Source organism: Ictalurus punctatus, chromosome 11, assembly GCF_001660625.3.
Source record: "Ictalurus punctatus breed USDA103 chromosome 11, Coco_2.0, whole genome shotgun sequence".
Classification (NCBI taxonomy): domain Eukaryota; kingdom Metazoa; phylum Chordata; class Actinopteri; order Siluriformes; family Ictaluridae; genus Ictalurus; species Ictalurus punctatus.
In genome coordinates, this window is record NC_030426.2 from 10,082,333 (window position 1) to 10,343,228 (window position 260,896).

The window sequence follows — 260,896 nt, forward strand, 5'->3', positions numbered from 1 at the left end:
CGCAGCTCTTATTGACAAGCAGGGTATACTACCAGTCTCACCAGAACCTGTCCACTGATGAAAGAATGGTAGCCACAAGGTCTGGAATTGTGGATTTTGGGAGTGATGAAGCCATAAGTTCCACGTGTCTGAGCCAGTAGTGGTTGCAGCTGTCAGTGACGTGTCACAGGTGGCAGAGAAGAGGTCATGCTATCCAGTGACAATTGTAAACACCTCGACCTCTGCCAAGAGAGACAAAGCCTCAGCTGGGAGAAAACACCGTCACTGCCTTCAAAGGAAGAAGTACAGCAAGATTATTTACAAATGCACGTCTTGTGATTCTGTGTACTATAGTGGACCATCTTTGTTTCACTGAGTGGGAATGATGTTAAGAACAGCCAAGCTCAATGATGCCCACTAGATTCTGACTCTTAATTTTTTGTTTATTCAGGTTCCTTTGCACTTCTGTTCATGTTTCGTATATACTAGTTTATATTTTGCACTTTCATATTTGTTGTAAATAGTTATTTTTGCCATATAAAATCCAATCCCACCTCCATGTCATAGGAGGTGGAAACAGCACCTTCTGCATGCCTATATTACATATGTGACAGTTCTAACTGGGCTCTGGTGCTGATATCAGTAAAGGCTATATGAGATGAGTGAGTTTCAAACTTTTTATTTGTGACATTGCACATTTTTTAGGTAAGAGTTTTCTGCTATTCCCATTTGTTATTTTATTTTGTGCCATTTGGATATATTAGTGGTTTGTGCCATCTGGACATGTTCTATTTGTGTAATAAACACATCTTCATAATTTCTTAACATTTGCATTATGGAAACTGCATCCTATACTTTCACTTTACTTAAAGCAATCAATGATGCATTTATAAAGGTTAGTAATTGTATTATAACTCACAAAAGTATTTATAAGCCAGCACAACACAAGTATCAACAACATAAAAAAAAAAAAAAAAAAACTTATTGGACCTAGAAATAAATCTGCATTACTAATAAGTCATAATAACTATAATATAATACCGTTATAAAAATGCTGGCTGTATTTTTATGAACATTAATGGAACCATAACACTGACTAATTAAGGCATTTATAATGCATAATAAGCACATATTCGTGATTTCATAACATTTGCATATACACATAATTTGTATATACAAATGTATGCACATATAATGTGTATTCACATTATACAGTGTGGGAAATAGGTATTGGACACGTCAACATTTTTTTCAGTAAATATATTTCCAACGAGACTATTCACATGAAATTTTCATCAGACATCAGTATTAACTCAAGAAATCTGGAAATATAAAGAATTCACAACATTTAAGTCCATAAATAAAGTTATCTGTAATAACGTGTAATGACATAGGAAAAAAGTATTGAACACGCTAAATGAAATTTATTTAATACTTAGTGCTGAAATATTCTTGGGTTTGTGTGCTGCAACCACATTCTTCAAATCTAACCAGATATTTTCTATGGGGTTCAAGTCAGGTGACTGTGATGGCCCTGTAGAATCTTCCAGGACTTCTTCTGAAACCAAATCTTGGTGGAATTTGAGGTATGCTTGGGATCATTGTCCTGTTGGAAGGTGCAATGTCACCCAAGCTTCAGGCCAGTGTTGAGATATAATCTCTCCACCTAGTCCTGGGTCTTCCCGGAGGTCTCCTCCCAGCTGGATGTGCCTGGAACACCTCCCTAGGGAGGCGCACAGGGGGCATCCTTACCAGATGCCCGAACCACCTCAACTGGCTCCTTTCAACGCAAAGGAGCAGCGGTTCTACTCTGAGTTCCTCTCGGATAGCCGAGCTTCTCAACCTATCTATAAGGGAGAAGCCAGCCACCCTCTTGAGAAAACCCATTTCGGCTGCTTGTTCCCGCGATCTAGTTCCTTCGGTCACTACCCAGCCTTCATGACCATAGGTGAGGGTAGGAACGAAAATTAGCCGGTAGTTCCAGAGCTTTGCCTTCCGGCTCAGCTCTCTTTTCATCACAACGGTGCGGTAAAGCGATTGCAATACCGCTCCCGCTGCTCCGATTCTCCAGCCAATCTCCCGCTCCAATGTCCTCTCACTCGTGAACAAGACCCCGAGGTAATTGAACTCCTTCACTTGGGTTAAGTACTCATTCCCTACCCGGAGTAGGCACTCCATCGGTTTCCTGCTGAGAACCATGGCCTCAGATTTAGAGGTGCTAATCCTCATCCCAGCCGCTTCACACTCAGCTGCGAACCGATCCAGTGAGTGCTAAAGGTCACAGACTGATGATGCCATCATCTTTATCCTGCAGTGCAAATTACTAATGATATTTGGTCTAGCAAACAGAAACAATACCTGAAGACAATAACTTTCAACTGTGGCAGGATGTGCTGTTGCAGGAGGGTCCATTAAAACAATGTGTCCATCAGCAACAGTAAGAAAATGAAATCATGTACTTTCTCAAACAAATTCCAACAATATGCAAATACATAAAGAACATCTAGTAGGGGCACTACAATTAAGATTAAAGTACACACCATATGCAGTAAAATAAATTAAACATGCATAATACACAAGTGAAACATTGCCAGTAAAGTTATTTTTAAATTCCTTTTTTAGACCCTGGCAGTGCTTATTGTGATCTTGATTTTTTAAGGCTAAATAACTTAAAGCACTGGAAACTAAAAAAACAAAACAAAAAACAAACAAACAAACAAACAAACAAACAAGTCCTAAGTACTAATATGTGACACATACATTTCATCAAGCCACTTATATCGTGGAAGGTAGCTGATGAACTGCCCCCTGGAACTGCCCCCTTGATTAAGGGACAGTGCCAGCTCCTCAGCCAGAGTAAGTGAAGCTGCTGGTGGTCCCCACCCAATTTACGGGCCTCTGCCTTCTTCCTGTGGCTACATAGAGCCTAGAGAAAAGTTATTATAGAAGGTTGGGCCAATTGGTTCAGTGGTTTTCAAAGTGGGGGCTGCCAGGGGGCACCCGGGGGGCCTCAACAATTCGGTGTGAAAAATAAATAAATACATGATTATATATATATATATATATATATATATATATATATATATATATATATATATATATATATATATATATATATATATATATATGTAATTCCTAATGTAATGTAATGTAAAGATGTAAGCTCTAATTATTAATTTTAAAAAAAGGGGGATATATTCAGAAGTCTGTATTTTTAATGTGTTTTAAAGGTATCTTGCAAAAGGGGGGCCTCAGTCAAATGTTAATGCCATTTGGGGGGCCTTGCCCTGAAAAATTTTGGGAAGCCCTGAATTAGTTAGTTTACAATTTAGGAAGTTTATGAAATATTATCTTTTTTGTGTTTCATTTTGACTTGGCTCCAAATTCTTCCGGGTCCTGAAGGATTACACCTGATAAAATATAAATCCTATTATATTATTAGAACTATGTACAATGTTAAGAAATTGATGGAGAGCTAAAAGTAAAGGCATATCATATCTATTAAATGTTACAGCACACGTCTAATAGAATCAATGTTTAATTTATCATCATAATGAAAGGAAACTTTTCAGATATTTTTGAACATATAAATTCACGCATTTACTCGAACCATTACTTTTTTCCATTTCCATTTTCCCTATCCGAAGCAGCAGTTACTCTTTTTTTGTATAAATGGCTTATAAGCATGCATTAAAACCTCTAACTCTGCTTCGCTGAAGTATGCAGCTCGCTTTTTTTTTGCTCTCGGTTTCCATGGTGACTCCTGAAATCAGTGATCCATTGATAATGTCTTTATGTACTCGACGTGCACATGCATTAACTCTGAGTTACCAATTGGAGGTTGATTGAACTAACTCCTAACCAGTGTTCTGAAACCAACATACTCAGAATAAGCAAGGTTTGGGTTAATCAACCGAGAGTTCAGGTTTTCAAATCAGCCCTACTTTCTGGAATACTCCCCAGGATGAACTAGGTTATACACAAATCAATAAACATGAGAACTAAACCATGAATTAGTGAACAGGCTTGGTAAGGTTCTAGCAGCTAAACACAGAGACCCAATACTTGCATCAAACAAAGATAGACAAGGGATATAAATACTAAATGAAATCAAAGTGGGAAACAAGAACAGCTGAGACATTTAGGAAATAACCAATAACACAACAGGGGCAGAGACAGGACAGAAACCAAAACAAAACAAAACACACGTGGCAAAAGTAAACTAAATCACTGACAACCCAGAAGCACGCTGTCCTTCTACGGGCTGTTGAGCATGCTGCTCGCTCTGGCACTCAGCTCAAGAGGAAATCCGTGACATTTTCCTGCAAGAAAATACTATAAAGAGCAGTAAACAGTAATAATGACACAAAGTCAATATTTGGTGTGACAAAGCTTTTTCTTAAAAAAAATAGTAGTCACAGGTACAATTTGTGCAGTTTTATAAATAAATTATCTGGTAAGTTTTACTGAGCATCTTGCAGAACCAGCCACAGTTCCTCAGGAGACTTATGTAACATGCTGCTTTCTTTACTGACGTACAAACATTTTTCTGTAACATTTAATTTTAGGTTGGAAATGTTTGAAAATCTAAAATGTTGTTTGTACTGACTTGATAATGTAGAAGTCTTAAAATAAGTGCCATAGCTAATCACATGCCGATATTCAGTATATGAAATTGTATGATTGTGAGTGTGATATTGCTTTTATACAACAGTTCTATAAACAAGAAATTAATATTGAGTAACTGACATTTGACACAATATGGCCAAACGTTCTGTATATTTTTGCTCTGAGCTAGATCCCGAAGAAGCTACATTCACTCTATAGCTTATTGGCTTACTGGCTCACATTGATTTGTACTGTCACAATTCCAGGGAGTCAGATGGAAGTGCAGAGTGCCCTTAGTGGTTAAACAACTAATAAACAAAAAAGCCCCCCCCCCCCAAAAAAAAAAAAAACAAACAAAAAAAACAACAACAACAAACAAACTTGAAAAACTAAAACAAAGGACTAGACTAAGGCAAGGAAAGCTCAAAATGAACACAAATGATATTCATAATGCAAATGCAACACAACAGTAGCCATACTTGGCAACTAAGAAAGAAAATCGCATAACATGGGGGGTTGGCATAATTGTCCATGGTGAACATGGACCATTACATTACATTACAGCACATTGCCATTAAAGTCGATTCCAGTTTAATTGACATCCTTTCTTCCTTTTCCTCTGACGAGGTTTTATATTTTAACTCAAAAGTTAGATTCCTAAAAATATCATTTGCCATGTCAGTTGATGAATGTATAGTAGTAACCGTTTTGAACTAGCAAGTGAAATTTTATGTGGGGACCACACATAAGTGGAGTGATACACACAGTGAAATGTCCCAGTGTGGTTATACTAAATATAAGCACTCTTGGAATGGCACTCAACCAATCAAATTACTGGACAACTAACTATTACAAAAATCTACACTCACTGAGAATTTTATTGAGAACATTATACTTAGACTGGGTAGGGCCCCCCTTTAGTCCCAAAACAGTCTCAATTCTTAGTGTCATGGATTGAACAATATATTGGAAACATTCCTTTGAGTTTCTGGTCTATGTAGACATAATTGCATGATGCAATTTCTACAGATTTTCCAGGAGTACAGTCACATGTCCCATTTAAAAAGATGCGTAGTGTGCACACTTACAGTATTAAGTTTGCCCCCCTCAACTTTGATCATATCAAAATTGAGAAAAGATTTGATATTATTTATCTTTGCTTCATTTTTTACATCACAAAAACCTGCTATTTAACAGGGGTGTGTAGACATTTTATATCCACTCAATATGGAGTGCTTAGTTCAATACAAAGTCTAATACATGTCCTGTCAGAAACATTTAAGAGGATATTCACAAAAACAAGCAAACAAACATCTTATAATTGTATTTATAGATTCGAAGGATCATGCACTAAACCCAGATAAGATGATTTTACTTAAAAATTTGAGGAAAGTGGTTGCCTTCAAAAAATTAAGTAATGTTTACTCGATAACTTAAGTGAACTTAACTTAAACATTCCAGCCCTTCCAACAATTATTTTAAGTTTAATACAATAAATGCTAAGTTAATCTAACTTAAAATCTTTTGTACTATCAATTACTTTGCAGTTATTACACTTAGAATATTGAAGTTCAATGTACTAAATTCCAAGTTGATTAAACTCAAAATGATATTTAATTGCAATATCAATTGCTCTGTCCAATTACTCAACTTAGTTTCTTAAATTAAATTAAGTAAATTTAAATTCATTAAATTATATAAAAAAGCAAGCAAATACCAAAAGTAAAAAAAAACATTTTTTATTAAAATTATTTACCAAATTTTACTTCCTAAAGATGTGGTCTTTCTGAAGTACCAGCGTGAGGAAACGTGTCCGTAAACATGTCATTCCAAAAGTACAACGTTACAAAGTTTGTATCTTTGGCATTATAGCTGATATATATATATATATATATATATATATATATATATATATATATATATATATATATATATATATATATATATATATATATATATGCTGAATAAAGTGGAAACTGTTTTTCATACACTTAGGACAGCTCAAGTACAGGGCATAAATCTGTCCGAAAAGAACACAGAAGGCCTGAGGCAGGTCGGCCAGTTCATCCATCACCAAACTCCCTTCCAAGACAGTGCTCACTTTGAAGGGGTTTAGCTGAGGACTTTCTGATTCGAAGCAGAGGAACCCCACTGGAGTTTGACTGTATGAGTCCTTGTCAGTTACATCCTAACAGAGAAAGATACAGATTGACGAAAAAATGTCCGCTGAACTCGCCGGGTAGGGGTTTCAAGCGGGGGAAAACGTCCAAAATTGTTTAAAACAATGTTTTTAATTGTTAAAAATGAACAGACGAAAAAATGTTGACGGGTAGGAGTTCAAGCGGGATCGTGTCCACTGCACGCGAGTGAAAACTAGCTAGTTAAAAGTTGAAAACATTTTTTTTTTTTTTTTACTACTCACAAACAGCACTTCAAAGGTGGAAAAAAACAATAAAAATTCACAGATGAAAAAATGTCTGCCGAACTCATCTGGCAGGGGTTCAAGTGGGAGAAAACATCCGAAATGGTTTCAAACAATATTTTTCACAGTTAAAATGAACAGACAGAAAAATGTCCCCTGAACTCGCCTGATTCAAGTTCAAGGGGGAGAAAACGTCCAAAATTGTTTCAAATTATATTTTTTATTACACACAAACAGCCTCTCTATGGAAAATAGAAACAATAAAAACTGGCTAAAACATACTTTCTAACCACTCATCAACGGCTCCTCGAATTCACTTGCAACCACAAGAAAATGGCATCCCCTGACTCTGCAATAGCTAACCAGTGGGGAGGCGTTGTCAGGACAAAAACGTAATAATTTTAATCCATTTAACTTAAAATCATTCACACACAGAAATATGTTTACAAATTAGTAGAATCTACTTAAGTTTTTATAGTATTACACTGAAACTTAAATAATTTAAGTGGGTTGTAATTAAATTGTTAAGTAGATATTAAATCTGGGCTAACAGTGTGGGTTCAATTGGAGCCCTATTAGTTCAGCCAATCAGATGAGAGTTTCACCTGTAAATCATCATTATGAAATCCATGCAACTAGCACAGAAATATTCACCAGCAGTGACCAGAGAAATCATACCATCTGAAAGATTTTGAAAAGTTTCGCATTAGATGATTTGGCTCAATTTAAACCAAGTAATTGCAAAATAAAGGAGATGAGACAGATTTGTTATCTTTCATGCTTGGAAAAAGAGATTACAAAATTAAGCAATTTCACTGAGTTACAAAAATAGTGGCAGTTTACGGGCAAAGAATGTACCATGGGGACTAAATTTGCTTCCAACCTTTTCCATCTTTCCAAGATTAACACTGCATCATTACATAGTCATGGACCTTTGTCACATTACTTCCATATTTATATGATTTTGTCCTCATCCTATATTTCCATTTAATTTTCTATAGTGTGCTTATATGAAATATAGGCACCATTAAGTGAAAGTGGCACACTTTGAAATCTTAGTTCATAGAGTCCTTTCACAATGCCATGAATTCCACTGGGTGAAAATAGATGAATGACCTACTACATTTAAAGTGAAAATACTATCTTTACCTATGAACACTGATAATTCATTTGACTTGTAAAGGTAATCAAGAATTCATAAACTAATTTAAGTTTCTATTATGCTATATATCTGTTCTATATAGTAACAGATGAGATATTCAGATCTTAAATACCTGTCTCCACTGCCCCAAGTCTTTCTTCTGTCCTTACAAAGTGCACCATTTCTACTTTTTTCCCTGTCCAGGTCCACCTTGCCTCTGCTGAGAAACAACACTCCTGCTAATGAAGTTCTAATACTCAACATCTACCGGCTCCAATAAATCATCACAAAACTGCATCTCAGGACTGTCATTTCCCAAAGTGTTGCAGAGACTTGTGTGAAGTCTCTGCAAGAGAAGAGTGTGAAGGGACCTCTGCCATCACATGACTCATTGGAGCAGAGCCGTCAGAGAGAAGCATGAGGGGAGTCTGCTGGGCCTAGGGGAGAGCTGCAACTAACATTTCAAAATGGATTCATATCCGGCTCTGCTGCAAAAGAGCTTTCATTCAGCCAAATGCCCATGACAGTGACACAAATGTTGTGAATGAGCAGTAGATGCTGTTTGTTATGCAGAAGATTTTCATTACCCTTTTCCTTGAAGAGAATACACCTGAGTGTCAAGATCATAGGAATTTGAGTTTCTGAATGTGTAACGGAGTTAAGTAGCTCAGTGAGAGGACTGGATTCTCATCCCCTTGAGAATTAATGCAGCCAGATTTTCTGTTTCTGCATAATTCGAAGGTAAATCTGCAAGTCATCAGAAACACTGAGCATAAACATAAGCTGCATTTGGCCATCTTGATGCAGCTTGGAAGCTATTGATCTTTAGCTCATTGAAATATTCATATCCCCTGCAAAGCTCTGAGCTATTATTACAGTTTGGAGCGAGAATGAGAGGCTTTTGCAATTCTTTTCACACTTTTGACATTCCTCTCTCCAGCTGAGACAGAGCCACAAATATTTCATAGCCTTGACACCATTTTCATGTTATTGATTTTCCTATGCAGCATCAATTATTCACATTGATGACACAAGGTGAAATAAATAGTGGCCTCTTGGATTCAAAGTATTAGCAAGTCTTTCTTTTCACAAAATAATACATAATACAGCCCTTCTCCTGCAATTCCATTGACCTAGGAGATGACTGTTTCAGTAAAAAAGCCTTAATTGGCCCCAATAAAGCTGAGGGCAATAGATTTTTATTTAAATACTTTGTTTGATCTTTCAAAGGCAGCTATCCAAAGATTATTACAGAGTGTTATTGGCTACAGTGATGTAATCAGATTCATCTGAAGATTCTTTCTTTCTTTCTTTCTTTCTTTCTTTCTTTCTTTCTTTCTTCTCTCTCTCTCTCTCTCTCTCTCTCTCTCTCTCTCTCTCTCTCTCTCTCTCTCTCTCTCTCTCTCTCTCTCTCTCCCCCCCTCTCTTTGAGAAAAACAATAACACTGTTTTGTTTGAACAGTGGAGTGAAATATGGAATGAAAATGTCTTATTTATCAAATGTGGTAAAACAGTGCTACATTCAGTTAATCTTCATTGTTTCAACTCTTGGTGCAGGATGTGGCTTGTCTCTCTGGTACTATAAAATTTGCTGCAAAAATATGGGCAATTTTATACAGTACAATAGTGTTATATCAATAAACAGTTTAATTCTGTAAATTTACAGCTAATGATCAATAAATTAAACACGTACAGTAAATTTACAGCATTTAACAATAAACCTCTTGAAAATATGGTCTGCTGGTTTAAAAAGAAGCACAGAGGGGAGGGACAGTCTCTACAGAAATGGTGAAGGAAATTTGTTCATTTCAACTCTCCTTTTATGGGCTGTGTGTACTTTGAGTGTTAAAGAAGGACAATGTCCAAGGTAAGATTATTTCTTTGTTATTGTTTTATTATGTTTCACTCAACTTGTAAAATCTCTTTACTCATCAAGCAGGCCTATGTACAGCTGCAGCCCGGAGAACTCCAAGTGGGAGGTACTTACCTCCAAGTGGGAGGTATGTACCACCAAGTGGGAGGTACTTATACCACTAGTAGGTGGGGTTTTCATAAATGGGTGGAATTTGGACGAAAATCCAGAAGTGATGGCAAGTATGCGAAAATCCTCAATTGCGCAGAGTGCAAAGGTGTGTGGTGATAAATGATGACAAAAACACCTATTTAAAACTGAATATCAACACTTATTCTTGTAGTTTTAATTTAATTTCTTACAGCTTTGTCATTATTGTATGCATGTCCAATGCCATTCTGTTTGAAGATTGAAGTTTATATAATACTTGTTTAATCCATCCACCCATCCAGCTTCTATACTACGTCCTGCAGTACAATACTGTCTGAATAATGTTTAAGGGGTGGAGTAACGCAGTCTGTTCCAACACTGCTTTTATACAGACAGACAGTTTGTAAGTAATCACAAAAGTTGGAACACCTGTAGGAATTGTTAGCAAGTTTCAAGGCTTCATTTATTTCCATTGCTGCAGAAGAGCTGTAAGTTGTTAACCCATTACTTGCTCCCTGAAAAAGTATTTTTGTATAAATCTCAAATGTACATTTTTTTCAGTTTTTGGTAACGTAAACTTTTTTTTTTTTAAACCTCTGGCAGTTTGCTGCTTACCTTTGTACCATTTCAGGTTATTCACTGGACTTGAACTGCTTAAATGTCAATAAAAACTGGAAAAATTGAGGTGTTCTAAAACTTTTGACTGGTAGTATATGTAAGAAACAAATCAATAAGTAAAATGTTTCACTTGCATGGTGTGCATCTACAGATCTTAGATATCTTTCTAAAAAAATCTTTGTTTGTGTTCTGTTAAAGAAAGATTGGGGTAAGTATATACAGGTAATGAGATAATTTTCATTTTTCAACCAATCCTTTTTTGTTGGCTAAAGCAAGCAAAATTTTGCTTTTTTTCTTACTGTTTGTATTTATGCTGAGATTCAGTTTGAGTCAGCTTCAGCCAGTTTGACAATGCCTAATGTTTTTGCCTGTGTTTTAATAAATGGCAAATGATGTACCATAATCTAGTGAAAACTCTGTTTGATATGTTTGTATTCAATATATACTACATATATTAGAGATGTAAATAGACATCAGACAATAGAGTAAATAAAATAATATTTGTATTGTAACAGTTTTTCTATTGTAGAATTATAGCTGGAACCACTGTTGCATGTACTTTACTGTGAAATTACGGAACCAATGATGCCAGTATTTCACTGTAAATTTAGGGTTAATATTTTTTTTACAGTGTACACTAAAAAATGCTTCATCTTCTTATTTATTATTATCTTATTTAATATCTTCTTATGTATTATTTGTTATTTCTTCAAGGAAAGCATGTCTTGTGGCACATACTTCCCATTTTCACCGTCTGAGCAGAGTAAACTGAGCATTGACCAATAAACTACTGAAATGGATAACTTTACCAGTGACTAAAGTTTAGCACCAATGATGGTCATACAAGCATGGACTCCTAGCTTTTGATAAAGCGGAGACATAGAAGGAAAGACAGAATGGAGAAGAAGGAGCGAATGAAGCTTTTCCCAGGCTGATCAAGCAGTTGAGCCTCTCAGCTCTGGGAGCACTTTGATATGTGAGCTGGTTAGTCCCAGCTGCTCCTCGGGACGTCATGTCTTCATCCTCCCATTCAGGTGCCCTTTTATTAACCTTTGACTCTCTGCAGCTCTCTGTTTGAAGAAGCTGGCATTATACCAGCTTATCGGCCTGCCTACAGAAGAGCCTGTGTTGCTTTTTCTCAGCCATCTCTCGAAAGGACGTGCTTTGAGTGTTAGGAGAATCTGTGATTTGAATCACTGCAAGATCATAAATTTTGTGATAAGATGCTGCATAATATGAGCTGCATAAATGAAGTGTCAGTCATTTGCATCACTTGCTTTTTTACTTTTTAAAACTGGGAAGTATCTGCATATTTCAGCTTAGTAATTAAGAAGCTGCTTTTTTGTCTTTCAATTGAATTTAATTCAGTTTTATTTAGAGATGCACCGATGTATCAGCCAATAATCAGTATTGGCGGATAAAGGCTATTTTTCCCAATATCGGTTATCGGCCGATAGTTTTAAAACATCCGATGATCAGAGCCGATTGTATCCTGTCACTCAAAAGAGGGCAGGAAAACACATCGATTTTCTGCTGTGTGTGAAGAAGATGTCTCTTGTGTGGAATGATGATAAAACTGCAGTTTGTAATCTCTGTAATCTCTGCACCGCTAAAACTTTACACCTGACGCCGTAGCAGTGAAGCAGCGTCAAGTCTAATCACCACCAATAAGTTAAGAAATCTCCAGATTTTAGTTAATGTGTTAATGTTAATTTGAGTAATGTGTTTTCTGTTTATGAGACCAGTTACTTGTGAAATGGAGAGACTTGTTGAAATGGTGAGAATAAAGTTTTTATTTACATTTGTAACAGAATTGTGGAATTAATTATTAATTTAAAAGAAGGTATAAAAGGCAGAACTATCGGTATCGGTTATCGATATAGGCCAAATTTTTTCCCTGTTCTCCTGAATTAGCTAAGGTCAATTCAATATGTAAATTTGTTTGCTTAAGGGGCTTTGAAACTACTAGTACAAGTAGTCATGGCATGACATTTATAAACATCTGTAGTAACACTATAAATTAGTAACAGTAAACACTATGTTAAAGGAGTCATATCATGATTTTTTTTTTTTTAGCATTTTTAAACATTAATTATTTTGTTTATTGAGTGTAATAGATAGGTTAACATGCTTTAATATTCAAAAATGTCACATGCATTACATACACATACATACACTATTGCAGTACTTCTATTCCCAGGCTGCCTAAAACACTCCGATTTCTCCAAAGCCACTCCTTCCGAAAAGCCCAGAGTGCTCTGATTGTCCAGCTGACCCGTTGCATTGTGATTGGCCAAAAACCTCAAGCATGTGTCGGAAATGTAACACCCCTTGGGTTAGCTCCAGTCTCCAAAGCTTCTAAAGCAATTCTAAGCTCCTAAGCAACATGTTGGTTTTATCATATCAGTTTGAGCCCGAGTCCGATTCAGAAAATGTGGGTGATCACGCGGAACCAACTTTGCAAACATGACTTGTGCAGAGCATTTCAGTGGTAAGTTTATATTTTATAACTCTCTTACATTTCAGATACGATGTAAATTCTATGCTATGTACAAAGCTTCTGTGTGTACATGGGTACTCATGCAAAATACCTTTGGAAAACTAAGATTCTCGTGATTCGATTTATATAAACCGTTTCAATATACAATCACAACAGAAGCTACAATCAACGTCTCTGTCAGACCACCAGCATACAAACAAACACAAACAAACACTAAAATTTTAGCTAGTATGTGAGCAGAGTTCCACAACTGAGCCACAGCACAAAACTCAGCATTTGAACAGTCAATAACAGATACTTCATAAAATAATCAAACACATGTACAGGTTCTGATTCAGGAGCACAAGGAATCGCCCCACTTTTCACGAGTAGCGTTTGTGTGTAGCCTTCCTTGTACTCGCCCAGGTTCAGGAAGCTGTCCTCCATAAAATGCGCTGTGCACAAGTAAATGTTTGGGTTGTACTGCTCAGGAAGTTTATAAATAAACAGTAACCACTGATTACTAATTTTGTCTCCTTTCGGAAGGCTAAACAAAGGGGTTTTGCTTTTGCACCGAAACACACAGCGTCTCCATGACATGGCGCATGAATTCTCTGAAGCCTTGGCTTCTTTTTTTGTGCCTACCTTTGGGCAGGATTATGCTGATAGCGCACGCTGTGATGTAGACTTGTTATGGAAGTAAGTCTGGACTTTGGACGACACATTTTGGGCAGGTCTGAAGCAGTGTTCTCTGTTAGGTAAAATAAATCTTTTGGGGGAGACTATGAGCTTTATGACTGTGCGGAGCTTATACGTACACAAACAGATATTTTACACACCCAAACAAACATTATCTGGACACACTAAGGAGGCTACAATTCTAATCTTTGCAATTCTTTCAACATTGCTACTGTGACCTCCAGAATTATTGGCACCATTCATGAAAAAAGAGAAAAAATTTATAAATAAGAATAACACATGCAATGATGCAATCATGGGTGAAACACTGAGCTAAAAAATACATGGACAATGTGTAGTTTTATTTAAACAGATTTTTTCAGGCACTAAAAGTTGTGTAATTTTTATTTAATATGCATTTCATATTTTGATACACCAACCCAACGTTAGCCTCACTGAGAGGAACTCACTTGCTGGGACAAAATAATAGTTCAGAAGATGTACTGCAAAGAAGGTGCATGTGCTCAGGAGAATGCCGTATTCAACTAGAAGCAGTGTCCCAGATTTAGGAAAGGTTTGGTAGAACACAGCTGGACCTCTTTGCCAATGCCAAATTGACTGACTGATCGAGATTCTCCCTTGCAGAGCTGAACAGTACACTAAGCCAGGTTACACTGGCACATGATTGGTCATATAGCTTATTGTACAGGTTTCCATCTCTTCTGCTAATTCTGCCCACATTGCACAAGATTCATTAATCCAACTACAGAGTCCTACTTGAGGCCTCAAAGATTTCCACTGGTTGGCTTCCACTGTTGCTCTCACTGGGTGAAAGAATGTGCCTTGGCAGTTTCCTTCATTCAGAGATCTGTTGTTCCAAATGGGCAGAATAATTTGACACCCTGGGCCAGGTTACCTGTGTGGGACTGTAAACACTTGTGAACTTCTGGACAGCAGAAAGACAGCATCATCTTAGCCTACAGGCAGGCCGAACTCCCTTACTCACCCATGAAATGCAACCTTGCAGCTAATATGGCACAGAACTATGACACTGCACACGCATGATCACGGCACACATGTCAGATGAATGTATGCACCTGATTCACGTTTATGATTAATGAGCACTAGTATTTAATTCATGTTGTGCACAGCACTTTGTGTTTATCTCTTATCTTTTATTGTCATTGTCTATTATTGTTGTAGCCTAATTCATGTCATGTCCATGTTATGTCAACCTTGCTTTGCTACTCCACTTTTTGTTTCATAGTCTTTATGTGTTTTCACTTGTAATCAAATAAATCTGCACTTGTATCCATCTCCTCTACCTTTCTGGGACAGCATATAACAAGAATCTGAGCTATCATGGGCACAGACTCACTGAAACTGGACAGTTGAAGATTGGAAAAAGACCATGTGATTTTTTTTAAATCTTCAATTGTTCAGTTTGGCTGAACCTCAGATTCCGCTTGTGGCTGACAAGTGTGGAACAATGTGGTCTCTTGCTGTTCTTACCCATCCACATCAAGTTTCGATGTTTTGTGCAGGCTGAGTTGCTTTTCTGTTCACCACGGTTGTAAAGAGTGATTATTTGAGCAACTGCATCCTTTCTGACGGCTTAAACCAATCTGGCAATTTTCCTCTGACCTCTCTAATCAACAAGGCATTTAAACACACAGAGAACTGTTGCTCACTCAGTGCTTTTTATTTTTTGCACCATTCTAAGTAAACTCTAGAGAAATACTCAAACCAGCCCATCTGGTACCAACAACCATCTCACCATCAAAATCACAGAGATCACACTTTTCTTTATTCTGATGTTTGAGGTGAACATTAACTGAAGCTCTTGACATTTTTCTGCATATTTTTTATGCATTGGGTTGCTGCCACTGTGGCTGATTAGATAACTGCATGAATGTGCAGCTGTTTTCCTAATAAATTGAGCAGAAATGATAGATGCAAATTTGATCATAAAGATGCAATGAAATTGATGAATAAGGAACCTTTTATTGGTGTACAATTAGATTTTATGATTAGATTTAACTGCAATTTTGATAAATAAGAACCACTGTGTTTTTTCAAGGGCAGGAACAATACAAATTCAATATTACTTTTTGTCAATCTGCCCCTCCCTTCTCCCCTGACCTCTGTAGACTCACACACAAAGGGCGTTACATTACTTTCACTCACTGTGCACATGTTCATAAATCAAATCCAGCCTTGTAAGTGGTGCTCTCTGACTCACTTTCAAAATCTGTGCTTATTTCATAACAGCAAAGTTAATCAACAAGCTTATTAGGGCTCTCACTAGATAGGTAGCACTGCAGATTATAAAGTGCTGGGGATTTCACACAAGTTCCCTCTCTGGCCTGTCCTCTATCTTTCTTCTTTCTTGCTCACCATTGTTCCAATTTCTTTCTCACTGGTAATCTCACTGGTAACTCCTACACCATTACTCTTAACAACACCGCTATTTTTTCCAAATGGGTCACCTCAGTATTTACTTTGTTCCACCAATGTGAATGACTGATTCCTTTCAAATAGACAACAAGCATCAGTATGAGAAAATACTGTGGCTGATGAATCATTACAATATCATACCCTATAGACAAAAAAAGGTACCTTTGATTATTACCAAATATTGTTCATTCAGTTTTTTCCTCCATTTGGTTCCTCCTTCACAGTATCATGAATGCAGCTGTTCGTAGTTCATTATCATGCAAATTAGTGGATCAAGATAGTCTACATATTTCTCAGTAACAAGTTACACTGTCTTTCATATCATGTTAAATTTAATTATGCACTGTAAAATAATTTTTAAAAGATCATTTCTCTTCATTAGATAGTACAGAATCAAATACACAGACACAAATGCTGTTTAGTTTCATTTCCTTTAATAAAAAAAATCAATTAAAATGTATACATATAGGCTTTATACATACTGACTCAAGAAGTAATGCTTTCATAAGCAGCAACAAGGGGTCTCCATGTCTGCGCTATCTGGTCTAGCAGCTATATCTGGTCTCCCTTTTTCTTTCACCTACCTTCTGTCAAATTCACACATTCTCTCTCACAGAAATCCATAACTGCAATATTATTCTAATCGTGTTCAGTGCAGGAGTTCAAAGAGGGTTGTCAATGCATTTGTAATGAGTGCTCTTGCTAATCACATCATTATGTAGCATGCTTCAGAAAAGCCACTGGAGAAAATTCTGCTCAGTTCTTCAAAGCTGGGTGCTTAAGCATCCCACAATCCTCCTTGGGCAAACTGTTTTTTGGTCTGTTAATGCCGAATGCTTTCCAAAGACTTTTGTTTACCATACAACAAATCATTTCAAGAGTTTAGAGAATACTCTGTTTTTGTGTGAGAACGAATGATGGTTGTTTTCCTTTCTTGATGATGATGACTAGATAAGAATAAATAAATAAAAAAACAATAACAACTGCACTCATAACAATTCACATGAAAACAATCTGTATGAAAATATTATGAAGATTAAGGTTTGCATGTACAATCTACAAACTACAATCATGATATTTTGTCATATGCCCATATCAAGGGTAACTTTAGAATACTGATCCATCATTAATGAATAATGACACAGGAAGAAATTAATAATGCAATATTAGCATTCTAATAGCTACTATTAACTGACTAGAACCTCTGATTAATGAATTAGTAAGTAATAGCACATAGATGAATGCTGTAGTTCACTATTAGTTAATCAGTTACTACAATTTCTTTCATTCCTCCCTGAAAACTGCTAAGAAACTATTAATAACTACTATTTCTTTCATGCCTCCTGGAGAACTTCAGTTACTGCACGCAACCTTGGCGTAACCATGGACAATCAACGTCCTTTTCCTCTCACCTTGCTAATTGTACATGCTCATGTCAATTTCTCCTTTACAACATAAGAAGGATTCGTCCATTTCTATCCACACAGGCCGCTCAGGTGCTGGTTCAGTCTCTTGTCATTTCGAGACTGGACTACTGCAATTCACTCATGGCAGGTCTTCCTCTGAGCTCCATTCGACCTCTGCAACTGATCCAGAATGCAGCAGCTTGACTTATTTTCAAACTTTCTAAGTTCTTCCACAACAGCCCATTGCTACGCTCCCTCCACTGGTTTCCTGTAGATGCCCGCATCAGATTTAAAACTCTGATACTTGCCTACAAAGGCAAAAATGGACCAGCACCCCAAATCACTTATCACACCCCGCACTGCACCACACTCTCTCCGAACCTCTAGCACTGCTCAACAGGTGACACCAATTCTAAAGATCTACCTCTTCCTAAAATACTTAAATTAGCACTTTTCATTTAACACATTGTCTGTGTGTTTTCTTACTATACTACCTCCCAACAGAGTTTTAAGACTGATGGTCTTCTTAGTCCGTGATCTAGTGAACCAGTATTGGGATGGATTATTGATAGAGACTTCAAAGCACTTCTGTAAGTCGCTCTGGATAAGGGCATCTGCCAAATGCCATAAATGTAAATGTACTTAGAATCTATATTAATAACTACTCTTTCTTTCATGCCTCCCGTAGAACTACTTAGAAACTATATACAGTTTCATAATTAATGAAAAAACTAATGTTAACAAATAGAGAAGATTGTTTACATAATCAATAGGTAATAGCAGACTTATGATTTGGGGAAGCTGTTAATAATTAGTACATTTTATCATTCATCCTAGAGAACTAGAATTGGGATTAATATTTTCAATATCTGTATACCGTGTTGATATTTCTGTAAAGCTGCTTTGAGACAATGTCTATTGTAAAAAATGCTATACAAATAAAATTGAATTGAATTGAATTGAATAGAACTGTTTACTAACTTTGGATCTTAGTAAAGAAATGGCTTTTTCATTACGTGTCCGTACTCCTGTGGCCGATTTTCCATCATCCCTTTGAACTTCACCCTTATTTGTAATCATTTTTTTCCACATTATTATTAATACTTATATCAAGAGAAGACAGCTTAGGTCCACAATTCTCATTGAATCACAAGAGAGACATGGAGACTACTGGAACATTTCAAGTCAACAGCCATACCTCAAATGCCAGACAAATTGAAACCTATACAATGATTTATTTTTTTAACACAACTCACAGAAATATATGGTTCTGTGTAAGTCTTCTACCTCATGGTTAGAAGATTCTATACTTTAGGATTAGGTTTTCATTAATAACTATTGTAAGAACCATGGTAGCCTACTAGTAATGACTCAAGTGTTACTAAATCATTCAAAAGGACTTCCTAGCCATTTGGAACAGTATTCTAAAGTAAAAAGCATAACGCCCTAGTAATGACTCAAGTGTTACAAAATCCTTCAGAAGGAATTACTAACCAAAACCTTACAAAAACCTCAGTTTACAATAACTTCAGTGTTTGGTTGCGCGTATTATTTATTCATTATAACTGGGGAATGTTTTTTGTTTGTTTGTTTGTTTGTTTGTTTCCGTTGGTTTACAATGGTTTACATATTTGCATATTGGTAATCACTACATAGCTATTAAGACTCAGACTCAGTTTATGTTTCATTCAAATACTTTATTAATTCCTGTGCATCATTTAACTAGTTGGCATGCACACATTCCAGTTTATGTTGTACTGTAGACATTTTTGTTAATACTGTTTTCTTTGACTTAAGTTACCATTGTGTGGGATGAGCTGAGGAGTGGATGGCTGGTATATGGTGATTGCCTTGCGGAATCTCCGATGGGGGTCCGTGCGCATAAAGGAAGCAAGAGGCAGACTGACTGTGGGGAGAGTGGGATGTTTTGTGTTCATTTTCTTTACTTTCTTATTCATAATTGTGTATTTCTTTCTTTATTTTTCTTGATTTATTTGTTTCTATCTTTATTTCAATTATTCAGCTGGCCTTGTCTTTAATGTTGTATTTTGAGGTTTGTAGTGTTTTGTTTTCATATGCGTGTCTAAAGTGGACTAGTCCGTCTGTATAAATGTGCCTCTGTTGATTTATTTAAGTCAGTTTGGTTTATCTGTGTGCTATGACTTACTAATTCATTAATCAGAGTTTCTAGTTAGTTAACAGTAGTTGCTAGAATGTTAATATTGCGTTATTCATTTCTTCCTGTGTAGTTAATCATTAATGACGGATCAGTATTCTAAAGTGTTACCACATCAAGATTAAGGATTTCCAGTTGTAGGATCACTTTCCCTTTTCTTCTCATGGCTATACAGTAAAGACACAATGTAGGTGATATAAATTTGATTTTGAAGCATTCTAAAGCATTCATCATTCACTAACACTAGTTAAATTGAAGTGCTTCAATAGAATAACCATGCCACTGACACTGACAAGCTTTTCCTGCAAATTGATCACACAAGGTTTTTTCTTTCTTGTCCCCAGAAAAGTTATGCCTCTTTTTTATTCCCATTGTGAAGCAGGAACTATTTTTTCACTTTCTGTTTACTGAATATTGTGGATCGTTTATTGGCACACTGCCCCCTAGTGCAGACTCTCACTTCTACGAGCAGGTATGACAGGCAGACACACCATGATGCCCTGGCGTGATTGGAGATTCACAGCCCCAGACATATACACATGCAAACAAATAGGCATGCATGTATCATGACAAAACACAGTTAACTCTATCCCTGAAGTCAGTTATGCAGTAAAATATATTGGAATGTGTCTATCAGATAGGACGAAGTGCTCCCGGTACGCCTGTCTTACAGACTAGATGCTACAACACTATTACCTCCATACATCATGTGAAATTAGCAGCAGGGGCCGCCGTCAGCCCAGACATTGGCACTTAATCTTGACTTTTTGGCAGACTGTTGCCATAACGGGTCAAATGACAGCCATTAATCAAATGTCCCTGGAGCCAAGGGAGGGAGCATGAGTGGAAAGTTGGGGGGGTGCATGGCATTGCCGCTATGTAGAAAGCATGAGCGCTGGTGGGATTTGGAGGCATGAAAACAAAATGAAAGCTTCTCCTAGAAATAAGCCTACTCATAAACCCTAACCCAAGGAAATAATCCAGTCTATTTCACAAAAGATTAAGCCTCTTAAATAAAATGCATTGCCTCATTTTCTTTATTTAGCAGGCTTAATACTAGATTATGGAGAGATGACTTGAAGTTGGGAATTTGCAGGAAATTTGCAGGGTCTGGATAGCAGTTCATGTTGATAGAGTTTGTCTTTACACAGGTCGGCACAAGAGCTTTACTTTATCCACAGGCCACACATATACTTGTGATTGTAATGTTACACCGAGCAATTAATGTGAGTCATCCTTCTTTTAATTTGCATAACTGGAAAGAGGATATTCAGTATTTAGGGAAAGAACAAAACAACATAAAGCATCTTAGTAAGTTATTCGGGGACCACCACAAGCCACCAGAAGACTCTCAATGCACCTTGGCATTGATAATACCAGTCTCTGGAGCAGTACTAGAGGGACGGAAACAATTCTTCCAACAGATATTTGCTGTTTTGATTTGTTTTGATGGCAGTGGAGAGCGAATACAGAATACCTTTGTATTGATTTGCAGTGACTCTTCTCTCTAAAGGAGACAAGTGGACCTAAACCATGCCAGAAAATTCCTCCCACAGCATAATATACCATGTTTTTTTTTCCTTTAATTTGTCAACCATCTGTATATGCAGGATGTCTCAGAATACCAAAAAGTCTTTTTGGTCCATAATCTATAGTATACTATGTATATTCCTGATCAGCCAGGCAAATACACACCAAAAATCTCACTCTCATACCCAAAGTGACACACACTGATCTCTGTGGTTAGCCGTCCTGGTGGCTGTCAGGCTGTTGACAGACAATTGCTGTCCCCTGAGTGATTAAAGCATGGAGCCAAGTGAACTGTGGTCTAGTGAACTTTATTTCTAGTGGCAACCCAGACGTGCCTTGAATGCCTGTTGCAGTGGCATTCTTGAATCATGAGTCTGCATAGCACATCAGCTGTCACTCCTACCTCAGTGTTAATGTGTTAAGGATTCTACCAAGCAGCAGTGTTACTTCAGAATTCTTTTATGACTGTTTGGTAAAGTCTCTTTCCAATATGTGCAATTTGACTTCTGTAACTGTAACATTAGCACAAAATTCTATTAGGGTAACCTCTCAGCCTTCTTCCCACTGGCATTTGAAAAGAGCCATCAATACAGAGGAATCCACAGTGCATTTGTATCCTGATAAAGAAGATGTCAATTGTGAGGCTCCACCCTGTCTGTGAATAAATCCCTCCAGTCTGCTGGATTTTACTCCTAACTCCCTCAAAATCCTGCCCTGTGCAACATCACAAGAGAAACCATGCTGAGATATTACATCGTTCATTAGAGCCATGCAGCACTGCACTATTCTCTCTCTCTCTCTCTCTCTCTCTCTCTCTCTCTCTCTCTCTCTCTCTCTCTCTCTCTCTCTCTCTCTCTCTTTTCTCCACTTTCCACATTTGAAATCCTAAGTGCAGTATATTTAATCAGTCCCAAGGGAAGTAAAAGTACTTCCAAACTTAAAGGTAAAGTTTTATATATTGATCAAACGAGGGTAAACCATTATCTAAAGTTTTAATGTATCATTTTTCATTCCACATATGCTCATTGTGAAGTTAATAAAACAGAAAGTTTTTTTTTTTTTTTTTTTTTTTTTTTTTATCTCCCCATGGTTTAACTATTTTGACCTTAATAATGTTCATAATTCATAATTCATAACTCTGCTACTACCTTAATATTTTACTGAAAGCATAAGGGTATAATCACCAATGTTTTGTTCCAATTTGGTGTTGCTCATGATTGATCTAATTTATTAGTTTTTTATTAGCATTGTAAATGCATTGTAAAAACAGAATTACCAATTTATCACACACGCATTTCTCCCAGAATGTACATATGTGGATTGATTGAGCATACATTACAGTTATACTTTATAATATTAACAGTAGAAGGAGTATTCCTTTTTAAATATACCAGAAAAAATCAGGAAAACATAAGGTACAAGACATGGCAAAGTTTTTGTAATTACAGATGAGCACCAGCGATCTAACGGCGAATTAATGTTGTAATTGTGAGGACAATCATTTCTCAATTTTGTAACAAAAGACCAAGCACATATAATTTCTGTAAATAATTACACATATTATTGTCATAGCCAATTAATGCAGAGCACAGTTAGAAGAGAAAAAGAGGAAAAGCACAATAAACCTGACTGTATAAGCGAATGGCAAGCTGTAAGTGTATGTGTGTGTTGTTGTGTGTGAGACATTATGTGTATGTGAGAGAGACTGAAAGCAAAACACTAATTTGGAGGCCTTCAGCATTTGCTCACACATTCCCACCTCTCGGGGTTGGAAGCATAGCATCTAAAAATTCATCGCTGGAGGAGAGACGAGGGAGCTTTTGATTTCTCCTCAGACCTACGGCGGATAGCAGGCTTTGGCGGGAGGAGGGCATATAGTTTTTCCAAGCTCTCGCGAGAAATGTTTTGTAGACGTAAAAACACAAAAAGTTAAATGGGAGAAAAAAAAAATCCTTACCATGACGTAATGTTGTAATTTCTGAATGAATGTGTGTGGCGTAGACCACCCCTCCACAGCACACACATCCTGTAAGGGTAGCCCTTTGGATAAAGCCTTTGAGGAGGTGACTGCCCTAGTGGAATGAGCCTTATGCACAGAGGCACAGCGAGACCACGTGCCTCATGAGTGATAGAGATTGCTTCCACTATCCAGCTGGAGATGCATTGCTTCAACAGCATCACCTCTACACTACAACTCTAACCTGCAACATTACTGGCTGGGCAGCAGACGTAGGCACTTTAGGAATATAATCCGGCCTAGGATATAGGAAGACTTTGGCTAATCGCGGGGCAAAGTCAAGGCGGGAAGGGGTAACAGAGAGAACTTGTAGATCTCGTACTCACTTGAGAGATGTCAGGGCCAGCAGAAGTGCTACCTTTTGACTCAGAAGCTTCTCTGAGACTGATTCAAAGGGCTCAAATGGGGCACCTGACAGACCTTCCAGGACCACAGACAGGTCCCAGGAAGGTATGCATTGTCTGCAGATGTGCCTCAGCCATCAAACACAATGCATAAACCTCAATGTTAGAGGATGTTGCCCCACAGAGGCTCCATCAATAGGGGTGTGGCTGGCTGAAATGGTGGCCATGTAGACCCTAGTTGTAGATAGTGGGATTTTGATTATTACAGTAGACCATCCTAGCGGGAAAACGAAAATATTATTATGTGTGGTGAAAGGATATGGAATGTTTGGTGTGATCATATTAAGAATAGGAATACTAGGATAAGCATTGGACAGTTTCTGTGAATACAGCATGAGTTTCCTAGGAAGTGTAAGACTACGATTTACAGGTTTGATTATCCACAGCAACAGGAGGTTCCTGATATGATCGCTCAGAGTCAGAGAAGCAGGTGGAGCACAGCAGAAGTAGAGCATCAGCATGACTCAGGCAGGTCTAGAGGTTGAGGAGAGCCATGGCAGGAGAAAAGTACACAGGTCAGGCACCGGCATCACATGTGCAGCTCTACAGACAGAGAGAACAGATTATTAGGCATAAGTACACCATGGTTTAAAATGGGTGTACATTGTGATCAGAGTATATGCAAGGACTTGAGCCAGAAGGTAACACAGGATATCAGTGTCCTGCCACTCCACTGTTTACAAAGGGTGAGTGGGGTGTGAGTGATTTCAGCCTAGCTGTAAGGATATACAGACACTATTCCATAGGTGATATGATTTTGTGATTTTAGTTCAGTTACAGTTAGGTGATGCTTCCTGTGTCTACTGTATCTACCTGTCAGATCCAGGAGCTGCTGTGATGTTGCATGTCTCTCAACCTACCAGTTCTCTGCAGAGGTTGGGTTTCATGTCATCCAACTGAAAGCACTAGTCGGAAGAGAAACTAAGATCCAGCCTGAGCCAGATATCAGCTGAATGAGGAAGAACACAGCAATCTAAATTAGATATGAATGTCGTGATAAAGCACAGAATGCTTTGGTTTCAATTGTTTCTTTTCTTTAGCACTGCCCAACTTCATGTTCCATATTGTGTAGCTTGTAAATATTGAAAACTGTTTAAAATATTTTAAGTGTTGCAAAAGATAACTCCCGATTCCCGCCTCACCTCTTTGTGTGTGTGGAGTTTGCATGTTCTACCCGTGTTTCGGGGGTACTCCGATTTCCTCCCCCAGTCCAAAGACATGTTCTGCAGGCTGATTTGCATTTCCAAATTGTCCATAGAGTATGAATGGGTGTGTGATTGTTTGTGTGACCTGTCCAGGGTGTCCCCAGAGTGTTCCATAAGATAAGCTCCAGGTTCCCCTATAAACCTGTGTAGGATTAGCAGTACACAAAATGGATGGATGGATGATAAATCCATCCATTAAAGATATATATTCAATCCTGCTGTGAACATTTTTAGTCATATTAACATTTTGTCATGTTTTAGTAGTAAGTCTGAAAAACGTGATGATTAAGGGGTCAACAATTACTACAGTAGGAATGAATGAGCCATTAAACTTTAAAGGGCATTCATGTATATAGACAGCCACACTTACTAGAAAATCAGGTCCTTCTCCCCTTTTCTGAACACCAATACTACTCTAAGAGGGTCTTCTGAATTATCAAAATTAAATTTAATGTGTCAGATGATTATAGCTCTTTTATTCTACTGAAATAACTAGATTTTTGAGGAAATCCACTATATGGCCCTGGTGGCCTGTGAATACTAATTAGTGAAAATGAGGAAGCATGGTTAGCCCTTAGCCAGGACTGAGGTCTTAGGAAAGGACTTGTTGCCAGTCATGGCATCCTCATATCTAACCTTGCCTCTGGTAAGAGTGGCACAGGGGACATCAGTAGTTACAGAAAGTCTCCATCTTCATTATTAGATAAAACAAGAAAGGGCAAGGGGGAAAAAGCACCCAGTGCCAAGACAACTGAGCACGGGGTCCCAGGCCGAGTAAGTGTAATGAAGCCTGTCACTCATAGCAACTGTTTGCACAGGAAAGGAAATAAGCAAGAGAAAAGCCCATCTGCTGATACTGAAATATTTCATATGTCCTGTCACTGCGAAATCTTGAAACCTTGTAGTAATAAATAGATTAAAAATGAGCCTCTTTCCCCTCCTTAAAATGGTGTACATGATAAAAGAGTAGCTTGAATAGCAATGCAAAATTCAGATATAAATGGCATGGTTAAAGATCCATAAGTCTGTTTATAAACAGAGTAAACATATCATTTTAGCAACTTCTTGCACTGCTCCACCAAATCTGCTAGCAATGCCTCTCTGCAATACTGAGATGAAATAAAGTATAACACAGTGCACAGGCCTTTCTGTCTCATATCATTTCCCCAGTTACTCAACAAACAGTGGCATCACACTATACAAAGTCAGGTCTGAGAAGAGGTGTCCTTCTGTTTGAGAATTAAGTTTAAGTTATTAAGTAATTAAGTTATATCAGTTCATGCTATTCTCATAGCCAAATTAGTTTTAATTTCAATGCCGAATTAGTTTTAATTTAGAGTCAGTGGATTTTTTTTTAAAGGAAACTGTCTCCCTTTCTTCCCCCTCACATTCAATTAGAGTGATTGTGATAGATTTGCCTGCCAGCATGACTTCAAACAATTTCTCTTAAACTTAAAGGGATTTTTATAGACTAAGCTGAGACATACCTAGTGTATATCTAGTGAAGGACTGTTTTCAGAACTAGACTCTACTGGATCAGTGGAACCCCAAGTGAGCTGATCAACTAGCAAAAATTGGTTATGTGCCATTACTACACAAGAACCATACTGGATTTTTGGTAATTTGCTGTGGATTATGGTCACAATTATTTTAATTGTGTGTTATTATGTCACTACAGATTCTATGGCAGTAATAACAAATAAAGTCAGTAATAGTTGATTAGGTAAATATTTTTGGAACAATGGATGGAAGTGGTAAGCTAGTGGTAAGTAGTTCCCAGAAAGATAAAAGCTAAATCTATTTTCCCTCTCACTGTCTTTATATACCATGAGTATTCCATCCTTTTCTGAGAAAAAGAGCTTTTCTTTCTTTTTTTTTGTGGTTGTAGCAGTTTGCTCTAGCTGACTTCATTTATTTAGCCGTGCCCTTTTTAGAGATAATATAACAAATAGCTGGAGATAAATTATATTTGACAGTTTTGTTTTCAAGTGTAAGTATCAATTTCCTACAGAGGCTGAGATATCAGGGGGTGCAAACCAGCTGCAGTCACTTGGTATTCTAGAATGTGATTACAAGCTCTTCCTCTGATAAAGCACTATATGCTTCTCCCTTGCTTTGCTTTACTTTAGAGAATTATTTGCCAGTGATTTGTCATGTTGAGGGTAAATTACTACATACAATTACAATATATAAACTACTGTGTCTTAACAACTCTTTTTATTGCCTAGCTTTACTGTGAGTAAACAAACAGCATTATAACAGCTGAGACTAGGTATTTAGTCCAATCCTGTGTAGGAGAATACCATTAGAGGAGTCAGATTGTTATCCCAAAGGTATCTCTTCTGTTTGAGTCCCAAATAATTTTCTACTCAATGCTGAATTCAAGAACTGGATATGGCCAGAGAATTACCCATCCATTATTTATTATGATAAACGACAAAGTGCTAGCATCAATAAGAGACAGTGGTGAAACAATCTAATCAAGGTCTAAAACCATGAGCCTCATTAGTGTAGCGATTCATGACCACACTAATGAGTTGCAGGTGAGAACAAGCCATGAATATCAATTAATGGTTTGTGTCGCATTGTACAGGTAAGTCTTTCAGAAGGAACATGTTTAGCATAAAATTTACTACAGGTAGCTTAGACTGAGTGAATACCAAGATGAAGAATACCAAACATACATGTAGAAAATGTGCAATCATTTTTTATTTTTTTTAATATGTATGACATAAAACAATGGGGCTTTTTATACACCCATTAAGTCATTTATCTTCAGTCACTGCTTTACTGTGGCAGTGTATCTGGCACCTAACCAGGGAATGCTGGGTGTAAAGTGAATGAATTCACCCCAGATGGGATGGTAGTGACGTGCACACAAACACACACACACACACACACACACACACACACACACACACACACACACACGCGGACACACACACGCGCACACACACACGCGCACACACACACACACACACACACACACACACACACACACACACACACACACACAAACACAAAAACACACTCATTCACACCAACAAGCAATTTATCATAGTCAATCCACCTACATGCATGTTTTTGGGAGGTGGGAGGAAAACCCAGAAGAAACCAAAGAAACACTTGGAATAAATGCAAAGGTTCATGGTCCGAGCTTCTAAGCTCAATGTAACCCAAGCTCAGGACAGAACCAGGAATCTGGAGCACAGAACATGAGACATCTGAATCATATGTGTGTGTTGAATCACATGTGTGTGCACAATGTCCCATCCAAGGTGCATTCCCACCTCATATCCAGCGACCATGGATAAAGCGCTTACTAAAGTGAGTGAATGAGAAACTGTATAATTACAGTATAGTAAACATTATGCTTGTGTGGCATTCATTTTTCCTTGATTGCGAGTTTCCATTTAAAAATATCGCAATAAACGATTTAATCACCCAGAACAAGAAAAGATCATTTCCACCATTTCCGATTCAAGGAGAGTAGGGGAGTGCATAATAATATTAGCAGCAGGATGGTGGGTATTATAAAGTGATTTTGCAGTAATGTGCAGTAAACAGTTAAAACATTCCCACTTTGATATAATCTTTTAGAAATTTCTAATATTCTTTTTTAGAAATTGGTTGTCTAATATTCACATGGCCGATACTTTCTGTCATGGCCCCCCAAGGGTAGTTCCATTATGGACCACTAGATGGCACCCTTGTTCCCAATGTTGAACTTCTTCTTCTGTTGTCTCCCCTATTTCCTGTTGCAACAATGCTCACCTGTTTATTTTCTGTTAGCTAAGTCAAACATACACTGATAGATGTTTATTTCACATTAATGAACTTAAAACATTCGCCATTATCTGAGACAGAAAGTGGGTGTTTTTGCTATGTTTTTGTGGCACTCCTGTACAAAATGTTTAATGGTTGGCAGGTCTGGTAATAAAATATAATTGGTGATAAATGTCAATGGACACCGTGGCAATGTAACATTGTGTAGGCATGATATTAGTGTTATATCACACAACCCTAGTACACATAGTCATTAAATTATCATAGCAATAAATGTTAAATCCCAGAAATGCTCAAAAATCAGTTTGATTTATTATAATTCTCCTAGAAAGCCAGCCACTCCCTTCAGCTCCTTGTCCTCCATCTCACCACTCTGTCCAGACATGCACGTACAACATTAATTAATTTTTATTTATTACTTAAAAGACTAAATTCCTTTTACATATTAGAGTTAAATATTTATTGTTTAACCTTTTGAACCTTTGTTTAAAAAAATTCACAAAAATAGTCTGCTCTCATGGATATCAAACAATTGCAAACACAGGTTTATATATATATATATATATATATATATATATATATCTTTGTTAAATATAGGTGTGCAAATTATTGGCACCCCTATAAATTTATATGAGAAAAATATATTTTAAGTATATTCCCATTTATATTTTACTTTTTTTTTTTTTTTTTAAGTACACCTGGGTGACTAGTAACAGAAAATTGTTCAGTCATGACTTCCTGTTTACAGGGGTATAAATATAAGGTAACACATAGGCCAAATTCCCTTAATCATTCATAACAATGAGTAAGACCAAGGAATATAGCTGTGATGTGCAGCAAAAGGTTCTTGAGCTTCACAAAATGGGAAGTGGCTATAAGAAAATACCATCAGGGCAATAATTAAGAAGTTCCAGTCAACTGGAAATGTTATGAATCAACCTTCAATTGGATGTGTGCCTATATTGTCTCAACGCACTGTGAAGAGGATGGTTTGAGTGGCCAAAAAATCTCCAAGGATCACAACTGGCGAATTGCAGACATCTTGTGGTCAGAAAGTCTCTAAAACTATAATCTGAAGTCAACTACATCACCACAAGTTGTTTGGAAGAGAAAAAAACAACAACCTCTACTCTCATCCAAAAACAAACTCAATAGTCTTCAGTTTACCAGACACTACTGGAAATTCAAATGGGATTGGGTTCTATAATCAAACTGAAATAATCAATAATCAAAATTGAAACCAAAATAGAGCTTTTTGGCAATAAACACCAGAGGTGGTTTTGGTGCACACAGAGAGGTAGCCATATGGAAAAGTACTTCATTTAATTGCCCACAATTAAATATGGTGGTGGCTCTTTAATGTAAATGGCTGTTTTTCTACCAGAGGACCTGGACATTTTGTTAGGATACATGTCATCATGGACTCCTGCCATGGCCTCCCAGTCCCCTGACTTAAAACCCATAGAAAACCTGTGGAAGAAATACATCATCTGGAAAGATGAGATCACCAGCGTGGGCCTCAAAATTTGAAGGCTCTGGAGAGATTCTGTATGAAGGAATGGTCTCAGATCCCTTGTTATTCTCCAGTCTCATCAGGCATTATAGGAGAAGACTCAGAACTGTTATCTTGACAATAGTATTGACTAAAAGTGTGCCAATAATTGATGCACATTCGTATTTAACAAAGATTTTTTTTTTTATAAACCTGTGTTTTGTTTGCAAAAACGAGATGAAAAAATGAGAGCAGAGTATTTGTGTGGTTTTTTTTTTAAACAAAAGATCAAAAGGTTAAACAATGAAGACAGTTTTTCACAGCCTTTTTTGCTCATATTTACCACGGGGGGCAATATTAGTGGAGGTCACAATTACAGCATTGCATTAATTTTGTTTTTCAGTCCTAAAACTTCAGGGAAGAACCCTTGCAAATTCATCTGCTTAAGGACTCTTAAGCACTACTATTTGCACTACTTAAGCTATACTAACTGTCCATTGTTAAAAGCGCACATGTATGTATATATATATATATATATATATATATATATATATATATATATATATATATATATATATAATTTATGTATGTATGTGTGTGTGTGTGTGTGTGTGTGTGTGTGTACAGCCACAGTTTGCACTGCAGTTTTGTTTTGCTTTAATTGTTTCACCATGCTGTTGTTTCTGTTCTGGTCTTTCTTATGTTTTTTCTCTGCCCAAGTGCTTAGCCACATGCTCATAGCTTCTTTTGTGTAGGTTTTGGTTATTATTAAAAACTTTATCTGCACTTGCATCCATCTCTGCCCCTGAACCGTGACACTCAGTAGCATCTGAAAACAAGTTTGGATAGGCCCCTTTGGGTTGTCATGTGCCACTGATCTGACTCTAAACTAAGTGAACAGGATTGGATAGTGATGTGCAACATATGAAAGCTCTGTTTCACACTGCGCTGTTTTCAGTGGAATTCAATATGCCACAGTGCAATGATTTTATTAAAATTTTATTTCTTTAAAGGACAATAATTGTAGGACAAATTCCTTCAAGAGCAGGCAGTGAAAAGTGATAAAGTATTGTTAAAGAAAAGAAAATAAGAAAAGACTTTTCCCAGCATAGTCTTGTCCAATTGACTGTAGAAGTGGCTTAATCTAGTCTGTACATTTAGTCTGCGTTTCTTTCCATCTGCCTGAATCTCCTGCCTTACTGTTTTTCCCCACCACCATGATTAGTCAAAGGCTCCACTAGTGAATGTATTAATCAACTAGTTGGCTACATCACAAAAAAATTGCTCACTGTGGAGAGAGAGAGAGAGAGAGAGAGAGAAAGAGACTGGGGGTGGGAAGCAGTCCCTCCAGGACTTTGCGATCGCAGAAATTATTGCAAAAACAAGCAACCACCACAATATATAGAGAAGCTTGCAATTTTTCGAAATTACTGCAGATTGGGTCAAGATGCATCATCAAAGCACATTCCACGAAAAGGTTTCATTTACCAACTGTTAAAACACAGACTTGAACAGGATGCAAGTGCAGGTAAGTGTGAAGTTTATTAAGAAGGCAGACAAATCCAAACATAAGGCAAAATCAGCATGAATAACAGTCCAAGGTCGAGCGATCAGCAAACAGGGTATCAGAGGCAAAACAGTAATCCACAACATGAGCAAAGGCAAAGATCAAAACCAGAGAACAAAGATTAATATAAACGGCTTGGTAATAACAGAACACAAAAGGAACTGAGCTATTACTTGGTGGTGAGGCTGAAACAAAAGGAGGCTTATAAAGGTGCACAGTGATGAGTGTGTCATTGAAAACAGATGTGTCATTAAAAGACCGACGACTGAGCATGGTTTAACCTAACAGAGCCCACGTCTCGGCCTCCAACTGAAACATGGCTTGGGAGGCCGTCTCGTCAGCCGCCGGCTGGAGCTTAGCAGGGGAGACTGCCTCCTGGGTCTCAAGCTGGAGCTCTGGAGATGAGACTGCCACATCGACCTCTGGCTGGAGCCTTGGAGATGAGACCGCCACGTCGACCTCTGGCTGGAGCTCTGGAGATGAGACCGCCATGTCGACCTCTGGCTAGAACTGGGCAGGGGAGACCACCACGTCGACCTCTGGCTGGAGCTGGGCAGGGAAGACCACCACGTCGACCTCCAGCTGGTGCTCTGGAGAGGAGACCACCACGTCAACCTCCAGCTGGAGCTCTGGAGATGAGACCGCCATGTTGACCTCCAGCTGGAGCTGTGCAGGGGAGGCCGCCACGTCGACCTCCAGCTGGAGCTGGGCAAGGGAGGCTGCCATGTTGACCTTCGGCTGGAGCTGGGCAGAGGCTGAGCAGGGAAGACCACCACGTCAACCTCTGGCTGGAGTTCCGGAGATCAGATCGCCATGTCGACCACTGGCTGGAGCTGGGCAGGGGAGACCACCACATTGACCACTGGCTGGAGCTCTGGAGAGGAGACCACCACGTCAACCTTTGGTTGGAGCTCTGTAGATGAGACCGCCACGTTGACCTCCGGCTGGAGATGGGCAGAGGAGGCCACCATGTTGACCTTCGGCTGGAGCTCGGCAGAGGCTGGGCAGAGCTGGGCAGGGGAGACCACCACGTCGACCTCCGGCTGGAGCTGGGCAGGGGAGACCACCACGTCAACCTCCGACTGGAGCTCTGGAGAGGAGACCACCACGTCAACCTCCGGCTGGAGCTCTGGAGATGAGACCACCACGTCAACCTCTGGCTGCAGCTCTGGAGATGAGACTGCCACGTTATCCTCCGGCTGGAGCTGGGCAGGGGAGATCACCACGTCGACCTCCGGATGGAGCTCTAGAGAGGAGACCACCACGTCGACCTCTGGCTGGAACTGGACAGGGGAGACCACCATGTTGACCTTTGTCTGGAGCTCTGGAGAGGAAACCACAACGTCGACCTCTGGCTGGAGCTCTGGAGATGAGTCTGCCATGTCAACCTCTGGCTGGAGCTGAGCAGGGAAGACCACCCCATCGACCTCCAGCTGGAGCTCTGGAGAGGAGACCGCCATGTCAAACTCCGGCTGGAGCTGGACAGGGGAGACCACCACGTCGACCTCCTGCTGGAGGTGGGCAGGGGAAACCACCACGTCGACCTCCGGCTGGAGCTCTGGAGAGGAGACCACAACGTTGGACTCCGGCTGGAGTTCCGGAGCTCAGACCACCATGTCGACCTCCGGCTGGAGCTCTGGAGAGGAGACCACCACGTTGACCTCTGGCTGGAGCTGGGCAGGGGAGGCCGCCACGTCGACCTCCGGCTGGGGCTGGGCAGGAGAGACCACCACGTCGACCTCCGGCTGAAGCTCTGGAGAGGAGACCACCACGTCAACCTCCAACTGGAGCTGTGCAGGGCTTACACTTATTAATAGTCCAACAAACTGGGTTACACTGCTAAGGCTGCTGGCCCTCGTGGTAATCAGGAGCTCCACCCACCAGCAGGTTGGGCCTGAGAGCCAGGATCACTCTGCTTCTGTTCAGGCTTGGGATCCACCAAGCTTGCAAAACAGAATTGGCACAGTAGGAGATAACTCTCCAGGTGAACAGAAAATCCATCATATGGTTTAGAGGGAATCAGGAAAGTCCACTGAGAAAAAAGGATGAAGTTAAGTGCCGGCATGCTTATCTTGGCATGACGTTCCCTTTGCATTCCTGCTGCATCCGTGGTGTAGCCGAAGTAATCTGTTAGAACACAGACTTGAAGCACTATGCAAGTTCAGGTGAGTCTGAAGTATATTAAGAAGGTAAACAAATTCAAACATAAGACAAAATCAGCATGAATAACAGTTCAAGGTCGAGCGATCAGCAACAGGGTAGCAAAACAGTAATCCACAACGTGAGCAAAGGCAATTATCAAAATCAGAGTGCACCGCGCAATATAAACAGATTGATAATGCCAGAACACAAAGGAAACTGAGCTATTACTTCACGGTGAGGCTAAACCAAAAGGAGGCTTATAAAGGTGCACAGTGATGAGTGTGTCATTAAAAGTCCTGTGACTATGAGCGTGGAAGTGTAGGTGTGTGTGGGAAGTGGAGTCTGGAGCGGCTAAGTTTGTAGGCCGCTGTGTATGCTGGGAAATGGAATCCGTGTTGCAGTTTAACTTAACACTGACAAACATCACTGTGAAAAACTGTGCGAAACAATTTTGTGCGATTGCAATTTCACCCAAACAAGTTTTGAAAAATGAGCAGCAAAATCAAGCATTTTTGACCGCAACAATAACAAATAAAAATCCTGTATGGACTGAATAAGGTACAGATGTGCCACATTAGCCATCATCATTTCACTAATACACTAGTATGCAATTTGGAACAATACACATAGGTCTCTAGTTAGCACTAACTCAAAATTATGATATAAAAAAGCATAGACAAATGTACCATTCCTGTTGCCAAGTGGCAACAATGTAGATTCTTCCATTAGTTCTCTAAATGCAAAACTCGTTTATCAATGTATTTCTATCAGTGTATTTCTACAGACTTCAACAAAGATATCTGGTTGTTTTGGCATGCTTCTCCCTTCATTTAGTAAGTCTATTAACAAGCTAATGAATAGTAATGAACATTAGGGTTCTGTTGTATTAATATTAATGATGTCAGTGAAAACTGGCTTTGAGTTGGAGAACAAAAGGTACTCTATTTAACAATTTATTTGGAAAAAAAATAATGCAGGCATGACTTTTAGGGTAAAAATAACTTGAGATGTGTTTCAAGGACACTCAGGAATACTACAAAAATGTTTAAAGGACCTTTAGATAGAAAACTGTCAGTTACATGTAAAGCTTTAAAGACTTACTGAATTCATATTATAGAATACATTCTATAATACTATTACAGGCATATCTATTCCTAATTCTCTCTACTACTTTATAAATGATTAAGTTTCCCACAGGAAGGACTAAAGGGTTTCCATGGTAACCAGGATGACATAATGATTGCTTTGATTTGTACCAACATGAATGGTTGCAAAGATGCAAAAAAGGATGCATTTAAGTATATGTATTTATATACAGTACACTATACAGTGTGTATACAATACTTAATTAGCCCAATTCCTTTGACATAGTATCAGACATTAGTTGAGATAGATAGACATGTAGACGTGATAAATAAATGTGATTTGGTCTGGCCGTTTTGGCTGCATGCTCCATTTGCCCTTTGTGACAGAGTAGGGGAGCAACAAGCTTCAAGGATGAACTGATGAAAAAAAAAAGATAAAAATGTGACAGAGTACCTTCTGTGGCATGTGTCACTGCTTCTCTGCCCCAGCCTTAACACACAGCTGTTGTGGTACCTGTCTTGTTGATGCAAGATGAACACCAGACAAACTTCTTTCACACATAAGTTATTGCACTGCAAGTCCCCTTACACAGTTGAAACTCAGCACTCCAATGTTTATGAACCTGACACGCTATATCAGCTAGAGACCATTCGCCACCCTTAACATTCCTCTAAATATGTATATATATATATATATATATATATATATATATATATATATATATATATTTTTTTTTTTTTTTAACAAAAAAGCTTTTACTTCCATTTACAACATTCCAAGCTGCTCTGTCTCTGTCATTGGAAACTATCAATGGAATGTCTGATGCAATATTATATATTGTTTTCATTAGTTTTCTTCTGCTTATTATTATTCTTCCACCATGGAAGTCTATGGCAGCCCATAGAACTGTATGCTAAAAAGTTGTGAAATTTTACAAACTGATAGAAGATACTCTGAATCATTATCACAGACAGTTTGATGTCTCTATCTCAAAAGCTCTAGTGCCAACAACAGGTCAAAATTTTACTCAAGTTTATGCTAATAACGTTTGAACCGTAAGGACTAGAAACACTGCCCCCTACTGGTCAAAACTGCATTTTTGGCTAAAAAGTCTTGAACACTTTCTTGCATAATAACAATCATGGCCAGATGCTACCTGAGAAGTTTCAGAACAGCACCACATACATGACAACATTTCTAAAAAGTAGCTATTTTTAAAATAAATGTTTGGTTTTTTTGTATGATTGAAAGTTTAATTTTTCTAACTCATCATACTCTGTTCGTCTAACTCTAACAAAAGACATGTCACAAAGCTTTTTTGCTGCTCATGGTGCCGATGACTGGCTTGACCCTAGTATTGCTGCTTGCAGCTATATTTGTATACTACATTTGTTCCAATTTGTCAGATGAAATTCTTCAGTAATAATACTTTAATGAATGCACCTTATTGTATTGTTAGTGATGCAGCTTGTGCACTGTATACTTGATTTGAGAGATATGAGTCGGACTAAGAAACTTGCTGATTGTCAATAAAGCAGGATTGTGCTGAGCTAAAAGAAAAACCTTCAGCCAGTGTTATTATTGCCCATACACAATCAGTAATTTCACTGAATAATGAGTCTATGTCAAGTTCATTTAAAGCATTTTGAAGTTGGTTTAAATTCAGTAAAATGAAAGCACAGCAGTCCCTGGATTCCAACCCAAGGCTCTTAGCTTAGCTTGTTTTCAGGAAAGAAAGCAATGGCTTACAGGATTCTTGGAAGCTGTACTCTGGGATGAAAACCTTGCTAACCTTGCTTTGGGTCTCTTGAACCTTTAACCTAGTCTAAGCAAGAAATACGGAATGCTAATCTGAAGCATATAGTAGTGTTTGCCTGTCAAATAAAATAAATGCTCTAGATTTCTTAGAAATTAAAGGTTACATCTAAAATAAACAAATAATAGTAAGAAGAACATATGAATATGTCTTCTACTCCATCACCATAAAGAAAACTTTATACAAACAGTCACCTTGAATATGATCATTCTGCTCGCCAGGTGCTAATGCTGAGAAATTTCTAATTTCACGGTAAGTAAAATAGTTGAAATGTTCATCATTATATTATTTGTAAAACTCATTCTGTTATAGCACCTACAGTATGATCATACTGTACATAGAATGGAAGTTACCTAAAAACATTAAACAGTCACATGTTAATTTTTCTGGTGGAAATAGAGCAGAAATATTCCATGCTGCCATGTGGTTGGCTTTGCCACAGGCAAGCCCAGCCCTCTAGGTATTCTAAACAGATGTGCAATACCTACGTACTGTGCCAGCGATTATGAGGTACAATCCTACAGTGAAAAACATCACATTTACTCCACTCTGGAGGCTGTTACTCCACTGGTGAGGTCAGTAGATTAAATGGAATCTCACAGGTTGGGGTATGTTTAAGTGTGAGAGTTAAAAAGATTAGCTAATGAATCTTATTCTTAACATTAAAATTTAGAAATAGCTTTGTAATAGTACATCTGGTTTAACCATGCAATGTTGTGTTCTTTTTATAAAATAAAAGTCCTTCAGATACTTCAGTGTCCTTCAGACACATATAGGTATCACTTGAGGTTGCTTTAACTATTGCTCTCAACAGCAGTTTGGAAAGTACATGTAGTGATTTTAAAGATGAAAATTCAAGAACATGTGGTCCATTTCAGCAGAGAAGTAATTTCGATCCATTATAACATAAAGGGCATTTGAGACCCACAAAATTATGATGAAGCATTATTAATAGGAAACTTTGAATGTAGAGCAAAGTCGATTTCCCTTCTCCCTATTTTCTGAGCATCATTTAGATTATTCATTAGAATTCTACAACATGACCTGCCTCATAGTTAACATGTCTCCAAGGTTAACATTTTTAATTCAAGACTGAGGGGTTTGGGAGAGATGTTCCTTTGAAGTTTCTTGTATGAGTCAGAAGGGAGGCTGCAAGGCCACTGAAAGACCGTCTACAATATTGACATTAAAACTCAACACACAGAATGGTGCCGATTGAAATTTTATATGCCTCCCTTAGGGCAAAGAACAGAGCTGGCAAGCAAGTGTGAGATGAATAATGAAACTCTATCTATCTATCTATCTATCTATCTATCTATCTATCTATCTATCTATCTATCTATCTATCTAGTGATATATTTATGTAAATATCTATCTATATGTCCTCCATTCTGTCTGTCTTTCTATATTCTCATTCTTTATTTAATATGGAACTCTCTTTTCTTTCCCTGGTGTTCCTCTAAGTGAAACACTGGTGTGGAGGCAATGGAACACCAAGAGATCTGTGTGAGGTGAGAGGATATTGTATCTTCATAGATGTTTGGATGACCCCCAAATTACTATGCAAGTCTAAAATGGTTCTACTATTTAGAAGATATTTAAAAATAAAATGAAATTATGATTATGAATGTAATGTGTTTATGGTACTTTTAAATTGTTCAGTAGTAAGGCTATTTAAGGATGCTCACAACTCATATGCCTGCATTTCTGCACCTCTTCTTGCCAGTCACACTCTATATAAAGAATCCATGTGGGCAATGTTCACAGCTTGTTGTAACCAGCTACTGCACCCCATACTGTTCTGCTTCAGTAATTCAAATTTACCTGCTGGTCCAAGACAATTTAATAACACAACATGTATCTGAGAAATTTCACTTTGTATGATTGTGTCCAAATGTGACAACATCTCTTGTCTTTTTAATGGCTGCTTTACTCTTTTTAGATTTCTGTTTATGTATGCAATTCAGTTACTTTGCACTTAATCTATGAAATATCAAATCTGCTGAACAATGAACAAATTTTGTGCCATTAAGACAAACCACATCATTGTTATTCTCTACACTTGAGGCATTTTTGAATGTGGAAACTGTCCTATATCACCTATATCATTTCATTTTCCCTAACCTCCTCACCCTTTAGCCTCTGACCCACTCTTTCCCTCCCATTACTAGCACCTGTATGGAGCCCTTCTGAATCATTGGTCAGCTCAGTCGCATCTCCCTCATCCTTCCTTTTTTGCATCGGCCTCTCACACTCCCATCTTGAAAGGTTAATAACTTGCTGAAATGGCAAGGGCACATCCAATATACCAGAACCACTGCATACTGGTGAAGACAATACAAAAGACACATGGTAATCAACAAACTTAAACAGAATTAAGCTTTGATTTAAGAAATAGTAGATAGACATGTTGAAATACTTGCTGACAGGAGCTTAGCCAATATTATTATAAAGGAAAAAAAAACAAGGGTAAAAGAGTCTAGGTTTGCCCCTTATTTTGACCTTGTATGGAATGTCTGTTGTTTTTACACCAGGTGTGTTTGAAAATCTTCATCAGCTTTTTGCTGGGAAAGAGGTCCACTCAGTTTGTAACCAGCTGTTAGACTGTGACAGACTTGGAAGAGCAATGAGAATAATAGAATGAGGGAAGTATATACAGACAGTGATTATAGAGAGTGTGTGTGTCATTATAATGTGAGAAAGCTTGAGCAAGGATGGCTGGTGGGACCTGAGGAAGTGGGGATTCTTAGAAATTGAGCCACTGTTGAAGATTCAGAAAAACCTGACATGTCTAACTGTGAGCATGAAATTAGGGATGGGGAACAGCTTTATTAGGGCTGTGTGATGGAAATCCAGTATGAGTCCCAGGTTTAGGATTTCTTTAGCTGAAACCCAGATTCTTTCCAATTAAGCTCCCCATCTTCTTTGAGGCAAATAGCTTGAAGAGTGAGTAGGCCAGAGTTCCCTCCATATCCAACAAAGGAGGTGGTGCCTCACCAGACCTGCTGGGTTACAATAAAGAGACATTAAAAGAGGCTTAACAAGGTCAAACAAGGTCTCCTGACTGGTAGTTGTGGGTTTCTTTCTGATGTCAATCTGCCTGTTTCTTCTGTTGGCAAACAATATTTTAAAGTTGCTGGTGTGTGTGTGTGTGTGTGTGTGTGTGTGTGTGTGTGTGTGTGTGTGTGTGTGTGTGTGTGTGTGTGTGTGTTTTTTCCAGTTTGTTTGGGTTTTTTTTTTTTTTTGCTTTGCTTTATCCAGTCATCCACTGCGGACCACATCCGCAGATGAATGCATTATTACATTTGTGCAATTTCAGCCCAGGGAAGAAAACAAGATCACTCATCTTGCTGATTTGGACAGATATGTACACATTTTCCAGGGTGCTGTTTAACTATCTTGCACTGGCAATTTGTGGATGATATCCTGAGGTTAGACTGACATTTCATGGAGCTTCTCAGTGAATGATCTCCTTACAAGGGAATTAAATTGGGGATCTCAGCCAGAAATGATTTAATTAATTCTGAAAGATGTTTTCTGTGGTTTCTAATGTAGAGGGTGGAAAGAATAATGAAACAGAGAATCAGTTGACTATGGTGAACACTGGAGCTTGCCTGAAGTTCTTGAGGTCTTGGATTTGGTACAATGGGCCCTATTCAGAGAAGACTTACACCTGTGTAGTGAGGTTTGTGCACATCTGTACTCAGAGTTAATTGACAGTATCCTTTAAAGTCCACAAAAAGATCTTTTCCCCTAGAGGACATCAAAAAAAGACAGCATCTTAATTGGGGCCACTGTGTGTATCAAAAAAAAACATTTAAGGATAAAATTATGAACAACACTTTCTTAACGTGACTGTAAGCATTGTAGGTGAATGCTTTATCAGCTTATCCTTTAAACCATGGACACATTTTCTTTATAGGAGAGTGCATCAAGTTAACTCAAACATTGACATTATTTTATTCATTTAACTCAAAATAATGAATAAAAAGCCAGCACACACATTTTCACAACCTCAGTTTAGTATCTCGTGGTTTATGTTGTGTGCATACAATATTCCCTCTTTGGGCTGCTCCCATTTGGGGGTCACCACAGCAGATCACCTGCATATTTAGATTCTGGCATAAGTTGTAAACCAGATGCCCTTCCTGACACAACCTTTCCCTATTTTCCAGGCTTGGGCTCAGCACTGAGAGTGCATTGGCTCATGCAACCCTCCAGTGGCTGACCGGAAATTAAACCTGGGCCAGCCACTAGTCTACCAGGGAACCTGTGCACATACAATTTAAAAGAATAAAAGGTAAATATAACAGGATGTGCTGGGTCAGGTGCTATTTTTGATAGTGCCAAATAGTTAAATAGTTAAATGAAACCCAATGTTTAATGCAAAAATTCCTACTAAGATTATTCATGCAGCAATTTATTGACCGTATAATAGACACCTATAAAATAAGATTTTTTATTTGAATGCGTGTCATCTTCTCATTCATACTGTATATCAACATATTAGTGGAGGGGTTTTTTTCTCCCAGTTTTAAATTGTCTCTTCTATTTATATTAATTCATATTGCATTTGACAGCAAAGATCTGCTTCTTTAGTGTACATTTTAAGCCAGGCAGAAAAATCTGACAACTTCAGAGGTGGGAACTACACGCAAGTCATTTTAATATTCTGAATGAGTTAAAATAAAATACTCTAAATAGTAAATGGTCTGCACTTATATAATGCTTTTTTAACCTTAGTGGTTCTACAAAGCTCTTTACACTGTTTCTCATTCACCCATTCACACACATCAATGGTAGCAGAGCTGACATGCAGGAGCAACTTGGGGTTCAGTGTCTTGCCCAAGGAATTGAAGCGCCAACCCTACGATTAGCGAACAACCTACTCTACCACCTGAGCTACAGCCACCCTGTAGATATTGATGTATTTGAACTTACATCACCAACTTAAGTCACCAACTCTGAACACAGGCCACTGACAACAGGAACAAAGGGGTGGTTGTCACTGGTCATACTCTCCCACCAATATTAATTGGCCAAGAGCATTCAAGAAAGGTAAAAAGGGACACAAATGGCACCTGTTATATCTTCTGGACAATCTATGGAAATGGGAATGTTAATGGTTGAGATAATATGGCATTACGTCCAAAATCAGAATCATGCATTTCAACTGTAACAAGTAGGAAAGGCTCAGGAAACTTGAGGAATGGAGCGTTGGTGAAGTCTTTTTTAAATTCTCAGCCTTGCCATTCCATTGTAGATGATGGGGCTTTCTCTTGATGTCAGTTTGAGTGCTGTTGGTTGATAAAATCATTAAAAGTTACTAACCCTAGAAAGTGATGTTGATATTACTGGAGTTAGGCCAGTTTAAGACTGCCTCCACCTTACTGTCTGATGACTGGACTGATGATGTTGCCAAGGAAAGTAATCAAAGGAAAGATACTGAGGTTCAGGAGTCTCTAGAGCAGGGTCCTCAATCTTCTCCCAAAAGGGTCAGTGTGGCTGCAGGCTTTCATTCCTACCAAGCAGTAGCCACATCTGATTTCACTTGTTTAATCAGTTTATCTTAGTCAGCAATCAACTATCAAGTGTGCCTTCAATATGGCTGTAACGAATGCCTGCAGCCACAGTGTGACTACAATTGAAAATGTACATTTTCTTATACCATTACAGGACCCTTCCCCCCACCCCCGAAACCCTACAACCCCCCCACCAGTGCCCCCCCCCCCCCCCCCCCCCCGCTCTCTCTCTCTCTTTCTCTCTCTCAAACTACACATGTACTCCAGAGTTACCAGTGATCCTGACTCCTGCTGCTCTCAGGACCTTCCTGATCCATCCTGGTGCACGACTTCTGTTTTTTTTTTCTACCTAAAAATCACTCAATTTATGCTAAGGATGGTCCCACATGGACAAGATCACCGTGAGATTACTGTGGATGTTACCACATAGAACCCATAAAAATGCCTGTAGATGTTCTTTGTTGGACAGCCTATGGACTGCAATTGCTAAGAACAGTTACCATAGCGATATTAGGACATACATACAGTATGTACTTCATTTCCAGCCAGCTACTGGCAGGTTAAGCTTAGGAAACATTATTCTATATTGTTTATGTACAAAATTATAAATCTCAGACTTCTGTATTGGAAGACTTCCTGATGAGATGTTAGGGGCTAGAGGTCTTGCTCCAGAGTATGTGTGCATTTGAGACATTTTGAGTGAGGCTGAAAAGGCCAGACTTTAGCTTAGCCCATCAGCTTCTGGGCTGTCAGGGGCAGCTGAGGCAGAGAGACTCAGCTTTACTGGCTGAGTTAATGATGTCATTCATCTTGTTCAGGGTGGCTCTGTCTGTGCAGGTGCATCTTAGCATGAATTTTGGCTCCAGGCTGGTTCACTAAAGATTTTCATGAGGCAGATTAAAATTCTGCTGGGTAAAGGTTGTACAAATGTATATCAAATACTGAGGTTGGGAATTAGAAGTGCATGGTATGGAATTAAAAAATAATAATCAATTTTATTACAGTAGGAGGCTATATAAATAAATTCAATGTGTTAAGGAGAGACCCTGTGACTTAAACACAGAAAGCATATTACGGTTTTGTAATTCTATTTTCTGTTCATTTCCATGTAGACATACAAGTATGCAATATTTATATCTTTCTTTTTAATAAAATTTCCTACAGTCACACCATATACTGACCATTAACTATCCAAAAGCAAAAGCCTCAGAAATATGGCACATGGGTCTCACATACAAATGAGTAAAATGTGTTCCAGTGACAATTCTTAATTACAGAGAGCAATTATTTATTTATTATTATTTATTATTATTATTTATTATTATTAATTATTTATTTAAATATATTTTACTGTTAGTGAATGGCACTTAATTCATCACCATGCAATAGTGAAATCCACTATCAAGAGATTTGTTGATTAGTTAACCAACCTTTTCCATTTACTATGAGGAAAAATCCTAAAATAAGAAGAAAGGCATCCATATACACATTGCATCAGACTGCAATGTGTTTAAGAATCCCAGCTTAGAACTCAGCATGCCAACACTTTTTTCATGTTAATGAGGAGTTACATGTCCCTTGAGATAATTTATGTGTTATAATATGTAATTGTAATATAATGTTTTGTGAATGACTGCAAGCAAATATAAACATTTTGCCATGGGAGAAAAACTCTATGGCCAACACATTCTTTCAAACTATAGTGTAGGAATTTGAATTCCTTATTGAATATTACATGACTAACTGAATGCATTATTATCTCACCAGTTTCTTAAACTACACGATACACCCACCTCATAGCAAAATGTGAAAATGAAAATACATGTACTAAGTGAAAGGACACTGAATACTGTTAGGCTTATAGGATTGCTCTCAGGATAGGCAACCATCAGATAATTTAAAAAAATAAATAAATTTTGATTAATGTGAACGTACTGTATGTGACCAGATATTCATCAAGAAGCTGATACAAATTGGCCACCTAATCCATCACCAATAAATCACATTAATGTTGGGGTATTTAACTATAAATTAATTATATTGGTTTCCTATAACTGTGGTAAATCAATAACAAAGGCACAGCATCAGAATACATAAGGACTAATGCACAATAAATCTGAGCCTTAACATAATCATACACACCAACTTGTACACCTGCTCACTTGACCTTTTCTTTCTTTCTTTCTTTCTTTCTTTCTTTCTTTTTTGCTCACTTCATTTCTGTCCATGTACTGCCTTTCACTGATTGACACCAAAAGTAATAGGCCATTTTATGACTTCAGCCAGTTGTTTATAAAGATGCCCCATTGAGCTTGTGCTGAACTTATGCTGAATCATGGGATTGCTTTCAGCATGCCTTGGACTGCCACTCAAGAATCATTTCCAGCCAAGAAGTCTCCTTTTATTGCATGGGCCACCCCATATAACCAGATCAATATCCAATTCAGCTCACATCATCTCATCTTGATAAGCATCAACCACACATACATACACAGCCAACACTCCTGCTGAATTCAGTCATACCCCAATTTCTTTCATTGTGGGAGATTCTTGTTAGTAAGCAGTTCTCCCTTAGATTGCTGGTCTCAAGTGACATATGCTCAGGAGTAAGATATACTGAATGCTGTGAAGGTGCCTGTTGTTATTTTACCAAATTACTGCATAGCGCAGATAAAGTCTGCATGATAAATGGACATTTGTATCTAATAGCCTGGGTAAACACATTTAAAGTTGTTTGTGAATTTATTATATGCAGTGAACATGCTATGAGCAAATCTAATTTCCCTCCCCATCCTTTCCACCTTTTACTCACCTTGCTTCTGTGTTCATCATTCTAGTCTCTCATATTGGTTCAGTTAATTATTTCTTACGCAGACAAGTCAACATTCCATAAATCATGAGGTGTGGTTAACTGATTACTGCACTGTGTTTAATATGCTTTCAGAGTTTTAATAATTGATGCATAATTAGTTGTGAGTTATTGTCATATACTGTGGGACTAACAGACTTTCTGTAATTATGCCCAGATGGAGCTTGTTGAGCAGTGGATGCTCATGGAGGGAAAGTCGCAACAGAGGATTCAAGGGGGGGAGAAAAATCTTTTGCAGTAATCAGTAATGAAATACATATCTTTCCACACTACCTCCAGCGTTGTCTGGAAACCTAAGAAGTTTACATTCATATGCAGAGCAGAAACTATTGGCTGTGCAAATAACAGTAAACAGGCATTGTCCCTGTGTGTGACAGTTGTGTGTGTATGTGTGTATTGCTATCACTACAAATAATTTGAATTTAATATTCTATATTATCAATGCTTATTTATATGCAGTTATTCATGACAAGCATTCATTTGATTCAGTGTCAACATACTGTTCAAGCTTTGTAGTCTGAAGTTGACAGGCATATGAATTACGATAGCCTTTTGGCAGTGTGTACTTCTGTCTGTTGTCTACCTTTCATTGGATCACTAAACCTTCAATTTCTTGCCAAAATTGCCCTTAGCTCCACACAACTATAATTTCTTTGACTCGGAGATGAGGAACTGCTGCAATGCTAAAGCTATTAATCAATACTCAGAGAAACTACAGCTTGATTTTTACCTTTTTTTTGCTCGCTGTTTCTCTCTGTCTGCCTCGTGTATTCTGTTGTCTGTAAACCACAATGATTTTTCTTCCTCCCACTATTTATGTTGTGCGCAAATTAAAAGCTCCATTGTACTGAAATTAATTTAGATACAAAGGCACTCCACTGCAGCAAGATTGTTTAGCGATGACATGAGAGTACACAGCCCCCCATGGATTACTGTATCTTAATGGATTTGATTTACAAGTTCACATTAAGCACATTATATCCACTGTTAATTTGAAAGCATTATTTCTTTGTTATTTGGACTGTCAAAATGCTCTTGAGATGTTTTGCTGTGTATGTTGGTGTGTCTGTTATAATATGAATAAATTGTGTATAAGTCTAAAGGTGCCCTGTCAAAGATTATTAATATATTATTTCATACATGTTTTGATGTCTTATAAGTAAATAAATTAAACTTAAGGAAATATTGCATACTTGTGAAAAAAGCTTGTGATTCTTTTAGGATTATCACTCAAATTGTCATATCACCGCAAACCAGTGACTACATTTCCCATCCTGCACAGCGGCCTACAAACATGGCCGCCATGGACCACAATTCCCAGAACACTCACCTTCATTCTAATCACGCACACCTGCATCCAATTCACAGCACAATCACAACCACAGTTTAAAAGGACTTTCAATGCATTCACTCTTTGCAAAGTATTACGTGAGTTTTCCATAGGCTATAGCAAGCGTTTTTTCTTGGTTCATGTGTTATAGTTTTGATCTTGTTCTCGCCCTCGTTCTCGATTCCTGTTTTGCCTTGTTTATGCCTGTTTGCCCAGAGCCTGACCTATTGCCTGATCCTTGACCATGCTATTGTCTCATGTTTTGGATTTGCTTACCTGCCTCTCTTTAATAAAACTCTTATCTGCATTTGCATCTGTCCTAACCTCCATTACGTTCAGTAATGTAACACAAATAGATTGATTCCAAATTTTGAACAGTTCTTTATCATAACGGTTCACACGTTTTCCAACAATTTATGATTGTTAATTCAATATTCAATACAAACATTGAATGTTGTGTGTGTTGTTTGTTAAATACGTTGGTAACACTTGAATTTAAGGTTTGGTAATAACCAATGTGTAAGCAATAAATCCATATCTCACTCATTTAAGATTGCTAATTAATTGATTATTAATTTTCATTATGTATAGTTTAAATTACATGAACTGTTTTGGTATTGGTTTCTATATTTTATGGAATCATTTAATAACATTTCAGTATCAAGTTAAGGTCTGCTAAACAATCATTATGCTGAACTATATAATATATAATCTATTATTATATAACTATTTATACATTATTATTTGACAGGTTAAATATACAACTTTGTTGAATAAACAATTTTGTCATTTAATGGCAATTGCAGTTTAATTTATTATTATTATAATTATTATTACTACTCTCAATTGCAGGTGATATTTATAAAACACAGACAGACAATCCAAAACATGATGCAAAGTCGAGATCAGAAACAGAGCAGAGATTCAGGTGAACAGCAAACCACGTACAACAGGCAAAATCCAGAAATTGTGGAAGATATACAACAAAAGCTTGGTAAGTCAGGCAAGAATACATTGTATGTATACATTGTATGTATATTTTCTGTGTGTGTGTGTGTTTGCGTGTGTATGTGCATGCGTGCGTGTGTGTATACAGTATCCAGTTTTGGTGGTGATTTGGTCCAGGTGTGTGTAATCTGTTGACTGTAAACATGATCATAGTCCATGATGGCCATGTTTGTACCCCACAAGGCATTCTGGGAACTGGATTTCAGGGCAGAATCTGGTGTTGGCATAACAAAAATAGACCTCAACTACAATCCCAGGAACACACTTGCCTTTCATTGATACTGTTTCAAGAATCAACACCATTGATATTGAGCTGAGCCCTCCATTACATCAGTCAGCCCCAAAACTTGCAACTGTAATTCTGTATACTATACTCTCTAATCCAGAAGTTAAACACAGTATTTTATGCATGTCACCATAGCATTAATTTCCTACAAGTAAAATTGCACACATGGTAAACAGTGTACAAATGTACAGTGTATTATCACAAACCCAATTCTGAAAAAGTTGGGACAGTATGAAATATGCTAATAAAAACAAAGAGGAGTAATTTGTAAATGTACTTTGACTTGTATTTAAACAAAAAAAGACAAGTTATTTGATGTTTTACCTAATTAATTGCATAGTTTTTTTTTTAAGATAAATGTTTATTTTGAAACTGATGCATGCAACACGTTTCAAAAAAGGTGGGGCAGGGGCAATTTAGGACTAATAGTGATGCGACAAGTTGAAATAAGAAGGGGATGTGAAACAGATGAGGCAATCATCTAATCATAGAATATAAGGAGCCTCCTAAAAAGGCCTAGTCCTTCAAGAGCAAGGATGGGTCGAGACTCGCCAATCTGCCAACAGATGCGTCAGAGAACAATCCAACATTTTTAGAACAACATTTCCCAAAGACAAATCAGTAGGATTGTGAGCATTTCACCTTCTACAAAGCTAAATGTAATTAAAAGATTCAATGAATCCAGTCAAATCTCTGTGCATAAGGGCATGGCCGAAAACCACTTCTGAATGCGCATGATACACATTTTGAAGCAACATATGCTGCCATCCAGAGCAGGACAATGCCAAACCACATTTTGTCCAGATTACAAGTGCATGGTTGCATAAGCAGAGAGTGCGGGTTGCTAGCATGGGCTGCCTGCAGTTCTGAACTGTCTCTGATTGAGAATGTGTGATGCATTATGAAGCACAAAATAAGGCAACGTAGGACCTGTATAGTTGCGCAGCTGAGGAAATGCATAATGGATGACTGGGGGAAAATTCTGATTGCTAAACCAGCTGGTGTCTTCAGTACCCAAACACTTAAGTGTTATTAAAAGAAAAGGTGATGTTACACAGTGGTAGACAGTTGACTGTCCCAACTTTTTTGGAGTGTGTTGCAGTTATCAGATTTGAAATGAGTGTATTTTTTTTTTTTAATATTAAATTAAAAAAGTAAAACATCAAATTGTCACGTATCGTGACATAACGGAGATAAGGTAGGATGCAATCGCATTATGAACAGTTTTATTTAAGAGAGAGACAGGCAGACAAATCCAAAACGTGATCCACAAACGTAATCCAGTAACATGCAAGGTTCAGGCGATTGGCAAACAGGCATAAAGGGGTGAGGCAGGAATCAACGTTGCGGTCACGGAAATGCAGGGTCGAGAAACAAAACAAGAAACATGAACTATAGTGCGGGACTGGTAGCGGACCAGCATGAACTTAACAAACGAACCCAAACATGAAACATGACATGGACTATGACTATGATTCTAAACATGAAACATGAAACATGACTATGATTATGATTATGATTATGATTATGATTATCTATCGTAAGGACACTAAACTAAGCTACTATAATATTCCGTGTTGTGGTGCGCCATATATAAGCGGACATGATCAGTGTCGTAAATGCTCATAGCTGAGGGCGTTTCAGACACACGAAAATCCCAGCCAATGACAGAACAGGGAGGAGACATGACAGAAACATAAACAAACACACGTGTCCAAATGTCACTACTGTCAACAACGGAAAAGCAGGAGCACGCTGCTTCAAGGGGAAATCGTGACACAAATAATGTGTTAATAATGTATTTTCAATATAGTACAGGGTTGAACTGAATTTTCAAATGACTCTTTTTGTTTGTTTTTTTGCATTTTCCATATTGTTCCAACTTTTTCGGAATTGGGGTTGTACTCAAAAAAATATATTAATGAAAACTCACAAACATGATATAATTAAACTGAAATTAAAAAAAAAAAAATCAAGGTTGCATTTAACTACCTTTGGCAAGTTTTATAAAGTATTAATACTTTGCAGTAACCAAATTAAAGTGGATACAAATTACTACATATGAACTTTTACAAGCAATTATACTATAACACTGGGGTGGACAATCATTCATTAGCTAGCAGAGTAATTTAACTTAAAATATGCCAAGCAAATTATAGGAATTAATACACCTATTGAAAGTAGGCAACTTCATGTAGCCATAGTGTTTATCTTCTCCTGATAATGTCTCTTCTTCTGGTGATAAAGCATTGTGAAACACATGTTCGTGCCCTTGATGTAAAAAAAAATGTCAGGAAGTGTTTTGGCTAACATTTCAGCTATGAGCTGTGGTGTTTTCTTGTCATATATAAAGACACTGTTTAAATCTGACTAGCATCATTTTTACTCTGTGAAGTGTTCAAATAAAAAATGTGTTGTGCTAGCATTAAAGTTATAGTTTTTTGTTCTGCACTGTATTGTATTTTGCACAGTTTGGTCACTATTACCACATCCCTTCATATTCCTGATTCTGGAAAGATTGTCCATTGTAATTAATATGCCTAATAAAAGTAGTTCCTACCAATAGCCAGACTATGTGCTCAGAGTGTTTGCGTAGTGCTGTAGATGATGGGATTCCGAAAAGAGTAGCTCATGCTTCAGCATTGATAAATTACCAAAGTGATATATTATCCAATTGGAACATCTTTTGTTTTAACAAACATATCACAGGAAACGTTTTCTTATGCAAAGTCAACAGGAAGTACAGTTTTTGATTTCTCTGTTTGTTGGACAAGTGAAGGGAAAAATGCCTTTAAATCATGCATCATGATAACTGTTTTATCAACAGCCTCCTAATTATGAACATGAGTTGACAGGGACTACGTGTGGCCTATACAATAATGTAATACAATGAGAACAGAGAGAGTGAAACAAAGAAGAATTAATAAAACAGAAGAACAGGTTATCTGTAAACTGATTTTAAAAAATTCAAAAACCTCTCCTGAGTTCAAATGTGATTGCATTTATACAGCCTATAAAAAGCAAGTCAAGCACTTCAAATAAAAACCAAGTAAAGCACTTCAAATAACGTAAAATGAAATTGCATACTTTATGTTGCTTCACCAGCCAAATGAACACGTGTCAGCCATGAAGTCCTTTGGTTGGCTACTATTGACATTAGAGAAAAAAATGGTTGCTGGCAGTTGATCAATATTAAATGCCTATGCACTGCTTGCATATGAATAGTTTATTACCAAATCTCACATTAACGTTTTACCAGTAATTTATTGTTATAATAGTTTAGCTGAGGATGAGATCAGATTATCAGTATATGTCTATTCATCTAGATAATTACAAGGTTCATCAAAATACAAGAATTTGTTCTATTCAGTAGGAATAGCCTTAGGGTTTTGTTGATGCCAAAGGTAATGCTCCCAACCCCATTCTTCATTACAACTCCTGTCAAACACTTTCCACTTAATCGTCTTGACTGGACAAATCAGTAGTGGTGTGATTAATGTAATTAGGCTTTAATCAAAGCCCCAAATTATACTGAAGAACAAATTGCTGCATCGCTAAATGTTCCTCTTATAATAGAGGCTTAACGCATGATTGTGGTGTGTTCCAATGATGCATGTTCCCCACCTGTGTAAAACCTTATTAGGCTGAAATTAGGCTGCTGAGTCTAGGACCAACTGTAAAATCAGTTTCAAAACCAAAACTAGCCTAAAACAAACCAGAGCACTGATCTTAAGTGATTAAGGAGTTTCCACCATCTTGGGTAGCCAGAGAGATTTCACAGAGCTGAGATGCACGTTAGTGTCAGGGTTTAAATAAGACTTCTGCCACACTGCAAAGAGTTCTGTGCTATGTCCTTCCTGTTTCAGTAACAAAGCAATTAGGAAAGCCCAAGAGGGAGAGGAGAGGAAATCATCTCTCTGCTGTCTTGTACCTGTAATTAAGTCTCTCTCTCTCTCTCTCTCTCTCTCTCTCTCTCTCTCTCTCTCTCTCTCTCTCTCTCTCTCTCTCTGGTAATGTAAAACAGTTAAGGGTGAAAAGTCAGCTCTCTTCATTAGTACAGCAAGAAAATGTTGCTGTAGCTCGATCGTCCTACAGGAAGCTTCAGTCATGCCTCACCTCTCTCCATTTCGAGGGGTTCTGCACTGTTGCTATCCTCTGTGGCTTAACTCCATTGCTTGGCAATGGAGTTCTTGGAGTTCTTGCTAATTGAGAGCAAATAAAACTCGTAGCGTTTTCACACAAAATGATTTATACTGTTAATAATTTAGGCAAGGCTAGTCATAGTATGTCAAATCCATCGGCTTTCTGACTGTTTATACACAGGTACCCTCACTTCCACAATAACCGAATATGGAGAAAACAGTTGATGTGAAAGAATGTGTGCTGGATTCTCTTGCTACATATTTACATATTTGGGCTACAAGCAGTCATTCAGAATGCCAGGTTTTCATTCAGGACTAAAAGAAAAGCTGAGTGGAAGATGATGAGAATAACCTGTTGCATACACATCCCTTATGGTTTGACTGTTGTGGTTAAAATTATTAAAATGTGATAAATGCATAAAGCCAGCCCTATTAAATGATCTAAATTGTCAACACCCACTAAAATGTGGATCCTATTGAAAGGAGATCTCTTTTAATATCTCTTTTAAGATGTTTTCATTTTGTTTAGTAATATATTCCCTGTGATACACATTATATTGATGTGGTTGCATTTGACCAGACAGGACAGAATACCGGTAGCAGCTGTTGATAGGTTAAGACTATATTTTCTAATCTCACCTCTGCCCCTCTCATCCTCTCTCATTTTTTCTCTCTATTTTCATGCTCAGGTGTTAATTGGCCATGGTGCATGACAGTGATAGATTTTTGCAAGTGCAATTACTCAGACAAATTGCCCTTTAGACATGTAGATTGCCTAGCATTCCTGTGTCCTCTTAGATTTCAATCCCCAGCACTCTGATCAGAGAGACAATTTCACATGCCATTTAAGAACAGAATGCTTTCATTATACGTGAAATTTACTGAGGCAAGATTGTCCTCAAGTGCTGATCTAGAAGAGCCTCCAGTTGTGACTTTAAACATGACCAAAGAAATTAATAACCTGTTTAAGATGTACCAACATGTTGTATGTGACAAGCACAAACAGTGCAGATCTACACACTTCCATAAAATTATAGATCATGTGATCTATTGTGATGCAGTGATTTTACAATGGGACGGTATGGTGGTGCAGAGGGTAGAGCTACCATCCCACAGCTCCAGGATTATTGTCTGTGTGGAGCCATGTTCTCCCGAAGTCCACATGTGTTTCTTCCCACCACCACCTCCTAAAGACATGCTGGTAGGTGGATTGGTGACTCTAAATTGTCTCTATGTGTGAATGTGTGTGGTGTACTGGTATTCCATCCAGAGTGTATACTTACGTTACACCCAGTGTTTCCAGGATAGGCTCTGGCTCTACCATGACTCTGATAAAGTGCTTACTGAAGATAAACAAAAAATTATGACTTTACAATAATTTAGCAAGAATAGCTGTAAATTTTAACTACAAAGATGTTGAACAGATATAATCTATTTGGGGACTTAAGCAACAATTTACTGTATCATAAAGTTACTGTATTGTAAAATCATTCTCAACAGCCTGTAAGGCCCGCCTTCTTTCAGTCTCCCAGGTTTACAATAGCCATACAGTGCTTATTCGAATGATAGAGGCAATATGTGGACAGGATTGTTTGTCTTTGACATTGCATAGACTGGGCTGTGGATGATTCTAGGAGATTTGTGATGCATCAAAGGACCAAAGATTTCCTTGAATATTTCCCTGTGTAAAACAAAATAAAACTAAATGGGTGGCATGGAGGCTGGCGGGGGGGGGGGGGGGGGTATTTTTGTGCCTGTTAATCCTCTCTCCTAAATGTATTATCTGTGGGACTTAATGCGCTGATGACTTATTGACTCTTTTGGTATTACAAAAGCATTGAGTTTCATCTGGCAAGAGGTGTTTGCCATTGAATCAGCTTTAATCCCCTTTGCTTGCACATATCTTGAAAGCTCTCTCATCGCTCTCTACCATTCATTTCCCCTGTTCCCTCTCTGCCTCATTCCTTCTTTTTATTTGATCCTTTCTGCATATTGTTGATGAGCTCTAAAGCACAGACAGACTTTTGATATTCTTGTATTTTACAAATAGGTTTATAGAAAAGATGAAACGCATACATTTTTTATACTGCATGCAAAGAGGCTAGGTCTATTTTTCATAACAATCAACCAGTATAAACCATTTACTCGGTCATTTCTCTGTGTCTGCCTGTCTATGATTAGTGCAGGGCGCACTGTCTCTGCCTCTTTCTTCTACAAAATTCTGTGGCAGTGGTAAATCACCTGTGTGTGCCATCACGTCTGCACATTAGTCATTAAATGGCAAGCAGTCAGTCCTACATTATTTTCCCTCAGATTAATGCAGACACACACCAAAGCACCATCATTACAGCTGTTATTACGGCAGAGCCATGTAACCGAACTTGTAGGTGTGAATGTGGAATGGAGTGATAATGCCCAATACAGGATGCAGGGCATACTTAGTGCAGCTTTTGATACCATTGACCATACTATTCTCCTTGGTACTATTCTATTCTCCAATGGTAGACTAGAAAATGTTGGCAATAAGGGAATGGCCCTCTCCTAGCTCAGCTCTTTTTTGACTGATCGTTATCAGTTCGTAGATGTAAATGGAGACTTCTCTGTCCATACTGAGGTAAAGTTTGGTGTTTCACAAGGTTCTGTTTTAGGCCCATTGCTTTTTACTTTACATATGCTACCTCTGGGTCAAATTATTCATAAACATGGAATTAGCTTCCACTGTTATGCTGATGACGCACAGTTGTATGTTTCAGCAAAGCCAGATTACAGACACCATCTTAATAAACTTGAGGAATACTCAAAGGACATAGACACTGGATGCTTATTAATTTCCTTTTACTTAGATCTGACAAGACATAAGTACTTCTACTAGGACCACTCGCAGATAGAAAAAACTTTCTGGTTACATAGTAACTCTGGATGGTCTTTCTGTTACATCATGTGCAACAGTAAAGTACCTTGGTGCGATTATTTACCCATCTTTCATTTGATGCTCATATAGATAATATTACCAGGATAGCCTTTTTTCATCTCAGAAATATTGCCAAGATAAGAAATATAATGTCACTATACGATGCAGAAAAATGTGTTCATGCTTTTGTCACCTCTAGGTTGGATTATTGTAATGCCTTACTCTCTGGATGTTCTAATAGGTGCATAAACAAACTTCAGTTAGTCCAGAATGCAGCTGCAAGAGTCCTTACTAGAACCAGAAGATATGACCACATCACCCCTATCTTATCCACACTGCATTGGCTCCCAGTAAAATTTCATATCGATTATAAAAACTACTATAAAATTTTATTAATTGTTGGTACCTCAAATAGTGAAGGCTACAACAAGTGAAAGAGCTTTCACTTACAAAGCCCCACATTTTTGGAACAGCCTTCCAATTAATGTTTGAAACTCAGACACAGTCTCAGTGTTTAAGTCCAGGCTGAAAACATATTTGTTTAGTCAAGCTTTTTGTAAATATTTTTTTCTTAGGTAGATGATTCAGAGTGATCACAGGCATAGAGTGTTGTGCTGAACTGGGATGTTTGGATGTTGTGCCCCCCCCACACACACACACACTTTCACCCAGGTTTGTGGATGGTTGAGTGGCTAGCTGCTTATGTCACAGGGAACCCTCATATCTGTGCTACCTTCTGGCTCTCCCTTTTAGTTATGCTGTCATAGCTAGTCTTGTTAAAGTCCCTGCTTGCACGCACTCAAAGTACACTGTCCTGAACCATTATGGGACAATAAGCATACCTAATAATCTCTCCTTCTGTTTCCCTCTGTCTCTCTCTCTCTTTCTGTCAAACTACACATGATGCGCCTGAGATACCAGTAATCCTGACCCCTTCTACTCTCTGGACCTCCCTGATCCTTCCTGATGTCATATTTCTGGTTGAAGTTCTCATCAATTGGAACTTACATGCTGCTGCTGAGGATGGCCTCACATGGTGCAGCCTAAAGATCTTTGAGATTCCTGAGGATGGCATCACATAAAAACCATAAAGATGGCTTTGGACCTCAGTCCATATGAACAGTTATGCTATGATGGCGAGGACTACAATTGCTATTATAGCCTTAGCACTGCAATTACCTCAAACAGTTTTGCACTCAAGTCTCCATCAGTGAACAGTGGATAAGTTCAACAAAACAGACTTCATGTAAAAAATTAATGAATTTTCCAGGTTACACAACTGCACTATTTGAGCATGTAGTATTAGCACATTTATAGAAGGGATTTATTTATAATTGTACTGTCCGTTGTCACCTAGATGAGGATGGGTTCCCTTTTGAGTCTGGTTCCTCTCAAGGTTTCTTCCTCATACTGTCCCATGGAGTTTTTCATTGCCACCGTCGCCTCTGGCTTGCTCATTAGGGACAAATTCCTACATTTAAAATCTACACCCTGAATTTATATATTTCTGTAAAGCTGCTTTGAGACAATGACCATTGTTAAAAGCGCTAAACAAATAAAACTGAATTGAATTGAATACCCTCCACAAACATTCAAAATAATTTGCTTATAGAAATAATAATCAGACAACACGATCAAACCATATTCTAACATTATTATTGTTATTACTACATGTAATTCATTTGTTCATATTTAGACCATGTGTGACAATCAAATATGGCAAAGGTATGGTTATTGGGGCAAAATAACTGACTTCTGGCTATTTTTGAGAGTAACCTATGTACAAAGTGCCTTGTGATAGTTTGTGATAGTGGTTATGTGAATGCTTCCTGATGCCTTCCTAGTCTGTACTCCTGTATGAGGTCATTTTATTTGTTTATAATCTTAAATGGACAGCAAAATCAAATTATCAGTGACTATTTACCCCAAGACTTTATATGACATTATATGATTCATTGGTAGCTACTGCACACAGAAAATCAAGGCGTTATTCTGTATCTGAAAAGTTTGCTGTCCCATTTTTCTCAGCTTTGCACTTTTTTAGTCATAAGGCTATTGTCCCACAATCCATCTCCATAGGATTAGACCTAGAATACACTTTATCTGCATTATGGTCCTGGCAGACACTGTCAATCTAAAGGTGCCATAAGTGCAATCTCCTCCACAGTAAAACTCTGTTTCTCAACCTTTCTCCTCAAATGCAAAGAAATGAGTTACCTTGGGCCTGAGGGCACTCTGAAACACTCTGATTGGTATCTAATGAAGCCATCAATTAGTTTGACAAAATTTCTGGACATCTCTTACCCAAAGGGTAGAGCTGGCTTGTGCTTTATTCCAGCTTTGCATGAATCACCACCTTAAATCAGAGAAAGGATTTATTGCAGAGGCAATAAAAGTACACAGAGTCAGACCACTGATTCAGATTTTGTGGTTATTGCCAGGACCTGTGGTATGAGGATTTGTCTCCTACTACTACTACTACTACTACTTCTACTACTATTACTATTACTAAAAATTATTATTATTATTATTATTATTATTATTATTATTATTATTATTATTATTATTATTATGACCCTCCCCAATCAGTGTGCTAAATTTCAGTACTTGGTCCCCTAATAATAATAATAATAATAATAATTACATGCTGTTCATAATGCAGGCAGACATTTAATTCATGTTTGTGCTCTGTTGGCAATACGGTAACAAGGAAAATTATTCAATTAAGGTAGTGTTACTGGTAAAGGCTCTGGTCAGTGTTCATGGGATAGGCTCTGGATATACCAAAACCCTGACCAAAGTAAAGTGGCTACTGAAGATAAATTAATGGATGAATGAATAGAATATGATCTTATGGCCTTATTATATGGAAAGGCAGACAGTATTGATCTAAATTTCACATAACATAAAGGTAACTTTGGGACATATATAATTTTTGCTCACATCATTGTACCTACTCTCTGTTTAATATGAGAACTTGTGTCTCCAATGTTTCCTGGCTTCATTTCTTACAATGACCTTTCCCGCTGCCAGCTCAGATGTAGATCCTGTCCCTTGTCTCTAAACCTACCCAACACTCTGACATCCGGACCACTTTGAATGTCTTCAACATCTGAGTCTCTGCTAGACAGCCCCAGTGGACCATGACATTTAAATAAAAGCTGGCATAATCCAGAGAAAATGCTCGGCTGTGCACAAACAGTCAAAATCAGATGGTATATGATAGGTAATACAGGAAATTAACTTCCACCATTAACTTCTAACCTCAATTTTAATCCCACAAATAGCAAGTGGCCTCTGACTTTAAGCAAAGAAAAAATGTTAATTTTTTCACTTAAATCTGCACATTGTTTACCTTTTTTGTGTGTTTATTTTCATGGCCGCTGAATGTGTATGTTCATTTCTTTGCATGGTACTCACAAGCTCTTCCCTCAATCTAATTGTGTGGCTTTTTTTTTCTTGGAAATCCTGTCACTGTACCAGTGGAAGACTGCACAGAACAAGCAGAAATTATGTCAGATAAAGCTCCCTTCTGGCTTGTGGCACCTCTGTCAGTTTGAAATGGAGACTGTTGTCATGTCTGCTCATTGGTAGAAAGTATTTTATGAATATTTCATTCCTATGCCTATTCCTGCCTCCCTTGCCATCCATTGCATACAGATTTATACTCTGTGAGGGAGAATGAGCCATATATCAGTACTGCAGACTACATGGACCCCCTCCAAATTGCATGTGGTTGCACATATAACATTAATGCATTTGTCTGTCCAATATACTGGTTTCCAGCAACAGAATGTAGATAAAACATCAAAGCTCATAGATTATATATTTCTTTAATTATGCATTGAAAATCTGTTCATCAGAAATTGCTGCCTTTATGTAAGCATGAATAAGGGAAAGATGTAAAGAAGTTACTGTCAGATAAATAAATGTCACACTGCAACCAACTCCATTGATTAGGTTTGGCACAGAGAGAAAGTAAACACAAACTATTACAGTGTTAATAACAATTCCAGCATCACACTGGTGTGTCAGAATTTGTTATTGACATGCCCTCTCTACCTCTCTCTCTGAAGTACCTGCACATCCCCATATTGTGCAGAAGACCGCTGTTTGCCTTTCTAGATCTGTCCCTCCATGTGTGTTTCTGGCCAGGTAACTAAACAAATAAAGAATGCACATGGCTCAGGAAAAGCCCCAGGACAACTTCTGTGTTCATGTGACCTGGCAGACCTACATGCCACATTCCCAAAGGCTTTCAGCCCCATACACACCATTTACTTTGGAACTTCCTACCTCCTGTTCCTCTTTATTGTGTTATTTATGTGTTAGTCATGTAGGGTACTGGAGAAACAGATGTTACAATGAGTTTGAATTGTACAATTGTAATAATTATCACTATAATGTGAATAATATAATGCATGGTGGTGGCATGGTGGATTCTGAATTATACCAGCAAATTCTAAAGGAAAATGTCAGGACAACTGTCTGTGAACTGAATCTAAAAAAAAGTGGGTCATGCAACAAGTCAACAACCCTAAGTACACAAGTCGTTCTACCAAAGAATGGTTAAAGAAGAATAGAGTTGATGTTTTGGAAAGGCCAAGTCAAAGTCCTGATCTCAATCCAATAGAAATGTTGTGGAAGGACCTGAAACAAGTTCATGTGAGGAAACTCACCAACACCCCAGAGTTGGAGATGTTCTGTACTGAGGAATGCACTAAAATTCCTCCAAGCCGATGTGCAGGACTGATCAACCCTTACCGGAAATGTTTAGTTGCAGTTATTGCTGCACAGGAGGGTCACACCAGATACTGAAAGCAAAGGTTCACATACTTTTGCCACTCACAGATATGTAATACTGGATCATTTTCCAATATAAGTAAATGACCAAGTATAATATTTTTGTCTCATTTGTTTAATTGGGTTCTCTTTGTCTACTTTTAGGACAATCGGATGATGTTTTAGGTCATATTTATGCTAATACTGTATATAGAAAATTCTAAAGGGTTCACAAACTTTCAGGCACCACTGTATACATAAGATGTATTCTTTATAGACAATTAATTTCTCATAACTTATATTGCTCCAGAGACTGGTTCTGGAGCTGGAGAACATACTATAGCAGGGGCAGCATGTGAGTAAGACAGTAGAGTCTGAGTCAGCTGAGGTGGCTGGGGGCAAGCCTCTGTAGTTACAAAACGAAGACCTGCAAAACACACATTCCACATGAGTAGAATTCATAATAAGAGGTTTAGTCAATTTCAAGATCTGCATATGTTGTCTTCTCTACATGGAGGTTCACATGCTCTCCCTATTTCTGCATGTACATCATATGAATAAAAAGGTACACCCCATGGAAATTGTTGGCTTTTATGACATGTTTGGACAAGCAAACATTTGATCTTCCTTGAAACAGTGCCTATAAATAAATAATAAAATTTTCACAATCTAAATGAACAAAAAACAGATCAGTCACATGGAAAAACTAAGTAAAGCCCTACATTTATCACACCGTAACATCCATAAACTTAGACTCAGGTCTTCAAGGTGCCAGTAATTAGAACCTGCTTAGACCAGGTCTGGTGTTCCCTTTCAAAGGGAACTCCACGTTGTGTTAGCTGAACGCTGTGAGAAGCGCCCTCGTGCGTGACCAGTATCTGAAGCTTGTGTAACATCATACCTATTTATAGGCCTGCCATGATCAGGCGACATGGCAATTAAGCGCATCGCGCAATATATAAACGACACCTGTGAACCGCGCCATCAGCCTTATTATCTTCAGCAAGACTGCATGTCGATCATTTGTGTAATGTTCACAAAAAGATGCTTCATTTCATCTCTATCTTTTCCACACAAAAAAATATTTTCTTTTCTGTCCCTTTAAAAAAAAAGGAGAAAGGTATGAATGAGAGAATTCAGGATTTGTGTTACGCCTTGCTCTCATTTCATCACGGGGAAGATGGACACACTTTCTGTGTGAAGTGTCTATGGAGATGAGCCCAGTTTGTGGCTGGTAGATGGACGCCTTCAGGTATTTTACCTACAACAGCCGACACAGATCAGACATTAGTTTTGACACAAAAGACCTACCTTGGTCTGTCAGTATGTCCTTCGGGATCCCCACATGGCTGAACAGGAGCACCAGTTCTTTGGCAATGTTGCGGGAGGTGGCTTTACATAGTGGCACTGCCTCGGGGTACCTTGTGGTGTAGTCCATGATGACCAGTATGTATTCATGACCCCGGGTGGATTTTGGGAGCAGCCATATGAGATCCATGCCGATCATCTCGAAGGGGATGCCTATGATGGGAATATGAAGGGATAAGGGGCGCTGGTGGGGCCTTCCTCAGGGTGGTGGTACTGGGGGCACTGTTGGCAGAAGCCCTGGACCTCTGTGTCCATCCCTGGCCAGACAAAGTGGTCCTTGAGTTTTTCCAGGGTGTTTCGTGCCCCCAGGCAGCCCCTGAGTGGATGGGCATGGACCAGGTGCACCAGTGTTTGGGTTCTAGTTTTGGGGACTAGACTAGAGGTCCATGATTTCCCCTCTGCAGCTGGTGATAAAGCAGGCGTCTTCTGACTAGAAAGTAGGTGGAGGGGAGCCTCTGGTTCGGACTCTGGTAGACCCCTTTGATCTGACGCACCTGGGCCCAGCAATGCTTCAGGCAGTCATCCTCTTTCTGCTCTCGCCTGAAGTTCCCCTGCCGGTTCACCTGTTGGAACACAGATGATATTGGGTTAGTATATATGTGCGGCCCACCTTCTGCTGTGGCATCCCCCTCGTATTGAGCCATGTAGGCCTGCCAAACTCGTGCCTCCTTTACTCGCTGGGGTGCCCTCCTGGCCTTCGGAGCTGGGCTGGCCGGGAACCCTGGCCAGTCTCTTCCCAGGAGCATCAATACTGGGAGGTCAGGGATGACGCCCATTAGGAGTGGACAGGTGCCTTCTCTACCTTGTATTTGGACCTCAGCGGCGGGAACTTCCCGTGTGCAGGTCACCATGATGGTTCCATTCCTGCTGACCTTTTTTGGCAGGATTGTCGGTCGGGCCAGGGTCACCATGCTCCCTTATTCCAACAATGGGGTGACTGGGCTTCTCTCTACCCACATGGTCAGAGTGGGCACTTGTGGTGTCAGCAGGAATGGAACCATCATGGTGACCTGCACACGAGAAGTTCCCGCCGCCGAGGGCAAATACAAGGTCCAAATACAAGGTCCAGCATTTGGAGGGCACACCCTGCCAGCCAGGGTTTCTGGGCCTTCTTCGGCTTCCAACTGGGTCCGGCTCTGTTGGCATGGGCTCATCCCTGGGTGTCCTGTAGGTGTGGTGACTTCAGTTTCTCTTTCCCTCTGCGGCGTAGTGCTGGCATTCGGGCCAGTGTGGTGGGAACCTTCTAGTGGGCTAAGGGTTCGCTGCCTTCCAGGGTGGCCAAGGCATGTTCCTTGATGGTTATTAGTTCCTTGGGCATTCCGGGAACCTGCATCCCTATGGCCTGGCATTCTGTGAGCGGCAGAGTTCTCAGGAACCGATCCATGGCCACCTTCTCTGCAACCTCGGTGGCGGTGTATTGGTCTGGTTGGAGCCACCTCTTGGTGATGAGCAGGATGGCATCCATCTGTTGGCATGGCTTGGCTCCAGGCCTGTAGCTCCATCAATGGAACTCCACTGCTGCCTGGTGGGGCTTTGCCAACACCATGCTAGGATCTCCCTCTTTACTTCCCCATAGTTCGCTGCTTCCTCCAGAGAGAGGGCGTAGTATGGCGTGCACGCTTCTCCGGAGAGCAGCAGGCCGAGGATGCATGGCCACTCTTTGATACCCATGCAAAGGCCCCTAAGTAGGCCTCGATGTCGTCCTCCGGGGTCAGGTGGGGAAGAAGGCGCCGGGCTTCTCGGCCGGGGTCAGGGAGAGGAGTGGCGACCGCAGGGGTGTTGTTTTCTGGGCCAGAAGCTCCCTGGTTGCGACCTGCAGGCTCTGGCCTGCGTAATGGCCTGCTGCTGGAGATTGGTCACCATCAGGTGCTGCAGCATGGGATCCATTATTTTTATTATTTTTTAAATTTTAAGTGGGTGGGTCTGTGCTTATGCCCGTATCCTCCACCAGTGTAGCGAACCTAGACAGTGGTAGGCTGAGCACAGACACACAAAAGGCCGTTTATGGGGCAAACATGGAGAGTTTATTTAAATAAACCGTGAGAGTGTGGGTACAAAGGAGGTGCAGTGGGGTGAAGTGCTCAGGTGTCACTGTCATCCGAGGGGATGCTGGGGCCATGCTGGGGGTTTCCCGAGCAGCTGAGATCCCTTTCTGCAGTCAGGCAACGCCGTGGATGCAGCCATGGGGTGGAATCCTTCGTCGCGTCTGAATCCTCTGCAAGAAACAAAAAACAAATTATTAGGCATGCCTCGGGAGCCCTCTCTCCCTTTACTAGAGGAGGATGGCCCTTTTATACTCTCCCGTCAACTGCTAGATGGTGGAGAGCAGCCGCGCTGATCATTAGCCACCAGTCGTGTGTGTGTCGGCATCCCCGCCTCGCAGCCATGCACTCTCCGGCTGTACAAAACATAGATGGTGCTGAAGCGAAGCTGTCTCTTCAGCACCACAGCGGAAGTCGTGGGAGGAGCACTCTTTCCCTTTTGTTCACCAGTCACCAGCCTGTCATCACACAGCATATAAAGAGCTGCTTGAAGTGATTACTAAGGCTGGATGAGCTTTTTTCTCCCCGGTGAAAATAAATCCCTCACAGTGTAGAAAAGTCCCCTTTTTTCCAGAAGTGCATGACAAAATATCACGCTTCTGAGGGAAAACCATGCATAAGCCGTATTTATAACCCCACGATGTTGGATTATTCGGCCATCGTGGGGAAAGAACGGCATGGCTATTGCTATGGCTATGCTGAAGGTGGAGGAGGCGCTTACGAGCTACCTCTCTCCATCGACGGCAGGTAATTTAGGGGGGCTGGCTTTGCTATCCAAGCCATGAAAGGCAACTGTGGCGTTGGTGAGCAGGGCCTATGCAGTAGTGGATCTTGCTTGTGGGTCACTACAGACAATGGCAGTTTTGCAGGCCTACTAAGAAGACCTGCTGATTGAGCTCGACATATGGCAGCATTCAGCCAGTTCCTTTCCTGTTGTGTCTAGTTCATCCAGGCATCCACTAGTGGAGCCCGGGCCAGCACTAATGCGAGGGAGGCACAGAAGCCGAGTACGGCAGCCCGCCTCCCCTTCACAGACAGCCAGGAGAACCGGGAGGCCACAGTTGTGCCCTGCTACTAGGCCTGATCTGAGAATGGTCATAAATGGTCATTGTATACAGAAAGCAGTTGGAGGAACTAATTGTAAAACTTGAGGAGCAACATCAAGAGAATGAGAATATTCAGGAACTGTTAAAGGAATCTGTAAGTTATACTGAATTTTTCCATACAGGTATCAAAGTGCAGGTTTCAAAGTATGCTATAAGCAGCAAAAATAATTTAGGTCAAAATCATAGGGATATCTGTTTTGCCTGACTGCATTCATATGGAATAGAATTTACTTGAGTATGAGGAATGTTTAGTCATGCTATATACATTTAACAAATTAACAAACCTTTCTCTAAATTTCTCCAGAATAATACCTCACAGAATAGGCTAATGAAGAAGGAAAGGCAAGTCAAAGCACTGGAACTAAAGATGAAATTACCAGATATTTCTAGCAAATTGTATTTGTGGCAAATTCTGGCAAGAACTGTTTTAATGATGCATTCTTTAAATGCCATAAAATGGATAATTTAAAAACACTTCTCCTAGTCCTGTTCAAATATTGATTTTACCCTATTGGTGATTGACCAATCTTAATTAACTGTTAAAGTTATTGGATGTCAGATTTTGATATTTAACCCTCTGTAGTAGATAAATATGTTTACAAGTATTTAAACAACAATATGAACAAGTATTTGTAGTAGTTAAGTGTAACAATTTACCAAGAAAATGTCTGGGTTACGCATGTAACCCTGTTCCCTAAGAAGGGAACGAGATGTTGTGTAGCTTTGTCATACTGGGGCATGCCTATGAATTGCATCTTCGCTTCAGATAATAGAGGCTGATGGTTCACAGTTGTTGTTTATATATCATGCGACACGCTTAATTGCCACATCACCTGATCATGGCAGGCCTATAAATAGGCATGATGTTAAACAAGCTTTGGATAATGGTCACACGCAAGGACGCTTCCCCCAGCGTTCAGCTGACGCAAAGTCTCGTTCCCTTCTCAGGGAACAGGGTTACCCAGATGTTCCCTTTGCTATTGAGGTGTCTGGTGTCATCATGCCAAGATTTAAATGGTTCTTTAAGGCCTTCAGTAAAAAGGTTGTGGATGCCTATGAGCCTGGCAAGGGATTTACAAAGATCTCCAATGTTATTTCAAATACATCTTCCACTGTAAGGAACATAATCCACAAATGGTGCAGATTTCAAATGACTGCCAATTTGTCAAGGACTGGCAGTCCCAGCAAATTCAGCCCAAGAGCAGACTGTCTGATGCAAAAATAAATCTCCAAGAACTCCAAAATTTCATCACAGGATCTGCTAGTAAGTATTGCAACATGTGTGAAACTACTTCACTCTGTTGGCATTAAACAGTCCAGTTACTCACACTAATGGGCATAATAGAGATGGAGTTGATCAGCATTCTGTCCTGTTGTCCACCTTTTGTCAACTTGAACCCTAACCCATCCTTTTCTTAGTGGAATTAATGAAGATAAGTCTCCTCTATTGGTATTTGACAACATTAGAGAAAAGCCTGTCTGAGATCCGGAGACTTATGCTTTGCAAGTGGGAACAATTTGTTGTTTCTCTTTTTGCTATTGTTTTTTCCTCCAGTATCAATGCCCAAATAACCCAAATATCTTGCACAATGAATTTTACATGGGCTTCGGTTTGACTTGTCAGCTAGTTCTCTTGCCTAATACAATCATCACGAGGGTGTGAGTAGAACACTGGTCAGAAAAAAAAAATCACAAATTAATAATGCAGCAGGAGTTTCCATAGCAAGGACTACATAATATGGGCTGTAAAAACAAAGCTTAAATTAACATTTCAAGACAGGGCTCCAGGAAGCAAAATAACAAATCTTGGGTTTCTGTCACTGAAACAAATATTGGGAATGGAGAAAGAGTTGTTTTTTTTTTAGCTTTGTTATTGTGAGGCATAATCCCCCGTCCTCAGTGCATGATAGCTAATTCCATTATGAAAAGCAACCCTGACCAGAATAAGGAGACAGGTGAGGGCTGAGTGAAGAAAAGGTTATATGACCACAGTCCTGTAAATGTCATAAAAATAACAAAGAATTGTCATGCCAAACAGCAGTGTCAGGTCTTTCATTCATGTTTACAGCATTTGGCAGATGCTCTAATGACTTAAAGAAGTGTTTCTATTCCATCAAGAAGACATTGTCATTGTTACGCCATGTCGAACTCCCGGCTGCAGTTCCCAGCGTGTAGTGCCGTCCATGGACATGGCGGACGAGGACTACACTTCCCAACCATGCCTGCGCTCGAGTTCACCGGAGTTCTGATTACGAACACCTGTGCTACATCAGAAGTTATAAAAGGGCCTCGTTAATGTTAGCTTCTTGCAAAGTAAACGCTCAGCAGCCTCGTCTCTGTTCATGCACCAACCCTTAGTTTCATATCCGTTTACCTGGTTTCGATATTCGCTTGTCTTTTGACTATGTTTCTGCCCAATTATCTACCTTGATTTCGTTCCGTGCGCCGTTTGTCATCTGCCCCACGTACTTCAGTTTGCCAGTCCGCATTTGTCTCTGCCAAGGAATCGTGACAGATTACTTCACCGCGCAATGGAGGCAGCGGACACCACGGAGTGGCAACGCTACATCCTGGACTAGAACCGCACTCTAGCAGTGTATCGGGACGAGATATCCACATTATGCGTGGAGGTCTCATGTTTGAGCACTTCTGCATCTCCGACCGCAACGCCCTCGGCTCTCAGGATGCATCTACCACCGTCTGCCTCAGCGTATGTTCAGCCAAAGCTGGCTGCACACATTCCGACCACGCCGGCTGCGCACATTCCGACGCTGGCTGCGCACATTCCCGCCACACCAGCTGCGCACAATCCACCTCTGCCTACACCAGAAAGATATGCTGGGGAGCTGGAATAATGCAAGGGCTTCCTGCTACGATGCGCGCTATTTTTTGAAAGCCACCCAGACATGCCGGAGGTCCGCAAGTTGACCCACTTTATGGAGTTACTCTCCAGAACAGCCCTGGCATGGGCTACGGCGGAGTGGGAGCGAGGAGGCGGTGTCAGACCCTCGCTAGTAGACTTCCTCGCCTGTTTCCAGCGCACTTCCAGCGCACCTTCGACCATTCTTCCAATGGCTGGGAGAATGGCGATGAACTCATGCATATTAGACAAGACTCACGTACCGCGAGGGAATACGCACTCAAATTCCGCACCATCGCTGCCCGGAGCGGATAGAATGAGCCAGCCCTTAAGACCGCGTTCCATCGGGGCCTAGATTCCCGGTGCTTTTACTGTGGCGAGGGCACCCATGTCATCCATCGGTGCCCCCACAGGAGACCTCGAGCGACCGGGAGGAGCGCGGACAACCCACCTCGTTGCGTCCAGGTGAGTCATAACCAGTCACACACTTCTCATATATTTGTGTTACCTATCGTGATAGAGCATTCAGGTCGGTCTTTTGTTCTTTCAGCGCTCGTCGACTCTGGAGTGGCTGAGAATTTAGATGAGAAGATGGCACAGAAGCTCGGCCTCCCTATACGTCCCCTTCTCTGACCTCGTGAACTTCAGTCCATAGACGGGTCCCCCATTGGTGGAGGAGTAATATCCCACAGCACGCTACCAGTCAACATTCAAGTTAGCCACGAGGTGTTCAGCAAGGAGAGGGCAAGTAGTCTACCACCTCACAGATCCTATGACTGTGCCATCTATCTCCTACCCAGGGCCAGCCCACCTTGGGGCCGTGTGTACCCGCTCTCCCAAGCTGAGCAGCAGGCCATGGAAGAATACATCCAGGAAGCTCTCCAGCAGGGGTACATTCGACCCTCCACGTCCCCTGCGTCTGCCAGATTCTTCTTTGTAGAGAAGAAAGGAGGGGGCCTCCGGCCATGCATTGATTATCGGGGCCTCAACCAAGTGACCGTAAAATACCGGTATCCCCTGCCTCTCGTTCCCTCAGCCCTGGAACAACTGTGGTCCACAACCATCTTTACGAAGCTGGACCTACGCAGCACATATAACCTGATCCACAATAGGGAGGGGGATGAGTGGAAAACGGCCTTCAGCACCACTTCCGGACACTATGAGTACTGGTCATGCCCTATGGGCTTGCTAACACCCCCTCAGTGTTCCAGAACTTAATCAATGACGCCCTGAGGGACATGCTGGGGAGGTACGTCGTCACCTACATCGACGATATTTTGGTATATTCAACATCCCTAGAGGGGCACGCCAAGCATGTCTGGCAAGTATTGCGTCGCCTGTTGCAATACCAGCTTTACTTAAAGGCCAAGAAATGTGAGTTCCACCAACACACGATCTCATTCCTAGGGTATGTCATTAGCCCAAGGGGAGTCGCCATGGACCAGTGCAAGATTCAAGCCGTCATGAAATGGCCCACTCCTTGAACCATCAGGGAGTTGCAGCGTTTCCTTGGCTTTGCCAACTTCTATCGGCGATTCATTCGAGACTTTAGTAAGATGGCACAACCCCTGACATACCTCCTGAAGGGTCAACCCTGGCAACACCTTTGGACCCCTATCGCCCAGGAGGCTCTTGAGAAGCTTAAACAGGCCTTTACCACAGCCACAGCAGTCCCTATTCTTTTCAAGATTCCAATTCACCCTGTCCTATAGGTCTGGATCAAAGAACACAAAAGCCGATGCTCTGTCTCGAATCCACTCCCCTGAGGGTCGGGCGGACCAGGAAAGTTATATCGTGCCTCCCTCCTGCATAGTGGGTGCCTTGGAGTGGACCCTAGAGCAAACCTTAGCCCGTATTCCCAGGTCACGTATCCCGACAGCCTGTCCTCCCGGTAAACAGTTCGTACCGAAACAGTATCATCTAGAACTCATCACCTGGGCCCACGCGACATTGGCGACGGGTCACCCGGGGGCCCGCAGCATGTACCAACCGCTGGCCGAAAAGTACTGGTGGCCCAACATGCCTAGTGAGGTCCAGCGCATTGTATCCTCATGTTCCACTTGCACTCAGTCCAAGGGACTACGTGCTCTACCTGCCGGGAGGTTGGTGTCTCTACCCATACCTGAATGCCTGTCATCCCACCTGGCCCTAGATTTCATAAAGGACTTGCCGTATTCGCAGGGAAATACCGTGATATTGGTGGTCGTCGATCGGTTTTCGAAATCCTCGCACCTAATTCCTCTACCGGCCATTCCATCCGCCTTTACCACGGCGAAACTCCTTTTTCAACATGTGTTTCGGTACTTCGGCATCCCTGAGGAGATTGTGACTGACAGGGGTCCACAGTTCACATCTCGCGTTTGGGCCAGCTTCATGGAGAAAATGAGGGTCATCGTTAACCTCACTTCCGGGTACCACCCCCAGGCCAACGGACAGGCAGAACGGGCCAACCAAGAGGTCATACAGTTCCTTTGGAAGCTTCTGTCCCACCAACCCAGGGGACTGGAGCCACTACCTACCGTGGGTGGAATACGCTCAGAACTCGCTACGGCATTCCGCCACCCAGCTCACCCCATTTTAGTGTGTCTTGGGTTACCAGCCACCATTGTTCCCCTGGAATGCCTCCCACACGGACTCACCAGCAGTAGATGAGTGGTTCCGCCGGAGCGAACAGGTCTGGGAACGCGCCCACCAACAGGTGGTACAGGTGTCCCACACCGCCAAACGAAAGGCTGACCAGCGTCAGAGGGATCACCCCAATTATCGACCCGGGGGCAGGGTGTGGCTCTCCACAAGAGATTTAAGGTCACCCCTCCCGGGCAAGAAGCTTCAACGTAAATATATCGGGCCATTCCGAGTCCTGAAACAGATTAATGAGGTCACGTACCGCCTGGACCTACCAAAACACAGTGGCATTGCCCCGTCTTTCCATATATCGCTCCTCAAACCTGTGATACCGTGCCCCTTGGCCACAGCGGTGCCGGAAAACTCCCCACCGGAACCACTGGAGATTGAAGGCCGCCCAGCCTACCGCGTCCGTGACATTCTGGACTCCAGACGTAGGAGAGGAAGACTTGAGTATCTGGTAGACTGGGAGGGGTATGGACCAGAGGAGCAGTGCTGGGTCCCATCCCAAGACATTCTGGACACAAATCTGCGTAGAGGCTTCCATGCGGCTCATCCAGATAAACCTGGTCCCCGGAGGAGAGGGAGGCCTTGGAGGGATTCGGCTCCCGAAGTGAGTTCTTTGGGTGGGCTCTGTTACGCCACGGTGAACTCATGGCTGCAGTTCCCAGCGTGTAGTGCCGTCCATGGACATGGCGGGTGAGGACTACACTTCCCAGCCATGCCCGCGCTCGAGTTCACCGGAGATCTGATTACAAACACCTGTGCTACATCAGAAGTTATAAAAGGGCCTCATTAACATTGGCTTCTTGTGAAGTAAACGCTCAGCAGTCTTGTCTCTGTTCGTGCACCAAGCCTTAGTTTCATATCCATTTATCTGGTTTCGATATTTGCTTGTCTTTTGACTACGTTTCTGCCTAAGCCCCGTATAACTTGTTTGCTCAATTACCTACCTTGATTTCGTTCCGTGGTCCATCTGTCGTCTGCCCCACATACTCCAGTTTGCCAGTCCGCATTTGTCTCCACCAAGGAATCGTAACAGTCATGGTAGTATGAATATACAAATTACGTAGATCAGTCGCCAGGAATAGTATCAAGCTAAAGACATGTAAGAAAGGAATTCATGCAATACAACAAAGGAAATAGTACCAGTTCTTTTTATTTTAAGAGCTTGGTGAATAGGTAATTGTTTCAAGACAGCCAGTAACTCAGTTGTTTGGAGTTGTTTGGGGGAGTTCCTTCCACCACTTGCATTCCACACCTTCAATTACAGCAAACAAAACATTGTTAGTTAACATTGTTAGTTGTTCATGTATAGTTTGTTTTTTTGTTTTTTTTTGCAATATACAGTAAGTGAATAAAACATTCAGTAGATAAAGATTTGACCACAGAGTTTTGACCCATAGAGAATATAATATTTGTGAAGTTCGTAGCTTCTTGTTCTCCATACAATGCTGCAAGACATTTCTGACACTAAAATTAAAAACATCAGCTTTTAATACACCGGAGAAACCAAGCACATAGAAACACATAGAAAAACCTACTGCATGCTCTTCTTCCCCAATGTGTATGGTTAGAATTAGTGATTTTGTGTGTGTGTGTGTGTGTGTGTGTGTGTGTGTGTGTGTGTGTGTGTGTGTGTGTGTGTGTGTGTGTGTGTGTGTCTAAGTGAACTTCATTTGCATGAGATGTCTCTCGACTTGTGTTGACAAGTGGAGCAGTGATGGCTCCTACACCTGCATCTCACTTTAGTGATCCCTGTTCATGTAAAAAAGCAAAGCTACTTTGTATGGAGGTATAACTGAACCAATTATGTAAGGCCCTCCATGCAGAAAATAAAGAAGGTGTAGATTAGAGACACATTCACATACCAAACTGTGTGCTCCATATACTTTATGATAATGTGTGCTACCATGAAAGCAATATGTTGCTGTGGCATTCGCAAAAAGTTCAATCACCTTGCCATTCAGACAGTAGGAGTGAACGTGCAGTATTTCTGATACTTATATCCGAAATACATATTTAAGAGCATGCAAAATATTTTGCAGTACTTTGCATTTAATGATCATGTAAATTACTCTTGCATTCTGTACTTTTTTTTTATTTCTTTTTTTAAAGCACCAAAATACTTTGTGTGGTGCACATCATGTAATCTGATGATCAAGTGATTTTTATATATTTTAAAGCAGACATTTCTCACTCATTTACCTCCCACTGTGGTGATTGAATAATTCATAGTGGTTTATGAATAATGTGATTTAAGGTGAATCACTGAATAATAAACTGGAATTTCAGAGGTTAATATTCTGTTAATTGAATAAATTGTGAAGTTATTGGGTACACCACACTGGCAGACTTCATATAATTGAAGGAACAATGAATGGAGCCCTTTACTGGAAGATTCTTGAGAAGAATCTGATGCCATCCACCAGGATGATGAAGATGAGATGTGGATGGACCTTCCAGCAGATCAACGATCCAAAGCATACAGCAAAGGAAACTCTCAATTGGTTTCAGAGAGAAAAAAAAAAAGGTGTTAGAATGGCCCAGTCAATCACCTGACCTGAACCCAACTGAACAAGATTTCAAGACAATATGTTTAGAAGAATGGGCCAAAATCACACCTAAATATTGCAACCGATTAATTTCTTCATACAGGAAGCGTCTTGAAGCTGTCATTACAAACAAAGGCTTCTCCACTAAGTATTAAATAAATTTCAGTTAGCGTGTTCATTACTTTTTTCCTGTGTCATTCCTCTTTATAACACATAACTTCATTTATGGACTTTAATGTTTGGATTTCTTTATATTTGTGGATTTCTTGAGTTAATACCAAAGTCTGGTGAAAATTTCAATGAATAGCTGCACTGGAAATATATTTACTGAAAAAAATGTTAGTGTGTTCAATACTTATTTCCTCCACTGTATCACCATTCTTATATCTTGGTAACAACCATCACTATTAGCACAGCAGTTCTGTATTAATGTGAGGCTGTGCACTGCTGTGTTTAAACTTAATGTTTCAAATCCCAGGCTGTGTGTAAATGCCAACCACGCATAAATTTCCTTTGTGAATTAGATTTTTAGCACGACTCTGACCAGAAAAAAGCAGTTACTGTCGATGAATGAATTTGAATTTTTCAATATGTAGGAGGTTATCAGGGTTTCTGGCTGATGTTAGACTATCATACAGAGTCCAAAGGACAGCGGCAATACAGTGCTTAAATGAGTTCCCCAGGGTTTTGATAAATACCCTTACCCCTGGGTGAACACTTGTGCCTGTAACAGGGGAAAAATTTTATGCTAGTATTGGGGAGTGGAGGCAGAACCAGGCTGGTAATTGCTGTGCTAATGCAGGGGTATATTAGAATACTTAGAATAAGTGAATAACTAGATTACATTTACTGGGGAAATAGTTCATGGATTAATGGATAAATGCTGACCACAGAATTGTAAACATGCTCACCAGTTTCACCAGTTATTTTAAATAACCAGTTTCAGTTATTTTAAACTTTTGCTATTTATGTGCAAGATTGACATTTTTGGTTTCTTACAAGTGTTTTTAAAAGAATTAGCTGCCTTATTAAATATTTGTGATGTTTATGAGTCGCTATTCTCTGGACACACTTCACAATCTTTCATTTAGCATAATGAAAGTTTTATTTTTACTAGCAATTTTGGTTAGACTGGAATATAATATTACGTGCAAATATGTTTAATTAAAAAATAGTTAACATTTTAATTACTTTGTACAAATTATTCAGGGTGTCTGCATTGTCCAGTAGGGGGCAGTCATCTCATGCCAGAAAGATCACAATTCCTTCCCATGTTCAGCATGTTAAGGTGCTGATTATCCAATATCTTGCACAAATTATTTTTCTCCCTGATCCAACATACCTGATAAATGAGTGAACCACTAATAGAATGCTACTTGTGGATGAATTTCTATTAGAAAATCTAATTGTTGAAGTTAGTGAAGAAGGGTTGGTGAAGAATTGAAATGGGCTTTATGGGCTTTATGATTGGTTTATCCTTCACTATCTGGAACAACTACAAATAACATTCACATACCACAGTAATGCCACAATATCCCTATATTATTTTAATTAGCTGTGGAATTTTCCATGTCTTTTTTCATCCAAGGTCATTTAACAAATACTGCAAATTAAATTTTCTCAGTACTATTACCATACATGTAAACAGTGCCAATGAGGGCACAATATGGACATTTCTAAGTAAATGAGTATGTGTTCTTAACTGGTACGAGCAGGCCACATGACTATGCAGTGATTAGCATTGTGAGAGATTAGAGAAGACTTGTACTTCACCAAAAAGCCAGGAGTTTTGCTTTTTCAAAACATAGGGCATTAACCTGTACTATAAAGTGGTCCAAATGCATGGGGAGAAAATTTCTGAAAGGGAAGAGAAAGAAAATTGAACATAAAGGTATGTCTAAATATTATAGTATATTTTTTTGTAATTGTCAAGTCAATATATTAAAATGCAAACGCTATGCATTGAGTTTCACGTAGTATGTGAAAACCCTTACAGTTTAGAATAACTGGTGTATGGGAAACTTTGGTTACTTACTGTAGCATCTTGTATTTAATTAAAACAAGATTAAATGCAGCGTTTAATATTACAGTAACTTAAATGGCATAGTTTATTATATTTTAATATATTTCTTTTTTAATATTCTTTGTAAACATATTTTATAATACAGTTTAGGTATGTTTTGGGAATTATTTGTCAGTTTGCACAGTTTGCAAAAAAAAAATCTTAACAAAAGTCAAAAGTATTGAGTTGATAGAGCAAAAAGGTTGATCAATAAGAAATTTTAAGCTTCTTGAACTTACAGTATTTAAAGATTTCTATCTTAAAGCAAAGAATATACATATTTAATGAGTTTATGTAAAATATGTCTGCAACTTGTCATTCTGAGTAATATTTGATTAGATAGATTAAATGTATATTTTAGAACACAATGCATTAATTCATTTGTTAACTTGTTCATTAATAATAATCCATCCGTCCGTCCATCCATTTTCTATACTGCTTATCCTTCTTTGTTGCGAGGAAACTAGAGCATATCCCAGAAGGCATGGGGCACAAGGCGGGGTACAGCCCAGACAGGGTGCCAATCCATCGCAGGGCACAATCACATACACATTCACTTGCCCATTCATACTCTATGGCCAATTTGGACATGCATGTCTTTGGACTGGGGGAGGAAACCCCCGCAGCACGGGGAGAACACACAGGGAGAACTCCGTACACACAGGGCAGTGGCGGGAATCAAACCCCCAACCCTGGTTTGAGGTGTGAGGCAAACATGCTAACCACTAAGCAACCGTGCGCCCTCATTAATAATAATAATAATAATAATAATAATAATAATAATAATAATAATAATAACAACAACAATAATAATAATAATTATTATTATTATTGTTATTATTATTATTGTTGTTGTTGTTGTTGTTGTTGTTATTATTATTATTATTATTATTATTATTATTATTATCATCAGTAGTAGTAGTACTAGTACTAGTAGTAGTAGAAGTATTAGCAGCAGCAGCAATAGTAGTAGTAGAAGTAGAAGCAGCAACAGTAGTAGTAGAAGTAGCAGCAGAAGTAGTATCAGCAGCAGCAGCAGAAATTTTAGTAGTAGTAGTAGTAGTAGTAGTAGTAGAATTAGAAGTAGCAGCAGAAGTAGTATAAGCAGCAGCAGCAGCAGCAGTAGCCTAGTTGTAGTAGTAGCATTAGTAGTAGCAGTAGCAGCAGTAGTAGCAGTAGCAGTACACATAGTAGGAGCAGCAGCAATAGCAGCAGTAGTATTGATGTCCTACTTCTGGTTGGAGTTCTCATTAATAGGAAGTTACTTGCTGCTGCTGAGGATGGCCCCACATGGTGCAGCCTAAAGATCATTGAGATTACTGAGGACTACTTAAAAACCATAAAATGGCTTTGGGCCTCAATTCATATGAATAGTTATGCTATGATGGCTAGGACTACAATTGCCAGAAACAGTTTTGCACTTACTTCTCCATCACTGAACAGTGGAGAAGTTCAACGAAACAGACTTCATGTAAAAACTGTAATGAATTTTCCTGGTTACACTATTGCACTATTTGACCATGAAGTATTAGCACATTTACAGAAATGATTTACTTGTTTACAATCGCACTATCTGGTGTCACCCAGATAAGGATGGATTCCCTTTTGAGTCTGGTTCCTCTCAAGGTTTCTTCCTCATATTGTCTCAGGGAGTTTTTCCTTGCCACAGTCGCTTATAGCTTGCTCATTAGGGATAAATTCATACATTTAAAATCTATATCCTAAATTTATAATTTCTGTAAAGCTGCTTTGGGACAATGTCCATTGTTAAAAGTGCTAAACAAATAAAACTGAATTTAACTGAATAGTAGTAGTGGACGTAGTAGGAGCAGAAGCAGCAGCAGCAGCCGCAGTAGTAGTAGTAATAGTAGTAGTAGTGAAAGTAATAGGAGCTGCATAAGTAGTAGTAGTAGTAGTTGTAGTAGAAATACCAATCGTAGTAGTAGTAGTAGTAGTAGTAGTGGAAGTAGTAGGAGCAGCAGCAGCAGCAGCAGTAGTAGTAGTAGTAGTAGTAGAAGCAGTAGTAGTAGCAGCAGTAGTAGTGTAAGATGTAGGAGCAGCGGCAGCAGCAGCAGTAGTATTAGTAGTAGTAGTAGTAGTAGTAGTAGTAGTCGTGAAAGTAATAGGAGCAGCAGAAGTAGTAGTAGTAGGAGGAGGAGGAGGAGGAGGAGGAGGAGGAGGAGGAGGAGGAGCAGCTGCAATGGTAGTAGTAGTAGTAGTAGTAGTAGTAGTAGTGGAAGTAGTAGAAGAAGCAGTAGTACTAGTAGCAGTAGTAGTGTAAGATGTAGGAGCAGCAGCAGCAGCAGCAGCAGCAGTAGTAGTAGTAGAAGAAGAAGTAGTAGGAGCAGCAGCAGCAATAGTGGTAGTAGTAGAAGTAGGAGGAGCAGCAGCAGCATTAGTAGTACTAGTAGTAGGAGGAGTAGCAGCAGCAGTAGTAGTAGTAGTAGTAGTAATAGTAGTAGTAGTAGTGTTGTGTAGTTGCAGTTACATTAAGCTGTATTATAAAGTAGTCCAAATAATGCACTTTAGTTTAAAAATGAGATTAAATCTCCCCAATCTTATTTCCCACCTGTGTTAGAAATCCCTTAATTCATACAGGCTCTGATTATTGGACCCATTAAAATCTGCCCAGCAACCAAAATATATTGTGTATAAGTAATATACAAAACAATGTACATTCTTACACAATGTCACAGTGAACTGAGGTCAAATCAACAACAGATAACAGTTTTTAGGATCTCATTCCCACACCTTAATTATCATGAACAGGCATTATTTAAGTAGGCATGTCACCAGTGGGGCTTTATAAGTGCATGAACACAGTACATCCATGTAATCTGCCATACCTTTTTTTATTTGCTTTTTATTTTAAGTTCTTCTAATATTTTAAGGATTTTATCATTTTTCTGTTGGTTTGCCTTTACTTTTTAATTTTTGTGTATTTTCTACTTTTAGGTCTCTGTTGGAATAACCATTGCTGGTGCACTAGGTAATAGGAAGGGTATTATATTTAACTATAATAACTTTAATAACCTAATAATGTAGCACAAAATCCAGATACATTATGGGTATTTCTCCAAACCACAGTCAAAGAAACTGTTTTTGCTTAGGCCTGTCCTGCCTCTTTAAATATGCACTATATTTTTTGGTGATGACTGATGAATGATGCATGATGACTGAGCCCCAGGAATCCTCACCCAACATCAGTGCTTGACCTCACTAATGTTCTTGGCTGAATAGGCAATTCCCCACAGCCATGCTCCAAAATCTAGTGGAAAGCCTTCCCAAAAGAGTGAAGATTATTATAACAGCAAAGGGGGACTAAATCTGGAGTGGGATTTTCAAGACGCACTTATGTGTGTGATGGTCAGTTGTCCACAACAATTTGGTCTTATAGTGTTGTGTGGGTCTATGGTGGCTTAGAAGTTAGCATGTTCGCCTCACACCACCAGGGTTGGGGGTTTGATTTCCATTGCTGCCCTGTGTGTGCAGAGTTTGCATGTTCTCCATGTGCTGTAGAGGTTTCCTCTGGGTACTCCAGTTTCCTTCCCCAGTCCAAAGACATGCATGGTAGGCTGATTGGCATGTCCAGTGTGTCCGTAGTTTATGAACGGGTGTGTGAATGTGGATGTGTATGTGTATGTGACTGTCCAGGGTGTACCCCACCTTGTGCCTGATGCTCCCTGGTATAGGCTCCAGGTTCCCTGCAACCCTGAAGAATAAGAAGTATAGAAAATGGATGGCTGGATAGTGTATGTTATGCATTAGTCCAAACAGCATCTGGAGAAGGAATGTGATGGGAGTGATAAATAAGGAATGAGGTGGGAGTACAAGTAAATGTATAGCAACCTAACAAGGGGACCCAAGTCAAGCCAGTAGTCACATAGTCACATAGTTTTGAATGGACTCTAAAAAGTATGAAATACACTCCTATCAGCCATTAAGAGATGAGAGGAGATGATAGGAGTCTACTACCAGTTTTCGAGGACATGCTACCTGTAGCTCAGAGTACAAAAACAAATGTTACACAGATCCAAGTTTCCATGAGTTTGATGATTATGAGGTAAGAAGAATAAAGGGGGTAAAGGACATCTGTATTTATATTAAACACTACGACACTTTGTTACACTGTGGAAGGTCTTGGCATACTTGCAGACAGGCACAGGTAGGTGATATTCATTGCCTCTAGTGGTTAGGAAGTTTGAAATACAACTTTGTGGTATTGATCTCTTAATTAAGGAAATATTTGTTAATTAAATATTTTCATTTCTCTCTCAAAACAGAAAACCGGTTGTTCCTCTGTATGGTGTGGATCCACTGAAGAGCCAAAGCCAATGTCAGGTCCTATTGGTTACACTCCTCCAGAGGGGGGCTGGGGTTGGGCAGTGGTGGCCGGTGCCTTCATCTCTGTTGGTTTCTCCTTCGCGTTCCCAAAATGTATCACTGTGTTCTTCAGAGATATCGAAGTGATCTTCAATGCCAGCACAAGTCAAGTTTCATGGATCTCATCTATCAATGCATCCTTCATATATGCAGGAGGTGAAACATGAATTCTATTTCAGTTTCTGATGTTGCTTAAAGCACTTCTCCAATAAACAACATGGGTTACCATTGTCCAGCAACAAAACTAGGGCTATTCGTATTATTGTTATGTGTATGCATTTCCCATTACATAACTTTATCAGTGAAAGTAGAAGGAGTTGCTGTGGAGGTTACTGGATTGTGACTGGATAGGTCTGAGTAATAAAATGCCACTCAAAATGTAAAACATAAATAAATAAATACACTAAAAAACACTGGGATAAAAACAACCCAAATTTGGTTATCTTTAGCCCAAAGGCTGGATAAATATAGGAAAGAACACATTTTTGACTAAACTAACCAATCAAATTATGTTGTTAAGTTTAACCCAGCAAATGGGTTGTTTTTCAACCCAAAGGATAGTTTCATTTTTACAAAAATGCTGGGTAAATTTAATTTCATAAATGGGTTAATATTTTCAGTTTTCTTTTCACCGATTGAAAATGTCAAATATACCATATTATAAAAAAAATTTCAGCATGGTATCTCCTTTATTTGTACACAAGAAGGTGTTTAGAACTGTATTTCTAGAGCTGCTAAAGTGGTGTTTATATATAGACTTTGAAGTAAATAACTCAAATAAGGCATATATTTAAGACAAAAATTCAATTCAATTCAATTCAATTTTATTTGTATAGCGCTTTTTACAATAGACATTGTCTCAAAAAATGTCAGATTTTGATCAAAGGAGACATTTGAAACATCCAAAAAAACTGATTAACCAACTTAAAATACAGTGGGCATTACAAACAAGTAAGCTAAAGCTAATGAAGATAGCAGTGCATTTAGTGGCATGTAAACTGAACTGTTATTGCACATTTTTGCTTTTTCTAGTGTATAGTAATGGTTTTATGGATAAATATATTGATATGACCCTAGTATCTCCAAATAAATCTAACAGTCTGTCCGTGTGAAAATAATACCTCTACCTGAGGCAAATTCAGATAATCCCAAGCAGCTGGGCTGATGCATCGGGGTGGGGAAGGGGTGCATTTATTCAACTATCAGTGTAAATGACCCATCCACTAACCCAGTCTTTGAGTTACACAAAACTACCCCAAAACTACCAAAAACTGAAAAAATAATCCAATTAAATGACCAAAAAGTCTCAACTTAGCACTTGGGTAGAAAAAATAACTAAAATAAAATAAAAGATCTGCAGCAGTTTTAGCTCACTTGTATATCCTGGCTTGGGCCATGTGGAAGAAGGGTAACCATATTCGCCATGGGATATTTGTAATACAAATATCCCATGTGTTATCTCTTGTTAATCCAGTTTGCGAAAGATGCATCGCCTCTAGCGACCTCACACAGTTACTTTTATTTGCTCTATTTTCAATGTATCTATGTATTAAATACAGAAAAGAACAATAAATAGCTTATCTGTTCAAAAATGAAAGATCATATGATACACATAAAGAGATACACTTTAAGTTGAAACATGAACTAAACACAACCTGGATTTTAATCATTGTTCTGTCTATAAATGCTTCAATGGCTTGGAACTGCAACGCCATATGCAGTTTGTGTCCAAACTACCAATCAATTAAATAATCAAAGATGGATATATTGTCCAGTTCTCTGTCTAATTTTTGTCTACTGTGACAAAAAATTTTAGGATTTATATCAGCCTGCTCAGAAGTTCACGTTTTTTATTAAGTGTTCAAAGCAAGTGACAAAATGCCCTCCTCTTGAAGGCTTAATGGGCCAACTGCCATCTTCCTATTGGGTTAACGGACCAAAACGGTGGTCTTGAAGTCAGGTTCCTCCCCAGCTTAAGTTCAATTTAATTCAATTTTATTTTTTATCATGCTTTCAGCAATAGACATTATCACAAAGCAGTTTTACAGACATCTAGAAATAGCTCTAAATCCTCAATGAGCAAGCCAGAGGCAACATTGTAAAAAAAAAAAAATTAAAAAAAAAATTCCAAAAACTCTGAGTTGTTGCATGGAAGAAACTTTGCCTTTCCTTATCTTGTTGTGTACATATTCAATTGTTTAACCACTACACTTCCCTAACTTATTATCCACAGGTCCAATTAGCAGTATTCTGGTGAATAAATATGGCAGTCGTCCTATAATGATACTAGGGGGTTGCCTCTCGGGAACTGGACTGATTGCTGCATCATTCTGCAACACAGTGGAGGCTTTATATCTTTTTGTAGGTGTGATAACAGGTGAGTTAAATAAAACATGTTTTACCCAATGGAGCAATAAATCTCAACTGAAACTGTATGTGAGTGTCTCTCATATTATAAAGGGGGCAACATTTTCATCTTGTTTGGTTATGATGTCTTAACAGGTCTTGGACTGGCGTTCAATCTCAACCCAGCCCTCATAATGATCAGCAAATATTTTTACAAAAGAAGGCCATTTGCTAATGGAATTGCCATGACTGGTACCCCAGTAATTATGTCAACTTTAGCTCCTCTGAGCAGTTGGTTTTATAACCAGTTTGGTTGGAGGGGTAGCTTCCTAATCCTGGGTGGGATTTTGCTCAACTGTTGTGTAGCTGGATCTCTCATGAGGCCTATTGGGCCAAAACCCAAAGCTGCTGTGGAGGCAGTTAGTGATGATGGAGAGAAGAAAACAGTGATGGAGATTATCAACAGTGTAATTGATCTGTCTCTCTTCAAACACCGTGGATTCCTCCTGTACCTCATAGGCAATATTGTGCTGTTCTGTGGTATTTTCACTCCCCTGGTGTTCCTCAGTAATTACGCGAAGACTAAGAACATTTCAAATGAGAAGGCTGCATCATTGCTTTCAGTGCTGGCCTTTGTGGACATGGTGGTGCGGCCATCCATGGGAACAGTGGCCAATACCAAATGGGTGCGACCCAGGATACAGTATTTCTTTGCAGCTTCAATTCTGTTTAATGGTGTGTGTCACTTGCTTGCCACCCTTGCACAGGATTATGTAGGTTTTGTGATCTATTCAGCTTTCTTTGGGTTTGGTTTTGGGTGGCTGAGTTCTGTCCTGTTTGAAACCCTAATGGATCTAGTGGGAGTCCAGCGCTTCTCCAGTGCTCTGGGCCTGGTCACCATCTTGGAGAGTGTGCCAGTGATGCTTGCCCCACCCTTGTTAGGTAGGTCTGAAATTCAGATTTGCTTTATGCTACTTATGCAACAGTGGAAATGTAAATATCACTAGATTTTTTCATTATTAATGTAAGATGTTTTACACTTACATTAAAAAATGTAACTTTTTTAATGATATCATTATACTGAATAATGTGAAAGCAGAGTAATACATATATAAAATATATTTGCATTGACAGGAAAATTTAATGACATCTACCATGACTACAAATATACTTACATATGCTGTGGAATACTCCTGTTGGTCGCAAGCGTATTCCTCTTCATTGGCATGGGAATTAACTACAGGCTGCTGGATAAGGAAGCAAAGGAGGGAGCTAGAAAATCTCAGCCAAAAGTGAAAGAGGAAGAATCCACCATAGACATTGCAAACAAGCCTACTAGCAATGAGACAGCTGTAGCACTGTGAGTGCTGAACACTACTAAAACTGCAGGAGATTCTGTATGCAAAAAGTAAGTGATCTAGTCCATTAATGACTAGCATGGCAAACTGAATTCAAATTAATTCACTGAAAGAAAAATATTTTAATCGATGCAGTTTTGCTGCTTATATAACCAGGTTAGATTTTAAAGAAGTGTATTAATCAAGTTCATTCTCACAAAATTGAATTTTACACTCCTGGGGGAAAAGGGGGGCCAAAATTTGCCTAAAATGGCGAAATATATAGTTTTTTATGGCCTTAACAAAAAATCATTGGTCAGGAAATTAGCAAGAATTAAACAAATAGATAAAGTAACTTGGTATTGGATAGTTTTTCCCTTTGATTTCTTTAAACGTTTAAGATTTGTGGGTAAACTTCTGGACAGCTTTTTATTGTTGTTTTATTTTTATTATTAAATTTTATTTATTTCATTTTATTTTATTTTTTAATTTATTTTTATTTTATACACCCAGACATGTGTTAGCTTGAATTTTACATCAAACATTTTAATCATGATTTTACTTTTGCGTACAAGAAGACTAAGTGAATTTCCCTGTTTCTAGCTTTTCCCCCAAACAGTTCACTGCAGCAAAAGTAAATGAGCAATTGGTAGCACAGGAAGTCTCAGGAGTACATTTGTTTAATTCTCATTTTCTGACCATTGATTTGTTGTTAAGACCATTAAAAGCTTAAGGGACAAAACCAAAAATTTCCCTTAAACATATAGTCATGTGAAAAAATAAGTACACCTCATAGAAATTGTTGGCTTTTTGACATATTTAGATAAGCAAACATTTGATAATTTTGAAAGAGTGCCTGTTAGTAAAGTTGATGTACTTGAACAAAACCCCAAGGAAAATGAGCTTTTTCAATCATTTAAGCAACAGAAATATCAATAGATGTGATATTCTTCTGTGGCTAAAGTAAGTACAGCCTTGGCCTCAGAAGCTAGTATTGCCCCCTTTTGCAGAAATAACCTCTTGTAGGTGTATTGCATAATTGTCCACCAGGCTTGCTCGAATTTTTGACCACTCTCCCATGCAATGTTCTTTCAGTTACAATCCCCCCAACATTTCAGTGGGATTCAAATCCAGGCTTAGACTAGGCCGTTCCATAACCTACATTTCTTCTTTTTTGAGCCATTCCTTGGTGGATTTGCTAGTGTGCTTATGATAATTATCCTCTTGAAAGGTCCACTTTTGGTTCAACTTCAATTTTCGGACAGATGGCCTCACATTATCTTCAAGCACTCTTTGATATGATGCAGAATTCATATTCAAATCAATGAATGCAAGCTGTCCAGTCCCTGAGGCAGCAAAGCAACCCTAAACCATAACATTTCCACCACCGTGCTTCTCCAGAAAAGTTATCTTTGGGCTGTGCCAAACATATCTGTTACTGTGGCCAAAGAACTCTATCTTTGATTCATCTGTCCAGAGCAGATTATTCCAACAGGCCTGGTCTTTGCCTATATGCTCATTGACAAATTGTAGTCTTGCAAAGGCTTTTTCCTGGAATGCGCTTTGACCCCAACAGTTGTAAGACTTACTAGCAGATCCTTTGATGAAATTTTGGGGTTCTTGGAGACTTCTTTTTGCATCAGACAGTCTGCTCCTGGGCTGAATTTGCTGGGACTGCCAGTTCTGGACAAATTGGCAGTTATTTGAAATCTGTGCCATTTGTAGATTGTTTTCCTTACAGTGAAATGATGCATTTCAAATAATTTGGAGATCTTTTTAAATCCCTAGCCAGTCTCATAGGCATCCACAAAACACAAGAACAAGGCCTTATAGAACTCTTTAGATCTTGGCATGATGACACCACACACATCAATAGCAAAGGGAACACCAGACACTAGATATGAGAGGGGTATAAATAAGACAGGATCCACATAAGCAGGTTCTGGCACCCAAGCGTGAACACCTACTTCTAATTTTATGGATTTGAAGGTGTGATAAATGTAGGGGTGTACTTATTATTTCCACTGTTTTTTCCACTGTTTTTTTGTTCTTTTAAATTGTGATAATTATTACAAAATGTAATTTTACATTTTATGTGTCAACTTTATTAATAGGCACTGTTTCAAAGAGGATGTTTGCTTGTCCAAATATGTCAACAACAGAAAAAACAATTTCCATCAGGTGTAATTATTTTTTTCACATGACTGTACATATAGATTTTCAAAAGAAATAATCGAATTAATTCTCAATTCTAAACAAAAATTCTAGATGATAACAAAAATATGAAAATGTAAATATTGTGAGTATTTAAGTCATTATAAATGATGTAACATATTTGCAAAAACAATAAAATATTCTATAACTATGAAAAAAAGAGCAGCATTCTTGTGCTTTTTTAAAGTAAAAAAACAACAACAACAAAAGCCCACCATACTCTGACACTTAAGTCAATCGTGCACAGACACACACTCTCTTGCTCACTCACACTCCACTCAGTCACAACCTTTTTCTATTTTGCCAAACTAATTGAAAAGTAACTAAATATAAATTGGCACTTGTACTCAAAATCTATTACTAAATGTAATAAACTTTCTTTTGAAAATTTCCTACATTCTTTGTTTGTTTCTGCATTCTTTGCTTATGTCTTACAGTAATTATATAATGTATGTAAAATGATTGTGACAACCAACCCCATAAGTCTGCCTTATAGACCAAGAGCTGATTCTCCCACCTGTTTTTGATCTGAGAAGCTCAGGGAAACTTTTTCTTTACCCACAGCTGAGAGACATTTCTAGTCTGACATTGAACTGATAGCAGACTCTAAACATGCTGTGACAGCCACCCTTAAAATGACCCAAGCAAGATTTGAATTTAGGCCCATTTCACCAAAATTACAATTTTTGCCCTTCTTCACGTGAGGCTGAGATAGTGGCAGAATAAGCAACTGCATTTGTCTGTGGCATCTTTACAGGATGAATAAAATTAATATAGTATTAAATTATCTTTTTAGGAACTTGATTAATGGAAAGTACCATAACTTTCACATCAGAACATTTTCACATTTTTCACTACACATAAATCCCACCTGTAGATCAAATGTGTATACTAAATTAATTTGGAATGTTTTGGAGTTATACTGTACAATGATACTGATTAAACAACACATATGCTTGCATTTCAGTGAAAACTGTTGTATCCTTCCTGGTCTCTGGGTGGAAAAAAAGGGGAATGTATCTATATTTTACATTTTCTATAAAAAAAATAATAGAATTCCAAAAAATTCAAATGAGACATGGTATCCTGCAATAAGCAACAATCCAAGGTATCATCGATATACTGTAAATATAGTTTTAAAAGCTTTTCTTACTTCATCTGTCCTATAGGGTATACAAGCATTTAAACCTGTCTACTGTATATGAGCTACTCAACTCAGCAACATATTCAGCAGCAGTACCACTTACCGGTGCACTTTATGCCTTGCATGAGAGGACAAAATATTTTCTCAAACAAGGCATATCTACAAACAATCAGATTAAACACCATAAAATGAAACTCAAACATCAGCACAAAGCCCAGCACAAGGAATTTATTGATAGCAACACACAATAGCAACCAAAGACTAGCTGGATATGAACAAATGCATACAGACAAACTTACATCACTGAAAATAATAGCTTATTTCTATTATATTATTTTTAATGATCAGCCACTTTCTGTCATTGAGAATAAGGGATATTCATTAAGAAACATCCTCTCACATTCAACTGCTTTTATTTACAGCAAATTAACGTGTCAATATTTGTATTAACATAAAAAGATTCAACAACCGAGACATAAAATGAACAAGTTTCACTGACATTTGACAAACAAAAATAGAATAATGAGTCCCTGAACAAAGTGGGGGTCAATATCAAAAGTAACAGTCAGTAACTGGCATTGTCACCAGCTGCTTTAAGCTTCTTTTTTTGTTGAGTATGTGTCTGTGTGTGTGTATGTGTGTGTGTGTGTGTGTGTATATATATATATATATATATATATATATATATATATATATATATATATATATATATATATATATATATATATATATACACACAAACTGAAAACAGGTGAGACTAATGAGGAAACATGAGGGAGACAACCATTGACAGGATTGGGTGGAGACAAGACATGAATAAAAACAAAACACACGTGCCAATGTACAACCCCAATTCCAAAAATGTTGGGACGCTGTGTAAAATGTAAATAAATGTAAATAAAACCAGAATTCAATGATTTGTGAATCTCATATACCCATATTATTCACAACAAAACATGTACACATATCAAATGTTTAAACTGGGGAAATGTACCATTTTAAGGAAAAAATAAGGTAATTTTGAATTTGGTGGCCGCAACACGTCAAAAAAGTTGGAACAGGGCAACAAAGGCTGGGAAAGTAAGTATTACTAAAAATAAACAGCTTGATGAACATTTTGCAACTAATTAGGTTACTTGGCAAGGGGTCAGTAACATGATTGGGTATAAAAAGAGTATCTTGGAGAGGCAGAGTCTCTCAGAATTAAACATGGGATGGAATCTGGATGGAAGCAAAAGTTGCTCTAAAATCTGTATATACCTTTCACCATTAATGAATGTGCAAGCTGACCATTTCTTAGGCACTAATGCACCCCCATACCATCAGAAATAAAGGCTTTTGAACTGAGCACTGATAAAAAGCTGGTTGGTGCCTCTCTTCTTTAGTCCTCTTTAGTTTAGAGAACACGACGTCCATGGTTTCTATAAAAAATAAATTCAAATTTCGATTAATCTGACCACAGAACACTTTTCCACTTTTCCTCATCCCATTTTAAATGAGCTTTGGCCCAGAGAAGACAGCGGTGTTTCTGGATCATGGTCACATATGGCTTCTTCTTTGCATGACAGAGCTTTATCCAAGATTTGTGGATGGCATGGCAAACTGTGTTCACAGACAGAGTTCTGGAGGTTTTTCTGAGCCCATGCAGTGATTTCCATTACAGAATCATGCCTGTTTTTAATGTAGTGCAGTAGATAGATTTAGCTAGCTACTGATAGTAAGTTAATTCATGTCTGTTGGACTGTGATATTGCAGCAGAGCATCTCTATATAATGTGGTACTCAGTAACTGTATCACAAGAGTACCATCAAAATGCAAACATTTTTATTCTGATAATGCTCCTGTAAAACTGAAGAAACTGCATGGCTAGACTTGACACTCACGACCATGAGATTAATCTATGTGGTAAGGAATGACACAGCCCAATCCACATTAATAAATGTTCTTCAACAAGCAGCTTGCAGTAGAATTTTTGTACCCAAATCTTACATTCAGCAACTTTGTTAAGTTATATTAAGCTGTGTTAAGCATATTACCTGTAGCTGTATGCACTAATGTATTGCATTAAAGAAACGTTAATATGAGAATGCTAGGTTCAAAACTTTTTTTGCTTTTTACACAGCCTTCAACTTCTCAGTGGCTGGTCATCTGGACTTGTCTCTAATGAGTAGAAATGCAAACCAGACATTGTCATATAGCTGCAGATAAAAACCTGTACAACCACAACAGACTGTTTTGAGCACTAATATACTCAGTCAGACGTGAAGAACATTTTGTTTCTCTCTCTCTTTCTCTCTCTCTCTCTCTCTCTCTGTCTCTAGTTCACTATCTCTCTTCTCTTGTTGTTCATCTCTTCTCCACTCAACAGTGAAAGAAGATCCAGCAATTATTTATTTATCTATTTATTTTTACATTTTATTTTATCCCATTTTCTCCCAATCTGGACTTTAGCCAATTCCCTCCCACTACCCAGCTCTCCATCATCATACCACAACTGGGGAGAAAGAAGGCACACGCAGAGCAGCTGAACACACTTGGAGGAAATCATTAACTGCCCACCATTGGCTAGTGTTTATTTGATTGACGGGGAGAGAGTAATACTATTTCTTGCACACAGAGAGCAGGCTCAGTTTTGCTCTCTTGGTGTCCCGAGCATAGATGACTTCGATTCAATATCCTAACAGTAGGCTATCTTTAAAATTTGGTAATCAAAGGCTTAAAGGCTTAAAATTCAGCAAGATTAAAACATTTGGAATTACACAACAGTAAACTATACACTGTAATAACTGTGCAACTGTATCACTTCTCTGAGATTGCATGTAAGTTCTACTGAAACACCTCAAATTAAATTTGCCTCATATATGACTGGAATTGCAGCAGACTAATGTTAGTTGTGTACCATGTTAGTTGTGTATCAAGGCCTCTCATCCATGTCCCTTTTGCTGAAATTGACCTACACTGAATAAGATAAATCCAAACTGGCAATTTGCTATTTTGCTAATTCTTGCCCGGATAAGCAAAATGTTTTTGCTCAGCATCTTTGTCCTTCAGTGGATTCACTCCTCTGCTCACAAGGTGAGCCCTCTTCTTGGGCTAGAGAAACTGAATGAGCTTACCATTGTTATCCTGGTTATGTGTCCAGCTAAGCACACTAATGAACATGGAAATGAGCTTGTACACATGCACACATACACACACACACACACACACACACACACACACACACACACTCTTTCCATTCTCTCCAGGCAGAACACATAACTTCCAAGTTTATTGAGAGGTTATCACTTGAATACATACAGTGTATTGGGTTACTAGTGACAAGTGACCATATTTCTTCTACATCATTCTTTTTTATTTATGCCCTCACCTCCCTAGTATTGCTTTCATTTTTTCATTCAAACAATTATCTAATAATACAGTTTTAAAGCTGCAAATACTGCAGAAAGTATTACAAAAGTGATTGACCAAATAACAAATAGTTATACTGTCAAACAAAATATCCTGTATTATTTTGTTATCATCAAGAAAATGTTTTGAAACTTTCATGCTATCATGGCAGTTTGTATATCATGTGTTAGATATTATTGCTGGAATGACCCAAGGATGTACATATTAGTAACAAAATGTTCCTTCATTTAAAGGTTGAGGGAAACAATAAAAAGCACAGTAGAGACGTGCTGAATGCCACAGACACAGGAACAGGAGCACATCATAAACAGTGAGCTTTAAAGTTTAAAAGATCCCAGCAAGACAAGTGCTGTACTTCCTGTCACTTTAAAGCTTTATGTTGTTAACAATGAAATGCTAAATGAGGAATCCTAGATTCATCTGATACAGAAGTAAGTGTTTATTTTTCCAGGTGCTTTACACAGACATATGTTAGATCTCTTGGCATGGGGCTGCCTCTACAATGAGGAGGCTAAACAAACTAAGCGACTAATGGAAATGTGTCACCTCCTCTCTCAGTCTGCATGGATCACCCAGCTTCCTTAGATGAAGGAAAAGAGGGACTGGTTAGGTGTGGTTCATACAGTGAAATACTACATTAATCAGTGAAAAGTAAACATGTTTAGTTTATTTCTAGGCCTAGAACACAATGAAATCAAAGAAGCACTCCTGCTTTGAAAGGCATGAGAGAATGTGAGGAAAGTTGTGTTTTCCATAAGAACACAATTGTGTTCTGAAAATATGGGTTATTTGTCTTTAATAAACTGTTACTTAAAGAAGAGTGTTGTATGCCAGATTGCCTGAAAGCATACAGTGCATTTGGTTAGTAACGCAATTCAATCTCTAGAAAATATACAAGTAAAAAATCAGCATCTTTTTTCTTCTGTGTGCCTCACCCTGCCTTCAGCATTCTGTCTTTCTTGATATTCTTCACACATGGGTGGCACACAGCAGGAGTGTGTTGTCTCTGCCTCATAACATTTCCAGATCATGTTTGTTTTGTCTAGGCTGACCCGGATAAGCAAAATGTTTTTGCTCAGCATCTTTGTCCTTCAGTGGATCCATCAGAAAGGCAAAAGATGAATGTTGTACTTCTTTATTGGACAGGGACTGTCAGTACATTCACTATGTAGGTTATTTGCCACTAGAGATGTTATTTTATTAGTGATGCCAGAGAATACTTGTCTCTGTTAGGTGTAGCTTCCTTTGCTCACATTTGTGCTGTGAAATTTCATTTAAATTAGAAATTGATGGATGTATTGCGTAAAATCAGTTAATTAATAAAAAATAATAAAATTTCAGTTATGACTTTTGACACCAGATGCTGTCTTCTGTTTTGAATCCTTTAGCATCTGGCTTTCAATTACATCTGAGAAAACACTATATGGGCAAAGGTTTGTAGACACCTGACCATCACACCCTTATGTGGGCCTTCCCCAAAATATTGCCACAAAGTTGGAAGCACAGCATTTCTGTGCTTCCAATGCTGTTAAACGCTTAGTTCACTGGAACTAAATGGCCCAAAACTGATTAAGAATGAAGATTCCTCTCTGCACAAAGCAAGGTCCATGGGGACATGGTTTGCCAAGGTTGATGTGGAAGAACTGGACTGGCCTGTACAGAGCCCTGACCTCAATCCCAATGAATACCTTTGAGATTAACTGGAATGACAGTTCAGCAAATTTGGGAATAAATCTGCAATGGGATGTTCAAAAAGAACATATTGGTGTGATGGTCAGGTGTCCATAAGCAAATTTTTTGAGACGCACCTGTAGTATATAGCTATCCAATTACAGTCCCCTCTGAAACTATTGGAAATTTGTTTGTGCTAGACCCCGAAGATATTTGGGTTTGAGATTAAAAAATGGATATGGGTCAAGAGTTTAGCATTTCAGCTTTTATTTCCAGGTAAATCTAGACCAAATTGTTGGTTTCTTCTTTTGTGATATTTTTCCAGGCTTTTACTGCAGCCTCTTTCAAATGTTTGTTTCGGGGGTTTTCTCCCTTCAGGAGGTGAAACGCTGTGCAGTTGGGTTGAGGTCTGGTGATTGACTTGGCCACTATAAAACCTTTCACCTTTTCCTCCTGCTGCAGTCCTTTGTTGAGTTGGCAGTTTGTTTTTGGATCATTATCTTGCAGCATGATAAAGTTCCTCATGATTAATTTGGATGTATATCTCTGTAAATGGGCAGCAATGCCAAGCCATGACATTGCTCCACCATGTTTCACAGATGAGCTTGTATGTTTTGGATCATATGCAGATCCTTACTTTCTCCACACTTTGGCTTTTCTACACTTTGGTAGAGGTTAATCATGGTTCCAGAACCTTTGTGGATCATCTCTATATTTCTTTGCAAATTCCATTCTGGCTTTCTGATTCTTACTGCTGATAAGTGGTGTGCATTTTTTGATATGGCCTCTATATTTCTGTCTTCATAGTCTTCTTTGGACAGTGGATTGTGATACCTTCACCTCTGTCCTGTGGATGTTGTTGGTGATAACATTGACTGTTATCTTTGGGTTTTTCTTCACAGCTTTCACAATGTTTCTGTCATCAGCTGTCATCAAATTATTAACATGTACAGTATCTCACAAAAGTGAGTAACACCCCTTACATTTTTGTAAATATTTGATTATATCTTTTCATGTGTCAACACTGAAGAAATGACACTTTGCTACAATCTGTTATTTTGAGGGGACAGCAAATTTACACTGTTACACAAGCTGTACACTCACTACTTTACATTGTAGCAAAGTCTCATTTCTTCAGTGTTGTCACATGAAAAGATATAATCAAATATTTACAAAAATGTGAGTGGTGTACTCACTTTTGTGAGATACTGTATAATCTTTATGGAAAAATTCACATAATCAAATAACTTGCATATTAACTTTCACACATGGGTGGCACCCATTACTTTAGCATGTGATCTTCAACCGCATCCAAGATTTATTTTAGAATAAAATTTTAGTCTTTTTGTTTAAACCTCTTTCATGTTGGTCTATATTCACTTTGGTTAACACTTTCCTATATTACCTATAATGCCATATGACTACCTGCTGATAGTAGTATTAGTGAAGGGGTCGAGAAACTATGGCTCCCGAGCCATATATGAGTCTTTCACTGATTGCCAATGCCTTGACGATGGGATTAAATAAATAAAAGCTATTACGAATCACGAAAGCTAGGGTGTCGGTTCAATTAAAGCTTTACATATTTTAAAATATTACATCATTCATAATCAATGCCTATTTGTCATGTAGACACCAACCAATTGTGATGTGGCACAACAAGCTCAAATTTCATTGGACAATGTGGAGCAGAGTGGTAATTTCCCGTTCTAATTCATAAATCAGTAGAAAACTATATAGCCAGTCTGTTTTCTGTTTTTAACAAAGGTGAAATGGCTAAAAGAAAAAAGAAACGCTTTTCCAGTCAGAACGGACAGACACATTTACATTTATGGAAGTCGCATTAATGGTAGGTGGTGTTCAATTTACTCTTACTGACATACTGTAACCTGTATTGGTTTACCATTTGATGAAACTATCATTGTTAGTTAAATGAAGTCCAACTGCCACCTACAGGCCTATTAGGTGAAGTGTAGGCTGTTAGGTCAAGAACACACAAAATGTGAAATGCCCTTTATAATATTACCACTTTATATATATATAGATATAAAATTATGCAATAATAATAAAAATAATAACTGTAATAATAAGAAGCAGCATATATAAACTTTAAAATATATAAACTTTTTTCTGGCTCTTTAAAGAAAAAAATCATAAAACTTTTTTTGTTTGCCCTTCATGGCTCTGCGAGCTGAAAAGGTTCCCGACCTCTGTGTTAGTGGGATTTACATCCATTTCTAAAAAGACATAGAGAACATCTGCATCATATACAGTAGCTGCATTGCAGTCTGGAACTTTGAGACCTGTGATATCAGCATGGTACACAGCAGCATCACCGGAATACAAATGTTCAGCATCAACTAAGAGCACCAGAATTACTAAACATGTCACAAATATTTCAATATAAACATATTTAAAGCGTTTAAGGGTGGACTTTTCCTTTACATCAACCTCCATCCTACCCAGGTAACTTTTTGTCCTTGCTTTATTTGGGAGAACTTAGTCTTTAACGGGGGTATTGATATTACCCACCTGTGTGGTAATGAGAATACATCTCAGCACATCATAATAATCCTTTAAGGCCTAATATTTTTATATACTTAAACATTCATTTCAGGAAGTGAATGTTAGAACTTGGGTCCTATTAAAACAGAACTGAGGGATAAGAATTTGGAGCAAAGGACAAGAAGGTGGAGAGAGGAGACACAAGTGGGCAGTCCTAGTACACTCTGTGCAGCCAATAGGACTATGTTTTGACCTCTATTTTGATCTCAAGAGCCAATAAGAGCAGCACTGATCTCAGTATAGCAGTGGAAATTGAATCTGGGATTGGCCTGCTATATCATTAAGACCTGTGGTGCGTGTGATATCCCTAAATTCAGTTGTGTGTCAGTGCCTTGAGTGTACCGATTACCATTAAATACTAAAGCATTCCTGTCTTGTATTGTGGAGAACTAGTGTGTTTTGGAGTTTGTTTTTTGTCTTCTGAGAACGTGCTGAGTGGTTTTCAAAAGGTAAGAGCTTTGCTTGATAAATATGTGACCTGTGAGAGTGAATGATCTTACTAATCCAGTGTGCCTGTGTGGTCTTAAAACATTTGATCTGTAAATCCATTCTGTCCTGCCTTATAAATTGTGCAGGTCTTGCTTTCAGCTTCGCTAATTTGCTAATAAACATTATATTTAGTACATATTACCTACAGTGCCCTCCACTAATATTGGCACCCTTGGTAGAAACTCTTTACAAACAATCCATGGGCTCTCATAACTCTGCATTCATTAATCCATGCTCATTACAAAGCCTTTCAATAATCATAATTATAATAGTTTTTAAATTAGTTTTTAAACTCTTTAATATTATTTCATTATACAATATATGTCATATACTGTGCCCTCCACTAATATTGGCACCCTTGGTAAATAGGAGCAAAGAAGGCTGTGAAAATTGTTTTTATTGTTTTACCTTTTGATCTCTTGTTAAAAAAAAATTCCACAAAAATACTCTCATGGATATCAATCAATTGCAAGCTCAGCACAGGTTTATCAAAAAATATATTTATATTTTTTGTTATATATAGGTGTGGAACAATTATTGGCACCCCTATGAATTCATATGAGAAAAATATATATTTTTTAGTACACCTGGGTGACTAGGAACAGGATATTGTTCAACCATGACTTCCTGTTTCCCAGGGGTATAAATACGATGTAACACATAGGCCAAATTCCCTTAGTCATTCATAACAATGGATAAGACCAAGGAATATAGCTGTGATGTGCGGTAAAAGGTTGTTGAGCTTCACAAAATGGGAAGTGGCTATAAGAAAATAAAAAATAGCCCATGTCCACCATCAGGGCAATAATTAAGAAGTTCCAGTCAACTGGAAATGTTATGAATCAACCTGGAATTGGATGTGTGTCTATATTGTGTCAAAGCGCTGTGAAGAGGATGGTTCAAGTGGCCCAAAAATCTCCAAGGATCACTGCTAGAGAATTACAGAAGTTAGTTGTTTCTTGGGGTCAGAAAGTCCATGAGCGTGGAGTATTTTTGTGAATCTTTTTTAACAAAAGATCAAAAGGTTAAACAATAAAAACAATTTTTCACAGCCTTCTTTGCTCATATTTACCAAGGGTGTCAATATTAGTGGAGGGCACAGTATATGACATATTGTGTGACATATTGTATAATGAAATAATATTGAAGAATTGGGAACATTTAAAAACTATTATAATTATGGTCCTAGAACGGCTTTGTAATGAGCATGGATTAATGGATGTGTTGTTATGAGAGCCCATGTATTGTTTGTGAAGAGTTTTGTGGAACATCTCTTCCCTCCCGATTATTCTGCTCAATACCATAAGGGGACAAGTAGTTTAAAATAGTTTTAATTTTGAATAATTTTGATTAATGTAAAATTTATGATACTGGACCATACTTATAATTGAAGTAAATTGAAGGTATCCTGTCAACCTTTGAATTAATAAAGCCCTAATCTCTCCTCACAGACACCCAACTGTCCTTTAGTGCAGATATCACCATGCCGCTTGCAGTTGGTGGTCCTGTTGGTTACACTCCTCCAGAGGGGGGGTGGGGTTGGGCAGTTGTAGTTGGTGCCTTCATCTCTATTGGTTTCTCCTATGCCTTCCCAAAGTCCATCACTGTGTTCTTCAAAGATATTGAAGTGATCTTTCAAGCCACCAGTAGCCAAGTCTCCTGGATCTCATCCATCATGCTAGCTGTCATGTATGGAGCAGGTGAGACAAAATTGTGCATGAAAAGTCTTTTGTAGGACATCTACTTTTCTGGTTATATGAAGCATTCTTTCTGGCTTCTCTTCGTGTATTGATTCTCAGTTTGTTTATTGAGGACATCATGCACCGCACATATTTTTGTTTCTACTGTATATCACACATAATTCAACTTCTTGGCTGATTATTAAGGCATTCTAGAGCTGAGTCAGATGTGATAAAGCAGACCGCGCTGAAATGCCCCTGTCCATTAGAGACTCAGTACATGGAGTTTCTGAGAACCATTCCATCTTGAGTAGAAGGCAGTCAGAGGCAGCAGAACTAAGTGCACCCCAACTCTAATAAATATTTGATTTGTGCCTCTGAATTCCTGTTCAATTAATTAATTAATAGCATTTAACTGCTATAGCAGAACGTTTTGAGAACTTCCCCTACAGTAGTTCCAAGGATTAAAAACATGAAACATTTATTTTCCTCTTGTATCATACTGATGCAAATACATTACTTTAGTTATTTTTCAATGATAACTATTCAGTACTAGAAATATACACTATATGGCCAAAAGTTTGTGGACAAATGACCATCACACCCATATGTGCTTCTTGAACATTCCATTCAAGATTTAGTCCCCCTTTGCTGTTATAATATCCTCCACTCTTCTGGGAAAGCTTTCCACTAGATTTTGGCATGTGGCCATGGGGATTTGCCCATTTGCCTACAAGAGCATTAGTGAGGTCAGGCACTGATGTCAGGTGAGGAGGCCTGGTGTGCAGTCAGTGTTCCAGTTCATCCTGAAGATTTTCAGTGAGGTTGAGGTCGGGGCTCTGTGCAGGCCAGTCAAGTTCTTCCACTCCAACACTGGCAAACCATGTCTTCATGGACCTTGCTTTGTGCACAGGGGCATTGTCATGCTGGAACAGGTTTAGGCCATAAATTCCAAATTGTAATGCAAAGACCTATACATCCTATACAGTTGTGTGCTTCCACTGTTGGGGCAACAGTTTGGGGAAGGCCCAAATATGGGTGTGATGGTCATATAGTGTATCTATCTGCTCATTTGGTTGGCCTGAAAATGAGGATTATAAGCATAGAGCTAGCTCTTTGAGACTCCATACACCTTGCTTTATTAAGCAAATCTGCATCAGTATAACTTAGGAAACGCTGATTCTTAAACAGATTAAGGACTAACAACACAAACTTTCACTCAGTTTAGTCTTACAGCACAAGTCTGTTTAATATTGTAAGCCTCTTCTTGTGTCTTTTACTTTCATTTACATAATCCTTTATCCCAGATGGGACAAAGTTGTTCCTAGCTATCTTTTACTAAGCTTTGGATCAACACCTTTAGTCCACTGATGTGAACGGTGAGGGAATGACATAGATAATGAAGCTTTCGGTAGACTTCATTATCTGAAATGGCCTAAATAGAATGGTTTTCAAGGATAGAATGAGCTAGTTTAGTACAAGATCAGCTTTAAACATTACTACTCTGTGAGACAGAGCTCTGAATGTGCAACTCTATCTGCCTCTAGAGCCTGTGTTCTCAGTCAGCCTTTTATTTTAAGAGCAAGGGGTGTCAGATGTTTTCCTTGGAGAGAGATCAGGAGATGAGATGCTTCCGTCTGCAGTTGCAAAGAGCTGAGATGACTACTGTCAAATACAGGAAAGAAGTGGAGCATTGCTGAGTGATGTCAGAGCGACTATAGGCTACCAAATTGCTTTTGTACATACAGAGCAGGAACAAAATACACTACACTGTTTTAACTTGGGTAATAAAGTTAAATGTTAAACTATAATGACACTAAATGTGCATCTTTTTTATGAGCAGTCAAGGAACTGGATCTTGTACTTGTTTGGTAATTAAACAGTGGGACATTGATGCAACATGGCAGCAGTTGTAACTTTTGCCACATGTTCCTATTTCTTTGCCACATGATTGTATGTACTGAGAAATAGATTTGAATGATAGATTTGACTGTTAACTATTCATTATAAACAAATACCATTCTCATATATATATATATATATATATATATATATATATATATATATATATATATATATATATATATATATATATGAAAGGAACAAAACTGTTAAATGAACAAAATAAAACTGTTCACATGGGTCAAGTGTAGTTTGGGTGCAATTGATAGTGTTACAAACTTCAGTTCCAGTGTACTGTGAGCAAAAACAACAAAGGGGCCTTATTACAACTTTGGTAGCGGGCTGTCTAATTTTATTATTTGTGTTTAAATATTTAGCATTAAGTGTAAACATTAATATTTGTCAAAAGTGTTACTGGTATGTGAAATATAAAATATATTTTTAAATTATTTATTTAGGTTTATGTTATGTCTGATTAGGATATAGTCAAGCATTTTTTTATAATAAATACATGTTCAACTGCATGCTACATACAGGTGCATCTCAAAAATTAGAATATTATGGAAAAGTTCATTTTTTCCTGTAATTTAATTAAAAAAGTGGAACTTTCATGAATCCTAGATTCACTACACATTAAATGAAATATTAAGTCTTTTTTAATCTTGATGATTACGGCTTACAGCTCATGGAAATAAAAAATGCAGTCTCTCAAAATATTAAAACATCATTTGGATGGCCTGGTGTGTGTGCATCTCTTACCTGGGGAAGAGATGGCACCAGGGTGCACTATGGGAAGAAGGCAAGCTACGCAATATTAGGCAGGTGGTTTTCATGTTGTGGCTAATTGGTGTATATATTGATGAATGCAATTTGTTGTGCTTATATTCAATACATTTAATACATATTATTAAGTTTTTTTTGTGATATTGAGTATTTTGTATTTAATCTTAAAAATCTGTGGCAGAGAATTACCACAGTTGTAAACTGACCTAGAAAGTTTGTGTAATCCACTTACTTACAGGGTACATTTTAAATAAGTGTTAGTTAAGCTTTATAAAGACATGAACTTTACACTGGAATTTTAGTACAAAGCACATATACAGAAGCATATGCTTTTTAGTTCAAGATTTTGTGAGAAGCATTTGTTTTACTTCCACCCATTCTTTACTTTTTGCATCAACATGTTTTGAACTTTTTAAGGATTCCTTTGTGGTTTCAGCAAAATGGCAGATATATAACAAGGCAACCAAGTTGAGAAGTGTAGTTAAAATGGCAGATCCTCACAAGCCTGTCACATGTATAAAACTGTATAATGGGATGTTACTGGCAAAACAAAGGCTAAATGCTAGTAGATTTAACCTCCGTAAACCCACACTGCCAAAGCCAGAACAAAAGAGCACAGACCCAGCCAAAACACAAAAAGGTTTTTCTTTGGATTTGATTATGACATTGTTACAAAAAACAAGTATACAATATTGAACCATGGTGAAGTAAACAATTTGATATGCTGTTTGCTATGCCATAGCTTTCTATTATACCTGACTAATTCAATCTCTTGAGCTTCATATGATTTAAATTTTGTGATAATATTATTATATAGTTATTATTTCAAATAAATAAACGAAAACTAGGTACTCAGTGGTATGGGGTTTAGAAGTGAATACTGTGTTGTTTTTGTCCTACTATTATTACACTATACATTAGCAAACTTTTATAAGCTTTTTTCTTATTGAACTGAAAGGTAGACTTTCATTGGTCATGGTCTTTCTGGAACCTATGCATCCACAAATATGACTGGGTGCCTGTGAAAGTACAAAAAAAAGAAATTCCCATGATAGTGCCAGACAGAAACTTCCAAGACTAAGAATACATCTCTTACACTGAGGTGATCATGCTCTCCAGTGTTTTGACCAATTCTTGTCTTAGGCTTTATCACAACCCTCTCCCTTTCACATAGTAAACATCTGTGCACTCTGACTTTTTTGCTGTTTACCTAGGCAGCCACTGAACAATAACTGTCAGATTGTGTTTGTGCCTGTTCAACACTGTGGTGTTATAGCATAACAGGTTGAGGCATATTTCAATTTCCTTCTTTTCAACTTTTGATAGGATAAACAATCCAAAGTCACTTTGCTAAAAGCAAAAGACACGCTGATATGTATGTACAGTTTTTGCATGTTTCTCCAGTGAATGTTTTGCATGTTTTACAACTGAACCAAGTATAAAAACTGACTGTTAATCTGTCCCTCATTTTTCTGAAACCTTTCATTACTTTATGCAATATTGCTCTGATTAGCTTTGATCTTATGACATGTCAATTAAATAGTAAATAGCCAGTATATTTTCAGTTATTCAGCCAGTTAATGATCAGTGTATTCATGATGAGTGTATTTCTTATTTTCATTTAATAGTACCCATGCTAAATTGTGGTCAATGTCTGACTCCACATCACAGGCATTATAAGGCAAATACACCCTGCTTTGCAGTACAATAATTGTTTTATCAGCAGGAAATCGGAAGGCTTAAAAAGTTGGGAACACAGATTCTAATATATAATATCCTCTTACAAGATTGCATTTCTGCATTAGATTAGTGTGAGCATGTAATCTTTTTCAGGTTTGATGTTGGCTCTAGTTGTATAAAGTGGATTATAAAAAGGACAAATAAAACAGTCCATTGTACATTTATACATTCTTCCCCTTGCAATCCACTTATAAGAATGGTGTCATATGTTCTAAAAAACAGTCATAATTCCTTTTTACCTGACTATTTCCAAACTCTTCATTCCTTATAATTAAACCAGCTGTATTTGTTACTGTGTCTTTAAGATATAACCTCTGGTATGATGGGGTGACCTCATATGTAAAATAAGAGATACCATACCTTCCCATATAATATGGAAAAATGTAAATAGCGAAAATAATTTCATCTGTTCAACACTTACAATTGTAGCTCTACAGTATGTTTTGAGCAGAGTCTTATTCTACAACCAAAGTAGAATTAACCAGCTCTACAACAAAGAATGTAAATAATGCAGTTATTGGCATGACTAAGGAAATAGCAAATATGTTAGCGGTGCATCCGTACCCCAGATAACCCTAGGGTTAGGGTTAGGGTTAACCCTAACCCCAACCCTAACCCTAGCCTCCTAACCAATGCTCATACCAAATGATCATTAATAGATAATTAGACATTAGATCCATGATTGTATTCTTTTGGAAGGCTATACAATGACTTTCTTACAACTAGGAACAGCTCAACATTTAGCCATTTCCCCATACATCCCCTGCTCCAACAGCTCTGCTATAGACTGCAGTAATCACTTCAGTGATAGTCGAGCTAATAATAGGTAGTAAATGTAGGTGTTTATATGTAAATTGTCTGACATCACAATCGTGCAAAGAAGGGCAGAACATATCCACCAAAATGCATTTTGAAACATAATAAAAGATATACATATACCACAAATGTAAAGGCATTAACAATAATTATAAAATGATGCAGCCCAAAATGTATCAGCATAAAGTATAGTAGTTTATTATATTTTGAAAAAACATTAATAGTTTTGTAAAAGTGACATTGGATCTGCACTGCCACTTCAGTCTTTGGTGTCATTGAAGATTTGTAGTAGTAGTTGCGAACAGTATGTTTTCATGATTTTAATACATTAAATGAATGAATGCCAGGGAAGAAAATCATATATTTAAGCATTGATTTTAAGCTTTGTCATTACATTTGGTTTATATTTGTTTGTCTTGTTCAGCTTCTACAATAAACTCCAGGTAGCAGTACATCCTTTAAAAGAAAGGCTCTGTTAAATTCTTTGGTTTGTCCCTGTTGGGAGAACTGCCTAGACAGAAGTATACAACAGAGGGTTTCTCTTTCATAACCTAGAATCCTTAACCATCCAAAGAACCTGAAGAGTGTACCACTGCTTTAACAAGATAATAGTAGTTGAAAGACTCCACAGTATTCCATGCTGCTTATAATTAATCATTTTGATTACTGCTGTTCATCGATATAGGATTTCACATGTGAAAACTCCCAGTTACCACATGTTATCACTAGGATACAACATATATTACCCACAAATATTATGTATAATTAATTTTCATTTAGTATTCCACCTATTGATGTTTGAAGTGCTCAGTAATTGAGGGAAACAGGGTAAAGTTGCAGGTTAGTGATAGCACAGGATCAGCAGGGAATATCAAATTCCTCTGCTGTCATATGTGAGAATATTAAAGCAACAGTGCCCTCTAATGTCTAAATAGTAAACTATATCAGATTTTTCCACATTTAATACATTTTGCATTAGCAATTGCAGTTTAAGAAAATCTTTGTAAAGCTTTTTAAAAAATAAATTTATGCACAGTAAAATCCACAGTGTTGAATTAACACCTACAGTATTATTCATATCCAATTGGACACAAATGAGCTCTGAAAGAGTTTATTCAACACTAGGTGTTAATTCAAGACTGGGGATTTTGCTGTGTGCAGCTGTTCGACAATTAAAGGAAAACTAGTACTTCTGTTATGCTGTAGAGGGTATTTTTGGCCTGGTTTAGGTCCATTTGTCTATTTAGAGGAAAGAGTCAATGCAAATCAATATAGCATTATTCTGGCTGATCACCTTCATGTGATGAAACGTTTACATCCTGATGGGACATTTATATCTTGATGACAATCCTCAGTACACAATTTCTCACTGAATGGTTTGAATAGCTTTTCCAGTCATTAGATCTTGACCCAGTTGAAAACCTATGGGAGATTTTGGACTGACATGGTAGACAGTCCTCTCCACCACCAACAGCAAAATATAATTTTTTTTTCTTTCAATTTGTCATGTGTAAATGAAACTAAAGAACAATAGTCATTTATACATTTAATGTCATTAAATTTATTGTAAAATACAATTAAATATCAAAAATGTATTGTAAATACAATTGCATTTATTATAAAATGTTTTCAAAAACATTTATTTTTCATTATCCACAGGTCCAGTCAGCAGTATTCTGGTGAATAAGTATGGCAGTCGTCCGATCATGATAACAGGGGGTTGCCTCTCAGGAGCTGGACTCATTGCTGCATCTTTCTGCAACACAGTGGAGGCCTTATATTTCTTTGTGGGTGTTGTAGGAGGTGGGTTGGCTTACCGATGTTCAACTTAAAAGTGTTATATAGGGAATAATGCAACTTTATTTGGAAATGTGTTCACTTTCTTTTCTCTTGAAATTACAGGTTTGGGACTTGCGTTCAATCTCAACCCATCCCTTACTATGATTGGCAAATATTTCTACAAAAGAAGGCCCATTGCAAATGGCATTGCCATGGCTGGCAGCCCTGTGTTTCTATCCACTTTAGCTCCTCTGAACAGTTGGTTTTATAACCAATTTGGTTGGAGGGGCAGTTTCCTAATCCTGGGTGGACTGCTGCTCAACTGTTGCGTAGCTGGATCTCTCATGAGGCCTATTGGGCCAAAACCCAAACCTGCTGTGAAGGAAGTTAGTTCTGATGGAGAGAAGAAGACAGTGATGCAGCTTATCAACAGTTTCATTGATCTGTCTCTCTTCAAACACCGTGGATTCCTCCTGTACCTCATAGGCAATATTATTATGTTCTTTGGCCTTTTCACTCCCCTAGTATTCCTCAGTAATTTTGCCAAAAGTAGGGATATTCCAAAAGAGAAAGCAGCTTTTTTACTTTCAGTGCTGGCCTTTGTGGACATGGTGGTGCGGCCATCCATGGGAACAGTGGCCAACACCAAGTGGGTGCGACCCAGGATACAGTATTTCTTTGCAGCCTCTGTTCTGTTTAATGGTGTGTGCCATGTTCTTGCACCTCTTTCAGTTGATTATCTAGGGTTTGTTATCTATTCAATCTTCTTTGGGTTTGGGTTTGGGTGGCTGAGCTGTGTGCTGTTTGAGACCCTGATGGATTTGGTGGGAGTCCAGCGCTTCTCCAGTGCTGTGGGCCTGGTCACCATTGTGGAGTGTGGACCAGTGTTAATTAGCCCTCCACTGCTGGGTGAGTGTGTTTCTGATTCTTTTTTCCTAATGCATATAGTTCTATTAGATAAACTTCCCTATAGCAGTCTCTTTTCTTAGTCTTAAAACATGTTTAAAAACATTTCACATACTGATCTGTTACTTGTTTACTTATGTAGTAATTGTATTTTCATTGACAGGAAAATTTAATGACATCTACCACGACTACAAGTACACTTACATAACCTGTGGAATAGTCCTGATGGTTGCAGGCATGTTCCTTTTTATCTTCATGGGCATTAACTACAGGCTACTGGATAAGGAAGCAAAGGAGGAAGCGAGAAAATCTCAGACAAAAAGAAAAGAGGAAGAATCCACCATAGACATCGCAGACAAGGAGACAGCTACTGCACTGCAAGTAAACAGAGGCAATAAAACAGCAGAAGACACTGTGTGACTTCCCCTATCCAGATATGATTGTACGCTTTTGTGGAAATATATGTCATGCAGTTCTGTACTGTTGTAATATTGTTATTATTGTGCAATATTTACATCCCTAAAAATATCACTGAGATGACACAATACAATGTGGTTCAGCACATAAAAACATGTTAGTAATGTTAATGTTTGACGTTATTTTAACTGAACCTATCAGAATTTCACCTTTTTTTTTTTATTTGTATCTCCTTTTTTAATTGTATGACAGTCAAAACTAATCTAAAAAAATAAGGTATTCATAAGGACTAATAAAACTGTATTTTAGATGTCTATTTTTTTATTATTTTTTTTAGTAAACTTCTGCTAAGTTATAAGAAATGGTTTGTAAGTTAATATACTATATGGCCAAAAGGATGTGGACACCTGAACTTCCCACCCATACATGGTTCTTCCCTAAACAGTTTCCACAAAGGTGGAGCTCACAATTATATATAACGTCTTTGTATGCTCAGTCCATACAGGATTTCGCTGAGTGTTTTTGTGATTGTTGCGGCCAAAAATGCTTGATTTTGCTACAGATTTTTTCAAAATTTTATGTAACTTAGAATTTTTTGTGCTTTGTTTGTGGAAAACTACTTGAATTGGCAAAATTGAAATTGTCTCTCGCAGTGATGTTTGTTGGTAAATGAGAACTTTTAGCTGTACTCATGTTCAACGGACATGAATCAAAGAGGGCTTTGATTAAATGCACGTCTCACATGACACATCTTGGCCCAAATTTGCAGTAATTTTTAAAATTGCAAGCTCGTCTAAATATTGCACAGTTTTGGCCATGTAGTGTATTTTAATGCTTTGCAGAAATACATTAATGAACTGATAAGCAAAATGTCTCAGATCTTTAAAGATATGTTTAGAAAAATGGGAGTACTGATTTTCTGTTTCTTGGCATTTTCTGATGCCTCCATTCGCCATCATGCATGCAAATAAGTAACTCTGAATAAAATTAATTCGTTCATTCATTCATTCATTCATTCATTGAGTTATATAAGAATGTTCACTAGGGTGTTAAATAAACTTGTGCAACATACATTAAACTACATTAAACTGATACTTTTCGTTTATTTATCATTCATCTTCAATAACTGCTTTATCATGGTGAGGGTCAATGTGGTTAGGGCAGTAGTACTTCAGTGATTAAGATGTCGGATTACTGATCGGGTGATTGTGAGTTCAAATCCCAGCACTGCCATGCTGCCACTGCTAGGCCCTTGAGCAAGGCCCTTACTGCTCAGTTGCATCAATGATACATGTAAGTCACTCTGGATAAGGGTGTCTGCCAAAATGCCATAAATGTAAATGGTTCCAGAGCCAGGCAGGAATACAACCTGGATGAGACACCAATCCATTGTAGGGCAAGCACTTTACGCTCTCATTTAAACCTAGGGCCAATTTAGAGTATAGTCACTTCACAGTGGCATGTTATGAGATGAGTAGGCAGGGAAGTGGGAGGAAACTGGAGAGCCTGGAGGAAACTCACTTGAACATGGGGAGACCATGTGAAAGTCTGTGAATTAGATCCGAATTAGCCACTGTTGCTAATTACTTTCATACATCAGCTTGCCCTACCATATTAACGGGGGATTATGAGCAATGATTCTCATAAACCAAGACCTGCCTGTCTATCAATAACCTAATAATACAAAATCAGATTAGAGTTTGCAAGACTAGTTTTTAAAATTCATACAGCAGAAATTAGCTATAACAATGTATAATCACAAAGTATAAAATTATATAAAAATACAATTACTAAAAATTCATCATGTAGCATAAAGCTAACAGGACAGATACATACCTCAAGGTAGATTAGTTAAACACACTGCACTCACTTGCCAATAGGCAGGGTACAAGTAGAAAAGGGGGGGGGGGGGGGGGGGGTAAATTGAATTAATTAGATTTAATTTCTCTTTTTCCCTTTTTATTTTGGTCCATTGTTCTCGTTTTGGGTTATAGCCATGAATGGCCATTAGTGTTATTTTACCACATCTGGCACCCTGTCAATGTGCAGGAACGTTAAATGTCCTCGATTTTATATATTTGTATCAGAATCAACACCTTTATTGGTAAAGACTCGTTTTTTTCTATAAAATACTATTTATGTTAGCGTTTTTAATTTAAGAAAATTGTTTAATTCAAGCGAGACTGATTTTACTTACATTTTACATCCAAACTCGTAATTTTAAAGGCAAGGTAGCTCAAACTTATGGGCGGGTCTTCAGATCTGCCATATTCAAGCGCGTGATATATTTCAACTCCGCACGCGCATCAAAAGTATGAAGTCGGTTAGGAAACCGTTAGGACCCTCATTGAGCTGCTCACAGAGATAATACTGACAAGTGGGTAATTAAGCAAGTAAGTCTGACAAACCGTGATTTAAAAGGTAATTTAACATTCTCTTTTTCTAAAACACAGCAGTTTAATCACGTGTATGGAATTAACTATGCAGAGTAGTATCTATCCATAGGCTGTCGACGCCAGCAAATATAAATAATAGTTTTCTGCTTTGTCACTACCCGAAAACTTCCTGTGTTGTTGTATAAATATGTTAAACATCGTCAATTATTTTTAAGCGTCATTTCAGGCCTAAGTACGCTGAAATATAAAAATTTCCGTTTCAGTCGAATCACGAACTGACTAGCTCGCTCATTTTGTGCCGACGTTGGCTAATAATTCACCTAATATTCCGTTCATCTCGACCTTCGAGTGATAATTACGAGTCGGAATTTCGGGAGCTTTCTGAGAGCTCCTATTTCCCCAAACCAAACCCGTAACTAGGTCAACTTCCTGCATTAACATGCCGAAATTAACACTTAAAACTGGGGTTTTAGGTACTTCAGCTTATAATAAATTACAGTTGATCAATTTCATCCTTGTTCCGTTCTATTAATCGTACTAATATTTAACATTAAAACGGCCAATATTAAGAACGAACAATAGCATCACATCTGGCTAATTGGTTGGAGTTAAAACTCACATTCTTCTCACTTATTTTGTATGTGTGTGTCACTTGAAAAATGTTAACAAGTTAAATTCGAATGGTAAACTAAGCAAAATTAGTCTGAGGGCAAATTACAAGTTCAGCTTGAAATAGACGAATGGTATTCTGTACACTATATTTCACTTATATATGAAACTACATGATCTCATACAGGCTGCAGTGTTTATTTGGGCTATGTAAAATCCACCTTCCAAACAAAATGCATTTCTCATCCATTCATTCAGCTTCACTAGCCACTTTATCCTTGACAGGGTTACAACGAATCCAGAGCCTATCCTGGTAACACTGATCAGCCTGTATGGAACACCAGTCCACTCACACATTCACACCTACACCCAATATATCAATTCACCTACCGGTATGTTTTTGGATGTAGGAGGAAATACCTTGTGCACAAGGAGAACACGAAACTCCACACAGACAGTAACCCAAGATCAAGATGTAAACAGGGAACTGTTTGATGAGTGGAGGGAACTCTGTACTGCCCCAAGATGCATTTTGATTAACAGAATTTGGACCAATTGTTTTAGGGGGGGGGTTGTCTCATCAGTATTAGTAGTCCAAACACGTCCTTTCAAGTAAACCACAGTATTACATACAGTGCATCTCTTTATACACCAGAGGCATTGTTAAGTGAAATTACCATTTTAATATTTTTTTGACTCTACAATAACTTAATATAAAATATAAAAAGGTTCTAATCTAAAATAACCATACTACACTGTTTTGACTGTGTACAGATGTTCTGTTTAATCTAACAGTGTAGTAGTTCATACACTTCAGTATTGTGTACACTTGATCTTTTCCTGTTACTAAAACAGTAAAATAATTACTAAATGTTGCTCTTGCTGGTCAACGTATTGTAATATATATAAACTAGCATTATTCTTAATTATTCCTTTTCCCATCCAACCATTTTATGAGACCAAACACACAGGAACCATGAAATCATGAAAATTGTGGGTGGGGAAGTATAAGTGATGTTAATGCTTGGGGGTGGAGAATACTTCTACCTTTAATTAAGTATTCACATCAGTATACAAGTTCACTTCTTCAAATGTGATAAATTATACATTACCTTACTTAGCATCCTCGTTGGCTTGAATGTATTGAATGAAATTGAATGTACTAGCACAACTTGAAATAGAAAACCAACAAAAGTAAGTAGAAAAGCATTACGGCAATGCCTATTTGCTTTTCAAGAAACTTGTGATTAGATAGACACCTAGTTAATTCTCTTTTTTCGTTATGTTACAGCATGGAAAGAGCATTTAACTTTAATAAACTTTTAGTGCCTCCAAGAACCAGGCTAGGTCAGGTGTCAGCTGTAAAGCCTCAAGATCCTGGGCTGTTTGAAGATAACAGTAGCTTTACAGCACCAGTTCAGGTGGGTAGAATAGTGGGATGTTTACTATTTTACTGTAGTTAAAGATATTACTTGGCATGTGTATGTTTTTTCTTCAGAGTTTTAATAAATGTTTTGAAAAAGAGACCGTTTCACATACCAAGATGGTGTTGCCTACGGAGTCCCCAAGACCAGGTAACAAATGTGCTTTTCATGTAGACAGGTTATTTTAGGAAACAAAACAATAAAAAAAACCCTTAACAACATTTTAATTTTGAAGCAGTGGAAATGTTCATTATCCCGATGTGTACCAAATGTTCTTTGGTATAAAATTTCAAATTTACTATTTTAAAGAGGTCACAAAGTGGATTTCTGTGATGCCAAGAGAGAAAGAAGAGGTGAGTGAATTCTTCATGTTTGTGCTTTTGGTATGAGATCAAATGTATATTGATTTTATTACTGTTTACTGTACATTTTAGCAGCCACCGTTAAGATCCAGTCAGCTGTATTCCAAACTGTTTGAAGAGGCTGAAAAAATTAAAGCTTGGAAATCAAAAATGGACTATGATATCTCACAAAAAGATAGAAAGCTTCAGGACAATCAAAGGACAATTGATACACAGCGCAAAGCCATTCAAGAACTTCAGGTATATATGGCTATGATCAGACAGGCAGCTCAAATCCGATTTTCTGGCATATCTTGCTTGATTGGCAAAGACTTTCTGCAGTCTAAATGGCAAAAAAAATTTTATCTGACTTCTGATTGGATTCAAGCTACATTTGTGATGTGGTGTCAAATCTAAATAAATTCCTGAATGGAATTCAGGACTTGTGTCTCAGTCTGAATGATCAAATCAAATTTCATGTCTTGTTTTATCATACACTCAGAAGAATCTACCATAATTGTAGTGTTAGTTTTGAAACAGACAAAAACTGCACACTCCATCCTCTTGTATTATTATTATTTTTAATAGGTGTAGTTGGTGCTGAATACGTGACATTATCTTCTATATTATTATTTGTATTTTCATAATTATGTGTTAAAGGGCATAAAATGTGTATGTAAATGTTTAGTCTCGAATGTTCTACTATTACTCATGCACTATTGACCCTCATTGTAACCACCTGCTCCATTATTATGTCAGTCAGTGCAGATATACGAGTAAATGTCTGAAACAGGCAAATTTGTTTTGGTTACTCACAAATCAGGTCTGCCCTGATTTGGCCTGCTGTTTGAACATAGCCTAAAATTGTATTATTTGTTTGTTTGTTTTTATTATTCAAAAATATTTATGCAAGAAGAAAAGCATCTTGTGACACTTTTTTATTATTATTATTATAAATAATTCTGATGGCTTTGTTACAGTTTGAAAATGAGAGTCTCAGCATGAAATTAGAGGTGCAACTAAATGAAAATGAAGATATGAGGAATAAGTATGTATAGCATGTATTTTTCACTCAGTAAATGTTGTATATTCCTGTCAGTCATTAGTAATTCAATATCTTTTTAAACCTTGCAGAAGTAATGCAACAAGAAATTTGTGCAACATTCTGAAGGACACTTTTGAAAGATCAACTGAGAAAATGAACCAGTGTAAGTACACTGTAAAAGTCTAATGTATCCAGGAGGTCTTTGTCTTGTTTAATGTAATTTTAAATGATATTTTTTCTATGTTAAAACAGCTAATGTAATTTGTTTCTTTAGTTGAGGCAGAAAGAGAAGAAACTCATGGTCTCTTCTTGCAAAACTACGAAAACATTCAGGTGAATTATTTTTCATAGTGCAAAAAATAATTGTAATGAGGGACTTTAAGTTAAAGGACATATGACTCAATAAAAAATAGGATTTTATATGGTACTGTGGTATTGTGCATGTCAGTAGTATGTGTGGTGGTCTGAAAAAAAACATTGGATGTGACTGGATACTGGTAAACATACAAAAATTGGGCTTTAACCAAAATACAATTCACTAATCAATGTGAAAAGTGGTTGCTTGATTTTTATGGTACATACCATGTAAATGATATAATTTGTAGTTATAGAGACTTGGAAAAATATATATATATATATATATATATATATATATATATATATATATATATATATATATATATATATATATATATATATATATATATAACTCAGTAGAATCTGTTTTCAGAATGGCATGCAGTAGAAAATATCAAACTTCACCATGCCAATGGGTTTCCCTGGCTACCATACATTTAAAACAAATCTCACATTTAGCTAATTTCAAAGATAAATGGTTAATTGACATTGTGTTTTAATCTACAGTCTTTCAGAACCATTGAGACAGCTTTCAAAATTTTCAAATTTGGTTGTCTTTCTTATTTCAGAGGATGGTTGCTGCATTTGAAAATCTCCGGGTGCAAGCAGAGGCTGACCAGCAAGAAATGTTAAAAGGTAAACAATGAAAGCAATGCTTTGAGGAAATTTCGTTGATTCAGAATGTAAGGACATGCAATATGGACTAGATGTTACGTAATGAAAATGATTTCAATGTTTCACTTTCTATTTGCACATATCACACAGCTAAGGAAGGCCTTAAACAGTTTGAGGACCTTAAAGTGAAATTTGAGAATGAATATCGCATGAAGGAAGAGAAGGTAAGTGGTACTGCTCACCTGTTCACTCTAGTGGCCAGTACTGGCAGCAAAAAAAACAAACAAAAAAGACCAAATATGTTTTATTCTGTGTTGAAATATTTGTTAATGTTTAATACTTGTTTCTGATGGTTAGCAGGTGTTCATTAGTTCCTTATATCTCTAAATGAGATCCAGTCAGAAACTTAATCACATTTTAATTCTGTGCATACACCTATTTTTGTAATATAAACATGATAACAGCCATAAATAGTGGTTTAGGCCAGGCCTATGTGTACAGGAGCCCATGTATCTTAACAAGGTTAACAGGGCCGTTGGAGAAAAAACAGCTGCCCACAGCATCACAGATACTTCATCAGACTTAACAGTGGGGATTGGGGTCTTTTCTATGTAACCATCCTACTATTTATGCCAAACAATGTAGCTCTATTTTTGACTCATTTGATCATACAGTAGAACCAGTAGTGTCAAGCTCTTTGGTTAGATGAAAGAAAAGTCTTTCTTCTTGCATGCCTTACAAATGGTTTGTTGGTATGGAGGTGATGTATAATTGTAGATTTAGAGACTTAGCCCAAAATGCTATGTACCTTCTTCTGCAACACTCCATCATGCAGATTAATGCTCTGGTTGTTTTGCTTGTTTTAATTAACAGTGGATATGGGCATTTTGTACCGGAACCCGGAAATTAGCATCACACTGGTTCCCTCGACAAAAACCCAATAGGATTTCCCCATAGGCTTTTGGATTATTGCAAAAAAATAAGATCTGTGATCAACAGAAGTTTACAATACTAACATGTTTTGTCCATCAAGATAATTTTCACAAATGAACACAACTTTTATGAAGTTTAATATCTAACTACAATCGACAGAAATAAAAAGCTAACCATATGCTATAAACGAACTACACCATGGTCACTTGACTTCAACGTCACCATCATCAAGCTTCCGACAACTTTTCCAAATTTGATTTAAAACATTTTCCATAAAACGGATTTACTTTGTGGATGAATCTTCATCCATGTTTTTTTTGGTAATTGTGCACAGCATACCTGAACCAGTTTGTCATTTCACAGCAAACCAGTGACTACATTTCACATCCTGCACTGCAGCCTACAAACATGACCGCCATGGACTACACTTCCCACACACACACACACGTTCACCTTCTCCAGAATTCTAATCTCACACACACTCACACCACAGTATATAAGAGACTGCTCAAATAATATGACTTTGCATAGTATTGAGTTTAACCCTTTACCAAGCAGGTGTTCTTTGTTCTCGTCTCGTTTCGTTTCGTTTCATGTTTACTGACCTCGATTCTCATTTCCCGACCCTTATTCAAGCCTGATTCAAGTTTGCTGATCGCCTGACCCATTGCCTGTTTTGACCACACTTCTGTCTAATGATTTGGATTTCTCTGCCTGTCTCTCTCTATTAAACGGCTTTTACTCCACTTGCATCCGTCCTCAACTTCCTCACAGACTGGATCGTGACACAGTTTATCTGCAAAGATTTTTCCTGTTCGGCATGATGATGTTTAATGTCCCCGGCAACGTCTGCAGTCCCATTTAGCAACTTGTTAGTGTCATGATTTCCCTTCGCGCAAGCACTAGAGCACGTAGTGCACTCTGAAACCCGAAGCGAAGCTGGCAGTGCGAGCATTAAATGCTAACTCATTTTCGGGTTTTGGCATTACAAAATGACGTCATCCATGCACCACTATGGTGACAGGTTGTAAGTTTAGGAAGCGCTTGATTTGATATGCAGCGGAGTTTCCTATGAGCGGAGGATGAACTTTAAATGTCAATATCGTGTCATTTCAGAGTATATGTCAGTCGATCATATTCATGTAATCGTGGGCAGTCAAACTCGTAATCGAGATCAATATTCCATTAATTGTACAGCCCAGTTGTATGTGAAAATCACAGGAGATCAGCAGTTATAGAAATACTCAAACCAGCCCATCTGGCACCATTAATCATGCTGCGGTCAAAATCACTGAGATCACATTTTTTCACCATTCTGATGGTTGATATAAACATTACCTGAAGCTGCTGGCCCGTATCTGCATGATTGTATTCATTGCACTGCTGCCACATGATTGGCCGATTATATAATTGTATGATTGTGTAGGTGCACTGTGCCCTCCACTAATATTGGCACCCTTGGTAAATTGAGCAAAGAAGGCTACGCAAAATTGTCTTTATTGTTTAACCTTTTTGATCTTTTGTTCAAATTCACAAAAATACTCTGCTCTCATGGATATCAAACAATTGCAAACGCAACACAGGTTTATCCAAAAACAAATATCTGTTAAATATATATGTGCAACAAGTATTGCCACCTCTATTAATTTTTTGGGGTATGTTCCCAATGATATTTTAAATTTTTTAGTACACCTGGGTGACTAGGAACAGGAAATTGTTCAACTACGACTTCTTGTTTCATAGCGGTATAAATATGAGGCAACACATAGGCCAAATTCCCTTATTCATTCATAACAATGGGTAAGACCGTTATATAGCTATGATGTGCAGCAAAGGGTTGTTGAGCTTCACAAAATGGGACGTGGGTATAAAAAAAATAGCACAAGCATAGAAAATGCCCATTTCAACCATCAGGGCAATAATTAAGAAGTTCCAGTCAACTGGAAATGTTATGATTCAACCTGGAATTGGACGTGTGTCTATATTGTCTCAATGCACTGTGAAGCGGATGGCTCGAGTGGCCAACAAATCTCCAAGGATCACTGCTGGAGAATTGCAGATGTTAGTTGCGTTTTGGTGTCAGAAAGTCTCCAAAACTGCAATCTGAAGTCACCTACATCATCACAAGTTGTTTGGAAGGGTTTAAAGAAAAAAGCCTCTACTCTTATCCAAAAACAAACTCATGCATCTTCAGTTTGCCAGACACTACTGGAACTTCAAATGGGATTGGGTTCTATAATCAGATGAAACCAAATAGAGCTTTTTGGCAATAAACACCAGAGGTGGTTTTGGTGCACACAGAGAGGAAGCCATATGGAATAGTACCTCATGTACACGGTTAAATATGGTGGGGTCTCTTTAATGTTTCGGGGATGTTTTTCTGACAGAGGACCTGGACATTTTGTTAGGATACATGGCATCATGGACTATATTTAACAAAGATATTTTTGTGGATAAACCGTTGTTTTGTTTGCAATTGTTTGATATCCATGAGAGCAGAGAATTTTTGTGAATTTTATGATCAAAAGATCAAAAGGTTAAACAATAAAGACAATATTTCACAGCCTTCTTTTACTAATGGTGCCAATATTAGTGGAGGGCACTGTATATATGGACTAATAAAGTTCTCAGTGTGTGTACCTGGTCATAGGCTGTATTCAGATTTGATGAGTTATGTTCAAAAGATACACTTTTTGTTATGCAGGGGCAGTGATTTGTATTCAAATAAATGAATACAAGCACACCACTCTGTTTTTATTTTTATAAATCAAAATAACTCATGTTGTGGTGTTTTTTTGTTTGTTTTTTCCCCCTAACCCCTCCTCCACATGTGTAAAATGTGTTCTATTTCTTAATAGGAAAAGAATTACAACATAGCAGGCAGGTCCAATGCTGCACATTTTCCCTATTTCTAAATGAGCATGAGCATTTTGCTAACCATACTGTTTATAATATTTTTAGAGAATTACAGATGCATATCTGTTTTTTGTTTTTGCTTTTGTTTTGTTTGGGGTTTTTTTTTTTTTTGGTGGGGGGGGGGGGGGGGGGGGGATTTACATGAGTATGTTCTTTGCTGAGCATATCAATATTTAGCCAATGTTTTTAACCCATGATTACCCACAGATGGCAGCACCTTGGGCCATCAGTAGACAAGTGAAAAGTAACTGAAATATAGACAGCACAAGTAATTCTCAGGGGATGATCACTGTTGCATTGTTGTTCATTGTTGTACACAAGCAGTGTGAATACTGCAACAGAAAAATGTGTTCTCCATTTTTTCCTTGTGTTCAGTCATCAGCTCTGTCACATCACATTCTGTATGGATTATGTGTAATGCATTGTGTTCCCATGCAGTCTCACTGATAAACCGTCATACCGCCCACTAGTCTGCAGTTCATTTGAGTATAAGAATCACTGGCACATCAAAGCAGGAAAACAAGGCATTAGTTTTCACAGAGGAAAGCTCAAACAATACATGTTTCCTATATCTATGAAATGATAATCATGCTAATTTGCCACCGTGATGAATTTGTCACAATTTAGCAATTAGAAATCCACCCACGTTTATTTGGCTGAAAGCCTAAAAACAATGCTGATACCATTGCAGTACATAGCAGACCCTCAGAACAATGAGAAGCAGTCCAAATGAAGTAAAGCTCACTTCTGCACAATATGATCACTACTGAGATCTGCAGTGAGTACACATAATTTGTATGTTTGCAGATACCATTTTGTGCAATTTTATATGCTCTATTAAAGATGCTCTTTTATTGGCATACTGAAAGTTCCAGGCTTAGGGAAATTTATGCTGCCCAAAACATAAATTTCTGGGTGAAATACGATGTTAATAAAGTTATTAAGGGGTTTACATGTCTGTAACACACGGTGATAATGCGACTAAAACAGGAGTACTCCACATGTCTTAATTCGTTTAGTGCTTACTTCGAGTATGACCTTAATCGGATTAAGGTAATTAAAAATTGCTGTTTACATGGTAGTTTCTTAATCAGAGCATTGTCTTAATCGGGTTAATATTGGATTATTGTTGTCCATGTAAATGCACTGATTGATTACATTTTTTTTTTTTTTTTTTTTTTTATGAAGGCTTCCCTTCTTGAAGAAAAACTAAGAGAAAAGGAAAGTCAGTTTAAAGAAATTTTTCTCAAACTCCAAGAGACTCAGAAAAACCTCAGTCAACTACAGGAATCTGCAAGTATGTTTGCACAAAATTAAACCTACATAATCATACTATAATTTTCTGGACGTTTAAAATGTGATTTTTAAATAAATTGTGATTTCATTTCTTTAGACCAGCATCTTGAATTACTTCACAACTGTAAACAAGAACAGGATGAACTTCAGGAAAAACTGGAAAGAGAACAACAACTCAGGCGCAAGAGTGAGGTTTGTCTTCATGTGCTCATAATGTTTTTATGTGATTCATTGAATCAGTTTGCTTGTAGATGCTTGATTTTATTTTATTTGTTTTTTTTATGTTATTAATGTTGTTATTTCATTTCTCCAGGAAAACCAGAAATTGTTAGTTAATACGCTTGAACAAACCAAAGAGATGTATGTAAAGAACCTTCTGGAGAGAGATGCCAAGCTTAAAGAAATAAATAATATCAAAGAGCAAATGTCACAGCAAATTGAAGAGATACAAGTGACAGCAGATTCCTTACAGTCCTCTTTAAAATCTGAGAAAAAGAGGTAAGTTGGCAGAGAACCTATTTACTTTATACGGGTAATACTAATAACATTTTGAGCTGCAGAAAGCAGGTTAGTCTGTTCTTACGCTTTTTTATTGATTCCTTTATTTTCACAGGGTTCAAGAACTTGAAACAGAGCTTAGCTCAGTATCTCAGGAACTCTGCAACAAAAACACTGAACTAGGTATGTACACATTGCATAGATAACAAGTTAAAAGCCTTCTTGCCTTATTCTCTGCTAAATCAAGTATCACCACAGGAATAATAAGAGAAGTGAAAATGGAGTGTGACAGCCAAATACAAGCTCTGAAATTTGAAATGGTATGTAGTGTTCTCACCAAACCTTTTATGTTTTAGTAATAATTCACTAATCTGATAATGCATGCCCTTACTTATACATTAAAGGAGACAAAGGAAAACGCCCTTAAGTCTTTTGAGGAAAAGGTAAAAGCAGATGAAGGCAAGACTCTTCAGCTAATTTCAGAACATGAGGAAAAACAAGCAGAAATAAACAAATTGAAGGTAAAATCTTAAGCTAGTATTAGTTTCTATATCATGCTAAATGCAGACATGCCAGTGTCTATGGTTTAGCTGGATTTGCTGACAATACCGCAAGTGTATCCTTATCATGTCAGTTCACACCAAAAGTCCCTCCCAAACTCCCACTCATAGCATTTGAGTAAAAGCAAATTGCACATTTTCAGCCCATTTGTAGCATAAGGTTAATAATGGATGCAAATGGACAGATCACTATTGGTTGTTGAAAATGCCAGACATATAGTTTATACATTGAAAATGAAATGTCAAATGAAAATTGCATTTGCATTTTAATTTTAACAACCATTCTGCATTTAAATGCACAAAAATGCTTAATATGCACGCTTGCATATTAAGCAGGAAATGTATCTGCAAATACATGTTTGAATTACCATTTTTAAATTAGCATTTAAAGTTGAATAAAGTCTGGAAAATGCTAACATAATTTAGAAGACAGATGTGAGCTTTGTATTTCACCTGTTTGAACAGGAAAAACTGGAGATTGCTGCAGTTGAAAACAAAAAAATTGTTGCTACCCTGGAAGAGGTTGTAAGTGAGCAAATGCAGCTGAAGGAGTGTTGTCTTTTGAAAGAGGTAAAACTGTTTATAGCCAAGTCTATAATTAACTATAGACACGTCAACAGCATGTACATCTTAGTGGGGGTCAAATTTCAAATTTAGATAAATTGAATTGTGTCAACTAAGACTTTTGCCAAAAATGGTGGCACACTGTACACTAGGATAAGGCCTGACAGTGTGACAGATCTTCTACCTGCAAAAACCATGATTTGTAAAACTAAATTCAGTGTACAAATCATGGTTTTTGCAGGTAGAAGATCTGTCACACTGTCAGGCCTTATCCTAGTATATGATCATTTATGTACATACATACCACAAAAGCTTTATTAAAATTGTTGACCGTGCAATATGCAGAAATCTAAGATGTCTTAACAAAGCAAATTCCAACGTTGACTGTACTGTGATGTCTCTTACACAGGTAAAACTGCTAGAGATTGAGGGGCAGTTATCAGAAGCACTGAATAAAGAGAGCGAATCATCTAATAATATTGAAAGATTGCAAAAGGATATCAGTCAATACAAGTAAGTAAGTTAAAAGATTGTTCTTATTTGTACCATGTTGATCTAGAACCATACTTGGGAGTTGTGGCATGTGTATAAGACCTCATAGGCAACAGATAAACATGACTAGAAGATATTTGATGACTGATCATAATTATTCCAGTTTGCTACTGATGACCTCTTGACCACAAGAGAATGGGTCCTGTTGGTTGGTTATGAGCTTAGTGGCTTTAAGATATTAATTTTGTTAGAAATATATTGTACACGGTGATATATTTAAAAAGAGTTTGGAAACACTTCAGCATAGAAGATTGATAACAGTGATGCAAAGTTAAGAGTGTGGTGCACAGGGTCAGGTCTAAATGTTTGGGGGCCCTAAGAAAGATCCAAATTGGATTCTTAACAATAATTGTGAATTTGACTGCAACATAATTAATAACTGCATTTGTCTGCGGTATATACTGTATCTCTATAGGATAAATAAAATTAATATAGTATTAATTGGTTTTTTGGAACTTGGTTAATGGAAAGTGCCCATCCGTTCACAAACACTACACATGACCCCTCCTGTACATCAATTGTGTATACTGAAAAAAGTATCTGACTGATTTATATGAAAATAGTTGCATCCCTTACGATCTATGAGTGAAAAAGGATTTCACAACAAGAGACAGTCTAATACAAGGCAAGGCAAAATCCACATTAAAATATCTTGAAAAGCCTTTCCTTCTTCACTTGTCATCTAAGCAGTTGTACTATTTACCTGTCAATTTGCACCTAGTACTAAAATACTTGCCCTTGAATTTAATACTAAAAGTATAGTTGGAAAAAAAATAATAAATGACAATTTGTCAACATTTTAGCAGGAGGCTAATCAGATATCAGCAGCTTATGCCTTGTTTAAGATGACAAAATGATTAAACTATCTAAGCCTGCTTGCCAGTTTCTTCTAATCCAACTTAATTTGTTTTTATACTAAGCTGCCTGAGCTTAAAAACAAACACTCAGTAAAAGAGCTGTTAAACACACTGGAAATTCACCAGTTTTGTTTGACTTTTTTCTAGGGATCCGTCAGTATCAATATTGGTATCGGGTATCCATTTACTCAAACTCTTAAAAAAAAAAAAAAAATCCTCAGATACCAACATTTGATACCATCCAATACCATGTTACTATTGTAAGTCTAGTGTATGTTACCTCATGAGTACAAAAAACATGTTCTCATACTTTAGTCAAATAATTGGTATTGCTGTGTTTCTAGCTGCCTGTCTGAAGCACATTAGGTAATATTTACTCCGCGTATGTGTTCTCCGGGCAGAATGTTGCCAAGTTCATTACCTAGTAGCAATGTCTACTAAAAGTTGAATTAAAACATCGTGTTATTAATAACACCAAACTCTTATATTTTAGCTTTTCCTCTTCATGTCTTTTCCCTTTTTTTCACCAGATGTTACGTTCCAAACCACTGTGCTGAATATTAGGTATATTAGGTATGGTATATTTTGCGACAATAAGCTAAATGTGAAAGACAATACATACCCCTTACATCAACATAATTAAAAAATACAGCAAAAAATGCCAAAACAACAAAGATCATAACAATTCACACTTAGTATTAGCTATAAATTGTCTTATATTGTGTCTAAGATGTGATCCCCTTTACTGAGGAATTGTATACAGAATATATTTGGATAAACTTTCAGCTTGTCATTGAGGGCATTTTTTTCTTATGGCATGTTGTACAGTTTCTTATGGTATGTACTACTATGAATTGCTGAAGATATAACGATGAGAAGTGTGAGTCTTGGCTCTTCTACATGCCCTGGGATTTTATGGTGTTAAGTCATTTTTATATAAATTTTATACATTACATAAATTAAGATAAGAAAAAGCTATTAACAGGTCACAGTCAATATAAACATATGCTGGGAATATGGTCCTGTGTTGCAGCTAAATTGCTTCTTGTGCCCTTTCTTCTTCAAGCCCTCTAAAGAAGTCTTGGGTCTTTGTGTCTTAATGATATATGATATAATTATATGTTAATGTAGGGGTAGATATGATGATCTCCTGGAGAGATTTAATCAGCTTCTTCTTCAAAAGAACACTGTGCAGCAAGAAGACAGTGATTCAAAGGCCAAGGTTTGTAAACTGTCTCAACATGAGTAAATTAAGTCTGGTGATTTGTGGATTATATTAGAATTAGTGCATTTACTTAACACTTAATATTTTCTATTATCATATACAGGAAATTAAAGAAACTGAAGAAAAAATTAAAATTGAAGTAGGGAAACTTGAGGTGGAAAAACAACAACTACAGTAAGATTAAGTTTTATGTTCCAATTCCACGGTCAAAACAACAAGTTTTTCAATTTTAACTCAATTGCCCTTTAAATTAACTCTGCAGAGCACATGACTGTATAATTGGGGTGGACGATATGAGGAAAGTACATCATGATACTTGAAGATGTTTTTACAGTACTGTATATGGATTGCAACATATATATTTTTTAAAAGTAATTAAAAAAATGAATAAATGCAAATACTTTTAATAATCGAATTAATCAAATTCTTTAAATAAATTAAAATAAACACTTTCTAAGTTTGATGTAAAAAAAAAAAAAAAAATTCAGTACAAATCAGGTCAGCTGCATCCAATCAGAGTTTGTAATTGCTATTAAAAATGGAAGAAAATGATATCACGATACCTAGGATACAGAAAAGTGTAGCGTGACATAATTTATCATGATATTCATATTATATCATATTGCCCAGTCCTACTGCACAAATATTAATTACTAGGTGTCTTAAACTATAACTGCTTGTATGACTGTTTTATGGCTTGCTTTTGCCTGTTCACTCTCTATATATGTTCAGTTCTACTTCCATTTTTTTATTTGACCAATAGCAAAGTCATCATTTGACAACCATGACCCCATGTAGGAATATTATAAAAGGTCCCCTCTATATCACGCCCATCGTCTTTCCCATTTCTGTCTTGTAAAGGGGTTGAACAAGTTGATTCACAACACTATGTATAGTGCTTATTTCTTTCTAATTATGTTATTGTTAAATCTGCACTGTCAGATGAGTGTACATTGGCACACACTTTTTGTAATGGGTAACTCTATTGTTTTACTTTTTACTATTCTCACCTCAGCTGACAGTGTCTTTAGAACAGATACATGGGTCAGTGTCTGGCAGCTTGTAGCAGAGTCTCATGAATTCTTAAATTCATAGCAGCATGAACACAGCTGGTAAGCTAACCTTTGCTGCACTGCCATGGCAGGAACAGAAATGGGCAGAAGGTTCAGCTGCTCAGCCCTCTAGAATAGGAAGAATGGGTGCCTTTACAACAAAGGAATGAAGAGGATTTGGCAGTGGGGAAAAAATAAAGTGCTGTTAGCAGCAATGCAACAGTAAAGTTAAATGCAGAATTCGGCTAAGTACAGACACAGACCCAGATCAAATGTTGAACAATAAGCCCCTCCTGGTGGAGAGTACTGACAGCTCTTACCAGTTTTAGTTGGTATCAGCTAACTAACTGCCATAGACTGATACATAAATTAGAATCATCAATAGTAGTAAACAGTTCTATTTTACTTTTGTCTTAAAATTTATGACTAATAACAAGAATTAACAATAATGAAGGGAAAATGTATTTAACAGAAAATCACACAAAGGACTTTCAGAGTAAAAACAGTATGAAATCTGTAAACATCTACATTTATGCCATTTGGTGGACACCCTAACTTACATTTATACATCTCAACAGTTGCGGGTTCAAGGCCTTGCTCAAGGGCCCAACAGTAGCAGCTTAGTGGTGGTGAGATTTCAACTCATGGCCTTCCAATCAGTAGTCCAACCTCATATTTAGGATTAAAGTTTCACTTCATTATTGTTTGCCACCAAATAAATAAACAAAATTACTGATTGGTCAGTTGATTGAAAACAAAAGGGTGGTCTCAGACTTTTGCACAGAAGAATTTTTTTTTTTTTTTTTGGAACATTCCACTGAACACATACTTGTGTAAATGTTTTTATATTTTTCTTAGCCTGAAAATCTTTAAACCTAAATACTTTTCTTTTCTGTCAATTTGTAATAAGAAATCGATTTTCATCATAAAATTCCAGAATAATAAACGTTTAGTTCTGGCTGTGTCAGTCAGACAGAAATTGCTTACAAGTACCCTTAGGGTGTCAATAGTTTATTAATAAGCATATCAACTTCTCTGCTCTGAAAATGTGCCTAGACTGGCCCTGCGTCCTGTGAAGGCTCAGCTGGCACGTCTATTTGGGGGGCACCATAAAAGGGCTCCATTGTATAAAGAAAGTTCAGCACTTTGGATTGAGAGCACCCTCAGTTGAGAGCAAGATCAGAATGTTGAATGATTATTATGCTTAATAGGTTATAGAATGTAAGATTTCCCACTGTTACACGTTATGTATGACCTCCAACTCACTCGAGTTGACGAGGGTGGCCAGAGTACACATGTGATGTAGTAGAGATCTTTTATTGGCAAGCGACATGTTCAAGGTTATGAACTTTGCCATTGGTATTCAGCAGGGAAATGAGCAAACAGGAAAACTCAAGCAGTTCCTAAGAAAACCGCTTTGGCAGTTCTCCACTTATGCCTGGGACATACTAGACGATTTATCTTAACCGAGTTTAAGACCGTGGGAGACAACAGACATAAGGGCAGTTTCAATCGATTTTTAACATTATAATCCCCCGAACGCACACACTGGACGATTTGGCCAGACTGCAAGACCACACCCCTGTCGATTGTAGTAACGATTTCACAGACACGAGATCTCACAGAAACTTGCGTTTTATCAAGCGTGACTTCAGAAGACAATATCCCTCACACTTCATTTTGTTTATTAGCCACATATCACCTGCCTCATTCACACAGCAGAAAATTATTTAACACACACACACAGACAGACTCTCTCTCTCTGTGTGTCTCTCTCACCAGAGAGTACAGTGTCCTAGGCTCAATATACTATTAAAAAATTCTTCGCTTATCTCCGTTGCGGAACCATTCTCCACTTTCATGGCATGTTGTGGCTGCCATGTTTCTGCTATAAAAGTATGGAGTACCCGTTTGGTGACGCTTGCTCGCTTTCATTGGGTATTGCGAGTATCCCGCCTCCAGCAACATGATCAAGAGTCGGAAATATCAAACATGTTTGATATTTATGATTTGGGATCGGGAAGGCTCTGACTCGGTCCAGAGCAGTAAAATAATCGTACAGACACCACACAATTGAGGATTTTTGGACAAAAAGTCGGTAGCGACAAGCCTCGAAACAGGCCACGGCTATCCCCTGACCGCCCCAGCCCCCCTTCCAATCGTTGGGGAGGGTGCAAATTGGGCTTAAAATCTTCAAGTGTGTGGCCAGCAGCCTTAGTCACAGAACCACAGTTACATACACAACCTTCCAATTTACATAGTTCTACTGATTTTAGACCAATGACAACAAAAATTGTCATAGTTAAACCACAATATTACATTAAATTTTTTTGACAGTGTTGTTTTCTTAATGTAATTGTATACAGAAAGCAGTTGGAGGAACTAAATGCAAAAATTGAGGAGCAACATCAAGAGAATGAGAATATTCAGGAACTGTTAAAGGAATCTGTAAGTTGTACTGAATTTTTCCGTACAGGTGCCAAAGTATGCTATAAGCAGCAAAAATAATTTAGGTCAAAACACAGGGATATCTGTTTTGCCTGACTACCATTCATATGGAATAGAATTTACATGTCTATGGTGAGTGTTCAGTTATGCTATATACAAATTAACATACCTTTCTCTAAATTTCTCCAGAATAAAACCTCACAGAATAGGCTGATGAAGAAGGAAAGGCAAGTCAATGCACTGGAACTAAAGGTGAAATTATATTTCTAGCAAATTATATTTGTGAGATTTTAAATTCTGGCAAGAACCATTTTAATGATGCTTTCAATAAATGCCATAAAATGGATCATTTAAAAACACTTCTCCTAGTCCTGTACAAATATTGATTTTACCCTATTGGTGATTGACCAATCTTAATTAACTGTTAAAGTTATAGGATATCAGATTTTGATATTTAACCCTCTCGTAGATAAATGTATTTACAAGTATTTAAACAACAATATGAACAAGTATTTGTAGTAGTTAAGTGAAACACTACCAAGAAACTGTATGTATGTGGGATGTTTCAGGGACAGACTTGTTCATTTGTGATTACAAATGTGAACCATCGAGATACACAGATCGGATATGAGAAAAAAACAGAACTATGCAAATAAGCTTGTAATGTGATTGTAGCCTTAGACACAGCTACCCCAGTAACTAGCTAGATAAAAATAGCTAAAATAACATTTTACATAGGTTTTTCTTTTACTTTTTTGTATTTTGTTATCTAACCTGTGTATATCAAAAAGTCAGAAAAGTTTGATACAAACTGTGTAGTGCTGGAACACTACTCTCTTCAGAGGATAAAGATACAGATTAGGTAAGCAGAGAGCTCAATCATTTACCTCCTACATGCTTTGAAATACAAAAATATGCAGAAACTGACCAATACCTCCATTAGTCACTATCTGGCTGCCATAAGCTCTCTAGCTCAAAAAATTCTCAATTGGTTTGCAATGATGCAAACTGTACAGTATATATCAGCTGACTGCCATTCATCATCCACTAGCTTCCCATCAGTCTAGAAAACAAATAAGTGGCTTACCTGTTCAGAAAAATCCTTAAACTCCATAAATCTTGCCCCTGAAGTTGAGTGTATACACACATATATAGCTGCAAATATAAATATATATATATATATATATATATATATATATATATATATATATATATATATATATATATATATATATATATATATATATATATATATATGGTGATATATGGACAGATTGTTGTTAGGCAATCCATTGTAAACTAACCAGTCCCATTGATGTGTAAAAGAAAGGTGTTTTTTTTTTTTTTATATATGTATATAAAGCAGGTATTTATGTATATCTACATACTGTAGTCTCAAATGCTTGGGCCATGTTCCTTTAGTAAGCAGGATGTTACACACTGTGTTGAACAGTCTTTCTGATTTGGAGCTGGTGGCATGCACACACAGGTATTTGTTTGCAGGTTGTACCATCAGAGGTAATCTTCTCTTGGTGTTTTCAAACAAACCAGTATGTCCAAAGTTTAGCGTCATTGCTCATTTTAAAAGATAACAAATTCAAAACTAGGAAAATTTTAAATAAAAGTGTGTTTTATCATTAAAAATAAAAAGTGTAGTTCCATGGCAAATCTAGTAGAGAACACTATAATCTGAGTCAATGTATATTGTATATTGTGTAGTTCCATGGCAAATCTAGTAGAGAACACTGTAATCTGCGTCAGTGTATATTGTATATTGTGGCACTGTAAGACAGTGTAAGGATGACTACATTGTTTATTGCACAGTTCTACTCTTCCAATCTGTTAAAGTCTCTGAATGGCACCTTTATTGCTTTATTCATTTCACTTATCAGCCCAGAAAGAAGAGAATAACTCTGCAGAATTTTCTTGTGACCTATAGGCCCCGCAAGAATGGCCCAGTTTAGCATATTTGTTTTACAAGAGACCATTTTGTCTGTATGCTATAAATGACTATTACTGGTCCACTAATTATCTCTTATTCTACACTCCCGACCACATTAAATAGCAGTGTAAAATATCTGTTTGACATTAAATCAGAAGAGAAAACAATAGGACTATTCATCTTCGATTTTTACTAGAGTGATTATTAAGTATGGAATTTTACATTTCATTTTCAACTTCTGTGCTACGATTTTTTTTTTTTTTCAGTTAACAAATCTAAAAACAAAACTGGAGGCCAAACTCAAGACCCAGGATGAAAATGTGAAAGAAGTAAATAATGTTTCCTATGTAATGTGTACTGTATTATTTAGTTGTATGTCATTTGTTGTGTTTTCAGCATGAAGCTGAGGTTGGATTTTTAAATATTACATTTTAAAAATATATTTAAGATGAGAGATATCTTGATTTTTTTTTTTATATAACACTACTAATACCATTGTCTTTGATGTTTATAATAAAGTTAGCTAAATTAAAAAAAGAGTCCCAAAGTCTGAAACACCACCACGAGGAAGAGTATAAGAGAATGTGTTCTGAGCTGGAAAACAAATCAGCATCTGAGGCTGAGCTTACACTGGAGGTGAAATTATTTTACTTACTATGAGTTCCTTATTCACGTTCAGGACCTAATTCATATTCTTTACCAAAAAATACTGTGATACTGATGATCCTTATGAACGATGGCCATAGTTTAATACGTTTTAACTCAAATGCATAGAATGACTTGAGAAACCATCCTGTAAAAGCTTAATGCTGATTTTTAGACACCCAGTTTGGTTTCTACAGGTGCAAAAATGGAAGCAAACATCACTGGAAGCAACAAAGAGTAAGGAAGATACTGAGATCAAATTCCAACAGAAGATAGCTGACATGGTTGCTTTGATGGAAAGGCATAAGGTGAATTTGATTTTATTATGTTTACCATAACTAATGTTCATAAATAATCTTACTGTAGTCATTGTAGTTATAAGTTGTTTTATGAATCTTCTTGGCTTTCTTGATAGCATGAGTATGACAAAATGGTGGAAGAGAAGGATGCAGAACTGAATGAGAAAAGAATGCAAGAAGCTGAAGTTAATGCTAATAAAACTTCATTGGTAATTTTTCCCCACAGTTTTTTCTTGCATTTTAAATAAGGCATCAAACCCCATAAATAAGAAATAACAAATATCTTGTTATTGGCTATTCTTCTCCTTTTCTTCAAATTTGTATGAAAGCCATGAATATGCAAACTGTGATATGCTATATTGGCTCACATATAAGCCAGTCCTGATAAAAAGCTGACTCTCCAAAAGAACTAATCTTGTGTTTTGTTAGGAATATCAGCCTGTTAAAATACAATTCAGTTATATTTCATTATATATTTCACTAGTAATAATAATAGCCTTATTATAATACCAAAGGGATGTAATCAATTAAATGAACTGCTGGTAATTAAATTAAATGTAAGCATTTACAGAATTTTTAATTATTTTAATTCAAATTAAATTTTAATAATTTAAATAATTAAATAATTTAATTATAAATTCTGGATATCAGAGAATATATTTTTTCAAATAATTTTAAAAACAGGGTAAATTGCAAGAAAATAGTGCAATGAGCTGATGGCTCGCAGTCTATGTAACATAACATTTTATCTACTGACAGCAAGTTATTCAGCATGGCTGTATTCTCAGTTGCTATGTCATTGCTATCCTCTTGTACCAATGGCTCTTTTGTATAATATGCTGTGGAAAAGTCTCATCAGCGCCATCTGCTGTTGTAAATGCATAATGAGCACATCCGACGAAGTCAGTGAATTTAAGATGACCCAGAAAAAGAAAAGGGAAAAAACAGTGATTTCTGTTTAAGCCAATACAGTAATTAAGTCTGCAGAACGTGTTCTTACTCTTCTTACAAGACGTTCATTTGAAAATCATTATTTTAAATACATCTTTTTTTTTAGGAGCTGCAGCTATCCTACCTGCAGGTTGAAAATGCAAAATTAAAACAACAACTTGATGAAATAAAAATAGAAAGGGTATGTCTTGTTTTTGTATTATTTGTTCATATATAAGATTTTTGTAGACAAAGTTGTAACTGTACTGTGGATATTACAGGAAAACCTGCAGCAGCAAGTGGAAGAACTTACTAAGATGCAGACATCACAGAAGGACATTTACAAAAAGAAAGAGGTTTATCTATTTTTGAATGCAGTAAAATAATTGGTGTTTTTTTTACCTATTGATGCTTGACCTATTTACAAATATGTTTGTTTTTTCTTATTTAAGGAGTACCTAGAACAAGAAATTATTAACTTAAAGAAGCAAATTAAATCTCTTGAAAAAGACAAGACCCAAAAGGTGTTATTTTCATTCATTTAAAGCTTTTGTAATACTCTGGAAGCATCAAATTCCTGAAAATTACTAACATTTTATTTGCAGCTATCTGAGACAACTTCCAAAAATGAGAAAGGCTCTGAAACTTCAGATGTTGCTTCAATCAAGAAATCAACCCCTGCATTTTCAAAGGAGACAGGAATTGAAACGCCATCAAGAAAAGACCCAACAACACCTTTTGTTAGCATTTATTCAGTATTTACATTCATTGTGGTGAATAATCTCATAGAGTTGATGTGATTTTTACTATACATAACATTTATTCTGTTTAATAACAGAGATTAGTTGACAGTCTTAAAACACCATCTTGGACTTTGGGAACAAAAACAGGAACAACACCTCGAATAAGGGTATGCATTTCTACTCTTTTTGCCTGATGTAAAAAGTATAATTGAGTAAGTGAATGTGTTCTTTGCTCCAGTCTTTCAGAATACGCACACCACCTTCAACAGAAAAGAAAAACACCCTGAAACTGGATCCCAAATCTGACAGCTCAGAACAAAATGATGTACTGGTAAATCATTGTGTAATGCTGCTTAATTTACCTACGCTGTGTTTTAAAGGATAGAGAATATGTGTTATATCCTTTTGATTTGTATTTATTTAAAAAAAAAAAAAAATTTCATCTTTTGCTTGTTTTGACAGAGTTTCTCTACAGTCATTAACAAGCGAGTAAAAAACTCTGGAACAGAGTGCCTGGGCTTATTCAAGAAGGTTTGGAATATGGCATATATGTAATATACATTTTTAATAATTAACATGTATTATATATATATATATATATATATATATATATATATATATATATATAACACTAACTGTTGTTACCCAGATGAGGATGGGTTCCCTTCTGAGTCAGGTTCCTCTCAAGGTTTCTTCCTCTTAAAACATCTTAGGGAGTTTTTCCTTGCCACCGTCGCCACTCAGTTGGGATAAATTCACACTTGCTCAGTTGGGATAAATTCACACCTTTAATATCTGTATACCATGTTGATATTTCTGTAAAGCTGCTTTGAGACAATGTCTATTGTAAAAAGCGTTATACAAATAAAATTGAATTGAATTGGATATATATATATATATATATATATATATATATATATATATATATATATATATATATATATATATATATATATATATATAAAGTCTTAGGCACCCTATATTTTAGTACAAACTTTGTTGTAGATTTTTATTTTATGACTTCTACATTGAGTCATTACAAAAACAATTTAGATTCCCAAACTTTAGTTTTCCAGCACAAAGTTAAATGTTACAGTCAGTAAAGAAACCAACATGTTAAGTGGTAAGAGACACTTTTCAGACAAAAAACATAACGAAGGCTGCTGGATTTTGCTGCAAAAATAAGAAGCAAGTACAACAGTCAAAGTCTTCAGAAGAACTATGGCTGGTTGAACAAGATGCTCAATAAAACTTACAGATCATTTCCTTGTAAAACTACACTAATTCTACCTGAAACTATTTTTTTTAAAGCAAAGGGTTGTCACACCAAATATTGTCTTTGTTTCATTTATTACTGTTTACTGCTCTTTATTGTATTTTTGGAGAAACATTGAATTTCATTATTTTTGAAGGCATCTTTGCTGTACAGCATTTCTTTGCATGTGCAAGACTTTTGTGAAGACTTCTTCACAGTACTGTGTGTATCTTATACACTGTTCTGCCATAACATTAAAACCACCTTCTTAATATTGAGTAGGTCACCCTTGTGCCACCAAAACAGCTCTGACCCATCAAGGAATGGATTCCACAAGACCTATGAAGGTGTGCTGTGGTATCTCTCACCAAGATGTTAGCAGCAGATCCTTTGGTTCCTGTAAGTTACAAGGTGGGGCCTCCCTGGATTGGATTTGTTTGTCCAGCACATCCCACAGATGCCCGATTGGATTGAGTTCTGGGGAATTTGGAGACCAAGTCAACACCTTTAACTCTTTGTCATGTTCATCAAACCATTTCTGAATAGTTTTTGCAGTTCATCCTGCTGAAAGAAGCCAATGCCTTTAGGGAATACTATGGCCTAGAAGGGGTGTACCTGGTTTGCAACAGTGTTTAGGTACGTGTTAAAGCAACATCCACATGAATGCTAGGACCCAAGGTTTATCAGCAGAATATTGCCCAGAGCATCACACTGCCTCCACTGGCTTGCTTTCTTCCCAAAGTGCATCCTGGTGCCATCTCAGGCAAGCGGCGCACATGCACCCAACCATCCACATGATGTAAAAGAAAAGATGATTCATCAGACCAAGCCACCTTCTTCCGTTGCTCCATGGTCCAGTGCTCACATGCCCATTGTAGGGGCTTTCGTTGGTAGACAGGGGTCAGTATGTTCACAATGTGGTGGACAGGGGTCACCATGGGCACTCTGACCAGTCTACGGCTACGCAGCCCTATATGCATCTAGCTGCAATGCACTGTTTGCAGGGTTTTCCTAACCATAGTAAAACTTGGGTACAGCACCTAAGTGTTTTTGTGGAGCACCTTAAGCTGAGTGAATATAAAAAGTCATTTGTTTTCATTAAATCTCAAACATTTTATTTGGTTAAATGAATAGACTTTTGACTATAAGTACATTAAGTTTTGCCAGTTTTCTTTGACAAATATGTTAAGGATCAGGGTCGAAAACAACATGAAAAACCTAAAATAACTTAAGATTTCCTTTGAATAAATTCAAACTCCCCAACCACCAACATCCCCCCCAGAACCCAGACAGCACCTAAGCCCTCTGAAAACCTAGGGAAAACCCTGCTTTGTTCTGACACCTTTCTATCATATCCAGCATGAACTTTTTCAACAATTATTGCTACAGTAGCTCTTCTGTGGAATCGGACCAGACGGGCTAGTATTCGCTCCCCATGCACATCAGTGAACCTTGGGAACCCTATGAACTAACCACTGCATACTGGGAACACCCCACAAGACCTGCCATTTTGGAGATGCTCTGATCAAGTTGTAACCATCACCCAAGTAGCCATCACAATTTGGCACTTATCAAAGTTGTTCAGATCTTTAGGTTTGCCCATTTTTCTTGCTTCCAACACATCAACTTCGAGAATTGACTGTTCACTTGCTGCCTAATAAATCCAACCCCTTGACAGGTGCCATTGTAACCAGACAATCAATGTTGTTCACCTTGCCTGTCAGTGGTTATCTTATGGCTGATTGTTGTTTATATAAGACTTTTTCAGAATGACAGAAAACTCAAAACAATGTTCCAATGTTGTTTATTTACAGGTACAGAGTTCTGCTGTTTATAAGTCTCCAGGAGCAGCATTAAAACTGGCAGCTATGAAGAGAATGCGGGATGCAGGTTGGACTACCATTACCAGTTCAGACAAGAAAAAGAAAAAAGTCACTGAAAAAATATTTGCTTAACCACTTTTACACTGTCTAACTTAATCACATAACATTAGACTTGTTATTGGTTCTCCTGTTCATTTTAATTCAACAATGTATTAGATCATATTTATAAAGGGAAAGGTATTAATATATTAATATAGAAAGAGAAATATATTTTCAGGGTACTTTATCCCCAATTTGTTTGCTTGTGTTTTTCACACATTTGTTAATTATTTAAATGTTGTTACGTTTTTATGCATCATTCCTTGTTACTGTTCCATACTGTTGTTTCATCTATTATTCTTTCCAAGAAATAAAATTATTCAAGCTTATTATGAGTTTTAACATGCATGACTGATTTATTAAGGCTGTTGGTCAGTGGTGTTGAAAGTTTTAAAGGTGGTAGCCTCATGTATATGGTCTGTTGTTGGGTCCTCATGCAAGAACTCCAGTCTGAACTGAGTAGGTGTGTAGGTGTACATGTGGTCTTCGTTCAGTGCAGTTACCGTGGAGTTGTCGATCTGAGGTCCATCATAAAGCCCTCCTGAAATCAATAGAGTGTCATCTGTTACCATGAACTGCCCACCTACATGTGCAGGTACAGAATTTATTAATTGTCAGTATACAATAGAAATTGGACACACAAATATTCATTCAGGCTCCTGAAGACAATATTGTTAGGAAAGTTGCTCTAACCTGTATCTTCATTATGGAGAGGATGGTGAGAATACTTAGCCCATTTGCTCCTGGTCATTTTGTAGACAGATAGCCCCAAAATTATTAGAATTATCACACCGAGCACTACGCTGAACAAAATGGTCAGGGACGTTTCTGAATTATTCAGACCAGCACCTGCTTAAATAATGAAATTAAACAAAGATCATTTATAGGTGTATATGTAATCTGAGAACCTAATTCTGTATTATAGTAGTGACAATGTATTTCAAATTTTACCAGCAGTTTCGTTGCTTGTTTTGTTGCCAATAGTTTTAACATTCAAACTGTTGGTCAGTGGTGTTCCATTGCATTATGGGTGGTTGCTGGACTGGTAAAAATGTGTAGAGCCAAGGAAAGTGCAATCAAAAGAGAACACCTCAAAAGCAATTTATTGCACAGGTCCATGGCTATCCAGATGTCCTTTGTGCCCTTTAAAAAAGTAACACAAATTGTAAAGTTATATTAAAGCTATAAAATTATGGTAACTACTTCTGCATGGTCATCCATCCATCCATTTTCCATAAAACTTATCGTACACGTGGGAGCCTGGACTCTGGTCACACGACATGTGCTTGTTGAACATCCCATTCCACGTTTAGTCCCCCTTTGCTGCTGTAATAACCTCTACTCTTCTGGGAATGCTTTCCACTAGATTTTGGGGTGTGACTGTGGGGATTTGCTCATTCACACAAGAGGTCATTAGTGAGGTCAAGCATTGAAGTTGGGCGAGGAGGCCTGGGGTGCAGTTAGCATTCCAGTTGATCCCAAAGTATGAATACTAAAATGCTGTTTTATTAGTGCTGGCTATTGTAATACCCTTAAGTACCATATTTTTAGAATAGTTTTGACTGTGATACAAAATTTTTTTTTAAAAAAAGGAAAGACATAAATCTCTTAGGATTACCTAAAATTAAGTCAAACATTAACATTTTTCTCACTGAACCACCTTGGCTTGTCTTCTTGCAGTGATATTTTTAGGCATGTCCATGGAAATATTGAACAATAATAATAATATTGCAATAATGCAGAAATGCATAACATATTTCCACAAAAGTATACAATCATGTCTGGATAGGGGATGTCACACAGTGTCTTCTGCTGTTTTAACGTCTCCATTTACTCGCGGAGCAACAGATGTCTCCTTGTCTGTAATGTCTATGCTGTATTCTTCCTCTTCTCCTTTTAAATGAGATTTTAGAACATGTTTGGGCCTGTTAGTTCCAGTGAAGGGAAATCTTAAAGCTACAGCATACAAAGACAATTGTGTGCTTTAAACTTTGTGGCAGCAGTTTGAGGAAGGCCTAAATATGGGTGTGATGGTCAGGGGTCCACATACTTTTGGCCATATAGTGTATTTCACTAAGCTACCACTTTAGAGTGTGGCTCCATTAGGTTTGCATTTCCTAAATATAAATTAGACATGCAATAACACTGACTTTGTTTACACTGACTTATTTAAATAAAGTTGCTGTATAAGATGTGGAACATAAATTAATCCCTTTGGAAATTATCCACATTTCTATATGAATAGCATCTACAATGTGATCTGATATTAATCAAACTTATACAACATTTTACAGTTCCTCATCTTTATTGAAAAAAATGTTTATACAGTCTAGGAAATTGAAAGACATATACATGAACTCTCTAAACTCTGATCTGTTCAGCTTAGTGGGTAGACGGAATTTGAGACCATTTTTAACCATGTTCCATTTTTATTTTATGGGGGTTTTGCATAAATTACATGCTTCAGATCTTCCATGGCATTTCATTGAGAGTGATACAAGTCTTTACTCTATCTGGTATTTCACTGCATTTGAAAAGAATTCAGTCGTAAAGTGCATATTACAAAACTGTGTTTGGCTGAGCACCTGAACATATCTATTTTCCTAAAATAAAATACAAAATAATCTAAAATAAAATAATATTCTAAATGAACTACAAATAAAATATTATTCTAACGTATAATACAGTTCATTAAAAGGATAGCGTATCTAAATGACTTATACCCCTGACAATTATATTCCTCCCATAGATGTGTGCTTGCCAGTTATTAAACCTAACATGGCACTAGAATGAAATTTTGTTCCACCTCATTTGATTGCTTTATGGTTTGGCTAAAGTTTTTCATGGTCTTTAAATCTTCTCTGCTAACAGGCATCCTCTCTCCTTTTAGAACACCACCCATTTATACCATGAGTAAAAAAAAAACAAGGCTGGCAGTATGGGTTTAATGTGTGACTATAACAATGTGTTGTAATACTGTTAAGTAGTAAAGTTTTTACTCACCTAACCTTTGGATGGAAGTGACTCTAAATAATAAAACCACAACGTAATCATGTAGTGATTGTTGTTTTTCAGTGAGCTCTATATATTTTCCACTCCCTGAAGAATGGAGTATTACATCACATATCAGGCATGTAAGTGGGCGTAACCTTCCCATGCTCCTTCCTGTGTGGTTAAGTTGATAAGGAAACAGGTGCAGTCAGCTCCAGTGTTTAACCCTTGAGTGTTTATACTGTGCTGATGTATGTTCTCGTAGTGGATTCTTAATAGAGGTTCCCATTTTATTACTGCATGTACAGCACATTATTTTACTTATATAATTACAAAATGATCTCCAAATTTACTTGTATTTTTATGGTTTAATTGTATAATTACTAAAACATTTACAATCACTTTATTCATTCTAGAGACGCACCAATGTATCGGGCGATAAAGTTTTTCACGTTTAAAAACATCCGATGATCGATGATCAAGGCCGATTATTTCCTGTCAGTCAAAAGAGGGTGGGAAAACATTGAATTCGTGCTGTGTGTAAAGATGTCTCGTGTGAAATTACTTAGAATTGGGTGACAATGATGACAAAACTGCAGTTTGTAAGCTCTGCACTGCTAAGATTTTACACTGCATGCTGTAGCAGAGAAGAAGCAGTGCGTATTTTTTTCAGCATGCATGTTGATGAATGAGTGCTTTTACACCTGACGCTGCAGCAGTGTAGCAGGAGTTTCGGCGTTAAGTCTAATTTTGTAAATAAATAAATAAATAAATAAAATTGCCGCGATGCTCGAGCTGAATTAAAGCACCAGTACACGGTTGAAAGATTTAAATGAAGATGTGTTGACAAAAAGGGTATATATTGCACAAAAATATATATATTTGTAGAGTAGTATATTTCATATCCAGCTAATGTTAATGAGTTAATATCATCAAAAAATAAAAATTATATTATATATTACCAGTTTGATGTTTAATGATGAAGTAAAAATACTTTCGTTTGTGGTGAGTGAATGTGAGACTAACGGGAGGTTTTGTAGAATTCAGTCAATTAATTCTGTTAATATGAATTAATAACATTCAATAAGTTAAAAAATCTTAATTCAATCTTCAGAATTTAGTTCATTTAATGTTAATGTGAGTAATGTGTTTTCTGTTTATGAGACCAGTTACTGTGAAACAACTTGTTTAAATTGAGAGAATAAAGTTTTTATTTGCATTTCCTTTCGAATTGTGGAATTAATTATTATTAATTTAAAAGAAGGCATAAAAGGCAGAACCACCAAACTATCGGTATTGGTATCGGCCGGTATCACTCTGAATAAGCTATCGGTATCGGCTGAGAAATTTTGTATTGGTGCATCTCTAATTCATTCATTCTTTCATCTACTATAACTGCTTTATCCTGGTCTGGTGGATCTGGAGCCTATCACTGGAGTGCTAAGCATGAGGCAGGAAAACACCCTGGATAAGACATCATTAAAGGGTCTCTCTCTCACACAAACACATGTCAGGGGGCAATTCAAAACATTGGCCCATAGTGCTAACTACAGTCAGTCTTTGAATATTGTATTACAAATAATGCTTAATTCAATTCAAGATATAATAATAATAATAATAATAATAAATAGGTTGCCTTGAGATTTGAAATATAAAAAGTTGCCAAAGAATACACATGCCATTACAAAGAAAGTGGTTTAAAATTGTAATTAAGTATTTGATTAAATTATTTTCTTTTTTTATGTACCACTTTCTTAGTTACCATGGTTCTATGTCTCCGGACTAAGTATAATGAATAAATTCATATTAATGTGGTGATAGAAAAATAGTTTAGAACTTGGTGATCTTTTCACTGTCCTTCAGTTTCAGTCCGTTGTCAATGAATTGAGGATTGTCCAAGCCATATGGATGCTCTGGCCCTACCTTCTCAACCAAGTCTGATACAAGGTTCTGTAAAGAAATTCAGACAAGTAGAAATTGTAAGTCTCATTTCCAATGTCAAAAGATATCCAAATACCCAAAAGATGTACATTAAATGTAGGAGGGCGGTTAGCCTGAGGTGGCTTTCAAATGGTAACTTTAATATACAAACAATTTACTCTTTAGTTTGGCATTTACCATTTCTTTATTGTATACTTCATGTTAATGCAACATGAAGAGATGTAGACATTAATCTTAGAATTAGGGAAAGGTGTTGCCTGTCCTCAAACTTACTGATGACTGAAAATAAAAATCCAGGCAGAAATACTGTATAAAACTATAGTATTTGATAGTATTATTTAAAAAGAAAAAAACTTTTTTAAAAACATGACAGCAGTTTGCAAATTTAGATTATCTGGCATTAAGTCTTGCTTTGCTCTGGCCACCCAAAACTAGCTCTGTCCCATTTTTGCTACCGCAGTCAAAATGTATTGGATCTGCCCTTATCATGCAAACACACTGACTCCATTTACAAACTATGATAAAGAAATCCATGACAAGCTTTAGCTGTAAGTACAGTACATTCCAATAGCTTAACCTGAAATAAACATTAATATGCTGTTCTATGTAATTATACTATAATATATTGTTATTCATATAATTATCATTTATAGTATAGTTTCTATTTCAGACACTGCATTAGTCATACAAAGTGAGAACCTTTACCTCAGTGCGCCTTTTACCGCAGCCAAAGCAGAAGAAATCTTCCTTCCTAACAAACATCTCTGGGTTTATCTTCTCCTGTTTACAGCCACCTAAAATAATACAAAACCTACAGTGTTTACAATTCGCCTTATTACTGACTGTTCAGATTCCATCTCACTATAAGTGTTAGTACTAGGAGCCTCTCACCTGTGATGGCACTGACAATAAGCCCAGTAGTCATCGTCACCAGCACTGCCACAGGGCAGAAGTACAGGTAGGACAAAGAGTACCAGGAATCTGCAAGTGCTGGTCTTACAATGCTAAATGATAAATAAGTGGTACATTTTGTGATTAACTTTACATTCTGTACTCATACAGTGAATAGTATTGCAAAAGAAGTAATACGTATAAGGATGCTGCTGTTTCAAACTTAGTACATAAAAATGCAGCAATTCATCTCTATCAGGCAGAAAGCAGTGGTGTCTGCTTTCCCAGTGGTGCCTTGTAGGTGAAATACAGAACCTGGAGAAAAAAAACATTCTTGCCTTGACTCTGTGGTCAGTAGGGATGTTGTTGACCATGCTGCCACTGTAGTGGTTATGTTTGTGTCTCCTGCACCACATCCTGCCACGCTGAGGGGAAGTGGATTGGTCTTAATCGGTAAAGGAGGGTACACCTGAGCGCCAATGCCTACCCACAGGGTTATAATCAGGCCGGATATTAACCCAAACAGGCTACCCTGAATACAGAGAGATACACTCTTTCAGTTCAAAGGATTAAAAATTCATGATCATGAATCATGATACAAAAATGACTAGGCTACCATGAGAAATCAATTATTAAAAATAAATAAATAAATTTAAAATAAGTTGCCAGTACTCTAAACATTACAAAAAGTATTTTGACCCTATTTTTTTTTTTTAAAGCTGTTTAAATTAAGTAATTAATTGCTGGATTAAAATATCTAAAGAAATATGTCAGAAATGTGTTGTGTAAGTCATAGTACAGAATACTACACAATGTAACTTACAGTGGAGTTAGCACAACGGAAGAACATGCCCAACAGGAAAATCCCCAGCAGAGGTCCACTGATCATACCAAATATAGACAAGGCGGCCTATGGGAAGAATTCAGCCAAATCAAACATGACAAATATCATACAGCAAAGGGTGCTGTTTACGCTATAGTGAACACTACACAATGCACTAAGATAGGGGTTCTCAGCTCCAGTTTCAGGCTTCTGGACATACAGAAAGCTGTATCAGGTGTGTCAAGAACAGAAAAATTCAGGCCAGTGGGGCTCTAGGGTTGTAGTTGAAAACTCCTGGACTGAGACTACAACTATAGTAAAAAATAAAAACTTTATCTTTTATTACACCCACTTTATTATGTGTTAAAATGCAGAATAGTTTATAACATTTTTTACCTGCAGTATACTTCCCATCAAAGAGGCAACTGCTGCCATAGCAATGCACAAAGCCCCAAAGAATACACCTAGAAAATTAAAGGAATAATAAATCATTTACGAAGATGAAAGCTTAAACAATAGATATTTTAATGCCGATCACACATTAGTGAAGCAAACAGCACCATGAATTGTACACAAGCATGACATGCGTGACAAGTAACAGGGATGAAACCTCCAAAAGACTGATAAAGTATGAGGAAAAACCTACAATAACAGTTAACATAATAATCAAATGAAGCTTCCAGAGAGGGTTTGTCATGGCCTATTTTAAGATTTTCCTACTGAGAAGAAATAAGCTTCCATTATAAGAAAAAGAAGAGAATATTATGGTTGTTAATGATTGTTTTACTTAATGGTTGTTCATATGGGGCAGGTCAAATCTTTTTGTAGCAATTATTTGGCTGCTTTTCCTTCGTAGTTCCGTTTAATGACAAATATTTTTTTCCACCTCAAGACAACAGTTATTTTGAGATTTGGTACATTGATTCCAAATTTGACGCAAAACTACCCATTAAAATGGTAATTCTTTAAAAACTTACTCATGCTCATGTTAATCCACGACAACTTTCTTTCACTCAGATTGGGCCACATAGGTTTCACAAAGTCTTCCACTGTGACGGCCACCAGAGCGTTAATGCTGGATGATACCGTACTGGAGGTATAAAAGCAAACTAGTTAGCTAGTGACCTGAACTATTTGAACTTTTATACACAAAGTCATAAATGCAGCCATAAATACATCAAATGTCTTATTGTTTGAATGGAGCCCGAATGGAGATTCCCCCTCACCTTAAAGTTCCACTGTATGCAGCAGCTACAAACAAGCCAGGAAGGCCGGGAAATTCTGCTAGAATGTCCATCACTAAATATGGAAGAAGCTACACATACACACACACAAATACATATATAAACAGGGTTGCTTTATTGTGAACATATTAAACCCTTTTTTCCATCACTATAGTTTAGTGAGCTTCACCTGGTCTGCAGAACCAACATCATTGTTAGTGAAAGGATCACAGTCTTTATAGATGGAGTACATGGTGAGGCCAGAAAAAATTGCTAGACTCACAGTAATCCACAACCCCACCATATTTACATATAGAGACCTAAAATAGCAACAGGAATAGAACAAATGAGAGAGCTGATATGAGATCTGAGAAGTCCACTCTTTTACTATTTTACTATTGTTATTTGGAAGGTAAATTTGGATGAATGCACACTCACATTTTGGCATGGGTCATAGTTTTACAGGAGATATAGCGCTGCACCTGTGACTGGTTAATGGCATACATTGACACCCACATCAAACTACCCCCGACAACTATGCTCCAAAAACTGTGCCGTCTCAGAGGATCTGGATCAAAACTAGAGAGACAGTTTAATAGTTAATATTTGGGCATCCACAGAAATAAGAACTGAATTGTGAGACGTCAGTAGCAGAGTAAGATTTGCACCCAAGCATTTATAAAATGAAACGGCCCTCACTGTGTGACATACAAACCATTTCTTCAGTTAATGTATAACACTTCTCAATCCAATGACTTACCTAAACGTGTCTAAGCGTCCACCATTGTAGTTATCCTCCCAGATTTTTCCCAAGCCTCCCTGAAGCACGGCCCCACGAGCGATGACTGCTATAAACCCGGCCAGCATAATGACCATCTGGAACACATCTGTCCATATCACTGCCTTCAGGCCTCCCTGTTAAGAAGAGCAGTATGCTGCATATTACTGATCTGCACACGTCAAACAGCACTGAAATCACTCAACAGTCACTGCACTTTCACATTTCAGTCATACATGACAAATAGCATGAAATATTCCCATGGCAATAAATCCTCACTGCCTTTACAGCTTTTTGCAATTTAGGTTGCTTCAGCCAATTCGGAGTCAATATAGAGCCAATATAGAGCACAACAGCCATTGACCTGATCACGCAGAACAGTATCAGCAGGCATGGTCATTAAAATGTGTACAAAGTGCCCTGATTTGTACAATGAACCGTGAGCAAGAGGAAGGGAACTGAGCGTGGAACAGTGCTCAGTGCTGGCTAAACTGAAATGCTCTCATACATGACAATTTTTCTGCATGCTTACTTCACTGATCCATGTTTGTAAATACCTTTATGTGTGTGCAAATCACTGCACCTTGGGCTAATTTGTAATGACTATGCTAACAGATAATTCTGTGCGTGCTCAGACCTGCTGCCCTCACACTATCAACACTATCATACTGTTTAAATGCCATAAGATGTTTTATCAGGTTACTTGTATTGCAAGAATACAAGCTCTGATTTCTTCACAGAGTGCACTTTAAAGTCTGCTTTGATTTGATTTTCATAAGTAATTGTGAAGTACAGTCCCCTTCTAAATTGTTGGAACAGCATGGCCAACTTATTTGTTTTTGATCTACACTGAATACGCTGGGTTTGAGATCAAAAGATGAATATGAGATTATAGATCAGAATTTCAGCTTTCATATCCTGAAATCTAAATATGTTAAACAACTTAAAGCATTGCACCTTTTGTGTCAGATCACACAATTTATAGATGAGCAAAAGTAATGGAACAGATAGTCTTAAAATAAATGAAAGTAAAATACACTTAATATTTGGTTATGTAGCCCTTGCTTGCAATAACTGCATCAACTGTGACCCACTGACATACTAAACGTTTACATTCTTCTTTTGTGTTGCTTTTCCAGGCTTGTACTGCAGCTTCTTTTAGTTGTTGTTTGTTTTGTGGTCAGTCTCCTCTTCAAGAGGTGAAATGCATGCTCAACTGAGTTTAGGTCTGGTGATTGAATTGACCAGTCTAAAACCTTCCACTTTTTCCCTCTGATGAAGTCCTATGTTGTGTTGGCATTGCTTTTTGGATCACTGTCATGCTGCATGATGAAGTTCCTCCCAGTTAAATTAGATGCATTTTTCTTCTGAATTCATTCTGCTGCTACCATCGTGAGTTACATCATCAATAAAGATTAGTGAGCCCATTCCAGATGCAGTCATGCATGTCCACGACACTACCTTCACCATGCTTGACTGATGAGCTTCTATGTTCTGGATCATGAGCAGATCCAGTCTTTCTCCACACTTTGTCCTTTCCATCACTTTGGTAGAGGTTCATCTTGGTTCCAGAACTTTTGTGGCTCATCTCTGTATTTCTGTACTGCTGATGAGTGGTTTGCATCTTGTGGTATGGCCTCTATATTTCTGCTCTCAAAGTCTTCTTTGAAAGGTGGATTGTAATACCTTCACTGCTGCCCTGTGGAGGTTATTGGTAGCAGCACGCAACACCTATAAGTCCATATATGTTACAATATTTTTGATTACTTGAAAAAATGGGATTGTTTCCAACAAAAGTTGCCATGTTCTAAGTCGTTAACTCGTCTAGATGTAGTTATAAGGAAGTAAAAGCTGAAATTCTGATCTGTCCTCTCATATTCATCATTTGATCTCAAACTTAAATGTCTTCAATGTATAGAGAAAAACTATAGAATTGGCTTTTCCATTCCAATACTTTCAGAGGAGACTGTATGGGGGCATCCAGACATATGCTTATATGGCATAGTATCACGTGGTATCACATACTGATATCTGAAAATTTTTATGTACAAATTTGAATAAATGAGCAAGGTATAGAACCGATACCCAATACGATTATCACTACTGATGCATCCCTAGTCCTGAGACCAAATAACATGTTGTAACTGACCAGGGTGCAGTAGATGATGCAGACGACACCTGTGGCCACCAGCACTCCCCAAAGGTCCAGGCCAGTAACTACAATACAAGCAAAGAGCACATAGCCTTAATATGTTTAAATACAGTTAATATTTTTTTATATTTTTTTTATAACAAGAGTAATTTGTTATATGTAACTATGTGATTCAAAATTTGAATGATGAAAATATTTGGTATATTCACACTTGGACTTTGTATTTCTGTGTAGATAAACACCTTTATTCATATCAGCAATTGCATATTAATCTTTTTGGCACAGATATAATTCCTCATGCTTGTGTGAGAGTGTTGTCATAATATAATTATGTAATTACATACATTATATAATTATGCAAATCTTAATAAATGTAAAATATTCTAGTTACATTTGTAATCAGAAACATTGGACTTACTCTGATTGAGGGCAAGCGCTGGGGCATAGATGACCATGCCTGTGTACAAAATCTTGTAGACAGAGGAACAGACATTAGATAATTAGCAAGTGACCTATTGGTCTTTCATTTAAGACCATTTATTACTATATCCATTACTTTGGACAGCAGTGCATCAGGTAATTACATGATGGAAAAACAATGTGCGCACATGGCTTTTTTTCCACTGTAATGCAAACACAATTAGGTTATTAAAAATGTATGAAAGTGTTGGTCATAAATAAATGAAAACTCAACTCACTGTCTGGACTATGTACATGGTTGTTCCAATCACTCGAATAACCTTATTGAAGCGCAGTTCCAAGTACTGAAAAAGAAAATGGTTTTAAAATACTTTATTAAGACAAACATTTTATGCTGGTTGTTATTTATTTTATTTATTTTTTTGTGTTTTTTTTGGTTCCTCCCACACTGAAAGCAAAGTATATCTTCATGTCATAAATGGCATAATATGATATATTATTTTTATTTACACTATAAAAACCAAGGACATGGAACAGTATATTAAAAAAAAAAACAAAAAAAAAAACAGGAGAATATCTAAATTGTAAAATGAGATGTTATGAAACAACTTGATTTAGACAAGCATTATTTTAACATAATACTGTAGAATTTTACTTTTACAGTTATTTTATAGTTATTTTTATTTCCCTCCATTTCTTTTTGACCCAAAAGTGATCTGAAGTCAAATTAATCATACTTGTGATTTATCAACTGCCAGAGTATTTTTGGACTTTCTTGTCTGTCTGTGTGTTCACGTCTACATTCATTTTCCCTGTTTGGTCAGCTCTCTTACCTCATATGTACTGGTGATGCCAAGGCGATAGAACAGAGGCACAAAGATCTCTGCAGTGATGGTGGACATGATGGTGTAGGAAAAGGCAAAGAGCCAGAATGCTGTGCCATATCTGTAGGCCTCTGCAGGAGTGCCAATCACTGTGATCCCAGACATGAAACTGGCTGTGAGGGACATGGCGACTGGCACTGCTGTCATCTGACGGCCCCCCAGCAAGAACTCAGCACTGCTGTTTTCCTTACGGCTTCGGAAAGCTTGAAAGAGCCCAATGCCAGCAGCTCCCAAGATCATCCCAGCAAACACTACATAGTCCCAGACTGAGAATGTAGCCGTTGGACCTCCAGTACCAGCCATGGTTCGTACTAACACAACAAAGGCACGCTTTTACTCCTCTATCAAAAATTAAAACCGCCCTTTTTGGCCTTCCATACACAATCTCAGTGTCATACGTTACAGATTTACCAGGTGCTTTTTGTTGATCTGCTGTAAAGTTAGCTTTTAATAGACATCTTCAGTTTACACAAAATCCATGCAGTAAAGACATCTGTATAGCAAAATAATCCTTGTTCAGTGAATGCAGGTGGTGTTCCTTTCCTGTAGAGTTAGGCTCTCTTTTTGAGTAAATTTATCTGAATCCCCATGTTCATGTAGAGAAAAGAATCAAATAGCTGTCCGACTGGCAATATCTGGTAGGAGGTAGCATGCTGTCCTTCAAAAGAATCTAGAGAGAAATGTGAGTTAATGTTCACTTAAAACAGAAGATATCCTACTCATACCCTGCTCCGTTCGATTGTTAAATAGAGCTTTTATGACCAGGTTCATAAAGTGGGTTTGACGTAGAGGACAGTGAGTATGTACCAAGCTCAGCACAGTGTCCAAAAGATAACACATTTTTTGTGTGAGACTATGCTTGATTCTTGAACATACTGTTCTTTCTGTGAAATAAACCACTAAAAGGCCTCCTAAGTTACTCTTTTTTACACATATGTTAAGATAAGGATTAACCCTTGTGCATTCTAACAGACATTTTTGTCTTTTTAATCATTTTGTCTGTGTTAAAGCAAACAGCATAAATTTTGCCACAGGTATGTATTTTTATTGGAATTTTAATATTTCATCCTCATTTGCTTTCATAAATCTATTTTAAATTAGGTACACAAAATAGTTACACTCAGGACCTTAAGGGCAAAAATGTCCCCATTGAAACCCATTCAAACTGAAATATTTAACCCCTGTGACATTTAATCCATGCATTCTGTTTTAATACGCTTTTATTTTGTTGACGACATTTGAAGACATTGATGAATTTTTTTTTTTTTTAAACATTTTTTGTGAAATGTGTACTATTTTCTCAGGTTGAGCCTCTGGGGAAAAGACACTTTTCTTTTTTTTCTGATTTTGCTGCATTATAGAGCACTGCAGACAAACTGAATAAATGATGCAGCTATAATTGTGTGGGTGTGTTTGTATGGATATCAGAGTTGTGGTTTGTATGTGTGTACTGAAAATTTAATGTGTGTGTGAACAGTTTGAAAGAAAGAAATTATATTGTACTGGAAATCACAAATCGCAACCTTGCGACAGCTTCCCGATCCAGCCAAAAGAATGATTTCAATACTTTCTTCTTTTGTGCAAGGCATCCTTAAAAGCTATATATATATATATATATATATATATATATATAAATGATAGATCTGGGAAAAGGGTTGGTGACCACTGCTGTGTAATTTTTTACTTACTGTGTTTTCCATGAATTATTCACAGAATATACATAAAGTATATACACTGGATGCACATGTTTTTAACATAGCTGTTGATTACTGTTTCCTTTATTGACATATGAAAATATGCTCATGACAGTATGGAGCCAGTGACCACTCACTCAGCCACAGTAACCTTCTTTTTCAACTGCTCATTCCTACATAAATACATGGGGTATCCTTGTAATACTATGCAATGACTATACTGCACAATACACTGCTTTAAGAATAACTAATTTTGGGAAAATATTAAACTTTTTTATGCTGTTTAAAAATGTGGTTAAGCTACAATTTAGTAACTCAGTTGCTCACTTGTTGTATATTTCAAATTTCCTAGAAGTGAAGCTTTTACTTACAATATTTAACCCTTAAGTGGATACCATGGATAGTTAGTGACCCATGAACTCATCTCCCTCTTTGCTCCCTGTCAGCTCCCCCTTACCACTTTTTATTACTTTCAGTTAGGTCCACACCACTCAAATATTATTCATTTTAGGTTTTTGTTTGTGTTTGTTTGTTTGTTTGTTTCCAATTTCCCAATACCAGTTTGATAGAATTATATGCAATTTATTTTCACTTTCTGTTAGATAAATGCAGGAGAAAATGATGATGTACAATTAGTCATGAACATAGTTGTATAGTGTGTAACCCAATATTTTTTAAATAATGCCTAGTGCTAGTGCCTGACAATATATCTGTGCACAACTAGTTCTGTTCCATTCTGGTACATATGCAACAAACAAGATGCAAAAATAGAACATTATACACTGTGTTTTATTGTTCTGTTTTGTTATTGTCAACATGTTGCACTTACTGTATGTCTGGAAGTCCCTGTTCAACAACTTTACTGTGTACTATTTAAGAAATTGTTCAACCTCTTTAGTAACAGCTTTAAGCAATAAGCCATTATGTTTTGATCATGTAAATGTTAACATACTGAGATTTACTGTGTAAGATCTACAGCAACTAAGCATTTACTAATAAAAGATTATGGCTGTAAAATATTTCATTATATCATCATTAGAATTTATGAAATTACAGCTGACTGTGTCACATTTCTTGTAGGGGGAAAAAAAAGCTTTTGAGGTCCCATATAATTCTTAGAATTGAGTACACATTGAGCTAATGTATGTAACATACTGTCAAAAGAGGCTGTAATTTTTACAGAGAATAATGACAACATGTCCAAGCTCTATTACTATTATTAAAATTGAAGGCCAATTCCAACTAGGAAACAGCTCTGTTTCTTTGAGCTGCACTTGAATATAAGCATTGCAACATGCACCAGCAAGCCTTTAGTATGGTCTAGTAGTGTGTGTGGTGAGTGCAGCTGATTTGAGGAGGAGGCAATGGTTTTATGAATTAGGTTGGATAAGGGGAGATCAATATAAAAGCAGAATCCTCACAGAATGAACAGGAGTCTGGCTGCCAGGGTAATCAGGTAAGGAAAATTCTGAGCTACTGGTTTTCTGTGATACAAGTATATTGGACTTTATAAATAATTAAATGGATTGCTATTTTAAGAAATTTGTGTTCAGAAATCAGAAGGAAAAACGTTCAGCCTTTCATAGCTTTATTTCAAGAAATGAAGCACTCAAGAAATGTAATGTGATGTGCTAATTAGCAGCAGCAATTATTAACCGTATTATGTATGTTACTGTATACACTTCCCCTCTTTTCTAAACCTGAACTTGGACAGTAACCATTATTTTACTTCTGGTGTGCCCAATCTTCTGATTTTAGCTTGTCCAGAGACATGATGTTTGCTCCTGTGTTAGTGGCTGGTATTCTAGGCCTTCTTGTTGGAACGGCTGTACCTATGTGCCTCCTGACAGAATACACTCTCTATGTTGAGAAGCAAGAGTGTGACTACTGTGTGGCCATCAACACAACAATATGCATGGGCTTCTGTTTTTCGAGGGTAAGACACTTCTTATTTAGTGTTTAAACTAGTTATTTAGTAGTGAACTAGTTAGTGAGCACAGTAAAATAAATTTAAATAATTTATCAGTAAACACCAGGTCTTATGTTACATAACAGAGGCTTGTAGAGTTCCCCAGAAAAGTATGATGCTGAACAAGATGAACAAGATAATCTTTTTTTTTTTCAACTGCTGCAAGAAACTGATACTGCTGAACAAAATCAAGAACCAACTGTTTAGGTTTTTTTAAAGTTTAGTTTCTACTATTGTATTTTCATTTCAGACTAAGCAGCCTAATAATAGATACTGAATATATAACAAAACTACCTTTAAACTGACAGAATATGCTGTTGTTTTTTTTTAAAAAATGATTTAATATGAAAATATAATCAGAATATATCAGTGAGCATAAGGAAGTAGGAAGCAAATCCTTTGCTCAACCACACTGAAAAACTCTTTTTCGGTTTCCCGTAACCACCATGTGATGACTAAGGTTAAGGAAGAGAGAATAAGAGTGTGAGAGAGAGAGAGAGAGAGAGAGAGAGAGAGAGAGAGAGAGAGAGAGAGAGAGAGAGAGAGAGAGAGAAGAACTTCCCACGAAAAGCATCTTATCAGTAAGAGATAAGCATACTTCACAGAAGTACAGGCGTACAGGCTTGCAGAGTTTTCTAGAAAAAGGTTAGAGGATGTTAGTCACAAGATGAAACAAAGATTCTTTGAAAAAAAACTTCTGTATGTAATTGATACTGCTTATTTGTTTATGTAGCATTGCTGAACAAGAAGCCATTTCCATTCTTACATTCTTCCATGATGCACTTTTTGTTTCTGTGTCTCTTACATGTTATGCATCTCTCAGGACAGTAACATGAAAGAATTGTTGGGACCTCGCTTTCTAATCCAGAGGAGCTGTACCTATCAGAATGTGGAGTATCGTACAGCAGTTTTGCCTGGCTGTGCCCCTCATGCTGATTCTCACTTCACCTACCCAATCGCTCACAGCTGCCATTGTAGCATGTGTAACACACGCAGTGATGAGTGCGCCCACAAAACCAGATTCAGTGCAGCCAAGTGCTCCAAACCAGTCCGACATTTGTATCCCTATCCTGGGCAAAATGACTACATCTAATTCAGCTTCAGTGATACTTTTGATAACAACTATATTTCAGAGTCAGATTGGGGACTTGAAGACTTTGTTTTGACCTGATCTGTACATATAATAAAACTACAAATGTAATAAAAACATGTCTGCAGCCAACAGTGGAACAGCTGTTTTGTTTGTTCAGCTGCTGAAATTTTATGAACAGTAGTATTCCATGATAGGCTTTGCTATGGGCACCAATCTGGTCATCCTTAAGACCTTAATGAGTGTTTGCTTACTAGCATTAAGGCCAGGAAGTTACTATAAGGCATGGGTCATTGCCTTCATCATTATTTCTTGTATACAAGTTATTGCTCTTTGGAAGAGCAGAAAGATAAGACAATGACTACAAGTATGAATCAATTAAAGGAAACCATGTCAAGGCTGGAAATCTTGCCTGCTACTCTAAATTTAAATCAAACTGGTAACACTGTCAGATTACTGTAAGTAAACAGAAACAAGTTACAAGCTGGCAAAGCTATGAAGCACGACCAAGAAATGGGGCTATCTTTGGGATCAACTGGAATGCCAACTACACCCCAGGCCTTCTTATCTGGCATCAGTGCCTAACCACACTGATTCTCTTGTGACTTAATTTTTTTTTACTGATTCATTGTTTAATTCATCTTTATTGAGGTTTCCACACAAAAAAGATATAAAATCATCTCTTGGGCACAGTGTACAATACACTTGATAAATATATAATGTACTTCCACTAAAAATAAAGTTCAGGTCAAACTACACCATCCATGCATTTTCTGTATCACCTATCCTACATAGGGTCACTGGGGAGACTGCAGCCTATCCCAGAGCTCAGGGCACAACCCACAGCAGGGCACAGTTGCATACACATTCACACACTATATGGACAATTTGGGAATGGCAATCAGCCTACAATGTGTGTCTTTGGTCTGGGGGAGGAAACCAAGAGGAACCTCCAAGGCACTGGGAGAAGGTGCAGGCTCCGCGCACATGGAGTGGAGGCGGGATTCGAGCCCCCAACCTCGGAGGTGCGAGGCAAACATGCTGACCACTAAGTCGTCCCCCTGCCCCAAACTACACCAAACATGGTAACTAATAGTAAATTCGTTTAATTAATTTTATAATAGCAACAAAACAGTTCAAAATAGTGTTGTAGCAATTAAGCGCTTTGCGGAATGTTCCTTTATATCACTTCATGTTGAAGCCCACAGTGAACAGCAGGTTCTACATAAGATTAGTGGTATCATGATGATGTTTTTGTTGCTTAGTAAATTAGTAATATTAAATTAATATCTTGTTTACAGGATGGTTAGTCAGTGTGAGATTCAAGTGCCGTTCATCAGACGGCTGTCGAAACACTGTTGACACCGTGTGGAGAGGCCCTGGGGGGAAATATGACATATTCATGAACGCGCTAAAATGGACCGCATAGTAATAATGACGAGAAAATAATTATGGGGTTTAGACTGCCATTTTGAGTTTGCCCAAACGTGAGCTTTAGCAAGTCTGAGCAAACAGAGGGTTCGCCTCGACTTCTCCCGAATTACATAAACGCGGAAAGAAAGAAAAAAAACGGACCTAGTTACACATCACATGCTACAGGTCACATACAGCTAGAACTGGGGAGACGGAAGTCCATCATTCTCTGTCACTGATTGGTGGGCTTGTCTCGATGAGCCCGCCATCGTCATTTTTGAGCCGATGCACTCTTTCATTCGGCCACATTGCCCCAATAGCCTGGATATATATATATATATATATATATATATATATATATATATATATATATATATATATATATATATATGTATGTATGTATATATATATATATATAAATATATATATACATACATATATATATATATATATATATATATATATATATATATATATATATATATATATATATAAAAAATAAAAGTTGTTTCCTCAAAATTATTTATCAAAATTATCTCACGAGTTTGAAGTCAGCCCAAGTTACATTGCACATCACTACAGTAGATGTGAAGGCTGCAGGAATAGCTTTAGAGTTCCTGCAGCTAGCATAATTTATTTTATTGGATGAAAATACTGGACCAATTGTATTAATTAACAGATGCTGTTCTTCATTTGACCACCATATCAAAAACTAATCATACACTACCCAATTATCTTTATTATCGTGTGTTTTGGGGGTGGAGGAGGGGGTACTTGTGATACAGGTTGACAAAAAATATTTCTCTACTGTGTATGCAAACAGTTAAATACACTAGGAACGCTGTTTGAACCAGAAATAACGGTTGGTATAAGTAGTATTATTATCATTGTAACAATTATTATTATTACTATTATTAATATTTTTCATTGTTCTTATGTTTTTGTTGTTCTCACAGTTTTTCCTGATGCTTCATCAGTATTGTACAAAATAGAGCCATACCAATACAGCTACTGTATTGAATTTAATTGCGTCTGGAAATCCACTTTATTTAGTATTTTTCTATTGTACAGTTTTTTCAAACTACCTAAATCTCTGCAAGAATTCAGTTAAGTGTTATAAAAGGCCCCTGAAGTAGAAGCTTAAATTATAATACAATACTAACAAATTCAGCTTATGCAATCTGTCTTCCGAACTGTTTCTGCTAATTTATGGCTAAAGTAGACTTGCTGTCATTCAAGATGTTTGTTTAGCTGTTTTTGCTATGAAATGTAGCATCCCATTATGCATACTTGAAAAACTCAAACATTGTCTGCCTTCCAGGAATATTATGCATAATATGAATGCATTTAAAATCTTACTCATCAGAGATGTTCATTAATTTTGGTGTCTCAAAAAAATAGGCCTTTTTTCTTGTTATGCTTTTTTCTTTTTTTATTAACTGCTATCACTTTACATAACTCTACAATAACTTAGTAATTCCCACAGGCTTGAACACAGTCTTACCAGATTATGGTTTCAGTACTGTGACTAGTTCTCCCAATGATAACACAAGTCTACATTTTAGGAAAAAAACATAATGCTGATAAAAGGTAGTGGTACCTCAGTGATCAAGTCATTGGTCTACTTATCAGAAGGTCATGAGTTCAAATCCTAGCACTGCCAAGCTGCCACTGTTGGGTCTTTGGGCAAGGCCCTTAACCCTCAACTGCTCTGTTGTATAAATGAGATAAATGTAAGTTGCTCTGGATAAGGGTGCCTAATGCCATAAATGTAATGTAATAAAAGTGATGGAATGTGACTGTCAGCATTTCATTAAGACTCATTTTAGGTCCCTGTGTCTGATAGCCACTGGCATTTTAGCCACATTCCTGGTGATAAACGTGGCCAGACATGTAAGACAATACTGGATTCTCAACTGAAATGGATCTCCATATGGTGGCTGGAGGCCAAAGGACTGACAAATTCAGTTATTTAGCATTTGTTCTAAAATAATATCTAATAAAAATTTATTTTTCATCAAGGAACATTCTAGTTAATCACAGGACTACTAGAAGGCATGGATCAAACCAACTTAGCTTGGACCTGTAGGGTTGAATTGGATCTCCAAGATGTCCTTGGGAGTATGTGCCTTTATGTGTCTTTAATGTTTCATCTGCATTACACAGACAAACATACAGCGGGTACTACTTGGTAATTTACTTTATGAACTGGCATCATGAAAAATAACAAGTGAAATAATCAAGGGAATAACTACCATTGCACATTAGCTGTAATTTAAGCACACATACAAAATGTCTGTCTCACAGTGACATAAAACATACATTTATTTGAACACTGTGTCACATCATTATTACGTGGCTGCTGTGCACTTCCCTAAGCATTGTGACCATGATGAGCGTACTATTTTAGGATGTGTGATGTTATGAATTATGACTTGCATTTTCTAGGTAAAGACATTGATAAAGGTGTTTCCTGAAGCTTCCTTTAATCCTGTTAGAAGTCAAACTGTATATTGGTAACGTTGCACAACATTACATCCCATGTGAAAAAACTAATATAGTACCAAAACACATGTAAAGCATTAGATTGATGGTTGTTGGTATAAAGCTTATTACATTTTGAGTTGTATTTAAAGGGTAAACCAAGAATGTAATACTTTTCCCCCTGCACTTTTTCAGACATGGGACCGTCCGTGCCCATCCCAGATCCTGAATATCAGCAATATCGGTAAACCTGCCAGGAAAAAAAAAACTGTGAAAGAAAGACACCTACAAAACTATAATAAGGTGCTAATATCGATATCAGCGGGTTTAAATGACAATAATTAATACCAACACCGATAATGAAAAGTTCTTGATTAAAAACGAGCAAAGCCAAGAATGTGTCATTTGACACCACACATGATCTCTGTGATAGCAGCCCTTTGTAATGTAATATAAACAGTTCTGATTGGTTGAGGTGTGTGACGCGACTCCTCGGCTCCTCCTTCTGCTTTAAGAGATGATGGAAATTTCCAGTCAGCCATTCATTCAAATTCATTCCGTGTTTAACGAACGGAAGTGAAGAGTTTCAGCGCCTTTTAATATTTACCAACAGTCATTGTGGTTTACAGTCGATTAAAAAGGGTAAGTGTTTTGGTTTTTTTTGTTAAAATATAATTTTTATGTACACAGTTTTCCTGAGAAATTTGTTGTTAAAATTGTGTTTGGATTAAAGTTTGTTAGCTACTTAGCTGACGTGTTAGCTTAAACATTAGTCGTTTATTTTCATCATTTCAATGAAGTCTGCTAATATTATTCGGTGTTGTTGATTTATTTCGACGTTAGTTTAGCCACATAGCCAGTTAAAAATGGTTATTGAGTATTTCTCAGGTAATATAAATGACTCAACGACGGGAGCTGATTACTTCACCTCGGCAATGTGTCGTTTTCTGGATGCAGGCTAACCGCCATTGGCATGTGAGGTCGAATAGTCGGCTAGTGTTACCTACCGGCAAAGGGGTGTTGCCTAGATGAGAAGTATTTTGTTAAACAAATAGCTTGGCTTTTCGTGTAGCTTTGCTAGTTTGGTTTGCTTTTTAATCCCTTATTTTGGTATTAGCGGACTTTGGTGGATTTGGTCAATTGGGAATTTTTAGAAAGGAAGCCAAATATTTCAGACTGACACATTGTACATGTACAAAAAAAAAATCCCATAAAGGATGGGTATCTTTAATGGCTTAACAAAATATATTTCTGAATCTAAATGTGGGGGTTTGTTTTGTTTTTTTGTAAGATGGGTAAGTCGAGTGAATCTGTTAAGCACATGAAAACTATCTTCAGCTTGTGACTAATAACAAGACTGTATCCATTTCCAGTGGGACTGTGAGCGATTCCTGTGCCCAGCCTGGCTCTAAATAATCTGTGTGTGAGTGAGTATTTACCAACGCAGATATTTATTGGTAAATTGTCTTTACTCTCTACTTTCAGGTCCATTAACGTTCCTGTCCTGTGTAATCAAGCATTTCAGTAGTGTTTCTCTGTTCATTATCCATATTTTCCGAAACTTCACAATGTCTCAGCAGCAGATTAGGTATGTATTGAAAGACTTAACTGGCTTGTTTATTATTTTCAGTCTGTGGTGTGAATATATGAATTTTGTTTGGCTTTGCCTTTTACTTCCTTTTCTTGCTCAGCCTTCCAGCTAAGCTCATCAATGGTGGTATTGCTGGTCTTGTTGGGGTCACTTGTGTGTTCCCTATTGACCTAGTGAAGACTCGACTCCAGAACCAGAGACAAGGTCAACAGGTCTACAAGAACATGTAAGCAAACCTTTCTCACAGTCTTTACCTGTTTTAGCCCTGTTCTCTCCTGTTGAGATCACGATTGCCATGGGCGCACACCATCTGGTGTTCAGGGCCCCTTGTAGCCACTCCGTGATTGGCAGTGAAGGTTGACTTTGGTGTGTGTTTAGTCCCAGGAGGTCAGTTCACTCAAATATCAATGGATAGGCTCACTGGAATGTGTAACATACATACATGAGGTGTTGCCTTTCAGCTATTGTTGCCCATAGCTTTTGAAGAGACATGCAAAATTCTCGTACTATTAAACACAGAGGGCTGGGTTACTATTTGTGTATGCTAAAGCATGACCTTGTGGTGACATGATCTTGGAATACTGAATGAAGTTGTTTTAACCTAGTGTTTAAAATTATTTTTTAGGATGGATTGTCTAATCAAAACAGTTCGAACTGAGGGGTACTTTGGCATGTACAGAGGTAAGATTCATCCTATATTGAGTGTTTCAGTATGTGTCTCATGCTAACAAGAAGTGACATTGAGCTATAGTAGTCTATGGCTTCTTCTGCTTTTACATTTAAGCTGTGCTTAAATCCACTTGCCTGTGGTTTATGACTACAGAACTGGTTTATGCTATTCTACAGTTTAAAAAAAAAAATAATAAAAAAAGAAAAACACTGTGGTTAAGATGGATCTATGTACCGAGTATGCATGTAGCTAATGTAGACACAAGCCAAAATGTCCACAATTGTACAGTGGCTACCAAGTTTATTTGCTGCACTTGATTACCAGTTAAATTGTAGACTTTTTAATCATCTACAACACATCCTATTGGATTTTTTTTTTTTAACATGGTAGTTCTGCAGTGCTTGAGGTAGCAAAACTTTGAGCATAACAGCCCATGTTTGTATTGGGTTGCCGCTTTTGTGAGGAATGCTGTTTGTTTGCATCTGTGTTTTTTCATGTTACAGACATGGGTCCCCCCTGGGATAGTGAAGGCTAGCCGATTAAGGCGCAGCCACGCTGGAGGCAAATCATTTATCATGGTTCTTTCCACTCTGCTCTATTACAATTAGGCACAATGTGTTTTTGTTGAATACTTTTTGCTCCTTTTGTTTTATTCATAGCCTTTGAGTTTCTGTTGACTTTCTCCATTTTGTCTACTATTGCTAACTACTTTGGCCTTGTACTGTAGAACTACATACCTCTCTAACCCCTTTGAGTCTTCTTTAATTTACTTCTTTTCCACATGTCACTTTCTCCCATTTTATACATACATGGCTATACATTATCTGCCACTGTCCCTTGCTCTTTAATGCATAGGGGATTTTGAACTAGAAACTGTTTTCTTTCTCTTCCTTCATTTATACCTGCTTTCATGGTTTCTAATCTCACAATTTATTTTTCTGTAAAAATCTAAGTCTTTTGTTTTTTGGTTCTGTTATGTCAAATCCCCCTCCATGATCATGCCATAGTCATGTGAGATTTGCTTATAGCCTGTTGGCTATTTACTAATATCTGAGTTTGTATTTGCACAGCATGGTTCTGTTTTTGTCTTTGGTATGATGGTGGTGGGGAATGGTTGCTCTGTGAGGTGTATGTGAATTAGTTACTATTCTTGACTAACCTACTGTGTCTTGTCTTTTAGGTGCTGCGGTGAATCTTGCTCTTGTCACACCTGAAAAGGCCATCAAGCTGGCAGCCAATGACTTCTTTCGTCAGCACCTTTCCAAGGATGGGTACGCAATGCTTTAGGAAATTCTGGGAACAGTAATTTTATACATGCAGCATCCCTTGACCGTTGTATTTACAAAATGCTTGTGTTACAGGAAGGGCTTGTCTGTGTTCAAAGAAATGTTAGCAGGCTGTGGTGCGGGCATGTGCCAAGTCATCATTACTACTCCTATGGAGATGCTGAAAATTCAGCTACAAGATGCTGGGAGATTAGGTAAGTTTATACTCTTGTGATTTAAGGCCACTAACTGATTTTTGCAAGCATATAAGGGGATGTACCCCTTATATGCATGCCTGTGTATACTATACTGTATTCTATAGTTATAGAAAATAAACAAAATGTATAATTAACATTCTTGTTCTCCTTGCAGCTGCTCAGCAGAGAATGCCTGGTATCCTGGCTGCCACCAAGCTGGCTCAGACAAACCCTGTGCTGAGCCGCTCCTATAACGCAGTGCCGAGTTCTGCTCGCCAAACCATCTCTGCAACACAGATCGCCAAAGAGCTGCTGCACACAGAGGGAATCCAAGGTCTATACAAAGGGCTAGGAGCAACACTCATGAGGTGTGTGTGTGTGTGTGTGTGTGTGTGTGTGTGTGTGTGTGTGTGTGTGTGTGTATTGGATGTGAATTTTAGTACATTTGTGATTCCTTGTGGTGAAATTTTTATTTATTTTATCCCACCTCCTTCCTACAGAGATGTGCCCTTCTCCATTGTCTACTTTCCTCTTTTTGCTAACATTAACCGTTTGGGTAAGTGCTCTGAAGATGATGTGGCACCATTCTATTGGTCGTTCATGGCTGGCTGTATAGCTGGTTCGACTGCTGCAGTGGCGGTTAACCCATGTGATGGTGAGTAAGGTTTTTTTTTTGTGTGTGTTCCTACACCACTATTTCCTGTTTGTACAGAAGTCAATTTCCTGTTCATTTGTTTTAGTGGTGAAAACCAGGCTTCAGTCCTTGAGCAAAGGTGCTAATGAGGAGACCTACAATGGAGTTCTTGACTGTGTGAGGTAATTATTCAAACCACTTATACCAAAAGTTCTCTGAAAATGTCATCTTATTAAATAGAGATGAAAGCAGTTTGCAATTGGGCCAGCATCAGCAACTTTGAATTTTAAAAATGTCTTGGGGTGGTAGTAGTATTTGATCAGTTTGTGTTATCAGATTTTTTTTTAGGTGTCCTTTCAAATGAATTGCTCCAGTGAAAAATTGCTTTCCTTTTTTTAAAACTTAGTATTTGGAAAATAATGGCTTGGTATCAAAGTTTTAGTAACCGAAAAGGAAATGGTGTTTGTGCGATTTTTTTTTTGTTTGTTTGTTTCATTGCAGCTGCTTGTAATGGTTTTGTGAGTTGTGACTGACACTTGTTATGTTTTGTAATGTTTTTATAGTAAGATCATGAAGAAAGAAGGACCATTCGCTTTCCTGAAGGGGGCAGGCTGCAGGGCGCTGGTCATTGCTCCTCTTTTTGGCATTGCTCAAGTTATGTATTTTGTTGGAGTTGGTGAATACATTCTGAGTCAGAGAGCATTTAATGTCCTGTCTCCTTAAGCAAGTCTCCAGAACTGCCTCGACTGAACCTGCATTGGGGACATGAGACGTGCACAATCAAATATACAGATTAGTTAGATCGACAGCTTTGCTGTCGTTTTGTTTCCTTAGCTGGTTTCTGGCTGTTGCACTTCCTGTTTGGTTTGCTCACTCATGAGTGGATGTGACCAACATTATGCACTTGTGGGTAAGGGATTCTTCAGGTGTGGGTGAGAGAGAGAGAGAGAGAGAGATGGTGCTCTACATCCTTCTAGAAGGATCTGCAAGCATTTCCCCTCAGTGAGGGATGATGGTGTCACTAATTAGGCACTAAGATCAACATGAATTTTTTTTGTGTGTAGTGTCTGTCAGTCATCTATTTTTGTGTTTTGCTAATAATTACTAATTATTAGTATTTTGTTTTTCGTTTTTTCCCCCCCATTCTGTTGATGGTTCTGAACTACCCAGGATTGTGGGCAAAAGGGGTTTGGTGCCACAAGCCATTTTGAACAGTAAATTTATATAATGTAAAAAAAAAAAAACCTTGTTCTAAGGATGTCTGAGTACTGAGTTTTGTGGACCAGTTGAAAACAAAATGTGTTGTTTTTGGACAATAGGAGCTATACAGTTGTTTTGTGCAAGGTACATGCTATGATTTATGATAGTATTAACTGCTCCTGATCCTGTTAACAACTGAACCTAAAGCAAACATTAACATTCTAATTCCATTTTTACTTTTAATCACTGTGCTAACAAACATTCGTCTTATGATTGTTGAGACCCAATACCCCCTTTTATTTTTTTTATTTTTTTTTGTGCACCAAACAGTTTCCAAGGGTAATGTTGACCTACCATACTAATAGTAAATTTACATCATGTGGAGAAAAGGAAACAAAAAACATTTCCTTGCTTCTGTGAATTTCAGGGTAATATCCACGGCATCTGCATTTAGTTTCATGTCAGTAATGTGGAAATGCACCATCCCTGATTACTGCATTAAGTAAATAGTATATTTTGTACAATATGTCAGAACTGTGAAGGGTGTAAAGTGCCTGTGTGGCTTACACCTACTAGATGAATAGTTGTGCTAAAAATTGCCCAGCTAGTTGTATGTTTTTAAACTGCATCTACATTATGAACATCATGGGACTCTATTTGTTTATCTACTTGATCCTTACTGTCATTTCAAGTGTTAGCTCAATTTGTAATATATTTGTAGATCATTAAACATCTATTTGAACTTGATGCTACACACAATGTGTGTTTATTACATTCACACACCCCCCCCAACGCAGTTCATATTCAGAACAGTTACAACATCCAAGCTATGGCAATCATTAATAATTTTTTGTGCTTTGGATAACAGGCTAAGCCCCCTACTGCCGGGTTCAAAGTACAATGCAGCACCCGAGCAAGTTAAAAATGCTCTAGAAATATAAACGTATGTCTGCAGAGTTTTTTCCTTACATTCACAGCATTCTCTTGTAGGAAAGGCATGTGCCATACTAAAGATGGGCTTAAAGACAGTGGGATGTCAATTCAAGTTGTGCTTGTTTGAATAAAGATCTACAATACTATGATTTATTACCCACACAAAGCTGTGCTTAATATTTCACTGATAATGACATTGATGACCCTTACTATGGAGGCAGTGCTGACATTCATGGAAGAATGCAAGGGTAATGTAAGGTCACTACCTTACATTACCCTTGCATTCTTCCATGAAGAAGGCAAGACTATAAATGTCTTGACAGTTTATCAGGGCAAGGTTTTCTCACTGCTCTACAAGAGAACATGGCAGTGTGAGTGGTATATGTTCATGCCTCACTCAATACTGTGCTGTTGCAGTCATCTTTGAATGATGGTTTCATGAATCACTTACAAACCACCTAAACATTTACAGCACATTAATCATATCCTGAATGAAACACATCACATCATCAAACATGGACTATATTTGCACACAAAATAATATTCCAAAGCAAACAGTACCTGCTCTTTACATACAATATTTACATTAGCAGTAATAATTTTAGAAAAAAATTATGTTTGCCCAAGCTTCTCTACTTACTAATATCTAAACTGGTCATAAAAATAATGCTGTAATCATAACTAATCTCCCAGCTAAATGAAACAATATGAAAGGTCATTTTAATTCAGATACACTCAATCCATGCAGTAATGGTGCAGCACAAACAAATACAATTAAAGAAATTAGCATTAGAAAGCTTCAACAATATCTTACACTACTCTATGCAAGCCTTTCAAATACGTTGGCTCAGTGATGTCGGGACATCAGATTCAGGACAGTTCAACTTGAATTAGGAGGTCTGTGAGAATCTATATGACTTCCCTGTTGCTCCGTATACCACGACATAGAACCATACTGAAGACCATACCAATTATCTGTACACAAAAACAATAACATGTTAGAATGAGAACACACATGGCATGCCAAACACCATTACAGCACTATATGTGCACAGTTTCGTGAACGTACCATGATCCCTGCAATGCCAATACCCACATATCCAATGATGATGAGTTTCTCATTAAAAAAATCCTCTATGGCTGTGTTGCAGTCCTGGGGAGGAAAAATAATGATTGAGGGTTTTTTGAGTTTCTTTCTTGATTAAATATGTTCCTCTGACTTTATCAGGTCGTAATATGGTGCTCTAACACTTTTCATTATGAACAAGTGACATGCAGAAACTGAGGATTTAAAAAGAGCAGCCAACTGATCGGTTTGTCCAGCTGATACAAATAAAACTCTGGAGCTTTTGTACTTTAAGGGATCAAGTGACACAAGAAACATCTCACCATCTGTTCCCTCTCCTTTTAATCTCCCTACATGCTTTTCTTGTCCTTGGTACCTCAGCACTCATCGCCTCTATCTAAACATGGCCATCACTGCCATCTGCTGGACTTTAGTTACTGACAACTAATTTAATTAAAGGAATACCTTATCTAATTGTCTTTTTGTGTAAATAAACATCATTGTGATTGGTCACAGTATATTCTAAGTGAATATCTGTGTCCCACATTGTTTCAGGTACTTTTACAACATGTGTGAATATATAAGATAATAAAATAAAAATAAAAACAAGAAAGGAAGAAGCACATGAACACAGATTACGACACTATAAAAAAAAGCAAAAGAAAAACAAACAAACAAACAAATAAATGAATAATACTAATAATAATGTAGATAAAACAAGTAGAACTCAATGGAGTTGACAAGATGCCACCACCACCAAATCTAGTCTTTCTTGTTAAGTTTTGTAAATCATTGTTGTACAAGACTGAATTTTTGCTGATTCTATGTGGAAGTACAGCTCAGTTACCGGGTGTTTTGTTCACATGGTATATTTCCTGCTCTATGGGGAGCCATGAGTGTTTGTGCCTGTTCTATAGTCATTTGGTCAGTGTTGACAGAGTCTGTACTTCATCAGGGTAGTTCTGTGTCCTACCACTTACTGTGCTCAGACAGTCGGCCATGGTGTACTGTGTTTAAAGCCAAATAACATTTAGCTTTGTGATTTTGTCTGTTTCCCAATAAGTGATGTATTGTTGCAGCTGTGCAGTATTTTCGTTGAATCTGCTTTGGTTTTAATCTGGTTTTGAGTCTGAGCAGAGGTGTGTAGAGTAACCAAATATTTTACTCAAGAACAAGTAAAAGTAATGATGCTAATAATTACATGAGTAAGAGTAATAAAGTATAGTATACAATGAGAAGACCACTCGAATAGCAAGTTACTAGTTACTTCGGATCGGCTTCAAATGAAGACAAAAATACTGAATCTCAGACTACATGGAGAACTGGAAGTCACACCTCTCCACTTACACCGGCTCTTACACCTCTACTCTGCGCACTTTGCTTCTCTAGAACTCAATTAAAAATCTTGTATTGTTCTCCGCTTGATATATCGCTTTGCTTGTATTACCTCATCTGTAAGTCGCTTTGGATAAAAGCGTCTGCTATATGAATAAATGGAAATGGAAGGTGGGAGGAAACTGCAGAACCTGGAGGAAACCCAAGCGGACATAGGGAGTATTTGTGAAACTCCACATCGACAGTCACCTAATGCCACAAAGCTGGGATCCTGGAGCAGTCAGGCGGTAACGCAAGGTTCAAACCCTGATTCAAATCATTTTTAGCCAAATTCTAATTGTAATATCCACAAAAATATTTCATGGCCTAGAAAGCTCTCACTTAATTTGCTGGAGGAAATGGCCTGGAATGGTATTTAAAGTATTTCAAGTGCTATCTGAAGATAAAATGGCTACTGACCTACTGTATATTAAACAATACTAATGTACTTTAATTCATTTACAATGAAATATTTAAAATACATTTAAAATTTCTGTCATTTAGGAAATCCCTGTTTTTAGGAATAGTGTTCTGAACTGTTTTGCTTAACATCACTTTAGATGGTGAAATCCTTTTTCTTTTCTTTTTTTTTAAATAAGTTAATCGATAGGAACTGAAATGACCAAGAATTTTATATATATATATATATATATATATATATATATATATACACACACACACATTTTTTTTCTTTATTGAGCTTAAATATAATGACAGCCTCTGATGGTACAATTTAAGATGTATTAAATTCATTACTAATTACCGATAAAATGCTATAAGCATGACATCACAAAACCGTACCTTGTTACTATTGGTAGGACACAGAGAGGTATTAGATTTTTTCTCTAAATCTCCACAGCACTCAAGCTGTAAAAGACAAACAAAGGGAATACAGTGAGTAATCCTGAAGTAAAGCAGCTATGGTAGTAGTTTAGGAATAAAATGGTAGACATACATTTTGATGGAACGCGTTGATTGTGATGCTGCTATTAGTATTGAATGAGGTATTGTAAAAATTTTTAACCTCATGAATAATCTGAAAAATGCAAGACAGAGCATCCATGTTTGGTGTTAGATTTCATTAGCATTTAGACACAAAAGCACTGTTTAATCGTAGAGTGAGTAAATTACCCCATCTTTGTTCAATAAGCCAAAAATTCCTGCAGCCACTTCTGCACCAAAAATGATCAGTAGACAGGAAAAGAACTAGAGAACAGACAAGAGAGTCACATTTACCTTAGGTTTTGTTTGTAAAGTGGTGTTGTGAACTCGCAGAAAGCCATGATTGACTAGGGTCTCTCTGACTGACGGAGAGACAGTAATGCTAAGTAATCCCATCTAGAGAGCACAGACAATCTTGCTTCTCGGACTCCCAGCCACATCAACACAAATTAAAAAACATGTCTGTATAGCAAACTCTAGACTGGATGACGTTAGTGTCATGGTACACAGCTCTTACCCACCAATCCCAGAAGACACTGCGACTCCCTCACAGCTCCAAAGCACCCAAAGAAACCCACGAGCATCATGATTCCTCCTACTCCCATCAAAATATACACCGCTGGAAACAGAAAAAAGACACAAGGTAGCTGGAGACCTTACAGAAGTACAACTTCATAGTTTATCTAAATTACCTACCAATGATTGCATCTGTGCAATTCAAAATCTCACCAGAAGTCGGCAGCAATAGGACATTTATACTGTACATCTTTATGCCAGAGCCACAGAGTTCTGTGTATTTCAGTTAGGGATGGGTGGCATAGCAAAAATATTATTTACTGATACTTGACATGACACACAATATTATATGATAGTTCTATTTACAAACTGCCTGAAAAACTAAGCAGAAAAAACACACTTAGAAAAAAAGGATATTACGATATTCATCATATACAAAAAAATTTAACAATGAGTTGTAACTTATTGTGGTGTAAATGTAATATCACCTAGCTGTAATTTAATTTAATTCTGTGTATTGATATTTCCTCTCTTTGAAGCTTTCGTCCAGGAAATACTCACATGGAAATTTCTTATTTTTAGTGCCAAAGGTGAAAACCAAACTTGACTTACAAGAAAGAGGAACAAACACCATCTGGCTACCTTTACCAATAACTGTATAAATATATTCCATTATGTGGTGATATCTTTTTTTAAACATTCAGTGGGTAATGGCAGACAGAAAGGCAGAATGAGTTTCAGTTTGAATATGATGTACTTCCCCCTGTATAAATAAATGTTTCCACCAGGGACCATAGACTGCAAATGTATGGTAGCAGCGGTGAGTCTGCTGGTTTAAACTGCGCTACAGACTGCTGGTGTATGAAAAACAGGGCTCCTCTCACCATAGGCACCACAAAACAAAAAGTCAAAAGGCCCTCATCGCCACAGAGTAACACAAACCAGTCTTTGTGTACACAACACACTCGCCTAATACGCCCACAACACGAGCTTCTCCTGTATTGTGCGTAGAGACACACACCTATATCCTAGAGAGTATCCTAACCTATTCATCAGGATCCACATTTTAACTATCTTCTAGCTCCAAACACACATTAGGTTGGTTAAAACTGATCACTTTCCAATGTGGTCAACTTTCAGCCAATTTAAACTGATGTCTGAATATTAGATATTACAACTTTGCATTTCAGTTAGATTTAATAGAGAAATGTTCTTTATTTGATTTGCTTATTTTACCAGGGTTATGATGTGTTGGCTATATATAATTCTGAAGCATTATATTCTTTCACTGTTCACCTGCTGCACCTTATCCCCTCTGCCATTAGTGATCATTTCATGCTCCCTAGCAACAATTCCTCTCTTGCCAGCACAGGTCACAGAAAAGTCTGTTGGCAATAGGAATTCCTTTGAGGACACATAAAGGCCACTGTTGCTAGGATGGCATCAACTCTATAATTACAACCCCTTGCCACCACCTACAACCATAATCAGTGATGCACAAACGGATTACCTTAAAGGAGTATGAAATACATACAGAAGTATAATAAGTCAAATAGATAAAAAACTTAATATATTATTTATTAATAATATATTAATATCTATTATTATATTATTAATATTAATACATTACTATAATTATTAGGCATCACTGCCTTGTCTTTTGTTTTCCAACAAATTACATTAGATGGCTGCTGAGAAAGTGCTTCGTCCACTTCACTCCCCAGACTAATTAAAACTCAGGGGAGGCACTGAGCTGTTGTTTCCCTTTTGACAGGATGGAGGAGAGTAAAATGAGTCCACTGTGAGTATAAGAGCTGAAAACATCAGGCCTCAGCTCTCTTCACTTCCTGACTGCCACAGGGAAAGAATACTTGGCACTAGCAGCAGCCACCATTTTAGCCTATATAGCCTGCTCATAGAGTTCAGATAAACCACACACACACAAAACCACCCTTCCCTTAAAAAAAAAAGCTCTACATTTTTCATGTATTTGCAGTTTTAGGTCTGTGGTTCTCATTTTAATGTGTAAGCCTAATTTGTACAGAATACAGAAGTGCATTTGTAACCCACAGACAGTAATCACAAGCCCCTCTCCGTATTCAGTCATAAAGTGACGGAAGTCTAGTAGTTAGTTAATGCAATAAAGTTGCATTACACCCTAAGGACCCCTAGCCTGAAATCTGGACAATTCAAAATGTGAAAGTAAAACTCCTGAAACTGGGCCTTTTAGCGAAGTGTGAACAAGTGTGCAAAGGTGTGTACGGTGCCATGCAATGGACTGCCATTCATTCCAGGGTGCTTTCCCCTGTTTATTAATCAGTGAACTATCCGGTAGCATACTGCACCTCATTTGGCTTTCAGAAAGTTATGCAGGGTGTCTGAAATGTCAGGAACTAATGGGAGTTAAACTACATATGCATGATTTTGTATTTATTTAATTATTTATTTTTTACTTATTTTTATATACATTTTTTTACTGAAAAATCACATTAACATTGGATGAAAGATTAAAGATAGTGCCTCTTGGTACTTCTTGGTACTCTCATTGGTTCCTGACTTTTTAGACATCCTGTAGACTTTATAGATAATCTAGAGATAGATATCGATAGGGGGCTCAGTGTATCATGCAGCTGGACCACGAAAAAGTATCAAATGTACAAATATTGTACAAGATGGACGTCAATGGCATCTTTAGGACATATAGTTTCAGCCCAGTAAACACTAGTCAGTAATGGAGTTTTTTTGATATGTTGTGTCATTCAGTGTATATTGGTGGCCCTAATGGGGATGCAGCTACTTGTTCTTCACTAACAGTACGGGCACCCACAAGATGGTTGTTATAGCACAAGATGCCTTGTGAGTTAAGCACACCAAGATTGAATTTGGATACATTCTGACTGGTCTTGGCCTGTCTTAAATTTATATCACATGCTAAGGTGTAACTAATAAACTGGTAGGTCACTGAAAATCCCATAAATTCCACTTAATCCCATAAAATCACAGTAGACATTGTACAGAGTAGAAATTCTACAATAGGTACAGTATGCTTCACTTTATCATACAGTGAAAATCTTTTGCTTAGAGAGTTCTTTCAAGTGAAGGTTGTATGCTACTCACCAAAAAAGAAGGTTTGGGGAGCATTATCTGCGTTCAGTAATGATTTTGTATTAGGATCAAACCTCAGCCACAGTCCCACTGCTAACACCATAGAACCAGAGAGCTGGACACAAAATGAGAAATGGTTATGGATATCAGTTTGTAGATAGTATTATTATCTACCTTCTGACACATTTATTTATTGGACATATTACGCATACTTGAAATAGTCATGAAGCAAAAAGATTATTATATGTACTACCAACCTTATACCCCTATCAGAGGCATACTAAAAATCCTAAAACCTGGTGCCAATATCAGGAACAGTTTTCCTATAAACTAACTCCCCACTGATTTCACTCAAGACACATGTACCATTGATGGCAGTGTCATGGCATACAACAGAAATGTGCGCCAACAATTTGTCAACAGCATGAGTAATGCTAGCTAGCCATATACAAGTCCATCTAGCTAACATAAACTAACTTACGCCATACTTGTATCGGCATATTATTGTAATAACCTATATGAGGAGATGCATTGGTGTATTGGAGTATGAATGACATTACACTTTGTACTCAGATACTGCAGTTTACTTGACTAATACCTTGCATTGGCGGTAGGACTGATGGGACCCTTGAGAGAGAGAGAGCACAAGAGAGAGGCAATAAACACCAGAGGTGGTTTTGGCGCACACAGAGAGGTAGCCATATGGAAAAGTACCTCATGCCCACAGTTAAATATGGTGGTGGCTCTTTAATGTTTTGGGGCTGTTTTTCTGCCAGAGGACCTGGATATTTTGTTAGGATATATGGCATTATGGACTCTATCAAATATCAACAGATATTAAATGAAAACCTGACTGCCTCTGCCAGAAAGCTTAAAATGGGCCATAGATGGATCTTCCAGCAGGACAATAATCCAAAACATACATCAAATACACAAAGTATTGTCTAAAAGAGTGCCAATAACTGTTGCACACCTATATATAACAAACATATTTTGGGGGGATAAACCTGTTTTGTTTGCAATTGTTTAATGTCCATGAGATCAGAGAATTTTTGTGAATTTTTTGAACAAGTGATCAAAAGGTTAAACAATAAAAACTATTTTTCACAGCCTTCTTTGCTCATATTTGCCATGAGTGCCAATATTACTGGAGGGCACTGTATTTGGACAGTGACACAATATTCATAATTTTGCCTCTGTACACCACCACAATGGATTTTAAATGAAGCAATCAAGATGTGATTGAAGTGTAGATTTTCAGCTTTAATATAAAATATTGAATGAACCATTTAGGAATTACAGACCTTTTCAATGGGTCAAAAGTAACTGGATGAACTAAAATAATCACAAATTGTAGAATTCTTTTTAATACTCATGGACTAAACGCTGAGTTTGAGGAGCTTTGCCAGACTTTTACTGCAGTTGCCTTCAGCTGCTGATTGTTTGTGGGTCTTTCTACATTCAGCTTCTGCTTTCAGTAAGTGAAAAGCATGCTCAACTGGGTTGAGGTCATCAGACACTCAAGAACATTACATTTCTTTGCCTTAAGAAGCTCTTGGGTTGCTTTCACTGTATGTTTTGAATCACTATCCATCTGTACGGTGAAGTGCCATCCTATCAGTTTTGCAGCATTTGAGTGAATCTGAGTAGAAAGTATAGGTCTATACGCTTCAGAATTCATCCTGCTACTTACAGCAATCACATCATCAATAAACACCAGCGACCCAGTTCCACTGGCAGCCATACATGCCCATTTCATAACACCTCCTCCACATGTTTGACAGATGATGTGGTATGTTTTGGAACATGAGCCCTTCCTTTCCTTCTCCATACTCTTCTCTTCCCATTATTCTGGTACAAGTTAATCTTGCATTGCAGGCAAGATTCTTGAGTGTTACCAGTGGTTTGCATCAAACCATCTGCATTTACATTCATGGAGGTGTCTCTTGATTGTAAACTTTGACAAAGATACACCTACCTTCTTCAGAGTGTTCCTGATTTGGATAGATGTTGTGAAGGGGATTTTCTTAAACATGGAAAGAATTCTTGTTGTTTTTTTATGCTTGCTGGCTCCAGTAGAACAGTATAATTTAATTTTCACCATATTTGTTTAGTCTGTCTGTAGGAGGGTTTTGAAGCACAAGTTCTTAACGCAGGCGCACTTGGACTTTGTCTGCAGTGTTTCAACACACAGACTTCCTTATAATGTCAGTGAAATGGATTAGGCTTTAGACTGTGGTTTTACCCAATATGCTTCTGTTTTCGTAAAAGCCTGAAACTTAGGATACAGAATATCAAGAATACTATTTCGATCCTTCCTCAGTGTGCACAAAACAAATCAATATTACTCTAAGCAAGGAGTAGTATTCTGAGTGAATGGGAAACCTCTCATGTAAGGTCATCCTGCCAATCAACCACTGTCATCATCAACAGGCAGGCTGTGCCAGTCTCACAGGCCTCTGTTGTCACTCCTGCTGGAACTCTCCAGCCCTGGCGCTCACCCCAACAAGCCACTATGCCAAGCGGCCAAGACAACAGTTCACTTCTCTATCTTACAAATTTAGAGACAAAGGCATTGCTATATATTGTTTGGACATCAGTAAACAAACAACCCATCACTCCAACAAAAAACCCTCATTACAGCATTCATACACTGACCATTTGAGCAAATCTAATGTGACCACTTCATTAGTTTGGTGATAAAATCATCATGCCAGAGACAGTGGAGGAGCAGAAACTGTACAAGGCTGGTCTTTGGAAGTTTTTATTTTATTTATTTATTTATTTATGTCAGGTGACTGAGTAGAAAATATTCATTTGAATAAAATCAGAATTTACATAGATATAATGCATTGCACCAGACTGTAAAAATAACATTTATCAGACATTGCCTGGAACTGTAAAAATAAACCTTACTGTTATACATATTTACAGTTGCAATCAAAATTATTCAACCCCCATTGCAAATTAGATTTACTGTAAATATTTATAAACTTTCAGTTTTTTGCAGTGAACAAATCAAACAAAAGCAACTGAAATAGTTCAACACAACAAATGCTTCAAGTGGTTTCCCCAAATTCAACTGAAAATGTAACTTATAATTATTTCTCCAGTCTCAAAATTATTCAACCCCCTGAATAGAATCCCTCACAACAGCACAAATATGCAAAACAGGTGTTGTCTCAAATACACCTGATACAACTTATCAAGGGCTTCATTAGTTGCACCAGGTGTGCTTCACCTGGAACACATGAAATAACTGAACTAAGCAATCAATGGCTGCAACCGGAGTGACTGCAGAAGACCTGCAGCAAGACTTGGTGGCAACAGGCACTGAGGTTTCAGTGAGCACACTATGGCGCATACTAAAAGTAGAAGGTTTCTATGCCAGAACTCCAAGACACACACCACTACTGACCCAAAAGCACAAGAAAAGACATCACAGAATCATATAAATAAGCCACAGAAGTTTTGGGATTCTGTTCTGTGGAGCAAACCTTTCGGCACGATGGGTCAGCAGTATTTCTGGAGGAAGAAGAATGAAGAAAGAACACAATGAAAAAAGAACACACAGGCAAGATGGATTCATAGAAGTATCAGGAAATTCTAGGAGAAAACGTCATGCTGTCTGTGAGGAAGCTGAAGCTTGGACGTCATTGGACCTTCCAAGAGGACAATGATCCCAAGCTTACCTCAAATTCCACCAAGGCTTGGTTGCAGAAGAAGTCCTGGAAGATTCTACAGGGGCATCACAGTCACCTGACTTGAACCCCATAGAAAATCTCTGGTGGGATTTGAAGGAGGTGATTGCAACACGCAAACCCAAAATATATTACTGAACTGGAGCTCACTGCTCATGAGGAATGGGTTAAGATTCCTCAGGAACGCTGCCAGAAGCTTTGAATCTTGTTTGCATCAGGTCATAACAGCAAAAGCGTGCTCTACTAAGTACTAAAGATGCTTGCCATGAAGGGGTTGAATAATTTTGAAACTGAAGAAATCATTACAAGTTGCATTTTCAGTTGAAATTGGGGAAACCACTTGAAGCATTCATTGTGTTGAACTATTTCAATTACTTTTATTTGATTTGTTCATTGCAAACAGCTGAAAGTCTGTAAATGTTGACAATAAACCTGATTTGCAATGGGGGTTGAATAATTTTATTGCAACTGTATACCATTATTCTTCACTCCTTCCTGAGGTGTGTCTAATCATGTACAATAATATATATATACTAAAATAACTCAGAATATAAAGGTAGCTAGTAGAGATGCACCAATGTATCAGTCAATAATCGGTATCGGCTTATAAAGGCTATTTTTCCCAAAAACATCCGTTGATCAGGGCCGATTGATATATCCTGTCAATCAAAAGAGAGCGGGAAAACACATCGAATTCGTGCTGTGTGTAAAGATGATGTCTCTTGTGTGGAATGATGACAAAACTGCACTTTATAAACTCTGTAATCTCTGCACTGCTAAAATTTTATGGGAAACTGAAATCCCCCACCCCTGCTCTGCATGCACTGAATTAAAGGGCCAGTACACTGTAGATTTAAATGAGTGACAAAAAAAAGGTATATATATATATATATTGCACATAAATATTGCACATAAAAATATTTGTAAAGTAGTATATTTCATATGCAGTTAACGTTAATATAAGTTAATATCATTAAAAAAAAGTTTATATTAGGCCTATATATTACCAGTTTGATGTTCAATGATGAAGTAGAAATGCTTTTGTTTGTGGAGAGTGAATGTGAGACTAACAGGAGGTTTTTTAGAATTCAGTCAATGTTAATATGAATTAATAACATTCAGTAAGTTAAGAAATCTTACTTTAATCTTCAGAATTTAGTTCATGTGTTAATGTTAATTTGAGTAATGTGTTTTCTGTTTATGAGACCAGTTACTGTGAAACAACTTGTTGAAATGGAGAGAATAAAGTTTTTATTTGCATTTCCTTCAGAACTGTGGAATTAATTATTATTAATTTAAAAGAATGTTATAAAAAGCAGAACTATCGGTATCAGCCGATATCACTCTGAATAATCGTTTATCGGTATCGGCTGAGAAATTTAGTATCGGTGCATCTCTAGTAGCTAGTCACTTTACATAGATTAACTGATTTCTAAAAGACTACAATAATTCATTTAGTTGGAAAAGCATGACCCCTTTAAGCAAAGCTATTAGTAAATCTGCTCTGAAGTGAACCATGAAGTTTCCATCAGTCATACGCAAAATATACGCTATTTTTTACTCAGCTACATGTGACTTGCTGCATCATGATACTCTGTTATCGGATACATGACCTACTGTGTTGCTGCAATGCACTGCTCCATATGGGTAAACTAGATGTTTGTTGGCTAAACATTAAAAGGTTTTAATTGACACCACAAAACATATGTGGATTCTCAGGTGGATTCCAACTTTTTCTGAACCCAAAACTGCAAGCTATATTAAGAGCACTGGCTTTTGGATGGTCATTTAGCTGATACTTTGTCAAAAATCCAGACCCCAATCCATAATAAGCTTATAAATTTATAATCAAAATAAGACAAAAACCCAGAAAATATTGCCAAGTCAATATAATACTAAAAAAAAAATCTAATTAAATCAGGACTGAAATCTGAAATAATCTAAATGATAAATGAACAAATTCTGGACACAAGGTTATCTGTATGTAAAATAACTGTCCTTATTGGTTGTTCTGAAATGAACATTAAAATTATAACCTAAGTATATCTGTAACAAACATTAACCAATTAGAGACTGTTCTTATAAATACATTAATAAATCACTTAATCTACAGTCTAAAATCATTTAAACCTAATTCATGTTTAATGTTGTGCAATTACGGTTAAACCATTTGGGTGACATGTTAATCTATTTATAATTTCTCATGTGAATGCACTCCTTGGCATAGGCATGTACATTTATTTGGAAAAGATGAACCATTACTGAGAACTGACCGACTATGATGGACTACACCTTAGTTAGGAAGGAACTGTCACAATAAACTCAGCAGCCAGGAAATGGTTGTGCAAATATATAGAAAATATCTTTTTTCTTCTTCTTCTTTATTACACAGTTTATTTCTTGTCATGGCGGAGCAGTAATGTGAGGAAGCTGTGAGGACTGCAGGAGCACCTCATAAACTGCACTGCACTGTGCTGGACTACAGTGAGAAAGTGCACCTCAAAATCCCCTGTGCTCAATTAACACCTAAAGTGCTGTATTCATGCTTTTACTTAATTTCAGTCTTATTTTTAGTGCACCTAAACACTGCGGGTAAAATTGCAGCAAGGGAGATTTTGCAGTGGTAGAAAGAGGAACTTCAAAATCGGGGCTCTCCGATAAAATTTCCAAATGCTTAAAACAAACGTTACACTCCCAGTAAAACTCACCACCATTTTTAGTCACTAAACAGTCAGTCCTGTCAGAAAACACTAGCCTACAGATATAAACAAAAACGGACAAAGATTTTGTAACAGCCAAACTGCCACAAATAACCCGTTAGCACCTCATGAATAAACAACGGAAAATGAAATAAAAGGTGAAAATTACACAAGAACTACAATCACTGCCTATCTGTTGTTACCAAACCTCAAAACAAGCAGGACTCCAATTAACACAGGCAACACGAGACTGTAATCCTGTCATTATCACTACTATTACTACTACTACTACTAATACTATTACTAGTACTACTACTTCTACTACTACTACTACTACTATTAATACTATTACTAGTACTACTACTTCTACTACTACTACTACTACTACTACTACTACTATTACTACTACTATTAATACTATCACTAGTACTACTACTTCTACTACTACTACTACTACTATTACTACTACTATTAATACTATTACTACTACTACTACTTCTTCTACTACTACTACTATTAATACTATTACTAGTACTACTACTTCTTCTACTACTACTACTATTAATACTATTACTACTACTACTACTATTACTACTACTATTAATACTATTACTAGTACTACTACTTCTACTACTACTATTACTACTATTAATACTATTACTAGTACTACTACTTCTACTACTACTACTACTATTAATACTATTACTACTACTACTACTACTACTATTACTATTACTACTACTATTAATACTATTACTAGTACTACTACTATGACTACTACTACTACTGAGGGGTGAAATTAAGAGAAAATTATTTCCAGAAGGCTGGTTACAAACAGGACAATAAGCAGTATGAATAGGAGAAACTCCTACAGAGGCAGTTTATGCGGCTGTGGGGCTGTTAGTGCGGTTAGCAGGGTCGTACATGCACATGTCAAGCCTAACCTTTCATTTCTTTCAATACCAATGTAATCCATCTGAAATGGTTTAAGTGTGAAAGGCTCACCCAGAATATGAAGTTGAAGAGGAAAAGCAGGTATTTCACGCATTTCGTGACTCCTTGCACTTTGCTCATTTTGCCGGTATCTGCGCCTCGTACGTCCTCCGTGTGCAGGATTAATGTTTGACTCGGGAGAGTTGAAATGCGGGAAATTTCACTGAAGCACACCAAGCGCGTCTCCTCCTGTAAGCCCCGCCCATTAGATTTCGAGATGTTAATATTTTACTTTGCATCCAGATAACACACAGGTCACCTAATTACTAACCTTAACTTTGCTGAGATGCAGAGTTTGTCAGACTTCTCATGCCTTATCCATCAATGGAAAGACACCGTTGCTGACTGGAATAAAGTTGGTGTGACGTTGGACGTTCGATATTCGCAGATATGCGGAAATTAAGGGACCGTCTCTAAAGTTACATACGACATTGTTAAACACGTTTCTAACTTCAATAGCATTTGAAGGGAATGACTTACAGTCAAATAACCAACTGTAACGTGTTCATCTAGGAGTCAGGTATAACGCACACCTCTTAGATTTTTGATATTTAACAAAATAAACAATTAAATCATATATAAAAATTGCCATGTATTTTATTACAGCATGGGCTCATACACAAAAAATACCATTACTTAAAGCTCAATAGCATTTGAAGGGAATTATGTACAGTCACACCAGTTGGATGTGTGACTGTACATTCCCTTCAAATGCTATTGAGCTTTACATAATGGCATAATTTGTGTATGAGCCTATTCAGTAATGAAATACATGTCAAATTTAAATATGATTTAATAGTTTATTTTGTTAAATATCAAAAATCTAAAAGGTGTGTGTTATACCTGACACCTAGTTGAACACTTTACAGTTGGTTGTGGGACTGTACATCATTCGCTTCAAATGCTATTGAGCTTTAAAAATGGCATATTTTGTGTATGGGCCCATTCTGTAGTGAAATTCATATCTAATTTACATATGATTTAATAGCTTATTTTAATAAATATAAAAATCTAAAAGGTGTGCGTCATATCTGAGAGCTAGATGAACACTTTACAGTTGGTTGTGTGGCTGTAAGTCATTTCCTTCAAATGCTATTGAAGTTAGAATCTTGTTTAACAATGTCCTATGTAACTTTAGAGACGGTCCCTTAATTTCCATATCTGCGAATATCAAACGTCAAACCAACTTCATTCCAGTCCACTGCTGAGAACATATTATTGGGTCAGTCATACAATAGTGGTCCTCTGCTGCTGATAAATGTGGGTAAAAGGTGACTGACAAATTGTGCATAGTTGCAGATGGGCTAAAGTCAGTAGATGTATATTTATAAAGTAGATCACTGAGGGAGGTGAACCTGATAAAATTACTAAAATGGCCTATTAAAGTATACTGTGTGTGTACCTAATAAACTGGCAACTGCGTTTTAATTTTGTTAATTTATGTTAAGGCAATAGGTTAGTTAAAGTTACATATGGGCTGCACACATCGCTTTTCATTTACACTCACCATCGTGTCAGTGAAGAACAGGAATCTGAAGCTACAAAGGGAACAGGTTCATAAAAACTTAACAGTTGAAGACTGGAAAAGCTTCATCTGCTTTGATGAATCTCAATTTCTGCTGCACTATGCAGATGGCAGTGTCAAAATTTGGCATCAACAGCATTGGAGTCTGTAGACCCCAACCTCCCTTGTGCTGATACAGCCCCAATTCCGAAAAAGTTGGGATAGTATGGAAACCCCTCCCGCCCCCCCAAAAAAAAAAAAACCCAAAAAGAGTCATTTGAAGACACATTATTAACACATTATTTGATGTCTTGATTTGTGAATTTCATTTATTTTTGAAAATATTCACTCATTTCAAATCTGATGACTGCAACACACTCCAAAAAAGTTGGGACAGTCGACTGTTTACCTCTGTGTAACATCACCTTTTCTTTTAATAACACTTATTTAGTGTTGGGGAACTGAAGACACCAGTTGTTTAAGTTTAGCAAGCGGAATTTTCCCCCATTCATCCATTATTCTTTTTGTCAGCTGCGCAACTGTACAGGCCACACATTTTCAAGCTGAGACAGGTCAGGAATGCAGGCAGGCTGCACTAGCACCCACACTCTCTGCTTACGCAACCATGTGCTTGTAATCCGGGCAGAATGTGGTTTGGTGTTGCCCTGCTTTGGATGGCAGCATATGTTGCTCAAAAATGTGTACATATATTTCTGCATTAATGGTGCCCTCACAGATGCCATGGGCACTGACACACCCCCATACGATGACAGACGTTGGCTTTTGGACCTGACGCTGATAACAGCTTGGATGGTCCTTTTCCTCTGTGGCCCAGAGAACACGACGATTTAAAATGTTGACTCGTCAGACTACAAAAGACGATTCCACTGTGCTACTGTCCATCTCAGATGAGACAGAGCCCAGAGAAGTCGGCCTTTCTGGACAGTGTTGATGTATAGCTTCTGCTTTGCATAGTAAATTCTTAACTTGCATCTGTGGATGCAAATGGTGTTGACTGACAAAGGTTTATCTTTGAATAGAGGCTGTTCTGAGAACAAATGTGTGTGTTTGTGTGGGAGGGTTGGGGTTCCTAGGTAGTGGGTGGTATTGAAAAAAAATTCAGAGGTGAACTTGCTCTTGTGCTGCATAACCCAATTGTGCTTGAGCATCAGGTCATGGACTGTTGACTGGACATTCTCGTTCAGGATTTTCTGTAATAGCAGAATTCATGGTTCCATTAATTATAGCCCAGGCCCTGAAGCAGCAAAGCATCCACACACAATCACATGAACACTGACCTTATCTGAGAGGAGCAAGGCATGCAGTTCCTTGGATGTTTGTCTGGGTTCTGTTGTTTCTTCCTGGATGTGCTCTTGGAGGAATTTTGGTTGGCCATCAAATTCTATGAAGATTCACCAATGTTCCAAGTTTTCTCTATTTGGAGATAATTGCACCATTCTGTGTAAACTCTAGAGACTACTGTGTGCTGAAAATCCAATTTTTGCATTACTAAAAATTATTTAAAAAGCAGTTTCTGAAATACTCAAATCTAAGCCTGTCTGGAACCAACAACCCTACCACAGTCAAAGTCACTTTTTTAATCACTTTTGCCCCATTCTGATGTTTGATGTGAACATTAACTGAAGTTCTTGACCTGTACCTGCATAATTTTATGCACTGTACTGTTGCCATATGACTAGCTGATTGGATAATCACAGGAATGACCGTGTCCAGATGTTCCTTATAAAGTTTCGAATATCAATTTGTTTCAACTTCTACAGCATCAGAAACACTTTATTGCACAGATAAAGAATTTTTTTTATTATTATTCTTTGTCAACTGCCAAAAGTCCTGTTTTCCTACCCTTAAGTACATCTAAGTTATAAGCCAAACATAGTACTTAAGTGCTTCTCAGGCTATTGGGCTGTAGGACATGAAACAAGTTATTATAAAATATTATTTATCTCACAAGTCAACTTAATTGTGCCTTAATTGTCCTTACTTGTCAGTTTCTAGAACATGTAGCCTACCATGTATCAGCTGACACAGACACAGAACTAATCTTATTAGAAAATTTAACAAAAATGTAAACAAAGCTGGTCAAATAATAACTTAGTTTTTCAATTGTGTCTAAGTGTCCTATCCTGCTTTTGTCCCTCCAAGTTCCCCAAGTGTGACAGAATCGAAACTTTCCTCAAGAGTAAGTCGCCCCCTAGTGGTTCAACATATCAAATGTTCTTCACAGATTAATAAACCAATAAGTGGTGCTGTGCTGTGTGGCAAAAGGTTGTTGAGCTTCACAAAAAGGGAAGTAGCTATAAGAAAATAGCACAAGCATTAAAAATGCCTATTTCCACCATCAGGGCAATAATTAAAAGTTCCAGTCAACTGGAAACGTTATTAATCAACCTGGAAATGGACATGTCTATATTGTTTCAACGCACTGTGAAGAGGATGGTTCGAGTGGCCAAAAAATCTCTAATGAGAATTGCAGAAGTTAGTTGCATCTTGCAGTCAGAAAGTCTCCAAAGCTACAATCCGAATTCACCTACATCGCCACAAGTTGTTTGGAAGGGTTTCAAGAAAAAAGCCTCTACTCTCATCCAAAAACCTCAAACGTCTTCAGGTTGCTAGACACTACTGGAACTGGTTTTGGTGCACACAGAGAGGTAGCCATATGGAAAAGTACCTCATCCCCACAGTCCTGCCATGCCATCCCAGTACCCTGACTTGAAACCCATAGAAAACCTATGGGGTGAACTGAAGAGGAGAGTCCACCAGCGTGGACATCGGAATTTGAAGGATCTGGAGAGATTCTATATGGAGGAATGGTCTCAGAACCCTTGCCATGTATTCTTCAACCTCATCAGGCATTATAGGAGAAGACTCAAAACTGTTATCTTGGCAAAAGGACATAGCACAAAGTATTGACTAAAAGGGCACCAATAATTGTAGCACATCTATATTTAACAAAAATATATATAATTTTTTTTAGAAACCTGTGTTTTAATTGCAATTGTTTGATATCCATGAAAGCAGACTGCTGTTGTGCTTAAAATATATATATATATATATATATATATATATATATATATATATATATATATATATATATATATATATATATATATATATATATATATCAAAAGGTTAAACAATAAAGACAATTTTTCACAGCCGTCTTGCTCATATTTACCAAGGGTGCCAATATTAGTGGAGGGCAGTGTATATATAATGCCTTCATCATTAATGTGTCAGTAAAGAAATAAGAAAAAACATAGATTTTTCATTCAGAAACTTAAATATCAGAGAATTTTTCAGGTTTGTAATAAAAATATTCATCAAAGCTTTCTTGGATTTTTTGCTGTAGAGTCAGAAAATTTGTAAGAAAATTGCACAACAGTGTACCCTAGAGATCTGATTTTAAAAGTTGAAAAGAGAAATTATGATTTCATTCAATTTTTCTCTTTTTTCAGAAGTTTTCATAAATAGAAACACTACATTTCATTATTTTTGAAGGCATATTTGTTTTGCTTTGTATGTGTGACACACACACACACACACACACACACACACACACACACACACTGTATATCTATAACAATTTCACATGTACTGTGTTGATGTTGGCTTTTATACATTCTATATTTGAGTTCACATAGAAGTAAAATACCATGTATATTCATCTATTCTAACCCACAGTGTGGCTTTTGTGGACATAAATTTCCATTTAACATGCAAATGTGCTGAAGCAGCGTTAGGGGGCGATGCTGTGCCTTTAATATATTTACACTGGCTTTCCATTTCTAGAGTTTCATGTGAGCAGTCTAGGTTTGTTATGCTAGGACGTTCTAATATATTGTGTATCTCTACTCTTACCCTGATAGACTCACTTGATTATAACTGAATCATCAAATCATATTAATCTCATTAATCTTTATATTTTCCCTTGTTCTATAATTACATCTAAGTTTATTTTCTTGAAGTAAATATGAATAAAGAAATGACATTGCTAATCAAGTCACTGGAGGATCTTGCATAATCTCACACACCCCTCATCCCCCAGTAAGACTGTGATTAGTACTGTTTTGATCTGTAATGCATGGTGACAAAAGAACAGGAAATCCTGTGCCTACTGCTCATTCATCAAAGAATATTATTCATGCTGCCATCAAAGAGAATGAGATATGGGGTTGAAGCAGCATGCCCAGCCGATCTCTTCCAGGCTGACTATTGGTTGATTTTATATTATATATATATATATATATATATATTTAGAGAGAGAGAGAGAGAGAGAGAGAGAGAGAGAGAGAGAGAGAGAGAGAGAGTGTTTGTGTGAAAGTGAAGGCCTACGTGTGCATGGTGGAAGACTTTGTTTAAAATATCATGGTATCCTTGGCCCATGGCATGACCCTGCCAATCACGCAACACAAACAAGAGTTGACAAAGTATGTCATTAATAATAAACAGTTGTGTCTCTGAGTAAAAATGATCTATGATCTTTGACATTAGATATCTAAGTAGTAGGATTCCTGGTCCTCAGGCGTGACCTCATCATTAGCCCATGGTCCTGACTTTTGACATACTGTCTCCCTGAGCATTTCAACATGGCAGAGGACATACCAAAACAAAGATCAGATTTATTTATTTTTATGTTTTTTTACAAACTGCCAAAACAAACCAATATGGCTTGTTGGAATGATGCTGTTTTTGATGTCTGGAATGTCTTTAGATTAATATATATATATATATATATATATATATATATATATATATATATATATATATATATATATATATCCTAGACAGCTTGATTTGGCAGGTCAGCTCGTTCCTGAGCCTCTTTGTTAGCTCTACTGAGCCGTGGAACATTTTTAAAATTTCAATAAATCTCCATGTGTTCTTCCCTCATGCTTGAATATACCATCTGGAGCAGGGTGCAAGGCAGATCTGACCATACTGATTCCCTCAAACTAAGTTTAATTTTCTCTCCTGTAGAGTCGCTTAACATGTGTTGGTCATATTTTGAGGCAGCATAAAGCACACACCAGACATTTTTTGAAATGTGCCCCACACATGGTGCCATGAATAGGTCCACAGGTCAGAGGCTTTTTTCTTTTTCTTTTTCAAACTCTGCCAATAAATGAGGAAAATATTTGAAAATAATCCTTAACTGCACCTGTGCTGTAGTATTATAACATAATAATATTTTTCATCCAATAAGCATAGAACTGTAACTCAGTCTCAGATTTAATAAATCTCATTGCTAAGTCCGCAATACACTGAAAAATATTATTGCTCCAGATTTAATAAATAACAATCGCAATAACAATAACAAAATATGCATAACATATGCAGTCATCATAAACAAGCATTTTCATTCTCTGTAATCTCTGTAGTCAGCAAAGAAAACTAAGCATGTCCATCTTGAAAAATAATAGGATACTAATGTTCTGCTACAGATTTCACCATATGGCTTGATATAGACTCTCATAAGGCCATAGCATGATTGATAGTAATAAGGCATATCAAATGAATGCCTTGTTCATAAACTTTTTATTGATGATTGCATTCTATGTTTTTTTTAAAAATTATTTTATTGCTATTGGGTTGGAATATCAGGCATATAATGACCAACATACAAGTCAAACTTTATATGACAGACTTAAAAGACTGTCATTGTCTCCACGACTTGCGGCTGAGCACACACACACAGGCTACGTTGATCCTAATAAGTCTCCAAGCCACCAGGTTCTTAAAAGAAGTCAATGCTCTCACAAATGTGTGGGAGTTGGTGCAGTATGAGTTCCAGTGGCGCACATCAATTCCCAGACAGCCAGAGCCCCCAGTTCTGGCCCCGCTGCACACTGTTTCAAAGAAGTACTGCTTTTTCTTGACGTCATTGATGTTGACATCAGGCAGCACGGTTACCTCGTTGCCTGAGATGTCTGTTGCTTTTGTTTTATTGCCCACCCAGAAGCTGATGCTCTCACACACTGAGTACACACCACGATTCTGTGGCTGTCCTGCCCGCCTCTTCGTCCTGTTCTTTGATCCCTGGTGTTCTTCCGGCTCTGAGTCAGGTGGCTGTTCGCTGAAAAACACACGAGGCGACCGGTAGCGCCTCTTGTTGAAGAGTTTGGGGTCCACAGTGGGCGTAGGGTCAGCTGTCTGCTCATGGTTGCTGTCCTGTGGGCAGATATCACCCGCGCGCAGTGCCAAATTGTGGCTGCAGAACAGGAGCAGCAGAGCTAACATGGACCACCGCATGGGCACACCAGGACCTGGAGGGAAATATGACCACAATTAAAATAAAAGTGTGTTAGAAACACTGTAATTATTACAGGTGTTACTGCATACTAGTATAACTGTTTATGAGAATAAGGCACTGTTAAGTAGTTACATAGGAGTTATTCCAGAGAATAGCTTCTTGTTCCTTCTTAAACTTGTGATTAAACACATATTTAATGTGATCACTGATCTGTCTATTACTAATTACATTATTTGTTATTTATCAGGATGATAGAGTTTTGTGTACAGACAAATGTGTACAATGATCAGCACAGCGTTACACCGGTATTTATGATAAATGTCAATGTCAGAAGCACCTCAGTTTAGTTAACTCATATTTAATGAACGGGTCTTTTCAAATAAGAGGATGAAAAATATACTAGAGCAGGTAAATATAAACAGAATATAAATCATCATTTATATTAGATTATTTTAATAGATATATTAGATTTTTAATAGATATCACTTACATTATAGATTTCATTTACACTGTAGGTTTGTTTACAGGCTTATCAGTGGTATGTTCACCTCATCTTTAAACATGTATTGTAGAAAATATGAAAGATTTAGTCTAGGTATAGGTTTGATTTTAGATAAAAGAAACAATATGTAGAAAAATGAGATGGTTTTCATTTACAGCACAGACTGTAGTCAGTCTACCCTGCTGTTTAAGAAAATGTCACAAAAGGTTATAACCAGGTGTGACGCAGCCTATGAATTACTAAGGATTTCTAAAACAGGGCTGTGTCTACTCGCTGTATTTTTAACTTCATCTTACATTATTAAAAAAGGCTAAGAGCAATCCCCTAAAAACAGACAGTTTAAAAAAAATTCAAGCATTTTCCCTTTAATCATGTTATATACCAAAAACATTGATATTAAGTCGGATGGTTATCATCCCATACCACATTTCTGTATTTGCCTTATAGCGTTCATGAAAAAAGTTGACAGAATAGGTCTTATTCTTCATTGCATCTACAGAGTTCTCCACTAATATTGGCACCCCTGGTAAATATGAGCAAAGAAGGCTGTGAAAAATTGTCTTTATTGTTTAACCTTTTGATCTTTTGTTTAAAAATTTCACAAAAATATTTTGCTCTCATGGATATCAAACAATTGCAAACAACACGGGTTTATCAAAAAAATAGCTTTGTTAACTGTAGGTGTGCAACAGTTATTGGCACCCTTTTACTCAATTGTGCTACCTTCATTTGCCGAGATAACAGCTCTGGGTCTTCTCCTATAATGCCTGATGAGGTTGGAGAATACATGACGAGGGGTCTGAGATCATTCCTCCATACAGAATCTCTCCAGATCCTTCAAATTTCAGGTCCACGCTGGTGGACTCTCCTCTTCAGTTCACCCCACAGGTTTTCTATGGCTTTAAGTCAGGGAACTGGGATGGTCATGGCAGGACCTTGATTTTGTGGTCAGTAAACCATTTTTGTATTGATTTTGATGTATGTTTTGGATCATTGTCCTGCTGGAAGTTCCAACCACGGCCCATTTTAAGCTTTGTGGCAGAGGCAGTCAGGTTTTCATTTAATATCTGTTGATATTTGATGGAGTCCATGATGTCATGTATCCTAACAAAATGTCCAGGTCCTCTGGCAGAAAAACAGTCCCAAAACATTAAAGAGCCACCACCATATTTAACCATGGCCATGAGGTACTTTTCCATATGGCTACCTCTCTGTGTGCGTCAAAACCACCTCTGGTGTCTTGCCAAAAAGCTCTATTTGGTTTCATCTGTTTATAGAACCCAATCCCATTTGAAGTTCCAGTAGTGTCTGACAAACTGAAGACGCTTGAGTTTGTTTTTGGATGAGAGTAGAGGCTTTTTTCTTGAAACCCTTCCAAACAACTTGTGGTGATGTAGGTGACTTCAGATTGTAGTTTTGGAGACTTTAGACACACGTCCAATTCCAGATTGATTCATAACCTTTCCAGTTGACTAGAACTTCTTAATTATTGCCCTGAATGGGCAATTTCAATGTTGTGCTATTTTCTTATAGCCACTTCCCATTTTGTGAAGCTCAACAACCTTTTGGCGCACATCACAGCTATATTCCTTGGTCTTCCACATTGTTATGAATGACTAAGGGAATTTGACCTATGTGTTACCTCATATTTATACCCCTGTGAAACCCCAGCAAGTCATGGTTGAACAATTTTCTGTTCCTAGTCACCCAGGTATAAGACAGAAATTTAAATATATGGGAATATACTTCAAATATATGTTTCTCATATGAATTCATAGGGGTGCCAATAATTGTTGCACACATATAGTTAAGAAAGATAACTGCTTTTGGATAAACCTGTGTTGTGTTTGCAATTGTTTGATATCCATGAGAACAGAGTATGTTTGTGATTTTTTTTTTAAACAAAAGATCAAAAGGTTAAACAATAAAAACAATTTTTCACAGCCTTCTTTGCTCATATTTACCAAGGGTGCCAATATTAGTGGAGGGCACTGTATAACTGAAAGATATATGTAAAGTATGTTACCCAGGAAATTCGCACTTCAACAGAAAAGCACTTTTTTGCATTCCCTTGAACCTTTCAGTAAAGAAAAATGTACTAGAAGTAAACCACTAGTGAAGAGACATTCAGGTGCGGACTGTGTTTACCTGTGAGACGTGTCCAGGTGAACTCGTCTTCCCTGTCTGACCTCAGGGGGAATACTGGGGATTCATCATGGTCTGAGCGGCCAGTGTCAAGTCATTAGCTCCTACAAGCTCTCTGCTTCTGAATGACAATAAGCCCAATTAGCTAAATAATTGAGTAATTCTAAAAATATTTCACAGAACAAAATTCTCCACTTTTCATTTATTTATTCATTTTCATTAATCACATTATGCAGCTCAGGGTCATTGTGCATCCAGAGCCTATCACAGGAACACTGGGCACATGGCAGGGAAAATTTTCAAATTTTCAGTATATTACAAATATTTCTCTAATATTTCTTCTTTGACACTCATAACACCTGAATGAATTTTGAAATATTTGGCGAAAAGAATCACTACCCAAATAACACAAAATTGCTGTAGTCGTTTGAAACACACCTCGCCCTCATAAAACTCTGTAGTGACACACAAGCAAACAAAAACTAGCACAAATACACACCATCACCACACACAGTCTTATAAGTCTAATGCCACATATGCAGAGTATGAACGGTGGTTTTTCATTCCATCGTTAATATAAGGTAGCTTATTTGTGTGTGTCTGCATTTGTGGCTTTGCTGAGTTGGACTAGGAAAACCTTAGGTGCTGACCTAGCACTCATTAGCTGGAATGGAGTCTAGTTAAATCTAGTGAAAGCATTCTGTCTAGCAGGGCCACCAATGGTCCTGGCGACACGTAAATCCAAGAGGATTCAATAATCGCCCTCTAAAACCACAGCCCATTTTCATATGGTAACAGTTCCACAGTTTCCCACTGTCACACCTTTCAAAAGGGAAATGTGAACCCCTTCAGTTGCAGCCACACACACACACAACCACACACTCACACACATACACATTCTTATCTGCAATCATAGGCCTGCGAAAGCCACCGCCTGAAGGAAAACCCTCCATGAGCATTCTTGTGTGAAAAACACATGGATAAATCGTGGCTTTGTGTTGGCTCTCATCCGGCAGCCTACGGCACCCAGCACGGACCTTCACAAAACACATTCAGTATTATTAACTACAATATTTATTCAAAATCTCACACACTATATGCCATCTTCTATTAATAGACTTGCAAGATGCTAAGCTTTATTCCATAAGGGTGGCGACTGTTTACCCTTGTGTGGTGAAAAGTAGAGCTGAAAGAATGCATACTTTTTTGTTTCATGAAGCTAAAATAATGGTAAAAAATCACTAGAAACTGCTAGGACTGCTACAACAAGTACATCACAAATAATTATGCAGCTTATCTAGCATTGCATAAACCACTTGGCACGATGACTTTTAAACTGAAATTGACTGAAGCTTCAGCTCCCTCCTTATTGCATCTATTAATTATTGTTTGTGTAAAAAAAAATAAAAAAATAACGCAAGTTTAAAATCATACACTTATACATACATACAGTACATCCACATCTATGACCTGCACACACAATTATTCATGTGGAAAGCATTTTTAATAAGACATGGGGGCATGGAGTTAAATTTCAATCTGCCCTTTCCTGACATTTCTATATATTCAAGATCTTAGGGAGAGTTAAAAAAAATCTTAGAAATAAACATAGATCAGTTTAGGGTGCAGTATCCACTAAGAGACTTACTCCATTAATCCATTATTCCAGTCCTATAGTCATAAAATCTAAAGATGTAGCTCTCCTCCCCTATGGTGTAGTTTCTTTCTATTGCATGGCACATGTCTGACTACATCAAGTGGCAAGTATTATATCAGTTCAACTGGCGCCAGAAAGGTTTTAAAGTAGTGTGCAGTTTTCCTCACACACCTGTGTCACATCTCCAAAAGTGGAAAAGCGATAAACTACCATCACCTCTGCCATGGGAAGGCTTGTCATTTTGGAATGTGCAGGACCACTTCCCCTGTCAGATAGACGGGTCAGAGGTGTTGTGCGTCTGTCTGCATGTCTGTGTGTGGTCTGCATTGCTGCAGGTCTGGTAACAGGCAAATCTGGTTAGACACTGATTCAGTGTGGTAGGCAGAAAATGGTCTGAATATCCATATGTTCCAAATTCAGTCGAAAAGCACTTAGAATTTTTTTGTGATAGTAACATAGCAGAATTTGTAATTAGTGTGTATTAACATACTGCAAATACAGTACAACTGAATTAAAAAAAGAAAGAAGAAGAAGAAGAAAAAAGAGATACAATTCTACTCATTGGCAGGAAACAATTTCCTCTCTCAACATAAGTAAGGATAAATGTTAATTTAAAATAAATTTGAATGTTGCAGATTTCAATTAATAAGATAATCAATAACTATAATGAAATACATATTGAAAATAATTTCCAACAAGGGGAACAGGAAATGTGTACTTCCAGAAATAATAAAACCGAGGCTCTCTAACTTTTGACTTGATGATTAAGGTGTACCTCAGAGACTTTACCTCAGCAAAATGCAAACATTCACAATTATTTCATGCCTCACAAATGTTAAGTATAGCCTCAAACCACTATCAAACATGTAGCTGTTTTAGATAATCATTGAGTTTCCACTGAGACCATAGACTGTGTCGTTCACTTGGGACCAGCCATAATAACAAGACAGGGGTCTATGCAGACAGCTTCCTCAGTATACATGTACCTTTCAATTAAAATGATAAAACTACTGGATCTCACACTTGGGATTCTGTTAAAGTTCAGTCATGTGTCTGTTATGTAACATTATGCATATTTGAAGAAAAATGCAAGATAAGAGGTGTACTGTGGTGAACTCCAATAACAGACATATATAGGTAGTAAAAGCTGCAGCGCAGTACAGTACAGAGAAAGAGACTATATATGAAACTGGAAAGAAATGAGCGAGTAATTCTATTACACATCATGAATTCTGTACATTGCGGCATTCAGATCTATATCTTATTAAGGTATATTGTCTGCATAAAGCTTCATTATAATAATATATTGATTACAAGAGAATTCTGGGAAATTGTTCGTAGACATGTAAGCCTGTAATAATTATGTCTAAATTCATAAAGAAGCATTTCAAGACAAAAAGGCATTCCAAAAAGATTGGGGCTTCAGGCCATGTGCTTTAAAGGAAACTTTGCTTCGTCTGCCAGCTAGCTACAGCTTGCTAGGAATCTGGGAATTAAGACAACCATTTTGCCCCTTGGCCATTGTTTTGCGTCTACAGAGGATAATCGCATGCAATTGAGACCAACTGTCAACTTTTCTATTTCCATGACAGCCTTTCTAAAAGCTCTATTACAACAAGGAATCTATTAGGAAATGGTAGCTATAAATACAAGGACTCCTGAAAACAGGATGGCTATCTGTCAGGGTGTGAAGATTCAAACCAGATGTGTTGGACCTGATCACCGGAATCAGAAAATCCAGGTAGAATTAACAATCAAATTAAGGAATGTAGCAGGATTGTTCATCCAAATCCAGATGTTTAGTGGCCAAAGATTCTCTCTGTATTAACAAGTGTATTAGGTCATGTCCTTTTGCCTAAGGAAAGCTTTCTCACTCTAACAGAACCTTGCTATGCTAGCACTGCAAGTAATTGCGGAAATGTCATATTATTTAATGTGAACAGAGTCGCATTATCAAACAGACACACACTTTCTCCTGCAGTGCAGGTCAGTACAGGTGTTAATAACATAGCGCTGTAATTTCTGTTTTTAAGTGTTAAATACAGCCATGTCTACCTATCGGCATTCTTGTTTTGGGGCTTTATGCCTGTTCTTATATTGTATATAATCACACAGCATGCAACTCTGGTTGTAGATGGTCTACCTACAACATGGGCTTAAAATATGTTCTGAAACATTTAAAGTAGGATTAGTAATTATTTACATTTAAAATGCAAAATAGCACAATTTTTCTCTGCCCAATTATTAATCCAGTGATAGTCATGAGTCCTAATTTCCAACCATGCCTTGTATTTCCCTCCTTTTGCACAGCACCAATCAAACTGGAAAAGTGAAATGAAGAATATCCTTGCTTGGAGACAAATGAAGCTAAACACCATATCTTTTCAACTTCTCTTAACATATCCAAAGGCAGACAAACACACGTGAAAAAAGCGTGACTGAAAAATTGTGTGCATGAGCTGGCAGATATACAGAAATAACCAGTACCAATGTAGATTAATAGAGATGAGAAGTAAACCATTGTTCCCACCCAGAAAGAAATGTCTTGGACCTCTAGCCATGAATGTCCAAGACATCATCAAGATTTAAACATTAGTCCTAGTGATAGGCCTCCTACGTAAGAAATCAGAGCTTCCAAATGTTTTCTGCCGACTACGGAAAATGTATTCTTGGCAGTATTCAAAGTCTGTGTCAATGTCTTTTAACCCTTCAGATTTACAATACCACACTGGAGCCAGAACTTTTGCACCAAAGTGGATTTGCATTAAAATAATACATGCATGTTTGGAAGACAAAAAGAGTCACATGTACATTGTCACAAATTACGAGAAACATTACTTTAGATAGTCCAGCTCGGAAAATCCATCCATTGTGAAATCCAGGCATCAGGCCACGACATCACTTAATTTCATTTTTAAGAATCCTCCTCTAAAAGCTGTTACCTTGTACAAAACCCTCTGGCAAAACAAAACAATAACACTGTTTCAGAATTTCTGGAAGGTGAACTGTGACATTACAAGCCAGCTTAAACAGAAAGGCTGTGGATGACATTGTTATTCCCTTAGGAATATCCGTGCCAACATTTTCATTCTCTGAGGCCTGAAAACATTCTCCATGCTGAGGAACATGCGGAGGAACTTGATGCTCCGTCAGACAGAGATCATAAATTATGCCCGCTGCATTCAATATCAGCACAGTTCACTTGTATGTGTTTAGGAACCAGTGCACGTTTTAGATGTCACTACAAGAACATACACTCGACGAAACAGACCTCCTGACTTTTAGTCGAATTTTTGTGACCTACTGGAGAAAACAAAACTTGTTCTATCCACTGAAAAGTCTGCTATGAGACTGAAATCAGCTATAGAACCACCACAGTTTTTCCAAATTTAGTCATTTTTCTGGATGTGAATGGATTGTCTGATTAGCAGCAGCAATGAGGAAAACACTGTAAGCCAGGTTCAGTTTTACTTGACCCACTAAGGCAGATACCACCATGAGAATGTTATGAAGTGTTTTGCTTCACAGGGCTGGAATGTGTCCTCAGCTTTGCTCAATTTCTGCCTAAGCTTCCAGATGGGGTACCAAAAGAGGCAATGAATTTTAGGGCTTAGCTGCCTACAATCAAGTCATCATACTACACCATTAGCAAACAAGTGTCCTCAGGCACTGTTGTTTTCCCCATACTACTTTGTACCAGATGTTCAGATTTACATTATACTTCATAGCAGCTGTACACAATTGTCTTTGGCTCCTCTAAATATTGAAATTAGTTGTAAAGTTTAAAATCACATGCATAAATCATTCCTACACACAACTATAGAGGTGATGGTTTATCTACAACTAATACACACAACTTAAACCTGGTGTGCGCTGTTTTATATTCACGGGTATTGATTAGGGTTATATAATATATAAATATAAGGAAATACAATACAATTCTGGCATCTGTTAATATACTGCTAATGCTTTCATATATTAGATGCTCATGTAAACTGATAACACAAACTTTTCTATTGGTGACATTACAGATTACTAGTTAAATACACAAACTTCAATACATGACACCTATTGAATATTGATATTACCAACCTTTTGATACGATATGTGGAAAAATATCATTCATATGAAAGGGAGCATCAGATAACTAGCAAGGTAGGAATCAATACCAAGCTCTTTGACATGCTTTGACAATAATGTTAAGAGATCACTCTTATTAGGTACTGGAATGAGGGGGAAACTGCCCAGAACTGCAGAAAACAGAAAAAGTAGACTTTTGGCTATAACCCAAGTCTTAGATAAAGGCCTCTAACATATTCTAACAGTTTACAGAACAGCGGAAAAAGGATGTGTGAGAGAGGTTCTCATGGGGAAACACCTGCATCTCTTGAACTTATTTCAGAGGGAAAATGGTAAATATTCCAGACAGTTTATATCAAAATTCTGATTTACAGCTGCACAGGGGACAGAGTGCATACATTCAGGGCCATATTTATTGGATAGCTTTGGAATTGAAGCCACGTGTTGGCACATTATTCTGTATCTTCAAACAGAACATGAGGCAGAATTTACTCTACTGTGTTATACATCAGTGCATCAATAGCTTGGCATTGGTGCACATGTACTCAATTTGGCATATGCCTCTCAATTTGTCATAAAGTAAACAAGGGGTGTTTTTTCCTCGCCACATTTTAGTGACAACAATTGTATTTCAAGTGCTCTTGGAAGTAATTAATATGCCGGCAGTAGTGGCTCAACGGTTAGGGCTCTGGGATAATGATCAGAAAGTTGGGGGTTCAAGCCCCAATACTGCCAAGCTACCACTGCTGGACCCTTGAGCAAGGCTCTTGACCCTATCTGCTCCAGAGATGTTGTCTCATGACTGACCCAAGCTTCCTAACAAGCTGGGATATGTGAAAAAATTATTTTGCTGTAATGTATATGTACACTGACATTACATTCTATTTAGTCTGAACCTTGGTAATTGACTCTTAGTCTTGGGCAGAGTGTTTATTTTCTTAGTGTGGCTTCTGGGTCACACAATTCTTTTCTCCAGTTTTTCTTGTTATCCCTTGAGTAATCCCCAGCTCCGTAGGGTGAACCCATGGGGTCAGCACAGCAAATCCTCTCAAGGCTGTTGTTGTAATAACTCTGCAAAATGGTTGAGACGGATTAGGGATACTAAAAGATACCTGTTCATGAGTTACTGAATGCTGTTTTAAGTGTGTCAGGGTGTGTGGAGGATTTAGAACCTTTACTGATGTAAAATTAGCAGCTCAAGGGCACCGGCTTCTAGATATGCACTAAGTTTTATTTAATGTTTAATTTAAACATGAACAATTTCAAATATGTCAGTTTAATGAACTTTTGAGTTGAGTGTAAAAGTCTATTAAATGCCGTGCAGTGTACACATGAGTCAATGGGAATTTATTAAATGTCTGGAAAATATTTGACCTGTGCGCCACTGAGATAAGCAGAGACATCACCTTAACTAAACACCGGGTCAAACCTTAAGATATGTTTGCATTAGCAAAAGAACCTGCTGTTGTGTCTCCCAAAGTCTAAGTTCCTTTTTACAAATACCAAATAATCATTTCATAACACAACTGTTAATTTTTCCATTTCTTTCTCCATGAAAGAATCCAGAAACCTGGGCATTCAATAACTGTACAAATGGTCTTGGTTAACATGCCAACAATATGTCTGCATACTGAAGCTCCACTCCATTGTTTGCATGTGTGCACCAGGAATGTAATGAGATGTAATGGCTCGTATTCATAAATGGATAATGAGTGATTGAGGCGTGACAGAGGCGTAACTGAGACGAAATTGACCATGTTATAAAGGATGGTGATGATGACTAGCGATGAGATGACATTCTGCCTGAAGTATGATCATATGGGAGATAAAAGCAGCAGATTTCTCCTGCTGCCAATCTCAAATCTTTTCTACTATATGACCTGAGGTAATATGAGTCATGTGTATAGTGTGTGTGTGTGTGTGTGTGTGTGTGTGTGTGTGTGTGTGTGTGTGCCAAAAGTTTTGAAGGCAAGGATAAATATTTTATACCCCCTAAAATCAAATGAGCAGTTGAGAGGGTTGATTTATGTTGAATACTACTGCAGGTAACGTCAAAGTTTAACACAATCTCAATGAAAAAAGAGAAAAAATCAGGTGGAAAAAGTTCATGTGGAAAAGAAGCCGGATCCAAATATTTTCCACCAAAAACTGGTATTTAATAATAGTACATGCAAAAATGGGTTGAATTATTAGAGAATTATTGACTACAGTCAAATCCTTTAAGAAAAAGAAACTATAATAAAATATATCACAACAAATGAACACTTACAAACTCATAAGAAGCAATGTTTGATTTAAGCAACAACATAACATGGATAACCTGTGATCTTTAGAGTGTAAAGTTAATGGGAAAAACAGTGGCTCAAACCTCAAACTTCTTTCTTCCAGTATTCAGTAGTTCTTGTCAGTCCCCTTCTGACAGTTTCCAAAGTGTTGTATGAAAGCTGTTGACATTCCAGTGTTCTGAAGTTCGCAAATTCCAAACTTTATTCTGTCAGTTAATCCCAAATTCCAGATCAGGAAAACCAAATACTTCTGTCATCTAGTGCCACTCAGATATGTAGAGGCTGAGAAACAGATTGCTGTGAAAGTTAGAGTAAGGAGTCTCTGTCTGAGTGCCTCCTCTGGGAAGGACATGCCCCAGGTCCTAGTGCCCGCCAAATTGTTATTGTTCTCATTATCCAACTCTGTCTCACGCAAAATGCATAGGAATTCTAACGAGGGTTATTTAGCCTGTCTCGTGTATAACCTCTCAGCTGTTGATGGAAAACCATAAACAGTGCAGATGTTTGCTTCTTGAAATAATGAGCCCAAGACCTAAATTACATAGACAAACGGATAATAGCAGTTACTAGCATTCCATTCATGACTCCAGTCCTCGCAAATTTTGTTGCTGTGCTGCAGGCCTTCATAGAAGTTGCTAGTCACTTTAGAAACAAAGACAGGTGACAAATTAAAGGGGAAAAAACAACATGAAGTGTTTAGTAAAGTGTTGGACTGTTTTGCAAGCCTCCAAAATAGCTTCAGTGTATCTTGGCATAGATTCTACAAGTCTCTGGAACTGTACACAATTCTTCCAAAAGATATTCCATTAATTGGTGATGTATCTAACACAGTGGTTTTTAAAGTGGGAGCCGCCAGGGGGCGCCCGGGGGCCCTCAACAATTTGGTGTGAAAAATAAATAAATACATGATTTTTTCTTTCTCACTCTGACAACCAAAAGTTTGTCAGAAAAGGAAAAGTTTGGGAACCCCTGATCTAACACATCTTTCCAAAATTTCCCATACAGATGCATCTAAAAAAAAATGTAATATTTAAATATCATGGAAAATGGGTGCACAGTAGCTTAGTGGTTAGCACGTTCGCCTCACACCTCCGGGGTTCGATTCCCGCCAGGGCCATGTGTGTGCGGAGTTTGCATGTTCCCCCCTTGCTGCGGGGGTTTCCTCTGGGTACTCCGGTTTCCTCCCCCAGTCCAAAGACATGCATGGTAGGCTGATTGGCGTCTCTAAAGTGTCTGTAGTGTATGAATGGGTGTGTATGTGATTGTGCCCTGCAATGGACTGGCACCTTGTCCAGGGTGTACCCTGCCTTGTGCCCGATGCTCCCTGGGATAGGCTCCAGGTTCCCCCATGACCCTGAAGAAGGAGTAAGCGGTAGAGCATGGATGGATGGATGGATGTCATGGAAAATCCCCCCCCCCCCCCCCCCCCGTCCCCATAATTTAATTAAAAAAGTTGAACTTTCATATATTCTAGATTCATTACACATAAAGTGAAATATTTCAAGCCTTTATTTTGTTTTAATGTTGATTATTACGGCTTACAGCTCATGTAAATCAAAAATCCAGTATCTCAAAATATTAGAATAGAAATGTCGACCTTATGAGAAGTATGTTAATTTGTGCACTCAGTACTTGGTACTCCTTTTGCACGAATTACTGCATCAATGCGGTGTGGCATGGAGGCAATCAGCCTGTGGCATTGCTGAGGTGTTATGGAAGCCCAGGTTTCTTTGATAGAAGCCTTCAGCTCGTCTGTATTGTTTGGTCTCGTGTCTCTCCTAGATTCTCTATGGGGTTCATGTCAGGCGAGTTGGCTTGCCAATCAAGCACAGTAATACCATGGTCAGCAAACCAGTTACTAGTAGTTTTGGCACTGTGGGCAGGTGCCAAGTCCTGCTGGAAAAGAAAATCCATAAAGCTTGTCAGCAGATGGAAGCATGAAGTGCTCTAAAATCTCCTGATAGACGCTGCATTGACTCTCTACTTGAGAAAACACAGTGGACCAACACCAGCAGATGCCATGGCACCCCAAATCATCACTGACTGTGGAAACTTCACACTGGACTTCAAGCAACTTGGATTCTGTGTCTCTCCACTCTTCCTCCAGACTCTGAGACCTTGATTTCCAAATGAAATGCAAAATTTACTTTACTTCTGAAAAGAGGACTTTGGACCACTGAGCAATGGTCCAGTTCTTTTTCTCCTTAGCCCAAGTAAGACGCTTTTGATGTTGTCTCTGGTTCAGGACTGGCTTGACACTAGGAATGCTACACTGTGACATTTCTGTATTATAAATTCTTTATTCTATTATTTTGAGATACTGGATTTTTGATTTCCTTGAGCTGTAAGCCATTATCATCAAGATTAAAACACAAAAAGTCTTGAAATATTCGCTTTATGTGTAATGAATCTAGAATATATGAAAGTTAAATTAAATTACGGAATAAAATTAACTTTTCCACAATATTCAAATTTTTTTAGATGCACCTGTAGGTGTTTAATTGGGTTAAGATCTGGTGACTGCAAAGGCCATTTCATTATTCGTAGATAGAATACTGAAGTATATAGCATCTAATATGCAGTCTTGTAGGTTATTAGCCAGACTGAGAGCAAATAAACTATTCCATATTTTTAGAACGAGCTTAATTTAGCTAGTTGGATTACTGCTGGCATAGAAAGACATGTTGACATTTACAAGTTTTTGGTTAATGGGCATTTATTTACCATCTTGTCATTCATTCTACGTTCAAAAGCTCTCACAAAGATCTCATAAGTACAGGCAGTATGTGAACTCAGTGCCAAATGCTTCTGAAGCCATGCACTATTGAAAACATATGTGCCAGCACTGCACAGATTACTGAAGAATGTGGCATTTTTAAGAGAAACCGATACAGGCTCTATATAGAGACTACCTGAAATTTCTACATCAGAATCCATGGGTAGTTCGTTCATCTAAAACTGCTTTTACATTGCAGAGGTGAATTCAGAGATGTGGGTTGTCCCAGAGCTTTCCTAGCTTATACATGGCAGGTATCCAAAAGTAATCCAGTATCAGGATGCCAATTTGGAGGAAATAAAATATTGATCTGAACATAGAATGTTACATATAGTAGTCTAGTAGTTAGGTTTCTCCTCCTAGTGCTCTATTTAACATGTAATAAATACAGTTGGTTTCTAGATGTGGCTTGATATGGCATCATGGCTGATAATCAAAAGAGCTATACTGTAATATGTCTTGAAAAGGTAGTGGTCTCACTTTATATAAAATTCTGTTCTGAACTTTCTCACTCATGACAGATAATTAACACTGGCCAATCTGCATTCCTGAGGTATGAAAACATTTATATTGGGCTGTAACCAAAAGATATTTCCTGAACAGAGACATTATTTCAGCTAGCGCTTGCCAGTGGTAAATATCAATGTGTCAAGATACATTTCTTATTTTTCTTCTCAAATAACAGACCTTATTGTGTGATGAAAACATGACACTAGTTCACTAGTGTACATTTCAAACTGAATGTGTTCTACTGTTCATATCAGTATCCACTTGTGAAGAATATACAGATTGGACGGCATTAGACAGCAGAAAATACAACAGTTTATATCACGTGTTGAAACAAAGCTAAAAGCCATGAGTTTGCATCTCATAGAGTGCATGCCAAAAAAAGCTTAAAGATATAGAAACAATTTAAGTTATGATTAAAGACTGAAGTATTGATATCAACAGAATCTGTTTCATCAATCAATAGGGCAGCATGGTTGCACAGCGAGTAGTGTTGCCAATGTCATATCTAAAATGACTAAGTTGCTGAATTTCCTCTAGTTAGTCAATACAATAATCCTCAATTTACTGATCAAAATGAAGCCACGAACAAGACAGAAGAGAGAAGCAAAAATCCAGTTTACTGTTCAAAAAACAACATGAGATCCCCTTGTGAGACGTCCCAAAAGTGATCTGAATCTAAGCACAGATTCAATGCTCTATTTATACAGTCTTATCTTTAGGTTACGCCCAATTATCTCATTCTTTTGGAATCCCAATATGCTTTATTAACATCTTTTTCTGATTCCCCTTAAAAACTACTTATTGGATTTTAAAATACCATTAAAACGAGCTTTTCTCGTTCTGAAATCCCCTTAAAACACATTTTCAGTCATTGGACATCCCCTTATCTTCATGTTTTTCCTTTGGGTATTTTAAACATTTTCCAAGGCCCTTACTGCCATTCCCACTTCCGGTAACCGGGCTGTGCGCATCTTATCACCTGTTGTCCTGAACAATTTGGATATTTTCATCACTTCTTCATTATGGATGAGATATATTTTTGTTATTGCTTAATGTTACACATATTTCTCCTCTAATTCTAAGTTTGTTTATGGTTTTTTTGGTGCTTCTTAGACATTCTGTGAGTTTATGTGTGTGTGTTTCTCTTGAATATTTTTGTGAGTGTGTGGGTGTGTGTGTTTTTCTCAAAACATCGTATGAGTGTGTTTTTTCCAATTTTACGTTTTTTTCCATGTCATGTATTGATACCTGTTTCCTACATTCTTTTCATGTGCTTGTACATGTATTATGTGAATATATTGTAAGTGTTACCACTACTGTTTTTTCTAATTTCCGTCCTTTCTCTCTGATCTCCATCCAGCTGATCAACGCCCACCTGCAGCTGGACTTTCTCTCTCTCAGCTGCTCAATCTCACAGGCCTGGGTGAATTTATACGCCATCAACTAGCTTATTTGGCCGTTGATGTTACAGTAGCTTAGTAGCTTTGCTACAAACACATCATATGACCTTTCACCTACAAATTATTCTCCTACAATACCTATTCCTTCCCCAGAATATGTGTATGATAGTGATTCTCAATAAACTACATACTCTGTTACCCTTGTGTTTTCCTGTGTCTTTAATTTATTCCCACACCACCTCACAGCTCCAGGGGCCTGGTTCAATACTGAGTTTGGGTTCATTGTCTATGTGGAGTTAATGTGTATGTTCCTTTCTGTGTCCCATTCCTCTAGGTTCTCCAGTTTCCTCTCACCTACCACATGCTAGTAGTTCGATTGGATAGGATAAATTGCCCCTAGCTGTGACTGTGTGTTAGTGTGTGTGTGTGTGTGTGTGTGTGTGTGTGTGTGTGTGTGTGTGTGTGTGTGTGTGTGTGTGTGTGTGTGTGTGCATGCAAGCATGTGTGGTGCCCTGTAATGAGCTGGCATCCCATCCAGAGTATGTTCCCACCTCACACTCTGTGATCCCAGAATAGACTCCAGAACCAGCACAACCATGACCCGGATAAAGCGATTACTGAAGATGAATGTATACATGAATGATGAATAAAAGAACATCAACAGCAGTACTCCTTGCTGAGATGTATTTGAAACATCCTCTTACCTTTCCAGGGGGTAGGATTTGTCTATTTCTGTTTCACTTCCACTTCAAGGCAGGTGGTCCTGTTTTTAAAAAGTGTTATTACTTCCTTTTGTCCATTTTCAAAGTCTTCTCTGAGTCTGTCTTACATGTTCTCTCATGCTAAAGGTCTGGACAGATCTGTTGTCAAATTAGTATTGTCAAACAGAAACGGTATTGAAAGAGATATGGTTGCATACTTCTCTGCTCACAGATGCTAAGTTGAAGATTATAAGTTTCTGTAGAAGTCCGGTCATTTAGTTTAAGGCTATGATATTATTCACAATTTTATAAAGATTTAGTTACTGGATGAAATGAAAATAAATTAGCTAACCTTTTTCCTTATAACTTCCTAACCCTTTTCTAATTGTTTATGCAAAAGGTTCGGAGATACCAGCAATTTGACTTGTCTTGAATTACTGAATGAATGTGTTGCAGACCATCAAATTCCAAGTCTTGTTGTTTTGATTCTTGCTGATTTTGGCATGTGGTTGTCTGTTTTGGGATGTTACTGTTCAATTACAAAGGAAAAAAAGATTTTTTTATTGATACAACAAATGAGCTAAAGGCATTAGAGAATATTACACATTAGTCAATAAACCTTTTAAAAATAAATATTGTTCAACTGCCTTTTTAGATTTAGGAGGCATAAATAAAAGAATAATGGTTGTGTTAACTGTATAATACTGTATAATGTCTCCACATGACTTTTTGCCAAATCCTGCTTAAGACTCTTTTGTTCAATTTATTCAGTGTAGGCCTTTTGTTCTCCAGCTATTGAACCCAAAACTTGCAAAAACAGGCCTAGATGTCTTAACTTTATTTAAGCTCAATGCAAATAGGGTATTTATAAAAGGGTTTTGATGTATACTTAGTGAGTTCCAGTAGTCTGCCTTAAACTTATTCATCAGGATAAATGAAAATCAGAAAATCTCTGTTACAGAACCTTGGGTACAACCTTCATGGCAGCACAGATTCTGGGATTTGATTACTTCTGTTTGATTGCCTGTAAAACACATTTCAAGAACTGAAGAACTGCTTCAATGCCCCATGGCCTCACATCTATCATGACTGACAGGTACCTATGGACATGCCACAGGATAACATGTAACTGGAGAAGGAACATAACTCAAGCAAAGACAAAACACATTTCATCACAGACAGTGAGGTCAGATGGACAGGCATGGCTCAGATATGAGCTTCATGGTGGCCACTGTGAGCACTCATCTGATGTAATGCTTATTTCAATATTCAATAAAGTGCTTACTTCAATCAAACTAAAAAAAATTAAATATTGCATTTCAGCCCAGATAGGTAACAAGTTAACTTGTGCATTATCAGAAACCTTATGTTAGTATAATTGTATTAGTGTACAGTAGTGTACAGTGCAATCGCTGTGACATAACCCTTAAAGAGACAAGCCTGACATCCCCTAACTCTTTTGTATTTGCCCCTGGTTAATATGATCAAGAGAAAACTGGTCTGCCTTATGTAAACCTTGTCTGATTGCAGACACACTGCTGTAAGTACAACCAGATCCTAGAAAGGACACAGTCTGTTTGCACTTATAAGCCTCAGATGAAAAGAATTATGTGATCATTTCCAGGTAGCCTTTCCTCATAAACAAGCAGATCATGTGTTCTTAATGGTTTTATCTGTTTTCTCTGATTTAAAAAACTTCTCCTGTTGTCGGTGTTGTTAAGAATGATCAAATTAATTGTACTGTAATTTGGTTAAATAAAATAAACATGGTTGATAACTCAGCTTCCAAACTGGATAATAACTTACTGCAAAGCAGATAAAGGGGAGCCTTGTGCCTCTGTCATTACACATAACAGTAAGAGAACAAAATAAACCAATAGCATGCCAGTAAAAATATTCAAATTTCACTTTTAGACCCATTCAACATTCATGCAATACTATTTCTGCATAGTAAAAGTTATTTCATTTAGGCTGGAACTGTGCCCAAACACTGTGTATAGGTCTACAAAGTTGTTTAAAATCTAAGCTTAAGAACCCCACTTAGTTTCTACAGCGTGCTGCCAAATGTCTTACACTGAAAATTCTTAGATTATAATGTGAGTGAGTGTAGATTTGTTCAGAATAGTCATGAAAACTGAGTGAACTTCCTCTGTGACTTTCTCCATGCTATATACTCTGAGTCACTCTTTCACCCTTGTCCTTCTCCTAGACAATATCTGTGTTGTGTCAGATGTAAAGGCCATTTTCCACACTGGGTTAGAAAGGAGAGTAAAGAATTAAATTCCGGATGTTCTATGTTCTTTTGGAGGCAGACAACTTCCTCTCTTAAGACATATAATCTTTGTAAATATTTAGGTTATAAATACTATAGCTATACTTACTTAGCTACAAATAACCAGGCTATGGAAATTCTGCCACTGGTAATTCATAGATATACTGTGGAATCCAATAATGGGGCCAATTTTCATGCCAATAGCTATCTCTGCAAATATTCTGTATGAAAAGAATGCTTGTCTTATATTATGGAATGAGTGAGACAAAAATTTCTTTAGTGTGAGCACTTTCTTGTCTTTTTAGTCATTTCAAATGAATTGGAGGCATAGTTAGAGGTTCAACCAAGATTTCTTCAATACATCCAGCCTTTGGAGGGCATTTATTGCAGAATAATGGATATGTTAATAACATACTGTTCCCACATGGCATCTAGGAAGTCTGCTTAAAACCTCTTTGTTCAATGCATTCATTATAAGCTTTATTTTCTCCTGCTATTGAATCTAAAGTTTCCACATACAAGGAAGGACATCTCAGCTTCATATATACCCATTGTAAGCATGTTATTTTTTAAACGGGTGTATACATTGTGCATTTACATTGATTTAAAAATGTTAACCTTTGAACCTTTGGCTTAGTGGTTAGCATGTTTGCCTCATACCTCCAGGGTTGGGGGTGGCTCTGTGTGTGCGGAGTTTGCTTGTTCTCCTCGTGCTGAGGGGGATTCCTCCGGGTACTCCAGTTTCCTCCCCCAGTCCAAAGACATGTACGGTAGGCTTACTGGCATGTGCAAAGTGTCCGCAGTGTATGAATGTGTATGTGATTGTGCCCTGAGATGAATTGGCATCCCGTTCAGGATGTACCCTGCCTTGTGCCCCATGCTCTCTACAATAGACTCCAGGTTCCTCACAACCCAGTAGGATAAGCGGTATAGAAAATGGATGGATGGATGGGCTGTTGAATTTTCATTGAAATGCTGTTTCTAGTTTTTTCATTTTTATCAGAACTGTAATTACTGATGGTCATCATTGTGCAAATTGTCTGCTAAGTTATTCATAGGCATGGCCTTTTCATAGCTGATTATATTATTTTGTAAATAAATAAATAAATAAATAAATAAATAGTTTTTTTTTTTTTTTTTTATATTTCAATAAGATTGTTGTCATTAGTGAACAGGTCTGTGAATCAATGTGTGTGCTTTATCAAACTCTTGTGTACATACATCGTATAGCTGCATTTGCCATCAGTCTTGAAAATTTGTTAATGGAACCTGTGTTGGTTCACATTGAAGATGGAACCAATATGGAGTGTAATGCTCATCGGCTGACAGACACCTGTGTAGACCTGCCTGAATGGAAATCAGCTCAGTACACACAAACATGTGCAGGTGCTGTAAAATATCAGTGACACAGGTGCACACACACACACACACACACACACACACACGCACACACACACACATGGACACACACACACACCTGCATGTATTGTCATGTATCATTTACATAAGCTTTTCTTTCAGGAGTGCAATGTTGCAGTTCAGCCTAATAGTATTATTGAAACCCTTTTATCTTTCCTCTGCAAATTGCCCTTCTGGGCATGGGACAATAGAAAAGAGTGCTGGAAATGGGCCTTAAAGGAAAAAAGAATTACAGAAGGCAGATGAATAGAGAGGAAGGCAGAAGGAATTAAAAACATAGTATTACCCCACCTGTTTAATCAGTTTTACCATTTTGCTGTCATAATTTAATTTTTCCAGATGTTCCATAGGGTTTCCAGCAACCTCCCTGACACGGACAGGCTGTGCACATCTGCCAACACATGTCATCAGCCTTTACAGTGAGGCCTGTTAGTCCAAAACCGCAGCTTTTAAAAGCATGTGCTTCAACCTGTTGACACCTAATAAATGGAACAAGCAATCAGATCAAGTTGGATATGAGTGGTACACAGTGAACATATTTTGTTTGCCTAATGGTTCATTAGAGCTTTAGAGGTTGGGATCGAGAAACCCTTTCACCAAACCAAAAGCAACCTAATGGAGTTAAAATACTTCAGAATAACTAACTCTCAAGACCTACACATTTTAGGCAGATGTAGTAATATATGCAGTATAACCTTATGATAAATTAATTACCAACGTTCATCAAATAATATAAGCTGAGAAACATTCATTCCCAGCTGTTGAAAAGTAACTCCTCACTCCCATACTGGAAATGTGAAGGCAATCTTGAGCTCATTTTATTGTCAACCAGCCATCTCAAGAAGAGTTTTTATAGTTCTTAGACTCAGTGAGAAGAATCAAACACAAGCACTGGTTTTAGTTACAGTAAAACAGTTAATAAATTACATAAAAATCTAATTGTCAGTCCATACAGGATTTCACAGCATTTTTTGCCACAATAATCACAAAAAATTCTTGATTTTTATTCCAAATTTGCGATGCAATATGTGGAGGTTTTTGTGCTTTTTCACAGAAAACTACTTGAATTGGCGAAATTGCAAATGCACAAAATTGTTTTGTACGGTCTTTTACGGTGATGTTTGTTGGTAAATGAGACCTTTTAGCTGTACTCATGTTCGACACATGTAAACCAAAGGGGACTTTGGCTGAATGCGCATTGTGATGACATCACATGGCACGTTTTTGCCCAAATCTGCAGAAAATCTGCGGTAATTTTGAAAAATTGCAAGGTCCTGCAAATATTGCAAAGTTTCCTTGATTTTGCATTCATTTCTGTGATCGTAAAATTGTAAAACCTGGAGGGACTGAATTGTGTGTAAAATTGTGTAAACCTGACTTTTGATATTGGCAAAAAAAAAAAAAAAAAAAAAAACAGAGAGAGAAGGACCATTCCATGATTATGAACTGGAAAGCAAGCCAGAAAGTCAATCTGACTTGCAAGTGGTAAGGACACACACACACACAAACAAATGCGTGCGCGCACACACACACACACACACACACACACACACACACACACACACACACACACACACACTATTATGCAGGCCACTGACTGCTGTGTGGCCAACCCTTTAAATCCTCCCCAAAACAGCCTCAGCAGATCAAGTGACCCCTTTCACCTTTGAAACTTAAGAAGTGATCAAAAGAACTGCCATCTTTTAAGACACACAAAGGCCTCCCCTATAACGCAGAACATGACCCTTGCAGAGTACAATGAGTGTCATATACTACATCATTATCTGATCTCATTCAACAGAGTACAAAAGTATTTATTAAATTGTCCAATCATGCTACTCTACTGTTATGATAGTTGTAGTCTTCTCACATCTTTGAGCTATTCAAAAAACCCAGTGGAACAATATTATCAAATATTTTTCATTGAGGGTGTATTGTTTGACATTAAGAAGTAGAAAAAGTGTTTCAGAAAATAATGACAGGAAATAGTATAATACCTTTCAAGTACAACAGTGAATATCAATAAATCACTCACACATGGGAGGCATTCATTATCTCAGACATATTAGTGTGATTTCTTTTCATATTTAAATAAAGTAAGTAGAAATTCCTGCAGGTTCCTATGGGCCATCTGCAGATGTGTTGATCCTATGTCATGCTTTGCCTCCTACGCATTTCTTATTTCTTCCTTCCTTCCCAATCTGTCCATCTGTCCAGTGCTGAGGGAACAGAAGGGGAGAACAGGTCCCTCTTCTAAGATTCTAGTCATGGTCATCAGAGCAAACAAAAAAGCAGAGCAATCCAAAAAAAAAACCTGTACAAACTCCAAGACTCTACCTGACAGCAATTCATATAGATCAATGTGCTTCATTAAACATTAGAGTTTTAAGACATGTCGCAGCATTTGCCTCCCATGCCTACATTCCTTTAACAGTGTCCTTTTCATACACAGAAAGAGGAGGATCACAGGGTAATTTAACTGATTCTGAACTGCCCTATGGTATGTAGCAACTGAGAATCTGCAGGATTAGTTTTCTGAAAAGTGTGGCAGCTGAGCCGCTAATCTGTGTGCCGCAGGTAAACATGTCTAGGCAGACTGAAACAGATCAGTGATGTTTTGAGGTGTATCACCCTACAGCTCTGAGAGGGAATTATAAGTGTGCTATTTACTTATAAAAACCATCATCATCTTATTTCTCAATACTGTGTGTGTGTTTTTTTTTTTTATTATTATTATTACTGCTCCTTTGTGTACTGTTGGGAAAAAAAGGTTAATAATTACAATCATCTGATGCCTGTAATGAAATTTTGAAGGTTTGTGATGTGAAAGAACAGTATTCACATTTACTGCCTCCTGTTGGTATCATTCAGCAACATTTAATATGTGAGGAGCATTTTGTGATACAGAAAAGTGCCCTGGCAAAAGAAAGACTCTGGACACAGTCTAGATGAGTTTTTTTGTGTGTACATATTATATATGTAAATATCTTAATTACATCTGCTTCTTTTTCATTGACTCTTAGGATTGTTCCATGAGCGGTAACTTATCCAGTGTTGATACACTATGATAAAGGCTTTGGTTTCCACTGGATATTTTCAGTCATAAGCATTAACCCTCCAATTATGTTATGGGTCAGTTGGACCCATATCCACATTTGAGATGTCTGAAATACTAGTTAATCTCTTTTTCTTTCTGAATTTTTTTTTTTTTTAACTTTTCCTCATTTAGAGTCATGAACTTATATGCAAATATTTCTTCTTATGGCTTATCCCGGATAAGCCATAATAAAGTTTTACTGTTTTAAGCTGTTCTTTGCCGTTTTTGTCTGTATTTAAACTGTGGAGGTCATTTTGACCCATGACATAATGGATGTAACTTTTTTCCCCAACATAATAGGAGGGTTAAACTACAAAGAATCTCTTTTGGGTTGCAGAAAATTTAAATTTCAACAAAAGGTTTTTGTACATTTGAAAGCAGACCCGTAATTCCAGGTCCTTCTTTAAGCTTTGTAGCGAATAAAGAGACTCTTATTCAAATTAGTAAAATAGTCTAACTAGTGAAATTAGAAGTGCAGCTCTAATGAATGATTAATATTTCCACGAGACCACAAGAGGGCAATAAGTTCCCAATAACTGAGACAGTTTCCCCCCGTTTCCTGACTTTCCCAGTACACTTCACACTTCAGTGTTGTGGTAGTAAATCAACCTGCTGCTGGAGTCAGCTACAGCCAGCAAAGCTGCTCCAACTAGCGTAAAGGCCAAGCCAGACAAGATGTGCTTACAAAATGAGCCTTCAGTCAAGTCATAACTTAAACGATTGCCTTCCCTGAATAACACACAAGCTTTTAACATAAATCTGCGTAGCATGGTTCATAAAACCATAATTGTGCATGTATGTTGTTTATGACAGAAACTCTCTGGAGGATGAGTGGGGGCAGACTGATACACCATAGTGAAAAGTAAATTAATTGTCACTGGACCTGCTGCTCACAGAAGATATCAAAAGCAAAGGTACACGAGGGTGCTAAGAAACTCAATTAATAAGATAATTATGCTCGAGCCTTTGTTCAGAGAGTACAGGGCAAGGCTTTAAAGTGAGGCAGTAGCAAGAGCTGTGAGAGCCACTGGTGTCCAATTACACCTCAGCGTAGGGTTTTCTATTACAAGAGTAATAATACATATATTGTGATGTCATGCTATATGTTTTGTATTGCGCTGTAATTCGTAATAATGCGTAGTTTGTTGAATATGGAGTTTGTGGGCAAATTGGGATTTTGATTTAATGATACATGCACACCCACCCCCCAAGTGTGACCTCTTTCACGCTGTCCATGATCAATTGAATGCACACGTTTAATAATGCGTATATTTAAATAACAAGTTTAAGTATTTTATTTATGTGTCCGTTAACACTACCACATTTGGCTAACAAACATCACTTGGTTGTGCTCAGAATGTTAGCAGTCCGGGTGGATTATATTAATGTTTTCTTCCTATGTGCTCTTGTTGTTTTGGGAGCGCGAGACATCTCTGACCCTCTCTTTCACTCCTGCGCGCAGTAATTAGAGGCTTTGCGCGCGTGCTCGCACCGTAAGCAAAGCACCCAGACTCCTAAGTGTGATGGATTTTATGTTGTAGAACAGTAATTCCGCAGAAGTGTTAGATGGTCTCCATAACCATCACTCTGCTTGTCGTGCAAATAACACATTTTTTATTTTATTTTTTTTATTATTATTTTTTTTTTACAAATGCCACACTGAAAGGAATGTGTTTATTTGTTTGTTTGTTTTTGTTTTTTTTTTTTGTTTGTTTTTTTTTATCGCCGCCTATAGATGACTTGCTTATTGATGTTGCTATGGCAGCGCTCGCTGAGCGCTGATCTACAGGATCAGACGCAGGTGTTATGGTGCCCCACTTGCTATATCCAAAATCTCATACTATCAGATGTCAGTATAACATGGTGGCATGTTAAACTACTAAGGCTATTCTATCTAGTGCGGTAATGTGCCGTTTTGAACGAAGCCCGTGGAAATTTCTGTTAACGTGCCACGTGCGTACCTGGTGAACGAGCTCGCGCGCCCTCGGGAAAACACCGTACATCATCGCGATAGCTTGGGCGCACCGAGGCACCGTTTTCGGAATATTTACAACGCTCTCCCACCTTCTCATTTTCCGTAAATCGTCGGGATAAGGGAAAAAAAATTGCCCAACCTGCCCGGTCGAATGAGGTTTTTCAGCTTGTTAGACGTGATTTGTGTGAGGAGCTTGCTAACACAAAGGCAGTTTCCCGTCATTGAATAAATAAAACAACACACACTGTAGTAATGATCGTGATCTACATGCGAAGAAAGCTGACAGGTGTTATGAAGGAATCTTTCTTGCTTCAGCTCTAGGAAGTCCCAGAGAAGAGGTCAAGGTGAACGCATATATGGCTGCTGCGAAAACAATACTTGTCATTCTCTCTCTACTGAGCAGGGATATCAAACACTGACATGACACTACACACTCAGTGAAGTCATCAGGATTCCCTGCCAACCATGAGTGAGAGCTCTCTTCCTCACTATCATCATCTGCTCTTTACAGATATTCTGCCACCACAAGTTTTAGACTATAAGCCCAATAAATATGAAATGAAACAAATTCCAATTCTGTAAAATACCAGATATAAATAAATATATGAATTATTACATCCATCCGTCCATTTTCTGTACTGCTTATCCTAGGGTCGCAAGGAGCCGAGGGGTGTATCACAGAAAGATCCTAATTTTAGAATCCTATCTTATCTGTTTGTTAACCATTCAAATTTCGATTAGGACAGTTCATTTAGGACAAAAGCTATTACAGAATAACATTTCCTAAGTGCATTGTCTTATCTTAATTACAGATAGGAAAAGGGTATTACAGAAGCATCCTAACATGACAAAAACTCCTAAAAAGTGTCTTAACATTAGGACAACCCTACTGGGGTCCTAGCTTAAAACCTATTTGAAAGCCAGTACATTAATTAGCAGTCACACTACAATAGCCATGCCCGAGTATGTCGTTACATTTATTAATGATACAAGTTGAAGAACTGTGATGTTTGATGGTGGAAAGACATTTGGAGTACCCAGATGATGTGCTGTGCTTTGATAACAAAACACTGATAAATAATTACAGACTTCCATGAAATATGATAATGCATTTAGCACAAGAATTGCAACCAAGTTTACAAAAGCCAAAAAACCATCACAGAGCATTACCAGTTATAGTGCAAGTGATTTTACTATTGAACATACTCCATTTTAAAAGTTTACTTCACAGTTGTTGGTTGTATTTTGTTGGTTGGTAACAGACCTGAGAGTTGATTATTGAACTCGATGGAGCAGTTTAAGATAGAGATAAGATTTTGTAAGATATGATAACAATCCTAAATCAAATTTTGCTTCTGTAATTTGAATTTGTGGAAAATCAGATCTTAACTTAAGACTTAAGATAGAATGTTTCTGTAATATGCCCCCTGGAACCTATCCCAGTGAACATGGGGAACAAGATGGGGGATATCCTGGACAGGTTGTCAGCCCATCACAAGGCACAATCACACACCCATTCACACACTACAAAGTACTCTGAGTTCTTAATTACAATGAATATTATTACAATCTGCCTGTTTGTTTATTTTTGCAGAACATCTTAAATTTAAAATGAAATGGGCCAAGGAAGAGATGCTTGGAATGCTATGTACTTAAAAAAAAAACAACAGCAAGATATTCTTATTTGTAACAGTTTTGAGGTCATGTCTATCGATCAATCTATCTATCTATCTATCTATCTATCTATCTATCCTTCTTATGCCATAATCATCCTCTTCTTACCTGGGTAATTTTGTCAGAATTACATTTAAATATAATTGTCACATAGACAGTAACAGCATCTGATGAATTTCTGCTCTGATTCTCCTCTGATGTTTAAAATGTGGGTTTGTATTCTTCTTAAGATAGCTCTAGCTCTCTTGTGTAAGCTTCAGCGTGATCACTGTATTTGGAACACTGCCTGAAAATTAGGTCCTCCTTATCGTGCTGGTCTCCAACGAGCATGTTCAATTCCCTCCTGCTCCTACTGTCACTCAAACACAGGCAGAAAAGGAGATGATTGCAATAATTATTGTGTAGCAGTTGCACTTGCTTCCATGGCTTGCTGTGGGAGATGGTGTGAGAGGAACAGCTGTAATCTAGTTGCTGCTTTGTGTTTTGTGCTCTTTGCATTGGTTCAACATTTCCCCAAGAGCAATAAATCATCTGATAGGGAGTGGTGAGGTCTTTGTCACTGTCTCTGTTTAAGGCTTGTTCTGGCAGATTTTTTCTGGCAGCATCCCTATTTGGCTCACTTTCTGAGAACAGAATGTAAGGTTCGTGTAAGCTTTACAAAGGTGTCTGATCTGATGATATCATTTATAATGATGTATGTCAGTTTGGTCAGTTTTAGGTCCAGCATACCTAGTCTCAGAAGTGTATACTTATGTGTATATTGCTCTCTTTTCTTTTCACATGATTCATGGACCAAAAAGGCCCTCGATGCCTGCGGAAGATGGAGGTGACTCATGAGAACTGACCCACTTTTCAAAGAGAGCAAATCTGCTGGTGTTAACTAGATCATGAGCATTAAGAATAAGTATCTGAATAGATATCAGTGATATTATTGGTAGGTGTGTCTCGTAGAACTGGGTTTTACTAGGGGAGTGAGTAAGCCAGTGATTTATTGCAAGTACACATCTATATTGTACACCAACACTTGTTATTGTTCCAACAAAGATGCTTTAAAAAAAAAAAAATTACATCATGTTATTGGTTCAAACGTTTGTAAATAAGGTACTGGTCTCCTTAAGATGCACTATGAACATCTGTAATCTAAATGTAGCATAGACTTGCATGTGACTATTTTATATCCAGTTCACACAACCAATACAAATGTGTTATGACTTTCCTAGCAGAGGGCTCTCAGTGTGTGGGATCGAGGTTTGGGTTTCTGTGTCTAATAATATATGCTTTAGTAAATCATTGAATATTAAAGACATATACCTATGTAACATGATGCATGTTGTAAATTCTGGCCTGTTGTAACATGTTAATTTATTATCTTAATTATTTTTTAAATCTAATATCTAATATTGTTATGAATATGAAAACAAGAAGCAAAAGCAAAGTTGTAGCTCTGAGTTTAAGACATTGGACTACTGATCGGAAGGTTGTGAGATCAGATCCCAGGACTGCCAAGCTGCAACTGCTGGGCTCTTGAGCGCAGCCCTTACTGCTCAGCTGTATAAAATAAGATAAAGGTAAGTCACTCTCGAGAAGGGCATCTACAAAATGACATACAATAAAGAATAAAATGTAAAAATAAGACTCCTATCCAATAAACGTACAAGATTATCACAATTTAAATTATGTATGTATTTATTTATTTACCAGTAGCATATATGCACTGTCATTTTAATTATATTATTTTAAAGAAATCAATTTTCAGTAACTTACATGATATGGACATTATATTGCCATGAGTCTCCTGCAGTATTAATGTAACAGGACACAGTTGGACACACTGCTTGCACCTGTCACATTATTTTTGTTGTGGTTACACCCATGTCTTTGGTGGCATGCTTGCCCCCAACATTATGCTTCTCTGACTATTGACACCTGGTCTTTGTGTTTTCATGGTTGGCCATCATGGCAATTCTATGTGTGATTTTTTTCCCCCTGTTTTTTATGTATTGTGCTTGGCATTTTTGTCATTAGGTCACCCATGCATTCCTATTTCCTTTGTGGTGCGAGTTACAAATATATCAGTATACATTCTGTTTACATTTTAAAATTGCAGATGCTCTTCTTGTTAGGTGATTTCTGTTGAAAGTCTTATAAATCTCTTAGTGCCTCTTACACTGAATACAATAGTGTATACTGTATGTACACTCACCATCCACTTTATTAGGAACAGTCAATCATGTGGCGTCAGCGTAATGGAAATAATTATGCATAACCAAGTCAAGAGCTTCAGTTAATATTCATATTGAACATCAGATTGAAGAAAAATTGTGATCTCTGTGGCATGGATGTTGGTACCAGATATGTTGGTTTGAGTATTTCAGAAACTGCTGATCTCCTGGGATTTTATCACACAATAGTCTCTAGAGTTTGCTTAGAGTGGCATGAAAAAAAAAACATCCTAACAGAGTCTGCAGATACCAGAGCAGTTGTGGCTCATGTGGTAGAGCGGTCCACTAATTGTGGGGTTAGTGGTTCAATTCCCGGCCCACATGACTCCACATACCGAAGTGTCCTTGGGCAAGACACTGAACTACAAGTTGCTCCAGATGGCAGGTTAGCGCCTTGCATGGCAGCTCTGCTACTACTGGTGTGTGAATGGGTGAATGAGACACAGTGTAAAGCGCTTTGGATAAAAGTGCTATATAAGTGCAGACCATTTACCATTTACTCAGACCAGCCCTTCTGGTACCAACATCCATGCCAAGTCACAGAGATCACACTTTTTCTTTATTCTGATGTTTGATGTGAAGCTCTTGACATATATCTGCATGATTTTTTGCACTGCGCTGCTGCTTCATGATTGGCTGGTAAGATAACAGCATGAATATGCAGGTGTACAGGTGTTCCTAATAAAGTGGATGGTGCATGTATATTGTAATGTCATAAAGATATTCTGGATATCAGAGCATATACTATTATCCATGAATTATTAACCTGTTCTCTGCATAAATTCCAACTCTCTTGGAGTCTCTCAGTCTTCCTCTGAGTTTTGGGGTTTTCTTTACAAAAACAATTTTGAGGTTAAATTAAAGGCTATTTAAAATTTAATTTATAAAAGCTAATACGTTTACATTTACATTTATTCATTTAGCAGATGTTTTTATCCAAAGCGACTTACAAATGAGGAAATACAAGCAAAAAGGCTACTTTCAAGCTTCACACACCCTACAGCCTACACCACTGTAGACTAATAGCTAATGCTTAAAGCTGCATTCTATTTGAAATGCACGTGTTCAGTCAAAATCTACAATAAATACAATTTGCTCCTGCTCTAATTAAGATGTAAAACAAAAGCTATAAAACGTAAAAATTTGCCAAATGCTTAATCAAATCAAAATGCTATTTAAAAAAAGTCCATTTAAAAACAATCAGTCTTGTGGCCACTCTTTCAATTTGCGGTACACACTGTTCAGCCAGTGCTGGGCACCTTTTTATGTTCAAGCAAAATCTCTGGGGCTGCATCCAGAGAACAGCTCATAATCAAAGCATAGTCTGACCTGAGCCATCTCCTATAGCAACAGAGTAACTGAGGCTTTTACAAAAGGTTTCTGACAGACGACAATATCAAACACACTGCCATGCACACTCCTGAATACACCTACATGGCGACTGGAGGAGAGATTCTGAAATATGATTATGAATCAGGGCTATCATATTCCATGTAATCACCTCTTTCTATAAAAAAATACACTTTGAAACAAAATGACCAATTACCTGCCACACAGCATTTGCAATTTGTGCTGCCTTTGCCAGAGTCACATGGATTTGTTTGTGGAGAAAAATCTGAAGGTTTTCCTATATTAGCATTGTCTATCCTTGAGGTAATAAAAGCATGAACTGTTTTATCTGCAGCAGATAACAATATTGTGTTTCTTAACTGACCAATGTTTCTGGAGATGAAAAAACTATTCTAACAATAGCTTCAAACAAGACATGAAAGTCGATCTCACCAAGGTCTCTCACTGTTGTGCATGATGTAATTGAATGGCCATCACTAAATAATCAGAAAACTTACTTCTTTCTATCTGCCTGTGAAATCAATGAAAGGAATGCAGTCTGTTAGCTCAGGGTAAAGGATTCTAACTATACTACTGAGGAGGATGTATTGGTCTCTATATACAGTAGCTAGTTATTACACTGTCTCATATTAAAGTAATACTCTGAATTCTCTGTGTGCTGTTTTTCATCTTGTCAAGCAAAAAAATTATAAAGATGTTACTGATACACACTGTTGCTATCTGTGCTTCAGTGACTGTCTTATTCCTAGTTAACTTTGCTACTGTACATATAAATAGGCTACTAAATTGTAAGTATGTAATGAGTCACTTCATCAAGATCTGTGGGATTAGAAGGTGGACTAATCAAAGTCAGTGTCACTTGATCCACAAATGCACATCTTACTTGTTGCATACACAAATTATGATACATTAATACAAAATAGAACATTTGTTTTCACGAATATGTCTCTATTTGTACAAATCGTTGCATATTCCTTTAATTCTGGATTTTGCAGACAAATTGTAAGGCATTTGTTTGTAGATAGTAATAAGCATTTGCAACATTTATCTAGTTCATGGGTAAATGTGCATGGATTTGTTAATAATTTTGAGACTAATTTCATCCCATATGTTTACAGCTACATTTTTATTTAGTCTAATCCAAATCTCTATTAAACCAAGTACATTAAATCTGTAGTCAGTAAACAATTGATGGGGATCTAATAATTAACAGTCCCTACTTTTAATTAGGCTGTGTATTAGGTATGATTCTCACTAGCTTTATGATAATTAGATTACTAGAACAAACATTCTGAGATTTCCTGTATTTTTGTTTATTTTCAGCTCAGAGAACAACACAATCTCAATATAGTGCAACCAGGGCCACTGGAGCAACAAGTAAATAAGGCTTGTTGTCAAAAATGTTTAGCAAAACAGACAACTACAGTGACAAACAGCCTATTGAGGAACCTGAACTTTTAAAACTATGTGCTATGTAACTTTTTTCACAATTTTTTTTTTTTGCTGTTATTAGCTGCCTGAGGAGTAAACTCCAAAATGAAGCATGTACAAACAAACTACTCTCATCTTAATTAAAAGGTGTGTTGTGTCCTGTTACTATATTATAATGAGGCTCCATATAGCAATAAAAGCAAAATTCATAGTTAGTCTGTATGTTTTTAAAGACAAATGACCGATGCACCTCTTGTCTCAGACAAAAATCTTGCCCACCACTTTTGGAGTAGTGGTGCCACCCTTGAGTGGAACCCTGAGTGAAACCTCAAGGCAGATAACTAACAGTCAGTTTAGGCTTTTTGTTTGATGCATGAATTGCCTGTCATAAGACTATGACCTATGTTGCAAGAAATGGGAGCAGCACCTTCCTGAGTAGGATGGATACTATACCGCTCCAAAAGGCGGAGTAGGATGGATAGAAGACATTGTTATGTTCAGCGGCCATAACTTGCTATAAGTTACATCTCGCTTTGGGACAAGGCTGAAGCATACTACAATAGATGACAATTTCAGTAACTTACCATTGTTGCTCAGTGACAAAGCTGTACATCATTAGCGCCTACATTGATAACATTTCAATGACTGTCAGCTATATCAACTATTAGGGCAGCACAGGATCAAGCAGCTTTCTCGGCCTTGCCCAGAATATTCCCACATAGGCCCATCAAGTTATCCTCACTGAGAGTAACTCATTTGCCAGGTCTTTACAGTGGTGCAGTGGACACAATGTTGAGAAAATGTATACATCCAGAGAAGTATTGTCTCTAACCTAAAGTGATAGTCCATATCTAGGAAGTGTCTGTTGAGGTGCAGGTAGATATCTATGCTAAAATCATGTTAACACATTGCTGGTGTGGTTCTCCCTGGTAGACCTGAACTGCATGCTGGGACAGGGTTCGCTGACCATGACTGGCCTCACCATCTTTTATAAGCCTTTCATCCTTTACCGTTGATTCTTTCAAATTTATCTGAATTCAGCAACCATAGTCTTGCTTGAGGCACAATCTTGGTTTCCAATGCTGCTTTCACTATTGGTTTAAGATCTGCTGTCCTACAAGGATCTGCTGTCCCACATGGATGGAGAAAAATTGGCATCCTCAGCCATCTGTACTAGTCTGTCTGATAAACTAGCAGTCCAGGAACCTCTCCTGAACACAACAGACATGCCGCTCCAGGAAGTCTGTGCTGTCGCTATGTGGGAAATCACATGCACATTATCTAGGTGATTCTCCAGTGTGCTGCCAAGTTGTATTAGATCTAGTTAGTACATACTTGAGTTGTACTAAATAAATATTAAGTGCCATATAACACTGCAGTCAGGGCACGATTTAGTTATTTAGCTGAGGAATCTGCTTGAACATTTTTGCAACATTTGTTATGAGCTTCACCTTTAGCTTTCAAGTGTTTATCAACATTCAACTTTATTTAGGGGTTTTTTTTTTCCCAAAAAAATTTTACAACGTAAATTAGCAAAGAGGCATGTGCACCTAAAAGTGACTTTTTTTTTTATATCATCAGTACCAGTAGTGGAATGTTTTATATGCTATTTTTAGATTTCCTTATCACACTATACAGTACAATAGAAGTATACCATCAAATATGTAGGCTCAGCTTAATTATGGACATGTGGTATAATTCTTTGAGGCATAGAATCACCTGCATATGCTATGAGTATTTCCTCCTTATGATTTACAGTATCTCTGTGTGTTTGTGTGTTTGTGTGCGTGTGTGTATCTGTGTGTGTATCTCTGTGTGTGTGTGTGAATGTGTGTGTGTGTGTGTGTGTGTGTGTGTGTGTGTGTCTGCATGCATATTTGCACGAGAAAGAGAGAGACAGAGTGCTAGTTCTGTACCTTGAAAAGGCTCATTTTTATGGTGAACATTTTGGTGTTGTTATATTGCGTGTGTGTTTATGTTCTTGCTATTGTGTGTGAGTGAGTATTTGCATTCTCGCTATTATGTATTAGTGTATACGTATAAGCTTGATTTGATAAATGAGACACATGGGGAGGTATAATGCAGTCTTAATGTGTCTCTGTGTCTGCTTAAATTAAATATCTCGTACAAAGCCTTTGGGTATAGGAGGAGGGGATTCTGAAAAATCTCTCACAGGTCCTTCCTGACCCAGATTCTCTGCATTTCCATTCGATAATGAATTCTGCTGGTTATTGTGATGATGTTCTAAAATGTTTAAGAAATAAAACACCAGAAAAATTCAGAGGAGCAGATGGAGCAGTCCACATGGTTCAGACATATACCCTTTAGAAGTTTCTGTATATCTATATAAATATAAAATGTCATCAGATTTTCATACAAGTCCTACACGTAGACTAAGAGAACCCAATAAAACAAATGAGAGAAAAATATTATACTTGGTCATTTATTTATTGAGAAAAATTATCCAATATTACATATCTGTGAGTGGCAGAAGTATGTGAATCTTTGCGACGTGTGTGCTTAGGGTCGTTGTCTTGCTGTATGCCCCACTTTCTCCTGAGATTTAGTTCATGGACAGATGTCCTGACATTTTTCTTTAGAATTCACTTGTATAATTCAGAATTCATTGTTCCATCAATGATGGCAAGCCGACCTGGCCCAGATGCACCAGAATAAGCCTAAACTATGAAACTACCATAACCACATTTCACAGATGGGATAATGTTGTTATGCTGGAATGCAGTATTTTCCTTTCTCCAAACATTGCACTTCTCATTGAAACCAAAAATTCTATTTTGGTCTCATTTATCCACAAAATTTCCAACAGCATTCTGGCTTGTCCATGTGATTTTTAGCAAACTTCAGACGGGCAGCAGTGTTCTTTTTGGAGCGCAGTGTACTTTCTCCTTGCAACCCTGCCATGCACACTATTGTTGTTCAGTGTTCTGATGGTGGACTCATGAACATTAACATTAGCCAATATGAGAGAGGCCTTTAGTTGCTTAGAAGTAACCCTGACTCCTTTGTGACCTCGTGGACTATTACACGTCTTGCTCTTGGACCGATTTTTGTTGGTAGAACATTCTTGGGGAGGGTAACAATGGTCTTGAATTTATTCCATTTGTACACAATCTGTCTGACTGTGGATTTGTGAAGTCTAAACTCTTTAGACATGGCTTTGTAATGTTTTCCAGCCTGATTATCATCAACAACTCTTTTTCTGAGGTCCTCAGAAATCTCCTTGGTTCATGCCATGATGCACTTCCACAAACGTGTGTTGTGAAGATCAGACTTTAAGAGATCCCTGTTCTTTAAATAAAACAGGGCTCTCACTCGCACCTGATCGTCAACCCATTGACTGAAAACACCTGACTCTAATTTCACCTTCAGATTAAACTGCTAATCCTAGAGGTTCACATACTTTTGCCACTCACAGATATGTAATATTGGATCATTTGACTCAATACATAAATGACCAAGTATAATATTTTTGTCTTATTTGTTTCATTGGGTTCTTTTTACAATCTCTTTTAGGACTTGTGTGAAAATATAATGATGTTTTAGGTTAAATTTGTGCAGATGTATAGAAAATTCTAAAGGGTTCACAAACTTTTGAGCACCGATGAAGGTGTCTGTTAAGGATGAAATTTACAATGCAGTGTATATAAATCATGTTCTTTTCTACAGCTACCGGTAGTGACTACTAAAGTTGTGTACAGTCCACAAGAAACAAGATTTATTGGAGAAACATGTTTTCAAGAAAAGATTCTGTTCTTTTTGTACCTTGAAGCAGAAACTTGTACAAATGTATACATATTGCATTCAATGATTCAGCTTCAGAAACCATTTTATCCTTACCATGATTTTGGTGGATCCAGAGCTTATCCTGGGAACACTGGACACAACCATAGCCAAACGTGCATTTGGAAACTGCACAGACATTAACAAGGGCTCAGGGGTGACCTGGTAGAGCTGTGAAGTGGTAATGCACCCTGCTGCCCATGTATACATGTTGTTCATTAAATTGTTTTTACCTGTGTAGCTATAAAATATTTCTGGTATTAAATGGAACAGGTCAATGAATTGTAAATCTTCATGAGTTAAAAATTTTAATTTATTCATTCATTCATTTTCATTTTCATTTATTCATTCATGGTTTATCCTGTTTAGGGCTGCAGTGCATCCAGTGCATTCCAGTGACACTGGGTGCAGGGCAGTAGAATTCCTCATGTATGGGCTCACAGGACACTATGCACATACAAGTTCACACACTCATTCACACCTGGGACCAGTTTAAGGTAGCCAGTCTGACTGTCTGTAAGTTTTTGTACAGTGGAAGAAAACCAGAGAACCCGAGGAAACCCATTCAAATGTGGGGGTAAAATAATTACTTATGATTAATAACTAATTAAATATTTTGTGAAGCTTCAAACAATAAATAAAATAAAATAAATGTATACACATTTATCATTCATTGGTACCCTTATTTTTATAACGTCCCACTTTTCCTATTTTATCTATCCCCACACATATTTATTCATTTATCCATTTCACTTGTGCAACATTTCCTAAGCGCCATACCGTTTATGTAATAGCTTGGTAATAGTAATAGCTGATACTGCAATAAAAGTATTGTGCACAATGATTAAACAATGATGCATCAGCTACTACCTGAGGAACACATGAACATGGGGACAACATGCAAAACAGAGAGTAACCAAGCTCTGTATCAAACCCAGGATCCAGGAGCTTTGAGGCAGCAATGCCAACCACTGCACCACTATATTACTCAATTGGCGTATTGAAATAAAAAATACAGTGATTCGTTTGATTTTGCTGTCAGCTGCCATACAATATCAATAAATGCTATCTGTTTGGAGAAAAGCAAAAGAGCAAATGAATCTTTATTTGAGCTTGTGGTTGACAGGGAAAGTCTCCTTGCTTGAGTTTCAGCTCTTCTATACTGTAGTGATTCATGCCTGTTTCCAGATGTATTGATACTCCAGCTTTCTGTCTCTCTCAGTATTGTGACAGATTCTACTTTCTTGCCAAATACTGGACAAACAAACACAATTTACAAAGGAGAGGTTTATTCAGAGAGATGATAGTTTGTTATCATCTCATCAGAATGCTATCTGAAAGATTGTGTTTGCTTAACATTTCCTATATGCATGGGCAATAAAATGTTAATGCCTTTTTAAAACAGACACTATAGGACATCTGGAGGTTATGAAGTTTATTTTGGATTCATATGTTGTTTTTATCTAGTTCCACTGCCAGCATCGGAAACCAGCCCAGGTCTCAATCTGACCCCTTTACAATCTTGCTTTCACAGATATTTGTACACTTAACACTGGAACCCAGAAGGAACCAGTCTACTATACTGGCAGGGAATCACAGACTAAGCCATAAGCCACACAAGATGCTAAGAGGCAGACGGACCCCCAATATTCTCTCTAGAGCATACAGTATGCTCTGCCTGAACTACTGCCTACACAATTAACGGGGGCATTTTTCCACTGTCTCTCAATCTTTCTGATTTCATGTAGCAGGGATGTCTGGAAAATTCTATTTAGCATGTGAGCGGGGGTGGGGGGGTTCACAACAATAGTAAGACAAGTGTGTGTGTGTGTGTGTGTGTGTGTGTGTGTGTGTGTGGTGTGTGTGCATTTAGCACCTTTTGACAATGTGTGAACCTCCAATTCTCATGTCAATTGATGCATGTCATGTTTGTTTTGTTGGTTTACAGCCAGTTTCCATGGTGCATCACAGTCTGCTAGTGTCAGAATGAAAGCGTTTTGCTCCTCACACTTTCTGCCTCCTATTTTATGGGCTTAAAGGGCTTAACGCACCAAAATATAACAGGAAGAAGACCAGCTCTGCTCTGTTTTGAGTAAATCAAATATTTACTAGCTGGATCACTAACTGTATCGGAAGCTGCAAGTAGGAATGCATAAGTGGAATATAAAAAACAAACATAATGTTTCATAGTCTGACAGGAAAAAATACCATCATCATTCACTTCTACTGGTAGTCGCCAAATCACTTTGCTTCTTACATTACCTTGCACTTGTGTGACTCAGTGGCTGGAGTTCATTCATCTTCGATGAGAGATGGCTATTTCCAGAGGCTGTTGGTGAAGCACCCATTAGCAATGCAAAGTGGACGCCTTGAGCAAAGTTAACGTTATTTATGTGTGTGCTTTCAGTTTCCCATTGACAAAGCATTCACAGCATTCCATTATATCCCCTTTGTGATGCTAAACTGTTAGTAGAAGTTGGTCTCCTTTAGATCTTCATACTGATTCCCCAACTCTAGTAAATTCTTACTTCAACCACATATGCCTGAGAGCCCAATGTGATATGTAGTCTACAGAAGATAACTTCTCCTGGCAACCCACAACAACTGCATTTATCTATCCCTGGACCACCTGCATTTTCCCATAATACTGTAAGTTAATTTATAGATTATAGCCCTCTTTGAGGTATAATCTCAAAGCCTGAACAAACAGACATTTTGAAAAAAGAATTTAAAAATATACACAGTGATGCACTGCATGAATATAATTTTTACACATGCATTTCCTTACAGAATGTTATTTTTAGTTAGTGGACACCTGTCAATTACTTTGAGCATGCACTGATAGGATACTGTAGAGTTATTGACATACTTTATGTAATCAGTTGCAGAGAATGCTGCAGTTGAACCAAACATTCCTGTTACACTGTTGCCAAAAGTATTTATACCACAAAGCCAAAAATAATGAAGAGTGCATCAGAAAGGAATGTGTCCAAAAAAGATTATGTGTGAACACTGTATCTATGTGCCTTTTACACTGGAAAAAATAACAGCTTGATAGGTTATGGCAGTTAACTTGGAATCAGTAGTTTAACTGCTTGTACAGAACAATATCTTGAACCCACACCACAATTTTCTGAAACATTTACCCGTTTTACCCAAAATTGACTTACATTTCAGAATACAATTGATTGTTAAGAGTTTCACTAAAGTTCCTAACAATGGCTCTCAGATCGTCCAGGATTTTGAAATCACCAAATCCAGCATCAGTGCCAATAAAAGCAGTATGTTGACCAGGAAACAAACGCAGGCCTGCCTGATCCATCCTGATGCTGTATTTCTGCGTGGAGTCTAGCTTCACTCACCAGAAAATTATTCACTGCTGCTGAAGATGGCCCTGCATAGATAGCCTAAAGATCACCATAGGTTTACATTGAATAGTACCACACAGACACACTAAAGATGGTTGTGGAAGTTCTTTCTTGGATAGCCTTAAAACAGCTATTGCTAAAACCAGTTTACACTCAAATCTCCATCACTGAACAGTTGATAACTTCAATTTGATACAAAAAAATGTACTTAAAACTCTAATGATGCTCATACTCATGTTCCTTTTAACACACTTAGCAATGCTTGACTTTATAGTGTATATATATATATATAAAAGTATAAGTATAAGTATATATATATATAAGTATAAGTATATAGGGAATTATTTATAATCAGACTATCCGGTGTCAACAGATGAGGATGGTTTCCCTTTTGTGTCTGGGTCCTCTCAAGGTTTCTTCCTATTTTCGCCACAGGGGTTTTTTCCTTGCAACTGTCACCTCTGTTTTCCTCATTAGGGATACATTTTTATTAAAATTTTATATCCGGATTTCTGTAAAGTTGCTTTGTAAACCTATCCATTGTTAAAAGCACAATACAAATACAATTTTATTTAATTGAATTGACTCCTCCTTTCTGGCAAGATCACCAACACTGACTACGGTGGCTAAAATATCTCGAATAGTAATGTTTTACTGTTGTGAACACTCAGTAATAATCTGGTTGTGAAAATGCACTTAACAGAACATTTTACCACCTCACTTTTAATTCCATTATAATATTCATGTCATGTCAACGCTGAACCGGCATCCAACTACAATAACACCTATAAACAAGGCCGCCATGGACTACAACACCCAAAAACTGGGAAACTACTCCCACCACCAGATGCCTCAGAGACCATGGTTACATCTAGCTATAAAATAGCTATGGGGGAAATTCATGGAAAACTTGGCATCAAAGTGAGCCTGACATCAGGTTATCATCCCCAAGCTAATGGCCAAGTAGGAAGAACCAAGAAATAGGAAACAATTCCTATGCAAATTCTAAGCCAACAATCAAGGGGATTGAGCACGGTTCTGTCCCTGGGCTGAGTATGCACAGAACTCCCTCCAGCACTCAGCCACCAAGTTAACCCCCATTCAGTGTGTTCTAGGATCACTGTTCCCATGGCATGCCAACCCGATGGATTCACCCAAATTGGATGTATGAGTTCAGGTGCAATGAGCAGGTATGGGAACAAGCCCACCAACAACACAGCTCGAACACAGCCTATGTAATCCATGAGTTTGCAGATTGTTGCAGAGAGGAGACTCCTAGCAGTGAACCAGGTGACTGAGTTTGGTTATCCACCGGGGACCTCCATATCATGGAGGAGTGTAGAAAACCAGCACATCGCTACAACAGTCCATTCAAGATTCTAAAGCGAATAAACAAAGTCACATATAAACTGAACCTGCCACGCCACAGCCACCTAGCCCCATTTTTATTTTGTCTCATGTATGAAACCAGTAACACCAGGCCCCCTCTCAGAACGCACCCCCACCACCCGACCTGTACCCCTTGACACTGAAGGGGAACCAGCATACATGGTGCAAAAAATCCTAGACTCATGCCAGAGAGAGGGAATAGCTCTGCAATGGCTCATTGAATGGGAGGGCGAAGGACCTGAAGAAAAAAGCAGAATTCTGGCCCATGATGTGCTCGACCCTATGTTATGTCAAGAGTTCCATGCACACCACCCGTACCTCCCAGGTCCCTGGACCAACTACAGAGATACACACCTGTACACTATTACAGCCACACAGTATTTAAGGACTCACTTCCCCCAGTTAACTGTAAAGTATCCAGTCTGTGTTTATACCAGTCAATACCAAGCCTTGCTATTGTCATTGTCGTCCTGGTCTTCGGGTCTTGTTTTGCCTTTCATGTTTTTTTCTGTAGCCTAGTCCACTTCATGCTGGTTGCTCATCACCTGACCTTTGCCTTTTTTTTGACTATGCTCTTGTATTACGTTTTGGATCATCCTGTTAGTATCATAAAGTTATATATATATAACATACAGTTGCTGTTCACTTGCATTTGTGTCCATATCTGCCGCCTGACAATTCATATAAAATCTTTCCTCAGCTCTCCACAGATTGTATTCTTTGCACCAAATTAAAGCATGTAACTCTAAAATTTCTTTCAACATCAATCAACACAAATATTTTTTATATTTTTATTTGAATTTTTGGATTATTGAGATTTTTCCATCCCATCATAGCCACTGCTCAGTGTTCTCCTCATGCTCCTCGATAAATAGTAGCTGTGATTGCTAATACTGTATCTGACTTACTGGCTGGTGTGACCTTGGTAAATGCGAGTGTCTAATGATCTCTGCTCTCTGTCACCCAGCTGCTAATCAATGACCCCAACCCCACTGATTTCTCCCTGTTCAGTTTTATGTTATCCAGACAGAACAAGTGAGTAAGTGATTTATTCAGCTGTCTTAACAGCTGTTGAATCATAATATTTTTGGTTTTAAATCTTAGTATTGTTTTTCACAAAAATTTGATTTTATTCTGGTGTGCAGCATTTCTCTAATTTGTGTCTGACTAGTTATAAGTGAGAGCTCCACTTACATTAAAACTTCATTAAATATACATGACTGTGCAATATTGAGCAAGAGGCATGCCCATGAAGGCCTTTTAATATCCAATCAGTGTAAGCGCTTCCTGCAGAGACAGATGAATCACTTGTGGGGGTTTAGTGATTGCTGTTTGTCAGTTAACCAATTGATGTGTTGCTTGCTAAAAGGTGTGTAACTGGAAGTACTGTTAAAACGTGTAATATATAGGTTTTAATATCTAATCTATGATGAAGGCATTCTGAAACATGCACAATAATGGACTCAGTGAAGCATAAATGCATACACACCTGTTATGGGCAAAACTGTATGTCATTTGTATAGCTGCATATATATTATTAATTAAGTATACATTAAAATAATCTTCAGTTGTGAATAAATAAACACTGCTCCAGGGTCCCTGGTTCGATCTGAGGCTCAGGTTGCTGTCTGTGTGGTCTATGTGTCTATGTTGTCCCCATGTCTGTGTAGGTTTCCTCCAGGTTCTACAGTTTCTTCCCATCTCCCAAAAACATGCATGTAGGTAGATGGTCTATGCTAAATTGCCCCTAAATGTCACTGACTGTGTGCATGGTGCCATGCAGTGGACTGGCATCCCATCTGGGGCAAATTTTCTCGCCTTGCACCCAGTACTCCTGGGACATGTTTCAGATCTTCTGTGACCCTGACCGTAATAAAGTAATTACTGAAAATGAATGAATGTAAACAAATAATAAATAAATTTAGTGCAGAGACATTTCTTTAAAGTATTGAATATTGAACTGAACTACCTTATAAGAATTTTTGACTAAATCCAAAATATATATATATTTTTTTTACCAGAGTTTATTAAGAGGCACAGATCTGGCAATAACAGTTTCAGTGGTGCATAGTTTAAAAGTAACTTATAGAAAAATGCAGAATAAAATATAACATTTTAATACCACAAATGATTTAACACCATCGTTATGGGAGTCATTCTTGTTTGTAGTGTCAAATAAGCTGATGAAAGGAAGAATACTTTATCCTACAATGACCTTCAGGTGAGTGTAGCCCTTCATTAGTCTCGCATTAATAATCTTTTTAATGCAACCCTGGCCAACCCTGACCACCTAATCATGCTCTATCATCCACCTAATCATCATAACACATTAAACTGTACTAAATCTATATGTTTGGTGTAAATGTCTCTCTTCTGCAAATTTCAAGCTAACTCAAAACTCGAGTTTAGTTTAGGCATCTAACATCTACGTACACATCTAATAACATGTATGTTTAGGCATCTCTTTTAGACCCTTCAAGATCATTATTGTTTTAATAATCTTAAATCATGTTATACAGTAAATGCTATGAATTATTTAGTTCCCACAGTGGGTCTAACCCGAAAAATGTGTAGTTACAAGAGTGAGGGCTGTTAGTCTGATCCCCCTGACAGATTCTACTTATAGATGATCTAAAGAGGATTAATAGAAATTCTTCTATTTTCACAGATAACAATGGCATACAGAAACTCTTTTTCAGACCAGAGGCTGATATTTCTCTATAAATATCATAAATACCAGAGGTTGATATTTCTCTTTAAATATAAGTTTTCAGTTAAAATAATTTATAAGCGTATAAATCCCACAAAAATAATAATACCACCTAATCATATAGGCATAATACTCATAAAAATGAGTCATAATCTTACAAACTAAACAGTAGCAGCCAAAAAGCTCAGAAATCCCCATTCCTTATTCTGCAGGGCAATGTATGAGAGAGATGTAATTTATTTATTTATCTATTTATTTATTTATGTATTTATTTATTTATGGGGGGTTACAAATACTGTGTTCTCCGTGTAATTTAATATGGAATTAACATGTACTTGCATTCAAGAAAGTTATTTTGCATGTAAATTTCCCACATTCAAGTGTTAAACTTTTGGTTAAGTGTTGGAACACAGATACTTAAATATGATAGACTGTATCATATGATACTGTATATGATACACAACGGTGATGTGCTATTATGTATGTCACATAATTATGTATTTACAATTACATACCTATTTTGAGTTTGGGGCTTCATCATTGTGAAGTCTGTTGAAGCACAAGAAAATAGAGACAGAGGAGAGCAAGACAGATAAAGAGGACACACATTAATGTTGATTTTGTAGTTACATGACAGACTGGATACAGTAGGCTAAATATTGTGCATTTCATACTATCCTTAAAGCAAAGCCAAAAACTGTTAATGTGATAGCTTGTAAAACAAATAAATAAACAATGTGTATTATTATAATGTTCTGTGTGGATTAAGAATGAATGAGAGATTGAACCTTATAATACTAAGGTCAGGTATTGCTTAAACACAATTTCTGAAACAAACAAAGAAAAGTATAGTGAATGGATGGCTATTAACATAATTCACAAATGACAAAAATAAAATGTGCTTATAGTACAAGGCAAAATCGACTATAATTTCCAACAGAATCAACAAATGTCTTGCATCTTAATGTGCTCCAATGGGGGAAGCCTTTGTGAAAAAACAGTGTTGCCTCATCCTGCTTTATTTGATCTCGACTGTAGATCCGCTCCAACACAGAGTTAGTGTGTAGACTACAAAATGCACGTGCCCAGAAAATGCAACTGCTTTGCATTAATCGTATAAACACTGAGAACGTTTTGCACACTACTGTAGTTAGAAAAAATATTTTATGAAAAACGTGTAAAAAGCACGTCATGTTGTCGTTGTTGCTGTTTTCCAAATTTAAGACAGAAGAAAGATAGGCTGCGTGTTCCCCTCTTATTAACTGTGCACTGTTATCTTATAATTGACTATTAGATTAGACGAACGCTTAGGTTTTCTGGTGACATTTTGTTCTTAGACGTCCCGTTTCATCAAATGTTTAACAATGTCCAGTGATGTTAGTAATCTCGGTGTGCGTTCGGCTCTAAAGCACGACTCCGGTCTCCATATTGAACAAACACGCGCGCTTTTCACCTTTGGGAGCCGCGTCACCATGGAGAGCACCATCCGGCTGTACAGCATCCCAGCGCGCGCGCTGCTCCGATGCCACCCGATGGCTTTTCTCCTGAGGAAACGCTTAAATCAGCACTGCGTACTCAAAAAGCGTAATGATTTCTTTTGTTGTTTTTTTGAAGGATAAACCCGATCGCGCCATTTTCATCTAAAAGGCTGTCACGCGCGCTCGGGTTTGTAGGCTACCACTTGGTTGTCTGCCTGTGAAATGTTTCGCGCTCGACACGAATCATTTTTCTGCTCTTTCAACACGTGCTCCTCTTTTTTTTACGGAAACGCTATTAACCATTGTCATTCAGAAAATGTCTAGTCGGTGACTGGGCGCGTTCCATTGAACGGGTTGCTATTTCAAATTGCGTAATTGATTTTCTACCCACGAACATCTCTCTGGAATTTATAGCCATTCGTGTATGAATGGGTGTATTTTCGTAGAAAAAAAAATGAGACTGGAATTGATGTTTATGTTAACTTAGGTTCTGATTTGGCGAGGGTGCGTGAAGCGCACGCGCGCTGTGGGCGGGAGTAGACGCGTGTTTATAAAGGGCGCGGCGCGCGCCGTGGGGCGGCGACACCGCGCGGAAACGGCTGTCACGAACGCAGAGGATTCAGTAAAGACGCGAGGGAAGTCTTTTTCATTCGTTCCAAGCTGGGTGGGAGAGGCGCGCCTCTCTCGGGCTCCTTGTCGCCTCTCCCCACCCCGGTATGGATGAACACTATAACCTCATAGACTCGCCATCGACGCGCCACAGGGGAAACAACGTCGACAATCACGGCTACGCGGAGACAGAGAAGGGCAGCATGACGGTGATGGCGGCGGAGTTGCTGGAGGAATCGGCCGCGCTACCGGGCCACCTGTCGCTAGAACGATATGAGGCGGAGCACGAGTGCTGCGAGAGAATGGTCATCAACATCTCGGGCCTGCGCTTCGAAACGCAACTCAAAACTTTCAACCAATTTCCGGACACCTTGCTCGGCGATCCGAAAAAGAGGATGCGCTACTTCGATCCGCTCAGAAACGAGTACTTTTTCGACAGGAATAGACCAAGCTTCGACGCCATCCTCTACTACTACCAGTCGGGCGGGCGCATCCGGAGACCCGTCAACGTGCCCATAGATATTTTCTCGGAGGAGATCCGCTTTTATCAGCTTGGCGAGGAAGCGATGGAGAAATTTCGTGAGGATGAGGGTTTTATCAAAGAAGAGGAGCGCCCCTTGCCTAGCCATGAGTTCCAGAGGCAAGTCTGGCTTTTATTTGAGTACCCGGAGAGCTCTGGCCCGGCCAGAGGCATCGCCATCGTGTCAGTACTGGTCATTCTGATCTCCATCGTCATTTTCTGCCTGGAAACTTTGCCTGAGTTTAGGGACGATAAGGATCCGGTCACTGTAGCGCCTGTAATTAACGGAACTGGCCCGTACGGGTCAGGTTCTTTTACTGACCCGTTTTTTGTTATCGAGACGCTTTGCATAATTTGGTTTTCCTTCGAGCTGCTTGTCCGGTTCTTCGCCTGCCCAAGCAAAGCCACCTTTTCCAAAAACATCATGAACATAATCGACATCGTGGCTATAATCCCGTACTTCATCACACTGGGTACAGAGTTGGCTGAGAGACAGGGTAATGGGCAGCAGGCCATGTCCCTGGCCATCCTGCGCGTGATCCGCCTAGTGCGAGTGTTTCGCATCTTCAAGCTGTCGCGCCACTCCAAGGGCCTCCAGATCCTTGGGCAGACGCTCAAAGCCAGCATGCGGGAACTTGGTTTGCTTATTTTCTTCCTTTTTATCGGGGTCATTTTATTCTCCAGCGCTGTGTACTTCGCAGAGGCGGACGACCCGGCATCCAGCTTCAGCAGCATCCCGGACGCGTTCTGGTGGGCCGTGGTTACCATGACTACGGTGGGCTACGGAGACATGCACCCGGTGACCATCGGTGGGAAGATCGTCGGCTCGCTGTGTGCCATTGCTGGGGTTTTGACCATCGCGCTGCCAGTGCCTGTCATCGTCTCCAATTTCAACTACTTCTACCACCGGGAGACGGACGGCGAGGAGCACGCGCAGTACCTGCACACGGGCAGCTGCGAGCATCTCGACTCCGCTGAGGAGATGAAACGGACGCGGAGCACCTCGTCACTCAGCAAATCGGAATACATGGTGGTAGAGGAGGGAATAAACAGCGGGTTTAAGCAGGTTAACTACACAAACCAAAATAATCAGAACTGCGTAAACATCAAAAAGATTTTCACAGACGTGTAAATCAAACGCAGTTCCAGTCTGCGATGCTCCTCAGATCAATTACCCTTTCTTCTTCATGCAGACCCTGTACGCGGACTAAAACCTGTTGGCCTGCAGATGCATTCTCTACAGTGGCTAAAAGTGAACGAAGGGCGGGTCAGGGACGTTAAATACCCTAAAAACAATAATGAAGCGTTTGTGATTGTCAGTCTGCATTTGTTCTCTGTGTTATATATAATCGTCATCATACGTATTGGCAATATATTACAAAATCTAAGCCTGTTGATGTGATGAAACGATATATTTTCGGAAGTCACGTGTTAGTGTCACATGCGTTTTGTTAGTATCTATAAGTGCAGATTTCATTTTAACAAACTGAACGTATGTGGATAAAACCATCAAACTGTCAAATATATACATATAGCCTATATATAGCCTAGCCTACTGTATGTATTTATTAATCAAATCGCCTTTTAACTAGACCAAATAACGTTGTAATACAAAATGAAAGAATGGATTGTTATAGCTCAAACATGCTTTATTTTGTGTATAAAAAGGTGTGTGGAAATAATTATCACCAAATCGATGTTAAGTGCTATAATCGGCCACATAAAAAGCTAAGTCCCCCTCCCTGTAGAATTCCACACGATTAGCATTCAGGAAAAGACACAGTAGGTTAGCATAAAAAGAAAACACTGTCGTTTCTTGCATGAGAAAACAGGACTGAGCTGAGCACGCGCGGATTCACCTCCCCGTCAAGACCCCTGGCTCCGCCCTATGATGCAGTCTCCATAACAACCACAGTTTCCTGGGTAACCCCAGTTAATGTTGCCCTTACTCATCTCCGTTGCTCCAGCAACGATCAATTTGGTTCACAAAGCTCTGCTGGCAAAAACAGTCAGAGACAGACGAATAGAGCTAACTTTAACTCGCAAAGGAGGTCAAATTATACATTTTCTTTTATGGATAATTTTATTTATTCTCCCAAATTATTTATACAAATTATTTATAAACCTCAAAATAATTCTGAAAATGTTATTATTCGCAGATGTCTTGGTAGATTAAAGATAACTGCACTATTGGTTATAATATACAACCTTTATTCAAAGAGATAAAGACCAAATCAGGCATTATTGGAGACCTTGATGAAGCCCAGCAAGCCTTCTGCTTGTATAATCTCTTGCCTGGCTGAGTCCTGTAGATGTCAGTTTGAGGAAGACGGGCACTACGTGACTGAGCAAGCTCATTACAGAGACTCACATGCTGACTCTCTTATTGATCGAAGTCAAAGGCCATTTACTGGATCTCAGTCCAGCAAAACCCAAACCATATGTCAGAGCTTTGTGAACTAGTGTGTGTGTGTGTGTGTGTGTGTGTGTGTGTGTGTGTGTGTGTGTGTGTGTGTGTGTGTGTTGATTGAGGGGTGGGGGGGTTGTTTGTTTATCCAATTTTTGAGAGATCACATGGGAATCCAGAAATCATTTTCATTTAATAAAAAAAAATAAAAAAAACATCCAGTAATTTTATATAAACAACTAAAGGCTGGTAACACTAATATCACTGTTTATTTCTTGAACATAGCGTCCTATTTGGTTTCAAAATAACTTGATCTAATGGGACTCCACATATTTAATTTTATTTAATCATATTTAAATAGCGTGAGAAGAAAAGCTAATTTTGCTCAGTGCTGCCATCAAGTGATGTGTTTTGGCCCATGCAAGAAATCACCAGACAAATAGTTCTACTACATATACTGTACTTTCTAATCATACCAGAAATTTCTACTAGATATTTAATGTCAAGTATAATATAGCCTTATATTTGTCACAAAAAAAAGGATAATTCAAATTTTTCATATTTAGTTATGGCATGCAAACTGTTCTATGAAATAGTATTTTCTGGTGATTTCACATATGCTCTTAGCTATGCATATATTTTTATTGTTGTTGTTTGTTTCGTGTTTCATTGCTCATATTTCTGGATGAGCAGGAAAAAATCTGCGTGCATAATCACAGTGCACAGCTGCTGCTGCATGATGTTTCATGGCAGAGAGCTGAGATATCAGAGGTGTGAAATGAGCTGTCTGACGTCTCTGGAAATTCAAGCTGTCAGCTGATAACGTGCGATATAAGCTGTCGCTTCTTTTCAGCCTCAGATTCACAAGTTACTTTTAAGTAATAAGAGGAGGATTGGCTGTGGGTTAGTCAATAAGGACACCAAATATTGACATTTTTCTCCTTTCATTTCTGTTTCCCAGGAGGTAAAGCTCAGGACCCTGTACTACTAAAGATTTCTGCTGATGGGCATTCATATGACACAATCAAGCTGACAATAGCTCCTATTCCAAACTGGGAAAAGAAGTTTTCAAGGTAATCTTTATTGTGTTAGGCTTTTCACATGCTGTGGAAGTGTGGAAGGCTAACATGTGAGCAAGAACTGATCTCACTCATACAGAGTACCTTTGTAGCTAGAGTGTGCAGCCCTTATCATTCCCTCGCACTAAACCTAGTACACCAGGAATTATTGACAATTTTTTTTTAAAATGTAATGGTGATGTTTTTAGTATTTTTTAAACCTTCGAACATTAACTTTCAGCAACCACTTTATCCTGGCCAGGGTCAAATTAGATACAGAGCCTATCCCGGGAACACTTGGTTCAAGCAGGAATAGAAGGGGACACACATATTCACATGCTCCTTCACACCTAGGGGCAATCTAGTGTAGTTAATCCATCTACTGACATGTTTTTAAAAGGTTGGACAAAACCAGAAAACCCAGAGGAAACCCATGTAGAAAAAGAGAGAACATGCTAAACTCTATCTCAGGACTTCAGGACCAAACCTGGGACACTGCAGCAGTAAGGTGGCAAAGCTACCTGATGTGTTGCCCATTTTTTAAACATGCATAAGAAAATTTATAGACTATTCTTTTATAATTTGTTTATATATTCGCATCTAGAAAAAAAATGGTCCAAATACATCTACATCAAATGAACGAGTAGCTGTAGTTTACCATCAAAGAAATTAGGAAAATATTTCAAGAGCGCTATCGATAATGTTACTTCCTGTTTGTTTCGAAGTTGTCTGCTTTTAGTTTCTTGTCAGCATTGCAACAATTCCAGCAGAAATAATGAAGAAAGCAATCATAGCCAACAATTATTCTAATTGCATAAGAGGTTAAATGTATAATTGGCAGCTTCTACTGGAATTAATTGGTATTGACTTGGTATACCTTTCTTTTCATCTTGTGGAAAATTTCACAAGAAGTGATGGCACTGATAGTGAAAATTTTTGATATAATCTTCTCTTATGTAGTTATAAATATGGATATTTTCAAATAACCAAACAGTAAAACTGCATTTAAATTTCAGCTGATGATTGGGGCATTAAAGTACTTGTGCTTACACCAGAATTCAAACACATTATGTAGATTTAATTCAAAAACTATTCAAAGCTTTAACACATTTTTGGGTTATCACAATTACCTTGGTAGTCTGAAGGACGTGTGAGTGCATGTTTACCTTTAGTATTGTTTGTTTGTCTGCACATGAGCCTCACTTGTTTGTGTGTGTATTTTATTTGTGTGTACTACCACTAGGGGTCTCGTTGTATCGATAGACTCCTGTATTCATTACAAGCTCGTTCTGGGTGTTATCACACTTCATTTCTGTCAGTGAAGGCTCTCACATCGTTAATTACATAGAGGAAGCTGACATCCTTCTAGCTCTGGCTGCTGTTCTGGCAATCATATGACTGAGTGAAGCTGATGTTATTTTCACAGAAAGTGACTTACAGTATGGTCCATTTAAACACTGTGTGAAATATTACAGATATGCTGTGTCATGACATCATTGTTATTATCATTAAATACTTAAATATTTATTTCCATTTAGAACATTTATATCAATTATGGAAAATCTTTATTCCGAGATTATTCAGATACTGTATTTTAATAGTGTGAGTTCTGAGCAGGACAGGTATTATCAGCAATATCTGGCAGCATGAACTTTTGTTTTTTTCTAATATTACACAGTAATACATTGGAAAAGCTACAGGATGTATTCAAACTACTGAATACATGTAACAACAAACATGGTAACAAAGCAGTTTTAGAGAAATTAGATCCTTAAAGACCAAGTCGATCCCTAAAGAGCAAGCCAAATATGACAATAGTAAGCAAAGACTGCTTAAGGGGCAGATGTGGCTCAGGTGGTAGAGAGGGTTGACCATTAATCGTAGGGTTCGATTCCCGACCCACATGACACCACATGCCTTGCATGGCAGTTCTGCTACCATTGGTGTGTGTGTGTGTGAGAGAGAGAGAGAGAGAGAGAGAGAGAGAGAGAGAGAGAGAGAGAGAGACAGACAGACAGAGAGAGAGAGAGAGAGAGAGAGAGAGAGAGACAGACAGACAGAGAGAGAGAGAGAGAGAGAGAGAGAGAGAGAGAGAGAGAGAGAGAGAGAGAGAGAGAGAGAGACAGACAGACAGACAGACAGACAGAGAAAGAAAGAAAGAAAGAAAAAGAGAGAAAGAAAGAATGTGTGAATGCATGAATGGGTGAATGAGAACCAGTGTAAAGTGCTTTGGAATCACTAAGGTTAAAAAAGTGGTAATGCAGACCATTACCACTTAAGAGAAAAATGTTGAGACTCAAAAGGGGACTACTACTGGGTAAAATTGTATTAGTGAATACTCTATTCTAGTATAAGTAGGTAAGTACTTATACTAGAATAGAGTTTCAAATATGCTAGATTCGTATATCTAGATGAATGCAATACATTCATTGCATCCTCTAGCAATTTCATAAACTGTATTGTCAAAGTTTGTGGACTTAATAATAAGTACCATGTTTCTGAGAAGGCTTTCCATTAGATTGTGACTGTGGGGATTTGTGCTCATTCAGCCACAAGAGCATTAGTGAGGTCAGGCACACTGATGTTGGGTGAGGAGGCATGGAGCACAGTCACCCTTTCAGTTCATCCCAAACTGTTCAGTGGGGCTGAGGTTAGGTCTTTGTGCAGGTCACTCAAGTTCTTTAACTGCAACCTTGTAAACCATGTATATATAGACCTCGCTTTGTGCACGGACTCATTGTCATGCTGGAACATGTTTGGACATAATTTGAGTCTGCCATTTGGTCATGAAGAATAACTGGCTGGTAAACTGTCTTTCCTTCCAACTGAAAAGTGGCTCCACACCTGTCATCTTTCAATTATGTGACGCGTGTGTGTTTTGTTTCGGCAGAGACAGATCAAGGCTTATCAACAACCACTAGGCACAGTACAAAGCACAGGACAAAGCACACAAACTTATCTAAGAGATGTCTGCATTGTATATCACCTCCTCATTATATGAAGACTCTAGAAGTGCCCTTGTTCATTGGATACACTGCCAGATTGAATGTATATAACCAATCAGACGGACACTCAAGGAACAGAAGCTGATTAACTTTGACATAACTGCCTTCTGCAGTGACACATATATAAGTGAGTATGGTTTTTGGTATGTTTTTCATGCATTCAATGTTTATGCTGTTTTCATACCAGATGTCTGTAAGTGTGTTGTTATTAATGTGTATGTATTAACTAGATTAGACATTCCAAGCACTGAAGCACCAAAACTATCAATGTTTTTTGATGAGATGAACTAATAAAATGAGTTACAAACATCTCCAGTAGTGATTACTCTTTCTTTCTCTGTCCCTCTTTGTCTCTCCACTATATCTATTTTTCTTTATAAGGCTGTTAGAAATCAGTCTTTAAGTAACTGTGTAATTCAGTATAACATCTATAAAGAGAGCACAGTTTGTGGATGTCAGTAGAACAAAACAATTCAGCTGTACTGTAGAATATAACCACAATTACAATTCCCTCATTTATTCATTAATTTTTAGTTGCTGCTTTATCCTGTGGTTTGGTACATACACCAGTCTATCACAAACACTCACATCTAGGGGCAATTTAGACTAACTAATCCAATTCCTGGCATGTTTTGGGAGGTGTGAGGAATCACTGAGTATTTAAAACCCACATGGATGTAGGGAGAACACACAAAGCTCCGGACAGACAGAAAATAGAGCAGAGGATAAAACCCCAGACCCTGGAGCTGTGAGGCACCAACACTACCTGCTGTGTCCCTATGCTGTTCCATCTTGTTTATACTTCCTATGTCAATGGGATAATATGCTAAATCAGTGGGCTATTAAATACTTTTTGTACACACACACACACACACACACACACACACACACACACACACATATATATATATATATATTAGACTATTGTCAGTACTGAAAACCAGCTGCACCTGTATGCCCTGCACTTAATTCACATTAAAGTGTGGAGATATTTTTTATTTATTTATTATTTTAAAAACTTTTTTCCATTATTATGTCAGGTGTTTCCCAAAGGAAACCGAGCAGGTGTTGAAAGAACTGCTTAGTCACCCAATGTCTGCGCAAATTACAGCACTTCCTGAATGTAGATGACCGTAATATATATCTCAGCATTGCTATGTTTAGCCTTGCTAAAAAGAACAGCTGAATTTAGAACGATACATGCAGTGGATCATATTATGCTGAGCAATGTAGGTAGGTGCTGCTTCTAATATGCCACAGATGCACAGAGGAGTCCTTTTAGGTGAATGTAAACACCCTGTCCTGTTTTTGACACCATTTGAATACCAACAATTCATTTGTAAAATGGTGACAGAATTATCCAGCAATTTTTAAGATCTTGAAACCAAAACACTAATACCACACAAACTTATAACATACACACATACATGTTTGGAAATATGTTCAAGACAATTATCCCTCTGTGTAATACTGACTCTGTGAAGTGCTGAGAAAACACTTAATTCAGGGAATTCAGGGAATTTTACACTAGCAGAAACGGACATCATTAAAGTATAAAATACACATATATAAGGTTTGAACTGGTATTTGTTTTATAGTATTCTGACATTGCTTACTGGCTTTTTCAATAGTGCTTCTCAAAGTGGTGTAATACAAGCCATTATCGCAGTGTATATTTGGCCTTGTCTCAGGAGACACTGTCGGCACGGCAGAGACAGGGGACCTCTAGCTGTGTGTGTGTGTGCGAGTGTGTGTGTGTGTGTGTGTGCGTGCGTGCGCATGTGATAATGAGGAAGCTCTCTGCAGCTTTTCTGAAGCAGCTGAGCCCCTGTATAGTCCAATGGACATGAACATGCCATGTATGTGCATGTGTGTTAGTGGGTGGACTCCCCCAGCAGCATGGGGCGTCCTTTTTTTCTCTCTTGTTGCCCTTTAATGTTGGGTTCAGCCAGTTACAGATCTAAACCCAAACCCATCCCAGGACAGAATGATATTGCTGCTGCTGCAAAAACGCCACTGACATGTTGAAATGCTATGTCTGTGACTATATAATCTGAGAATACAATACATTATCCATATAATAATATGGATAATAATAAAAGTGTGAAACTAACAATTGGGCCAGAGCAGTGCAGTGGCTGCTTTTACTTTTCAGAAATCCAGATGTAGATTTAGAGCCCTAATGAGCCAGCCAGAGGCGAAAATGACCAAAAAAATAAACAAAACTTGCTAAGACAAAATGAGGAAGAAACCTTAAGAGAAACCAGACTCAAAAGGGAACACATCCTCTTCTGGGCAATACCTTATTGCGTTATTATAAATCATTACAGTATACAGTTGTATACTAAGTGCATTGAAAGGATGTTCAGTATAAGTGCATTCTGAATAAGATTCCTCGGATGAGCACAGGATAGTCTTTATGATTACAGCAGCAGTTCTTAGGTACGCATCTACAGTATCCAGGTTCTAGGGCATAAACTGTTTTTGGGAAGTGCAAATCTTTAGGGCATCCATGTAGGACATCATCAGAAGTTGAGTCGCACATGCAGAAAGCTCCAAACAGAAGAGCATCTGGATGAACCAGGTTGATCTGTAGCGCAAGAGGAGCTACAGCAGCATGTCTGTGTCAGGATCAGGCTCTGACATCACAACAAGTGAGTGCAAGTAGGGACTCTAGCAGGTCTAGCTTTGACAGCATAACTAAAAGGGAGAGCCAGAAAGTAACACAGGCATGAGGAAATACTGGGACATTAAAGTGACCGCAACTCTACCACCAACAAATGTTTTTTTTTTAACAAAAAAAAACAGCACCAAAACCTCCTAGTTTACCATAACTATCTGTGTCCATGAATCCCCCTAGAACTGCACCTTTATGTGAGAGAAAAGCTATTTTTTAAGAATGCCACACTAAACAATTAGGTTTTCAAGATAGACTTAAAGATTGGCACTGTGTCTTGAGCGGTAACTGGAAGGTTATTCCATACCAGGGCTGGATTTGTAAAAAAAATAAAAAAATAAAAAATAAATAAAATAATAATAATAATAATAATAATAATAATAATAATAATAATAATAATAATAATAATGATGATGATGATGATGATGATGATGATGATGATAAATAAATAAATAAATAAATAAATAACAGCTCTGCTCCTTGCTCTAATTCTCATTCTATGTACTGATAAAAAATGCAACCTGCAATTTAAAGCAGGGAGGACATCAGTCATTTCAATTCAGTTGTGGCATTTAATATGGCATTTCACATTCCTTATTCCTTAAAGTGAAGAATCATAAAATGCTGACTCAAGTAATGGATCAGTCAGGAAAGCTGCAGGCATGACACAGCGTATAGGGCTCAGTGCCATCATTCCCTTGGCCTGTTAGATGTCATCACAGTACTCTCGCCTCACACTGTCTGCATAAGGGTTCCATGTGCCTGTCACCATAGTAACAAGGGGAGCACCATCCAATGACTGCAATGACTGAATCTGTGTACCTGAGATCTGGTTAAATTTTAAATTAGAGGATATCAGACAGCCACTGACATCAGACAATGAAAATATTTAAATTGATGTGTATGGCATGATTGAAGTGTATAAATTCTTGCACATTGTTAAGTAGGAAATGGTAAACAACAGGATTTTTTTCTGAATGCATTCATGTCGCAATCAGTTGTCTCTTGTCTCAATCAGTTAAGAAGTCAATCATTCATTCATTCCTCTTTAGCAATTGCTTTAACCTGGTTAGGGTCATGGTAGAATCAGAGTCTTTACCAGAACACTATGCAAAAGGTGGAGAACACCCTGGATGGGACATCAGTCCATCGCAGGGCATTATACTCATTCACACATTCATTCACATCTACGGGCAACTTAGCATAACCAGTCCACCTACATGCATGTTTTTGGGAGGTGGAAGGAAACCAGAGAACCTGGTGGAAACCCACACAAACACAGGAAGAACATGTAAATTCTGTACACGCAGTAAACAGGCTCAAGATCAAACTGGGGACCCTTTATCTGTGATGTGGTTAAGCTACATACTTTATCTACAGAAGTCACCAAGCATTAATTAGTTGAAGGAGAAAGACTTTGGGATCATTTACCACATTACTATTTTGATTTTAAACTGCTAAGAGTTATAATGGACTTTTCCATAATAAAAGAAAATAAAAACTGCTGTAGACCACATGTGTAATGAATTCATGAATTCATGAATTCATGAATTCATGTCAAAATCAACACAACCATATACACAAAAAACACCCCAAACTGTATATTGTTTTAATTTGTGTATTGTTGGGGTTTGGGTAGGAGGATGGTGAACAGGGAGTGGAAGAACACTGCATCTGTCCAGTGCTCTTTCTACAGGTTGTGCGAGCGCAAGTGCTGCAGCAGTGGGTGGATAAGTGACCTTGAGTATCTACTTGGTCTTGGCTGTGTGCCACTGTCTGCTCTAGCCTGGCTCTCTTGCAGACCAGACTGAAAGCATCCAGAACAAAGTCTCTTAGAGAAATCAATTGTAAATTATTCTAGTATCTCAATAGGAAATAAAACTAAATAAAAACAAGAATTGATATCTAACACACAATGGTACTTTGTTTATACTGTTGTAGCAAGTAATCAGAATTTGATTAATATTAAAAAAAATTTTTAATAAAACACAAAGTAGCTGGGATGTAATAGTATCGGTGTTTGATGGTGATAGAGAAGGGCTAAGTAAGTTTTAAGGGCACTGTGATCTTCTTGGTCCATTGGTTTATGATGCTGACAAGGTGTATTGATTATATTCCCCACATATGCAGAGGTATTAATACAATCGGTGGCACTTTGTTCATTCTTAGATGCTAAATAGTGGGTCATCTGTCAGAATAAAACGTGGAAAAAACATTTTGTGTGTTTAAGTATGTAAGTCATGAATGTGTGTGATGATAGAACGTGTAACAAAGGGTGAGCACTCACATTAAGGAATGTTTTTAATTAGAGGTTCTTTTAGTGGAGCTTTGTAACTCACAGCATTGCCAACTTCAGCTCCAGGGTTTGAACCTGATCCTGTTCTCCCTATGCCTGCATGCCCACCTCCTAAAATCATGCTTGTATGCTATGGTAAATTGATTATGCTAAATTGTCTGTAGGTGTACATGAGTGTGTGAACGTGTGCACTGTGCCCTGAGATGGACTAGTGTCCCAACTATGGTGTATTCCCACCTCATGCCCAGTGTTCCTGAGGTCCACTGTGACCATAACCAGGATAAAACAGTTAATAAAGATGAACAATCAACAGCAGACTTTTCTTTGAGCCCACTGTCAAACACTGGAAAGTTATTATAATAGTTGTCTAAATTCAACCTTAAATAGGATGGTTTACTGAACTGTGTCTAGCCTCAAAACATTGGGAACTAGCACGATTGACCATTACAAGCTGATTATTTATATTATTTGGATAAGAAGTTTGGATGTTAAAGGACTGCAGGCTTTCCAGTATATTAAAAAATTCAATAATTTCAGCAGAATAGTCAAATTAACCCAGAAATGTGTAAAATATAAGCCACACAGTTGGGTCACTGTAATAACCCAGCAGAATGGTTAAACTGCATAAACCAGCCATTCAATATTTACTCTGTTTTTTGTTTTTTTTTAACCAAGAACGTTTTAGAGTGTATACTGTTTGGAATGCTTATCAGCTCCGATGGATATCGGTATATTATTTAGAGTGTTGAAGTAGAGTGTTCAAACAAATGGGGAAGATTTTGACCCTAAAAACAGTCCTTAAAAGCAGTTTACAGTCACACTGAACTATCAAATTTAATCTTAACTACATGTACCTCTAAACCTCTATGACAAGGTCTAGATTGTCTGGTGTTTTGGTTGTTTAGTTGTTTAGATGCTAGTCTGTAGATCACAGACAGTGGTGAAAGGATAATTGACTTTGGTGCCAAATGTTAGCTGTAAAGCAAATGAACGAGCTAATCATTTAATTTGGTAATTTGGTAAGAAATGGTAGTATTGGAAGTAGAGTGTTCAAACAAATAGGGAAGTTTGTGAGTGTTAGTTTTAAATGCATTTGAGCACTCTGTGTCCGGGCCATCCATAAAAGCAGTTTACAGTCACACTAAACTATCAAATTTAATCTCAACTACACGTACCTCTAAACCAGTGGTCACTAACCCTGTTCCTGGAGATCTACCTTCCTGAAGACTTTAGCTTCAACCATGTTCATGACCACCTTAGCATCTAATCATTGCCTTAAGGAGTTTTTGATCAGCTAAAACAGATGTGTTCGAATTTGGTTGGAGATGAAACCTGCAGGAAGGTAGATCTGAAGGAAGAGGAATGGTGATCACTGGTCTAGATTGTCTGGTGTTTTGGTTGTAGCTGTCTAGGTGGGATCTGGTATTAAATGTTAGTCTGTAGATCACAGACAGTGCTGAAAAGATATTTCACTTTGGTGACAAATAATTTCATTTGGTAGGAATTAGTAGAGTGAACTTTCTGACATACTGAAAATAAAAATGCTTTTGTTGTTTTCAACTTTTTATGGCAAATTCCTCATGTAGACTGTCACTGAGCAGGAACTCTCCAACTTGGTCTGTGTTTAAACACACACTGACCTGGAAAGCATGGTCGTTCTCCGAGAGTTTAACTTGGTTTAAAACTGTGATTTGGGATGCAAACGTTTACTCTAACCTGGCAACCGTACAGCACTCAGCATCTCGAGCGCGTTCCCTTTAAAGCGGGCCACTCTGCGGAAAAGTGAGGAGTGGTACAGTGCGTCTCGTCCATCCGCGGTGCCGTAGTCTTTTTGGTATGCACAGCATCGCTCCGCTGCAGCTTCCATTTAACGCCTTAACTAACTGACTAATGGCTACTTGAGATAACACCGAGTCGTCATATTGCGGCAAAGACAAATAAACAGATATATAAACCACTGCGTTTTACCTGCAAGGCGAAGGACATACCCAGGTAGGAAGCAGTGCCTGACGCTTAAGCTCGTTAACTGTTTGTTGAGCATTTTTGCTGACTTGTTTGGTTTACACTTGGTAGGCTACTTTGGAATATGTGGCTGTGTTGTGTGGATCTGTAGAAAATTCGTGAGCGCTCAACCTGTTAGACCGCCAGCCCGAGCTTTTCTGTTTGGATAGCACTGTTTGGAGGAACGTGCACGCATTTGAACGTCAGGAAAAAAAGAAGAGGGAAAAGGCGCACTAATGAGTTTGCTCGGACATCTGTAAACTTAACAGTAGCTTCATCCTTCATATACTGTAACCTACTGATTCACAGGTTGCATCATTTATCCATGTCATTTTTGCTGGTGATACGGGCTAGACTAATGTTTCTCCACATCATCAGAGAGCAGAACTGATGCTCGCGGAAGGAGGATGATGTTTAATGATGCTGCTTTTCCTGTTGCAGGTTTTCTCCTCTCTGTTGTGCACGCGCTCGTGAGACTGCTGCGTGCACGCGTCGTTTCCTTGGATACTATGTGAAGCGCTCGTGCCTTATTTGCCCTTTTCCCGCTCTGCGGTCCTTCGCTTCAAACAACCTGCCGTGAAGATCGAGGTGCTCCGGGAGGAGGCGAGGACACACCCAAGTACTCTATCTTCTCTCCACCCTTTCTCCTTCAACGCCAGAGAAAGACATTAACGGCATATAGAGGAATATTTGCCATCTCCATCACCCCGGTGCTCTCTTCACCCCAGGAACTCCTGGACACTTCCTGGCATCTAGAATAAAACCGACAGAGCTTTCGGCGGTGGCAGTTTATTCTTAGAGGTAGAGTAAATCTGGACATGATCCTGATTAATATTGATTGATCTTTTGAAAAATAGCACACAGCTAAACTATCAGTATTGAAATAACTCTTACAATGTAGACTGAATACGTACACTGCCCTCCACTATTATTGGCACCCCTGGTAAATATGAGCAAAGAAGGCTGTGAAAATTTGTGTTTACTGTTTAACCTTTTGATATTTTGGTGTGTTTTTTTTTTTTTTTTAAATCACAAAAATACTCTGCTCTCATGGATATCAAACAATTGCAAACAAAACACAGGTTTATAAAAAATATCTGTTAAATATAGGTGTGCAACAATCATTGCAATAATTTGTGCTATCTCCTTTTGCCAAGATAACAGCTCTGAGTCTTCTCCTATAATGGGATCTGAGATCATTCCTCCATACAGAATCTCTCCAGATCCTTCAAATTTTGAGGTCCATGTTGGTGGACTCTCCTCTTCAGTTCACCCCACAGGTTTTCTATGGGTTTCAAGTCAGGGGATTAGGATGGCCATGGCAGGACCTTGATTTTGTGGTCAGTAAACCATTTTTGTGTTGATTTTGATGTATGTTTTGGAGCATTGTCCTGCTGGAAGATCCAACCACGGCCCATTTTAAGGTTACTGGCAAGGCAGTCAGGTTTTCATTTAATATCTAATATATATTTGATAAAGTCCATGGTGCCATCTATCCTAAAAAAATGTCCAGGTCCCCTGGCAGAAAAACAGTCCCAAAACATTAAAGACCCACCACCATATTTAACCGTGGGCATGAGGTACTTTTCCATACGGCTACCTCTCTGTGTGCGCCAAAACCACCTCTGGTGTTTGTTGCCAAAAAGCTCTATTTTGGTTTCATCTGACCATAGAACCCGATCCCATTTGAAGTTCCAGTAGTGTCTGGCAAACTGAAGACGCTCGAGTTTGTTTTTGGATGAGAGTAGAGGTTCTTTTCTTGAAACCCTTCCAAACAATTTGTGTTGATATAGCTGAATTCGGATTGTAGTTGTGGAGACTTTCTGACCCCAAGACACAAATAACTTCTGCAATTCTCCAGCTGTGATCCTTGAAGATTTTTTGGCCACTCAATCTATCCTCTTCACAGTGCGTTGAGACAATATAGACACATGTCAAATTCCAGGTTGATTCATAACATTTCCAGTTGACTGGAACGTCTTAATTATTGCCCTGATGGTGGAAATGGACATTTTCAATGCTTGTGCTATTTTCTTATAGCTACTTCCCATTTTGTGAAGCTCAACAACCTTCACAGCTATATTCCTTGGTCTTACCCATTGTTATGAATGACTAAGGGAATTTGGCCTATGTGTTACCTCATATTTATACCCCTGTAAAACAGGAAATCATGGTTGAACAATTTCCTGTTCCTAGTCACCCAGGTGTACTAAAAAAATTAAATATCAGTACTTTAAATATATTTTTTTCATATGCATTCATAGGGGTGCCAATCATTTTTGCACACCTATATTTAACAAAGATTTTTTTTTTTGATAAACGTGTTGTGTTTGCAATTGTTTGATATCCATGAGAGCAGAGTATTTTTGTAATTATTTTTAAACAAAAGATCAAAAGGTTAAGTATTACATGTGCAACTTCACCTCTGCTGGTTTTGCTGTGAATATTGTGATATTGCACAAGGTTTGTCAAGGAAACATGCTGTATGACTTCAGAAATGTAGATTTTTCCTTGTTAGCAATATTTACAGTTAGAAAATGAAAGATAGCATGATGTAATTTTGTGCCTGAGGGGAGGGCGAGATGGACTTTTCTCCAGTTTAATTTTTCACGTGGAACACATACCAGAGGACCAGGATCACCATTTGAGGAATTCATGGAGAAAGATGAACAGGCAGAGCTCACCCAGAACCAGACTGTGTTTACTTTTGGGTGGAGGTGAGGATGGGAGGCTGTATGTCTGTCACAGATGTTGACTTATTTTGAATGATGGTACTCTGAGAGATAACGTTTATGTTATTGCAGTGCAGTACCATTAAGAATGAACTGTCAAAGTTTGGTTAATAGACCATCTCCCTCACATGATTACGGATTGATGGTATGTTCTTTGCACATACCTAACTCTTTCATGTAGATTTCATGTAGACCTGTAAATTCTATATGTAAAAACTACAGGACGTAAATTTTTTGGAATTCTTGTCCTCTTTTGTAGATAAATGCTATTGCAACATAATGTGGGTTGTGCTGTGTTTTTCCTCCTCTACACAGAGTAATCTCACTGCTGCAAGTGCATGCATTTATAGAGAAATCAAGGCTGTGTCCCAAACTGCACAGTGTACTCTAAGTAGTATAATTAAAATATAGTGACACCAATAGTGCCAGGTTTCCAACCCTAGTCTTGGAGTTTCCCCTGCCCTGAATTTTGCACACTTGTACTGTATGTGTACATATTTCCTGCCAATTTTGACCCAACACTGCTGACACAGCTCAGACTGTGAATTTTTATATGAGGATTGCCAGGGTGACTCACAGCAGCTCTAAATCATTACATTATAGAGTAATTGTTTTTAGCAACAAAAAAGCTATGCGTTATAGCTGTAGATGATGCACTTTGTAATGTGAAATAATTGACTACTTTTATATGCACATAAATATTCTGATATTAATCAGAATTTGCCAGTATTCTAATTCGTATTGAGTCGTGTAAGGGGCACAATCTGATTGCCTGATTCAGATCAAGACAATATTCACATTCCCCAAATTCAGATTCCCACCTCTGGAATATGCCTGTTTTAATCTGAAAGGAGATATATGTGCATACTCAGTCTGCAAGGAATTGTGGGTGCTAACAGATGCTTAGCTGTAGACTAGGAATTTAGGGATGGCCACTCAGGCATACTTACAGCAACCATGTTTACAGAATATTCTGATGCCTGTACCCATACAGTATAAAGATTGTGTTCGGAATATGGCTGCAACCCGAATATAGACCTTAAACGGAATTTGATGTGCATATAAACGTAGTCAATGTCATAACAATTTGGTAGACATGTTGTTCCTTTCAACTAATTTCACAGAAAAAAAAATGGAGGGCTTTGTTTTGTATTTAAGGTGTGAATCATGCAGCAAAATCTTTATTTTGGGATTGTTAGAACTCAGGAGAGATTTTTGTGTCTTATCTGATCAGATAAATTTTACTGAGAAAATATCTCATGTTTCTCTCTGATTTCATGTGATTTATATATGTTTGCAATGTACAGTATTAATATTCATTTGCGTCTCTGTCTGATGTGTTTCAGTGAATCCTCTGGGAACACTGTGGCATTAAACCCCACTTTGTCAGACTTCACCCTCCATTTTCCTCACGCTGTGGTGTCTGGCTCAGGTGAAAAGCGCAGGCCCCACCCTCCTGCATAATGACAGTGGCAACAGGAGATCCCTCAGATGAGGCAGCAGCACACCCAGGCCACCCTCAGGACTATGATGCTGAGGGAGAACAGGAATGCTGTGAAAGAGTTGTCATCAACATTTCAGGCCTACGATTTGAGACACAACTCAAGACCCTCTCACAATTTCCTGAGACATTGCTTGGTGATCCAAAAAAGCGGATGAGATACTTTGACCCTTTAAGGAATGAGTATTTCTTTGATAGAAACCGGCCAAGCTTTGATGCCATCCTCTACTACTACCAGTCTGGAGGAAGGTTACGGCGCCCTGTAAATGTGACTCTGGATATATTTTCAGAAGAAATTCGGTTTTATGAGCTTGGAGAGGAGGCTATTGAGATGTTCAGGGAGGATGAAGGGTTCATAAAGGAAGAAGAGAGGCCGTTGCCTGATAATGAATTTCAGAAGCAGGTCTGGTTGCTGTTTGAGTATCCAGAAAGTTCAGGACCAGCAAGGATTATAGCAATCATATCTGTCATGGTGATTCTTATTTCTATCGTCAGCTTCTGTCTGGAGACTCTGCCTATATTCCGTAGTGATGAAGAGGACATGCAGAAAGTCAACAAACATAATAGTAACTCCACCACAAGTCATGTGTCCACCTCCTTCACTGACCCTTTCTTCATACTGGAGACACTCTGCATTATTTGGTTCTCTTTTGAGTTCCTGGTTCGGTTCTTCGCCTGTCCCAGTAAAGCCAACTTCTTTGTGAACATAATGAATATGATTGATGTGGTGGCTATTATACCCTACTTCATTACACTAGGAACAGAACTGGCAGAGAAAGCAGAGGACGGCCAGCAAGGGCAGCAGGCCATGTCTTTAGCCATCTTGCGAGTCATCCGACTAGTGAGGGTCTTCAGGATCTTCAAGCTCTCACGTCATTCCAAGGGACTCCAGATTCTGGGGCAAACTCTGAAGGCCAGCATGAGAGAACTTGGGTTACTTATCTTCTTCCTCTTCATTGGAGTCATCCTCTTCTCCAGCGCCGTCTACTTTGCTGAAGCAGATGAACCTGAGTCCCAGTTCTACAGTATCCCAGATGCCTTCTGGTGGGCTGTGGTTTCTATGACGACTGTTGGCTATGGAGATATGGTACCCACTACCATTGGTGGCAAGATTGTTGGGTCTCTTTGTGCCATTGCTGGAGTGCTGACCATTGCCTTGCCAGTGCCTGTTATTGTCTCAAATTTCAACTACTTCTACCACCGTGAAACAGAGGGTGAGGAGCAAGCCCAATATCTGCAGGTTAACACTCCCAAAGCTGATTCCCAGGAAGAGTTGAAACGAAGTCAAAGTGGTTCTACCATCAGCAAATCTGACTATATGGAGATCCAAGAAGAACTGAACAACAGTAACGAGGACTTCCAGGGGGAGGACCTCAAAAAAGGCAATTGCACTTTGGCCAACACAAACTATGTGAATATCAAAAAAATGCTGACTGATGTATAATCAACTGAGATTATGTCATTGGAAAATGTGAGACAAGCATGAGGGAGATGGCAGCCTTAGTTTGCAAAAGTTCTGAGGCTTTAAAGCTATAAAGGATAAAGAGGATCACTATAAGTAAGAACCTTTGCTACTGATATGAAATTTTCTGTTCTGCTCAGAACAGATCAGCCCAGCTCAGAAAAGATCAGCCCAGCCACCTATGTAAGATCGTCTTCATAGTAAAACAATCATTTGAGTGTGCATGCAGTTAGCTTTCATTTCTGTGACTTTCACTGAAAAATCTAACTTCCCGTAACAGCAGAAACTGTAGAAACTAGAGGATGAAGGAACAACCTAGCTAAAAGGGTTAACAACTTTATGCCTCCAAAAATCATCCTTGTACCATGTATGTATCATCACAGCGTATCAAGCCCTCAAAGTTCAGCTACATCTCTTTGCTTCTCCAAAGAAAATATTATTGTGCTTCTTCTGGGGTAAGGAAAACAAGGCCTCATTAGTAGTGTAATAATAATGATATAAGATTATGAGAACAAAAACGTCCTCCATTGTTGTGCTGCTTATTATAGATGTCTGACAGAAGTAATATTTGAACATGATAAACTCCATACACTCAAATTAAATTAGCTCAAAGAATTTAAACAGCTTTTATTAGCATTATCACTATTTTCCTCCACACTGAAAATGTCCTGTAACAGTCTGCTTTTGTTTTAAAAACCATCATCTATCCCAGTAGCCTACATATGTATGGACTATGCTCTCATGAAAGCAAGATTTATTGCAAAGCTTTCAAGACAGACTGAAAGTTTCTGTTCCATATTTTATGTTTATGATAATGCAGTTAATCAAATTTATGCAGCGTGTATGTATATCATCTTTCTAATGATATAATCTATTATACAGACCAGATTATGCTGTTGTTTGCTGACCAAACTTGGGTTAAGGTCGGCTCTAAACTATAGTTAGGAAAACAATAAGACTGTCCTAATCTTGCACCAATTACAGTTGCACAATACGTTTAATAATGAAAACTAATGATCTTATTCAAACACACTCCAAAACTCTGAATATCCTTAGAACACAAGCTGCCTGTACCAATGATGATATTATAGCCAAATTCATGTAGTGTAACAGTGATGTGATTATACAGTGATGTTACAATGGTACCACAGAAAAGAGCAGCTGGTGTTGTGTTGTATTTCAGCTTGCAGCTTCTGATCATTTCATTACTTTTTCTAAAGAGATGGTTGATATTCAATTTACCTGGGAAGTAAACAAGCCATATCTACTTTACACTGTAATAAAGCTTAGCAAATATTTAGCCAACCGATATAATAAATTGGTAGCATCAATATCAATATATGAATTATTTTATTATCAGTTATCAATAGTAATTACTTTATGCAGTGACTGATTTTAGATTTGCCTATAATTTATATATATATATATATATATATATATATATATATATATATATATATATATATATATATATATATATATATATATATATATATAATTTGTAAGGAAAGGCTTGATAGAACTTTTTAGACATACAGTTGGGTCCAACATTCTGAGACCACATTGAAAATCTGGGATTTTATTTATTTGTTTGTGTGTTTGTTTGTTTGTGTATTTAAATTGGAAATAAACAGAAGGTTTTAGAATTTTATCTATTTAAAACTCAGAAAATAAATGTAAAAGTAACTTTATTATTCAAGATTCTGCACTATTTCTAAGTCCCTATTTCAAAATATTATAATATAATATGATCTCTTCTATTGAAGCATGTGTTCAGATGAAACTCTGATGGATTTGACCTAAAATGGATCATCAACTTTAACACAAACAAGAGGAGTCCATGCCATCACGAGTGTAAACTGTCATTAAAGCAAAAAGGGGACATACCAAATGCTAAGAAACTCTGAATTTCGTGTAAATATTTTAAAGATTCTACTTTTTACTCATGTTGTTGTCAATAATATAATTTGCAATGAAAATTGTTGTATTAAATTAGAAAAGTATGCTAAATAGAAGAATTTTCACTAGAGGTCTCAGACATTTGGGGCCCCACTGTATGTCTAATTTGTGTGTTGTGTGTACTGTATATTCTCTAATATGATGGTCCTGAGCACCAGTGCTTCTTTCAGGTTTTGTTTTGTTGTTTTTTGAGGAGTTTTTTTGTTTTATTTTGTTTTGGTTTGTCTTGTCTTTGGCTGTCAAAGACATTGGGCACACAGTGAGCTTTAGGTAGTGGCAGAGTAGCAGTACATGATTAGAATTCTTTAACGGTACATTGCAGTAGCTGCAACTGCAGCGTTCCATTCCTCATTGCATCAGTTGACCTTCCCATTACATCTTCACACAACTGATACATATATGCCATGTTTACTTCTCTCATGACACAGAAAAGACTATAAATCAATATGTGACATTAGAGCTTAAGGAATTTCAATGCTATTGAGAGGGCTGCAAAGCCGTATAACTTTCATATCGGTCACACTGAGGTCATACTGCGGTAGCCTGAGATTTTTCCTAAGGCCAGTAGTGCTTTTACTTTCTTGTAAGGAACGGTCTTACAATGGCAGCTGCCAATGTGGCCAGATTTTAATCCTTTTTGGTTGTTCGAACTTCCAAAGGGACACTGAAGACTGCTTAACCAATGCATTGAGCTTCAATGCATTTTTGTGGGTTCATCTTCTGTTTTTTGCCAGGAAATAATGGAGGTGAAATGTTTTAGTGTAGCAATCATCTTATGCACATGGCGCATCTTTTTTCTTTTTTTACTTTCTGAAGAACAGACTGTATGTACTGAGGCAGAACTCCTCACAGCTGTTAGCTGTCAGCCATGTTTTTAGCTGAGACTAGAAGTGCATTCCTGTGAAGTTCATATTATGGTCATTTGCATTCAAGACCTTAGGCAGAGGTTTAAAAAAAAATTAAAAGAAAAGAAACCTGGTGTATGCACAGTGTACATAGCCAGTGCCTATAGGATTTACATATAGTAACTTTAATGCAAGTGGACAGGGAGTTTTATTCTATGCATGGGAAGGTACACAGAAAGAATGTATCATCCCATTTCCTGCACACTTGAACACTGGATGTTTTATTTCTTTTATTTCATTTTCACCTGGAAGCATCATATGTTGGTCCTCAAAATGAAAACTTTATCTCTGTGAACATTTTCCTCATTGCATATTTAGCACTTTTAAAAGGCAGATTTTTGCAAACCACTGCCATCATATTGATTGCAGGTTTTGTGTTTGTTTTGGGTTGTTGTTGGGTTTTTTTTAAATTATTATTATTATTATTGGAGCACTGAATGTCTTAAGGAATTGGTGTTATAAACATCTTACCTTTCATTCCATTGCCAAGGACTGGAAAAATGCAAACAGTCACCTCTTGTTCTATTGTGTATTTATGTATACAAAAGTGAATGTTAATAGGATATATCAAGCTTTATTGAGATACTTAAGTGCAATATATTAGTTAAAAATGAAAAGGAACAATCTGTTCTTTCTGAAACAATTTATTACCCAAACTACTATAGCCAATGAGATTTGCTTCATCATGTACACGTTTGCTCCATTATCATTAGCAGACCAAACAGAAAATCTGTTTAAACATGAATTTGTTTAACAGTACAATATTTAACATTTGACTGAATATCAGTTAATAGTCGGCTTTGATTGAACACAAACATCCAAAGCCATTAAATATCTTTTTGATGTGGCTCAGTGTATTTCTGCTGCTTTCACTGAGGAAACATTTCATTAATGCTTGTGACTTCACTGAGTGCTGATATGGAACCGGCAAGGTTAAAAATGGATCTCATTACTCAATTATGCAAAACTGTTTTCGTGTGTGTTGAGCATGAATCTTAAACTGTGTATCTGTGTATCTATGTGCCACTGTTTGGAGAGTTTTAGAACTCTTAGCCAAGTTTGATTCATAAGGCACGGTCATCTTAGAGCTTTACACTTGTAGTCTGATCAGATGTTTAAATAATGCAGATTCACACTACACATATATGCAGCATTATACTGTATGTAATGAATGAGTTAAAGATCAGCAAGTCTGCATAGGTCTGTGCAAAATCTGTTATTCAAACATCTTCATTTTACCTGATGAGCTGCAGAGAAGCGCTTTGGACTGCAAGCATATGTGAAATGTAGCGTATACCTTTCATTCTTCATATTAGTGAAGCCTAGCAACTACAGTATGCTCTAGAATACAGCCATTTCTTTTTTTCTATGAAAACAACATTTACAACAACAACAAAAAGAACCACACATAAGATTGGCATAGGGAGAGAAGTGAAATTCAGCACATTCTCTGGTTCTGAATGAGATGCACTTTATTAGTACAATAAGAAGACAATCTAATGATTGAGACTAAGCATATAACCTTTCCAAATGTCCATTCATGTCTTAATGCCAGATCAATAATGAAAATGAAGAAGCAATCTTAAACCCGTGTTGCGTTTTACTTTTCTGTGTTCAGTGTGCCATCTGTTTTGAGTTCGTGTGTGAGTGTGCATGTGTGTGTGTGTGTGTGTGTGTGTGTGTGTGTGAGGATCATCTTCCCTGTGAGCATTGTCTGAATGTCAAAGTGGTGCTCTGAGCAAAATTTCAACTATTATTTAGCAAAGGAAAGCATGCCATGACTTAACTAATTCACAGAACAACAATTCTGAGAGTTTTCACTCCTGTTATTTATTATTAGCCAGTTTAATGGCAAGCTTTGTAGCAGTTGTACAGGAGATAAACATATTAGAAGCACATTTTTGCTATATGTGTGCAATATACTGTATGTCCCTGTATACGTCTATTGAGAGGAGAATAGCATGCAGTATAAATAGCCGATTATTGAGGAGAATAAAAAAAAACTGAAGAAAAAGGAAGGAATCTCTATTCCTCTCTTTTAAGCATGAAAGAACTAGAAGGAGGTGTTCAAAGCTATGCTATGAGAGACTGTTGGGGGGCTGACAGAATATTCGCAGGAGACAGGAATAGATTAAACAGTGAGACAGGAGAAGGGAGGTGAAGAATAGAACATGACACCTCCGTGCAATGTTCATCATCAGGCAGTGTGAGCACACTATTCGTTTTGCCCACCAGTTAATGCTCTCCTCTTCCTGCAATTTTTAGACTACTGACTGGTAAAACATGTTTTGTTTAGATGCATTATTATAAGTAGACATTTAACTTTGAATGATTACTTCCTCATATGTAATTATAATGCTTATGAGTATTGAATTGTTTGGTTCATATTTCTAATGTGGCTTATGACAGGAGATCATAAGATGATGGATATTAAAGAGAAGAAGTGGTAGGATTTTTAAAGGGTCCTTTTACCATTCATTAAGCTCTTTTTATAATGCATACAAAGGTATGGAGTTATGTACAGTGCTGGTTTTATTTCCTTTATTTCCAGTATATTCTCTCAGATGTCTTTTAGATGATGTAGAGGAAACACTGATGATACTCAAGCAAGTAGCGCCGATTAGTTCTTCTTTATTGCCCCCTAGAGGTGTTCGACAGTATCATGTACTCCATATATTAACACACCTGCACTCCTTAGAGCAACGCACTTGAACCAAGTGTCTAAACAGCACTAAATGCCTGGGAAACTGGATAGAGTAGAAAAGTCTCTATGCTGTAATGGCTGGCTTGGGAAATACTGCAGCACTGGGAAGAATACTGGGCAAATTTCATTAGAAATCTATTTCCATTATTAGGAAATAGTGCTTCTAATAATGGTGATTAATGCAAAAATATGACTAATGAAAATGTTCTCTACTGGGAGATCACAGATAATGAAGCTTATTGGGCATCACATGTACCTTGTTTTATAAATAGAGTTTACAATATTGATGTACTGTGTTGTACCAGAGATGCATGCCAAGATAAGCTGCAGAGAGTCTTAAAATAGCCCTCATTAATTAATTTTTCATCAGTGTCCATAAACTCAGCTCTGGCATCGTACTTAGCACAAATCATGAAGAACTAGAGTCATGTAAAAGAAAGAGAATGGCATCACAGTAAAATGAATTACATGACCATAAATAGCAGTTTTTTATTGCCTGAGAGCACAGGTGTTATAGCTGATACACTGAAGTATAACCCTCTCAACCTTGGATGGAGAGGAGATGGATGTATCTTGGATGTATCTATCTATCTATCTATCTATCTATCTATCTATCTATCTATCTATCTATCTATCTATCAGTCTACAGTCCCCTCTGAAAGTACTGGAACAGCCAAACAAATTCTATTAATTTTGCTCTACATTGAAGGCATTTCGGTTTGAGATCAAAAGATAAATATGAGACAATAGATCAGATATTCAGCTTTGTATATCTTACATGTAGATGTGTTAAACAACTTAGACCATGGTAGCTTTGGTGGCAGACCACCCAATATTTAGGTGAGCAAGAGCATTGGAACAAATAGATAAAATAAATTAATTAATTTACTTAAAGGAAATTAAAGTAAATAAAACTTAATATTGGATTGCATATCCCTTGCTTGCAATAACAGCATCAAGCTGGTGACCCACTGACATCACCAAACTGTTGCATTCTTCTTTTGTGATCCTTTTCCAGACTTGTAGCGCATTTCTTTCAGTTGTTGTTTGTTTTGTTTTTTTTAGATTTCTCTCTTCAGTCTCCTCTTCAGAAGGTGAAGTGCATGCACAACGGGGTTAACATCTTGGGACTGAATTGGCCAGTCTAAAACCTTCTACTTTTTCCCCCTGAGTTGTGTTGGCAGTGTTTTTTTAGATAATAGTCTTGCTGTATGATAAAAGTTACTCCCAATTAAATTGGATGCATTTCCCTGTAAATTGGCAGACAGAATGTTCCTGTAAACTTCTGAATTCATTCTGCTGCTACCATCATGAGTTACATCATGAAAGATTAGTGAGTCCATTTTCGAAGCAGTCATGCAAGCCCAAGCCATGACACTACCTGCACCATGCTTGACCGATGAGCTTGTATGATTTGGATCATGAGCAGACCCTCTCTTTTGCCACTATCAGTTTGATAGAGGTTAATCTTAGTCCCAGAACTTTTGTGACTCGTCTCTGTATTTTTTTTTTGCCAATTCCAATCTGGCTTTCAGATTCTTACTGCTGCTGAGTGGTTTGCATCTTATGATATGGCCTCTATATTTCTGCTCTTGAAGTCTTCTTCAAATGGTAGATTGAGTGGTATGTTTGGGTTTTGCTTCGCAGCTCTCACAATGTTTCTATCAACTGCTGTTGTTTTCCTTGGCCAAAATGTTTGATGTCTGGTTGTTAGTACACCAGTGGTTTCTTACTTTTTAAGGACATTTCAAATTGTTGTATTGTTTATTCCCAATGCTTGTGCAATGGCTCTGATTGAATTATTTCCCTCTTTTCTCAGTTTCAACTTTTCTCCCATAGACAATGTATAAACCATTGAATACAGTATTATATTCAGTAATCAGCAAATTGGCACAGTTAATACTGTTATTCATATAGAGTGTTATACATATTGTCACATCCCTATCAACTCCTGTAATCCTCAATCCATGACCTCATCACATGACCTCCTACCCATGATGCTCCTACTTTACTCACAGTCACCAGATTACTAATGACACTCACCTGATTACAGTCACACTACTTCCTTTTAATAACACAAACTCTGTTACTTTGTGAAAACCTGCTCTAGCATTGTGTCTACAAGTTCAATAATTTATCTTGTTTATGTCTTTTTTGACCATAGCCTGCTTCAAGTTTACGGATTTAGTCTTGTCTAGACTATTTGCTGATCACCTGAACTTTAAGCTACCTCACATGTCACAGTATTGTCCAGCCCTTTTGTTTGTCAGCTCCACTCATTTTAATTAAATTAGATAACCTGTACTTATGTCTGTCTGTCTGCTTCATGACATGTACGGTTCGAATAGACTACTAGCATACACTGAATCAGTATATGGTTGTAGTATATAGATTACTAGCATATACTATTAATAGATGGTTCATATTTGCTGTCACTCATGCATTTCCGTACCCAAAGACTGTTCATTGTAGCAACCGGAATGCTGCTATTCATTACCAGATATACAGTGTTGGAAATAAGTGTTGAACGCATCAGCATTTTTTTCAGCAACTCTATTTCCTATGAGGTTATTCACATAACATTTTCACCAGACATCAGTATTAACTCAAGACATCCAGAAATATCAAGAATTGACAACAGTAAAGTCCATAAATAAAGTTATTTTTCCTGTGTCATTCTACTTTATTTATAGACTTTAATGTTGTGAATTCTTTATATTTCCAGATTTCTTGAGTTAATATTGATTCATGTGAATAGCTATGAAAATAGCAATAAAAATGTTGATGCGTTCAATAATACTTATTACCCCCACTGTAACACGGTCATTGTGATAAAGGTCCATGGGCCCCTATTAGCACTCTTGGAATTTCCGTTTGTGACCAGTAGGTACAATAATAACTCTATGGAGCTAAATGGGGCATTGAGCTCAGTGCACCACAACTACGAAACGTTTAGAAAGGTGAGTAAATGAATGGAACATTGCATCTGTAAAATATCAACAAAAAAAATTTAAACCATTGGTCACTCAAAATAGATCATTAATATTTCAATGGAAGTTAAAATGTATAGAGTTGTGAATGAAGACTTTATGAAGATCAGCATTTTTTGCATTTGTGGGATGATGGGCAAAATGCTGGCACTGCTTACTTATCAAGAAACATTACATCTAACTGATCAAAATGTAATACTTTCGATCACCAGGTCCTCTGATCTTAAATCAAATTCACCAAGATACACCTAAATTTTACCTGCTTTACAGAAAGTGTACATTTCAGCATTTCAGCTCAGCTTTCTGTACAGTGAACGTTACATCTACTGCGGTAAAAATTCTCACTGGGGCTGAAGTGAGTGATAAGATCAAAAATATATAACTGAGCAGATGTCAGAGCGGTCAGGGATTTGAAGAACTGAAAGATATAACTACACAACAATGTCAGCGAATTATATTATGTTATTAAAGAATAAGAGATGGCTTTAATTTGCATAGCTTGTCCTAGGAACACTATTTAGAATGTACAATGTATAAACCACTGAATACAGTATTATATTCAGTAATCTGCAAGTTGGCAAAATTGATACTGTTGTTCATATAGAGTATTATACATATTGTCACATTGTCTCCCTGTCAACTCCTATGATTCTCAGACCAGGACCTCATCACATGACCTCAAGCAATGCTCTTACACCACTTACAGTCATTGGATTACTAATGACACCCACCTGTTTACAGTCACACTACTTAATTTTAATAACCCAACCTCGGTTACTTTGTGAAAACCTGCTCTAGCATTGTGTCTACAAGTTCAATCATTAATCTGCCTCCTTTGACCATAGCCTGCTTCACGTTTACTGATTTAGTCTTGTCTAGCTTATGTCTTTTTGCTGATCACCTGACCTTTAGGCTACCTCATGTTTCTCAGTATCGCCTAGACCTTTTGTATGTCATATAGACTACAAGCATTAAGTGCTATGATCATTATGTGTTTCGTGAAAGAACTAGAAACACAGGAACAGTATTAAGAAGAACCTCTTTCAACAGCAGCATTTCAACATTTCAACAGCTGGAAATACATAAACAGTCTTATTTATACTCTGGTTTATACTCTGCAATTAACATGTATTTGCATCATGACGCAGAGAGGGAGATGATGGGTAAACATGACACACAGAAACAGAGAGACGGTATACTGTAGCTTGCCTGTGAATTATGTATGACCAGTAAGCAAGCACCTTAAAAGCTCTGTTATGATGGTGTATAAATAAGCAATAAATTGCCTATAAAATTAATCCTTAATGCATATAACATTAAGCTGTAACAATAAACTGTAGACAATGTAACCTTGAAATAACATTGCGTAACACAAATATGGTATAACAAATGTACAGTGTAATAAGTTGATATAATGCTTGTGTAAGTGAATTGGGCTGCATAAAAATCAATACTTCATTTTATTACCGTCTGAGCTAGTCAGCTCTACTGATATTGAGGCAGACAGCTTAGGTTAAACAGAGAATTTCTAAGTCAATTTAGCTAAGGTGATAGGCAGACTACTGTTTGAAATACAAGCTTGTTCAAATTGTATAAAATGTTTAGACTCAATATAACTTACATTTTCCATAATCCTCTGTAAACAAAATACTGTACATGTGCATACATGAAACTTGTTTCAAGTGGGAAAAAAACAATTGTGCTGTCAGCAGCAACAGCTGCTGTGAAAAATTGTGCCTAAGAATATCAGCCCATATTCACAGGCTGGAAATAGCACATCAGGACGAAGAGTATAACTCCAGCTCCTATTGGATCTCTGAACCATCTCTCACGCTTGACTTTGTTTGTCCAATAGGCACAGCATGGGTGTCCATAGCCTGTGGTGTTTTGCTGGACCACAGGTTAGGCAGATGGTCCCACAGTGGGAGACAGGGATGGAGTTGGAGTGGTTGAAGCATGAGTGCCTGCGAGAGGTGCTGTGGGATAGGCTGTGCAGCCTGGAACACTAATGAAGAACTGCAGGGGAGGGGTGGAGCCACCAGGCTTTAGAGAAGTCTAGAGGGGTGTTTGTGTTGGCTGCACTGTGGCAGCATTTGCAAGTTATTTTTAACAGAACACCTCGAATTAAGGTGCCACATAAAGGGAAACATTTCACAACAATCACATTTGTGTTTGACAGATGCAATGACTTACAATTTATAAAATACTATATTGCACAAGGTATAAATATATAAACATTAAATATTAAATATTATACTTATGTTTAAATATTCGTATCCTTGAAAGCATTTCTGAGCTGCAAAATTTCTCATGGATGTTCAGATGGTTTGAGATCTGGTGACTACAAAAGCCATAGCATATAATTTCCATTGTTTTTATACTCAGTGAACCCTTGTTCCCTGTGGATGTGGGCATTGTCGTCCTGGAAGAGACAGCTCCCATCAGGATAGAAATGTTTCTTCATAGGAAAAACCTGATCAGTCAGAATAAATTTGTAATGATTTGTAGTAGTGGTTCTTCCCTTTAAGGGAACAATCAAACTCAAAAAGCAAAACAGCCACTGGTTATTCATTTCATTTTCACCCCGTATATGCATATTGACCACTTTATTAAGAACACTTGTAGACCTGCACATTCATGCAATTGTCCAATCAACCAATCATGTGCCAGCAGTGCAATACATAAAATCAAGCAGATATAGGTCAAGTTAATGTTCATGTCAAACATCAGCATGCGATCTCTATGACTTTGACCTTGCCGTGGTTGTTTGTGCCAGATGGACTGGGTTCAGTATTTCAGAAACTGCTGATGTCCTGGGATGTTTACACACAAGAGCCTTTGGAATTTACACAGAGTGGTGTAAATGAGCAGCGATTCTAAGGGCAGAAATGATTTGTTGATGAGAGAGGTCACAGGAGAATGGCCAGACTGGTTTGAGCTGACATGAAATCTAAAGTAACTCAAATACCCACTCTTTACAACCATGGTGAGCAGAAAAGCATTTTAGAATGCACAACATGTTAAATATTGAGACAAAGAGGCTACAACAGCAGAAGATCACATTGGATCCCACTCCTGTCAGCCAAGATCAGGAATTTGAGGCTACAGTGGACACAGCCTCACCAAAACTGGACAGGAAAAAGACCCAGTGATATGCATGTTAACTTTTTGATGAGCATTACCTGAAGGTCTTGGCCTGTAGCTGCATGATTACATGCATGTCACATGATTGGTTTATTGGAAAATTGCATGAACATGGGTACAAATGCTTCTACTAAAGTGACCAGTGAGTATATACTGTATACCTTGGAAGGGATGCCAGTCCTCCATGCAGACACAGATTCACACATTCATTCACACCTAGGTATCCTGAGCTCAGAATCAAATTGGGGACCCTGGAGCTGTAAGGCTACAATGTTACTCACTGTGCCACCTTGTTCACACACACACACACACACACACACACACACATATATATATATATATATATATATACATACATATATGCATGTATACACACACACACACACACACACACACACACACACACACACACACATATATATATATATATATATATATATATATATATATATATATATATACATATGTGTGTGTATGTATATATATATATATATATATATATATATATATACAGACACACACACACACACACACACACACACATATATATATATATATATATATATATATATATATATATAAATTTAATTGAATTTACTGTAGATTTCTCGGAGGTTTTTAGGTCTCAACCATGGCAGTTTGGTGGGATTTGCACACACACCGTTCTGATTTGTAATACAACACCTTAACCACTGAGCCACCACAACCAGTGCAACCAACTTGAATTGATTCACTGAATAAACTCCACTAAAAGATTGTATTGAATCAGTGTGAGCTAGTTGTGATGGCTCAGTGGTTAATCCTTTGAGATAAGAAGCTCATGTGTTCAAATCCCAGTACTGCCAAACTGCCTTGACTGGTTCCTTGAGCACTACATTTAACCCTTAGCTCAGCTGTATCCTGCATCAGCCAAATGAGCAATTGGATAATGTTTAATTTTATACTATTTTTAAGTTGTTGCACCATGCACCATGAATCTGAAAAGGATAAAGCAGTTACACACAGACAAACATACAGAGAGACAAACAGACAGACAGATGTATTGATATATGCATATACACATACACAGATATGCAGAGAACTTTGGCACGGGACTTTATTTTTCATCAGACACTTTCCACACATCAATAGGACCCTTTTTATTGCAATAAATAATACTGATGGCCAATGAAGGGAGTGGACAATCAAAAGCCTGCAAAGCAATCTTATTAATTGGAGTGATGCTGCAGTGCGTCTGTGGCCAGCTTCTATTTGCTTAATGAAGAACAAATTTGGCTGTTCATCAAAGCTGCTCCACAACCTGTCCCTATATTCTAGATTTATATCATACAGTTTTCATCTAAAATTGGAAAAACCTAACACTCTTTGTTCTGTTTACACTCAGTTAATGGTGCAAGTAATTATCTGTAAGGAATCACACACACATCCTGTTTACAAAGTAAATTATAGCTTCATAATTGTATTTTAATGGTAGTCTTAATACACTATAAATAGCATAAACACTACTGAAAGAAAAGGCACAGGAAACTGCATTGGAATCCATAAATACCTGAGTCACCAGCTGCTTTCAAATAAAGACTGAAGACCCACCTATTCAGTAAACATTTAAACTAGCAACAAATTTACAGAGCTTTTTTAAAATAATTATTATTATGCTGTTATATTTGCTGTATTAACTTTCAAAATAACTCATATGTAACAGGATTTTAACCTTATGGTACATTATTCTTAGACTATGGCCTATTTGCACTAGCACAAGGAAATGTTTTACAATAGAGACCTCACGTCCAGTTCTGTGCATAAGAGTGTCTGCTAAATGTGGTAAATGTTAAAGTAAATGAATATTGCAGCTATTCTATAAGAAAGAATGTTTCCAGAAGCATGGTCACACACCTGACCTGACAAACATAAAAAACGAAATAACCTTCTATTACTATTAAATAAACATTACATTTACTCCCCTTGTTAATCCGACTGAATTATTTACTATAAAAATCAGCTTGATTGCAGTTAACATCCTCTCCCTACATTCCTTTAAAAGGTATAAATTGGGCTTTAAAAAATGTAGGTTTTTAATTTTCACAAAACATATTTTGTTGTATAAGCTAATTTAATATTGGATTTTGCAGTTCATTCAGCAGGTGCTAAATTTATTCTCCAGAGAAAAGTTATATGCAGCTGTGACATAACTTCTTCTTGGAATTAAGTCTTCTTTTTTTTTTAAGTGGCTATTTGGATGAGCTCCAGATACCTCTTATATGCTAGTTGTCAAAGCATGTGTGAGAAAAGCTGATCTGAATCTTAGATCAGGGTTCCAAGATTAGCAGTGAAACGGAAAAACTTTACTTGAATTTCTTACAAGACGCCTGTTGTGATTTTGCATGACAGTTTACATCCAGGGATCTGTCACATGCTAATATCTGAAGTTGGTGTTCTCTACTTTGTGTATGTTTTATGACAAGTCTTTTGATATGAACTTTAAGGAAACTGTCAAAACATCCATCATTTTACACAAAGGCCACAGAAAATACTTATTTCTGATTAGATATAGATAGATTCCAGATGTTATTTGTCGTCCTTTATCAGGGGTAAACATGATTCATTCAGAAAATAATGATTTATAGTCTATAGTGCTTAAAAATATTTCAATTAAAAGCAAGAATAATACAGTGAGATAATGCTCTCCGATATAACAACAATAGTACATTATTGATTATTGGGAGGACAGGCAGTGTAGAAAGTTAGATAAAATAACAATAAGTTGCTGTTTTTAAGTTATAAGAAAACAAAATATGTACAAAGTCTCCAGTTTTATTACATATTTAAATAGCCAAGATGTAAGGGAGATAACACCTGCCAAATATCATCGACTGTTTCACAGTTCACATGCTGAAAATTACCAGTGGCATTCTAGTCAATATATGCAGTATGTTAAGGCAAATATATAAAGTAGTTCTCTACCAACTTCAGAGTTTCTTGGTTGAAAACAAGATTTTTTATATGTTTCAATCAGGTTTTAGGAAATCTCATTCTACTGAGACAGCTTTCTTAAAAGTTTTTAACAATGTTTTATCAGCCACTGACTCTGGAGATTCTGTCGCACTAGTACTTTTAGATCTGAGTGCTGCTTTTGAGATGGTGGACCACAATGTTCTTTTGTCTCGCCTAGAACTGGTTGTGGGCACAAGGGGTTCAGCCTTAAGTTGGTTTAAATTGTACCTTACAAACAAGAGTTTTCAGTCAATATATGACACTTTCAGTCTGATGCTGTTCCTTTGACTTGCGGTGTCCCCCAAGGTTCTACTCTAGCTCCATACCGTTCTCTCTCTATATGCTGCCACTTGGTTCTATTTTTAAGAAGTATGGTATATCTTACCAATGTTATGCAGATGACACACAAATTTATCTTCTTCTGAATCACAAGATCGGCTTAGACCCTGTGGTTGCTTGCATTGTGGATGTCTTTAAATGTTTTAACTTTAAACGAGTCTAAAACAGAGACTTTGGTATTTACTCCTACTAACGCCAAGAGTATAGCTAAATTAAACCTTGATGTCATAACACCGTATGCTAAGCGCTATTTAAAAATCTTTTCACTTTTAGACACTCCACTAAAGCTGGTTAGACAAGTCAATCAGGTTGTAAATGCTAGTTTTTATCAATTGCGAGCCTAGGTGAAAATGAGACTTTTCTCTCTTTTGAGAACTTTGAAAGGGTGATCCATGCTTTTATTTCCACTAGGCTTGATTACTGTTACTTTCTGTACCTTGGGATTAGCCATTCTT

The 260,896-nt window shown here is 37.7% G+C and overlaps 10 protein-coding genes across 22 annotated transcripts; 7 read left to right on the forward strand and 3 right to left on the reverse strand.

The window, feature by feature from the left end:
- The first annotated feature begins 74,120 nt into the window (after window positions 1-74,120).
- Window positions 74,121-85,151, forward strand: LOC108272164 (monocarboxylate transporter 1). 2 transcript variants are annotated; one of them, XM_053683730.1, is made up of 6 exons: window positions 74,121-74,308; window positions 77,435-77,468; window positions 78,763-79,018; window positions 81,096-81,239; window positions 81,365-82,150; window positions 82,343-85,151. In XM_053683730.1, the coding sequence occupies exons 3-6, from the start codon at window positions 78,814-78,816 to the stop codon at window positions 82,570-82,572; spliced, it is 1,365 nt and encodes a 454-aa protein (XP_053539705.1). In that variant the 5' UTR covers window positions 74,121-74,308; window positions 77,435-77,468; window positions 78,763-78,813; the 3' UTR covers window positions 82,573-85,151. The 2 variants fall into 2 exon arrangements, with proteins under 2 accessions (XP_053539705.1, XP_017335898.1); XM_017480409.3 differs by lacking the exon at window positions 77,435-77,468 and having other exon boundaries at window positions 74,122-74,308.
- Window positions 85,152-93,814: 8,663 nt separating this feature from the next.
- slc16a1a (solute carrier family 16 member 1a) lies at window positions 93,815-105,064 on the forward strand. Its single transcript, XM_017480441.3, has 5 exons — window positions 93,815-93,999; window positions 95,491-95,739; window positions 102,619-102,762; window positions 102,862-103,647; window positions 103,808-105,064. The coding sequence occupies exons 2-5, from the start codon at window positions 95,523-95,525 to the stop codon at window positions 104,062-104,064; spliced, it is 1,404 nt and encodes a 467-aa protein (XP_017335930.1). The 5' UTR covers window positions 93,815-93,999; window positions 95,491-95,522; the 3' UTR covers window positions 104,065-105,064.
- A 1,270-nt stretch (window positions 105,065-106,334) lies between these two features.
- sycp1 (synaptonemal complex protein 1) lies at window positions 106,335-131,664 on the forward strand. Of its 10 annotated transcripts, none has more exons than XM_017480433.3 (34): window positions 106,335-106,454; window positions 108,358-108,487; window positions 108,565-108,640; window positions 108,800-108,843; window positions 108,925-109,092; window positions 109,812-109,879; window positions 109,966-110,039; window positions 110,151-110,209; window positions 110,803-110,869; window positions 110,999-111,072; window positions 115,886-115,994; window positions 116,091-116,185; window positions 116,307-116,491; window positions 116,607-116,674; window positions 116,750-116,811; window positions 116,896-117,012; window positions 117,517-117,621; window positions 118,025-118,128; window positions 120,156-120,246; window positions 120,353-120,423; window positions 123,668-123,749; window positions 123,939-124,001; window positions 125,958-126,020; window positions 126,211-126,327; window positions 126,534-126,644; window positions 126,752-126,844; window positions 127,693-127,767; window positions 127,847-127,921; window positions 128,018-128,089; window positions 128,171-128,305; window positions 128,404-128,475; window positions 128,547-128,633; window positions 128,771-128,839; window positions 131,378-131,664. In XM_017480433.3, the coding sequence occupies exons 2-34, from the start codon at window positions 108,359-108,361 to the stop codon at window positions 131,516-131,518; spliced, it is 3,021 nt and encodes a 1,006-aa protein (XP_017335922.1). In that variant the 5' UTR covers window positions 106,335-106,454; window position 108,358; the 3' UTR covers window positions 131,519-131,664. The 10 variants fall into 10 exon arrangements, with proteins under 10 accessions (XP_017335922.1, XP_053539673.1, XP_053539666.1 ...); XM_053683691.1 differs by having other exon boundaries at window positions 106,336-106,482; window positions 128,547-128,639; XM_017480431.3 differs by having other exon boundaries at window positions 106,336-106,454; window positions 128,547-128,639.
- A 1,409-nt stretch (window positions 131,665-133,073) lies between these two features.
- On the reverse strand, window positions 133,074-144,327 carry slc5a8l (solute carrier family 5 member 8, like). The gene is made up of 15 exons (XM_017480427.3): window positions 143,538-144,327; window positions 142,983-143,048; window positions 142,703-142,754; window positions 142,282-142,349; window positions 140,115-140,269; window positions 139,793-139,933; window positions 139,545-139,674; window positions 139,358-139,446; window positions 139,109-139,221; window positions 138,528-138,595; window positions 138,132-138,218; window positions 137,647-137,840; window positions 137,309-137,421; window positions 137,123-137,211; window positions 133,074-136,426 (listed from the first exon to the last, which is right to left on the reverse strand). The coding sequence occupies exons 1-15, from the start codon at window positions 143,889-143,891 to the stop codon at window positions 136,307-136,309; spliced, it is 1,839 nt and encodes a 612-aa protein (XP_017335916.1). The 5' UTR covers window positions 143,892-144,327; the 3' UTR covers window positions 133,074-136,306.
- Window positions 144,328-146,610: 2,283 nt separating this feature from the next.
- tshba (thyroid stimulating hormone subunit beta a) lies at window positions 146,611-148,473 on the forward strand. The gene is made up of 3 exons (XM_017479940.3): window positions 146,611-146,738; window positions 147,041-147,218; window positions 148,075-148,473. The coding sequence occupies exons 1-3, from the start codon at window positions 146,707-146,709 to the stop codon at window positions 148,342-148,344; spliced, it is 480 nt and encodes a 159-aa protein (XP_017335429.1). The 5' UTR covers window positions 146,611-146,706; the 3' UTR covers window positions 148,345-148,473.
- A 4,326-nt stretch (window positions 148,474-152,799) lies between these two features.
- Window positions 152,800-157,839, forward strand: slc25a55a (solute carrier family 25 member 55a). Of its 2 annotated transcripts, XM_017479937.3 has the most exons (10): window positions 152,800-152,880; window positions 153,724-153,826; window positions 153,930-154,055; window positions 154,455-154,510; window positions 155,680-155,770; window positions 155,861-155,979; window positions 156,137-156,329; window positions 156,462-156,616; window positions 156,702-156,777; window positions 157,159-157,839. In XM_017479937.3, the coding sequence occupies exons 2-10, from the start codon at window positions 153,807-153,809 to the stop codon at window positions 157,316-157,318; spliced, it is 996 nt and encodes a 331-aa protein (XP_017335426.1). In that variant the 5' UTR covers window positions 152,800-152,880; window positions 153,724-153,806; the 3' UTR covers window positions 157,319-157,839. The 2 variants fall into 2 exon arrangements, with proteins under 2 accessions (XP_017335426.1, XP_017335427.1); XM_017479938.3 differs by lacking the exons at window positions 152,800-152,880; window positions 153,724-153,826 and having other exon boundaries at window positions 153,963-154,055; window positions 154,455-155,060.
- Window positions 157,840-159,234: 1,395 nt separating this feature from the next.
- On the reverse strand, window positions 159,235-173,513 carry tspan2a (tetraspanin 2a). The gene is made up of 9 exons (XM_017479939.3): window positions 173,396-173,513; window positions 173,137-173,313; window positions 165,744-165,846; window positions 162,632-162,729; window positions 162,300-162,374; window positions 162,124-162,204; window positions 161,970-162,035; window positions 159,798-159,881; window positions 159,235-159,703 (listed from the first exon to the last, which is right to left on the reverse strand). Exons 2-9 carry the CDS (start codon window positions 173,203-173,205, stop codon window positions 159,638-159,640), a joined length of 642 nt encoding a protein of 213 aa, XP_017335428.1. The 5' UTR covers window positions 173,206-173,313; window positions 173,396-173,513; the 3' UTR covers window positions 159,235-159,637.
- A 6,347-nt stretch (window positions 173,514-179,860) lies between these two features.
- ngfb (nerve growth factor b (beta polypeptide)) lies at window positions 179,861-191,911 on the reverse strand. Of its 2 annotated transcripts, none has more exons than XM_017479221.3 (3): window positions 191,652-191,911; window positions 183,550-183,664; window positions 179,861-180,912 (listed from the first exon to the last, which is right to left on the reverse strand). In XM_017479221.3, exon 3 carries the CDS (start codon window positions 180,896-180,898, stop codon window positions 180,305-180,307), a length of 594 nt encoding a protein of 197 aa, XP_017334710.1. In that variant the 5' UTR covers window positions 180,899-180,912; window positions 183,550-183,664; window positions 191,652-191,911; the 3' UTR covers window positions 179,861-180,304. The 2 variants fall into 2 exon arrangements, with proteins under 2 accessions (XP_017334710.1, XP_017334709.1); XM_017479220.3 differs by having other exon boundaries at window positions 183,550-183,667.
- A 33,624-nt stretch (window positions 191,912-225,535) lies between these two features.
- Window positions 225,536-233,049, forward strand: kcna3a (potassium voltage-gated channel, shaker-related subfamily, member 3a). Its single transcript, XM_017479159.3, has 3 exons — window positions 225,536-228,193; window positions 229,639-229,750; window positions 232,626-233,049. The coding sequence occupies exon 1, from the start codon at window positions 225,858-225,860 to the stop codon at window positions 227,400-227,402; it is 1,545 nt and encodes a 514-aa protein (XP_017334648.1). The 5' UTR covers window positions 225,536-225,857; the 3' UTR covers window positions 227,403-228,193; window positions 229,639-229,750; window positions 232,626-233,049.
- A 10,755-nt stretch (window positions 233,050-243,804) lies between these two features.
- Window positions 243,805-245,821, forward strand: LOC108271528 (potassium voltage-gated channel subfamily A member 2). Its single transcript, XM_017479158.3, has one exon. The coding sequence runs from the start codon at window positions 243,910-243,912 to the stop codon at window positions 245,389-245,391; it is 1,482 nt and encodes a 493-aa protein (XP_017334647.1). The 5' UTR covers window positions 243,805-243,909; the 3' UTR covers window positions 245,392-245,821.
- Window positions 245,822-260,896: the final 15,075 nt, after the last annotated feature.

What these genes read in the sequence shown, in the direction of transcription:
- sycp1 (XM_053683691.1), top strand. Translation starts at nt 108,359, where the DNA reads ATGGAAAGAGCATTTAACTTTAATAAACTTTTAGTGCCTCCAAGAACC. An exon ending in CAGAACAAAATGATGTACTG is followed by an intron (nt 128,640 to 128,770) that starts GTAAATCATTGT and finishes TTGTTTTGACAG; the next exon opens with AGTTTCTCTACAGTCATTAA. An exon ending in GCCTGGGCTTATTCAAGAAG is followed by an intron (nt 128,840 to 131,377) that starts GTTTGGAATATG and finishes GTTTATTTACAG; the next exon opens with GTACAGAGTTCTGCTGTTTA.
- LOC108272164 (XM_053683730.1), top strand. Translation starts at nt 78,814, where the DNA reads ATGTCAGGTCCTATTGGTTACACTCCTCCAGAGGGGGGCTGGGGTTGG. An exon ending in ATCCTTCATATATGCAGGAG is followed by an intron (nt 79,019 to 81,095) that starts GTGAAACATGAA and finishes TATTATCCACAG; the next exon opens with GTCCAATTAGCAGTATTCTG. An exon ending in TTTTGTAGGTGTGATAACAG is followed by an intron (nt 81,240 to 81,364) that starts GTGAGTTAAATA and finishes ATGTCTTAACAG; the next exon opens with GTCTTGGACTGGCGTTCAAT.
- slc5a8l (XM_017480427.3), bottom strand. Translation starts at nt 143,891, where the DNA reads ATGGCTGGTACTGGAGGTCCAACGGCTACATTCTCAGTCTGGGACTAT. An exon ending in TCCGTTGTGCTAACTCCACT is followed by an intron (nt 137,841 to 138,131) that starts GTAAGTTACATT and finishes CTCTGTATTCAG; the next exon opens with GGTAGCCTGTTTGGGTTAAT. An exon ending in GCGGTAAAAGGCGCACTGAG is followed by an intron (nt 136,427 to 137,122) that starts GTAAAGGTTCTC and finishes ATTTCTTTACAG; the next exon opens with AACCTTGTATCAGACTTGGT.
- tshba (XM_017479940.3), top strand. Translation starts at nt 146,707, where the DNA reads ATGAACAGGAGTCTGGCTGCCAGGGTAATCAG. An exon ending in CTGGCTGCCAGGGTAATCAG is followed by an intron (nt 146,739 to 147,040) that starts GTAAGGAAAATT and finishes TTCTGATTTTAG; the next exon opens with CTTGTCCAGAGACATGATGT. An exon ending in TGGGCTTCTGTTTTTCGAGG is followed by an intron (nt 147,219 to 148,074) that starts GTAAGACACTTC and finishes TGCATCTCTCAG; the next exon opens with GACAGTAACATGAAAGAATT.
- kcna3a (XM_017479159.3), top strand. Translation starts at nt 225,858, where the DNA reads ATGGATGAACACTATAACCTCATAGACTCGCCATCGACGCGCCACAGG.
- slc25a55a (XM_017479937.3), top strand. Translation starts at nt 153,807, where the DNA reads ATGTCTCAGCAGCAGATTAG. An exon ending in ATGTCTCAGCAGCAGATTAG is followed by an intron (nt 153,827 to 153,929) that starts GTATGTATTGAA and finishes TTTCTTGCTCAG; the next exon opens with CCTTCCAGCTAAGCTCATCA. An exon ending in CAACAGGTCTACAAGAACAT is followed by an intron (nt 154,056 to 154,454) that starts GTAAGCAAACCT and finishes ATTATTTTTTAG; the next exon opens with GATGGATTGTCTAATCAAAA.
- tspan2a (XM_017479939.3), bottom strand. Translation starts at nt 173,205, where the DNA reads ATGAGCAAAGTGCAAGGAGTCACGAAATGCGTGAAATACCTGCTTTTC. An exon ending in TCTTCAACTTCATATTCTGG is followed by an intron (nt 165,847 to 173,136) that starts GTGAGCCTTTCA and finishes TTTTGTGTCCAG; the next exon opens with CTCTCTGGTTCTATGGTGTT. An exon ending in TCCCCAAACCTTCTTTTTTG is followed by an intron (nt 162,730 to 165,743) that starts GTGAGTAGCATA and finishes TTCTGTTTCCAG; the next exon opens with CGGTGTATATTTTGATGGGA.
- LOC108271528 (XM_017479158.3), top strand. Translation starts at nt 243,910, where the DNA reads ATGACAGTGGCAACAGGAGATCCCTCAGATGAGGCAGCAGCACACCCA.
- ngfb (XM_017479221.3), bottom strand. Translation starts at nt 180,898, where the DNA reads ATGCGGTGGTCCATGTTAGCTCTGCTGCTCCTGTTCTGCAGCCACAAT.
- slc16a1a (XM_017480441.3), top strand. Translation starts at nt 95,523, where the DNA reads ATGCCGCTTGCAGTTGGTGGTCCTGTTGGTTACACTCCTCCAGAGGGG. An exon ending in AGCTGTCATGTATGGAGCAG is followed by an intron (nt 95,740 to 102,618) that starts GTGAGACAAAAT and finishes CATTATCCACAG; the next exon opens with GTCCAGTCAGCAGTATTCTG. An exon ending in AATTAGCCCTCCACTGCTGG is followed by an intron (nt 103,648 to 103,807) that starts GTGAGTGTGTTT and finishes TTTCATTGACAG; the next exon opens with GAAAATTTAATGACATCTAC.